This window comes from Phycodurus eques, chromosome 1 (assembly GCF_024500275.1).
Source record: "Phycodurus eques isolate BA_2022a chromosome 1, UOR_Pequ_1.1, whole genome shotgun sequence".
Lineage (NCBI taxonomy): Eukaryota > Metazoa > Chordata > Actinopteri > Syngnathiformes > Syngnathidae > Phycodurus > Phycodurus eques.
The window spans coordinates 35,785,333-36,073,690 of NC_084525.1; the positions used below are offsets into that span (position 1 = coordinate 35,785,333).

At 42.0% G+C, this 288,358-nt stretch overlaps 9 protein-coding genes and 1 long non-coding RNA gene across 24 annotated transcripts; 5 read left to right on the plus strand and 5 right to left on the minus strand.

The window, feature by feature from the left end:
- Positions 1–53,371: 53,371 nt before the first annotated feature.
- LOC133417241 (uncharacterized) lies at positions 53,372–55,889 on the minus strand. The gene is made up of 3 exons (XR_009770331.1): positions 55,794–55,889; positions 54,844–54,879; positions 53,372–54,680 (listed from the first exon to the last, which is right to left on the minus strand). It is a non-coding gene; the product is annotated as an uncharacterized LOC133417241 (long non-coding RNA).
- LOC133417171 (immunoglobulin-like and fibronectin type III domain-containing protein 1) lies at positions 55,166–83,844 on the plus strand. Its single transcript, XM_061704762.1, has 25 exons — positions 55,166–55,504; positions 60,686–60,743; positions 61,459–61,518; positions 63,716–63,838; positions 63,963–64,102; positions 64,186–64,285; positions 64,443–64,494; positions 65,451–65,610; positions 65,756–65,840; positions 67,438–67,710; positions 67,811–68,122; positions 68,940–69,026; positions 69,476–69,580; positions 69,960–70,094; positions 75,051–75,182; positions 75,269–75,565; positions 75,670–75,966; positions 78,371–78,550; positions 78,628–78,756; positions 78,855–79,154; positions 79,553–79,638; positions 80,865–81,057; positions 81,145–81,441; positions 82,553–82,879; positions 83,679–83,844. The coding sequence occupies exons 2-25, from the start codon at positions 60,707–60,709 to the stop codon at positions 83,681–83,683; spliced, it is 3,912 nt and encodes a 1,303-aa protein (XP_061560746.1). The 5' UTR covers positions 55,166–55,504; positions 60,686–60,706; the 3' UTR covers positions 83,684–83,844.
- An 11,909-nt stretch (positions 83,845–95,753) lies between these two features.
- Positions 95,754–101,320, plus strand: zgc:66479 (uncharacterized protein LOC327541 homolog). Its single transcript, XM_061690113.1, has 5 exons — positions 95,754–96,212; positions 97,450–97,904; positions 98,224–98,386; positions 99,515–99,932; positions 100,040–101,320. The coding sequence occupies exons 1-4, from the start codon at positions 95,934–95,936 to the stop codon at positions 99,896–99,898; spliced, it is 1,281 nt and encodes a 426-aa protein (XP_061546097.1). The 5' UTR covers positions 95,754–95,933; the 3' UTR covers positions 99,899–99,932; positions 100,040–101,320.
- A 940-nt stretch (positions 101,321–102,260) lies between these two features.
- Positions 102,261–123,627, plus strand: LOC133409718 (protein phosphatase 1 regulatory subunit 12B-like). 6 transcript variants are annotated; one of them, XM_061690134.1, is made up of 11 exons: positions 102,261–102,354; positions 106,894–106,990; positions 107,100–107,231; positions 107,341–107,644; positions 110,394–110,583; positions 114,303–114,319; positions 114,594–114,720; positions 114,912–115,016; positions 115,676–115,726; positions 115,852–115,902; positions 119,415–121,459. In XM_061690134.1, exons 5-11 carry the CDS (start codon positions 110,482–110,484, stop codon positions 119,547–119,549), a joined length of 588 nt encoding a protein of 195 aa, XP_061546118.1. In that variant the 5' UTR covers positions 102,261–102,354; positions 106,894–106,990; positions 107,100–107,231; positions 107,341–107,644; positions 110,394–110,481; the 3' UTR covers positions 119,550–121,459. The 6 variants fall into 6 exon arrangements, with proteins under 6 accessions (XP_061546118.1, XP_061546135.1, XP_061546127.1 ...); XM_061690151.1 differs by having other exon boundaries at positions 107,480–107,644; XM_061690143.1 differs by lacking the exon at positions 102,261–102,354 and adding an exon at positions 106,700–106,819.
- An 11-nt stretch (positions 123,628–123,638) lies between these two features.
- Positions 123,639–231,264, minus strand: LOC133409747 (synaptotagmin-2-like). 4 transcript variants are annotated; one of them, XM_061690209.1, is made up of 11 exons: positions 231,114–231,264; positions 230,961–231,019; positions 196,564–196,631; positions 158,245–158,445; positions 157,765–157,925; positions 152,889–153,017; positions 152,308–152,475; positions 151,661–151,828; positions 147,177–147,294; positions 140,415–140,548; positions 123,639–128,439 (listed from the first exon to the last, which is right to left on the minus strand). In XM_061690209.1, the coding sequence occupies exons 4-11, from the start codon at positions 158,438–158,440 to the stop codon at positions 128,224–128,226; spliced, it is 1,290 nt and encodes a 429-aa protein (XP_061546193.1). In that variant the 5' UTR covers positions 158,441–158,445; positions 196,564–196,631; positions 230,961–231,019; positions 231,114–231,264; the 3' UTR covers positions 123,639–128,223. The 4 variants fall into 4 exon arrangements, with proteins under 4 accessions (XP_061546193.1, XP_061546166.1, XP_061546175.1 ...); XM_061690182.1 differs by having other exon boundaries at positions 152,889–153,026; XM_061690191.1 differs by lacking the exon at positions 196,564–196,631 and having other exon boundaries at positions 152,889–153,026.
- A 3,522-nt stretch (positions 231,265–234,786) lies between these two features.
- Positions 234,787–238,683, minus strand: oard1 (O-acyl-ADP-ribose deacylase 1). Its single transcript, XM_061690242.1, has 5 exons — positions 237,476–238,683; positions 237,208–237,373; positions 237,044–237,102; positions 236,833–236,945; positions 234,787–235,029 (listed from the first exon to the last, which is right to left on the minus strand). Exons 1-5 carry the CDS (start codon positions 237,491–237,493, stop codon positions 234,882–234,884), a joined length of 504 nt encoding a protein of 167 aa, XP_061546226.1. The 5' UTR covers positions 237,494–238,683; the 3' UTR covers positions 234,787–234,881.
- Positions 238,684–238,898: 215 nt separating this feature from the next.
- Positions 238,899–240,378, minus strand: guca1b (guanylate cyclase activator 1B). Of its 2 annotated transcripts, none has more exons than XM_061690222.1 (5): positions 240,269–240,378; positions 239,945–240,171; positions 239,711–239,860; positions 239,477–239,591; positions 238,899–239,259 (listed from the first exon to the last, which is right to left on the minus strand). In XM_061690222.1, exons 2-5 carry the CDS (start codon positions 240,146–240,148, stop codon positions 239,135–239,137), a joined length of 594 nt encoding a protein of 197 aa, XP_061546206.1. In that variant the 5' UTR covers positions 240,149–240,171; positions 240,269–240,378; the 3' UTR covers positions 238,899–239,134. The 2 variants fall into 2 exon arrangements, with proteins under 2 accessions (XP_061546206.1, XP_061546213.1); XM_061690229.1 differs by having other exon boundaries at positions 239,183–239,273.
- A 2,721-nt stretch (positions 240,379–243,099) lies between these two features.
- LOC133409783 (serine/threonine-protein phosphatase 4 regulatory subunit 2-like) lies at positions 243,100–253,475 on the minus strand. 3 transcript variants are annotated; one of them, XM_061690263.1, is made up of 9 exons: positions 253,366–253,475; positions 252,801–252,882; positions 252,512–252,682; positions 251,879–251,972; positions 251,752–251,789; positions 251,585–251,641; positions 251,070–251,213; positions 244,697–244,968; positions 243,100–244,081 (listed from the first exon to the last, which is right to left on the minus strand). In XM_061690263.1, exons 1-9 carry the CDS (start codon positions 253,397–253,399, stop codon positions 243,798–243,800), a joined length of 1,176 nt encoding a protein of 391 aa, XP_061546247.1. In that variant the 5' UTR covers positions 253,400–253,475; the 3' UTR covers positions 243,100–243,797. The 3 variants fall into 3 exon arrangements, with proteins under 3 accessions (XP_061546247.1, XP_061546239.1, XP_061546256.1); XM_061690255.1 differs by having other exon boundaries at positions 252,512–252,715; XM_061690272.1 differs by lacking the exon at positions 251,585–251,641 and having other exon boundaries at positions 252,512–252,715.
- A 12-nt stretch (positions 253,476–253,487) lies between these two features.
- On the plus strand, positions 253,488–259,668 carry LOC133409801 (eukaryotic translation initiation factor 4E type 3-like). Its single transcript, XM_061690286.1, has 7 exons — positions 253,488–254,021; positions 256,266–256,338; positions 256,687–256,781; positions 256,891–256,951; positions 257,039–257,105; positions 257,191–257,346; positions 257,440–259,668. The coding sequence occupies exons 1-7, from the start codon at positions 253,846–253,848 to the stop codon at positions 257,484–257,486; spliced, it is 675 nt and encodes a 224-aa protein (XP_061546270.1). The 5' UTR covers positions 253,488–253,845; the 3' UTR covers positions 257,487–259,668.
- An 878-nt stretch (positions 259,669–260,546) lies between these two features.
- On the plus strand, positions 260,547–281,785 carry LOC133409806 (forkhead box protein P1-B-like). 4 transcript variants are annotated; one of them, XM_061690308.1, is made up of 16 exons: positions 260,549–260,683; positions 263,971–264,111; positions 270,946–271,086; positions 271,174–271,263; positions 276,070–276,181; positions 276,265–276,373; positions 276,496–276,603; positions 277,200–277,287; positions 279,222–279,299; positions 279,659–279,851; positions 280,064–280,140; positions 280,218–280,319; positions 280,385–280,512; positions 280,669–280,714; positions 280,831–280,994; positions 281,083–281,785. In XM_061690308.1, the coding sequence occupies exons 2-16, from the start codon at positions 263,986–263,988 to the stop codon at positions 281,237–281,239; spliced, it is 1,719 nt and encodes a 572-aa protein (XP_061546292.1). In that variant the 5' UTR covers positions 260,549–260,683; positions 263,971–263,985; the 3' UTR covers positions 281,240–281,785. The 4 variants fall into 4 exon arrangements, with proteins under 4 accessions (XP_061546285.1, XP_061546292.1, XP_061546310.1 ...); XM_061690301.1 differs by having other exon boundaries at positions 260,547–260,683; positions 270,946–271,263; XM_061690326.1 differs by lacking the exons at positions 260,549–260,683; positions 263,971–264,111 and adding an exon at positions 267,247–267,330 and having other exon boundaries at positions 270,946–271,263.
- Positions 281,786–288,358: the final 6,573 nt, after the last annotated feature.

A 288,358-nucleotide genomic window follows, 5' to 3' on the forward strand; every position in this document is an offset into this window, starting at 1 on the left:
CGTTAAGGGGTGCGCGTGAAAGAGACACTTAAGGCACGCTATATAGTGCCGTTATGTGCATTGTGCAAAACAAGAATGGTTTGGCTAAGGAACCCCGAAAATGGCACGAGACACGCTTATGAAGCACAGTTCAAACTGCAAGCACTGTTGCGCGGAGGAACATAGGAATCGAGCAGCTGCGAGAGAATTCAAGATCAATGAATCCATGATTCACAAGTGGAGGAAGTAGGACACGCCGGCATCATTGCTGAACAGCCCCCCGGCAACGAGACTGACTCCGACAATGACGAGAGGGAACCCGGCATGTTTGATGGAGAACTTGCCCAGCTGTTAATTTTGGATACAGAAGATGAGGATTTTGATGGATTGATCAAAAAATAACGTGAGTACATTGTTAAATACTTCAATAAAGTACAACCGAACTCAGTTTTGCTCCCGCTGCCTTTTTTAAAAACATACGCTAGCATGCATGCTAGCGTATGTTTTAAGCTAGCGTATGTTTTACCATGCCTGCGCCCAATAATACTTATGTATGTGTTAAATACAGAAATAGACCCCGTAACTGAGACTGCTCCTTTTAATACGATGCGCCTTATGGTCGCGAAAATACGGTGCATAAAAGAGGAAAATAATTTTCCTATTAATCTGTGTAATATATGATTTTTACTTTTTGAATTGAAGTACTCAAATAAATTAAGATTTCTACGATAATCTAGTTAATTGAGATGTACTTGTACCACAGCATGAGGTCTCCTGGTTGCTCCACAAACATCAAATACCACTAAAGTAGGGCATGGACACGAACCTACACTTACACGGTTTGAGTTTTAGCTTCTTGCACCCTAATAATAACCATAAAGTATCCGCGTGTATTACCATGTGACATCCCTTGTAGGTGTAATCACCGCAAACTTTAAGATGATCATGAACAATTGCCAGGCCTTTCCTAAGATCCTGTGGCTTTCACCAGTAGTATAGTACAATCTATTATTGCCTACAATAAGTATATCATTTTCCCATTCAAATCCTTGTAGTGCAAATTATTGAATACTGTTAAAAAGAACATTTGGGGAATACAAGAAAATACAAGCTTTTCCCCATTTGAAATATCACTTTAATAATTTCACTGTCTATCTGTAAGTGGAGAGGATATTTTACCCCCCCCCCCTACGAGGGAAAAATTAAATGTAGCGTGAAGTTTTAGTTTCTCTGTGAACTGACTTTACCTCTGCTGTGCTGCGCTGCATCATAAAGTACAATGTGTGGAACGAATGAGGTCACAAGCACACTTTGGCTGCCCATGTGGTCAAGCACTTTTTGGTTGTCTTCTTTTTCTCATTTCTTGAGTATTAGTCCCAACATCTGTCTCCTATTATGTTTTTCACGTAAAGGGAATTGTAGCGGGGACGATCATGTGGGCCCACGTAAATAAACACTAACAAGAGTACAACCGTTAAGTAGCAGATCTCGTAGTAGATGATGCTTAAAAGATACTGAAGATCATCATGTCTGAATGCTTCAGACTTACATTGTGATGTATAAGTTGGGAAAACATTGTACTGTATGCTGCAAAAATGGAATGATAAAAAATAAAAGGTGCTGCAAGGAGTTAGCATTTTCTTATCTCTTTTCTGTCCTATTACAGCAGGCCTGTAGAAAGAATTCCATTTTCATCATGAAAAGGTAGCAATCTTTATTAAATATTGCCACCCAGTTTGCTGTGAACAGCTTGCTTGCCATCTTTGACGGTGTTGTCTCTCCATTAAAGAGTACAAGTGTGTCAACATGGTTCAAGACTGAAGTGTCATATTGTCTATTTGGAGTGCATAATAGACTGAATAACAGGAAGGTCGTTAAAAACTGCAGCACATGTGCTTATAGTGCAGTTAGGTAAATTACTGAAGGCAAAGAGAACAGGTATATGTGACAGATGTTGACAATTGATAGTGCACATCCTTTATATATGGCCATCCACAGTGTTGATCCTGTTATGTAGTCCTCTACACATGGAGACTGATGGCTAGGGTTACTCAAGCAGAATAAACAGCACACAGCATTGGGAAGCCGTGGCCCAATGGTTAAGATCATCGCCTGCCACCATGGGGGACTGGACCATCCCCCAACATCCCCTGGACTCACGGCTGTGGGGTACTTTAGCAAGACACTGATACCCTGAAATGCTCCCCGGACGCTTCAGGTGCCCCCTGCTCCAATGTATTCCACTAACATGTGTATGTGTTAACTGTGATGGGTAAAATGCAGAGAACAAATTTTGTGTGCATTTATGCATGTTCGTGACAATAAAAGGTGATTCTTCTTCTTCTTCTTCTTCAGTACTTGCAGGGATAAGCCCCTGGGAGTGTCAGTTTCTTTGAACTTGAGCATGTGTCTTTTGCTTCTTTATAAAGGCTAAAATTTTTTGTGTATCAAAGGGTGGCACTCTGTATTTCAGCATTACTTTTGAAAACAACTTAACTGCCATTCTTCCCAACACACAGGAGGGCTTTATGAGCATGCGCCATGCTCCAAACAATCAGATTTGTGACTGCGCATACGCAATACTGGTCAAAGAAATTCTACTCCGCTCATGAACTATCCACCAAACTTTTAAATAACTCAGGCATAAAACCCATTATGCATAACAGCAGCCCTTTTCTGGACCCTAAATAATTGTAACAGAATACATGACAGCATAATGGAACCCATTTGAGAGGATATACTGTAAAATGAATGTTTAATCAGCAGCCACTTTAAACTGAGCGGACCACAGCACACAGAAAAAGAGGGGCATATTTGTAACTATGTGCATATATATATAAGCACATATCTTTTCTCCTGTACCTTGCTCTGGAAATGTATACTGTATAGTGAGTTAGTGTGCAAAGAAGACAAATCCACACTGACAGAACCCCAAAGCAGAAATTCATTGATATTGGAGCACATGTATTGTACACAACTAACATACCCCAATAAATGCGGGAAGAGGTTCCTTTTGGCAGGTAGTTAACTGTCAAAAGGTTACGATTGTCATGGGTGTGTGTTCCGGTTGTTGTTTTCCCCCTGTCTCGTACACACCTGCTCCTGAGAGCATCTTCACCACCTGTGCCTCGTTCACCCTAATTACCCCTTGCATTTAACCTCGTGTCTCATTCTTTCTAGTCGCCAGTTTGTTGTACCTTGCCGTCGCATTCCAGCATTCCTTCTTTCCACGTCACAGACTCACAGTAAGACTAGACCCTGTTCCGTTTATTGACCTCGCCTTTTTGCCTCACGTTTTTGGATACTGTTGCCTTTTTTGGATTGCCTGCCTGTGTACCGACCTCTGCCCGTATATTAAACCTCTCTTTTTGAAACTCTCCATTTGTTTTGGAGTCGTGCATTTTGGGGTCCTATACACTGTTCCATTCATGACAGAACGAACTGGCCATAACATGGACCCAGCAGACTCAGACCCGGTACGCAAAGCCCTTCAAGCGCAGGGTCAACACCTCTCTAAGCAGGATGAGCAGCTTGCTTCCCTCCACCTTCATCTAGAGGGACTGTCAGAACATCAGGACAATATGATGAGACAGATGGCCTCACAGTTGGAAGTTCTTATGAAATAGATTCAGAAGAAGGAACCAGTTGACACAACACCCGATACTGCCACGGTACCAAAGTTTCCATGTGAAGCAGTTACCATGAAGCCACCTCCGCTGCTGTCTGCCCACAGCTCTCTCGACTGGAGAGGTTCTCTGGAGATTCTGGGAATATTAAGCCGTTCATCACTCAGTGCGAACTCTACTTTGAGCTGCAGGCAGCTGCCTTCCCCACCGAGCGGGAAAAAATCACTTTTGTCATTTCCCACTTGACTGGTCATGCTGAGGCGTGGGCTACTGCTGAATGGAGCCGCAATTCCGCCGCATGTCATTTGTGGGCTTTTTTCGTAAAGACTATGGAACACATTTTTCAGTTTTCCACACCAGATCGTGAGGCAGCTCGCTCCCTTGTCACCTTACAACAAGGCAAACGCAGGGTTTCAGATTACGCGATTGAGTTTTGCATTCTAGCAGCTGAGAGTCAGTGGATCAACAGGGCACTACTCGATGCATTTTTTCAAGGACTATACCCCAGCCGAGAGAAATTATGACATTGGTGACCGTGAACTGCTGGCAGTCAAGGTGGCTTTGGTGGAGTGGAGGCACTGGCTAGAGGGGGCACATACTCTATATTTAGTATGAACAGATCACAAGAACCTGGAATATCTTAAATCTGCAAAAAGATTAAATGTGAGGCAGGCTAGATGGGTTCTGTTCTTCACTAGATTCAATTTCACGTTATCCTACCTACATGTTTCTAAAAATGGTAAGCCAGATTCTTTACCGTGCATTTTCTGCGCAGAGAATTCTTTGTCCGACCCTCAAAACCATTTTGCCCAAGTCATGTTTTGTTTCTGCTTTTCTTTGGGACATTGAGACTGCTGTAAAGGAGGCTCTGAAGAACACTCTTAGCCCTGAAAATTGCCCTGAAAACAGGCTTTATGTGGTTCCGACCTTAAGGGGAAGCGTCATCCACTGGGCTCACACTAACCGGACTGTATGTCACCCAGGCATTGCCAAGACTCAATCTGTGGTCGAACTACACTTTTGGTGGCCCAATGTTAGAAGGGATGTTACCAATTATGTCAATGCTTGCCAGGTATGTGCTTTTAGTCCTCTCGTAAACGTCCTTCTGGGGAGTTGCGACCCCTGCCAATACAACAACGTCCTTGGTCAGACATCTCCATAGACTTTGTGACTGGATTAAAGGAAATACCACCATTCTCACAGTCGTGGACAGGTTCTATAAGATGGCACACTTCATTGCACTCCCGAAACTCCCTTCAGCTAAAAACACTGCCGACTTAATGATACACCAGGTATTCAAGTTCCATGGTTTCCCCAAGAATGTGGTATCCGATGGGTCCCCAATTCATTTAGCAATTTTGGAAGGAGTTTTGCAATCTCATAAGTGCTAACGTGAGTCTGTCATCTGGGTTTCACCCTGGAACCAACGGACAGACCGAGAGGCTGAACCAGGACCTGGAGACTGGGCTCTGATGTTTCGCTTCACAGGAGCCACGATCCTGGTCTCAGAAACTGGTTTGGGTTGACTTCTCTCACAATTCCCTCCCCTCTGCATTCACTGGTCTATCGCCTTTTCACTTTGGGCATGGTTACCAACCTTTGCTATTTCCTGCAATAGCCCCAGAGTCCACAGTTCCAGCGGCATTGACCTTGGTGAGACGCTGCAGAAAGACCTGGGAGTGAGCCCACCAGATGTTGCTGCGCCAGGGACGGTCCTACAAAACCACTGCTGACCGTCGGGGGACACCGGCCCCGAACTACAAAGTGGGTCAGCGAGTTTGGCTCTCTACCAAACATATTCAACTCCAGGTGGAGTCCAAGAAGCTCGCTCCCAGGTTCGTTGGGCCCTTCCCCATCACAAAGATCATCAACCCTGTCACCGTGAAGCTTAGGCTCCCAAGGTTGATACGGGCCCACCCTGCTTTTAACGTCAGTCTTCACCACCTGTTCCTGAGATCATCTTCACCACCAATTACCCCTTGCATTTAACCTTGTGTCTCATTCTTTCTAGTCGCCAGTTCGTTGTACCTTGTCGTCGCGTTCCAGCTTTCCTTGTTTCCACGTCACAGACTCACAGTAAGACTAGACCCTGTTCCGATTATCGACCTCGCCTTTTTGCCTCACGGTTTTGGATACTCTTACCTTTTTTGGATTGCCTGCCTGTGTACCGACCTCTGCTCGTATATTAAACCTTTCTTTTTGAAACTGCTACCAGAATAGAAACTGTCCATTTGTTTTGGAGTCGTGCATTTATGGGTCCTATCCTCTGTTCCGTTCATGACAACGATCACTTAATATGCAACCATAGCGTGTTATTTGTTTTTGTCTTCTTCTGTCTGTGTTTTTATGCATCCCACGGTCCATCAACCGAAAATCTTAATTGCAAAAAACAGAAGGTTTTATTCCTGCCTTGACCATTGGTAATTGCATCTGTAATGATAAACCGCAAACAAACACATCGATATACAGTAAACAACTTTGATCTGTGGCATCAAGTGCTCATGTTGACAGCAGTTTGGTATCTTTGAAGGGCTTTCAAACAAATATTTACATGCCCGACAGGAAGACACAAAATTTAAAGCTGCTATTTTTAAACATTCATGGCTGCGTGTGCAGTCTTGTTTGACTGCCTTCTTGTTTGACTGCCTTCTTTGTGTCGTGATTATGACTGGCTATGCGCATCTGTTCATATTTCTAGTACTGGTATGTATCACAGCTACCTACAACCTTTTTGTTGTTCTTTGCTATTCTGTTGTATTTGCAGATTCATGTGGCTGCTGCTACCCTGGTACAGCTCGTGATTCAGGATTGTCAAGACGTTGTATTCAGGATTGTCAAGACGTTGTGCTATGACTCTTCACATGTTCGCTCCTCTCCTTCAACCTGCCCCATAGTCACTATTTACATGTTACGTTAGCTGTGCTACTGAACGCACCTGTCCATATGTCTTACTCAGCACCCCTCACCTGAATAATTTAGCCCAACAGCCATTCCTATAAAAACTCCATTTATATTAATGAGCTGCCTCCAACCGTTTGAATCACTGCACAGTGGTTGCGGTCCCTCCATCATGTTAGAGTTATCACTCAATGTTCATGTTCACCAGACACGCCAATGGTAGAGATATAGTGGAAAATTGGTGTTTCAATGTAAAAATCACACTTTCCCACCTGATGTCACACACACTCAAGCCTTCCCCATTATACGTGGGAGACAGCCTTAATCTCTTACCTTTTATTCCAGCTGGAGTTGAAGTTCATCCATATAGACATTAGGTTTTACTATCATGGCCCAATAGTTGGTCCTGCAAAAATTTTTGCTTTTGTCAGATCAGATATACTGGAGGTTTACTGAATACCAAGCTATGTTTTAAAGCATTGTCCTGTCAGGTGCATTAGCATTAATAGACTGTGACTGCATTCCCAAAGTATTTGAATAGAATAGAACTTTATTGTCACTGTTACAGGAACAATAAAAAACAGGCAAGCATCTCCCAATTAGCAGCGGTGACGGAACAAAAAAAGAAATAAAGGAATATAGGCACACAATTATCAAAAGACACTTATTAACAGAACAAACAATTAGTCACATTTGGGAGAATGACCATAATATTGGTGGTGGGGTGCTACATTTTAGCCATGACCGTATTAAAAGCTTATTTATATATATGCTTATTTCTTGACTGTCTGAGATTAAATCAGACTCAACTTTTCCTGTTTTAGGGCATTTCTTTTCTATTTGCTAAATCCCAGAATAGTTCATCCATCCATTTTTTGTACAGTTTATCCTCACCAGGGCCGCGGGCATGCTGGGGCCAATCCCAGCTACCAGAATAGTGAGAGAAATATTTTTTAGACAAGCATATAGTGTATAATAGACAAAACAGTCATGCTCATGGGGTGCCAATATTTTTTTTGCACGACCGTATTTGTAGTTAGGCCATTATTTACATATGGGTATTGTAAGTTTTTATTTTCCCAGATAGTGTTAAACAGTTCTTGTTCAACTAATTCTCAATGTATTATTTGATAAATAGATTTTCCAATGAATTCATAGACGGATCTGTATATAATCTGCATTTTCTTTAATTTTATGTACTGCACTTCTCTTAGTGACACCTTTATAATGTGTCACGGTCAAATAATGTCATGGAAGAAGGCAATCAGCACCAGTATGGATCGTTACCAGGTGGTCCAGGTGTGAGATGAAAATGTCAGTGGTGTGCAGAATTACGAAGTCAGTATACAAACAGTACATACAAGAGATTAAGGGCACTGAAGGCCAAAATCTGATCTTTGCTTTATATTTCTTTTATTCTCAGTTTCCATTTTGTGATGTGTGTGTGATCACCACAGAGAGAAGCAGGTGTATTACTCTAATGCCCTCAAATTCATAATAAATTAAACAAAAGTACAAACTGGACTTTATTCAATGTTTAAAGTATCCCTGTTCACATTACCCATCCATCCATTTTCTACACCGCTTGTCCTCACTAGGGTCGCTGATATGCTGGAGCCTATCCCAGCTAACTGTGGGTGAGAGGCGGGGTACACCCTGAACCGGTCGCAGGGCACATATAAGCAAACAACCATTCGCACTCACATTCACACCTACGGACAACTTAATAGTCTTCAATCAACATACCACGCATTTTTTTGGGATGTGGGAGGAAACCAGAGTACCCGGAAAAAACCTACTCAGGCACGGGGAGAACATGCAAACTCCACACAGGCGAGGCCGGGATTATTTTGTAATTCTGACAGCTCAGATCTCTGAAGCAGATGTGCTAACCATTCGGCCATCGTGCCGCCCTGTGTTTAAGCAATTGAAGGAAAAAAAACCTAATATTAATTTGGAGTGCAGTGCATTGGCATCTGCATTTGAATTATATTTGGATTTTGAGAAAATCTAAAAAAGAGAAAATATGTTACTGTAAATAAGTGTAAGTAGCAAGAGGAAAAGATAATACAAAAATTTGTCATTTCATTATGTTCACCTTTATTACATTTCAACAATATTCTGTGCATCGCATTGGCGGGAGGCATTTTACTGTAACGTAAAATACCCTAATCAGAATCAGAATCAGAATCATCTTTATTTGCCAAGTATGTCCAAAACACACAAGGAATTTGTCTCCGGTAGTTGGAGCCGCTCTAGTACAACAGACAGTCAATTTACAGAACACTTTGGGGACATCAAGACATTGACAAAAAACAATTGTGCAAAAAGATGCAGAGTCCTCTAGCACTTAGAGCAGTTCGAATGACTAATATTGCAATAGTCCGGTGCAATGACCATTGTGCAAAGGGCGCCGAGACTTCAAGGAGTGTATGCGGTTTAAAGTGACGAGTAGTGCGATCATCTGGGACAATGTTGGTTGTGCAAATGTTACAGATACTCCTCAATCAGTGTGCAAATGGAGCAGATGCTACTCTGGCATGAGTGGCCAGTATATGCAAATAGTGCAGCATGGCGAGACAACTACAGTGAGTGCACGAGTAATACATAATTGGCCCCACAGAAATGTGACAACGAACTCAAGTCAAAAAATTGCCGGCTTGTTGTAATGGAATTATAGGTTAGGTGTTTAAGAAGTTGATCGCAAGAGGGAAGAAGCTGTTGGAATGTCTACTAGTTCTAGTTTGCGTTGATCGGTAGCGCCTACCTGAGGGAAGGAGCTGGAAGAGCCGGTGACCGGGGTGCAGACGGTCCGAGAGGATTTTGCACGCCCTTGTCTTAGTTCTGGCAGCGTGCAAGTCCTCAATGGTGGGTAGGGGGGTACCGACAATCCTTTCAGCAGTTTTGATTGTCCGTTGCAGTCGGAGTTTGTCCTTTTTTGTAGCAGCACCAAACCAGACTGTGATGGAAGAACACAGGACTGATTCGATGACCGCTGTGTAGAACTGTCTCAGCAGCTCCGATGGCAGGCCGTGCTTTCTCAGAAGCCGCAGGAAGTACATCCTCTGCTGGGCCTTTTTGAGGACGGAGTTGATGTTGTTCGCCCACTTCAGGTCCTGAGAGATTGTAATTCCCAGGAACTTGAAGGTCTCGACGGTTGACACAAGGCAGCTGGACAACGTGAGGGGCAGCTGTGGCGAAGGATGCCTCCTGAAGTCCACGATCATCTCTACCGTCTTGAGCGTGTTCAGCTCCAGGTTGTGTCGGCCGCACCACAGCTCCAGCCGCTCCGCTTCCTGTCGATATGCAGACTTGTCACCGTCCTTGATGAGGCCGATGACATTGGTGTCATCTGCAAACTTCAGGAGTTTGACAGTCGGGTTCGCTGAGGTGCAGTCGTTCGTGTAGAGAGAGAAGAGCAGCGGATAGAGGACACAACCTTGGGGCGCCCCAGTGCTGATGCTGCGTGTGGATGAGGTGGTAATAGTATCTTATCAAAAAGTGATTTTCTTGTGATTGGGTTAATGTGTTCCTAGTTAAATAATAAGGATTCCCACTTCTCATCGAGAGTAAGTTTGGCGACTCTATCAGAGGCATTTGAAAATAGCAGAGTTGTGTAGTTACATTTAATCCTAGTGACATTTTAGATAACTTGTACTTGTCAGAGTAGTTTGAATGCATCATCGTATGTACTTTTACTTGAGTATTTATGTTAAGAAGAAGTGGTACTTTTACTCAGTTACAATGATTTACACGCCACACGCTACTTTTATTAATCGATTATTTCGTGCGCGCTCTATTTTTTTAACTTCCACTTCTCCGTTGGGGCGCTGTTTGCAACAATCCAATCATTTAAGTCCACTTCAACATTCTAACGGCACAAGGCAGACACATGACCGCACACAAAGCCCCTTAAATTTTTCACTCTTTTTTATATTGCAGCCATTTCCTAAAATCATTTAAGTAAATTTTTTTCCACATTAATGTACACACAGCACTCCATATTGACAGAAAAAAAATGAATTTTTGAAATTTTTGCAGATTTATTAAAAAAGAAAAATTGAAACTTTGCACTCCTTGCAGCTCTGGCTGACTATAATAACAAAATAGTTTATGTTATTAATATAGTCAGCCAGAGCTGCAAGGAGTGCAAAGTTATCCATGTCCTTTCACTTTCGTTCCTGTCATATTGCGTTGCGTGTTTGTGTTTGCAAATTAAGTACAAAAGTCCTGCTTTTTACTCAGAGTTTAGTAACTTTTTACTCATGTTTTTGAGATTTTAGGGTGAAAGCTGCAGCTGGCTACTAGTGTGGACTGAACACGAGTGGCAACAGGTGGCAACAGTGGGAAAATGAAATGCCAGTATTCTGAGCGTCAGAAACGGACAATGAAGTAGTTAATTTTTAACTTTTTAAAAACTGACTATTGACTCAGTGTAGGTGCATTGTCATATGTCTTCTGCCGCTATAGGTCATGTTTCCACATGTTATGCTTTTGGTTTTGGTAAGTTTATCCCTCGGGTTTCTTTGTTACATTGATTTTTGTTTTCTTGGTCTTTTAAGTTAGTCTTTAGATTTTTTTTTTCTTCTTTTTAGCATACTAAATTAGCGATTGACAATAATCTCCCGCTTCAAATTAGAAACTTTGACTTTTAACTACATTCAAATCGCCGGCACAGTGAACGACTGGTTAGGACATCTGCCTCACAGTTCTGAGGACCGGGGTTCAAATCCCGGCCCCACCTATGTGGATGTTTGCATGTTCTCCCCGTGCCTGGGTGGGTTTTCTCTGGGCACTCCGGTTTCCTCCCACATCCCCAAAACATGCGTGGTAGGTTGATGAGGACTCTAAATTGCCCGTAGGTGTGAATGTGAGTGTGAATGGTTGTTTGTTTCTATGTGCCCTGCAATTGGCTGGTGACCAATTGAGGGTGTACTCCGCCTCTCGCTGCAATAGGCTCCAGCACGCCCGCGACCCGAGTGAGGATAAGCGGTAAAGAAAATGGATGGATGGACTACATTCAAATCGCTACTCAAAACACCTCTTTAAACAGGCTTGTTCTTTCTAATTAGTTTGGTTAAAATTTTATTTTATTTCCATCCCTCCATCCGTCCATTTTCTGAGCCGCTTCTCCTCACTAGGGTCGCGGGTGTGCTGGGGCCTATCCCAGCTATCATCGGGCAGGAGGTGGGTACACCCTGAATCAGCCAATCGCATGGCACATACAAACAAATAACCATTCGCACTCACATTCACACCTACGGGCATTTAGAGTGTTTTTGGGATGTGGGAGGAAACCCACGCAGGCACGGGGAGAACATGCAAACTCCACACATTCGGGGCCGGGGATTGAACCCCGCTCCTCAGAACTGTGAGGCTGACGCTCTAACCAGTCGGCCACTGTGCCGCCTGTATTTTATTTGTTAATTAAAAAAAAACATTTTTTGTTCCCTTGAGTCTTATTTTGCCGGAAAGTAATTTATTCTTAATTTTAGTATTTGTTAATCTTATACGGTTCTTTTAATCCTGCTTTACCTTGAGTGACATTAACTGTACCCCAAATAAAATGTATTGGTTATTTATGTTCCTGTTTTTTAGTCTGTATGTGTTTTGTTTTCTCCTTGGTGAGCATTGGTGGGCAGAGCCCCCTGTGTAACACCTGCTCTCAATGTCAATCAGCAGGGTTTTTAGGCACAGCAGAGGCAGAAGGCAGATATTGGATTATTGCTCTGCAGTTATGTTTAAAGATTTGTTTGTTATTTAATGTACAGTAAGTACTTCTTGGATTTCCATTGTTTAGCGTTTCTTGTGTAGGGGTCATTCCATGTGTAGATTTTGTTTGTTTTGTTTTTCAGTTGTGGCTCCCCCTCTGTCCACCTCTTTTAGTTGATTTTCTTCCAGTTATAGTTACTTTTTCAGGCCGAATTTTTGTTGTCATTGTTTTGCGTTTCATTTTTATTTTTAATTTTTTAATTTTATTTTTTTTCTCCACATTATCCGTCCACCCTTGGTTGACAGTAATACATTTTTTTGATTGTTCAATTTATTTTTTTATTTATTTTAATTTTTTTTTAAATCTGCTTTGAGGTGCTTAGAGGATTTTACCTATCCTGAGAGTATTATTGTTATTATTATTAGTAGTAGTATAGCAGATTTTCTTCCCATATATTGATAATGACAAAAGTTAAGTTCCAACTCTACAGTTAAGTATACAATTCTCGCAAGAAATTCATATCGCTGGAATGAGACAAACTAAACTCTTGCAAAGCAGCACTGTAAATATTTTCTATTCTCCCTTTTCAAAGGGCGATAATGATGTGAAGGACTCTTATAATGAGAAATCCCCCTCTAATTAGAATGAGATCTGAGTGAATCCACCACCCATCATCTCGATTCAATTTACTTTTGGTGATTTTTTTAAAAATGATTTTTTCATGTATTTATTTTTCCCCCACTTCATGATTTTAGCATCAACTTAAAGTGGGAATATTGTGAAACGTGGAGAAAAAAAAAAACTTTCCACTTTCTGTGCCTCTTCATGTTTTAACACACAGTCACACCTAAGAGGCAGAAACAAATTAGTCAATTTAATACTTTCAAAATAAATTAAAAAATGCTTAGTTTTGACTTGTTTAATATTTCTGTTACCTCAAAATAATTCTGCATGAGAGAGTGAAATATTTTAGGAACAGATCTCAGTATGTTGCAGTCCAGTTCCACACCACTGTAAACTACAACCAAAATAACAAACATTGACATATGTATTAAAACAAAACATAATCCCTCCACCCGACACACAGATTGTAACTGATGTCATAAAGAAAAAAAACATCTAAGCATGAACCTTTGGGGAAAGCTTTAGATTATGCTGTAGATCTGGTGTTTCGCGACAGAAGGTTTTGCAAAGCTTCTCCTAGTCCTGATGCCAATAAAGAGGAGTCGATGAAATATCTTACCACATCACCACCTGTGGCAAAATAAAAAAACAACGCACTATGGCACACAGGAGGACTCCTACCAGAAACATTTCTATGATAGTGCCTTTAGTTTGGGTGCGAAGCCATAATAGAACCTTGATGCCCAACAGACAAATTCATGGAGCTCGCTTGAGGTGTGTATACTGTGTAGGAGTACATATTAAAAAGTAATGTTAGCAGATGTTGACATGAGGGGGGTGTGGTGAAGGACTCAAGAGCAAAACACCGAACCATGTATGGCTGTTGGACACTCCGACACTGATTGCATCATCACAAAGCCTTCAAGGACCTAATGTGAGCACTGACACTTATTCCATAGTTTTGGACTAAAAAACGATGTCTGCAGAAATATTCCCCACAAAATAGACTCAGTTCTTAATTATAGGCTTGCTTTCTGATGAAATATTTGATTTTCACCCAGATTTTGGCCCGCCCTCATTTTGGACACGTCAGTCTGTCACGGCCTGACATGTCAAGCGCAGAAGATGAGGACATTTCTTCGAACTACTACATATTCACTATATTTGAAGGTCTGGATTATTTTTTTTTCAGACCGAAATGAGTGAAATGAGTTGTTTTTTATCCTTAAAATGCTTCCTTGAGGAAATAAGTCATGTCATCCCGCATTAGGTAAATGCTTGCAGATTAATGTCTGCATATTTAAACGATGTTTGTCAGTTCAATTTTGTATTACAAATCCCTATGTCCTCAAGGATGTGTGTCACTCGCAGTCATGTTTGGATCATTTTAATTGAGGACACCCTAATAAATTAGCAATTTTTGAGCATATTAAATTAGCGATTGAACATAATCTGTTAATGTGAGATAGCTGTTGTTCATTTGAGAGTGTAACATTATATGACAGCAATATAAGGAATAATAATACCAACTTGAAAAAAGCAGTGTTTGTAAACTCAAGCAAGCTGTCTTTTTTTTATTTCCTCAAACTTTATCATTTTGGAGGTTAGGCGAATGCACCCGAGAGCTACTATATATAAAATAGGAATTACTACTGCCACTTTATAGTGTAGTACATTCCTTTGTCCACGGCTATTCAGTAAATTTGGTCTGCCACTTCTTCCACTAACGCCACACCAAGGTATAGCGAGCGGGGCGATTACGGCATTAAAAAAGGGACATTCCAAAGCCAATTAGTTAATCATCAATTGCTCCAAAATGGATTGACTGCCAGTTTCATTTTGTTGCACAAATTATAGAAACCCTAATTCCAAAGAAGCGAGGCCCTGTTTAAAACCTAAATAAAAAAAATAGAATACAATGACTTGCAAATCCTTTTCAACATATTGAACAGACAAGACAAGATGCTCAATGTTCAAACTAATGAAGTGTTTTGGGGTTTTTTTTCAAAATATTCTCCCATTTTTAATTTGATGGCTGCAACACGTTCCAAAAAAGCTGGGACGGGGCATGTTCCCCACCTTTCCTTTTAACAACCCTCAATATGTATTTGGGAACTGAGAACACTAATTGTTGAAGATCTGTAGGTATAATTTTTTTCCTTTCTAGCTTGATGTACAACATAAGTTGCTCAACTGTCCGGGATCGTCATTGTCATATTTTGCACTTCGTAATGCGCAACGTGTTTTCAATGGCGAAATCTACCTGGGGGACACGGACAACAGGTCTCCTGCACTTTTTCAGAGGGTAGTCTTGGTCCCTTGCAGTTTTTTACTGTTCAAAAAAAGTTAGTTTTTTTGTATAAACAAACTATATTGAATACAGCACAGTTAAAAAACAATGTAACACGATAATAAATGGCGAGTCAATAAGCACAAGGACCACGTGGAAACCCCTCGCTAATTATACAATAGTGCACTGGTCAACACTGTAAATGAGACTTGAGTGGCCCAATTACGTCACTTAGATCCTTTAACCCTTGACTTTAGATCAAGTCAAATAAATTTTCCCCCTCGGCCAAGGACAATGCACTGTGAAACGAGGCTTAAGGAAGGAGAACACTTGTGCGTCTGTGAGCACATTGCCGCATCATCCTAAGAGACGCAAGTTTCCAGATCCCTGTGGAAAAATCTCTGACATGTTCGTGACGCAGTCGTTTTGTTCCCCGCAGTCCTGAGTCCGCTGTGACTGAGAAATATAGATGAGCAGGAAAGAGGGTGAGGGACAGTCTGCAAGGGGAAACTGAGGAAATTCTAAGGTATGGTTTGAAACAGTGAGTTCATGAACAGGCACTCCTGTCTGTGAAATATCTAGAAATGACCTCTTTGTATTTAAAAGCCTCTGGACCAGTGCTTCTCAAAACCTTTACACCAGTACCATGGGAAAAAATACTTGTCCCTCCAAGTACCACCGTAACGACCAACATTGCAAATACAGTAGCATAAAACGAGGCACAGGTTTTATTCCTAAAAATTTTAAAACATTAACACTAACTACTTATAGGAAATTTTAAAAAAGCTGTCCTTAGTAATTTAATTACGATATACATAAAAGTTAAATAAATGTACCTGGATGTTTGAAACAAACATTTCTAAATGATTAAATGCAAATGTATTTTACTGGCTTTAAAGGGGAAAAAAAGTTGAAGCCACTACAACATCATGCACAGTTTGAACATTTAATTCAATGATTCACTTACCACTTTTTGTTGTTGTTGTTGATTCACTTACCACTTGAACACTAGTGACAAACTCAAGGCCCGGGAGCCAGCTCTGGCCCCACTTTATGTCGCCCAGGAAAGCAACTAAAGTGTGTCTACTTAATGTTTCTTGATAAATGGGTTTGTTCTTTTCATGCATTTTTTTTTTTCAGTTTTAACAGATATTACAAGATTTTTTTCACCAAATCCCTTCTTAAGATAAAGTGAAGAATTGTTAAACATTTAATATTTTTGTACCACTATTTTCCATGACTTCTGATTTCGAATTCAATTTGTTGTTAACAATGTATTTAACAATCACTTTCTGTGGCAATTGTGTATGTAAAATAATATGTTGAAGTGACTATACGTTTATATGGTTTTCATAGTCATAAGGGACCTCTGAGGAAAACTTTAACTAGGACGTGGCCCACGACAAAAATTTGTTTGAGTTTGACACCCCTACACTCGATGGAGCCCGTCCCATACCACACTTTGAGAACCAATGCTCAAAGCTGTTGTTTTATAAATAATTGTTTTCTGCATGTGACCCTCAAGTACCCCTGATTGATGCATTTAAAATTGGGGGGAAAATCATTGAGGTTTTTTGGGGCACAAAAAAAAGTCTGTGCGGTGTGTCATACATATCCATAACACTTTTTAACGGCACACTAAGAAAGGCATATAGACAGAATTTGTCCCTTACATCTTAAATATGTAAGGGATAATGTATAGTTCTGAGGTTGTTTATAACCAAACAGCTTTTGGTGTCCCATAATGCAGCATTTCATGTAGCCTGGAGAGACAATGCATTTTCGGGCAGCTGATGTGCAAAAACCTCCCACCACATACTCAGAAATTCTTGATAATCTAGTTTACATCCGGGAATGTCTCCCATACTGTACAGAGTGAATATCACATACTCAATTTCACAGCATACTTAGTATCTAGTTTACATCTGGAAATGTCGCGTATACAGTACAGAGTGAACATCACATACTCAATTTGACATCATACTTAGTATTAATAGTATGTTGGCATGACATTCCGAACACAGCCATAGAGGGGAAATACATTCCCTCTGGGTGGCTGCAAAAGGGTCTTACAAGCCATCATGGCTGCCATTAAAAGACTACAAAACCCATTGTCAACAGGTCAGTCAGGGTAAAGGTTGCTGTCCAGCTAAAGCAGAGGAGCTGATTGCTCTGGTGAGAAAGGTGTGTTAACAACAGCCGTGCAGGCAGCAGAAGAAAAAGAGACAGAGAAGTGAGCGTGTTTAGTTTTTTCCTCTGTCGATATGAGGGTCTAATGTCAGAGGATGCTTTGATGCTGTGTAAACCCCTTTGAGACAAATCGTTTGTAAAAACAGGCTATACAAGTAAGAGCCTTGCCTTAATTTGCAAATAATTAGCGAACTAGAATCTTTCAATGTGGATACCTGATTCTTGTGTTTTCACCTTCTCAGAATCAGAATCAGAATCATTTTTATTTGCCAAGTATGTCCAAAAAACACACAAGGAATTTGATGAGGACGAGTGACAGTTGTGTCATCTGCAAACCTGAGGAGTTTGACAGTCGGGTGCGCTGAGGTGCACTCGTTCGTGGAGAGAGAGAAGAGAGGACACAACCTTGGGGCGTCCCAGTGCTAATGCTGCGTGTGGATGATGGCATGCATTCCAGCGATTGGACTGATTTAGAGTCGTTAGCGCTAAACTGTTTTTCCAACTTTGCTGCATAGTTCCTCTTTGCAATGTTAATTTCTTTAGTCAGCAGGTTTCTAGCTCAATTATACAGGGCCCTGTCCGCGGTCTGATATGCGTCCTCCTTAGCTTGGCGAAGCTGCTTAAGTTTAGCAGTGAACCACGGCTTGTTGTTGTTGAAAGTGCGAAATGACTTTTTTGTTACACAAACCTCTTCACAGAAACTGATATATGCATTTTATTAATGTGTGCAAATTGCTATAGAAATGTTTTGCTAATTGAAGTTAGCTGTAACAGGTTTTGCTCTGAGGAGTAGTAGAAGAAGATGGAAAAATGGAGGTGTCATCGAGGGCCGGCGAGATTAATTTGAAATCTGATTGGTTAAGGAAACAGTCCCATTGCTAATATAGTTTAAGATTCATCGCGCAGCACTACTGATTCTGAAGATCCTGGACTAAATAGATTGACATAGTGGAAGCAGTGCAGCCAAGAGAAACACTGTAAAATAAGAAGAATAGACTGTTGGGATAAATTAATACAATATTGTGGAACAAATATTATAATTTAGGTTGTAAATGTAGGTCAGTGCTTCTGATAGTGTGTAGGTCAGCAGAAAAAGCCTTGCTGGCCCTTACTTTCCACCAGTGAAGGAACATAATCTTTACAGTCTACATGGAACTTATTCCAGAGTGATACTTGTTCATCATGTCATGGTCATCTTTAAAAAGAGTACTCAACCTTAACACATTTGCTTGGTTTCAAATCACAGAAACAAGTTTTTTAAAAAAGTATAGATTTTTTTTTTAGTATAAAAGTATTATTCAAAAAGTCCACACTTAATAAGAATAAGCTTTTAAGACATAGTTGCTTTGCATGAGTTCAAAAAGCAGCACTGTTTTGTTGCCTGATAATACAAAAGCATGTTATAGCTTTTTAAAGGAGGCAGCGCCTTTAACCTGAATTACAATTAAGCTGCTATTAGAAATGAGCGACAGGGAAATTCATAAAGTACTTATTAGAGTAGTTGATTTAAATAAAAAAGGATGAAATAATCAATGGAAATATGGTGGTGTGAAGTGGCGGTGTTAAGAATACAGCAGATGCAAAATTTTAGCATGTTGATAGGCCTACTGTACATTATACTTGACATAGTTCTATGTCTTTATAGTATGTATATACGTGTATACACACACACACACACACACACACACACACACACATATACAGTGGGTACGGAAAGTATTCAGACCCCTTTAAATTTTTCACTCTTTTTTTATATTGCAGCCATTTCCTAAAATCATTTAAGTTTATTTTTCCCCCACATTAATGTACACACAGCACCTCAATATTGACAGAAAAAACGGAATTGTTGGAATTTATGCAGATTTATTTTTAAAAAAAAACTAAAAAAAAAACTTAAATATCACCCAGCCATAAGTATTCAGACCCTTTGCTCAGTATTTAGTAGAATCAGAATCAGAATCATCTTTATTTGCCAAGTATGTCCAAAACACACAAGGAATTTGTCTCCAGTAGTTGGAGCCGCTCTAGTACAACAGACATTCAATTTACAGAACACTTTGGAGACATAAAGACATTGACAAAAAACAATTGTGCAAAAAGATGCAGAGTCCTCTCGCACTTAGAGCAGTTTGAATGCGCCGAGACTTCAAGGAGTGTATGCGGTTTCAAGTGACGAGTCGTGCGATCATCTGGGACAATTGTTGGTTGTGCAAATGTTACAGATACTCCTCAATCAGTGTGCAAATGGAGCAGATGCTACTCTGGCATGAGTGGCCAGTATATGCAAATAGTGCAGCATGGCGAGACAACTACAGTGAGTGCACGAGTAATACATAATTGGCCCCACAGAAATGTGACAACGAACTCAAGTCAAAAAATTTCCAGCTTGTTGTAATGGAATTATAGGTTAGGTGTTTAAGACGTTGATCGCAAGAGGGAAGAAGCTGTTGGAATGTCTACTAGTTCTAGTTTGCGTTGATCGGTAGCGCCTACCTGAGGGAAGGAGCTGGAAGAGCCGGTGACCAGGGTGCAGACGGTCCGAGAGGATTTTGCACGCCCTTGTCTTAGTTCTGGCAGCGTGCAAGTCCTCAATGGTGGGTAGGGGGTACCGACAATCCTTTCAGCAGTTTTGATTGTCCGTTGCAGTCGGAGTTTGTCCTTTTTTGTAGCAGCACCAAACCAGACTGTGATGGAAGAACACAGGACTGATTCGATGACCGCTGTGTAGAACTGTCTCAGCAGCTCCAGTGGCAGGCCGTGCTTTCTCAGAAGCCGCAGGAAGTACATCCTCTGCTGGGCCTTTTTGAGGACGGAGTTGATGCTGGTCGCCCACTTCAGGTCCTGAGAGATTGTAATTCCCAGGAACTTGAAGGTCTTGACGGTTGACACAAGGCAGTTGGACAACGTGAGGGGCAGCTGTGGCGAAGGATGCCTCCAGAAGTCCACGATCATCTCTACAGTCTTGAGCGTTATTTTAACTGTGTGCTTAGGGTCATTGTCTTGTTGGAAGGTGAACCTTCAGCCCAGTCTGAGGTCCTGAGCACTCCGGAGAAGGTTTTCGTCCGGGATATCCCTGTACTTGGCCGCATTCATCTTTCCTTCGCTTGCAACCAGTCGTCCTGTCCCTGCAGCTGAAAAACACCCCCACAGCCTGCCACCACCATGCTTCACTGTTGGGACTGTATTGGACAGGTGATGAGCAGTGACTGGTTTTCTTCTCACATACCACTTAGAATTAAGGCCAAAAAGTTCGATCTTGGTCTCATCAGACCAGAGAATCTTATTTCTGACCATCTTGGAGCAAACTCCATGCAGGCTTTCATGTGTTTTGCACTGAGGAGAGGCTTCCGTCGGGCCACTCTGCCATAAAGCCCCGACTGGTGGAGGGCTGCAGTGATGCTTGACTTTCTAGACTTACTCCAATCTCCCGACTGCATCTCTGGAGCTCAGCCACAGTGATCTTTGCGTTCTTCTTTACCTCTCTCACCAAGGCTCTTCTCCCCCGATTGCTCAGTTTGGCCGGATCCCAAACGTCTTCCATTTAAGGATTATGGAGGCCACTGTGCTCTTAGAAACCTTAAAGTGCAGCAGAAATTTCTTTGTAACGTTGGCCAGATCTGTGCCTTTCCACAAGTCTGTCTTTGAGCTTTTCAGGCAGTTCCTTTGACCTCATGATTCTCATTTGCTCTGACATGCACTGTGGGGTGTAAGGTCTTATATAGACAGGTGTGTTGCTTCCTAATCAAGTCCAATCAGTATAATCAAACACAGCAGGACTCCAATGAAAGTGTAGAACCATCTCAACGATGATTAGAAGAAACGGAGAGCACCCGAGTTAAATATAGTGTCACAGCAAAGGGTCTGAATACTTATGGCTGTGTAATATTTCAGTTTTTCTTTTTTGATAAATCTGCAAAAAATTCAACAATTCCATTTATTTTTGTCAATATGGCGTGCTGTGTGTACATTAATGAGGGGGGGGAAATGAACTTAAATTATTTTAGCAAATGGCTGCAATATAACAAAGAGTGAAATATTTAAGGGGGTCTGAAAACTTTCTGTACCCACTATACATACATACATTATATGTGTGTGTGTGTGTGTGTGTGTTTGTGTGTGTGTGTGTTTGTGTGTTGAGGAAAATTACTATTCGCTTCCTACAAGAATAATTTGGCAGACTTCTGTAAATTTCAAATAAGTCAAGGCACAAAGTGATGTTTTTTTTTATTCATTTGGTAATAAACCTGAATACCTTTTTTGGGGGGGTTATCTTGTTTGGTATCATTCATGACTGTGAACCGTAATCTCAAGATACTGAATAGAGCTAAACAGATAGCACCCAATTAAATAAGATGGAACAGTTCCAACCATTAATATTATACTGTTTTTGATGGTTTAGATTGTTGAAGTTTTTCCAGGTAGTAGTACAGGTGACCAAAGCCTAAAAATGCCAGGGCCGATTTTTTTTTTTTTTTTTTTGTCCCAGTCCAGCAATCCTCTCAAATGTGAGGCAGGCATGCTAACCACTACCTCAATGTTGCCCATAACAATATCCTTTTACGGGGAATATTTTGCCATAAAAAAAAAATAAAAATAACAAAACAAAAACATGTATGTGTATGTACTGTATATGTGTATTCAGTTTGACACAGTTTGTCTTTCACACAAGCCTTTTGGACATTGCCTCTCACTTGAGAAGTGACATCAGCCATTTGTCAGCCACAGCCTGGAATGTCCACATGCAAACAGCTGTTGGCAACAAGGGGATGGATGATGCATATATTTTTTTAATATGCGCACACTTCTTCAGCTGTCACTTTGATGTGAATGTGTGTGTGAAAACCATGCAGAGGCAAGGCAAGGAGAACCACAGCTAAGAATTGCAGATTTTTCCAATGGCTTTCCTGAAAAATAATGATGGCACAGACACATTTCATGGGACTAAATGATTTCTATATGAAAAATTAAGTGAGTGCTTAAAAATGTCATGTCCCCTCAATTGAGGAGCATGTTTTTAAAGAGGCAATTAGAGATAAACTTGGAAAAAAATGTATGCTTCACACAAATGTATTAGTATGAATATACATACATTAATTTTATTTGATGACATGTCCCGGGGGAGGCGGGGGACATTGAGTCCGAGTGTAACATGTTCCGCTCCTCCATTGCTGAGGTGGCCGACCGGAGCTATGGCAGTAAGGTAGTTGGTGCCTGTCGTGGCGGCAATCCCCGAACCCGTTGGGGGACACCAACGGTGAGGAATGGCGTCAAGCTGAAGGAGGAGTCCTATCGGGCCTTTTTGGCCTGTGGGACTCATGAAGCAGCTGATGGATACCGGCTGGCCAAGCTGAATGCAGCTTTGGTGGTCGCTGAGGTAAAAATTCGGGCATGGCAGGAGTTCGGTGAGGCCATGGAGAAAGACATCCGGACGGCTTCGAGGAAATTCTGGTGTACCAGCCGGCGTCTCAGGTGGGGGAAGCAGTGCACCATCAACACTGTGTATAGTGGGGATGGGGTGCTGCTGACCTCGTCTCGGGACATTGTGAGTCGGTGGGGAGAATATTTCGAAGACCTCCTCAATTCCACCGACACGCTTCTCCCATGAGGAAGCAGAGTCTGGTGTCTCTGAGGCGGGCTCTCCTATCGCTGGGGTTGAGGTCACTGTGGTGAAAAAGCTCCTTGGTGGCAGAGCCCGCGGGATGGATGCGATTCGCCCAGAGTTCCTAAAGGCTCTGGATGTTGTGGGGCTGTCTTGGCTGGCATGCCTTTGCAACATCACGTAGACATCGGGGACAGTGCCTCTGGATTTGCAGACTGGGGTGGTGGTCCCGCCTTTTAAGAAGGGGGGTCCGTAGGGTATGTTCCAACTACACTCCCCAGCCTCCCTGGTAAGGTCTATTCAGTGGTGCTGGAGAGGAGGGTCTGTCGGGAAATTCAATCTCAGATTCAGGAGGAGCGGTGTGGTTTTCGTCCTGGCTGTGGAGCAGTGGACCAGCGCTACACCCTCAGCAGGGTCCTCGAGGCTGCATGGGAGTTCGCCCAACCAGTTTGCATGTCTTTTGTGGACTTGGATAAGGTGTTCGACTGTGTCCCTTGGGGAGTCCTGCGGGGGGTGATTCGGGAGTATGAAGTACTGAACCCCCCGATACGGGCTGTTCGGTCCCTGTACGACCAGTGTCAGAGTTTCGTCCGCACTGCTGGCAGTCAGTCGGATTTGTTTCCGGTAAGGTTTGGACTATTGGGATGCAAATCAGCACATCCAAATCTGAGACCATGGTGCTCAGTCGGAAAAGGGTGGAGTGCCATCTCCAGGTCGCGGATGAGATCTTGTTCACAAGTGAGGGAAGAATGGAACGGGAGGTCAACGGGCGGATCAGTACAGCGTCTGCAGTGATGCGGACTTTGTATTGGTCCAGTGTGGTGAAGAAGGAGCTAAGCGCAAACGTCAAGCTCTCATTTTACCGGTCGATCTAAGTTCCTACCCTCATCTATGGTCATGAGCTGTGGGTTGTGACAGGAAGAACAAGATCACGGATACAAGCGGCCGAAATGAGTTTCCTCCGCAGGGTGCCATGGCTCTACCTTAGAGATAGGTGAGAAGCTCAGTTATCCGGGAGGGCGACAGCGTAGAGCCGCTGGTCCTCCGCATTGAAATGAGCCAGATGAGGTGGCTCGGGCATCTGTTTAGGATGCCTCCTGCACGCCTCCCAGATGAGGTGTGCCAGACATCCCACCAGGAGGAGACCCCGGGGATGACCCAGACACGCTGGAGAGACTATGTCTCCCGGTTGGCCTAGGATCTCCCCAGAAGAGCTGGATGAAGTGGCTGGGGAGAGAGAAGTCTGGCCTTCCCTGCTAAAGCTACTGCCCCCGCGACTTGACCTCGGATCAGTGGAAGAAAATGGATGGATGGATGGATGGGTGGATGGACGGATGGATGGATGGACAGATGGTAAGGGACAATTGTCTAAAGGGCCACAGAAATGTTAGCCCCAGGAGCCAGTTATTCATGCTGCATCGAGGCTCTGCTTACAGGCAGGTTTTTAATGGTGTTCCCTAATGAGGGCTATGATATAATTTACACTGAACTGCATCATTGACATCTTTTTCTTTTTAAACCTGTGCAGGCATACTTTCCCAACTTTTTGTTTTTTAAAGCCCAGGTTTTGGATTAGTTTAATGCCTTACACTGGAGAAGACGCATGCACTGTAAGAAAACGGAAAAAGTATATTGTGTCCATCTTGGAGAAAAAAGACAAAAACACAAAAACAGCAAAAAGGGTTGCTAATGCTACTGTGCAGCCTCGTTTAACCTAAATATATAAAATGCTATGACTAAAATGAACACTTGCAGCTCATCCAACACCCCTCTTAGCTTTGATCATTTGCTATGTATTAAGAATAATGTGTCGTGGCTGCCAGACTTTGGGAAGTATGCAATATTAGTATTAATAATTGATAATCAATCGCCATTGCTCAAGACATGAAATGGAGACTATATGATCTCATTCTCTGTATTATGCTAAATTACGACCTGCTTATTGGCAGTTAGAGTTTCCCGCTCACTCTGTCCCCTGGTTTCAAAAGTCCTCCATCTGTGGCTGCTCCTCCCCCTGCCCGCTACTGCTTTCTTCACCTGTTGAGCTTGGCTGTCACTGACGTGGAGCCCAAAGGAGCCCTTGCAATAAACATGTCTGTCATTTTGACACATTTTGTAGCATCTTTGGTGAGATTCTTGTATTTCTTTATGAGCAACTTCTCCCCACCCCATTTCCCCCCCATTCTTGTTTCTCCATGTTACTACTCCTTTAACATGCATGCTCTCTACACTATGTGAAATTAGCAGCTGTCACGTGCGATAATGCCGTAAGGGCTAGATCCCAAAAAATAGACTCCAGGTAAGAGGTCCGAACAATTTTAATTAAATGGCACAGCATGTGATGGCGAGACATACGAAACTAAAGGAACTCACAACCAGAGAGAATCAAAAACAGATAACGCAGGGAGACACGACAAAAGGTCCGTGTGGTTATAATCGTATTGAGCCTAAATTTGGACAGCGGTCAGAACGGCGGCAAACACGGGGCAAAAACGAGTGAATATTCCGACGCCCACACACTGTCACGGTGCCCCCTAAAAAGGCTAATGATTACAATGCATGACAGGTGCGTCACCGATGTCAACGCCCACCTTCGCTCATTCAGACACTGCAACACAAAGAAAAACAACTTGAAACACAGGGCCATGACAGCAGCGGGAGTTACACGGAACAGCACAGGGAAGGGGTGGGGCTGCTTTTATACTATATCCTGATTGGTTCAGTCCACTGTCTACATTGAAGATGGACCAGTGGGCCACCCCTCTAAATTATACTCTCTTAGGGAAAAAAATAAGGGAAAAAATCCAATGGCAATGTCCTCTTCACCTGATTACCAGTCCACCCCTGGTTGAGAGGCAACGCGGCTAAGCACTCCCCTCCCGTGTAGAGTTTGCATCTTTATGCTTGCATGGGTTTTCTCTGAGTACTCCGGCTTCCTCCCACATCACAAAAAAATGCTTTTTAGTCGGGATGTACGATATGCTGTCGCATTAGGCAAATACCAAACAGCATATGAGCAGAGAACACCTCACATCACCTGTCAAGCGTGGTGATTAAGGGGTGGTGCGCTGGTCTTGTTTTGCAGCCACAGGGCCTGGCACCTTAGTAGTCATTGAGTTAACTATGAGCGCTCTGTATACCGAAGTGCTCAAGACCCAAATATAAGGCCATCTGCCCCACAGCTGAGAATAGCTGAAAATTAGGTAATGGAACAAGACCTCAAGCACACAAGCAATTTGACAACAAAAAGAAAAGGATGAAGGTGTTGGAAAATCCAGGGCTTAACTTGACTGAAATGCTATGGTGGGACCTCAAGATAGTAATGCATTATTGAATGCTTACAAACCTGAAGGGAATTGAGGAGGTGTTGAAAAGTGAACCAACATTTATGCTAAGAGCAATAAACAAAATGTCAAAGAGTAAAAGACACCATACTTCAAGTTGTAAGGCGTGCACAAATAGAACCCAAGTGGTGCTCCGGCATTAGTCCTTTTGCCTTGGATGAGAAGTGTCTTTTTGCCTGGAGCCCATTTTTTTTTCTTTCATCAATATTAAGGGGAAAAGAAACCTCTCTGTCATCAATTCCCCCATAAAGTGTTTTGATATCTGACGGGCTTTTATTTGAGTCCTTGAGAGACGTTCTCCTTTGCTGATCTGCAGCACACATATGTTCCCACCTTGCCCCTGCCCCCACTCTCCCCTTCACTCTCACAGTTGAGGCTGCCTCCTGTGACTCAATCAGATGGACAGGTAAGAAGGAATGTTTGAGCAATCCATGACTAAGTTTGGTGTAAAATTTACCAAAAAACTACCGTATTTTCACAACCATAAGGGACACTTAAAAGTCGTAAATTTTCTCCAAAATGGACGGGGCGCCTTATGATGCGGCGCACCTTATGTGTGCACCAAGTTCCAAAATCTATAAATGTTGTTGTGTGATGAGCGCTCCGCTTAACTGATTTGGAGCATTTCCTGCCGACACGCTGCTTATACAGAGGAAAAGCGGACGTGGCTGAGGACAGCATGAGGCCGTTAAAGGGGGAAGGTTGCGGGTGAAGGAGGACGCTAAAGGCACGCCCCCAGTAGATATATAGCGCCGGTCAAGCCAGCCTCCACTCGTAAAGTAGCAATTTTTGTTGTTATAGCTAATTTTGTTCATACTAGGCATTACGGTATATACGGTAATAAATCACCAACTCGCGGCGAAAGCCACCTTCAAAATACAAGCTTCCCAATAATACGGACGTCAATGTTCTTCGGTTAAGGAATGCAACCAGCAAGGTTAATTTGAATATTGAGATGAATTAAAAAAAATAGTTTATTAGTTTTCGGAGACTTTTATTTTGAAATACAAACTCAGATCTTCATCAAACCTCTTTTAGTGGAGTCCTTGGTGGTCTGTCACATAGATCTGGACTGGACTTGTCTTGTGATACCAATGGGATTATGTTAGGGTGGCTTAGGCTCAGTAGGTAAAACAGGTTTGAATCCCTGCCACGACTGTCTGCATGTCGAAGTGTCCTTGGGCAAGACACTGAACCCTAATTTGCTCCCAGTGGGCCTGGGAGCACCTCGCATGGCAGCAGTCGCCCGTTGGTTTATGAATGTGTGTGTGAATGTGAGGCTTTGTAAAGTGCTTTGGGCACTGTGATGATGTAGATAAAGTGCTATATAAGTGCAGTTCATTTACCATTTATTTTTCCTAAGATATCAAATAAACTACATTTTTTAATGTATCTCAAGATTCAAATTAACTTTGCTGGTTGCATTCCTTAACCGCAAAGCACTGATGTCTGTATTATTGGGAAGCTTTTATTTTGAAGGTGGCTTTCGCCACGAGTTGGCGACCTATTACCGTAATGCCTAGTATGAACAACATTAGGGGCGGCTGGCTTGACTGCTACTTTACGAGTGGAGGCTGGCTTGACCACAGTCGAAAACTGCACCTACGAAGAGACACGCTTACGAAGCACAGTTTAAACTGCAACCTATCAGTTACACGGAGGAACACGGGAATCGAGCAGCTGCGAGCGAATTCAAAATCAACGAATCCATGGTTCGCAAGTGGAGGAAGCAGGAAAACGAGCTTCGCCAAGTCAAGAAGATGAAGCTGAGTTTCCGCGGGAAAAAACAAATAAAAAAATTTACCGGCATTACCATATAACTAGCAACCCTTTATTGCTCAGTGACTGTTTTTCTCAATGTCTTTATGTCTCAAAAGTGTTCTGTGTCAATTGACTGTCTGTTGTCATACTAGAGCGGCTCCAATTACCGGAGACAAATTCCTTGTGTGTTTTTCGGACATACTTGGCAAATAAAGATGATTATGATTTTGAAACAAGGCGAGGTGGCCCAAGTTGGAAGACCAACTCGAGCAATGGATTAATGAACTCCAACCATTGGACATCCGTGTATACAGGGCGTTCAAAGTGAAGTTGTGAGCGCCGTGGGAACGCTGGATGACAGATGACGAACACAGCTTTACTAAGACTAGGAGACAGCGCCGGGCGAGTTACGCCACAATTTGTGAATGGATTGTGGATGCTTGGGCTAACGAGTCTGCTTGCACTGTTGTTCGAGCTTTCGTAAAAGCCGGAATCATTTCTGAGGAGCCGCACGGCAACGAGACTGATTTGAACCTGGCGTGTTTGTTTGAGAACTTGCCCAGCTGTTCATTTCGGATACAGAACATGAGGACTTGTGGATTTGTGGATGAGGATTGATCAAAAAATAACATGAGTACATTGTTAAATACTTCAATAAAGTACAACCGAACTCAGTTTTGCTCCCGCTGCCCTTTTAAAAACATTGTTTTAGCGTGCATGCATGCTACCGTATCTTTTAAGCTAGCGTATGTTTTACCATGCCTGCGCCCAATAATACGGTGCACCTTATGTATGTGTCAAATACAGAAATAGACCCCGTAACTGAGACTGCGCCTTTTAATACGGTGCACCTTATGCACGTGAAAAAAACGGTACACACAAGATGACCACCCTGAAAACATTACGTGGCTACTGGACCAATATTTCGTAAACACGGCCAAAAAAGAGATTGGGGAATGGGGGGGTGGGGCGCATGTCATACAACTCGATAAAATAAATCTATGATTTCAAAGTCTTGTCTTGCCGTTGATGGACATTAAAGAGCAGCCGTGGTCAAGTGGTTAAGAACAGAAAGAACATGGGCAAAAAACACTTGGGGGGGCCTGACAGAATGCAGAAAAGGACCAACATACTTCAGGCCCACGGCTGTAGTGTTCTTGAGCAAGACACCGATACCCCAAACTCCTCCCTGTGTGCTCAAGTAGCCCCTGCTTGTGTGTGCTTGCGGTGTCTACTACTGTGATGGGTTAAATGCATAGAAAAAAAAAAGAAAAATCTAAATTAAAAACAAATAAAGATGATTGTTTGGAATTTTTCCTTCTTCTTCTTAAATGTCATGTTAATGATGAGAGAAGGGGAGAACACACAGGCTAGCTGCAGCAGAAAGTCAGACAGGCAGTGGTAATAGTTTCGTGACAATCTTTAAATATGATTTAAATATAGCCTAGCATTTGGCTCCTCCAGACAATACAGGTACGTGACAATTCATTCTCTATGGTGAGACACACATTTGTAGACTACAGCACAGGGTGCTGCGCATGCGAATCATACGCGTTTTTGGAGTGGTAAAATGTGTAAAAGTCTGCAACGGTGACCCAATGTCCTTCCATTGACGTGCCCTGGCGCCAACACTGATCTCAATTATTGGCGATGGATACCCTTTTTTTTTGGCTAAAACAACTGCCCCTGAAAATATCTGTGCATGTGCCTGGCCTACATATAGGTGGTTCTTCAATATATTAAATCGTGGGGTGAGCTTACTTTTGTCACACATTACTGTGATGTATTTGGTTATTTGTTGATCATTATGACAGCGTAGCATCCTGTGTTGTTGTTTATCTGTGATTGTAATTTACCTTATTTTAAGACCTGTTTGGTACCAGATAGAAATGAATGAGGATGTACTATTCCACATTGCTGTAAATAGAAACTAATGGTTAGTGTCATTCCATTGATTTTCCTCTTTCATTAGTCCAGAGCTTTCACTGAAACCTAACAAAGAGGGATATTTGTTTTGAAATAATGTACTCTAATGTAAGTATTAGGGTCATTAGATTGCGTAAAATGCTCAACACATGCAGCTTGCTGCTGCAAAGCACAAGCATCACGCTGCGATCATTTATTTCCATCTCAAAATCACATAGTAAGGCTGTGAGAGTAGCTGGCGGGCAAGTAAATCACATAAAGACTTCGGTGTTTGATGGCCAGCCATGTTATTAAGAAAGAACAAATGTTCATATCAAATTAACTCTGCTCATAACAAACATGCTGAGATTTGGTTAAAATGTGGTCATATTATAATTTCTAGCTTTAAAATGGAGCCTCCAAGGAAGACGGGAGTTGAAACAACTCTTGTAAATACATAATTGTTACTAAGAAATTAATGGAACAAATGTTTTGAAGTTATACAAATATATCTAGTGCCCACTTTAAAGAACCCTGCATCTCCCTTGATTATTAAAATGTCAATTAGTTACCCGATTTTTGCTTCACACACAACTTTAAAAGGATTCACGGCTTTGTTTTCAACGTTTCTCTTTTGATACATTTTACCAGCGACAACTGGTAAGAGAGCTAACAGGTCCTTTGGGGTATAAAAGATTACATCAATATACAGTGGAACCCTGGTTTATGGACATAATTGTTTCCATGACGCTGTTTGGCAGTCTGGGGAGGTGGTCCCCCTTTTTGAGAAGGGGGACCGGAGGGTGTGTTCCAACTGCAGGGGGATCACACTCCTCAGCCTCCCTGGTAAGGTCTATTCAGGGGTGCTGGAGAGGAGGGTCCATCGGGAAGTCGAATCTCAGATTCAGGAGGAGCAGTGTGATTTTCGCCCTGGCCGTGGAACAGTGAACCAGCTCTACACCCTCAGCAGAATCCGCTGAGGGTGCATGGGAGTTCGCCCAACCAGTCTACATGTGTTTTGTGGACATGGAGAAGGGGTTCGATCATGTCCCTCGGGGGGTCCTGTGGGAGGTGCTTGGGGAGTAAGGGGTACCGAACCCCCTGATACGGGCTGTTCGGTCCCTGAACGACCGGAGTCAGAGTTTGAGGCTGCGCTTTGTCACCGATTCTGTTCATAACTTTTATGGACAGAATTTCTAGGCGCAGCTGAAGCATAGAGGGGGTCCGGTTTGATGGCCTCAGTATTGCATTTCTGCTTTTTACACATGATGTGGTTCTGTTGGCTTCATCAAGCCGTGATCTCCAACTCTCACTGGAGCAGTTCGCAGCCGAGTATGAAGCGGCTGGGATGAGAATCAGCACCTCCAAATGTGAGACTGTGGTCCTCAGTCGGAAAAGGGTGGTGTGCCCTCTCCAGGTCGGGGATGAGATCCTGCCCCATGTGGAGGAGTTCAAGTATCTTGGGGTCTTGTTCACGAGTGAGAGAAGAATGGAACGGGAGATCGACAGGCAGATCGGTGCAGCGTCTGCAGTGATGCAGACTTTGTATTGGTCCGTTGTGGTAAAGAAGGAGCTAAGCCGAAAGGCGAAGCTCTCAATTTACCGTTCAATCTACGTTCCTACCTTCACCTATGGTCACGAGCTGTGAGTCGTGACCGAAAGAACAAGATCCCGGATACAAGCGGCCGATATGATCTCAGAGTAGAGGCGCTGCTCCTCCACATCGAGAGGAACCAGATGAGGTGGTTGGGGCATCTGACCCAGGAGATGCTGAAGAGACTACGTCTCTCGGCTGGCCTGGGAACGCCTCGGGATCCCCCCGGAAGAGCTGGATGAAGTGGCTGGGCATAGGGAAGTCTGGGCGTTCCTGTTAAAGCTACTACCCCCGTGACCCAACCTCGGATAAGCGGTAGAAAATGGATGGATGGATGGATGGATGGATGGGCGCTGTTTGTAACCCGAAATGTTCTTAACCCGAGGTAATGTTTCTCATTGAAATGAATGGAAATTCAATTCATCAGTTCCAGCCCAAAAAATTTGTTACACTCACCTCTTTTTTTTAAATCAGTGTGTATGGTTAAAAATAAATGAGCAATATTAGAAACAAGTGAAACCCCACATTTTTAAAGAAATAAAACACTAAATAAACATAATAACAGTTTATTGCTCATTAAGAAGTAAATGGGACAAGGACTACACAGCCTTCTTCCATAATAACATGGCAAAATTCTGATTGAGCTGTTTTTTCTTTTGCCTGTTCTTTTTCTAATTCCTTTTCTAATGATTTTGGCACAAGAAAATCATTCAGGGAAAGTTGTCTTTTTCTGTTCAGAAAAAAAATCTGAAAGGGATGTCAACTTGTCATTTAAAAGATGAATTGCTCTGTTGGCCAATTTGCTCTACATTTATTTTGATCATTTTTATCTTTTTTTTATTACCTTGTTCACGCCATCACCTGTGAGCGCTTTCTCTTTTTTTTTGTCAGTCTAATAAAGAGGAAAAAACCAATACAGTGCCTGCCTTTTCAGTTGCATTGTGTGACGCACAGTCAATGACGGTTGTGCAATGCAAGCAGCACAACACAGATCTTTCCACTCATCAAGTGCTTCCTCTTCAGAGCCATTCTAATTTCAAACTGTTTAGCCCTTGGGTTTACTTTTTTAGAAAAGGTTCTGTGCCTCGATATTGGCCTTCACAATTTGGTGTTTAGGCACAGACTCGTTTTATTTTGGTGGGTTCATTTTCCTGCACCATATCTGGTTAAGCCCTTTGATCTCGCCCATGCAATTTTCCAGCGACTTATGAATGATGGCTTCCAAGACATACTCAACCATTGTTTTCATCAGCACGTGAGGATGGTTCTGCAGAGGCTCCTGGAGAACAAGCTGTATGTAATGCCAGATAAATGTGAGTCCCCCTCCGTGACATTCTTGGGCTACATCAATTGCCAAATGCCAACTCAAACCTGACCCAAGTTAACTACAGAACTTGAAACCGCCAACCTTCTCGTTAACCATGTATTCAGGCTTCACAGAATCCCTCAAGATATTGTTTCAGATTGTGGTCCACAATTCTCCCAAGTCTGGAGACAGTTTTCTAAGGTGATGGGCGCAGCAGCCAGCCTCTCCTCGGGTTACCATTCCCAGACCAACGGCCAAACGGAACTTGCCAACCAAAATTTGGAAGCCGCTTTACAATGTGGCGCTGCACACTGTTAGAATAAATGTAAATAAATTATCTAATGTTTGCTCTAATCCTATTGTAAAGCATTCATTCAGCAGTATAATGTTGAATGTATCATGAAAGTTGAAGTTGTCTGTGAAGAGGACTGTGCCCTCATCAAAAGATAGCGGTTGGAACATTTTGTGGTCAAATGGTGAAACAATCAGCGCTGATGAAGAGCACATCTGCATTATCATCTGCACAATGAGTTATATCTATGATTTGTTTCACATTGCTGCTGTGTGTGCCCTTATCTCAAGATAGCAACAGCAACGTCTGTGTAACTCGGAACCAGCCTAAGGAAATAAAAAGAGAGGGCTCGACAGTGTGCTCAGAGCGGTAGGAGGTTGTAACTGCGTAGAACTCTGTCCGTTCTCCTCGCGAGTAAAAAAAACAGTCTCTTGTCTTCCTTCCTTGTTATTGTTTATTAAATGTTCTCGGTTGTTTGAACCTGACACACACCATCCAGTTTCTTGGATCTCTTTTCTCCACTAGGTAGAATATGCCCATAACTCCCTCACTTGCTCAGTGACAGGTACTGTATCTCACCCTTCATGGCTTCTTATGGTTTCCAACCACCTATGTTCCATGACCAGAAGGTGGAGTAGCTGTCCCTGCAGTTAGGATTACGTCCGCAGAATTCAGGCTGTATAGGAAACCATCAGGGTGGCCCGCAACTGCTCGGCGGAAACAAACAACATCCCCCCAAGTATTAGGTCGGACAGATGTCATCCCGGGACCTTCCCTTGCAAACAGAGTCATGTAAACTCGCCCCCCAGTTTGTGGGACCCTTCAAAATCTCCAAGATCATCAACCCTACCTCTCTCCGTTTGAACCTTCCGGCTTCCATGAACGTCCACCCCACCTTCCATGTTTCCTTTCTCAAGCCAGTTTCCTCCAGCGCCCTCAACAACCATCCTGCTTTCACGGTTTTCAGGATACTGGCTGCCCGGCGCCAGGGACGGGGTTTCTAGTATCTGGTGGATGGGGGGGGGGTTATGGGATTTGGGCAAATCCTGGCAGGCCTGGGCGGTGGAGTCCGTTGAGCGAGTGGGTCCTGTGTTGTTTAGGCACGGACTTGTTTTATTTGGATGGGTTCATTTCCTGCACCACACTGCTTGTCGCCTGCTTTCTTGTTTCAGGCTGGGCAGGGCAGCCTCTGAAGGACACTCATTCTGGTGCACCTGCATCTAATCTGTAATCAATTGAGTTTAAAAATCCTGCCTGAACCAATGGGCAGGTGCCAAATGATTCCCGCTTCCATGAGTTCTACTCCGGCCTACACACCTGTCTTCAGTGTCACCATTTTGTCTGAAAATTTCCTGTTTGATTCTTTTTCTTGTCTTTCTCCACCAGTGCCTCTCAATTTCTCACAACAGTGTCCTTCGCCCAGCCTGACTCCACATTGTTTTCTCAAGTCCCTACTCTACTCAACTGATCCAAGGACCCCCTCAGCACTCAACAACAGCTTTCCTGCCTCGCCCAGCAACTCACCCACTCGCTCCTCGCCTCGCGACGCTGTTGGACCCCACTCCAAAACCTCCACTCTAACCATACGTCTCCTTTTCGCTTTTGAGTCCAGATCTAGAGCAATAAAGACAGCCCCAACACACAAACTGTACAGTACATGAGTGTCATGATTGTAGATTATTATACAGCAACCTTCTCCAGATTATTGCTAATTTCTGTTGTTATATAATCTGATGTAATGTACAGTGTACAGAGTTGTGTAAAAATAAAAAATAAAAACATACAAAGCCAGAGTTGTGATTGGTTTCACAGCAATTAGAAGAAACAAACAAAAATCATTATTGACTTTAAATAAGTATTTGTAAAACTGGATTACTAAAGGATTACCAGAGATTTCACAAACCACAGAGGAAATTAAGGCACTGAAACCATTTCGCAAAACCATGTAAGGAAACTGTCTTAACTGAACAATAATTAACTAGCGAAAATATCATTACCAGGCTGATTGATAACTCTTTTCTAATTAGCCTCAGTTACTGTACTTGAAAGCAAAGACAATATCAATTTTTAAGGGACAGTAATTTTAATCTATTTGCATGACAATCAGATTGGAAAATGTGAGTACATTAGTGATGGAGCTGTTTAAACATTTTAGCTGCTCTACACTCAATCAGTAACACATAGTCAGTCCTTACCAACATGATAAGGATCATAAAACTAATATTTGTAAACAGAATTATTAATGTTCCTTGTTGCACAACACTCAAAATGCAACTTTTAAATAGAAGTTCAACTATTGAACATTTACAATGTTATCGACCATTCATAATCGCTCACCAGTTTGTTTGGATTATTCCTTGAGTTACAATATAATTTATGACATTATAGCTACTTAAATTCTTTAAGTCTATTTAAACATCTGCATTCTTCTGCCAGATGCTAAAAAGGGGGCTTTGTTACTTTATAAATATTATTTTTTTAGCAAAAGTATAGAACTTGGTGAGCTGCCAAGATGGTTTTTTATACGTTTGTTTTGAGTTTTTGTTTGTTTTTGTAGAATGTTAAAAATAATTTATGCAGTAATCCCCACAGTATCACAGATTTTCTTTGGTGTTATTAGAAGTAATATATACTGTTTGTACAATATTTTAGTTATCCATTGCTCTTACGCTCACTCAAAATATTATGTTTACAACCTTGAAATACTTCCTTTGTTTAAGCAGGTAAGACAATTGAGAACAGTTTCTCATTTACAGTGCCGACCTGGAGTTAATTTAGGGTTCAGGGTCTTGCAGGACATTTTGACAGCAGACTGTCAAGGCCAGGATTCAAACCCCTGATCCTTCGGTCCGTGGACGACGCATTCTTGAGCCACATACTGTCATGAGCGGTGCCCTGCAGTCCTTTTTGTTGGAGCCTGGTTGCGCTTTACGCTCCTCTCGCCCTCTCTCTCCCACCCTCTCTGTCTTCACAGTAATCAGCACCAACTCGGCTGCGCACCCATTCAGCCCTCATCGTCACCTGCATAAAAGCCTGCCAGATCCCAGAAACTCTCGTATTAACGCTCTCTTGCGGTACAACGGCTCTCAAGAATTAGTAAGCCACGCCACTTCTTGTGATTTTTCGGACCTACGTGTTTCTCCTTCTCCTCAGTGCTCCCTTCGTGTCCCTCGTCGAGTTGAGTCCTTCCACCGCTCCACCAAGCCAGCCGCCTGTCCTCGCCACCGCCTGCCACACGTTCCCTGCCTCAACAACCCGCCAGCATATCTCAAGGACCATCTCCATTCCCCTTTGTTCAATAAACCTTTCATCACAACCTCTCAGCCTCCCCCTGCTCTTGGGTCTTGTCTGAATTAACTTGTGACACATTCGCTGCTTTTAAAAATGTAAGTGCCATGAATTATATTAAAACATGCCTAGGGTGTATTTAAATTATTAGATATTATCATATATAATATATATATATCCATCCATCCATTTTCTGAGCCGCTTCTCCTCACTAGGGTCGCGGACGTGCTGGAGCCTATCCCAGCTATCTTTGGGCAAGAGGCGGGGTACACCCTGAACTGTTCGCCAGCCAATCGCAGGGCACATATAAACAAACAACCATTCACACTCATATTCACACCTATGGGCAATTTAGAGTCTCCAATCAACCTACCACGAATGTTTTTGGGATGTGGGAGGAAAGTGGAGTACCCGGAGAAAACCCACGCAGGCACGGGGAGAACATGCAAACTCCACACAGGCGACCCTAGATTTGAACCCGGGTCTGTGAGACACCGTGCCGCACAAAAATCTATTAGGGAAATATATTCCAACAGACAGCTTAATGTCACTACGTGTAGTCTGTATGTGGCAGAATATATCATGCTTTGCTTTTATTGGAATAACTTGCCTTTTTCCTTTGCAAATGTGTCAAGGTTGAACCGCCGAGATCCATTAAGATCCAGTTCCAAACAATTATCTCAAATGACTTATCATTTCTTAATTATACAGCATCAACCACATATTTTCAGATTTAGTCTGTTTATAAATAGTGACGACCCGAGAACAAATTACTCTGCACCTCCTCTTCAATTTACAATGTTGATGAGCAGAACACAAGAGGGCTTTGACCTGAAGAATTGCGCACTTAATACATTGCTTTTCAGTGTGATGAAATCATGTTGTTCTTACAGATGATGATAATGTAATTGCCTATGGAAATTAATGTTGAACTGTCCTGTACCACCAAATACAATTTAGCGTAATTAAAAGTATAGTTAGCCTCATGCATAAATCAACATTTTTATTTAACTAAAACCAGTTGAAAGTATTTTTCATGGAACATACAATCAACTTTAGTGTTTATACTGACCAGCATTATTCCAAATATCATTTCACCAACTTCTATAATATGTAATGTATATGTAAGTATTATACCAGAATAATCTGGTTTTACCTCAGCTCAATAGCGTACTTGCCTTGCTACCATAAATATAATGCGCACAGCATAAGCGCTACGTACAGCACATCCTGTTTTGTACCTGAACAAGTTCAATGAACGAAGGTGCATTGAACTAGATCATATTTTGTGCAAATGTGCACTGAACTTAATTCATTTCTGCCTCATGAACGTAATAGAGAACACGCTAATTCTGGCGTCAAAAAACGGTTTTCGAGCAAAGGTTCATTTTCATTCAAGAGTGACAGGTTTTGTTCGGGACTTCAAGGAAAAACCCGTCTGAATACACTAAATACGAGCCTTCATATGTCAGCGGATAAACGCTGTATTTTGCAACCAATTCACTGCAGCCACCGCCGCCATTCATGGAATTAATGTAGGCTCACTACCCCTCCCTCCAAATCTCTGGCCGAAGCAATGCCCCTCAGCGGCGTGCACACGCAAGTCACCAGCTGGCTTTCCCGTGGTCACCTTATTGCAAGTTTGCCATTTCCAACATGTCTCTTTCACCGGTAAGGAAAAAGTCGTGACATTATAGTTAAAAAAAATTACCAGCATGTATGTTACATTAGATTGATTAGCCACTTATTTAACAACAACTAGCTTTTATAAAAGCTATATATATCAGTACTCCACAGTGTAGTAGAGGAAATGTCAGGTGAATTTATTATATCCTTTGTTTTATCAGAGTTCCCAAGAGGAGAGCACGGCTATTGGTGACCGTGGCCGACTACAACCCCTTGCCGAGTAAATCTCCGGGTAGCAGACGAGGAGGTACGCTATGCACTGTATAATAGTCACGTGATTTGTACACACACATTTACACACAAACAGTTTTTAGAAACTGTAAATCACAGGTGAAGGCCAAATTGTGTCAAACACCACAATTCTTGCTAAAAATTGTACCAAAACTTACAAACTGTCAAATGTAAAAAAATGTTGAGCTGTGGAAAAAGCTTTTTTTGTTACCAAACCCATTTTTACAGTAACTTGAAAAATAGCAGAACAAGGTATTGATTACCTGACGAGTTGTCCATCGATTTGTTGTGTACATAAAGGTAATACGATGAGCCAATGAAACATTTGTTTATCGTCATCACGGCCATCTGAGGAAAATCATAACTACAATGTGGCACGTGACAAAAATTTGATTAACACCCATGCATGTATAGTCATTTCTCGTGTATAAGGCACACCCATGTATAATATGGACCCCCAAAGTTGACCTCAAAGTTCTGGAAAACCCTACCTATGTATAATCCATTTTTACAATGCATGATTTTGCTTCCACCCATATGATCAAAACATGAAGTATTATCTATCTATTTACTTGCTCTTATTTTGAAATTCCCAGCCCTACTTCCATTTAGTCAATGATATAACACACAGTTGTGCTCATATGTTTGATTGCCCAGGCAGAATTTGTAAGATGGGTACAATTCTTCAAAGAAAACATGAAGAGCCAGGCGAAACACATTTAATTTTATTTTAATGGGATTCACATTAAACTGTTAACCATTTCAGAAAAGCATTATCATCAAACAAAAGATAACCATAAAGAAATTAATGATGGTTGGTATTCAGTCATCAGTCGTATTTAAAAAAACAATATTTCACTAATTCTGCGAGGGTATGCAAACTTATGAGCACGTACCCCTGTCATATTGGAATGAAAGTGTAGGCTACACCTTTCTCATAACCTCTAGGTGGCGGTGTCATATTGGAATGAAAGTGTACAGCGTTTTTATAACCTCTAGATGGCGGCATACATTTATAAAAGTTTTTTTAATTTTCCCCTATACCTATGTATAATGCTCACCATTGACTTTTGACATGTTTTGGGGGGAAACAAAAGTGCATTATACACGAGAAATTACGGTAAATGTATGTGTACAAGAATGAAACAGAAAAAAATTGTACCATATTGTCTTCATTAATTTTTGTTGATGGGATGGGTATGAGGGATTTTTTAAAAATACTTGTTTCAACGGCTTTTATATACCGACATCAGAAAGAATCCATCCATCCATCCATTCATTTTCTGGACCGTTTATCCTCAATAAGCTCGCGGGCGTGCTGGAGCCTCTCCCAGCTACTGCATCTTCGGGCGAGAGGTGGGGAACACCCTGAACTGGTCGCCAGCCAATCGCAACATCAGAAAGAATAGATGCCATATTTGTAACACTGGAACGCCAATATCACAAATAAAATCGAATCACCAACATGTCTTGCTTAAAAGGGAGAGCTGAAAGACTGAGTTTAGACTGAAAATGAAGGGTTCTTTCTTCACAATTGCCACTCAGAAATCAAAGTGTTGCATTTCGTATCTCCTTCCAGTTAATAAGCATCAGTTCCCTATATAACGCATGCTCATGGGTTGTATATTTAAAACAAGAAATATTAAACTAAAAGTATATAAACACATTTTATTTACAAGATATATTGCATGGTTCAATTACATCAGGTTTGTCTGATATTCCAGCACTGGCTCGTGTCACTCCAATCTTGATCAGGCCGTGTCCTTCAGAAAGAATCTCACATTTATATAACTATTAAATGCATTTCACACACAACCCTAAATACTAATAACATACAGACACAATAACAGATTTTGACAAATGTATACCAAAAGCAGGCGGCACGGTGGACGACTGGTTAGAGCGTCAGCCTCACACTTCTGAGGACCCGGGTTCAATCCCAGGCCCCGCCTGTGTGGAGTTTGCATGTTCTCCCCGTGCCTGCGTGGGTTTTCTCCGGGCACTCCGGTTTCCTCCCACATCCCAAAAACATGCATTATTGGAGACTCTAAATTGCCTGTAGGTGTGACTGTGAGCGCGAATGGTTGTGTGTTTGTATGTGCCCTGCAATTGGCTGGCAACCAGTTCAGGGTGTACACCGCCTCCTGCCCGATGATAGCTGGGATAGGCTCCAGCACGCTCGTGACCCTAGTGAGGAGAAGCGGCTCAGAAAATGGATGGATGGATGGATGGTATACCAAAAGCAACAACAAAACAAAAAAAGGGAAATATAATCAAAAGAATGTACAATATATAGTATGTTCAAAAGGAGTAAGGAGAAGTAAAAAAAAACACTTAAAGGGTCCTACCCCGAATTCTGCGAACATACCTGACTTAATATAATAGTATTTTTACATTTTTTTATTTAATTAAATTATTTTTTAAACCTTCAGCTGCATGGCCTTACAGAATGGTGAGTCTGTATGCCTTTGTGCTGGAACAGTTTTGCTGTGCAACGGGAGAGTTGGAAATACTCCCTCTGCTTATTTTTTCATTGATTAATTATTCTGATGTTTATTGAAAATGTAGCGGGACAGAAAAGTTGTTTTAGGGGATAGACAGAGGGACAGCGTGTACAAGGGGACAAGGGATGAGAACCACAGCACAACAATAGTGACACAGTCTAGATATTTGAACAGAACTAACATTACAACAGTCGTTTGTAGATTGAGGGGAGGGGTTCACCCAGTAAGGACAAGCAATAACTAACCAAGAGAACCAGATAAGAGAGGACAGAAAAGGGCAGGAAAGGATGTGGGGAAAATGAGCAAGGCAGTGCTATTGTCGAGTGATGTCGGGGGATTCTTTTTTAGTGTCTAAACATCTGTAAGAACCTGCAAGTTGATATGTTAGTATAACCTGTGTTATTAGTGATCTCAGCACAAGTAATTAAAAGTCTGTAGTGTTTCTAACAAACTTATTAGTGAATGAACACCATATCACATGCATGTTATTCAACTGGTGTACGGAGTTGCTGAGCCGGCACATCGAGGAAGGGTGATACTTTTTTTTTTTTTGACAATTGTGCAAATGATGCAGAGTCCCCTAGCAATTTAGAACAGTTTGAAATGACTAACAGAACAATAGTTTGGTACAGTGACCATTGTGCAAATGGTGCAGAGACTTCTCAAGCACTGTGAGTGGCCAGCATTGATCAACAACAAATATGCAAATAGTGCAGAGTGGCGATACTACTATAGTGAGTGGACGAATAATGTATAATCAGCCCAACAGAGATGTGACAACAATCTCAAGACAAAATTGGCAGCATGTTACAATGGAATTGTAAGTTAACTGTTTAAGACGTTAATGGCAAGAGGAAAGAAGCTGTTGGAATGTCTGCTAGTTTTAATTTGCATTGACCAGGATGTGGATGGTCCAAGAGGATTTTGCATGCTCTTGTCTTAGTTCTGGCAGGGTGCATGTCTTCAAGGGCAAATAGGGGGGGTACTGACAATTTTATGATTGTCCGTTGCTGTCAGAGTTTGTCCTTTTTTGTGGCAGCACCAAACCAGACTGTGATGGCTGAATACAGGACTGATTCGATGACTGCTGTGCATAACTGGCTCAGCAGCTCCTGTAGCAGGCCATGCTTCCTCAGAAGCCGCAGGAAGTACATCTTCTGCTGGGCCTTTTTGAGGATTGAGTTGATGTTGGTCTCCCCCTTCAGGTCCTGAGAAACTGTAATTCCCAGGAACTTGAAGGTCTCGACGGTTGACACAGGGCAGTTGGACAGCGTGAGGGGCAGCTGTGGCGAAGAATGCTGCGAGTATTAAAGAGGCGAACTCACGCGCTGAGTAGAATGGCTTACAGTTCAAAAACAGCTGCGCTTGGTGACGTCAGTACACCATTTTTTGTTGATATAGTAGCATATCCCGCCGCCTTTTGTTTTCCCTGGTAACTCCGTGACGCGGTCTGCCTGGTGTAGTTGGAAGCCTGGAAGCATTACGGCACCGTCGGGGACATGTTCACAAAGCCATGTCTCCGTGAAGCACAGGGCAGCAGAACGTCCAAAGTCTTTACTGGTCTTTGTGAGGAGATGAAGCTCGTGCATTTTGTTGGGTCGGGATCGTAGATTTTCAAGGTGAATCAACGGAAGCGGCATTCGGAATCCTCTCTTACGGAGCTTGAACTGTGTTCCTGCTCGCTTCTCCCTCCGTCGTCTTCACCTCTATGCTCCGTACACTGTGGCCGCCGCTCCGGTAAGGAACTCAGAAAAAAACTGGGCGGATTTGTGAAAGTTGGTTAAAGAAAGTCCGGGATAGACTTCCTAATGTTTGGTCTTCCCCTGTGTAAGTGAGTCATGGAATGTCTCCAAAGACGAACGAAAAACACAAAAACATAGACAATGCTAGAGAGCAGGTAACCGAGGCGATCACGCGGTTATGCCCCATCTTGAAGTCAAAAACAACTACAGTGTGTTCCATTTTCCAGCTGTGCAGAAGCAAGCATGTTTGCAGCATTATCTGAGATGATAACAATAATTGTCTGGGATTTTTAACCACGATTCCTCTACAACAAATTGAAACATAGTTTGCAGCACTGTGGATTTCAGACATGGCCTAAGTTAGCGTTGTTCACTTTTTCTTTGTCTCATCATAGTTGACACACAACTTTAACACTAAAATAAGAGTGAGATTGATCAACATACCTGACCACCAACATAGTCATCATAAATATAAAGACCTTGTTGGCTCGTTCTCATACGCATTCCAAACCCACACTGTTGCCTTACGGAGTGGGACTAATCTCCTGTGCTGCTCCATGCTGCTAACAGCGCCGGTTGAAAACCAGCTATGGCTTGTCATAACGCCAGCTACTGTATTGTTGGTAGACAGAATTAGTTGGTAGATTGCAGGATAGCTCTCTGGAAAGTCTGCTGCTAGCCCTGGCCGCTATTCAGCTACTTTGAGCTGCTCTGGGGGTTGTCACGCTAAATTAGGCTGCCGGGAGTTTGGTTTGTTTGTTGTTTCCAAAATACAGTATCTCATTCTAAACTCAGCATGCGCCCACCCTGTTGCACTTAGTGATGACATAGTGCTGCTGTGCTGCTCGACGCTGCTAATAGCGCTGATTACAAAGTCATTCCAACATAGCAGCTGTGGCTATCGGCTTGTGATAATGCTAGCTTAGTATTGTACAGTATTATTACCGAACAATGCTATTTTGCGAAAGTAGTTTGTGCCAAGTGCTACACACGAACACAGCTATATACTGTAACACTAATGCTATTGATTTTAAGTTTTATTTTTGGGGAATGCACAATCAATTAAAAATAAAAGTATGTGATGGACTTACGCGTGAAGCAGAAATGCAGCCACGTCGCTCGTGTCCATCGAGTTCCTCAAAGAGTCTGAGTTGATGTCACCTCTCAAATAGTAGGTCCAATGTGTATCCTAGTTTTGTTTGTTTCTGTCAGATAATATCTGTTTTGTCACAGGGTGTAGGAGGATGTGAATTGGACCCAAGAGCAGACTGAGGCGGAGGGAGTAGATTAAGAATGGTTTATTGTAGGTTGTCACAGGGTAAGGATATCCAAGGCGAGTTGTGGTTCGTCGGGAACATGGAGCGAGCAGTAAGCGGGAACGTGAGCAGGTGGTGTGGCTTGGCGGCATGGCTGGAGCGGGCAGCGAGACGGGGAAGGCATGGAAGGAACACTGGAGATGGGGAAGAACACAATTGGGTGAGTACAGATGCAGGTTGTAGGTTAATACTATCAAATCACAAAAACCTGGGAGTACGAGAGTCAGAGTCAGAAAAACAAGCATCAATACTCAGGCGAAGGCTGTAGAGCTTGATGGGCTTTAAATGCAGGTAGTATTCAGTGCTGCTTGAAGACAGGTGCGCTGCACAGGTACTGCTGATTGCTTGGGAGGCAGAGGGGGAGAGGGAGAGACAAGGCACACGGCGTCACCCAAGCTCTCAAAGAGGAACTGCAGGTAATGGATCATGACATGTTTAGCCTTTTTGGTCTCTTTGCTCTGCTTGTGTTTCCTTGTATTGGAAGACCCGTTTGTTGACAAACGAGGGATAGCCGCCGACAGCCTCCACGTCCATCATTGTTCCCAGGGCTTCCTTCTGACGTAAATATACATACACGAAAAAATGATTGACACACTCACGGGCTACACCTCCAGTCTCTACAGTGTCTAATTGGACAATTCTCTTTGTCACGGAGACTTTCTAAATTAATAATGAAAATTAAATTTGAGGCATTAGATCAGGACGGAGAGGGATGAGTTTTCCAAAGATCATTCATTCATTAATTTATTCATCTTCCGTACCACATATCGCGTGTTGGAGCCTATCTCAACTATTTTTGGGCGAGAGGCGGGGTATACCCTGAATTGGTTGCCAGCTAATCACAGGGCACATATAAACAAACAACCATTTACACTCACATTCACAACTGCGGGAAATTTTAGGTTAGTCTTCAATCAACCTGCCAGGCATGTTTTTGGAATGTGGGAGGAAACCGGAGTACCCGGAGAAAACCCATGCAGGGATGGGGAGAACATGCAAACTCCACACAGTTGTGGCTGGATTTGAACCCGGGTCCTCAGAACTGTGAGGCCGATGTGCTAACCAGTCCGTCACCATGCTGCCAAAAGATTTTTTTAACTGTCTGGACATGCAGAGAGTTACAAATATGATAAAAAAAAGTGTTATTGTTTTCCTCGTAACTGTTTATTTCACCTTTAAATGGTGTAAAAAGGTGGTGTAAAAATATGAAGATGTCTGAAAAGTGACTTTCATTATTAACTGGCCAAAAAGATAATGTTAAGCTAATTGAAATGTCCCTGAGCTATCTAATTGTTGTTGTGACAGTGTGTTTTGGCAGAATTTATCACCCCAGAATATTGCAGGATTAAAAACATGATACAATATAAGGTTAAAGTCTGTGAAAAAAAACTATTATATTGCAGTTTGTAGAACAGCAGACATCTTGTCTCATTCCTTCAGCTGCTGCCAACAGTCGCCGATTAAATAATATTGATTGAGAATGCTAATCACCAATATATGTCCCTGATGTTTTGGTATACATTAGGACAAAAAGCAAACAAACGCTCAATGTTTGGAAATTATGGTGATTGAATTTGCACGTCACTAATCCGCAGCCATTAATCAACCCAACTCTCCAGTAGAAATTTAGTGGAAGCTCTAACTCTGTTATTGACCAACGCATGTCAGTAAAAATTGCACAGGACCCACCAATGGCCACCATATTTAGTTTTTTTCTACATAAACTAATGAGATCCGATACAAATGTATGTATACATTGGACTTTACACCTATTTTATCGGGATGATGGTAACGGCCGATATTTAGCATTTTATGCTGATCGGCTGATCGGCTTTAATGTCATAATTCGCCGATCCGATCAATGATGTCATTGATTGGCTCCGCAAAAGACATGCAGAGTATATTTTAATCCAAAAGCTAGTTTATTTTTAGCCTTGTTGTGTGTCTTTTGACTGTAAGTATCTGATGGCCAATGAATTTTTTTTTTTTTTTAAAAAGGTAATGCCCGGATAAGACTACAAGACAAATTTGCTATTTCACGATTGCACTGTCAGACTACTGCAATAAAATCTTGTATTCCGATACCACCGCATCCCGTTTTTTACGATCATTGGGCTTTATCTTGTCAAGCTCAAATGCGACTGGATACACTCGTTACCGTGGCGACAACAAAAAGAGTGGAGCGAGCCGACTGTATTATAAAGACATAATGGGGGAAAACGTGTGTTGGTGGTCACCGGTGGTCAGGACAGGAAAGGATGTTCGTTTAAGGCTTTCTTGAGGTATGTTCACGTACCTAGCAAGATAGTGGTAGCACGAATGGTTGGACGCAAACATGCCATCGTTCTGTCGAATCATGCTCTAAACTTTCGGTGTGGGAGAAGTATCCATCCATCCATCCATTTTCTGAGCCGCTTCTCCTCACTAGGGTCGCGGGCGTGCTGGAGCCTATCCCAGCTGTCATCGGGCTGGAGGCCGGGTACACCCTGAACTGGTTGCCAGCCAATCGCATGGGCACATAGAAACAAACAACCATTCGCACTCACAGTCATGCCTACGGGTAATTTAGAGTAAAAACAAAATGCATGTTTTTGGGATGTGGGAGGAAACCGGAGTGCCCAGAGAAAACCCACACAGGCACGGGTAGAACATGCAAACTCCACACAGGCGGGGCCGGGGATTGAACCCGGGTCCTCAGAACTGTGAGGCTGACGCACTAACCAGTCGCCCACCGTGCGAGAAGTAATTTAATTAAAAATAAAGTAAATTCATTTCAGTAATTTAGCACCCATTATTTCTGTCATGTAATGTTGGTTTGACCTGACTGATTAGAATACACGATCTGACTAGAGCAGTGATTTCCAACCTTTATGGATCCAAGGAACAAGTATATACAATTAATGAACAGGTCATTTAAATAGACACATTCCTCCATCTTGTGATCGGATCGGTGATCGGTTATCGTTTTTTTTTAAACTCGCTGATTGGTGATCGGTCCCAAAAATCTTGATCGTGTAAAGCCTAGTATATTTGTCTCAGAAATATTAACACAAATATATTCACAATTTACACATTTTTCAGATCCACAAATATATCTGTGATTTACACTTTTTTTTCAGATCCAAAGTACACCTGCAATTTACATGTTTTTTAATGTTGTGTGTGCATTTATCATGACTTATCATTTGTAAATATTAAATTCTGCTTGTGAATTGTTGAAGGTGCGTTTGTGGATCAGCAGGCACACGCGTTTATTTTTTAGGGAAATGTAACGCAGTTTTCAAGATAAATTATTAACAAAAAAAAGTTAACTTAAAACGTAAATAATATTTGTGGATTTGAAAAACGTGTAAATCACGGATGTATTTGTGGAAATAACTTTGAGACAAATCTCTCCCATACTGGCCTATAACCTGCTTCAGCACCACATTGAAGCTCCTAACAGGCATAAATAGCAGCCAAAATGAGTCGGCAAATGGATCAATACAAGAGCAGAGCAAAGAAAGGCATTGGTAATAACACCAGGGCAAACACTAGCTACTGGTCGACAAGCAATCACCCAAGACTGTAAAGAACTGTGGCAAGTAGGTCAGTCAGTAAGTAAGTGGGTGGGTAGATAGGTGGATGGATAGATAGATCGATCGATCGATAGGCAGGCAGGCAGGCAGGCAGGCAGGCAGGCAGGCAGGAAGGATAGGGGAGTGACACAGTCAAGGAAATTGGAAATTTCATGAATAAAATTAAAGACAAATATACATATATATGTATAATTAGTACATGCATATATGCAGCGGCAAAAATAAGTATTTTACACGTCACCATTTTTCTCACTAAATATATTTCCAAAGGTGCTATTGACCTGAAAATTTCACCAGATGTTGGGAACAACCCAAGTAATCCATACATAAAAAGAAAGTAGAACAAATAAGATCAGAAATTAACCCGTTTGTAAAAATGTGAAATGACACAGGGAAAAAGTATTGAACACATGAAGAAAGGGAGGTGCAAAAAGGCGTGGAAAAAGGCGTGGAAAGCCAAGACAACGCTTAAAATCTATCAATGATCAAACAGCAATCCAGGCCCTTGTCAGTGCAAATGAATATCAGCTGGTTCAGTCCTAATTGATGGCCTACAAAAAGGTCTCATTGCCTAGGTGCGAGTCAAGACACAGCTCATGATGGGTAAGAGCAAAGAGCTGTCTCAAGACCATCGCAAACTAATTGTTGCAAAACATAACAATGGCATTTGTTATAGTGCATATCTAAGCTTCTGAACGTTCCAGTGACCACGGTTGGGGACATGATACCTAAGTGGAAAGCCAATCATACAGTCAAAGAAATTGAAAATTGCCCACCACCAAATATACGTTGTACATATGCAAATGCAGGTCTTGTTATTTGATTATTTGTTGCCGACATTCCCCACAGCATTTCCTACTTAAGGCAGGAGTTGTAAAGAAGAGCTATGGCTCCTAAAGGAGAAGACCTATAGCAAGCAGGGCTGCACATGACAAATAAGGAGCTCGGCCCATGCTTATTTATGAATACTTAAAGACAGCAGTTGCAGATGAAAAAGGGTGAGCGCTTGATTAGAAAGTGATCCAGTTCTTGTGACCTGTGATAAGATAAAAAAAAAATTATATTAATATTTAAATATATAAATTATATATATACATTTTCTATTGTATCTTGAAGGCCTATAAAGTATTATAACAATAACCCCTGGGTCACTTTTAACTAAAAAACTGAAATATTCAAAAGAGTTAAAATCACCCAGTATAATTTCTTTACACTGAAATAATTACTTAAAAATAACAGCAATACAACTGCCTTTTTTCCCTATTCGACACTCATAAAATAAATATTAAACTTTGCTGGTGTTGCCTCATTTAAAATGGTATTACAGCTACCACGTTAACCACGTTGTTAACAAGTTGGCTTTGTTGTTGCTGTGCTGAATGCTCTTATCACAAAGGTTGCACATTGCCATTGTTTCGTCCACAGGAGTGAAATACGTCCACACCATACTTCTTTTTCAATCAAGCAAGGACATTGCTGTTCTATTTATGTGAACATGTGCTGATGTTGTTATGGTAATCCAGGGGTGTCAAACTCATTTTTATCGCAGGCTACATTGTTGGTACGGTTTTCCTCAGAGGGCCATTATCAGAGGCAGGGGTGGCAATTGGGTATTTTGGGACAACTTCATAACGGCCAGTCCATTCCATTAAGTTGTTGCGACTAACAATTGTTGTTATGCACCAGATAAGCCCTAAACAGGTCGTCTCCGCCCCCCTACCCCAACACCAGACGTGAACCAAAATGTGCAAAGCTGACAGATTTTTCAGTGGTGGAAAGATCCAGCAGCACAATTACAGGGGGGGACAGTGGGGAAATGGCAAAATATTAGACCTAGCAGACCATGCTTTTGTTTTGCAATTGATTTGGTATACAAAATTGTTAAATACTTATTTCCTTATCAGGGATGCCGGTTACTCTAAAATGGCCACATTTTGAGTAACGAGCAATGTAACGCATTATATCCAAGGAAATAATCAGATTACAGTCATTTCATCATACTACCAATAGTTACTTTTGAGTCAACAGTGATTTTTAACAAGGAGTCATACAAGGATAATGATTTACAGATGCAACAATCCATCTGTCCAACAGTATTTTATATAACGCAGGGAGGTATGGCCGGAGGGATAAGAGCGCAGGTGGAGACAGGCTTGAGTAGTGACACATGAAACGTCGGCTTAATCTTAAAAGCTTGTGGAAGTTTTAGTTGAACTGACGTGATCTTGATGATTTTAGTGATCGGGAAGGGCCTATCAATGCACGGAGTGAGTTTACGGGATTCAGTCTGGAGTGTGAGGTCACGGGAGGAAAGCCAAACCGTCTGACCCACCTTGCACTCAGGCGTAGGGGCGCGACAAAGGTCCACGAGCCGTTTATTTTTCTCAGCAGACCGGGATAAGGCTGCCCTGACGTCTTTCCAAATGGACTGGAATCTTTGCAGGTGATCCCTTACTGCGGCAACCGCCACCGCATGCTCGTGTTCCCTAAACAATTTAGATTGGAAACCATAACAGGCCATGAACGGGGACATACCAGTGGTGAGGGAGTTGTGGGCATATTCTTTACAGGGGAGGAATGTGCTCCAGGAGGTGGGGTTATGTGCGGTAATGCAGCGAAGGGCCGACTGCAGGGACTGATTTGCCCCCTCCGTCTGGCGGTTGGACTGTGCATGGTATCCGGAAGACAGGCTGGCTGATGCGCCCACCGCTTTACAGAACTCCTTCCAAACTAGGGAGGAAAACTGAGGACCTCGGTCCAAAACGATGTCGATGGGGATTCCGTGGAATTTGAAGAGGTGACTGACAAGGAGGTTAGCAGTTTCAAAGGCAGAGGGTAGCTTGGGGAGGGGTATGTAATGGACAAACTTGGAGAACCGGTCGTTAATGATGAGGATAACGGTGTTACTTTCAGATGGGGTTAGGCCGGTGACAAAGTCCAGGGCGAAGTGGGACCAAGGGCGGCTCGGAACGGGTAAGGGGCGCAGCAGACCAGCTGGGAGTTGATGAGAAGCCTTGCCTTGGGCACAGACGAAGCAGGCTCGGACAAACTCTCGGGTGTCTTTGACTAGGCTGAGCCACCAGAGGTGTTGCTAGAGGAAATGGATGGTCCGGGTGATGCCAGGATGACAGGTGAGCTTAGAGTCGTGGCCCCACTGAAGGACGTCAGAGCGTGCGGAATCGGGTACGAACAGTTTGTTAGGTGGTCTGGTCTTGGGATCTGGGTGAGTCTTCTGAGACTTTTTAACCGCCTGTTCGATTTTCCAAGTGGCTGGTCCAAAGAAGCACAAGGAAGGGAGGATGGGTTCTGGTTCTGCAGGGATGGAGGGGGGGAGTACATGTGAGACAGGGCGTCAGGTTTGCTGTTGCGGGAACCAGGGAGGAATGAGAGGCTGAAGTTGAATTGGCTCAGGAAAAGAGCCCAGTGAGCTTGTCGGGGGTTAAGACGTTTGGCGGACCGGAGGTAGGAAAGGTTTTTATGAACGGTCCAGATGATAAACTGAGAATCAGTCCCCTCCAGCCAATGCCTCACTCCTCCAATGCCCAGATGATGGCCAGCAGCTCTCGGTTGTCAATGTCATAATTACTTTCAGCCGGGAACAGACGACGGGAAAAAACGCACTGGGATGAAGCTTTTGGGAAGTGGGGTCCAGCGCGAGAGAACGGCCCCCGCCCCGTGCCCGAGGCATCAACCTCCACCACGAACTTGAGGGAGGGGTGGGGTGACGTAGGACGGGAGCACTGGTGAACAGGGACTTAAGCTGGTCGAAGGCTTGGGATGCAGCCGGGGTCCACTGAAAAGGAGAGCTGGTGGAGGTAAGGCTAGTGAGAGGAATTGTGACTTTACTGTAACTGCAGATGAAGCGGCGGTAGAAATTGGTGAATCCCAGGAATCGTTGTAGTTCTCTGCGGGTGGTGGGAGTGGGCCAGTTAACAACTGCTTGGATCTTGGCAAGATTCTTACTGAAAACAGGGAAGAGATCGTGATATTCTTCCGGAACCCGGGAGAGGTCGACTGGTGTGGCGGGTGGTTGAGGTTTGCTGGAAAGTGGCATGGCAAAAAGCAGGCAGTGTGAATGGCAGTGAGGACTCCACCCAGTGATAGATAGGTGGGTCCAGTCTATGCTTCTTGAGCCAGGGAATTCCGAGGACTAACGGGGTCTCAGAGGAAGAGATAACAAATAGTGGGATGTCTTCACGGTGATTTCCTAAAATAAGTAAGATAAATGGAACTGTTTGGTGGGTGACAGGGGAGATGAGTTGCCCATCCAGGGCTGTGACTTTTTTCGGTGAATGGAGTCGCTTCCACCTTTGAAAGTATATTTAGTGAGAAAAATGGTGACGTGTTAAATACTTATTTCAGCTGCTGTTTGTGTGTGTGTGTGTGTGTGCCTAATATAGGTTTTTTGTGGAACCTGTTCCATATGAAATTTAAAATGAGCAAAGTCTGCGCTCTCCCCTCAAACTATCTATCAACTTTAAAATCTGTCCAAATTTTACTTTATTTATTTATTTTTATTTTTTTACACTGATTTCTCCACCTGATCTGCATGTAGTATTTTACTATATAGCAATGCTCTCTCACATTCTCTTGTCTCTCCCTTGCTCCAATTTGTGTGCTGTATAATACATTATTGACCAATCTAAAGTGTTTCAAATGGCTTGCTTCCTTTGACAATGCAATGTTAATGACTCAAGAAACATGCATTTTTGGGGATTTCCTGAAAATTTATGTTTTGGAGATGCGAGGATTTCACCCGACAGCAGCAACATGGTTCCCATCGAACCTCGAAGTTTTGTTACACCCCATTACATACTGTCACGTTTAGTTGCATTCACACTGTTTTACTACGATCTAGTGAAGTTTAGTGTCCTCCATTTATGAATAATTATACATACACATTACATCAGGGGGCAGTGACATGGTGCCTGTCCTGCTTGGCTGCTTGGTTATGCAGAATGGAGGATCTGAAACCTTTTAATGGCGGAACAGTTTTTTAATATGCAACAGAGGAGTTTTAAATAACTCGAGTTGCTGTGTATTAGGAGGACGAAGGACCCCACCCACAGCCAAGAGGGAAGGGCCAACCTGGGGTCCCACCCAGACATCCACGCCAAGGGACCCAGGGTGGTCCGCCAGCCCCACTGAAGCACCCCATTCAGCGGGGACCGCAGCAGCCCAACGGCGGGGAAAGAGGATTTGAGATACAAGTGTTTTGAGTTACAAGAGCGGTCACGGAATCAATTAAAATCTTAAGTCAAGGCACCACTGTATAGATTAAAGCAGATGACATTTGGTGAGCAACTCTTGTTTTATCATTGGAGTACAGCTAAAATTTGTTGTCATTTCTGGTCAAAAGCAATCAAACTGAATTAGTTGGCTTTTATATTAGATAACACTGCTGCCAGAGGTGCAAGGTTACCACCAGGCGACATCCATTTGCTGAGCTACTATTAAAGAATGACCGTCTCACTACACAGAAGAGCCCTTTTCAACGATTACACAAAAATTGCCTCACCATATCATCATAGTGCTTTTCTCATATCCTGCAAAATGAAAAAAAGCCATTCAGTGATCTCAAAATAGCCTGCAATCCAATGAGAAAGATTATTACGAACAAATCTTCATTCAGTGGTTTTATGGGCTATTGCTGCACTTATGATTTGTCTTGCCCACTTCCAAATGTACAGTCACAATGTAACACTCGCTTAAGGAAAAACCAATGGGCAAACAAAACTCTGCAAACACCATGCATTTCACCTGTTCACGGAACTGCCCTTCACTTACATTCTTTTCTTGTGGTCAATAAATAAATTGGCGTGTGAACACGCAGTGAGTTGAACCCAAAAGGAAACACCACCAGCAGAGCAGATTTCATGGTATTTATGAAACAAAAGATGCACAACAAAAAGCAACGTGACAAAAGGTAAATGTGAGAAAAAAAACAAAAGTACAAGAAGAACCAACTAAAACAGATGGATGAAATGCCACAGGAGGAAATTGCAATAATAGAAGGTTAAAACAAAAACTCAAACACCAAAACAAGGCGAAGAAGGTAACTACAACGGAAGACACAATGGGATATCACTTAAAATCATATGTGAGTCAAGGGAGGTGAGCGAATACCTTTGGGAATATATTGTAGGGTCATACTGACATAAATAGAAAATAAAGGAAATCTACTGCCACCAAGTGGAATTAAAAGGGAAAGCAGCTCAAACTGCTTTTCACATAAGCACTTCTGCCTAATTTGTTAATACAGAGTCTCCAAATCAAATCAATGCAAGCTTTATTTATAGAGCACATAGTGATATACATCTCAAAGGGATTTACAGAGTTAAAATAAATCCCTTTCCACGACTCATCCACACAGATTCATACATGGGCACACACACGCACACACGTTTTTGTACACAAAAATGTAATTGTCGCAGGGGTATGGGGCGGCTGGAAACCAAACTTTTGTTTTAAAGGGGGGCTGAAGATTTGTTTTAGGGGGCTAAGACCATAGAACTCCGCCAAAAAAACATACTACATGATAATTTTGTGGGGTCTTGATAGAAAGTCATGGGTGTGCATTGTACATCGGAAGAAGTGTTGTCCTGATTTTTGGAGTCAATTTTGGGGGTGGCATTATTATCGAGAGCGTATTATACACAAGAAATTATGGGTGAGCCAGTTTTTTGGCTGGTAAAATTAATTGTTTTGGCTAACAAACTAATGTTGGCCATCACTGAAGTTGTCTCAATCATGACCTTTGCATTATACGAAAACAAAATACGAAATAGTCTGATTAGTTATTTCTGATCATTTAATGGCTGGGATATCAGATTTATTGCTGGTGAAGGCCAGCTAAGGCTATCTTTACTTCTTGTTTATGAGTGACTGACAAGGCCTCAGCTGATGTACTGATAAGGTTCTCTCTGCAGAGCAATCTACACATGAGGGAGGCAGGCCAGGCAGTCAAGTTAGCACCTCTGCGGCTCCTCTCTGTGGTTCCCCGTAAATGGAATGAAAGCTATGGAGCATGACATTTCATCAATATAAGGGGAGCGAGCCAAAGGGGTTTAATTCTTAATACAGTTGGTTTATTTGGGATCAAGCTCACTCAAGAGGCTATTCAGATGAATTACAGGTATAATGCACGTGGAAAGACAAGGATGGCAGGACACTGGCACCATTGAGGCCATGTGTTTGCAGCTTCTATGGTTGTCCTGTGGAGAGAGAGAAAGCTACTATATCTCAAGCTACAGTTTTCATCTGTACTTAAACTGGTACTTTTGGAAAATACCACATCATACACAATACTCTTTAAAGCTATACAGATATGCTATATATATCATGCTACAATATAGCACAGATACAGGTAGTACTTACATGTTGTGGTTGGCGGGGACAGGGTAAATGACCAACCTGCAATGAGGTTAGTTTACAGATTTCAACAACCAACTACTTACCTGTGTAGTGCATCTTGAAGCAAATTTAAAGATCGGTACACACATACTGATTAGGAGCCCAATTCAACTTTTACAAGTGCAATCTAGTTAAGTTAGCCGAGCTTTTTTTTTTATTCTTCTACTGCTTTTCTTTTTTTTTTTTTTGCATCCCAAGTCAGTTGGGGTACTACGACAAACTTCCTGATTTGGGTGACAAGGTTGTTGGCGGATGATACTGTTCTGGGTAGGGTTGGGCATCCAGAATTGAGAACCAATTGAAACATGGACTAACATTCCGGTTCTCCCAGAATCGTTCAATTAAAAAAAAATGTGGTTCCTATTTTCGATGCCTACAGTCCACCAACCCGAAGAAGAAAGTGGAGAGAACCAATGAAGAAGAACGTGCTTGTGCCCAACGGTGGCGGCGAACAAAATTGTGTCTCAACTTTGGCGACATAAATGACCAGTCGCCTCAGTGCAACACTTGGAAGAAGATTATATTGTTGCAAAGGAGGATTTCATGATGTGTAGAAGTCTGAAGCACTCCCTTCCGCTCTGAGCCTCAGCCTACACCACGCGGAACTTCAGTCAAGTCAAATTGGGTGAGTGAAAAAATTAAATACGTTTATGCCAACATTGAGGGAGCTAACAACTTAAACGGTGGGTTGCACTTTTTAGCGTTTATTTTCGTCTTAGGCAGCCTGCATTTAGTCAGCGGAAGAAAATGGATGGATGGATTTTAGTCTTCAAACCAAAGTGAGAGCCAATGACAGAAAAAAAAGCTTAACATTGAGCTAAAACTTCACCAAAGGTCAAACTAGCAACTTTACATCACAATGAATCGGGAGAAAATTCACAAAAATGTTCTCTCACAGTATCACAAACACTAACCTTGTGTCTCATCGGTGGGTAGGTAAAGGAATCAACGTTTGATGGTATTTGGTTCCATTTATTACTCTTTTCCTTGCCATCTAGGTTTACTTTCGTTTTCAAAATTCACCTGTCTCGTTTGAAGTTACTTTTCCTGCCAAAATGCTGAGTTCCAGTGCGTCCCATTCAAAATAAAAGGCTACAAGGTTCAAACAGGTCAAGTTGAAACTTGCTCATATAAACCATTTGAACCTGATAAAATAGTCGCAAATAACTATTTTAACAATGCTATATTTCACTTTTAGCTGAAATATTAATTCATGAAGATTAAGTCAATTTGGTTAGTTATGGATTTATGGCCATGGATGGATGAACGGCTACGTCGTGCTGTCATTTGTGTCTGCCAAAATTGTCAGCATTTCAGCCCACAAGAACTCCACTTAGAACTTTACATACAAGAGGCTGTCCCGGTCTGCGTTTACAAAGTGTAATGCTCTGTGCTATAAAACCAGCAGGTCAACCACAGTACATGAATCCAAATTGCACCTCTTCTGACCCAGTCAGACCCATTGGAGTTTTCTGTTCCTAGCTGTAGAAAGGATTGTGCGCATTTAAAAGGAGCAGGAAGAAAAGCAATTCGCAATGTTTGCACAGCACTGAAGATAAATAGGTCAATTGGCAGTACTCAATTTGTTTTTGACTAATGCAACAGATGTCAGCATTGCTGATAAATGTGTGTGAATCCACCTATCTAAGGTATAATATATAGTGGACCCAGGCTATTTACAGGGGAATAGGGACCAGGCCGGACCACAAATAGCAATACCACCATTTTTTAGAATAGCAGTTATTTTTAAAACACGCTCGTGGGCTACTCATGTGGTCCTTGGGGGCTACCTGGTGTCCGCAGGGACCATGTTGGTAACTCCTGTCTAAACTAACTCATCTTGTGGGGACCCTCACATTTGAAACACTATATATGATGTTAAAAACATCCTTTCATGTGTACCAGGGTTAACATACAAGGTTTTTGACTTTGGAAGGAAGCCTGACTACCCAGAGAGAACACATGCAAGCTGGATCAGGATTCAAACCAAGAATCGTTTCACTTTGAGGTGACAGTGTATGAAAATGTGCTGTACTACAGTAAAGACAAGATAGAAATCTAACAAAAGTTCACTGTACTACGAGAAAGAAAAGCAGAGCTTAATGTGGAGAGACATACATTAGCATTTCCTTACACTCCGCACATGCTAGTTTAAAGCATTATAGTGACATTATTGCTGCCCCTGCAATGCACAAATACACTATACCTCCAATTGTCAGATGAACAGTAAGTGTTTGCCAGCACTAGTGCATGCTTGTGTTTCACATATTAGCAGGCTATGCTGTGTTAGCATCAAGATGTTTAGAATCGTAACAAAAGCAATGGTTAAAGTTTGACCTGCGCATGGTGAGAAACACAAGGTGCATGGAGAGCGGTGGCTGAATGAATTGTACCAAAAAAATCTTGCGTGAATCACACTTGATGGAAAAATGGATTCAGCAGTTGTGACCAACAGGCTGAGAGACTGCATAGCCAGGGCCATGTTGCTAATGTGTCACAAAAACAAACATGTTTCCAAGGAGAGGACATATCACAGGAATTAAATATAGTTGCCTCCCATGAAGAAATTTGATCAGCAACTGAAAAAACAATGAATGAGTTGTCAGTGTTGCTATAATCGGTGCTTTACGTTTTACAGGCACCACAGATTGTATACACACAGTGAATTAGTATGTGGTGAATGTAACAGTCATACTGCCATTTGACCTTGGGAAGACAAATGCTGCCTTGTTCTTCATTTGATCTTTCCTTAGTGAAAGGAAGAGACTCTCCCACATAAATGCCACAACCTTGATTATGTCATACATTGTAATACAATACAAGGGCGTTAGAGCTTCATTCAGAATGTGTGATCTTCCCTTGCAAGGGGACTGATTCAGGCTCCAACTGTGAATTTGTCTGGACATCATGCCAACTTGAAGTTGAATGAGGTGCAAGACATACAGCTGCATTCTATTGAGTGCCACGGTCCACACAAATACCAACAAACGGCGTGGGCTTGTGGCAAGTTACCTTACCTGCCAGTCATATGTCAAGGTCATGATCAGGATTTTTTATTTTTTATTTTATGAACATACTACAACCCCAATTCCAATGAAATTGGGACGTTGTGTTAAACATAAATAAAAACAGAATACAATGATTTGCAAATCATGTTTGACCTATATTTAATTGAATACATTACAAAGACAAGATATTGAATGTTCAAACTGATAAACGTTATTGTTTTTAGCAAATAATCATTAACTTTGAATTTTATGGCTGTAACACTTTGCAAAAAAGCTGGGACAGGCTCATGTTTACCACTGTTACATCACCTTTTCTTTTAACAACGTTTGGGAACTGAGGCCACTAATTGTTGAAGCTTTGTAGGTGGAATTCTTCCCCATTCTTGCTTGATGAACAGCTTTGGCTGTTCAACAGTCCGGGCTCTCCATTGTCGTATTTTACGCTTCATAATGCGCCACACATTTTCAATGGGAGACAGGTCTGAACTGCAGCCAGGCCAGTCAAGTACCCGCACTATTTTACTACGAAGCCACGCTATTGTAACACGTGCAGAATGTGGTTTGGCATTGTCTTGCTGAAATAAGCAGGGGCGTCCATGAAAAAGACGTTGCTTGGATGGCAGCATATGTTTCTCCAAAACCTGCATATATTTTTCAGCATTAATGGTGCCTTCACAGATGTGTAAGTTACCCATGCCATTGGCACTAACACACCCCCAGACCATCACAGATGCTGGCTTTTGAACTTTGCATCCATAACTGTCAGGATGGTTCTTTTTATCTTTGGCACGGAGGACACGACATCCACAATTTCCAAAAACAATTTGAAATGTGGACTCGTCGGACCACAATCCCCGGTCCCGGCTGTGTGAAGTTTGCATGTTCTCTCCGTGCCTGCGTGGCTTTTCTCCGGGCACTCCGGTTTCCTCCCACATCCCCAAAACATGCATGCTAGGTTAATTGACGACTCTAAATTGCCCGTAGGTGTGAATGGTTGTTTGTTTGTATGTGCCCTGCGATTGGCTGGCAACCGGTTCAGGGTATACCCCGCCTCCTGCCCGATGATAGCTGGGATAGGCTGCAGCGAGCCTAGTGAGGGGAAGCGGCTCAGAAAATGGATGGATGGAATCACATGTTGGAAATAACAGCCTGACAAAGTTGACACGTTTTACTGTACAAAAACATGATTACTACTATGACTCTGCTGAATGGAACTTATTGGAAATACTTACTCAGATTTAGTTGTTGTGATATGATATCAAACCCAATGAACCTTCCTGTCAACAAATGTGTGGTGAACGATGAGTCCACTGTCATCAGCAATTACAAACCATACCACTAACTTGTCATTAGTAGACCTTGCTTCTCCTCCTCCCGCCTCAGGCATTTCATCCCTCCTTACCTCATCTGACACCCCCACATCACCCCCGCCCTCCTCGCCCTTAATAACAAGCCACCCGCTCTGAGCATCCCCAAGCCCAAATGAAGGAAGCTTCTCTATGACAGACTCACTGGGCGCTGGCTCGCAAAGTTGTTTTTCCAAGGAATTTAACATCCAGTCAGAGCCAACAGGAAGAAGATCTTTGATCACTCCTTAAAATCCGTCTAAGCGTCAGTCTCAGTGGGTGAGTGGATAAGTTCTAGGAAGGTAAAATGACTGACCATGGGCCGGTCTGGCCTTTCTTGATGGATATCTTTGTAGATTGTTGGTTTATGGTAATATATGATATGATGGGGAAGTTACGAAATCAGATCAATTGAAGATTACGGTGATTAGATGAGGATTAGTTCTATCCTTTATGCATGCCGATACATATGTCCATACTTTGTCATATCAGCTACAAACCTTTTTTCCAATTGCCAGTCCAATTGCTACGTTAAGAACTTTCTTGATGAAACACGATGAAAATTTGATCATTTACCCTCTTTACTGTCATTGTGAGGTAGATGAATTGTATTTGAAGAATGAAAAAAATGTTGCATCAGGTATCGGGAGAATATCTTTTAAAGACGATGTGAGAAGATTAACAATGGTAATAATGGTTAGCGACGCCATTATTAGTACTGTGAAAGCATCTGATTGTAAGCATCTGACTTCTTAGAATGGAACTCTCCAAGTGACAATTGTGTGCAGTCAGACTCTGTGTCACCACATGAAGTCACCACAGGGTCATATCTAACTATAGCTGTAGAGGAGAGAGAAGACGTTGTCGCTCAATAAGTACATTCTTGATGTTTTTTTTTTGTTTTCGGTAACATCTTGGATAGGACAGCATTTTTGCATCTTGCATCTTCATTCAAAGCCTTAAATGAACGATCAGGTGATGCGATCGTCTTGAATCACGTTTATGATTACACAGCCCAAACAAGCTCAACAATCACAAGGTCTGTCTAAGTCATTCTGTCACTCCATCTATTCTTGGGTGAGTACTTGTAAAACTGAAATAGTTTATGGCCATTACAGTAGTTGTTAATATAATGTATTTTAGTCTGTCAGTTTGGTGGCCTTTCACAAATAAAAAAATAGATTGCTCTTTTAAATACTGAATGAAGAAAAAAATTAAACTCTGTTAAAGTGTTGATAATTTTGTAAATTACCATGAAAAGTGACATGACCATATTTTTGGGGCATTTTTACAGGGGTAGGCCAATCTTTTCTTTTAAATTTTTTTATTTGTATTTTTTTTTTGCTTCTAATCTTAACTGATCCCTCAGATTTCACAAAATTGTTGTGAAAGATGATCACATAGTAAGACGTCATGACTGAGTATGTCAATTAATTATGGTCATTTTTACAGGGTTGGTCCATTCTTAGCAAAATGTTGAAACGTTCAAAGGGTTCAGGACGCAAAGTCTGTAAGTATTGAAACTCTTCTCCTCTACTTAATTGTTGTCTTTGTTCTGTTCACCACCACCAGAAGGTGGGTGACACCATGGCTTAGTGAAACAGGAAGATACAAAATGTATGTAATAGGATTAGCGCCAAAGTATGAAAATGTATCTGTGAATCTGTAGATTAAATATGAACTGAACTCAAAGCCAAAATAACACCCTCTCCCTCCACATGATACTGAGCACAGCAGCTGTGCTCCAATTCATGTGAGTGTTGCCCAAGCTGGCAGGCTTTTTAGCCAGCTTGGGCCATCTGATCGGAGTCTTCACTCTCAGGCTTTAACAATAAACAGATAATGAGAAGACAACCTTGCAGGATTAAGGTTGCCTGCCTGCTGCCCTTTGCTGTGACTCTCCCAGCGCCTCAATTTGTTTTGGCCTCTCTGAGCTTTTCCGTGTTATGCCTGACTGACTTCCACTTCCTGTCGCTCCACTCACAGTATATTTTACTGTCACTGGATTACTCTATATATTTTCCTCCCAAGATAAAGTAGACATTCTCCTCACACAGTTGTCCAACAGTTCCCTTGGTTAGCTAAATTTCTGCAAATATGAGGACATGTCTAAACATACAGTAGTCTTTCATTTCACATAATGTGGTTTTACACATTTATATTCTACATTATCCTATTGTAATGTTACAACGTACTCATTTTACTGTATGTACTCCAATCCCCAGGTTTCTCCCTCGTTCACCAGTACATTCAACATTTCAATGAGAAAGCTGGCAACAAATCAGGTAAAATAACATGTTCTCGTACTGTTGTATGAGAACAGTGTTGTACGTGAAGAGCATTTTCACATAATACACTTTGAATAATAAATTAGGATTATGGATTCTCTGTCCAGTTGTTATCCATCTTGAACAATTTACAACTGACAAAACTTAAGTAACACTAGTTTCTTCAGTTCTCTCGAGCATTTATATCTTGTCACATTAATCATCAACTATTTAATTTACTGTATGTTGATCAATCTGGTCTTATCTTCTTGTTTTGCATGATCTTTGCGCTACCAAATCCTGGTAGTTACCACTAAAATGCAAAAGATTTAACATATGTCTGAGAAATCCGGGTTAAGAAAACCCAGACCCAACATGAGAACCAACGTCATTGTTTCAAATTATTTAAATGTGTGTACATCATTTATATTTATGTTAATCAGTGGAAGAAACAATTATTTGATTTCTCACTGATTTTGTAAGTTTACCTACTGACAAAAACATGAACCGTCTATAATTTTAATGGCAAGGTGTATTTTAACAGGGAGAGACAGAATATCACAAAGAAAATCTAGAAAATCACATAAAACAGAAGTACAGAGGTCAATTGTTTCTTGTAGTTGATCAGCAGATTTGCACACATCTTGGGAGGAATTTTGGACCACTCCTCTTAGCAGATCCTCTCCAAATCTTTAAGGTTTCGAGGCTGTGCCTTGGTAACTCGAAGCTAACCCTAACCCTTAGTTCTGGAGACGGACTAGGCCACTCCATGACCTTAATGCGCTTCTTCTTTAGCCACTCTTTCATTTCCTTGGCTGTGTGCTTTGGATCATCATCATGGTGGAAGCCCCATCCATGACCTATTTTAAGTTTTCTGACTGAAAAAAGGAGGTTGTCACCCAAGACATCCATCTTTCCCTCGATTCGGTGAAGTTGACCTGCCCCCTTTGCAGAGAAACACCCCCAAAGCGTAATGCTTCCACCTCCATGCTTGACGGTTCAGATGGTGTACTTGGGGTCATAGTCTGAATTCTTCTTCCTCCAAACACGGTGAGTCAAATTTATTCCAAACATCTTGATTTTTGCCTTATCTGACCACATCACCTTCTCCCAATCATTCTCTGAATCATTGAGGTGTCCATTGGGAAACGTCAGACGGGCCTGTACATGTACTGTACCTTCTTGAGCAGGGGGACCTTATGGGCGCTGCAGGATTTGAATCCATTACGGCGTAGTGTGTTACCAATATTTTTCTTGGTGAATGTGGTCCCAGCTGCCTTGAGATCATTAACAAGCTCCTCCCGTGTAGTTCTGGGCTGATGCCTAACCTTCCTCATGATCATTGATACACCACAAGGTGAAATCTTGCGAGGAGCCCCAGACAGCTCTACAATCTTGTCCCTGATGTCCTTAGATAGTTCTTTGGTCTAGCCCATGATGGAGAGATTGGTGTCTGATTGATTGATTCTGTGGACAGGTGTCTTTATACAGGTAACAAGTTGAAATAGGCTGTCTTTCATACAGCTAAAGAATTTAAATTAGGAGTAATTTTTTAAAGTAAGTGGACTAGTCTGTGGGAGTTAGAATTATTTATTGTTGGTAGGGGATCAAATATTTCACTCAATGAAATGAGAATACATTTTTATCCTTTTTAAAATGTGATTGTCTGTATATTGTTTCAGATATGTCTCTCACTGTTAACATAAACCCACCATAAAATTATAGACCGCTTATGTCTTTGTCAGTGGGTGAACTTACAAAATCAGTGAGGGTTCAGTTATTTTTTTTCTCCACTGTATACAGTGCAACAACATTTTCAATAACCTTCATTTCATTTTGACAAACACAGTTTTCCTTTTTAGCATGAGGCCACCGGGACTTCTTGAATATATATATATAGCCTTCAGCAGGCAAAACTGGTATAATCAGTGGACCAACTGTTAACATCTACACACGTAATTAATATTGGAACTCAAACCAACAGTAAACCCACATTAAATTAAAAGGAGATTTCATTATGCTGATGAGCACCATGCAGAATAATTGCACTAGTATGGAGTTATAAAGGAAATGTATCCATTAAACACCTTACCTAGCACACAATTTCTTTGACATTTCTACTACATACTGGTGACAAAAACAATGATTTATTCAGAAGACAATTTGCTGGCGTGGTTTTGGATTCACATATTCATGTACTGCTGTCTTGGTTCAGCTGGAATCCGGAGAAGATCTAAAATTCCTGGGGTGGTCATCACACAATATACAGTGACCTTACCAGAGGGGAAAAGTTGCCCAGATTTGAAACGTAAACTAAACCCAGTAAATGTCCAAGAAGGTGAGTTTTTCTATGTTCTAACATAATTGTTTTACACAGTAGCTGTACAGTGATGAACTGCAGCTAGAGCATGTTAGCGTGACAAAAGAAAACAAAGACTCAACATTCCTACATGTCCTTTAAGGGAAATCAGCTGTTTTCAAGGCTTTGGTAATTGGAGAACCCAAACCTGAAGTGACATGGAAGAGAGTAAGAGGCAGCATTTTAGACAAGGAAAAATATCAGACTAAATACGATGACGCAACGGGGGAGTACATATTGGAGGTGAATAAATCAGAGAATTCAAAATAAAACACCCAAACTGTGCTTTTAGTATTTTGCCATGTAACATGTTACGTGTTCCTCAGGTTCGTGCAGTAATGGGTGTAGATGCAGACACATACAAATGCATTGCAGTGAACGAATATGGAAAAGCTATTTGCTCCACAGCATTAAATGTGACAGACCGTAAGTTACCTACCTAATGATCTTTCTAAACATGTACGTTTTGGGGTTTTCACATTGTTTTTCTAATTCCCCATATTTGTCCTTTTCCTTCATCTACAGAAACAATATACACATACCTGCTTAAAAATGTTTTATTTTCTTCTTTTTTTGCTTCTAGTTGTAACCGACCCAGCAGATTTCAGAAAAATGCTGAGAAAAACGAAAACAAAGTAAGATTGCGTGAATGGTGTGTCAGAAATGTTCCAGGACTGGGGTCATAAAACATTTTTCAAATACAAACTACAAGTTTTCCCCTTCGTAACAATTCCCCTTGGGGTATAATCTGAATCTGAATCATTTTTATTTGCCAAGTATGTCAAAAAACACACAAGTATTTTTTCTTTGGTAGTTGGAGCCGCTCTAGTAAGATAGAACAGACAGCCATTTGACAGAAAATACTTTGGAGACATAAAAACATAAAAACACAGTCCAAACAGTCACTGGGCAATGAAAGGTTACCAGTAATGTGGTAATGCTGATACTTGTTTTTGTTTAGTTTTTTTGGGACAATTGTGCAAATGATGCAGTCCTCAGGGTTAGGGTTAGGGTTACCCTAATTTAGAGCAGTTTGAAATGACTATAATAGTCTGGTACAGTAACCATTGTGCAAATTGCGCAGAGACTTCAAGAAATTTAAGCACTTTAAAGTGACTAGCAGTGCGAGTCATCCTTTTCTGGCCTTCTCTGCCCCACCTTCATGCACTTCTGGAAAGATTCTTCTGGGATTATAACATCTTCAAAAAGGGTCCCCTTGTCTACCTCCTTCGGGTATGGAAAAGGGGAAATAAATCCCATGGAGCCATGTCAGGTGAGGATGGAGGTTTTTTCATCATAGCCATGTTTTTCTGTGGTATTGTGAGCAGGTACGTTGTCATAGCAAAGCACCCACAAGTTGTCCTGCTACAACTCCCACCTCTTCTTGCACATTGGACGAAGAAAACACTACATTATCTCTTTGTAGACATGTTGGTTGAGTGTCTGGCCAACATCGAAGGGGATAAAGTGTACAGTTGGGGTTTGAAATATATTTTTTGTGACACCAGTCCTGGAACTTTTCTGACACACTTGGACTCTTTTGGGGCAATAAAGGGTCAGTGGTACAAAATAATATTTCCATTACTTATAGTATTTTAGAGGAAAACCAGAAAGAGAAACTCAAAGAAAAAAACGAGAGATACCAGGACACTGTGGCGAGGGACTATGAGGGACGAGGGACAAGAGACATGCATTTGATCAACATGAAAATGGAGGAGAAGAGGCAGCGAGAATGTCAGGTATTAAATCAGGTAGATTGCATACAAGCTGACCTCTAGTTCTAGATTCATCCATGATGGAAACGCTGTTTCTTCACCAACACTGTTATTACTAATTCATGTTAATGGTATTTATTTATTTCAATTCAGTGTGTGATTTACATTTTTCCTCTAACAGAATGGAATGAGTCCTGATGAAGGCTTAGTAACAAAAAATGGGCTTGTAAGTAGCGGAAGTGCAAAGGATGCTGAAAACCTCACAAGTATGTTAACAGTTTGTGAGATAAGTTGGAGTGAATCAATAAATTGTAAAAAAAAAAAAAAAAAAAAAAAAAAAAGTACAGTAATTGTGTTGAGTGATGACAACTGTCATCCACAAATAAGGCAGAAGTTTACTCGAGTCAATACAGTGATTTTTTTTATTCCATTGATAGTAAAACAACACTCACCACTGTGTCCACAGCCACACATTGACAGGGGATACATATTCATATTAGTGATACAAATATTTTATTGTTCATCCAAACCAGAACATGATCAATAGTGTGTGTGTCTCTCACCCAAAACATCAACTTTGTGATCAGAATCATCTTTATTTGCCAAGTATGTCCAAAACACACAAGGAATTTGTCTCCGGTAGTTGGAGCCGCTCTAGTACAACAGACAGTCAATTTACAGAAGACTTTGGAGACATAAAGACATTGACAAAAAACAATTGTGCAAAAAGATGCAGAGTCCTCTAGCACTTAGAGCAGTTCGAATGACTAATATTGCAATAGTCCGGTGCAATGACCATTGTGCAAAGGGCGCTGAGACTTCAAGGAGTGTATGCGGTTTAAAGTGACGAGTAGTGCGATCATCTGAGACAATGTTGGTTGTGCAAATGTTACAGATACTCCTCAATCAGTGTGCAAATGGAGCAGATGCTACTCTGGCATGAGTGGCCAGTATATGCAAGTAGTGCAGCATGGCGAGACAACTACAGTGAGTGCACGAGTAATACATAATTGGCCCCACAGAAATGTGACAACGAACTCAAGTCAAAAAATTGCCAATTTATTGTAATGGAATTATAGGTTAGGTGTTTAAGAAGTTGATCGCAAGAGGGAAGAAGCTGTTGGAATGTCTACTAGTTCTAGTTTGCATTGATCGGTAGCGCCTACCTGAGGGAAGGAGCTGGAAGAGCTGGTGACCGGGGTGCGGAGGGTCCGAGAGGATTTTGCACGCCCTTGTCTTAGTTCTGGCAGCGTGCAAGTCCTCAATGGTGGGTAGGGGGGTACCGACAATCCTTTCAGCAGTTTTGATTGTCCGTTGCAGTCGGAGTTTGTCCTTTTTTGTAGCAGCACCAAACCAGACTGTGATGGAAGAACACAGGACCGATTCGATGACCGCTGTGTAGAACTGTCGCAGCAGCTCCGGTGGCAGGCCGTGCTTTCTCAGAAGCCGCAGGAAGTACATCCTCTGCTGGGCCTTTTTGAGGACGGAGTTGATGTTGGTCGCCCACTTCAGGTCCTGAGAGATTGTAATTCCCAGGAACTTGAAGGTCTCGACGGTTGACACAAGGCAGTTGGACAACGATCTTTATATAATTCCCAAAAACAGATCAGAAATATATTTTCACAATGTGTGAGGCAGTCAAATATGTTCATCATGGAGGACAAAAACAAGTTGCTGATTTGATTCTTTAAGGATGTAGACATAGCCCTTGTAATTTTACCAAAATAAAACCTAACCTGACTTGTGTATTGCACACACTGGAGGGATCTATGAGCAGCACACTTACTGTACTTTCCTTGTAGAATTTTTTTCCTGGTGGCTTTGTTGCCCAAAAACAAATAATATTATGTTGTACATTTTCAGTTCCCAATCTGGACTTTGTTGTCAAACTTCAAGAGGCAGTAACAGAAGAAAAAGACACTGCTCTGTTTGAATGTGTCCTGACCCACCCACTCCCTAAGATCACACGGATGAACAACGGCAACGTGCTGGAAGATAGTGAAAAATATAAAATCAGTGTGTCAGACCACAAAATGATCCACAGGTTGCTGATCCAAGACTGCTCAGACCAAGACAAAGGTCTCTACTCAGCTGTGGCTGGAACTACCTCATGCACAGCTTCATTAGCTGTAGAAGGTAACTACTTCAATTAGAAATTTACTGTCAGTATTTGAATGAACCATGATATTTTTTCTTAATTAAGTGTGATTGTGCATATTGATAATTGTGCCTCAAGCTGACCTCAAGGCAGCTGGTAAGAAGAAAACTGGAGGAGCAGGGTCAGACCTCGAGGAAGTGGTCAACCAACAGCAAATCAAAAACCAAGAAGAAATGCAAAAGATTTTCGAGGCTGTCAAAGCAAAACATGACGCAGGGGAACTGACAGAGCAGAGGACACTATCCACTACTGGAAAAGATGGAGAAATAATTTCCCTTAGTGGGCCTGTCAAATACAGTGGAAGTGACCTGCATGATGCAAACAATAATAGCAACATTCTCAACTCAATGTTCAATGCACTTTCATCATCTACACAGCAGGTGGTAAGTGGTAAGTACAATTTGAGTTTACACTAAAAAACAGATGTATCATATTGCCATTTTCCTGAAATAATGGCCTGAGTCATTTTTCATTGTTTTTCTGAAAGCATTAAAAACACAACTAAATAGTATATTATGTTTTTCAATATATTGAACTGGCGACACGGTGAGCGACTGGTTAGCACATCTGCCTCACAGTTCTGAGGACCCGGGTTCAAATCCGGCCTCTCCTGTCTGGAGTTTGCATGTTCTCCCCGTGCCTGTGTGGGTTTTCTCCAGGTAGTCCGGTTTCCTCCCACATCCCAAAAACATGCATGGTAGGTTAATTGAGGACTCTAAATTGTCCATAGGTGTGAATGTGAGTGCGAATGGTTGTTTGTTTATATGTGCCCTGCGATTGGCTGGCGACCAGTTCAGGGTGTACCCCTCCTCTCGCCCGAAGATAGCTGGGATAGGCTCCTGCATGTTCACGACCCTAGTGAGGATAAGAGGTGTGGAAAATGAAAGAATGAAAACATTTAATTCATAAATGCTATAACAATATAGATCAACGGCAAATTTTAGCAGAGATGGCCAGTATCATGATGAGAATATTGAGGGTGAAAAAGACTGCCAAATATTATATGATTAGAAGTTATATTTTGTTACTTTATGAGAAAACTAAATAAGTTAATCCATTAAAATATATGAAAACAACCCCCAGATACCCTAAAATATGGCCTGTAGTGACTATGATTTGATTGGGACGATAAGGTGGCATTATGAGGCAATAACATGGCATTTTTGCAGTCTCGTTGCCATTACACTAACAACCTGTTGCTGCACAGATGGTTTTGGAACAGAAAAATCGGAGGTGACCGATGACAGTGATGCAGGAAACAAGCTGGAAGTAGCGACAGAGCTTGCACTCCAAGGTAACCTATGGTATAAAAAATATGAACACTGTTGACGGGAATGGTCCATTGCCTTTGTGTGTACGTGTTGTTTTTCCTGAGGCAACACGTGATGATGAGTTAAATGAAATAAATACGAAGCTCACAACGAAAAAGAAGATATGTAAGTCTGCTTGGACAAACACCTGTCGATGATCCAAGTTTTTAAATCTTTTTTATCCCCACTTTATAGTGTGTGCGGTGTTCCTACAGTAATATTGTCAAACCCTGAGACGTTGATATACACATGAAGACAGAGTTACCCTTACGCTTGTGAAGCAATGGTTAGACAAATGTTAATACCCAAATTCATTGGGCTTGAGTGCTCAGTTGCTAATGAGGCTGTTTACATTTGTGTTTGTTTGTGGATGTAATATACCTTTTGTTTAATCCTTGAGTAGAGTTTGATATATTATGTTTTGTCTTTACAGATGAAAGCTTATTTAATGAAGACAGCGAGGCGAAAGCAATGATTGGCTTTGCCACACAACCGAGGCGTAAAAGAATTGGCCCACTGATAGAAGACACAGTCATTGGTAAATATTCAAAAGAGCATGAAACGAGAAAAGCAACTAAATTCTTCAGTTGATGAATTTGAGCATAGATTTGAATCACTTGACATTCATCCATTTTGTATGTTGTACTAACAAAACACATGATAATGAATAGCTTTTCCTTTTTTGTATATAGTAAGTGCTCTTTTAGACAGTTTTTCATATAATTCTTCAAGACTTCCAAGTAATACAGTGCCTTTAAATTGCTTGTACAAGGACTGCAAGATTGAATATTTACTATTCACTTGCTGGGTGGTGGCCACACACACACCGGTCCACATCACTTTTTATGCTATGTCTCAGTTTTCTTTCAGTTGCCAGTGGAAATCCATCACTAAATGCTCATTGTTTGGTTTATTAGATCCAGGGGTTCAGTTCATCTGGGGATTGTCTGACATCAACGCCATCATTGGTGAGAATGCAGAGCTAACCTGTAAGCTTAGCAAGGAAGACTGCGAGGGAATCTGGTTCCGAGATGGCGAAAAGGTCAGGCATATGGTCTAACATTTCAAAGTAAGCATTGTCTAGATTAGTTTATTGTATCTGTCAGTAAAATAAATAAGAATGGAGACCTGAAGGTATATATTGTCCTTCTTTCCCTCTCCAGTCGTATTTACAATCTAGATATTTGGACCATTGATGAACAAGTGGATATTTGCCTTGTACTGAAAATCATGCGTGATGTGCTCTACATTGCACTCCAAAAGTATTGGAACAGTGGGCTAATTCCATCCATCCGTCCATCCATTTTCTATGCCGCCAGATCAACCTATCACTAGGGTTTCAGGTGAGCTGGAGCTTATCCCAGCTGACTTTGGGGAAGAGGCAGGGAACACCCAGGACTGGTCGCCACTCAATCACAGGGCACATATAGACAACCATCGATTCATTCTCACATTCACACCTATGGACAATTAAGAGCAGGGGCACTCAAATACAAATATTAAAGGGCCACAAATATTATTTTCAATGTGTCCACGGTCCATTTGTTGAGGTCGTTCAGGCCACAAGCGATAATACTGTAATAATCAAAACAAAATGTTCTTTTCATTCGAAAACAACAAAAATACGAACTAAATTAAAAAGTATTTTATAATTGTGGAATAATAGAAAACATGACCTCTGTAATAAATACAAAACAAATATATGAGGAGGGGATTAAGAACACTTTTTAACAATAAACACAAAGAAGGACAAAAAAGAACGCTGTATTGGGGCTTCACATTGTGAGTGTGTGCCATTGCACGTAAATCATAATCAAATGAGTACAGTTACAAATGACATCAAGAATCTCTCATTCTTTCGGTCACGACCCACAGCTCGTGACCATAGGTGAGGGTAGGAACGTAGATCGACCGGTAAATCGAGAGCTTCGCCTTTCGGCTTAGCTCCTTCTTTACCACAACGGATCGATACAAAGTCTGCATCACTGCAGACGCTGCACCGATCCGCCTGTCGATCTCCCGTTCCATTCTTCCCTCACTTGTGTACAAGACCCCAAGATACTTGAACTCCTCCACTTGGGGCAGGATCTCATCCCCGACCTGGAGAGGGCATGCCACCCTTTTCCGACTGAGGACCATGGTCTCAGATTTGGAGGTGCTGATTCTCATCCCAGCCGCTTCACACTCGGCTGCGAACTGCTCCAATGAGAGTTGGAGGTCACGGCTTGATGAAACCAACAGAACCACATCATCTGCAAAAAGCAGCGATGCAATACTGAGGCCACCAAACCGGACCCCCTCTACGCATCAGCTGCACCGAGAAATTCTGTCCATAAAAGTTATGAACAGAATCGGTGACAAAGGGCAGCCTTGGCGGAGTCCAACCCTCACCGGAAACGAGTCCGACTTACTGCCGGATATGCGGACCAAACTCTGACTCCGGTCATACAGGGACTGAACAGCCCATAGCAGGGGGTTCGGTACCCCATACTCCCGAAGCACCCCCCACAGGACCACCCGAGGGACACGGTCGAACGCCAGTCTACATGTGTCCACAAAACACATGTAGACCGGTTGGGCGAACTCCCATGCAGCCTCGAGGACCCTGCCAAGGGTGTAGAGCTGGTCCACTGTTCCACGGCCAAGACGAAAACCACACTGCTCCTCCTGAATATGGGATTCAAGTTCCCAACGGACCCTCCTCTCCAGCATCCCTGAATAGACCTTACCAGGGAGGCTGAGGAGTGTGATCCCCCTGTAGTTGGAACACAGAATTTCCTCGAAGCCGTCCGGAAGTCTTTCTCCATGGCCTCACCGAACTCCTCCCATGCCCGAGTTTTTGCTTCAGCGACTACCAAAGCTGCATTCCGCTTGGCCAGCCGGTACCCATCAGTTGCCTCAGGAGTCCTATCGGGCCTTTTTGGCCCGATAGGACTCCTTCTTTAGCTTGACGGCATCCCTCACCATTGGTGTCCATCAACGGGTTCGGGGATTGCCGCCACGACAGGCACCGACCACCTTACGGCCACAGCTCTGGTCGGCCGCCTCAGGAATGGAGGCGCGGAACATGGTCCACTCGGACTTGATGTCCCCCGCACCCCCCGAAACATGAGCAAAGTTCTGTCGGAGGTGGGAGTTGAAACTCCTTCTGACAGGGGATTCCGCCAGTCGTTCCCAGCAGACCCTCACAATACGTTTGGGCCTGCCACGTCGGACCGGCATCTTCCTCCACCATCGGAGCCAACTCACCACCAGGTGGTGATCAGTTGACAACTCCCCCCTCTCTTTACCCGAGTGTCCAAGATATGCGGCCGCAAGTCTGATGACACGACCACAAAGTCGATCATCGAACTGCGACCTAGGGTGTCCTGGTGCCAAGTGCACGTGTGGACACCCTTATGCTTGAACATAGTGTTCGTTATGGACAATCCGTGACGAGCAAAGAACTCCAATAACAGAACACCGCTCGGGTTCTGATCGGGGGGGGGCCATTCCTCCCAATCACGCCCTTCCAGGTCCCAAGGTCATTGCCCACATGAGCATTGAAGTCCCCCAGCAGAATGATGGAGTCCCCAGCGGGAGCGCTCTCCAGCACCCCCTCCAAGAACTCCAAAAAGGGTGGGTAGTCTGAACTGGTGTTTGGTGCATAGGCACAAACAACAGTCAGGACCCGTCCCCCCACCTGAAGGCGGAGGGAGGCTACCCTCTCTTCCACCGGGGTGAACCCCAACCAACGTACAGGCGCTGAGCCGGGGAGCAATAAGTATACCCACACCTGCTCAGCGCCTCTCACCGTGGGCAACTCCAGAGTGGAAGAGAGTCCAAACCCTCTCGAGAGGACTGGTACCAGAGCCTAAGCTGTGCGTGGAGGCGAGTCCGACTATATCTATTTGGAACTTCTCGACCTCACACACCAGCTCGGGCTCCTTCCCTGCCAGAGAGGTAACATTCCACGTACCTCGAGCCAGCTTCTGTAGCCGGGGATCGGATCGCCAAGGTCCCCGCCTTCGCCCACCGCCCAGCTCGCACTGCACCCGACCCCTATGGCCCCTCCCACAGGTGGTGAGTCCATGGGAAGGGGGACCCACGTTACCCTTTCGGGCTGTGCCTGGCCAAGCCCCCTGGGTGCAGGCCCGGCCACCAGGCGCTCTCCTTCAAGCCCCAACTCCAGGGGGGGCCCCGGTGACCCACGTCCGGGCAAGGGAAACTGTTTGCCATGGGTGACCCTGCCAGGGGCATAAAGTCCCAGACAACTTAGCTCCTAGGATCCGTGGGACACACAAACCCCTCCACCACGATAAGGTGACGGCTCAGGGAGAGGGATCCCGGATACAATCGGGCGAAATAAGTTTCCTCCGCAGGGTGTCCGGGCTCTCCCTTAGAGATATGGTGAGAAGCTCGGTCATCCGGGAGGATCTCAGAGTAGAGCCGCTGCTCCTCCACATCGAGAGGACCCAGATGAGGTGGCTGGGGCATCTGATTTGGATGCCTCCTGGACGCCTCCCTGGTGAGGTGTTCCGGGCACGTCCCACCGGGAGGAGACCCCGGGGACGACCCAGGACACGCTGGAGAGACTACATCCTTCGGCTGGCCTGGGAACGCCTCGGGATCCCCCCGGAAGAGCTGGATGAAGTGGCTGGGGAGAGGGAAGTCTGGGCGTCCCTGCTAAAGCTACTGCCCCTGCGACCCGACCTCGGATAAGCGGTAGAAAATGGATGGATGGATGGATGGATGGAAGTACACTAGCCACTGCATGGAATAAGGGTTTTTAGCCCCACCCACAAAATCAGGAAAATTTTGAAGATGACAGAGAGTTTTAAGCCATATCTCAGCAATTCAGTACTGTATTGTTCTCAGTCTTTGCACGTTTTCAGTACTTCAGACATATTTAATATATTAAGAAACAACAAAAAAAATTAATTTTGTTGCACTTTAAGTTACCAACATTTGTATTATGCTCTTACACTGAAAGACAAAATGCACAACTTCCAGTAGGGGAAGTAGCTGACTTGGTGATCAATACACAGTCACTTGCACTAATTAACATAACATAAAACACTCTAATGATGCATTCGGGTGCAACAAGTAATTGCTAATGCTAACTAGGCACTGACATTTTACTTATGTGTCGTTACTCACGTTGTCATAGACGCACACAACTGAACGTATCTCACGCACGCTACTTCCACTGAGTCGCACCTCTGCTTCCAGCCTCGTTGCCCCTGCACAAGTCATGTGAACTGAACTGCTTCAATGACAATTTTACAAATGAAGACAAAGTAAATTATAGAGATGAACATCCACAATGAATGACTTTGGGGCCTTTTCTTCAGGCTGTCTGTGTATTGTTGGCATGGAGAAAAGTCAATGTCAGTATACGCGTGCTGACCCAACCGAAACACGTAATGCCCGGATTAGACCTCTATCCGGATGTGCTGACCACTCATCCATTTTCTTTATTTCTTAATTTAATTAATTATTTAATCAATTTCATTATGGGTTGGGGTTAGAAGTTTAATTTCGCTGAAGACTGAAAACATTTGGTTTCGACAGAGACAAGAAACCAAAAGATCTGTTTATTTCCACGTATTTAAATCACAATGTGATACATAATTTTCACGGTACCATTATTTTTCTAACAAAAATGTGTTAGGTGAGTAAAACGTATTGGAAATATGACAGACACGGACAGTGAAATGCTCCAATACTTACATGAACAATGTGGGGGTTCAAACAGAAAGTGCAAGCTTCTAACTTATGTGTCAAATTCAGATGTAAACAAATGTTAATCTTTTTGCTCATATTACCTTTTGATGTCAACCAAATGTTACCTGTATACAGCAAAAAGAATGGATTTCGCCTCACTGTTCTAATAGGGTAGTGTTTTTTTGGGCTGATGCAGAATGAAACTATAAATGAAACATAAAATACCTGTCTTGGACTATTTCTTACTGTAAATGCTTTATTTTTGTTTTAATCTGTCACCTTTCCTCTCAGATCATCACCTGGTGACACATTTATAATATCTACAGATGGTGCAATTCATAAATTGCTCATAATGAAATGCCAGGAGGAGCACTCTGGGAAATACCGTTTTGAGGTGGACAATCGTAAAACAGAGGCAGTGGTCAACGTCAAAGGTTTGAGGGCTCGTCTCATCAACAGTAATCAAATTTGACAACAATACGGTATAACCATCTGATGTGTGAAAACCTTCCATTTTTAGATCCTCCGAGGTTCGACCCAGAAGACCTCAGTACATTCACTGAGCCCTTGAGAATTAAATTAGGGCACAATGCAGTCTTTAAACTAAATTTTCTTGGCTTCGAGCCCATTAAGATCCAGTGGTACAGAGAGGGAGAGGAGTTACATGACGATGCCAGCAGCACTAGGATAGATAAATCAACCAATCAGAGCCGCCTGTTGCTGAGCAGATGCCAGAGAAGGGATTCGGGTGAGATCAAGATCAAGCTAAAAAATGAGCATGGCACCACTGAGGCAATAACACAGCTCATTGTGCTTGGTGAGCCAATGATTTAGTCAAGCACATGACGCACATCAATTTTTCCATACGGTCTGACATGTTGAAGAGACACTTCAAAGAACGTGCCACTTTGTTTGTTTCAGACAAACCCACTACCCCACTGGGTCCTGCAGAGATAACACTTAGTTCAGCTACATGCATTGAATTTAAGTGGAGGCCTCCAAAGGATGATGGTGGCTCGCCCGTGCTGAATTACATCATGGAGCGTCAACAGATTGGGAGAAACACTTGGAAGAAAATAGGGGAGATTCCAGGCATGCCCTTCTACCGCGACAAAGACGTGGACCGTGGACGCAAGTACTGCTACAGAATTCGAGCTTTGACCTCAGAGGGCGTGAGCGAAGTAATGGAGACCGAAGACCTGCAGGCTGGCATACTGGGTGAGGCTTCATGGGATGACAAACAAACAGACTATCAAAGGGTGCTGACTATACATCTAGCCAAACAATCATTTTCATGAGTCATGAAAAGCCAGTCAGAACATCTGTAAAAATCAAGGCGAACAAGTTAAAAAATTGCCTTGAGGGCTGATTAGTCATGAGTCGGCCCACTATTACAGGTTTTCTCAGTCGTTTTTCAATCAGAATGAAAATTCTCAAAAATTCTCAATCTTCACATCATTGTGTCACTTGTGCACATCAAAAAATCAGTTTCTTATTTCTTTGGGCAAGTTGCAGATTGTTTTGCACATCAAAATGGTTTATAATGTTCTCACTTTAATAGTCTCACCCCCACAACATTTAGTCCTTAATTCACCGCACAACTCTTTACATGCAAAATGGATGAACAAGTTGTCATATGTCAAGCATATTTCTATACATTTCCATTTGACTTTCCATCTGACTTTTTTGCCAGGTGAATCTTTACTTTCCTTAACAAAGGGAAATGTGTTAACCATTATATCATTCATCGATCAACCAGTTTTCTGAAACAGCTCATCGCAAGAGAAGATATTCGTTGTGATGTCGATGAGAATTTGTGGCCTTCAAATCCAGGAACGTCAGGTGTAGGAAGACTGCATGTGCAGTTTTCCCTGACTGTACTATTTTCACATTTCTACTTTTTTTTTTCCTGTCTACTACAGTCTTTTTCTTTATGTTCAGGTATTGCATTGACATGGTCAAGTTACATTGCAAACAGAAAAATTGTAAATATGAATCTTGTCCTGTCTCTTGAAATTAATCTTAATTGTAACCTACAATTTAAAATGATTGGCATTAAAACTTTATAGTTTTCATATGAACACACCTCCAGAGTATGTTGTTATATTGACCACGTCTAAGCGATTTGACTGTGTTATCGAAACACAATGACACAAATACTTGTCATTCTGACGGCTCTGACATGTTCATTGACACACTTTTGAGATAAGTATTTTGAGCAAGAGAATGACTTTTGCAGGTAATCCATGGTGTTTTGCTTTTTGCATAAATTGTTTGGAGAAATTTACTTATTGTTTTGCTAATTTCAAATCTCATCTGAGAAATATACCAAAGCAGCTGAGAAAAACGGTAAATATCAGAATCAGGAATCGTCTTTATTTGCCAAGTATGTCCAAAAAACACACAAGGAATTTGTCTCCGGTAATTGGAGCCGCTCTATTACGACAACAGACAGTCAATTGACAGAGAACACTTTTGAGACATAAAGACATTGACAAAAACAGTCACTGAGCAATAAAGGGTTGCTAGTTATCCAGTAATGCCGGTACATTTTTTTTTTTTTGACAATTGTGCAAAAAGATGCAGAGTCCTCTAGCACTTAAAGCAGTTCGAATGACTAATATTGCAATAGTCCGGTGCAATGACCATTGTGCAAAGGGTGCCGAGACTTCAAGCAAGTAGTGCGATAATCTGGGACAATGTTGATTGTGCAAATGTTGCAGATACTCCTCAATCAGTGTGCAAATGGAGCAAATGCTACTCTGGCATGAGTGGCCAGTATTGGTCAACAACAGATATGCAAATAGTGCAGCGTGGCAAGACTACTACAGTGAGTGCACGAGTAATGTATAATTAGCCCCACAGAAATGTGACAACAAACTCAAGTCAAAATATTGGTATTGGTATTTTCAACACATACCTTTATAGTTTACTATAGTGATGTTTTCATTCTAGATTGTCTTTATACTCGGCCCTGACGGTAAAAGAAAAAACTGAGTGAGCAGTGGCTACTTTGTCAAATTGCTGAGCTAACTAACTACAATTACCTGAGGTCATTTGGCAACACTTACCGATAGTTTGAATAACGCTCCTGTTTCTGAAAGACTGTTATAGTGTGGTGACACAGAAACAAGCAAAGTGACTTTGCTTACTAGAAGTAACTGAGAAAAGACAATTTTCACACACGAACAGATGAGTGATGTTTTTGAATGAAAAAAACTTGACAGGATAGCAGCCCCCTCTGCTGCCAAACAAGGCCATTACACGGAGCGTTCCATTCGTGTGTGATCTGAGCACCAAGGGGCTTTCTATTTATCCAAAATGAGAGAGCTAAGAGCTGGTGATGCTATGAGTCAAAGTTGACGACATTTGTTTGGACAAATGTAATGATGACAAGAAAAATAGCTCATCATAGTTTAATTTAAGAGCTAATAAGCCATTTTCCGTGTTTTTTTTTTTTCCGATAGTAACCAAAATCCCCGGGAATACGTACAATTAAGTTTAAACACGTCAAATAGGACTTAAAGTATTATGGAATCAGCTGCAATCTACACAAAAATGTTAAGTATTTTGTATTCTAATCTTAATAGTCATTGTGTCTTTTTCTGGCTAAATACTTCAGCCTTCCCTAGTGCCCCTGCACCTCCAAAGGTGGTTAGTGCCTTTGATGACTGCATTAACCTTTCTTGGAGTGCGCCAAGTAATACGGGAGGCTCACAAATTCTTGGCTACATTGTGGAGAAACGCAAAAAAGGAAGTAATCTCTGGACTGGGGTCAATGCTTCAAATGAGCCAATAAAAGGTGTGTTTTCATGTTTCATTTAATTGAAGTTGTAAATATTTGTCATGCAGACCATAACTGCAGTGTTGTGTTTCCAGAGAAGAAATGTGCAGTGAAGGATGTTGTGGCAGGTCTGGAATATGAATTCAGAGTTTTGGCTGTGAACCTTTCGGGACCTGGGGAATTCAGCAACCCATGTGACTTTGTTTTCGCACGGGATCCCAAAAGTAAGTGTGGCAATTGAAATTAATCTTTAAACTTCAGAATTTCTGTATCGCTCTTTCAGTAGTTTTAACTAAAATTATATGTTTCTTGTTACCCCCAGAGCCCCCTGGTAAAGTTATTGACCTAAAAGTGACAGAAACATCTTACAACCACTTTGTCTTGACATGGACCAAACCTAAGGACAAACCCGACGTACAGGATGAAGCTAACGGATATTTTGTTGCGATAAGGAATGCACAGTGCCTAGAATGGTCACGAAGCTTCACCATCACCACCACCTACACTGTAAAAGGCCTGAGGGCAATGGATATGTACTGGGTCAGAGTCATTGCAACCAATGATGGAGGAGAGGGCGAAACTGAGGAGCTGCCCAACTATGTCCTTGCAGTGCCGCCCCTTGGTATTCTTTATTTATCACTAGTACTTAATGTTCATTTAAAACACAATTTCTGGTTGAAGCTTATTTTAGATGATAGCTAATTATTTACATGTTGGACTTTATGCTTCTTTTCCTCATTAATAATTTCTAAAATAGCATCTTCACATTGTTTACTTATAGGCAGAACACCATAACTAAATAAAACATTGGTAGAATTACAGAACATTTGGAAGCTGAAATGTAGACCAATTCCTATTATTATTATTAGAATCATTATTATTATTTTTTATTATTTTTTTGATGCAGTTTTGTCAGTCTTTACAACTATTGGATAATATAATTAGCAAAAGTAATTTTTGTTGTTTTGAGTCAATATAAACCCTTCTTCATTGAGAGACATTTTGTTTTCATCTTTGTAGTGAGACCAAAGTTTACGAACAAAAAGATGAAAACATTCATGGTGGTGAGGGAAGGAAACACTGTCAGGGTGACCATAACCTTTGAGGTGAGATTCAAGCTTTTAATGTGTCTTTTTGAAAAATTCAAGTCAACATAATGGCGGCACGGTGGCCGACTGGTTAGAGCGTCAGCCTCACAGTTCTGAGGACCCGGGTTCAATCCCTGGCCCCGACTGTGTGGAGTTTGCATGTTCTCCCCGTGCCTGCGTGGGTTTTCTCCGGGCACTCCGGTTTCCTCCCACATCCCAAAAACATGCGTGGTATGGTTGATTGAAGACTCTAAATTGCCCGTAGGCATGACTGTGAGTGCGAATGGTTGTCTGTTTGTATGTGCCCTGCGATTGGCTGGCAACCAGTTCAGGGTGTACCCCGCCTCCTGCCCGATGAAAATGGATGGCTGGAAGTCAACATAATATTCTGGGTGCGGCACGGTGGACGACTGATTAGCACATCTACCTCACAGTTCTGAGGACCGGGGTTCAATCCCCGACCCCGCCTGTGTTGAGTTTGCATGTTCTCCCCGTGCCTGTGTGGGTTTTCTCCTGGCACTCTGGTTTCCTCCCACATCCCAAAAACATACATGGTAGGTTAATTGAAGACTCTAAGTTGCCCGTCGATGTGAATGTGAGTGCGAATGGTTGTTTGTTTATATGTGCCCTGCGATTGGCTGGCGACCAGTTCGGGGTGTACCCCGCCTCTCGCGCAAAGATAGCTGGGATAGGCTCCATCAGGCCCGTGACCCTTGTGAGGATTAAGCGGTATAGAAAATGGATGGATAATATTCTGGGATCCCATTCCTATGATACAGTTTACAGTGCTGTGAAGAAGTATTGGCCCCTTCTTATATTTTTGCATAGTTTGCCCACTTAGTTTAAGATAATCTAATGTAAATATCAGAAAAATATAACCCAAGTGAACTTAAAATGCTGTTTTTAAATGGTGATTTCATTTATTATAGAAAAAAAACTATTCAAAGTTACCTGGCCCTGTGTGAAAACGTAATTACCCCCTTGTTAAATCATGTATTAATTGTGGCTAATCACAATTTTTGGTTAAATTTTTTTCACACAGGGCCAGGTAACTTTGAATGTTTTTTTTTTCTTAATAAATGTAATCACTTTTAAAAAACAGTATTTTCATTTCACTTGGGTTATATTTGTCTGATATCTACATTTGTTTGATGATCTTACACATGAAAGTGGTGAAACTATGCAAAAATATATGAATTTGAGAACGGGCCCAACAACACTGTAACTAATGCCACTTTTCAAAGGCTTCCCCACCACCGGACATCATGTGGCTCAAGGACAACGGGCCTGTGCCGAAGCGAGTCACCGTGAGTAACTCAGACGGCGCTTCACAGATGTTGATCCCTTCATCGGAGCGCTCTGATTCTGGCATCTACTCTATTTTGGCGAAAAATATGGCAGGACAGGAGACCTTCAGTACAGAAGTCAGGGTCACAGGTAAAAATTTATATGCTGGAAGGCAGCATGTAGACAGCCCTTCCATGAAACATCAATTCAATTTCATATGTCTAACTGTGCTTACAGATGATCCTAAGCCTCCTGGACTAGTGGAAGTGGAGGAAAACGTGCCTGGCACAGTGCAAGTGACTTGGCAACCTTCTCCTGATGAGAAACTTGATGACCGGCTCCATTACAGAGTTTCTAAACTGGACTCAACCAAACACACATGGACCATAGTGTCCGACAGACTCTTCAATAACAGGTTCACTGTCTGCAATATCATGCCCGGGAGGGAATACAATTTCCGTGTCTACGCCAAGAACGACATGGGTGTGTCGGCACCCTCTGAGTCACTCACCTGGGCTGTGGGGAGAAAGAAAGGTTTGTGTGTCATATAACCACTGGCACCAGCACCATAGGCACACGGCGATCCTATCCACTGAAAAGCATGTACAGTCATTCTTTGCATATTTGTGGTTTGGCATTTGCAAATTCTTCAAACTGTGCTGAAGTGAGGTGAGGCGCTTCTTTTAGTCAGGCCATAGCCTTGACTAAGGGGGAAAAAAAGTGCTTTGCTGCCAGCCAATCGCAGGGCACATATAAACAAACAACCATTCGCACTCACATTCACACCTATGGGCAATTTAGAGTCTTCAATTAACCTACCATGCATGTTTTGAGGATGTGGGAAGAAACCGGAGTACCCAGAGAAAACCCACACAGGCACGGAGAGAACATGCAAACTCCACACAGGCGAGGCTGGATTTGAACCAGAGTTCTCAGAACAGTGAGGCAGATGTGCTAACCAGTCGGCCACCGTGCCGCCATCTTCTGGCATGTACAGACAATTTCAAACCTTTTTTGATGGTGTTAATTCGCAAATATTCACAATTCGCAGCGAGGTTCCTCCCTATCCCCCTTGCAAATAGAAAGGTTTCACTGTATCTCCAAATTGGGAGGTTTTTTTTCTTTTCTAGCATAAAGATTGAGAAGAAAACTCACGCTTTTTATTGAACATTTTTGGATTTGGATTGCCTTGTTTTCGATTAAATAAAACAAAAAACTACTGTACACAAATATAAGAAACCACATACAATACAAAAAGTGCATGTGATTTAACACTGAAAATATTTCTGTTTAGCTACTAAGCACAATAAAATAGATGAATGAGGTTTTGTTTTCAAGTAACCTGCATGTTTCTGCTGAAAAATGACTGACAGATTGGTAGCACTCACCATGCTGTTTTCATGGTAATGAAAGACAAGGAGATATGACACCAACAGAGTAAAAAAGACAGTGTTTCAATGTATTATTTGATGTGGCACATCATTATTATGTAACAAAATCTGCACTAAATATAAAACATTTTTCATATTGTTACGCCAGAAAAAAATGTTTAGTGCCATCTGGTGAATCCAGTGGGACACTCCCTTGCTAATTCCACTTCAAAGCATGAATTAATGTAATCATACATGCAACCTTACTTTTGCAGAAAAGCTTTCGCTGATCTTACCGAACAGAGAAGAACGCGACCTGCGATGTGCTCCGGACTTCATCGTACCTTTGAAGCTTCACGCGGCACCGAAAGGCTATGAATGCTATATGAGCTGCGCTGTGACAGGAAACCCCAAACCTCGCATCACGTGGTACCGAAATCACGTCAACCTGAACACTAACACCAACTATTACATCTCAAACACCTGTGGAGTTTGCTCCATGTTGATCCTCAGCGTTGGGCCCAAAGATGTGGGAAAGTACACGATCACAGCAGAAAACGCCCTGGGCCGATCCGAATGTTCCACCATGCTCAGTGTCAGAGGTGAGGGGTGCAGTTCTCAGGCGACATATTGAAAATTGACTCTTTAGTTGCTTGAATAAAAGGTAGTTGGGTTTCTGAAGTGCCTGCCCACCCAAGTAATTTGCGAAAATGTGTGTCTAAGCAAGCAGTTTGGCTAATCAAAATAATACCATGCCCACAGAGAGTTTATCCACCCATGACTAGGCAGCGAGGCTGGCTGAAAAGCCGCCGTTTTCAAGCAATGATCGGACGACATTGAAACACCATCATGTCAAAGTAAAGAAATAAGCAGAGATACAGTGTTGCTGGATGCACAATTACCGCTCGTGGGTTATGCACAATTTCCGCAGCGTTATCGGTGTTATTTTCTGAAATACTAGATTGTTTGATGAAGTTGTCAAGGAGATAGGCTTATTTGTCTTTGGCAATGTGTCTGCTGTGTGTGCCACATGCACAGATGAGCACTCAAATTGACGTTATTGAAGTATAATTGGGCGGCTTCATGCAGTGCTGCCGCCATAAGTGAAAATGCAATCAAATGCTTTTACTGTCTTTATGGGCTTCTTCAAAAGTAAAATCTAGATTTGGTACTCAAAACAACCCCGCCCCTGGTTGTCCTTGTGACGCAAGACGTTCTCCAGTTGGCACAACCCACTGTAGAGAGGGGGCAAGTTAAACAGTGGCTCATTTGCATTAGACAAACCCCCACCCACGCCCAAAATAATAATATAGTATAACAAACGGTTGATTTCAAGATAGCTGTAAAAATAGGGTTGCAATGATTAATGATGCAAAATCTGTTTGTCTGTCTCCCATGCAGAGTGAAGAAACTGACAGCAACCAGGATTGTTTTTCTTGTTCCTACTTAGTTTTTTTCCCCACCAGATCTCTCAGATGCTCTTGTTGATGTGGTTGTGCTGCTTGGATATTATCCATCAGTTACATGGCACGATTTGTTGGTTTGTTACAAAAACTGAAATAAACGTTTTCCTTGTCAAGTTTTTGTGTAGTGATTAAATATATGATTAGATATTATTTATGGCAGTTGTACCTTTTTGTCCTTGTCTTCATAAGAAGAGAATATAATTCACTTTTTATACAAGCACAGACACCAGAGGTGGGACCAAGTCATTGCTTTGCAAGTCACAAGTCTCAAGTTTTTGCCCTCAAGTCCCGAGTCAAGTTGAGACATGCAAGTCAAGTCCTCCTACACTGAGTTTCCATTCCGTTCGAGTCATTTTAACAACAAATTAATAATATATTTTAATATATATAATATTTATATTTAATTCTTCTTTTCCTTTCGGCTTAGGGGTCGCCACAGCGTGTTATCCTTTTCCATGTAAGCCTATCTCCTGCACCCTCCTCTCTAACACCAGCTGCTCCTCATGTCTTCCCTCACGACATCCATCAACCTTCTATTTGGTCTTCCTCTAGCTCTCTTGCCTGGCCGTCTAGGCCATCCTCATCATCCTTCTACCAATATACCGACTCTCTCCTCTGGATGTGTCCGAACCATCGAAGTCTGCTCTCTCTAACTGTCTCCAAAACATCGAACCTTGGCTGTCCCTCTGATGAGCTCATTTCTAATTTTATCCAACCTGGTCACTCCGAGAGCGAACCTCAACATCTTAATTTCCACCACCTCCAGCTCTGCTTCCTGTTGTCTCTTCAGTGCCACTGTCTCTAATCCGTACGTCATGGGTGGCCTCAACACTGTTTTATAAACTTTGCCCTTCATCCTAGCAAAGACTCTTCTGTCACATAACACACCTGACACCTTCCTCCACCCGTTCCAACCTGCTTTGACCCGTTTCTTCACTTCCTGACCACACCCACCATTGCTTTGGACTGTTGACCCCAAGTATCTAAAGTCCTCCACCCTTGCTATCTCTTCTCCCTGTAGCCTCACTCTTCCCCCACCACCCCTCTCATTCATGCACATAAATACTGTCTTACTTCGGCTGATCTTCATTCCTCTCCTTTCCAGTGCATGCCTCCATCTGTCTAACTGTTCCTCCACCTGTTCCCTGCTTTCACTGCAGATCACAATGTTATCTGCAAACATGATGGTCTACGGGGATTCCAGTCTAACATCTGTCAGCCTATCCATCACTACTGCAAACAGGAAGGGGCTGAAGGTTGATCCTTGATGCAGTCCCACCTCCACCTTAAATTCCTCTGTCACACCTACAGCACACCTCAACACTGTTCCGCTGCCCTCATACATGTCCTGTATTATTCTAACATACTTCTCTGCCACTCCAGACTTCCGCATGCAGTACCACAGTTCCTCTCTGGGTACTCTGTCATAGGCTTTTCTCTAGATCCACAAAGACACAATATAGCTTCTTCTGACCTTGTACTTTTACCTCTGTACTTTTCCATCAACATCCTCAAGGCAAATAATGCATCTCTGGTACTCTTTCTAGGCATGAAACCATACTGTTGCTTGCAAATACTCACTTCTGTCCTGAGTCTAGCCTCCACTGCTCTTTCCCATAACTTCATTGTGTGGCTCATCAACTTTATTCCTCTACAGTTCCCAGAGCTCTGCACATCACCCTTGTTCTTAAAAATTGGCACCAGCACAATTTTAATCCATTTTTTAATCCATTCCTTGGGCATCTTCCCACCCGCTAGAATTCTGTCGAACAAGCTGGAGGGAAGTCTGGGCGTCCCTGCTAAAGCTACTGCCCCCGCCACCCAGATAAGCGGTAGAAAATGGATGGATGGATGAAGCTGGTAAAAAAAACTCCACAGGCCCCTCGCCTAGATGCTTCCTTACCTCTATAGGAATGTCATCAGGGCCCACTGCCTTTCCATTTTTCATCCTCTTTAATGCCTTTATAACTTCCCCTTTACTAATCATTGCCAGTTCCTGGTCCACCACACTTGCCTCTTCTACTCTTCCTTCGCTCTCATTTTCCTCATTCATCAACTCCTCAAAGTTTTCTTTCCATCTGTCCAGCACAGTACTGGCACCAGTCAACACATTTCCATCTCTATCCTTAATCACCCTAACCTGTTGCACATCCTTCCCATCTCTATCCCTCTGTCTTGCCAGCCTGTATAGATCCTTTTCTCCCTCTTTAGTGTCCAACCTGCCATACATGTCATCATATGCCTCTTGTTTGGCCTTTGCCACCTCGACTTTGCCCTATGTCACATCTCAATGGGCGTGCTGGAACCTATCCCAGCACGCCCGCGACCCTAGTGATGATAAGCGGTACAGAAAACGGATGGCTGGATGGATGTTTTATTTTTGTTTGTCTTTTTTTAAATTAAATCTTTACTTTAGGTAGTGTGTGAAAGAATATCCTGTTGGTCAATTCCCCAACCATATTGTGTTCTGTAGGGTGTTAAAAGTTAATTAAAAAAAAAGATAATAACAACTAACTCCACAGTAGCAATGATTGTGTGGGACAATTTGACCTAACAAACAATTATTTAGACCTTCCGCTTTATGTTGTCACTTATCACATGTTCCTGTAGTTAAAAACTTAGTTGCACATATAGCAACAGAGAAAGCTACAAACTGTTGGTTTTTCAGTGCTTTCAAATGCTTTGGTCAAAATAGTCTTATCAAATGAATGGGTTCAAGTCCAAGTGAAGTCACGAGTCATTGCTGTTCAAGTCTTTTAACATATTGTTAAGGCGAGTTTAAAGTCATCAAGTTCATAACTTGAGGCCAAGTCATGTGACTCGAGTCCACATCTCCGACAGACACGCACACACATACAGGTGAAAAGACCTTGTAATGACATAAAATATAAACGCTCTCACACATACTAATAAAAACACCATACCTAAATGACCCAAGAAAACTGAGGCTGGGCACGAAGCATCCAGGTGAGGAAACACCATCTCAAGGAGCCCTCTGCACGAAGGCACCACCATAGGCTGCAGACACGGACCACCAACATGGAGCCCCAAGTGCAGTAGTGTAGAAAGCAGACACGGACCACCAGCATGGAGCCCCAAGTGCAGTAGTGTAGAAAGTACCCGCACACACAGCAGCCGGAGACACCATGAGACGAAACCACAGCCACGGCCCACCACAGCCCCCACCGCAGAGGGCTCCTTCTGGGGAAACACTGAAAGTAGTAAAATATTATAAAACAGTGTAATCAATGTCAGAGAAATTATCTAAAAAAAAAACAACAACTGGCAAGACTTAAACTATGAGGCTAAAATGACCTAAATAGACCAAGAAATATGAAAAATTATCAAAACAATAAATAACAGACCTAAATATATAAAAGCTGAAATAAACTAAGCATAAATTACAGACCTAAGAATATAACACAGCATCACGATACGATACAAAGGTATCCGTTTTAAACGTTAATATTCTGGCGAGGATTTCCAGGATCAGGCAGGCCTTTATGCAGGTAGAGATGATGACGGCTGATTAAAATCAGGTGCACGGCGAAGGTGGTGCTGATGACAGGGAAGGGAGAGAGAGAGGGGGAGAGAGAGAGAGAGAGCGAGAGGGACGCAATTCGCCACCCAAGCTCCAAAACAGCAACTTCAAGGACAGCTCAGGACGTAAAAATTAAAGCTAAGATAAATCAAAATAACAAATATTTAGTTAAAAGCTACTATACATTAGGTCTTGAGCCTGTTCTTAAAAACAAGAACATCCTCTGCATCTCTGAGGTTCTCTGGCAGGCTTTTCCACAAACAGGGGCCATAAAACTGATACGATGCCTCGCTGTGAGTGCATGCACTGAATTTTGGAATGGTTAAAAGGCCAGTGCTGGCGGATCTCAGCGCTCACGAGGGTTCATATGGTAAAAGGAGTTCTGGGAGATAAGAAGGGCCAAGACCATTAGGACATTTAAAAATCAATTAAAGAACCCTGAAATTGAAAAACTCAGGGAGCCAATGCAGTGATTTTAAAATCATCCATCCATCCCATCCATCCATTTTCCAGTCGTCCACCGTGCCGTTGATTTTAAAATCAGTTTAATATTTTCCCGCTTTCCGGTCTTCGTCAGGACGTGTCGGAGAATTCTGTAGTAATTGTAAACATTAAATGCTCTTTTTGGAAGGCCAGAAAGTGGGGCATGACAGTAATCAATCAGATTAGTGATAAAAGGCATGCATTGCGTCTCTGTGTTGGTCCGAGAGAGACAGGGGCAGACTCTGGCTATATTCTTCAAGTGATGATAACCAATTTTGGTGAAATTTTTATTTTGCAAGATAAAAGTGAGCTCAGAGTCAAAAATAACTCCTACATTTTTCACTTTCACTTTTTCAAGGATAATGTTCCTACTTTAATAAAAGGTTTCTCTCTCTGGACCTCAGGACCAATGACTAAAACTCTCCTGGTTAAGCTGGAGAAAATTCTCTCCCATCCAGGATTTGATGTCTAAAATACAGTTAAAAAAGCATCCATTTTACTGGTGTCATCAGGAGACACAGAGATATACAGCTGTGTGTCGTCAGCATAACTGTGGAAGCTCAGTCCATACCTCCTAATGACGCTGCCAATAGGGAGCATACCTAAATTGAACAATAAAGGACCTACAATTTAACCATGAGGCACACCATGTTACTTTGTAGACTTTTGAAAAGCATGTATCTAAACTTACCATAAAACGTATCTCTGTGAGGTAGGATAAAAACCATTTATGTATGGTACCAAAGAACCTAACCAGATGTTTAGAGTCTATTTAAAAGAATGGTGTGGTCTACTGTATCAAAAGCAGCAAACATAGTTAATTACATAGTTAATAACAATCAAGATTGTTTCTAAAATAATTTAAAATCTTGACAAGGGCAGTCTCGGTGCTGTGGTGTACCCTGAACCAGACTGATATTTTTCAGAACTATTACAATGAGCTAAAAAGTTGTCTTTCTAAAATGTTGCTTCAAAAAGGCAAGTTTGATACTGATTGGTAGTCATTGAGATTTGTAAAATCCAAATTGCTCTACTTCAGAAGGGGCTTTACCACTGCTGCTTTAAAAGTCGAAGGGAAGGTACCTGTCTGAACCGAGCAATTCATAACATTTAAAAGGTCATCCATCGCGCAACAGTTCGTAAAATGTTTTAAATGGTTTAATGGTTAAAATCATCAGTTGTGTGACTGTCGAGGAGGCGTGTCTGAAGAATGTAGCTTTTCATCTCCCATTCAGCATCAGAATCAGAATCATCTTTATTTGCCAAGTATGTCCAAAAAACACACAAGGAATTTGTCTCCGGTAATATCTTCTTGTTTTCCGTAGTAATATAGTGCCCGAACAGTCAAGTAGTTCTGCGTAGCCCTCGACGTCTAGCTGTCTGAGTTCAGTGTCCACTCCGCAGCATGTTATGAAACCCGGCATTGTCCCCAAGTTAGAAAGGGGTCACTTATCGACAACAATAAAAGTAGAAATAGCCTTGTAAATTTATTTTGACCTGTTTGAATCATGTTGTCCAAATACGTCGGGTAAAGTTTGCAGGACGCATGCTGCTTGTTTTTGTCTGGCACTTATTTTCTAATTGAGGTATTGTCGGCGTAAAAGCCAAAGTAGTTTCAAACGCAAGATTTGAAGGATGGTGGAGGATTTTTAATTTCAGGAAGGTCTATCCATCTATCCATGCATCTATCCGTCTATCCAACTATCCATGCTGCAACGGCGCGTGAGCTTCTTTATTGTCTTGTGTTGGGGTGCATTCAGAAATATTCTCCAGCGCTGCTCTGCTACACTCGGGACTGCAAATTTTGAGATAAGAGTTAGGGCGTCAGCGTGAATTTCCGAAGGCACCCTTCCTTGGTCGGAATGAAAGTGAGAGGAGCAGCATAATGGATCTGCGCTCTAGTTTAGCACAACTCTTCATAGTCAGAGATTGATACAGTAAATATAAAATGACTATTGCCATTTAGTGCGTGCCAAACCGTTTGCATTGTATGGAAAAATTTTATACAGATACATGTATTGTTACACCACTAATATATATATCCATCCATCAACTTTCCTCCTCTTATCCGAGGTCGGGTCACGGGGACAGCAACTCAAGCAGGGAAGCCCAGACTTCCCTCTTCCAGCCACTTTGTCCAGCTCTTCCGGGGTGGATCCCAAGGCGTTCCCAGGCCAGCCGAGAGACGTAGTCTCTCCAGAATCAGAATCATCTTTATTTGCCAAGTAGGTCCAAAAAACACACAAGGAATTTGTCTCCGGTAATTGGAGCCGCTCTAGTACGACAACAGACAGTCAATTGACAGAGAACACTTTTGTCACTGAGCAATAAAGGGTTGCTAGTTATCTGGTAATGCCGGTACTTTTTTTTTTTTTTTTGACAATTGTGCAAAAAGATGCAGAGGCCTCCAGCACTGAAAGCAGTTCGAATGACTAATATTGCAATAGTCCTGTGCAATGACCATTGTGCAAAGGGTGCCGAGACTTCACGCAAGTAGTACGATTCTCTGGGACAATGTTGATTGTGCAAATGTTGCAGATACTCCTCAGTCAGTGTGCAAATGGACCAGATGCTTCTCTGGCATGAGTGGCCAGTATTGGTCAACAACATATCCAAATAGTGCAGCGTGTTGAGACTACTACAGTGAGTGCACGACTAATATATAATTGGCCCGACAGAAATGTGACAACAAACTCAAGAAAAAAAGACAACAAATTGCCAGAATGTTGCAATGGAATTGTAGGTTAGGTGTTTAAGAAGTTGATTGCAAGAGGGAAGAAGCTGTTGGAATGTCTGCTAGTTCTAGTTTACATTGATCGGTAGCGCCTACCTGAGGGAAGGAGCTGGAAGAGCCGGTGACCGGGATGTGGAGGGTCCGAGAGGATTTTGCACGCTCTTGTCTTAGTTCTGGCAGCGTGCAAGTCCTCAAGGGTGGGTAGGGGGGTACCGACAATCCTTTCAGCAGTTTTGATTGTCCGTTGCAGTCGGAGTTTGTCCTTTTTTGTAGCAGCACCAAACCAGACTGTGATGGAAGAACACAGGACTAATTTGATGACCGCTGTGTAGAACTGCCTCAGCAGCTCCTCTGGCAGGCCGTGCTTTCTCTGAAGCCACAGGAAGTACATCCTCTGCTAGGCCTTTTTGAGGACGTAGTCCCCTTTTTAAATGTGCAGTAGAAGGTATTCAAGTCGTTGGCTAGTGTGCTATTGTTCTCATCTTGGGGGTATCGTTGCTTGTAATTTGTCAGCAATTAGATTGCATGCCATCGTGAGTGCCCATCGCTGCAGACGCTGCAGACGTTAGCGCTAAACTGTTTTTCCAACTTTTCTGCATAGTTCCTCTTTGCAATGTTAATTTCTTTAGTCAGCTGGTTTCTAGCTCGATTATACAGGGTCCTGTCCCCGCTTTGATATGCGTCTTCCTTAGCTTGGCGAAGCTGCTTAAGTTTGGCAGTGAACCACGGCTTGTTGTTATTGAATGTGCGAAATGACTTTGTTGGTACACACACCTCTTCAGAGAAACTGATATAGGATGTGACAGTGTCCGCATATTCATCCAGGCTGCCAGCTGAATTTTCAAAGACACTCCAGTCTGTGCAGTCTAAACAGCTTTGAAGTTCCATCTTTGCTTCATTGGTCCACTTTTTGACTGTTTTCACTGTAGGCTTTGCACATTTAAGTTCTTGCCTGTATGTCGGTAATAAGTGAATTAAGCAGTGATCAGACGAGCCCAGTGCTGCATGAGGTTTGGCACGGTATGCGTTTTTAGCGTAGTATAGCAGTGGTCCAAAATTTTATTTTCCCTGGTAGGACAGTCAATGTGCTGCTTGTATTTAGGGAGTTCGTGGTTGAGTTTAGCTTTGTTGAAGTCTATAATGAGGGGTGTGTCAGGGTGTTTTTTTCCATTTCGTTGACTTGTTTGGCGAGCATTAGCAGAGCGGCCTTGGTGTTAGCTTGAGACGGAATGTACACGCCAGCAAGAATGAATGATGCAAACTCACGCGACGAGTAGAATGGCTTACAGTTCAAAAACAGCGACTCCAAATGCGGGCTGCAGTGTGTGCTTAGTTCCGTGACGTCCGTACACCATTTTTTGTTGATATAGAAGCATATCCCGCCGCCTTTTGTTTTCCCCGTTAACTCCGTGATGCGGTCTGCTCGGTGAAGATGAAAGCTCAGAAGCATGATGGCGCCATCGGGTACATACAGCCTCACAAAGCCAAGTCTCCATAAAGCACATGGCGGCGGAACGTCCAAAGTCTTTACTGGACTTTATCAGAAGATGAAGCTCGTCCCTTTTGTTGGGTAGGGAGCGTATATTCACTTGGATGCTGGCTCACTTCCCTCTGTGGCGTTGCCTTCACCTCCACGCGCCAAAGACCGCGGTCACCGCTCCGGTGAGTAACTGTGGGAAAGAAACTGAGCGGATTTGCGAAAGTTGGTGAAAGAAAGTCCGGAGTAGCCTCCGTGATGGTTAGCAAGTCCCCCTTGTGTAAGTGAATCATGTAATGTCTCCAAAGATGAACGAAAAACACAAAAACAATACTAAAGAGCACGTAACCGAGGCGACCACACTGGTAGGCGCCATCTTGATTTTTCTTCTCCAGCGTGTCCTGTGTCATCCCCGTCCTCTTCCCAGTGGGACGTGCCCGAAACACCTCACCAGGGAGGCGTCTGGAAGGCATCCTAACCAGATGCCCGAGCCACATCAGGAGCAGCTCGTCTCTGAGCCCCTCCTGGATGACCGAACTTGTCACCCTATCTCTAAGGGAGAGCCTGGACACCTTGCGGAGGACAATCATTTTGGCTGCTTGTATCCACGATCTTGTCCTTTCGGTCACAACCCACAACTTGTGACCATAGCTGAGGTTGAGAATGTAGATCGTAAATTGAGAGCGTCGTCTTTCGGCTCAGCTCCTTCTTCACCATGATAGAGAGATACAGAGTGCCCATCGCTGCAGACGGTGCACCAATCCGCCTGTCGAGCTTCCGCTCCATTCTTCCCTCACTCATGAACCAGACCCTGAGATATTTGAACTCCCCCACTTGGGGTAGGATCTTGTCCCTGACCCGGAGAAGGCACTCCACCCTTTTCCGACTGAGGACCATGGCCTAATATTTGGAGGTGCTGATCATCCATGCCGCTTCACAGCCAGCTGCGAACCACTCCAGCGAGATTTGGAGATCACGACTTGATGAAGCCATCAGAACCACATCATCTGAAAAAAGCAGCAACGTGATACTGATGTTATCAAACCAGACTCCCTCAACAACCCCGGGTGCAAATTCTGTCCATAAAGGTAATGAACAGACAAGCAGCCTCTGGACGCTTGGAGTTGGACTCTGCCAAGGCAACTCTCACTGGAAACGAATCAAACTTACTGCCGACAATGCGGACCAAACTGTGCTACCAGTCGTACTGGGACCAAACAGGCCATATCAGGGTGTCCGGTACCTCATATTCCAGGAGCACCCTCCACAGGACTCGTCGAGGGACACGGTCGATTGTCTTCTCCAAGTCCACAAAACATGTAGACTGGTTGGCAAGCTCCCATGCACCCTCGAGGACCCTTCTAAGGGTTTACAACTGGTTCACTGTTCCACGGCCAGGACGAAAACCACACTGCTCCTCCCGAATCTGAGATTTGACTTCCTGACAGACACTCCTCTCCAGAACCCCTGAATAGACCTTACCACGGAGGCTAAGGAGTGTGATCCCCCTGTAGTTGGAACACACCCGCCGGTCCTCCTTCTTAAAAAGGGGGACCGCCACCCCGTCTGCCAATCCAGAGGCACTGTCTCCGATGTCAATGCGATGTTGCAGAGGCGTGTCAACCAGGACAGCCCCACAACATCCAGAGCATTTAGGAACTCAGGGCGGCTCTCATCTACCCCTGGGGCCCTGACACTGAGGAGCTTTTTAACCACCTCAGGGACCTCAACCCCAGAGACTGGTGGAATTGAGAAGGTCTTCGAAGTAGGTGAAAGAGACATTCTGGAAGGAGCTAGATGATGTAGTTCTGAGCATCCCAGACAGAGAGAGAGTCGTAATTGGTGCAGATTGTAATGGACATGTTGGTGAAGGAAATAGGGGTGATGAAGAAGTGATGGGTAAGTACGGCATCCAGGAAAGGAACTTGGAGGGAAAGATGGTGGTAGACTTTGCAACAAGGATGGAAATGACTGTAGTGAACACTTTTTTCCAGAAGAGGCACGAACATAGGGTGACCTACAAGAGTGGAGGTAGAAGCACACAGGTGGATTACATCTTGTGCAGACGATGTAATCTGAAGATGGCCCTGACCTCGCACCACTGATATAATCCAAGATAAACTGTTATTTTATTCCAGACATTGTAGACCAAATTATATCAGTTTATTTGTTTTTAAACTAACTCTCTGGCAGCACAGGTGTGCTTCATTGGCTCATTCCACAACTCCCACTCTTTTTCTGAGTCAATTTTATTCGGAATTAAAGTGTGGAGCAAAAGTCAAACAAAGAAAAAAGATGAAAAGTTGCACTCAATCAAATAACAAACCAACACCCATGAAAACACAACTGATTCATTCATGTGGTTTGAATGTTTGAGAAGAGTTTCTTGGGCATAGTACATTCATGCTGTTCAGTGTTCATTGCAGTAACTATAATTAAGGCTTGTTTCAAGCAACCTGAAGTTCCGGTTATGCTACATCGTTGTTTGACAAGTAACGTAAGAAGCAAACCAGTCAACCAATGAATAAGGGGTGGGGGTTAAAGAATCGGCTCACCGTCAGAAAACCTATCTTCGTGTATGCTAGTACCCGCATTTCAAGAGCGATGGGTTAGAGCGTCTGCCTCACAGTTCTGAGGACTGGGGTTCAATCCCTGTCCCCGCCTGTGTGGAGTTTGCATGTTCTCCCCCTGCCTGCGTGGGTTTTCTCCGGGCACTCCGGTTTCCTCCCCAAAACATGCATGGTAGGTTAATTGATGACTCTAAATTGCCCATAGGTGTGAATGTGAGTGCGAATGGTTGTTTGTTGTTTGTGTGTCTGCGATTGGCTGGCGACCAGTTCAGGGTGTACCCCGCCTCCTGCCCGATGACAGCTGGGATAGGCTCCAGCACGCCCGTGACCCTAGTGAGGAGAAGCGGCTCAGAAAATGGATGGATGGATGGATAGTAGTGGTACTTTATTGACAGTTGACAGTTGAGCAGGGCGTTGTTTCAGAGCATTCAGCGAACACGCCCACAGCGTCTGAGAGCGGAGAGAATAGCCTGATTTTTCATGATTTTGAATCCTCATTTTACATACTTGGCATTTTTTCAATCATTCAAACTTGACTGGGTTGTTAACAACACTTTTATCTATGGTGTCAAGGCACTTTGTGGGGTCTTGAGATTGTTTGGGGGAGATATTTTCCATAACTTCTGACATCAAATTCAATGTGTTAATTAAGTATACAGTATATATAATAATAATAAAAATAGCTGCACTTGTGTACATGTAGTAATATGATGAGGTGATTACATTTATATGATTTTCACAGTCATCACGTTCACGGCCCTCTGAGGGAACAATAACTACAATGTAGCCTGCGCATAAAATAAATGAGTTTGCATAGGTTTTGACCTTAGATGTTCCATTGTATCAGTAGTTATTGACCTTGATAGTTTTGCTTCCAAGAGAAATGTTTGAGTGGCATTTTTTTTTCAAGTACATCCGGCAGTAACTAGTTTCCCCTCGTACATTCGGTGGCATTTTTGTTTCGTATAACGTCAGTGTAACGAAGATGTGCAACATGTGAAAAGCATGCTTCGCGGTTGCTGAGCTGCACAGAAAGAGGGGTGAAAGTGAAGAACGCCGTGTAACAACGGCGTGTTTGCGTGCTTGCACACATCTCGGATGTCACCCGCAGTCAAAAAATAGCGGCCAACTAAGAGCTACTTGGCACGCTTGGACCTTCCCCAGTCGTGGAACGGCGACGGTTCCTGAATGGAGCGATTTCAAGTACACGTACTACCTACAGCACACGCCTCCTTGACTTGAACTTCCTGTCATCTGGGGCTGAGATTTACAGCAAAGCCTCTTCAGCGTTTGCTCTGCGCGTGTGACCTACCACGCCGCCTCCTCCTCCTCCTCCTCCTTCCGCTCCCTCGCTCCCGGAACATCGTGTCCTATATGCGGCCACAATGACAGCCAAGCATCGGAAGGGGAAAAGCAACCACAAGCACGAAGAGGACCAATTCAAAAGTGAAATTCCCGAATCCGAAGTTCGAGCTGGAGGGAATAGCTACACGTTTGCGTTGTTTTTATGCCTCGTCGTTGTATTCGGCGGGGCCACCGGAACATGGTTCTGCTACCAGCAGCACCTGACCGTGACCCACTTGGCAGACGCCCTCACGAGCATGCAGATGAAGGTGGTGAAGCTCCAGGCGTCACAGGAGACCGTGCGACAAACTAACGAGAAGGTAAGAACTTGACAATCAATGCATTAACGCCAATAGTTATTTGCAGACACTTGCAAGCAAGCAAGCTTCGTCGACCTACTGACCTGATCCAGAACTAATACAGCAGTACCGGTACTATATGTTCCCTCTTATGGAAGGTGTCCGTGCTTGCATGTCGTGGCTGCACATGCTGCAGTCCCCGTGTTGATAAAAATAATATTATTCATAATCACAAACTGGATCCGTAATGTGGCATGGCTAAATATAGGCTGTGGTTTCAGTGATACTGGAACACAAGGGTAGACTCTGTTTACTGGCTGCCTCTGAAAGGTTAACAGACGAGATTGAACTCAGCTATTTTAAGGTTTTGCAGCAAAAAACAAAACAAAAACAATATATATATATATATATTATATTATATTACAAAAATAAATAAATAGTGAAGTTCATTGTTTTTGTTGTTGCGGTTAAATCCAACAGGGGTCACCAACATGGTGTCCACGGGCACCAGGTAGGCCACATGAGTAGCCTACGGGCCTGGTCTGAAATATTGTTCTAAAACATCGGGATGTTCTCGTAATGTTGAAGAAGTGATCATTTGACAATGTAAACACTGGCAGAGATTTATAGAAATAAAGTGTTGCACATTGATATTCATGTTTCTTCATTATTGTGAGAAAACATTATTATGATCGGTATCTTCACATAAATGAATATCATTCATTATTAATAATAATCTAATAATGACATGATTAAAGGTAATTTGAACAAATGTGTTATTTAAGAAGCATGTCTCAAACTGGTAGTCCTTCACATTAATAAGTGCCCAAAAAGCAGCTCTCAGTTTCAAAAAGCTTGGTGACCTCCAGAGATGTTGCCATTACACCTACAGGAGTTGAAAATGGCATATGGGCCTGACAGTCATTCTAGAAAAAGGAGGAGGGCCTTCTTCAACCTGTCCCTACAAATTTCAAAGCATCGACTTACTGTAATTGTCTTGGTACGATGAAGAACTAAATTAACTTTGGAAAATGAAGGGGTCTAAACCAACCGAACCCCTGATTAATTAGGATGGGTGGGTACATTAAACACTCTGACTCAGTTTGCGTTCAACAGCCTCAGTTACCTTTCTGGCCACTTTATCAGTGAAATAAGAAACCATTCAGATCAACCATGCTGTTTACAACCATGCTGATCTGAATCGAATTGATAGCGCTTTAAAGTGAGTCAACATCCTCGTTGTGCTTCTTCGTTGCAGGTGCACTTTTCGGATGATGTAGAAAGTCGCCTCAATGCTCTGGAAGAGTCGTATGTGTTGGCCCACAAACAGGTGGATGAGGCCTTAGCTACCACAGAACAGCTCAAAACATTGGACCTCCCCGCTCAGGTGCTCTCACTCCACACAGAGATGAAATCCCGCCTGGCTGAGATCCAGCAGACCACTGTGTTTATGGAGCAGCTGCACCAGCTGCAGGAAAAACATCAGGGGAAGGCTGAGGAGTTTGAGGGGGTCAGGCTTCAGGTGGAGGGTCTCGTTACGTCGAGCGCTGACCTATCTAAGCAGGTCCAAGCTGTGATGGGGCGCCTGGAAAAGGCAGAAGCCATGCTGGATGATGTTGCCACTCTGAGGAACATCCTGAAGAAGCAGACTGCACACCTGATGGGCCTGCAGGTTCAGCTGAAGTCGTACCAGACCGAGATGGCAACATTCAGGTTGGGGAAAGCAGCTTTTTTTTTTTGTGCTGGGAAGGAAATAACTCCCCTCCTCTGACCCGTAACGTTATGTTTGGTTTGTTAAAGCCCCACTGGCTTACAGCTCTGTGTTGTTCCAAGGCCTCATGTTCACATTGTGAGAATACACCCACCTATAAAAACCCTGAGGCTGAATACTTGATAAACATGTTTGAGTATGCATCAAACTGCACGCTTTGAGGCTTCTTACATTTAACAGTCACTTCACGATGTAACCCGCCACACTTTTAGTTCATGAGAAGTAAAAACAACAAAAAGCATTCTCATGCTTCGTCCTCAGAGAATCTCTGCCGATTGAACGCTCCGAGCAGTTCCAGCAGGCCGACGTGGAGGAACAGATCAGTGCAGTTCGAATGAGTGTTCGGGAACAGAACTCCGCCACCCGCAGCCTTCACGCAGAACTCAGGGCTCAACTGGACAACCTTCAATGGCAGGTTACACAGGTAATACTAAATAAACCAATTTGAATGATTGATGTGGTTAAACAGTGGCCGAACACAGTGTGATGTATTTCTGAAATTAAATCAATTTTGTATTGTGAAATGATATTACATAAAGTAAAAGGACCAAACGTCCTTGCTTGTGATCTCTTTTGCTTCTCTGCTCCTTACATGCCAAGCGGGAACAATCATTCACTTTTTGTAAAGGAAGCAACTAATTGCCTGTCACATTTATGCTTGAGTTTTCTTAAGGGTGGTTTGAATTGGATTTTAGTTTTTGTATTTACGGTGGAGCGCCACGGTGGATGATTAGTTAGCTTTCCCCGGTACTCCGGTTTCCTCCCACATTCCAAAAACATGCATTGTAGGTTAATTGAAGACTAACTTGCCCGTAGGGTGATAATGTGAGTGTGAATGTTTGTTTTTTTTCTCTCTGTGTGCCCTGCGATTGGTTGGCGACCAGTTCAGGGTGTAGCCCGCGTCTCCCCCGAAGATTGCTGGGATAGGCTTCAGCACACCCGCGACCCTAGTGAGGATAAGCGGAGCGGAAGATAAATGAATGAATGAGTACATCAGTTGCCTTTATGTCCAATTTACTCCCGGTATTTAAACTTGGTTTTGAAGCATTATATGTAAGTAATTTGACTGGATTAACCCACATCTGGTCTATAATATTGATGGACCAGCCATTACACCACTTGTTTTATTGGTAGGCCTCGGCGATACGGCCTTATAACAAAATCTCTTTGATTGATTTTTTTTTTTTTTCTCCCCCGCAACAAAATCAGATTCCCGATTTTAATCGACTTTTTTCTCCTTCACTATTAGAAAAAACAAATGACAATGACATCATTTACAGTTTTTTTGTGCTCTATAAATAAAGAGAGTTGCATAAATCACTGCTTTGGCAACATGTAAATTGACACCGTGAACAAGTCAATGGAAGAATACACGAAAGGCCAGATTTGACAGGTAACGCCCTCATTAAATGGTTGCTTTAATGACAGACTTCAGTTGATGAGAGAACCCACCCAGCCGGAAAAGCATGCAAGCTCACACTTTTTCACTCTTTTTCACGTTGGGAGAATATGAGTCTTAAACCACATCATTTATTTTATTTTCTTCTTTAAGCTGGTAGGAGCTGTTGAATCTGTATCAGACCCTGTGGAGCAAGCTAAGGAAGAGGATGCAGCTGCAGAAAAGCTAACCAGCCTTGCAGCAGTGGAGTCTGACTCAGATGAGCCGGTGGAGGAAACTTCAGATGACAAGGCTTATATTGAGCAGATGGAACAACCGCTTACCTCTCCGGAAGCTGCAGAAACCAATGCAACACACACAGAAGGGGAGGAGCCTAGATTGGAGACGGTTCGGAGTGATGAAAAGCAGTTCCTGCAGGAGTTACTGCTTGTTGAGGGTGAAGCCAACCCAGAGGACAATGATTATGATGATAATGATGACAGAATAGCTGAGCAAGTTGAATCAGAAGAGGAGATTGACAATGACGTTGAACTGTAGGACGAATGCACCAGAAGACAATGTTTGTGAGACAGTAAGAGAAGCAAATTATAATAACCACAGTATGTACAGTAGTCTAATTGATGTATTGCACCATCACATCACTGCTAATATTCTCCCTTTCTTTTTGTGTGTCACCAGTGGGGAAGAACTCCTTCAGTCAACAGTGACAGTATGACAAATAGTGAGGCATCAAGTGCTTGCTCTGTGTGCAGCATACAGTACAACGGGTGATGCGGGTGCTCCGTGAAAGACAGCTAGTTGATGAATTCGGCCACTAAACTGAAGTCGGATTACAAGGTTTCAGGTTTATCTGTCAATAACCTCACAAAACCTCCAAAGCCTTATTCTGTAAACGCTTTCTGTCTTTCAGTTAACTATGTTCTACTTCTTCCAAAATCTGGGTTGCGCTCTACACAACAACATGCATTTTCTTGTTAACTCAAAGCTGTAGGGATACGGTTTGCTTGTTTCCAGGTCTGAGGAGAAAAACTAATTTGGAGAAAGAACAAGGTTAGCTGTAGAGCTTGGGAAATTTTAGAAAGCAATGGGTGTCACACAATCGGTTTCAAAAATTAAATATGTGTAGGAAGTTTTATAATTGTTGGTAGGTTTTTTTTTGCTGTTGTTGCATATTTCGCAGTAAAACGCAACTGCCACCAATTTAGATATGTGTGTTTTTACTTGTCACAGTCACTTGACTACTGGGAGACTCGAAAGTTCACAGGGATGCGAGCCATCAAATAATGACAACAACTATGCAATGCAGAAAAAGCTGTGCTTTTTTGGTAAACATTCTGAAACAATATTGTTTATTCATGTTTCACAGTTTACTATACCACAGTACAGTATTCCTTTTAAGAACTGCTGTACGTTTGACCCATGATGCACCTAAACTAAGGTGAACTGCATTTTTACGCTGTCTTTAAAATAAACTAAATTGTTCAGTTTTGTAAAGTGACTTTGTGTCATATTCATGGTTTTGTTGGTCATGCCAGCAACCCTGCTAGAAGCAGGGTACACAAGAAAGCCATAGTAAAATCTCTTCAGAAAGTCAACTATCCTATCCCTTTTAATTCCTTAGCTAACTTAATCTTTGTGGGAAAACGTCATTAGATCAAGGAAAAATAAAAAGGCGTTTTCTTTTGAACATTGGAAAACAGCACTGTTTGAAATGAATTTCGTAGAGTCGGTAAACCTATGCGGTGGCCTATTGCTTAAAGATTACCGCATGCTGTTAAGGATTATGGATAGCAAATTTTCTTTTCTTTTCACGAAGGTTGGTCAGGAGTAAGATATGGTAAAGGTTGGTTAAAGGTTGCATAAAGGCAATTCCTTCATGTACTTCTGGATCATTTTGCATGGATAGAAATGGAAAGTTCCGAAGGGAAAAAAAAAACAAAACAGGTCCCATGCAAATTCGAGACAGGAAAGCCAAATTTCGAACTCCTATCCTCACTACTGTGAGGCAGACATGCTGTAGCGCCCTCTAATAACAGACGTGAGGCTTCGAGGTCTTTTATTCCAATGGTAGTGGTGGATACGAGAATTGGGTTACAAGAGATAAGAAAGTAAAACAATTAGTAGAATTTATGCCGTTACAATGCGAGGTCCCTGTAGCTATGTTCTTAAATTTGTCATTGATCACATTGTAAATAAATGTACATGTACTGCTAATTACACTTAGCAATTGTAGCCCGGTAGCACAGTAGTGGAAATGGGTAAAATAACGTTTTACTGTATCTGTGATGCAGATCAAATTTAACAAATGGCAACACTGGAGCTTCAGCGATGCATTTGTATGGTTATTTCTGTATTGTCTTCATTTTGATGTCCTATCATCCTTAAAGGTTGACACAATTGTGATGCAGCATGTGTATTTGTTATGCACTGAGAAACAATTTATGTCTTCTAACATTATCTTTTTAGGAGACTGCTAATTTTTGTATTGCACAGGTTTATTGGCTGATAGTCTTCTTCCACCCTGTTTATGGGGTGTTAAGCTTGAGGCCCTCCCTTCAGATAACAATGAATAAGCTTTTGGTAACTTGTATTGTAAAAGACAAGCACCTCCATGGTCAAGCACTGGTAAATTAACACTGATCTATCTACTGTGTCAAAGCTTGGAAGCAAAGTGTGAGCAGTGAGTCTATTGTATAAATAATACAATTTATTATTTGGACAAGTGAAATCTGTATTGTTGAAATATGCCGTCTGTCTCAGTAAAGTGTATATCTGAATCACTTTGACAAACAAAAAGTCAGATTCGATTGATTTTGTACTGTATGTTACCACCCCCCATGCCCTTCCTTTCCCCTCCACGCTCTCTGTCCTGTTTCCGTCCATCTCTCTCCATTTCTCTCTCTCGCGCTCTCGCTCAGCCTCTCCCTTTCATCGCTGCTGCAGTGCTTCACTTTCTGACCTTCCGCTCGGAGCATGCGTGCATTGGTGCCCAGGTACGTTTCATAGGGACTTGTTCTTCCCTTAAATCTTTGTTTTTTAAATCTACAAAGTTATAGTTTCTGTTTTTTTTTTTTGTGGAAAATTTCCAAATCCTCTCTTAGGCTTGTGCAGGCGCTGAAGGCCTGCTAAACAGATGCCATGTGAGGATTTTACTACAGGAAGTGAGATTACATTCCCCATGATTAGCTTTTTTAAAATCATTATTTCATCAGGAGCCCGATAATCCCTGCAACTACTTGTACATTTTGAGGTGTAGCTCAAGTGAAGCTTTTTGTGTAATGTGACAGCTGTTCTTTCTATTACAGTGATAGTCTTTAATGTGAACTCTTTACTGAAGCCACTTGCTTTACAACATTTGAGGCTTTATCCTTGAATCCATGAATGTGCACAGTCATGTCAGTCCATAGCCACTCTAGTTTTGCGATGTAGATTCAGCAGAGTGCGCTGCTGACCAGCTTGTCGATTCTCAGGATTCAGTGATACTCCACAACAGGCCAATATACACTTTCCCAAATGTACGAGAACAGTGAGGTAAATTCTTTTATTTGTCCTGTAGAATGAAAACAGTTTGGTTTGGAATCAACAGATTATTATAAAATGAGCTCAGTATTTCATCTTTTATTTCACGGTACAGTATTTACATATGGATACGATACAGAGTTTAGAAGATGCATTATTTGTAACAAAACACCACATTCTTAGGAGAGCAAAAGTATTGGCACAGACAGACTAAAGATATATTAAAGACATATTATTTAGTTGTAAATCACTTGCTTGCAGCAACAGCAATAAGCCGATGTGACCCATGGACATCACTAAACTTTTGCAGTCTTGTTGCGTGATACGGCTTTCATGGCAGCCTCTTTCAGCTGCTGATTCTTCGGAAGCGTTTCTCATTTCAGTCTACTCTTTAGCGCGCAAATTGCATCCTCTGGAGTAGTGATTCCCAATCAATGTGCCGCTAGAGATCATCAAGTGTGTCACGGGACATTATCCAATTACCCTTAATTACCGTAATCTGAAAATTATTTTTAACAAATAGTATATCTTTGTTCATCTAGCTACTGTATGTCGGCGACATATAGTGACAGGCAGAATAATTACATGCTCTTCCACTAGATGGCAGATGCTACAATTAATGTGTGTACTCACGTTTACCATTCATATAATTGAATAATACATTTGTGTTCATCTAAACAGGAGAATATTTTACAGAGGTTGCACATTTTGGAGCAAATAGAGGCAATGTCATCACTATTTCAATATACTTTATGTGACTTTTTATTTTATTGGATTTTTTTTTGGCGCTGTGCTGTAAGATTTTTGGAATGTAAAATATCTGCCTTGGCTCAATAAAGGTTGAGGTATATTGCCGTAGGGATTAAGTCCGGGGATTGATTTGGAGGTCTGAAACATTTTACCCTTTGCTTGGCCTTCCTTTACCTCGCGCTAATTAGTGGATTGCATCTTCTAGAGTAGCATATGTACGTTCGTTATTGACAATGGCATCATTTGGCCTATTTTAGCAGGGCTTCGAACTTGTCAATTAACCTGAAATGCAGTGCAAAGATCCTGGCTGTTTAGATAAAAATGAAAGGGGTTATAGAGTGAACTTTATGCATGAATTCACACCATGAACCAGGAGCTGAGCTTATTCACTGATAGTTGTCATCAGTGAATAATAATAATAATAATAATAATAATAATCACTCCTCCACCCATATTGAACTGTAGGAATCAGGATGGATGAGTAGAAAGAGTCACAAGGGAGCGACATATACTGGAAATGTGAGTCTAAAGGATTTCACAGGGGACAAAAAATCCTTTGTGAAACAGTTTAGGAATCATATGTACCTCATTAAGGATATGAAATATGAAACATTTGTTTACTTATTTAACTTGCAATTGATTGTATTGATTAGAAAGTGGAGAGAACCAAGACATAAATATAAGCCAAATTAATGGGGCCCAGATATTTACAAGACTACTTAAATATTACTTTCTTATTTAATTCAAAAGTATTTGAGTGAGGTGGACACGGTGACCGACTGGTTAGCACATCTGCCTCACAGTTCTGAGAACCGGGGTTCAAATCCCGGCCCCGCCTGTGTGGAGTTTGCATGTTCTCCCCGTGCCTGCATGGGTTTTCTCCGGGTACTCCGTTTTCCTCCCACGTCCCAAAAACATGCATTAATTGAAGACTCTAAATTGTCCGTAGGTGTGAATGGGAGTGCGAATGGTTATTTGTTTATATGTGCCCTGCGATTGGCTGGCGACCAGTTCAGGGTGTACCTCGCCTCTCGCCCGAAGAATGCTGGGATAGGCTCCAGCACGCCCGTGACCCTAGTGAGGATAAGCGGAACGGAAGACGAATGAATGAATGAATAATTGAGTAATAATTTTATTCAACCATTTTGGTCACATATGCATCCAAAAAGTAATCTAAAGTATTTTGGAGCAAACAGTTATTGTGTTGTGAGCCAAAGTCATGTCATTAGCCTCTATTGAGCAGTTATGAATTAAATTTGTTTCAATATATCTTGATAAGGAAGAATTCACAGACTTGGAGTAATGTCAATTGAAAAAACCACACTTCAGCATCTGGGTCACAACATAGTGCTAGACCGATTTGACACCCTTAAAAACAGACGGCATTGATTGATGCTTCCAACCACCATGTAGCTGGCGATTGCAGCTGTTAATTTCATTTTGATTGCCTTGTTAACTCTTCGAAGGGAAATTTTTCTCTGTAATTCTTCATTCATTGAAAATGATGGGCTCGGCTGACTTTGTGACAACACAGTGACCGTTTTTGCATACAGTTACAATGTGTACATATTTTTTTGTCTTTTGAGGTTAACGCTGTAAACATACTTCCTATGTTTGGGTACTGTATGTTAAAAACAGACTGAAATGACACTACAAATCTAATGGTGACTTAGAACTTTAACACAGTATTGTATTGTTTTAAAATCTGTCCAAAAATCTGACAAAATAATTTCTCAGTCTTCATTAGCTGTTTGTGAAATATTGTGCTCGTGCGCTACATTCGCTCACGTCCTGTGTATCTCCTGGGGACTAAGCCCCCCTTGTCCACAAAACCTAGTGGTTCATGGAGTCTTCTGCAAATTGTAGATTGTGATACCTTCACTCCTACCCTCTAGAGGTTATTGCTGATGTAACTAATGCTCAGGGCCTTTTTTAGATTTCTCAGCCATTCAGCGTCTGTTCCTTGAAACATTTTGGGTTTTTTTCTTTAGGATATTCCAAATGGCTGTACTAACTATGGTCAGTGTTTGATTTTCAAAGAAATGTCCATCTTCAGCTTTTATCTTTGGTGTTTTTCCATCCATAGACACACCTCTGGTTTTCACATTGAGTACCCTTCTTACTGTTGTCTGCACAGGCAAAACCCAAATCTGAAACTGAGCGTAGACATTTAGCACTCTCGCCTCCATTTACAGTATATTGGAATGTTTTGTTTTTTAAATGAACGTCCTGTGTAAACTAGCAATTACTGCACAGAATATGACTTCTATTCAAAACCATATATTCAACGTTATCTAACATTCATCCATCCATCCATTTCCCATACTGCTGATCCTCACTATGGTCATGGCCGTGCCAGAGCCTTTCCCAGCTGACTCTGGGCGATAGGCATGGTATACCGTGAACTGGTCGCCAGCCAATCGCAGGGCACATATAAACAAACAACCATTAGCACTCCCATTCACACCTACGGACAATTTAGAGTCTTCAATTAACCTACCCTGCATGTTTTTGGGACGTGGGAGGAATGTAACATTTTTAGCTAAATGAAAAGCAACAACATGTAGTAATTTGACCATAAAATAAGTGCATCAAAATCCTGTATGCTGGCTTGTAATATAGAGAGCAGTGTCTCAAATTGTCTGCTTTAGTGGTCTATAATAAGATAAGAAGACAGGGCACTTCTTCCGTTTGCTCTACCATTATCGTTAGCGTTCTTGTTCAGAGTTGAGTGCAAATGATGAGCCAATGTTCATTTCGATTTCACACGATTTTAAAACCGTCAACTGACAGTCGAATGTTATTAGTGTTACCACATACAGTTTAATGATTTGAGCCTCACTTCTTTAGATTGCAGCTGTGAATTTGTGTCTTCAGTGGTACAAATAAAAAATAAAGTAACTTTCAACAGGGCTGTGTGTGCTTTAAGAAAAAAAGCCTGTACTCTATATGGCTTTTGTGGTAGTTTTTCAAATTTGTAAAAGAAAAAAAAACTGATTTAATGACAGGGTGTGATATTAGTGTTCTGTTCTGTAGGGTTGCAAAATTCTGGGAAGTGTGAGATAATTAACAGGAATAAACTGGTAACATGGCCGACTGGTTAGCAAGTCTGACTCGCAGTTCTGAGGACTGGGGTTCAAATCTCAAATGGACGGATGGATGGAAACTAGTAACATATCAAAACTGAAGGTTCGTATAAGTATATAGTATTGTAAAACTATGAACTTGCATGTTGTTGAAAAAAATCTGTGTGACTGTTCTAGTGCCAGACTTTATCTGACACCTGTCAGGGATGAAGAAGTAGAGTCTCAGAGGAAAGCGAAATCTCATCATGCCAGACAGACCCGCAGATCAACGCAGGTAACTTATGAATGGTGAACAAACGCCAAAACATCATGAGACTGTTTGTGCGCGTGTGTGTGTGTGCGTGTGCGTGCTTGATTCACAAGGCTGAGTAAATGCTCTGCAGGGTGTAACTCTGACGGACTTGAAGGAGGCTCAGAAGATCAACAGCCGCTCTGAGGAGTCTCTGCTTGATGGGAAAGTGGAGGATAGAGCAATAGAAACCAAAATCAGCCCAAGACGGAGTCACTCAGACGAGGTTGGTGAGAGTATAAAATAATTCAAGCTTTAACCTACAAGTGCTTCATTTCTATTTTTAAGGTTTGTTTTCATTAATCAGTGCATTGCCATTCAAAATGAATGTATAGCAGGGAAATATAAGACCCAAGTTACAAAGTGTTGCTGAGTTTACGGAAGTGTGCTGTCGGCCTTCGTTCACCACTACAGGCATAAACACCATCAGAGGTCATGTTTCTTATTTGTTATTGAGCATCCAAAAATGTTCAGTTTATTTGCAGTAGATGAAGCTTTATATGTGCAGTCAGTGGAAGGAGGTGGAGGGATGAAAATCAGGACCCTCTTGAAGAAGAAGAACAGCTAACATTTCCAAAACACAGGAGCTGACGACATGGATGTGATGGATGCGATGAATCAGGCGGCGCCGTCGCAGAGGTATGATGATCATTTATGTTTGACAAAACCGTGCAGCGATATCTACACTGACCCTATATTCTTTTTTTTAAATTACTTTTAATCATATAAGATCAAAAGTTAAGAACCTATTTGCTTTGGTAAAGAGCAGCTCTTGCAAGGGACATACGGTAACTGTCTGACATTTGGCACAATAGGTGCTGCATATGCCTTAATTATGTCTTTAATGACATGCGTTGCATGATACACAAAACAAAGGTAAAAAAACAACAACAGCAAAGACAAAAAACTCTCATTGGTTGAAAATTGACACTGTACATAAATGATGCAAGGAAGTTTGACGAAGATTTGAATTTCCAAATTTAGGCTTGAAGAGGTTTCCTTTTTCTGTTGTTCCGACTACTACCACTAGAGGGCAGTGTAGGACTTTTCCTCGTCAAATCCAGTTGAAAAGATTATACACAATTCGTCAAATAAAAACTGATAGAATGAAAGCCCTTGAGAAGAAAATTGTTTTATGGGATACTTAATTTTTAATGGAGGACGTAAAACCGATATCTACTTGTCAGTCACAAACGATATGATTCCACCAAGTACATTATCGCACCTTGGGATGACTCAGTTTTCATTATGGCCGTCGTTCCAAATTCTCATCCTGGTTCCTCCGTCAACCGAACGGCATCTGTGCTTCAAAGCGTCTAAGCTCTCATCTCTGACGCAACATTTGAAGATGCGCTGCAACCGTAGTTGTGAAGCGCATGTGCTTTCAACTTGTTGTGCCGCTTAACATCTCACAGAGGACCCGGCTCCCCTCCCTCTAAGTGGCTTTGCTTCTTCACATCACATGGCTGAAGTGTCTCAGCATTCCATACCATATTGGGCAAAACGCAGGAACTCTCTGCGTAGTCTGAGCCTTCGAATCAGAGGGATCGCCTCCCTGCTTTTACCTTCTTAGCTGATACTGTGCTATGTGGGTGAACTTTGACCCTGAACACCTCCCACTACTAGGGATGAATCCAGCAGCACTGTGTCAAAGAGCATATTATAAATGCCCTTCACAGTATGGAGGGAAAGCGATTTGTTTCCTCGGGAGCTGACCTCAGGTCAGAGCATCAGCTGCTCTCCGCGGTGGCATCAGAAACAGAAATCAGGCGGTGGTAACATGAGAGTCTCTCAGCATTACTAAGAGGACTATATCTGGCTGCGATAATCACAGCCAGGCTTCATCTGTAGAGTGGCTGTCTGCCTGTCACCAGCGCCCAGCTCTGTTTGGTTCCGCTGCGATCCCAACAGATTTTCCACATTGCTTTTCCTGTAACAAAGAGGACGACAGGTGTAGATAGATTCATCTCTGTGATCTCGCCACCTTGGAGGTGTTCAGTCATGTCATCGAGAATGCTTGGACAGCTAATGCATCTGGCAGGAGATGATCTTATCAGATCTTGTACAACGTGCATATGACTTCATCACATTGCTACCGAATCTTGGAATACATGAGAATGTATGTAGTACATATGTAGAAATGACTGTGTGTCTCTCCACCTATTGGGGGTGGGGTCAGCCCATGGACGCTCCAGCTGCAACCTTTAATAGTCTGCACCAGTGCCAGCCGACTTCACTCTCTGTGTACACAATGAATGCCATCGCTATTATTCAGATTTGGAAATTCAAACACAAGTTATGGGTCCACATTTTATACCATTATGTCGATGGTTGTAAAGAACTAAACAATCTTTCCTGGAGCATCTTAACACTGCATTCTTCCTATTCCCTACATCATTTGGCATTGTCATGTTTTATCTTTCCAGATAATCTGTTTGCCCTGAACAGTGAAAAATGACATCAGCATGCAAACCTCACTATATATGGAAGACAGCAATGGGCCAAGCTGTTGCAAACTGTGGGCGAGCATGTGTGTGTCAGAGTGTGTTAAATGGAACACTCTGACATTTCGAGTTTTGACCCTAATGGCATTCTGGTCGATCAAAAATGTGTTTCTCAACTGCAAATTTAATGATAGTCTATAGAAATACTCCAGATAACAATAAAGGAATCAGGCACTGCAGTCAGACATGGAATAAACCACAATTTGAAAAAGTGTAAAAGGTAGTTCCTATGCATGTATGATTTGCATACTTGGATAAAAAAAATTTTGCAAAAGGGAAGAGACAAATTAAAAGTAAAGCTTGACTCAGTAATTCCTCTCCATCACCTGCCAGGTAGACTGGAGTAACTTGTCTCCTGGCGGCTGCTGATGTCTCCTTAGGTGACCTTTTTGATATTCCTAGATGAAAACTCTGGACTCTTACTCTGTGCTCCGCCTCCTCTGTGCAGTCCCGCGCTTAAATGGACAATTTTAGGCCTCAGTGGCACGTCCCTGTTCAGAGCCTCTGGCACGACGCCACAGAAAGCTTGGGGGAGAAGCAAAGCGGAGAGGAGGGCTGGGACGGTGAGCGAGCCGTGAAAGACGGAGGAGGGAAGAGAGAGAGTGAGAGAGAGAGAGTGCAGCAGATAAAGAGAGAGTATAACTTTTAGATCATAGGAAGAGGCAGCACAGGAAGAACTTTTGGCTGCTTTCTTTTGGGCCTTTTTACATGTCACAGGCATCTGTGTTTACAGGCTGAAGAAAATGAGAGATTGTATCATATCTTTGCTGAAGGTTTGCATCTTTATCCAGTTATTAACTCACTACTGAAACTTGGAAGAAGAGGAGAAGGAGCAGAAAGTCTTTCTAAACTGGGCCACAGCTCTCACACCTGTTTTCCCTAAGGATTGCCTGGAGGGCCACCATGGGCTCTGGTGCTTGAGGGAACCTTTACATCTGTTATCTGGAGATCCAGAGAAGCTGTAGGAGGGAGATGTCATCCTACTTCCCCCGCACCAAAGACCTGACTCGTACCAGGAGGTCAGTCACCGACTCACCGCCATCGTCTCCATCCCCTACAGACAAAAGCTTTCGAGTAAGAACCTTCCTTCCTGAGAAAATGCATACAGCTTTTCTTTCGTCAACCATGCAACCTGCATGAGGTGTTTGCAAATTAACTTTGTCTCTTCAAATCCAACCATACCGCACTGTCCATCACCATGGTAAAGCCAAAGAAAGCGTTGTTTATCCTTGAGGCGTTAACGACGGATTAATGCACTTGACTGGGGATTTCAAGTAAAGATTCAGGCTAAATCTTGATCAAACTTGAAAGCAAAAAAATGTATGCTAAGGATTTGTCTTTAGTGGAATCGTATTGGAGTGCTACAAGCATTCTTTTTTTTTCTATTTTCTGATTTTCTCGTGCTATTCTGTCGTTCTATGTACAATGGGCCATCAAAGAGTCATGGCAGCTGAAATCAGTTTGTGGAAAACAAAACTTTCCTTCAGCAATTTCCTGTTATTTTCCCCACTCTAAGTGGACTGACTATTCTCAGTGGGCTACTGTGTTTGTCCGTGCATCTGTGTGATTGTTAAAGAGACAGAGGCATCAAACAGCATGGAGTTTTTTTGCTCCTCCAAAGTTGTAGAGCTACTACAGACTCAGTGTCCCAAGTCCCAAAGTGTGTCGTGGAACATAGGCATTCATTTGCTGTATTGATTGTTGCAATACTTCTGTCTTAGGAGTCATAAGAATTCTACAAAAGTCATTGGAACTATCACAATTTTGTCAGTTTGCACCCTAAAGATGGGTTTAGAGCAGGTAGGTGGGCAGGTAAACACAAACATTTTCCAACTGTAAACTCCAACCAGTTCAGAAGTTTGAATGTTGTGACAGAAAGGAGGAAAAAAATACACTTGGGCAACTTGTGAGTTTGTGTGTGGTTACCATGGTGATGATTAAAGGTTGCTTTGAGTCAGACAAAGAATCAGCTGAGAACACCAATACACAGAAACAAACTTAGTTTGACAGTGTTAACAGTGCTAAGCCAAAGCTGATCATTAATATCTTTGTAAATGTGCAATTTTTGGAATGTGGGAGGAAACTGTAGTACCCAAAGCAAACCCAAACAAGTAAAAGGATAGGATTCAAACCCCCAATCTCAGAACTGTGAGGCAGATGTGCTAACCACTCACCATACATCATAATAGAATTATATTTTAAACAATAAAGGCATACTTGAGGTCACTGATGGTGTAGTGGTGCACTCGCCTGACTTTGATGCGTGCAGCGTGGGTTCAGTTCCCACTCAGTGACGGTGTGAATGTGAGTGCGAATGGTTGTCCGTGTCTATATGTGCCCTGCGACTGACTGGCGACCAGTTCAGGGTGTAGTCCGCCTTTCGTCCAAAGTCAGCTGGGATAGGCTCCAACGCCCCGTGACCCTAACCAGGATATGCGGTTGAAAATGGATGGCATACTTGAATTATATTTTTCCAATTATAATACATCCAAAGCGGCACGGTAGCCGACTGGTTAGCACATCTGCCTCACAGTTCTGAGGACCCGGGTTCCAAGCCGGCCTCGCCTGTGTGGAGTTTTCATGTTCTCCCCTCTAGAAACTTTCTTCTGTTCGACTCTGATTCTCAATAAACTTCAATTACGATACTAAGAAACCACAGCGGAAGCTTAAAAACTCCACTGTGACACAGTGAAACTGTTCCGGCATAAAAGGGATACAGATCCTCCATTCTGCTTGACCTAACAGCCGAACAGGACACACAAACAAACAAAAAAATTACTGTATGTACTTCCTGCCATCTACAAATTGTAATAGAAGACCATTCATTTGTTCTGTCTGTCACTGTGCCTCACTGGCATAAATAGATGAGCAAAGATACATTATTTATTGAAAATATATATTTTTTGAGGCGGCACGGTGGGCGACTGGTTAGCACATCTGCCTCACAGTTCTGAGGACCGGGGTTCAAATCCCGGCCCCGCCTGTGTGGAGTTTGCATGTTCTCCCCGTGCCTGCGTGGGTTTTCTCCAGGTACACCGGTTTCCTCCCACATCCCAAAAACATGCGTGGTAGGTTGATTGGAGACTCTAAATTGCCCATAGGTGTGAATGTGAGTGCGAATGGTTGTTTGTTTATATGTGCCCTGCGATTGGCTGGCGACCAGTTTAGGGTGTACCTCGCCTCTCGCCCGAAGATAGCTGGGATAGACTCCAGCACGCCTGTGACCCTAGTGAGGATAGCGGTGCAGAAAATGGATGGATGGATGTATGCATGCATATGCATCCATACTATTCTAACTGGTTGCTCATCATTGCACACGTACCGTTGCTACAGTGTGACCTTGAACATGTACATCGGTTGCACACAAAATGTGGTAAACTGATGTATTGTATATTATTTCATTATTTTTGAGGCAAAGAGGGAAAAATTCCCAATTTGCCACATTTTAAACATGTGAAACCGATGTACACAATTAAATTTGGGACTTTTCCCCAGTGTAATCCATTTAAAAACAATACATTGTATCTATTGTAATACATTAATTGTATATATTTTTCTTGTTTGACATTTCCTAGCTCTGCTAAGAGTTAGCACAAGCGCCAGTTGGTTACTTAGAAGGTCATTTGGATGTTTTGAAGCAGAGTGTGCCTTTCTCTTGCTGTCATAGTATTTTCTTATGTAGAAAGAAGACACATTTGGGCTAAAATTGATGAGTGTCAGGGGAACTTTGTTTCTTTGACCGCAAGTTGACAATATTATCTCTTGCTGTGTGTGCGGTGTCACACACACCAGCTTCTGAATGACAAAAAGGCAGATGCACTTTAAAAATATTTTTGAGGCAGGTAACCAACATGCTCTAAATCACCTCGATGGCTTTCTTTTGTCCAACATTGAAAGATTTAGCGTGTGTGGGCTCTCTGGAGGGGTGGAGGCCTGTGTTTGGGCAGCTCTCTTCAAACACATGACCACATAAGGACACGCGGCATTGACTCAGTAGTGTAAATACATGGTAACGAGTCGCTCCTTTGACGCCACAAAACATATCCCCACACGTGACTAAATCTTCACCCTTTTGTTGTAAACGCTGATTTCGCCCCTGCAGAGAATGTGGTGTAAACGTACATGTAAATGTGCTTTTTAGTGTTTATAGCAAACAGAGGTGTTTGAATCAGTCGTGTAAAATTCTTAACTCTGAAGGAGAAATTGCAAACAGATCAGGGATCAGTGGGGCCTCGCTCCTGCCATTAAATGGTCGTAAACATCCACATACAGTACGTGTCAGGTTTTTTGTTGGGCAGTGGATAGTCATAACATCAACATTCGTTTGAAGATGTGAACACTCATAAAACAGTCGTCATTGAAAACATGCAACCCATCTAACAGGCATGACAACCATTAAATTCTTTTGTGAAAAGGAAACTACTTCAGCATGGAATCACATTAGGCTACATATTTTGCAGCACCGACAAAAGCTGTTCCTGGATATTTCTACAATCTCTTCTTCAAAATGACTTTTCATGTGATGATGTCATCTTTATGCAATCGGAACGTGTGAGAGATTAACCGGCTAACACTAGCCAGATTTGACCTTTGTGAACTGTAACAGCACTGAATTCCCTCAAGGATTCTATGTACTCTGTTGTAATTTACCTGGAGGTTATTCTCAGAATGGAAAGTACGTATTTCTTCTTGATCTAAAATAGATTAACAGATACATCTGGCTCTAACCGCACTTAATTGTTTCCAGTGTTCTTAATGAGCCCCAATTGAATGGCTTCTTCTTTGTTTTTCAGCATGACAGACTGTCAAGGTAAATATTTTTTTCCACACTTACACAAATATGAGGGTTAACCCTTAAAAGGGCTCTTGTCAAAATACAATAAAAATCTTTAAACTCCAGAAATGTAGTAATACTTTTTCAAACGTCATGAATGCTTTTAAATGTTTGTAACAAATATATACAGCACCAGTATAATATTCATTGAATTTAATTACAACTCCTTGCATGCACTCTAAAGGACTAAGCGCTAACTAAAGTAGCATTGTGGGAATGTGATGTGCTGGATACTGCATGCTGCATGCAGATTCGACTCCAGTGGGGAGAATGTGTCTGACAGACTGGGCAGGACCAGCTCCTACACTCGCAGGGAGACCAGGCTAGCTTCACTGAACAAACAGGAGCAAGACTCCACAACCAAAGACTATAAGAAGGTGAAACTTAGTAATATTCAGTGCTTTAAAAGTGGTGATACTTGATTCTTCAGAGATTAGACTATTATGTTAAAAAAAAAAAAAAAACACATTTGATTTTAAATAACAAGCGGTCGAGAATGAATGGTTGTTTTGTTTCTATTCCACATATAGTTCATATAACATGTTTTATGACGTTTGCTCTTCATCAGATGTATGCAGAGGCGCTACAGGAGAATGAGCGTTTGAAGTCCAGGTTGCAGGACAGCAAACAAGAACTTGTCCACATTCGTTCCCAGCTGGAAATAGTGACTCAAGTAAGTGACTTAATCAATGTGGTTGTCATCTTAAACCCAGTGTCCAAACTTGTTCTTCCAAGGGCTACATGCAGTAAAATCCAACAATGGAAGGGCCTCTTTGACATTCTTCACCTTTACTTTATTTAACACACAAACTATCCATCAGTGTAGGTAAAGATAACGCTTGATGCTATGAGATATTGGTTCCATATACATCATACTGTATATACTTATATATATATATATATATATATATATATATATATATATATATAAAACACCTAGTTGATGAAGCAAATAGTTAAGGATTTTTAAGGATTTGAGGTCGCCGCAGCCCTGCATCCCACTAGAATAGATCCGCCCCTCTACCGAGCAGCAGGAGAATCATATCTTCACCGTCAAAACCAAAAAAGAGCAATCTATACTAAGCATACCTTGACGGGGACTGGAAAGTGGAGCAAACAATCGCAATACATGCTGTTTGCTGCTGTAACAGAAACATCTTTATTCATCAGAGCATTGTGAATAGAAAAGTTATTATTTTAAATTGTTTATTATTGTATAGTTCTGTATTTCTTTAAGTCTTAACAGTGAATTTCATGACACCTTGGCGCACTCACATTTCTTGGAACATTCTCCTCCATGATGCCATAATAAAGCAACACTCTTCTTTGTAGAGACAAGACAGGATAACGGAGAAATCTACTTTGCTCGAATCTGAGAAAAAGGTCAGTCTTTGCAACAGTCATGTATTTTATTTCACCATTCTCCTTTGCCACTATAAGGAAGTATAGTATGGTTGTTTCTTTGTGCTCTTCTGACACAACCTATTTTCTCACCTTTTTATTTGCAGGAAAAACATGCCCTTGAAAAAAAAGTGTCAGGCATGGAAGAGGAAATGAAGGTAGACTATGTCAATCTGTAGTGTATTTTGCACTAACTGGGTTTAAGTTATGGTGTCTTATCAAATGATAGCATGAGACCTTAAAAGTGTACACTTTCCATCCATCCATTTTCTATACCGCTTGTCCTCATTAGGATAGCGCGTGAGCTGGACCAATATCCCAGCTGACTTTGGGTGAGAGGTGGAGTATGTCCTGGACTGGTTGCCAGTCAATTGCAGAGCACATATAGATAAACAAGCATTCATTCTCACATTAACACTGATGGACAATTAGTCTTTAATTAACCTAACAGGCATGTTTTTGGAATGTATCCAGAGAAAACCCACGCAAGCGTAGGGAGAACATGTAAACTCCACACAGAAAGGAGCCAGGACCGAGATTCAAACCCCGAACCTTAGAACTGTGAGGCAGAGGTGCTGCCCGCTGAGCCTATCTTGTACAAGCGGAGAGAGATTTTTTTTCCAAGTGTTCTACACACAAATGAGATGTACATACAAGTAGTTGCCCAGGTGGGTTGGAGCCAAGGAGAGAGAAGGTTAAAGCTTCAGGCTCATTAGCCACAGTGCTCTGCTGGGTCACTTCCTGTCAGGCTAAGGAGTCTACGCCACTGTTCCGCACCTCTGCTTATCCCACTGATGGGGTTGAATGTTGTGACCTAGTTCCAGTTGAATACCAAAGCCAGTTCAATAGCGAAAGACATGCTTTTGTGAGACATTCCTGCTCTGCACAGTGTGTTCCACTTCACAAAGAGACAACAGTGCAGCAGAGCTTGAACGCCTGTGCAGTTTCCGCAGGGTGTTACAAATGTTGTAAGATAACACTGATGCAAAGGTCAAATATAGCATTACTCATAAACATAATTGACAGGACTTTCAAGCGTTCATTCCCCCCTACTTTTTAGAGCTGTTTGCAATCAACATTGTCAAACACTAATTTAGTCTTTGCAACCACATCCAAAAAACAGAATGGTGAAAGGAAACCTAAATAGTCACAGATCAAGATGAGGAGCAGGCTAGCATTAGATGTTTGACATCCATGTTGTCATGGTTCCCTCAGCAGGACCCCCCACCGCGGTTCCGCTGTGGGTACCAGCCCTGAGGGGAGGGGGTGGGGATGGTGAGTGGTCGCCATGACACCTGAGTTGAAGAGCAACACCTGCCTGTCACCTAATGTGATCGTTGTCCGTCAAAGACTGGGGCATGTTTACACGTCTTGACACAATCAGCTCAAAAATCTGAGCACAAACCTCACCACTCTTTCACAGCCTCCCAGTCAGCCTTTTACACTACGCCCTTCGAAAATCTTACATCTTCTTTTGAAACATACAGGTCGTTAAGTATTCCGACAATGACCGTGTTTTGATGATCTTTCTTTTGAATACTACCACAACAGATTTACAAATGGAATAATTCAGTCTGATTAAAGTGTGGACTTTAAGCTTTAATTCAAGGGGTTTCACAAAAATATGCCATTTACCATTGAGCAATTAGAGCCATTTTGTGCGAGAGTAACTCAATTTCGAGGGGCTTGAGAGTATTTTGGACAGTCGACTTCATTGTAAATATTATTGTCATTTTCAATACTTGGATGATACTGAATGACCTTGAGTCAATGGATGTAAATTTGACCAGTTCCTCCATTAGTTACCACGCTTAAGATGCTATGCCGGGCCTCTACGGGAGCCACCTCCAGTTGTTATTCCTTTTTGGATCCTTCTTCTCTTCACTTGTGTCTTCAGTGAGTGAAAAGCATGCTCTGTCGGCCTTGTATTGGACCACTGAAGAATATTTAACATGTGCATTTGCCTTCAAATAGTCGAGATGTATTCACTTTTTATTGTCACTATCACAGCGTAGCGTAGTAAATACGCCTCACAATTCATCCTATAACCTCTGTCTCTCAGGCTTGAGCTGTCATATCTAGTCGATGTGTATGAAATGATGAACCTTGCCTAGATGAGAGGAGAAATGTCTTCAAAGACGACCAGAAGAGTCAACGTTCGATTCAATGCCCTCAGAATGAAATGACCTGGGTGAATAAGAACCTTCACAGGCATGTTACTTCTGTCAAGTAACATCATCAATAAGCAACGAGCTAGTTCCATATAGTTGCCAACACCAAACACTTCATTGACACATGATGTTGTTTATATGAGCCTGCATATTTCCTTCTCCATACATTCTGGTACAGCTTGACCTTGGTTTCATCTGTCCAAAAGAATTGATTCCAAAACTTGGGATTTGTTTGCACTTGGTTGTCAAGCCTTCGTATTGACATTTCTGAAGGCACGTCATGATTGTAGATTTTGACAATGATACGTCACCTGTCTCCAGAGTATTGCAGCATTCTCTTGAAGTTGTTTTGTTTCTTCAGGAAAGCATCTGGCTATCATCTACTTTAGTTGTTACTGCAAGTTAGTGAAAAGCTAAATTTTCAAAGGCATAACGAGGAATATTGTTCAGTGGCCAACAAGTCAGTGACCTGATTTCATGCCAATAGTGCATGCTTTTCACATACTGAAGGCAAAATTGAAGGCAGCAAGAGCAACAAACAAGCAGCAGGTGAAGATGGCCACAGTGGATTTTCATCCAAGTATTAAATATGGTTATATTTATCATGTGAAATTATGAAACATCTTATATTAAACCTGAGTATCTACACTTTCATCAAATCATAATTGTGAACGATAGTTGAATTTAAATCCATCGTGGTGGTGTAAGCAAAAGGCAAAATCATAAAAACACCTGTCCAAATACTGTATGAAGGACTTGAGATGTCATTGAACGCACAAGCTCACGTTTGCACAATATTAAGATGATAATGACACAGAGCATCAAGAATTTTCGTCACCCCCACCCCGCCTCCTTGCCAAGGGCACTTCTGCAGAAAATGAACGTTATATGCATGACCTGTTAAATCGGAAACAAGGGCATTGCTTTAAATCCCTTATATAATTGTACTGTATTTCTGAATTGTAAAAAGCAGCCAGATGTCCTTCTCATTCCTCACCCTCGACCGCATTTGTGTCTGCAAGCGTGCTTTGTGTGTGCTAGCTATGTGTGACTGTGTACGCGTGTTGGCTAATGTGTGTGTGCTGAGTGAAGTATCGTCAAGAATTGCCTCAAATCTCTGGAACAAATTTGGGGTTCATCTCAATGAGTCAAACCAAGAGATGTTTAAACATACCTGTTGAAATGGTTCTAAGTCATCAGGCTTGAACTATAACTGCTCATGTTCAAATGAATAGGATTATGATTCCTTGTTTTATTCATTTGAAATTAACTTTTAATATCACCTTTAGCATGCAACCAACCACTTTCTTGAGCTCCCCTCATGAGTCACTTTGCTTGTGTTTTGGATTTTCGTCCTATTTCTTTTGAAGCCCCCCACGTGTTTTGATTTTGCGTCCCTCAGGTCTGTTCTTCGTTGAAGGTTTCTTTGCACACGCATCCTCTTCCTTGCACGCCTTTTCTGTCCTCTCCTCTCTGTATCTTTCTCGTCCTCTGTGCAGGCTTTCCCTGCTCTGGCTCAGGCCCAGGCCTTGCGGAGCGTCAACGAGCGTCTCCTGGCCGAGAACAGAGCCTTCCTGCGCGCCCTCGCCCGCCTCTCTGAGACTGCCTCTATACCGGAGACAGAGGACCTCTGAACTCACTTGTCCTCCTCACATCCCCTTCCTTAGCAACACAACTCTCCTTTTGGTGCCTCCACAGGCCCTTCATCCTCTGCTGTGTTTCTTTCAGGCAGGTTGTGCACCGCTCACCACCTCCTAACCCCTCTCACGCTGCATTTTTCAGTGCATTATTTTATTTTTTCAAACTCCTTCTCCTTTACCACTCTAATATCATAAACCTCATTTTAAATAGTTATCGACAGGTAACATTTTGTTACATTTACGCTCAATTTACGCATTTTGTTACATTTACGCAAGTCATTGATCTGCTCAAACATAAGCGGGTCCAGTGTAGCCTGACTGTGAATCAATGAGATGTTGTTTGTTGCATGATAAATCTGGGAGATTTTGGGTCAGTCTACCATGTCATCATCATCATCATAAGTCTTTATATCCAACAACTCGTGTTCAAGTGAGCATCAGTCACTTAATAAATGGTTTAGCTCATGTATTATGCAAGTGAAAACAAATGGTATTTAAGGAATAGTTTCACATTTTGCCAGAATGGGGGCAAAGTTCATCCATCCATTTGCTATACTGCTTATCTCATTAGGATTGCAGGTTAGCTCTCAGGGTTTTGTTTTGTTTTTTTAATGTGGGAGGGAATGTGAGTAATCGGCGAGAACTCACACTAACACAGAAAGAACACACAAACTAAACACAGGAAGGCCGGAGCCGCGATTCGAACCTTAGAACTGAGGGACAGGTGTGCTCACCCCTCGGCCACCGTGCTGCCGGCATCATAATCCGAAATAAATGTTGCCTCTTTACAACATGCAACTGCCCTTAAAATGACAAAAGTGTCAGTGTCTCTCAGCGGCTGAGTGAGAGAAGCGGCAGGTAGAACACTGTCAAATGAATTTGCGGTGACCTCGATGATGTCAATGAAAATGAATAGGGTTCTTAACATTTGTGAGATGTCATGTGCTACAAGTCACCTTTACGTTCCTATGTACTCATGTTACTCTGCAGGGACGACAACTAGAATTTATGTTTGCCTCTTTGCCTGAGAAATGATTGAACAAAGTGACTTTTAATGTTGAAACGTGTACAGTGAGAAAATCAAGCATCAAATCAGTGACTTGTGATTTTCTCACTGTAAATATTTTGATGAGAACATGACAGAGAAAATCCCGTGACTAGAGATTTGACACTGATGACTCAAGACGGCATGACTCATAAGCCAAGTGTGTAAATATACAGTATTTGTGAGTGAACAATCAAAATCATAACATTGTGTCGAGATGACAGTCCTACATGAACTGTGTCCTATTTAAGAGGCTGCGTTTCAAGAACAATGACATCATAACAGCACGCAAAAGTGGTTCTGATTTTAAATTTCCTTTCGAATGTTTGCAGCTTCAGTGTTTCAATCCGTTACAGTATCCCAAGATTCTTTTTGTGCTACTGTTAAGTCCTGGAAAATCTTTCAAGTTTTGACAACACCAAGTGCAAGCAGTGTTTTTTTTGTTTTTTTACTCAATTAAAACTTGGCAGGACGTTGAAAACTTGAAATGTTATCATGTCTCTTTGCTCATTTGACCAGTTTCGGTGGTATGTCCCTGAGAACAAACGGTTATTGTGTATCTCCAGCAGAGAGGAAATACTTCGGCAAAGAGGTTGTTTATTTTTAGTCATTGCTCCTTGTGAGGGACACGACCTAGATTTTTAAGATGTCTTCTTGTCTCTCTCTTTGACCTTCTTCTTACAAGTTCCTCCTCACTGCATGATCGTGTACCATGAAGCATGTCCATGTCGCTCGGCTTTAAACGTCACAGGAAATTGCTCGTGGTGAATGAGGTTGTTTTGGTGTGACTGTACCATCATCCGCTTTGCATTTTACAATCCATGCAACTGTGATCTTCTGATTTCATTGCTTGCATCGACTTCCCCAGGGCTTAACAGAGCTCAAGACGGACAACCAGAGGCTCAAGGACGAGAACGGCGCGCTCATTCGGGTCATCAGCAAACTGTCAAAATAAAAGGATGTCACAACCTAAAGCTCCTTGTTTGCGGATGTTCAACACATTTATGAAAGTTCTTGATTCCCGCAATCAAGTAATCTACTATCTGATCCAGTGTTAAGGTTAATGGGTTTACAATATAATATTATCCAGCCCTTATTATTTCTGAGGACCATGCGGGCAGCTTGATTGATATTTGAAAATCTTTGATATTATATTTTGATATCTAATAATTGCATGGAGATACCCCGGCATATCACATCATAGTGGTTGCGCCACTGTGGACTACAAAAAAAATATGTACAGTATATGTTTTCTTAATAATGAAAAACTAATTGGGTTCTTAGGCGAGTCAATATTACAGAATGGCCACAGCAGAATGACTACAATAGCCAAGGGATTTTCAAGCATGTAGTTTTAAGATTCAATGGTTGCTCCTCATATTACATTGGCACTTCAATTCTTAGAAATATCAATACAGTACAAAATGAGGTATTGAAATGATCCTCACAAGGTGACTTCACAAGAATTTTACTGAAGGTTCACTTTGTTGTTTTTTTAATGATTATTTAAAGTGTTTAAGTTACCGCAGCTTATTCTGTGAAAGTTCTACTGAAATATAATGAGATGCAAGAAGGTTTACAAAACAATTCACATAGTTCACACTATTTTTCCTGCCCAGACTAATACATTTTAAAAAATACATATTGTTGCACAGATGAACAGTGCTAACCCATTAATTAAATTCTCAGTATATTGAAATCGCTGCAGTTGGAGGTATGAGTGAGCCTCATGTTTGCTGGATTCTATTTTCAGCACTTCCAATGTGTTTCATATTTGCCAGTTTGTTCCTCCTTCAGCAGAGCCAAATTGCGACACAAAGGGGTGAAAGATGTTTTACATATTTATTTATTTTCTTTGTTCGCTTCGTTTTCATTTCACAGGCAAGCCGCATGCACCTGTTATTCAAAAATCACCAAATCCACCAGCATATTTATATCTTTCACAGGAGATTTATTGATATTAAATGGGAAGCACAATGCTATGTCACACTTTTGGAGGACCACGAGCAGTTGTCAGTTTGCCATGTGTTGCTATTTTGTTTGTGCATACTCATAGTTTCACCATGAGCAAGATCAGTCAGTTGCCCTAAACATTTCTTCTTCCATTATTGTTAGCATTAACATAAACTCGGCTAAGATAAAATCCCTTTCCCTGATCGTGTTCGAAGTTTTGCACCGTGCAATTAGCACAACTGTCGTGTGCTGAATGCTACGAGAGAATGCAGTCTTTTCTATTTAAACGTATTAAATGCACATTTTGGTGTTTCCACACAATTCATTAAAACTGTACTTGAACAAACCAATTGTTGTGTGAGTGAATTTTAGCAGTCAGATAAAGCGGGGTACACACATACCAAAAATCAGGGGAAATGTGAGCATTTACCCTCCTACCCCTTCCGAACAATGTCAGCAAAGGCCTGATTATTGGATGTCTCTAAAGATTATCCTGGTGTGGGGTGTATTGCTCCCCCAACGGTTAAGGCCGACAATCGTAGCTGTTTATCCTGTTCAATGTTTCTAATGGACAAATCCTTTTGTGTGTAGTTAACACTGAGTTCAGCTGAACAACGGACTCTGTGATTTTAATGTGCAATGGCGGAAAAATAGTCAAGTCGGAAGCGACCTGATGCTGGCATTGTCGCTGGACGTCATCAATGGGAGAGCAACTGGTTGAGTGTTTTGAAAACGTGTCTCCCAAGTCATTACAAAAAATTTGCAACTGCAATGTTTTTAGCTTTCTTTTTTTCCACACCTCCTCCTTCTTCTTGGTTTTTTTTCCGGCAGTGTTGATGCTATGTGCCACCATGGTGCCTCTCACAGATCACTCTTCTGATAGGTTGTTATTGTATGTTGGTCGGACAATATGTTATTTGGCATGGTGTGTTGGTCATCTTGAGTACAAGGCAGTAAGTAAGTACAGGTGCCAGTTTTAGCCTTGTCATGTGTGGCAACTCGTCATTTAAAAAACTGGTTAACATGTTAAAGATTGGTATGTGTGTTCTTCACGTAACACAATTGCACCACATATTGGACACATCTTTGTAAATAAAAGTTCTTTATTTCCTATTTGTTTTTTTTTTGTTGTTTTTGTTTTTTACAGAACTGGTACCACATATGATAAATTTGTCATAAGTTATTTGGCTCCCTTGGTAATGTTATAAGGATCCCCGACATTTTTCCACATAAGGGTCAAGAGGAGTTTGTGAGCAATGTTTGTGTCCAGTCAGGGGCTAAAGCATGCGATCCACAGTAGGCACAAGTACTGACATGAACACGCGCACCACGACACAAGACACGAAGAAACACAGCTAGAGGACACAACCTGACCGTCCTCCAATCCAATGCTTTCAAAGAGGATGAGGAAGAGAAAGTAAAAAAAGAAACCATCTGGAATGAGAGTTGCAAACGTTCAAAAAGAGGTCAGGTACGGGAATTTGGCAGTATACACTATGTCCATGTTGTAAACATGAAGGCCAGCATTCTTTACAGACAGCAAAAGCAGAATTTGAGGAAGAACTCCGTGCGCCCGCTTCTTCAGGAGAATGACTGATGATTTACACAGGAAGAGGACAAAGACACAAATATAAAGGCAACATTCAGGTAGACAAATGAACACAAACGTTCGACATCTGAAGAATACATCACAGTAGGAAAATAAGCAATTGCACATTCTGCTCAAGAATAGCATGGCTAAAAACAAAAGTGAGTAATGAGAGTTGAATGTGCATGTTCAGAAGTGGTGGATGGCTTCCCTTTTTAAATCCCAGAATTTAAATCTGAAAACCAGTTGTGCACATATTGTGTTCCAACCAAAGGTAATGACCAACATTTGAATAAAAATGCACATTAACATCAGATTAGGGATGAACAATGAAGTCTGACCATGGTTGCTAAGGAAGGTTGTTATTTAACAAACACAATGCTTTCTGTATCCGCAAAGAGCCTCATCAATCGTGACAATTGCAGAGAGTAGAAAATCTCATCAATGTGCTTGTATTTGCAGACACTTTTGTTTCGCCATCTCACAATTTTCTGCGTAAACAAGTCTGGCTCTGCAAAATCAGGCAGCGAATTCAGGTGGTCGTAGCAAGGGACTGACAGTCTTTCCAAAACACTGAAACATATCTACTCAGATCATCAGCATAGCAGTACAAGCTAAAACTAGAAAATTCAAAATTCATTTGCTAGTGTTTGCAATGTTGGCAACATTAGCAGTTTTTGCTCTAACTATGCCAAGTTAACCTCTTAAAAACGGTTGTATTTGTAGCTACAATAGCAGCATTAGCTAAATATGGGAGAAGGTAACCCTTTCCTGCTCATGTATTAAGAGGTAAAATTGCTCCGCACAATGGGGCCACAGCAATTTGTAGAAATTAAGCTAAATTAGCCAACTGCAGCCAGCTAGGAACGGCAATCATCGTTAGCTATTTTGTATACATTTTGCTAAGCAAACCAACTTTATAATGTCTGCTGTAGTAAGTTTGGTAAAAATGGTTTTGAAACCATTTTGTTAGTAGTAATAATCAAAACTATGCTAACTAAAAAGCAGACAAACCCAGTTTAGTTGATATATTACACTTATCACAGGTGCAAAATGCTCTCTGTACATCATTTTGGAAGGCTTATAAAGAACTTAGTGTGATATCATACTGATAAATAATACGGTCAGCTTACCATAGTTAAAAAAACAAATCAATCAATCAAAACACATACATCTCCCCTAAGAAAGATTTGTGGATGCTCACATTTCTGTAAGAGCTCGCCCTCCTAATGAACAAAGACCTTGAAACGGAATGTCAGGACAAACTCTGGCCAAGAAAAATGACGTTTTTTTTTTTTTAAATAGAATATATCTATCGACTCAGCTGAGCTCTAAAGAGTTAGTGCTTGAGTTTTATGGCTTTAGTTTTATCATTTAACTTCTCTACATATATTGTATAATAAACACAGTTAAAGACATATAGCCATGGAGGTTTTAAGGTCATTTAAATACAATTAATAAATAAAATGTAAGCAAAGGGGGAAGAGGGGACTCCAAGTCATTTGTGTTGAATGGAATATAACTATTCAATATTTTGGCCCCGTTGGAAGAAATAACCCAGACGTGACTTTATTCTGGATCAGCATTGGCACAAACATTATAATGCAGCTCCTAATTTTTCTCTTAGTTGTAAACGTTTAGAAGGATATTTGGGAAAAATATAGGTTTGAAGACTTGGAGACCCTTAATCCATACAGAAAAACTTTTGAAAAACTAAGAAATACTCAAAATAAAGATAAAGTAACTTTCAGATAAAGCCTGAAACAATATGTATGGCAGTATATTTTGTGTTGTTTTTTTAAAAATAAAAGCAAATTATAATACTGGGACCACAAGGAGTTAGATAGCAAACATGCGGGTATATTTTCATCCTACATGAACTCACGCACAGTACTGGACGACACACTTGCTTAAGAATTTCAGGCTTGGAAAGGTTCCTAGTAATTATTAGTAGTATTACTATAACATCTGGATGGCATTCTCTCCAATAACGCTCATGGAAAATAAATACACATTTGTTTCATTTAGAAAATATACAGTGCATCTTTTTTTTTTTTTACCGCTTTCATTGTGTTAATAAAATGACAAATGACACCCATTCAAGTACACGAGATATTTTTGCTCCATCTCTAAAACATGCTTTTATGTACAGTATTTTGTATAAACATGCAGTATCAACGTGGGTGAACTATATATATAGGCAAAATTACACCAACGGGTTGCTTGATTGCTTCCATGTCACCTTTTCTTTAGTGTTGTCAACACAAAAAAAAGAAAACGATGAAGAATTCCTAATCCTTGTTTGTTATTAAGAAATAAAATGATTATTGATTCCTAATTGCATTTGATTCACATTGACAAAGCACAGTCATCTGGTAGTTTTTGCTGTTAGCACTGCTGCGGATATACAAGTGTCCAATGTTGTAGTCATGAGATGAAGTGTCTTCAATTCAAAAACCAGAATTATTTAAAACAAACTGAACCAAACACAGAACCAAGAATGAATGTAACCAAAATATTTCATCCCCCAGAAAATAATCCAACCAAAGAACAGCGTACTACCGGTCAGAAAAAAATCCCAGTTAGTGCAATTAAAATTCAGCTTTTTGGTCCAGTGTATGAAATACGCGTGAACCAGTGCTGTGTTCCATATATTATCTTTGCAAGTTACACCCAAACAATTGAAAGACACACAAATCTGAGGCAGAAAATGCACACAATCAACTCCACCAAATAGCCCATGAATAATTCTTCCTAAAACTAATCATTAAAGCTCTGGTTTTGAACAATGTTTAGATGAAACATTTTGAGCTAAAGTGCTTGAGGAATTAAGGTGTTTTAAATAAAACAGGGGTGTATATATATATATATATATATATATATATATATATATATATATATTTATATATATATATATATAAAAGAAAGACAGTGAGAAACGACGAGAACAACAACACTAAGTGGAAGGCGTCCCTGGTAGTTGAAAATTGCTTATTTTGATACTTGGAAGGCTTGTCTCCTGTATGACTGTTGGACGGTACCGCGGTGAAACCCTCGTGTGGAGTCCATGACTAATGGCAGTAGCACTGAACGAGGGAGATACAGCGGTGTTGGGACGGGAGGTGGTGGACGGCAGGCAGTGACAACCAACGCCTTGTAAATGTCATGTGATTGGTGGTAGCAGTCAAGTCTCGGTCGTTGTTCCCACTCTGATAGTCTCTTAAATTGATATTTTGCACAGTCAAGGTACACTAAACACACTTGTTCCCTCATCTTTGAAACTGAAAAGCCATCTACCGAGCCACATGGAGAACAGCCTTCCTGAAAAGCAATCAAATAGTTTCTCTCTCACCGTGTTTTGATCATAACAACCCGTGTAGAAAAAAAGGCGTGGCGTCTCCTCTCAGTATTCCTGAGACGATGGGTGAAAGGTGAACTAATCAAAAAGGCAGTGTGTCTGTGGGTAACTGGATATGTGCCTACCACTACTTGCTACCCAATTCTAGGAATGTACGTTAACATAACAGAATGGTCGAGTAAGATAAGTGGCAGGTGTGGAGCGTGGTGCACAATACACCCAAGGAATGGACCTGCTTGTGTTATTCCTCTATCATATGGCAGTATAAAGCATTTTTATTATTAAGCACTATCCTAAGCAGACTGTGTCACTAAAGGGAAAGGTACAATATAGATGAATGGGCGTTTTATCCCCTTGCTTACCCGATTCCCATTTAGCGCTCTAACTGTCCTTCATAGTCGATGCTGTACTTTCAGTAACAGAACCACAATCCCAATACAAAAATAGATCTAAAGGAAAGATGGAGTATCTGTCCATCCTGTACCTTGTCGTCTTTTTTCAATGACATGATTTTATCTAACATGATGCTTCTTTTAAGCTCTATTTGGCATCATGATGAATTGTATCTATGGATCTTTTGAAAGATGGCAGGGAGGAGAGGCAGGGGGATGGGGGGGGGTGTACATTTGGGACGGGAATATATTGTACATTGACATGTGGGACCTGTGGACCTGATCGGAAACGTGTGGGTAGTTCGGGGGCACCGTGGGAGTGGGATGGGAGATTACTTCTTGGCAGCCAGGGCTGCGAGAGCACCATCCACCTCCTCCTCCGGCTGCAGTGGATGCCACTGGGCAATGGGACGGCGGGGGTTGGCCAACATGTCGGACCAGTGTTTCAGTCCGGCTCCGGTGGACTTGCTGCCCACCCAGATCTTCCCGATGGCATCATTTTTACCAATCTTGTCGTAATCCAGCACTGTGATCACAGCTTGTATTTTCTGGTAAAAAAAAAAAATACAGGAGAATCTGTCACAACCAAGTAAAAAACAAAACAAAACAAAACAAAACAAAAAAAGACTACCTACATAACCAGGTAAATTCCAACAAACTACCTTCCTATATACTTGTATTTACTCACCTATATACAGTACCTACCTACCTAAATCTAAACACTAACATACCAATACGCACTATTTGTAATCCACCACCCCACTACCTTCCATTTACCTATCTACTACTTACCTACCCCCTTCTGTCTCTCTGTTTAACTACTTTATTTTGATAAATGGCAACATATTGACCAACTGTCCCCCTACCCAATCCACTAACACATTAGCCTCTACCCACCTATCTAACAACGTACCTGCCTCCTGCTTACAGGGACACCTACAGTTGAAACCAGACGTTTACATACACAATATAAAAAGACACTGCCGTTAAATGAGACAAGGTTTTTCCAGTTGTAGGAAAAATAGGATAGGCCAAAATTATTTCTTTGTGCTAAATGCCAGAATCATGAGAAGGGTTTTTTAGGCAATTTTTTCGTGACTTTCTTCAAAGTTAGAAGTTTACATACATTTCATTGGCATTTGGTACCATTGCCATCAAAGTGTATGTATGACTTGTGTCAAACATTTTGGTTATCCTTCCACAGCTTCTTACAATAGTTGTTAGGAATTTTGGGCCATTCCTCCTGACGGAACTGGTGTAACCAACCCAAGTGTGTAGGCTGCCTTTCTCACACATGCTTTTACAGGTCCGCCCATAAATTTGCGATAGGATTGAGATCAGGGCTTTGTGATGACCACTCCAAAACATTGATTTTGTTATCCTTAAGCCACTTTGTAACGAGTTTGACAGTATGCTTTAGGTTATCGTCCATCTGGAAGACCCATTTGCACCTAAGCTCTAACTTCCTGATGTCCTAAGATGTTGCTTTAGTATTTCCACATGATATTCTTTCCCCTATGATGCCATCTATTTTGTGAAGGGCAGCAGTCCCTCCTATAGCAAAACAACCCCACAACACGATGCTGCTACCCCTGTATTTTTAAGTTGGGATGGTGTTCATAGACTTGAAAATGTCCTTCTTTTTTCCTCTAAATGTAACCATGGTTATTATGGCCATGCAGTTCAATTTGAGTTTCGGCAGACCACAGGAAATGTCTCCAAAAAATCTGGTCTCTGTGCCTGTGTGCATTTACAAACTGTAATCTGTTTTTTTTAATGTTTCTTTTGGAGTAATGGCTTCTTTCTGACAGAGTGGCCTTTTAGCCCACGTCGGTACAGTACTTGTTTTATTGTGGATAATGACACACTCTTACTAACTTCAGCCAGCCTCTCCACAAGGTATTTTGTTATTGGGTTGATATGCACATTTTGGACCAACGCACATTCACCTCTGGTGCACAGAACCCGTCTCTTTGCTGGGCGGTATGATACATGGACATTCCCATGGTGTTTGTACTTGCATATAATTGTTTGAACAGGTGAAAATGGCGCCTTCAAACGTCTGGAAATTTCACCCAAGGATGAGCCAGACTTGTCCAAGTCCACAGTCTTCTTCCTGATATCTTGGCTAATTTTTTTTAATTTCCCATATTACAGCAAGAAGCAGTGTGTTTCAGGTGTGCCATCAAATACTTACACACATTATGACTCCGATTACCTCAAATGTTGTCAATAAACAATATCAGATTATCTGAGTTTTTCTAAATTGTTTAAAGGCATACTGTATGCTAATTTCTTATTTTAAGGAAAGTAATGACAAAATGTCTAAAAGTTTACAAATGTCCTCTCATTATTCTGGCATTAAACAGGTAGTAATCATCTTCTTTTCCTTTGGGCTTGTCCCTTTCGGGGTCGCCACAGCGCGTCATCCTTTTCCATGTAAGCCTATCTCCTGCATCCTCCTCTCGAACACCAACTGACTCATGTCTTCCCTCACGGCATCCATCAACCTTCTCTTCGGTCTTCCTCAAGCTCTCTTGCCTGGCAGTTCCATCCTCATCATCCTTCTACCAATATTCTCACTTTCCTCTGGATGTGTCCAAACCATCGAAGTCTGCTCTCTCCAACTTTTTCTCCAAAACATCGAACCTTGGCTGTCCCTCTGATGAGCTCATTTCCAATTTTATCCAACCTTGTCACTCCGAGAGTGAACCTCAACATCTTCATTTCCGCCACCTCCAGCTCTGCTTCCTGTTGTCTCTTCAGTGCCATGTCTCTAATCCGTACATCATGGCTGGCCTCACCAATGTCTTATAGACTTGGCCCGTCATCCGAGCAGAGACTCTTCTGTCACATAACACACCTGACACCTTCCTCCACACGCTCCAACCTGTATCTGTGGTACTCTTTCTAGGCATGAAACCATACTGTTGCTCGTAAATACTCACTTCTGTCCTGAGTCTAGCCTCCACTACTTTTTCCCATAACTTCATTGTGTGGCTCATCAAACGTATTCCTCTATAGTTCCCACAGCTCTGCACATCACCCTTGTTCTTAAAAATGGGCACCAACACACTTTTCCTCCATTCCTCAGGCATCTTCTCACCCGCTAGAATTCTATTGAACAAGCTGGTCGAAAACTCCACAGCCACCTTTCCTAGATGCTTCCATACTTCCACAGGAATGTCATCATGACCAACTCCCTTTCCATTTTTCATCCTCTTTAATGCCTTTCTAGCTTCCCCCTTATTAATCATTGCCACTTCCTGGTCCACCACACTTGCCTCTTCTACTCTCCCTTCTCTCTCATTTTCCTCAATCATCAACTCCTCAAAGTATTCTTTCCATCTCTCTAGCACACTACTGGCACCAGTCAACATATTTCCATCTCTATCCTTAATCACCCTAATCTGCTGCACATCTTTCCCATCTCCATCCCTCTGTCTGGCCAGCCTGTATAGATCCTTTTCTCCTTCTTTAGTGTCCGACCTGGCATACATGTCATCATATGCGTCTTGTTTGGTCTTTGCCACCTCAACCTTTGCGCTATGTCGCATCTCAATGTATTTCTTTCACCTCTCCTCGGTCCTCTAGGTGTCCCACCTCTTCTTAGCTAACCTTTTTCATTGTATAATTTCATGTACTGTGAGGTTCCACCACCAAGTCTCCTTCTCTCCTTTCCTGCCAGAAGATACACCAAGTACTCTCCTGCCTGCCTCTCTGATCACCTTGGCTGCAGTGGTCCAGTCTTCTGGAAGCTCCTCCTGTCCACCGAGAGCCTGTCTCACCTCTTTCCGAAAGGCTGCATCCTGTCTCAGCTTCCACCACATGGTTTTCGGCTCTGCCTTTGTCTTCCTAATCTTCCTCCCCACCACCAGAGTCATCTTACATCCTATGCTGTCTCGCCACACTCTCCCCTACCACTACCTTACAGTCAGTAACCTCCTTCAGATTACATCGTCTGCACAAGATCCACCAATCCACCTGGGTGCTTTTACGTCCGCTCTTGTAGGTCACCCTATGTTCCTGACATTTCTGGAAAAAAGTGTTCACTACAGCCATTTCCATCCTTTTTTCAAAGTCTACCACCATCTCTCCCTCCAAGTTCCTTTCCTGGATGCCGTACTTACCCATCACTTCTTCATCACCCCTATTTCCTTCACCAACATCTCCATTACAATCTGCGTCAATCACGACTCTCTCTCTGTCTGGGATGCTCAGAACTACTTCGTCTAGCTCCTTCCAGAATTTCTCTTTCACCTCTCGGTCACATCCTACCTGTGGGACATAGCCACTAATCACATTATACATAACACCCTCAATTTCAAGTTTCAGCCTCATCAGTCTATCTGATACTCTTTTCACCTCCAAGACATTCTTAGCCTTTTCGCCAACTCTTCTTTTAAAATAAACCCCACTCCATTTCTCTTCCCATCTCCATCATGGTAAAATAATTTAAACCCTGCCCCTAAACTTCTAGCCTTATTGCCTTTCCACCTGGTCTCCTGGACACAGAATATATCAACCTTTCTCCTAATCATCATGTCAACCAACTCTCGAGATTTTCCTGTCCAACATTACCAACATTATTACTACATTTAACAAGTAGTAATAATGTTGCTAATCCTAATTGACCTTAAACAGGATAGTTTAGTCTGATTTCATGTCAGACAGTGAAAACAAACAAAAAAAGCGTAAGTTTTTTTTATATAGTGTATGTAAACTTCTGGCTTCAACTGTACATACCTACCTTCTCACCGAATCAACTAACAAACAACACACTAGATACCTATCTTTCTACCCATCTACCTACCCACTTACCCAACAAAAAAAAACCTACCCACTACCTTGCTTTCTACTTTCTTGCCCATCTCCTTCTGCCCATCTATTTGTCGTATGCACATAACCAGTGGTGCACATAAGTGGTGCGCAGGTTTGCATGCACACTGAAGATATTGGAAGCACACTCAATTCAAGTGTGTTCCTACACATTTGCGTACCAAACATTTTGCATTTCTTCTTTTTGTTTTAGAGGAGCTGTAGAAGGGGGTCCAGTAGTGTTTTGTTGTTCGCGAACGACACGTTATAAATATATTTCACAAAATTACTTTTCCTCGATAGACATATGCGACACGGTCGATAGATAGTGTTTGTCCATGTTTTGACAGACAATATGAAAAGCCAATAATAATGAGAGTTGCTCCATGCTGAACCACTCGTGGAATGAATAGAACCATGCCAAGTTACTTTGATGCACACAGCACAGTAGCAGCCAGTCGCAACAAGCACGAATGTTTGTACTGCTGTAGCTGTCAACCTCAGCAGTGCGAGAGCACTGACAAAAAAAAGAAAAAGAAAAAAGAGTGTTTGTTCCCTTCGAAGAAAAGACCTCAGTCAGAGCTCAAGGATCGATGGAGACAACAAAGGCCCAAAAAGTTCAGCAGTGTGAGGTTGTTTTGGTTTTGTAAAGTCTGACAAGAAGCAGACTAGCGTTGGGCTGTCGAGTGCATTTTCACGCAAAGACAGAGAATACCAGCAATCTTTTATTACCACCTGAAGCAGTGCCATCAGCTACCTCAATGCAAGGCTTGGCAATCCCAGACCTGAGCAAGGCCCATAAGTAAGTCTTTAAATTCATCCAGTGAGGTTGGTGAGTCGAGAGAAAAATGAGCACCAAGCAACAACCTCTGGTGCTCTTTTGAGAACCAGACCAAAATTGTTATGTGCATCCCTGTACATAACTGTTCATCTTGATACTTACCTCCCTACCCACCAACTACCCACCTGCCGAATCAACTAACATTGTAGCCCCTACCTACCAATTTGCCCACCTCTTATTAGCTCCTACTTACAGGGAAAATACCTACATACGTATTCATTAAACCAACTAACAAACTATACACTACCGACCCATCTTTCTACCCATCGACCGACCCACTTAACCAACCACTTCCTTTCTACCACCTTACCTACCTCCTTCTACCTGGCTACTTAGCTACATAACTACCCCGTAGCCTACCTAGCAACCAACTAACTAGCCACCTACATAATCACCTAACATCCTGGCCCCCTACCCACCTATCTACTTACTAGCTCATACATACACGGACACCCACAAACTGAACCAACTAACAAACAACATAGTACCTACATTACTTTCTACCTCACCCCTGAACCAAAAACGTACCTACCTCGCCTACATACCTACTTACCTTTCAATGCATGCCACTACCCACCTACCTAATCAACTAACATCCTAACCACTTATTACAAACCTACCTACCTATCTAACAACTTATCTAATGCCGACTAGCTCCTACCTATAGAGGTGCCTGCCTTGCTACCTACCTAGCTACCTACCTACCCATTGAACCAACTACAAAAATCACTTAGTACCTACCTATTTTATACCCATGTAACTACCCACCAAATTAACTAACAACCTACCCTCTACCTATACCTCTCTACCTACTTACAGTATCTGGATAACCAACCAAAAAACTACCCACTACCTGGCAACCTACAAACCTATCTCACACAATGCAGCCTACTAGGGCTGTAAGGATAGAGCAGGGGTCAGCAACCCGTGGCGCTCCTGAGTCGCATGTGGCTCTTTCATCCTTCTGCTGTGGCTCTCTGTGACTTGTGAAAATAAATGGAAATTTAATTTAAATTTGTTTTTATTTTAGTTTGTTTAATTTCCAAATGTAATTCTAAATTGATGGTGATCTTGCACCATTCAAATAAAACACTTATAGTTTTTATCGCTCAAAATATGTCACAACCGCCGATGTACGACACTTTGCGCCAAGATGTATTAAGCTATTCGAACCCTGGTAGGTAGACTAGGAATAAATCCAAGAAAGGAAATGTTTCTGGAAAAAAAACACAAAGTTTAATGCTACATGATTAATGAACTATATTCAACACAAACATTGTTCATGCCTCACAGATGACAGCTTAAAATTGTATGTGAAAATGAAGGTGATGAGTTAAAGCCCTGATGTGCCAACGCTGTGCGCTGAGCTGTAGGAGCAAAAATCTAATTAACCAGGTAAAAAAAAGAATTGGCTATTATTTTTGCAAATATATACATATTGCCATTGTTAAGTGAAATAGTTCTTTTTAACTCAAGTTGATAGCTGACGGCACACTCTGCATGTGGTAAAATGATGATGGAACACAGTAGCAGATGGCATTTTTAGTTCACTGCAGGTGGATAATGTAAGTTTGGTTTAAATTTCATAAATACGAGGAGGTCTCAAAAAGACATTTACTGTTTTATTTGAAAATAAGATTCAACCAACCGTCTTTTTTCAAAGTTAAAATGTGTTTGTTACATGCAGAAATTCAATTTAGTGTTCTCTGTAGCAGTTTACTGATTTCATTAATGAAACACACTAAAGTTTTTTTTATACACAGAGGTTAAAAGAAAGATGCATCCAGTGTTATCCTCACTTCAGATGTCAAAAGGGTTTTGTTGCTCTCTGTGTTTTATTTTTTTATTCTCTATGGGATACGGCCCAAATGACTGAGTATTTAAGGTTGCCGACCTAAGGAATTGAGTATCGAAACCGAAAATTGCAATACTTTAAGAAACAAACCTGTGTTGTCTTTGAAAGGGCAGAACTGCTACAACACAAGTTAATTTTTTTTTAAAATGCAAGCCTATAAGCCTAGATTGAAAATAAATTTGTTCAGCAAGCCACCAACTGCATGTTGTGGCTATTTTTTCTGGTGACAAAGGTGTGGCTACTGCTAATGGAATGCTGCTGAGTGCGAAAGAGAGGGAAAAACATAGCTAGTACAAATATTAACCCAGAAATTGCAGACCCTACAAAAGATCATTTAGGTCAGCAGTATAGGAGCGTTTCAGCATTTCCCCAAGTCACAGACATGCACCTTCAAAGACACCATCCTAAATTAATTTAAGTGGGGCACGGACAAAAGCAAAGGCACAGTCTACTCTGAGAAATGTATTCATAAGATTAATAAATTATATATATTATGAATATAATATACTGGTTAGCACATCTGCCTCACAGTTCTGAGGACCGTGGTTCAAATCCCGGCCCCGCCTGTCTGAAGTTTGCATGTTCTCCCCGTACCTGCATGCGTTTTCTCCAGGCACACCGGTTTCCTCCCACATCCCAAAAACATGTGGTAGGTTGATTGAAGACTCTAAATTGCTCGTAGGTGTGAATTTGGGTGCGAATGGTTGTTTGTGTCTATGTGCCCTGGGATTGGCTGGCAACCGGTTCAGGGTGTAGCCTGCCTCCCGCCCGAAGATAGCTGGGATAGGCTCCAGCATGCCCGTGACCCTAGTGAGGAAAAGCGGTCGATAAAATGGATGGATGTTATTACATAATAATAATAATAATAATATCGGGAAGGTGGACGCCTGGTTAGCATATCTGCCTCACAGTTCTGAGGACCTGGGTTCAAAATCCGGCTTCCCCTTTTTGTGGTTTGCATGTTCTCCCCGTGCCTGCGTGGGTTTTCTCCAGGTACTCCGGTTTCCTCCCACAACCCAAAACCAGGCATGGTAGGTGAATTACCCATGGGTGTGAATGTGAGTGTCAATGGTTGTTTGTTTATATGTGCCTTGCGATTGGCTGGCGACCAGTTTGGGGTGTACTGCGCCTCTCGTCCAGAGTCAGCTGTGATAAGCTCCAGCAAGCCCGCGACCCTAATGAGGATGAGCGGTATTGAAAATGGATGGATGGATAATAATAACAATAATACATTTAATTTATAGGTGCCTTTCTGAGCACTCAAACTCACCTTACGTAACAGATAAAAAACAAGGAAGCAACAACAATACAACAAATGCAGAGGGAAAATCCATACAGATAAAAATGCATGTAAAAAGCAAGCTTGAAGTGTGTAGAGTCAAGTGAAATGAACAGGGAATTAGATCATGTAAGCCAGTTTAAACAGATAAGTTTTCTGATGAGATTTGAATTGAGTTCATATTGCAAATGTCAGGGCGGAGGGCATTCCAGAGGCGGGGGGCAGAGCGGCTAAAGGCTCGAAAGCCCATGGTGGTCAGGTTACACAGTGAACTGGATGCAGGACGAGGAGGACCTAAGAGTATGGAGGAGCGAGGTTATGGATGAACTTAAAAGTGAGGAGCAGAATCTTATCGTCAATGAGATATTTGACAGGGAGCCAGTGAAGCTGCTGGCGGACAGGAGTGATGTGGTGAAAGGAGGGGGTCCTGGTGATGATGCGACCAGCTGAGTTTTGGACCAATTGGAGTTTATGGGTGGATTTGAGAGGGAGACCGGAGAGAAGTTGCAGTAGTCAATGCGGGAGGTCACCAGGGTGTGCACAAGGAACGCACTAGTGTGAGCTGTGAGGAATGGGCGAAGGTGATTAATATTCCGAAAATGCTACTAGACAGACCGAGTGACATTACTGATGTGGGCTTAAAAAGAGGTTGACACCCAGACTCTTAACCTGAGGGGAGGGAGAAACTGTGGAGCTGTCAACGGTGACGATAAAGCTGTCAGATTTTGTTAGGGTGGCTTTGATGCCGATGAGAAGAAACTCAGTTTTATTACTGTTTAGTTTGAGAAAATTGGATGAGAACAAGGATTTAATTTCCTGTCGGCAATCACTGCGGGAGGTGGGCGGGAGGACGGAAGTGGGTTTAGTGGAGACGAAGAGCTGGTTGTCATCCGTGTAACAGTGAAAACTGATGTTATATTTACAGAAGATAATACCAAGGGGAAGAAGAAAAATTATAAACAAGAGGGAGCCGAGAAGAGAACCCCGTGGAACACCGGAAGTGACTGGAGATGAGCAGGACTTGAAAGATTTGAGCTGAATGAACTGAGTGTGTGGGTATGGTTAGAAAGGTATGATGTGAAAAAGTAGGGGGCTGTGTCTAAAATCCAGTGTGAGATGGTGTCAAAAGCTGAAAATCGAGGGGAATGAAAATTGTTAAGAGTCCAGAGTTACTTGCTATGAGGAGGCCATTAGTGATTTTTACCAGGGCTGTCTCTGTGCTACGGAAGGGGTGAAAACCAAGAGCCAAATCAAGATTTTCAGCATCTTGCTCAAGGATACTTGGACATGGTCACAGGGGCCGAGGATCGAACCCACAACCTTTTAGTCTTGAATTTCTTTCGCGGAAAAGTTATTTTGAGGTATGCATATTTATCATTTTATCGCCCAGCCCTTGAAGGACATACTGTATTTTGACAGACTGTGGTAGCCGCTGCACAGCGAGACTGAGACACCCACGAAGCACGCCATCTCTGATCAGCCGCCATCGCCTCCTTGCAAGTTGCACTGTTTGTGACCAAGTTTCTCACTTCTCTTTCACTCAAAAGATTTGTTTGTTTGAACGCGTCGTTCACGAACAACGCAACACTACTTGAACACCCTCAACCGCTCCTTTCCACCCCCAAAACAATAAAATACAGAATGCTTGATACGCAAATGCGCACTGACACACAAAGATTTGATGCACTTTTAATATTTGCAGTGCGCATGCGCACCTGCGCCCCACTTATGTCCACCCCTGTTTATATAGACGTTCCAGTTGACGGCCATTTGGTTTGATTTGGCGGAGTTGAGGGGTAAACGAAGGGGCAGAGTGGGTGAATGAGACAGTACGGGTTTTGAGGGGAGCCAAGGTATTTAAAAGGCTATCCATCTTCTGAGGCGCTTCTCCTCACTAGGGTCGTGGGGGCGTGCTGGAGCTTATCCCAGCTGTCATCGGGCAGGAGGCGGGATACATCCTGAACTGGTTGCCAGCCAATCGCAGGGCACATACAAACAAACAATCATCTGCACTCACAGTCACACCTACGGGCAATTTAGAGTCTCCAATTCATGCATGTTTTTGGGATGTGGGAGGAAACCGCAGTGCCCGGAGAAAACCGATGCCAATGGATGGGACATTTACAGTAGATAAATGTCCTTGATATTGCGACATGAAATAGTACGTGCCAGATTTAGCTTGGTAAGGTAAGGTTGAAACAAACGGGGATCTCATCTGCAGTGCAACTGACAGGACTAACACCAGAACAGCAAATTTAAGTCCAGAATATGTCCTTCAGTGTGTGAGGGGAAATAAATATGTTGTTATAAACTAAAACTTTACAGGAATGAATTAAACTCCTCTAACAGGATATATTTATTATATTATTTATAAAAACAAATTAAATCATGTATCAACACCTGGTCAGAAATAAAATCTTAACTTTGGTGTATTGTTACAACCATACTACCTACATATCTAACCAACAACACTACCAACTAACCAACCTCCATTGCTTGCCTCCTTACCAATATATAGTACCTACCTGCTGATATGTGCCTGCCTACCTACATACTACACACCTACCTGATCAATGAACATCCTAGCCGCAACCGATAAACCTACCTACCTATCGACCAACTTATCTACTGCCTACTAACTCTGATCCTACCTACAGGGAGCCCTATGTACCCGGAACTAACAACAAAATAACCAACTTCCTGCCTAGTTTTATGCCGTACACCTACCCACATAATGAACTACAAATCAACCAGCTACCAACGCACTGTAAAAAATGACCATTCAATTTACAACTAAACACTGTAAAATCATGGCAGAAACACTGAAACCGTGTTAAATTACCTTAATATTTTGTAAATTAACCATTCACAAATGCAAATTTTAAAGTACAAAGATGTTAAAAGAGTCATATTTCTCATTAGAATTTACAAATAACTGCAGTTTAAACTAGGGCCCGACCAATATGCATTCTTTTTGGCCAATGCCAATTCCAATATTTGACAGAAAGAAATCTGATAACCAATTAATCGGGCGATTATTTAAAAAAAAAACCATATGTAATTACTAAAATACATTATTTTCTGGTCCCCTATATATCCTGATAAAGCATTTGTATCTATCAATAAATGAAATGAATAGCTGTTTTCCATTGTCCTTTTTTCATTTATTCATAAAACACATTTTGTATAGAACACAATAATAGGATTTAAAATACAGTATAAAAAATAAAATAAAATAAATATCCAGTGGACATAAAAACTTCCTGTGAAGCCAAGTGGTTCCCAAAATACACTGCACCATGCAATGTTGAATTATAGCAGTAATAAGAAGATTCATTCTTGTCGTTCATGTGTGTTTATGTTACCAATAGTTTGTTGAATGTATACGACAGTTCCAAATACCAGTCAGACATCAAAAACCTTCAGGAACAGCTCCCAGAACAGTTGAAATGTATTTGGGGTAGTTCCGAGGTACTTTAAATGGGAGTGATCACGTGATCTCCATTGTTTAGTTCTATTTCACCAATTGAAAATATTGTTTTTAAATTTCAGTTTGGTTGCACTGGTTGTAGGTCATATTAATTGCGTAAAAGGTTTTGAAAAGATTCATCTTGGTCTCATTCTTTTTATATCACAAAAACCTGGCATTTGAAAAGGGGCGTGTATCGACCTACAACTTATGTTGTTTCCATAGTTTATAGGCAATTAAACAACAGGCTCTTGTTCTTACCTGCATTTGCTCAAGAGGAATCTCAAAGCTGAACGACTCATTGTAGTAAGGATTCAATGTGTTCTTCTTAACTGTCGTCTTCTTCTTCTTCAGCCTCTTCCCGTTCTGCAGCAGGTTAATCTTCACATAGGGATCTGAAAGACAAATGACTGAATGAGCAGTCCGTATGCCTGCTTGGGCTGTAATGTTGTAATATATCTAAAGATGGCGCCACAGTTGACGTTGGGAGGAGTGCACTGTGCTGCATCATGGTGGGTAGTGCAGTCTGCACGTGACGCAGTCTTGTATAAAGTACCTGAAAACGACACTTAACAGCAAATAATTTCGGTGGAGGTTAATGTCACCTTCTAGAATGTTACTTGAGTAACAGCCTTAAAGTATCTGACATTTGCTCTGCTTACGTATAAAAGGTAATTTTCTTTCTTATAAATGTACTTAGGTATAGGAAGTAAAAGTATTTTTAAAAAGAAAGTGGTTATAATTTTGATTTGATTTGATCTTAATTTATTTAATGTACTTAAGCAGTTTAGTAAGACTTGTGTGTTGGCTAATGAGTGAAGTTAAGATGGTCATCACGGGATGTTGGCGTCAGCTGAAGCTGAAGGAGCAAGGGAGAGAAAGAGTTACCAGTGTGCCCATATAAAAGCTAGCTGATTTATTTCATTTTCATTACATCCCTCTACCAGTATTGCTACCACATCAGTACAGACAATACTATTCTCTCGCTTTGTGCTCAGCGTTTCAGGCATTTGGTCAACAAACCATTTTTTTCAGATTTTATTTTGTAGTAACAAGTAACGAAGATGGTTAGAGGAACAGTATCGGGATTAAAGTCTACATTTGATTGAGGAAAGACAGTGGAGTAAAAGTGAAAGTTGGCAACCTGACAGAAATTCAACTAACAAAGTATAGATGCGTGGATGTTCTACTAAAGGTCACTGTGAGGTGAAAATAAATATCTTCTAAATTTGACACACCACAGGGAAGAGTGTTGTTCACAGTCTGGCCAAATTTGAATGATTAAGAAAATCGGCAAGTATATAAAATGAGTGGTGGCACGGTGTACCACTGGTTAGCACATCTGCCTCACAGTTCTGAGGACCCGGGGTTCAAATCCGGCCTCGCCTGTGTGGAGTTTGCATGTTCTCCCCATGCTTGCGTGGGTTTTCTCCAGGTACTCCGGTTTCCTCCCACATCCCAAAAACATGCGTGGTAGGTTGATTGAAGACTCCAAATTGCCCGTAGTTGTGAATGTGAGTGCGAATGGTTGTTTGTTGATATGTGCCCTGCGATTGGCTGGCGACCAATTCAGGGTACACCCCGCCTCTCACCCAGAGTCACCTGGGATAGGCTCCAGCATAACCGCGACCCTAGTGAGGATAAGCGGTGTAGAAAATGGATATAAAATGAGGCTTCAAAACCCATGAAAATCAAGCCATTCTCTCCGCTCTCAGATGCTGTGGGCACAGAAACCACGTCCCGCTCCACGGTCAAATCTCAATCAAATACCACTCCTAAGCCATCGACGATCAGCTTCCAATCGGGAAAGTCAGTCAGTGTGCAAAATATATTTTTGGGGTGTAGGTATAGCTAGCGAGCTGACTGCATGTCACAATTGCGCCAGATAACAAGAAAGTCATTTCGCACTTTCAACAACAACAACCCGTGGTTCACTGACAAACTTAAGCAGCTTCGTCAAGCCAAGAAGGACGCATATCAGAGCGGGGACAGGGCCCTGTATAATCACACTCGAAACCAGCTGTCTAAAGAAATTAACATTGCAAAGAGGAACTATGCAGCAAAGTTGGAAAAACAGTTTAGCGCTAACGACTCTAAATCAGTCTGGCATGCATTACAATCACTGACAAATTACAAGCGACGATCCCCCCAAGCTGAAAACAATAGCACACTAGCCAACGACTTGAATACCTTCTACTGCAGATTTGAAAAAGACACTTTCACATCAGAATCAGAATCATCAGAATCATCTTTATTTGCCAAGTATGTCCAAAACACACAAGGAATTTGTCTCCGGTAGTTGGAGCTGCTCTAGTACAACAGACAGTCAATTTACAGAACACTTTGGAGACATAAAGACATTGACAAAAAACAATTGTGCAAAAAGATGCAGAGTCCTCTAGCACTTAGAGCAGTTTGAATGCGCCAAGACTTCAAGGAGTGTATGCGGTTTCAAGTGACGAGTCGTGCGATCATCTGGAACAATGTTGATTGTGCAAATGTTACAGATACTCCTCAATCAGTGTGCAAATGGAGCAGATGCTACTCTGGCATGAGTGGCCAGTATATGCAAATAGTGCAGCATGGCGAGACAACTACAGTGAGTGCACGAGTAATACATAATTGGCCCCACAGAAATGTGACAATGAACTCAAGTAAAAAAATTGCCAGCTTATTGTAATGGAATTATAGGTTAGGTGTTTAAGAAGTTGATCGCAAGAGAGAAGAAGCTGTTGGAATGTCTACTAGTTCTAGTTTGCATTGATCGGTAGCGCCTACCTGAGGGAAGGAGCTGGTGACCGGGGTGCGGAGGGTCCGAGAGGATTTTGCACGCTCTTGTCTTAGTTCTGGCAGCGTGCAAGTCCTCAATGGTGGGTAGGGGGGTACCGACAATCCTTTCAGCAGTTTTGATTGTCCGTTGCAGTCGGAGTTTGTCCTTTTTTGTAGCAGCACCAAACCAGACTGTGATGGAAGAACACAGGACTGATTCGATGACCGCTGTGTAGAACTGTCTCAGCAGCTCCGGTGGCAGGCCGTGCTTTCACAGAAGCCGCAGGAAGTACATCCTCTGCTGGGCCTTTTTGAGGACGGAGTTGATGTTGGTCGCCCACTTCAGGTCCTGAGAGATTGTAATTCCCAGGAACTTGAAGGTCTCGACGGTTGACACAAGTCAGCTGGACAGCGTGAGGGGCAGCTGTGGCGAAGGATGCCTCCTGAAGTCCACGATCATCTCTACAGTCTTGAGCGTGTTCAGCTCCAGGTTGTGTCGGCCGCACCACAGCTCCAGCCGCTCCGCTTCCTGTCGATATGCAGACTCGTCACCGTCCTTGATGAGGCCGATGACAGTGGTGTCATCTGCAAACATCAGGAGTTTGACAGTCGGGTTCGCTGAGGTGCAGTCGTTCGTGTAGAGAGAGAAGAGCAGCGGAGAGAGGACACAACCTTGGGGCGCCCCAGTGCTGATGCTGCAAATGGATGAGGTGGCCTCCCCCAGCCTGACCTGCTGTGTCCTGCCTGACCTGCTGTGTCCTGCCCGTCAGAAAGCTGTAAATCCACTGGCAGATGGCAGGTGAGACGCTGAGCTGGAGAAGCTTGGTTGAAAGGAGTTCAGGGATGATGGTGTTGAACGCTGAGCTGAAGTCCACGAACATGATCATCGCGTAGGTCCCTGCACTGTCGAGGTGTTCTAGGATGAAGTGCAGTCCCATGTTGACTGCATCATCCGCAGACCTGTTCGCTTGGTAGGCAAACTGCAGGGGGTCCAGCAGGGGACCTGTGACACTCTTGAGGTGGTCCAGCACGAGACGTTCAAAGGACTTCATGACCACAGATGTCAAAGCGACAGGCCTGTAGTCATTCAGACCAAAGATTGCAGGTTTCTTGGGGACTGGAATGATGGTGGAGCGTTTGAAACAGGATGGAACTTCGCACATTTCCAAAGATCTGTTGAAGATCTGAGTGAAGACTGGAGCGAGCTGGTCCGCGCAGACTTTGAGGCAGGATGGGGACACATGGTCCGGGCCTGCCGCTTTGTTAATCTTCTGTTGTTTTAAGATGCGTCTCACATCCTGTTCATGGATGGTTAACGCAGAAGTCAGAGGTGTGGTCGCGGGTGCGGCCGGGTGGGTGTGTGGTGTGAAACTGTCCTTTTCAAATCTGCAGTAGAAGGTATTCAAGTCGTTGGCTCGTGTGCTATTGTTCTCAGCTTGGGGGGATCGTCGCTTGTAATCAGTCAGCGATTGGAATGCATGCCAGACCGATTTAGAGTCGTTTACGCTAAACTGTTTTTCCAACTTTGCTGCATAGATCCTCTTTGCAATGTTAATTTCTTTAGTAAGCTGGTTTCTAGCTCGATTATACAGGGCCCTGTCCCCGCTCTGATATGCGTCCTCCTTAGCTTGGCGGAGCTGCTTAAGTTTAGCAGTGAACCACGGCTTGTTGTTGTTGAATGTGCGAAATGATTTTGTTGGTACACAAACCTCTTCACAGAAACTGACATAGGATGTGACAGTGTCCGTATATTCATCCAGGCTGCCAGCTGAATTTTCAAAGACACTCCAGTCTGTGCAGTCTAAACAGCTTTGAAGTTCCTTCTTGGCTTCATTGGTCCACTTTTTGACTGTTTTCACTGTAGGCTTCGCACATTTAAGTTCTTGCCTGTACGTCGGTATTAAGTGAATTAAGCAGTGATCAGATGAGCCTAGGGCTGCACGAGGTATAGCACGGTATGCGTTTTTTATCGTAGTGTAGCAGTGGTCAAAAGTATTATTTTCCCTGGTAGGACAGTCGATGTGCTGCTTGTATTTAGGGCGTTCGTGGTTGAGTTTAGCTTTGTTAAAGTCCCCGAGAATAATGAGGGGTGAGTCCGTGTGTTTTTTTCCAATTTCGTTGACTTGTTCGGCGAGCGTTAGCAATGCGGCGTTCGTGTTAGCTTGAGGCGTAATATAGACTCCAGCCAGTATGAACGATGCAAACTCACGTGGCGAGTAGAATGGTTTACAGTTTAAGAATAGCGACTCCAAATGCGGGCTGCAGTGTGTGCTGAGCACCGTGACGTCCGTACACCATTTTTCGTTGATATGGAGGCATATCCCGCCGCCCTTTGTTTTCCCCGATGATTCCATGTCGCGGTCCGCTCGATGAATGTTGAAGTCGGGAAGCATGACGGCGCCATCGGGTACAGAGTCGCAAAGCCAGGTCTCCGTGAAGCACATGGCCGCGGAAAGTCCGAAGTCTTTACTGGTCTTTAACAGAATATGAAGCTCGTCCATTTTGTTGGGTAGGGAGCGTACATTCGCGAGGTGGATCGACGGGAACGCCAATCTGTGTCGTCTCTTGCGGAGTTTCACCTGAATGCCGGCTCATTTCCCTCTGTGGCGCCGCTTCCGTCTCCATGCGCCGAAAACCGCGGACGCCGCTCCAGTGAGTAACTCGGGGAAAAAACTGAGCGGATATTCGAAAGTTGGTGACAGAAAGTCCGGAGTAGCCTCCTTGATGGTTAGCAGGTCTCCCCTTGTGTAAGTGAGTTGTGTAAGGTCTCCAAAGACGGACAAAAAACACAAAAACAAAGACAATACTAGAGAGCGCGTTACCGAGGCGACCACACTGGTAGACGCCATCTTGTCTGCCATCCGGCACGGTGGAAGACTGGTTAGAGCAGAGCATCAGCCTCACCATTCTGAGGACCGGGGTTCAATCCCCGGCCCCGCCTGTGAGGAGTTTGCATGTTCTATCCGGGCCAGGGTGTGTTTTCTCCGGGCACTCCGGTTTCCTCCCACATCCCAAAAACATGCATGAATTGGAGACTCGAAATTGCCCGTAGGTGTGAATGTGAGTGCGAATGGTTGTTTGTTTGTATGTGCCCTGCGATTGGCTGCCAACCAGTTCAGGGTGTACCCTGCCTCCTGCCCGATGATAGCTGGAATAGGCTCCAGCACGCCCGCGACCCTAGTGAGGAAAATGGATGGAACGATGTTAACCATCCATGAACAGGATGTGAGACGCATCTTCAAACAACAGAAGATTAACAAAGCAGCAGGCCCGGACCATGTGTCCACCAGGTTTATCATGCAGCTCATAAATTGTGACTGCCCAAATTGGAAAATTTCAACCCACTTCTAACTTGAGAAAACACCTTTATGTATGTTGCAGATGTTTCTATTGGTATTTTGGCAGTGCATCTGGCAACATTAGCCCTATCTTATGGACACACACACACACACACACGCACACACACACACTATCTATAAGTCTGGTCAGCAAACAGCTTATAACAAATAATGTTCCTGGAAGGCCCAATGCATGTGTTGTTGTTTTTGGGCAATTGCAAATTGAAATGGTGGCAGGTCTGTGTGGACTCCCATATATTATTATTTTTTATTTTATTTGACGTTCATGCTCTGATTTTTATTTTATTTTTTTTAATCAGATGTTACTCACCAGTTATTCCTCACTTGAGTAGTTTTTTCACAGGGTACTTTCTTACTCTAGCTGAAATAAATATTTGGAGGACTACTTTTTACTTTTACTTGAGTCATATTATTCTAATGTAACAGTACTCTTACTTGAGTACAATTTTTGGCTACTCTACCAACCTGTGGTGGGGGAGGGGTGACTCATGCTGCTGCCAAGTGTATCACTGCGCACCATTTTATTCATGCCCCCCAAAAAAATCTAAGAAATTGAAATGGTAAAAAACAGTTTTAACACTATATATTCACTGTTAAGTATTACATAATTTAGTTCTCAGTCTTTGTACGCTTTCAGCAATAGTCTTCAAACATCTCACCATGTATTTACAACCAAATCTCTGAATTCACTTTACAGGCTCACCGTTACATTACAAAACGGCAGCATTTGTACTCTGCTACATTACAGCAGAGCATGCGAGCATAGCAGTGTTGGCCAAGTGGCTGCATCCAAAGACACATGCGCTCATACACTGCAGTCGCAGTGCAAGCCTTCCAAAAGACTTTAGCATAATGAAACTGGTGGGATTTAACTGCTGAAAGTGAGTTTACAAACCTGAAAGACCCCCCACATCCATTTTCTTCAGGTTCTTGGCCTCCAAAATGCAGATTGTGAGTTTTCCAGCAGTGGGGACGTAACGCAGAGAGATGCAAATGTCACCCAGCTTCTCCGGCTGTTTTAAGAATGAAAAGTGAGAGAAATTTAAATCTAGCTGTCATGATATTGGGAAAACAGCAGGAATCATGATTAGTCCTTTTATAGAATAATATAGTGTATCAAATATCTGTAACCATCCATCCAGCTATCAATTTTCTACACCGCTTATCCTCACTAGGGTTGCGGGCGTGCTGGAGCCTATCCCAGCTATCTTCGGGCGGGATACTACCTGAAACCGTCGCCTGCCGATTGCAGGGCACATACAAACAAACAACCATTCGCACTCACATTCACACCTACGGGCAATTTAGAGTCTTCAGTTAACCTACCACGCATGTTTTTGGGATGTGGGAGGAAACCGGAGTACAGCGCAGTACTCTTTTTACAGAGGTCTTGATGGGTTGTTGGGATAGGTCAAAAAGCAGTTTTGGTTTTTTTCAGTCTTTCTTTAAAAGCATAATGATGGACACGCTTCAGAACAGGCTGCTTGGCCAGCAAGCAAGACAACAGCTTTGCAGAATTTTTGACAAGATTTAGTCATGTGCCTGTGGGAATTTTGTTTCCAATCATTAGTTTCAAAACATTTCCGAGAGTCACTGATGTTGGTTGGAAGGGTTGTCGCTGTAGTTCATCCAAAATGCGTTTGATGGGATTGTGCTCAGGGCTTTCAAATTACTCATCACAACTCTCAAAAACTTTGTGCGCAGTTTTATGAAAATATTCACACAAGGTTGGAAGCATAAAATGCCAAAATTCAAAGGAATCGAAATTCGTGGGGAACAAACGTGTCTAGCCCAATCCCTAAATTAATTGACTTAATTAAGAGTAAATAGGTACATCCAAAGACTTTTTTTCTACAAGTACATAGTGAAGTGATTTCCAACCTTTATGGAGCCAAGGTACATATTTTAAAATTGAAAAATCTCACGGCACACCAACAAACAAAAAGTGGATACATTCATTACTGTATGAGGAAGGAATGGGATGAGTTTTTAAATTCAACGACTCCCCAACCATATCCCCATTTCTGTTGTGGGAAACCGGGAAAGCTGTATTGAGAGGTCGAATCATATCACACTCTTCGTATAAAAAAAAAAAAACAAGAACAAAAATTGGAAAATGTTATTGAGGAAAAAAATAAACACCTCACAGAAGAATATGCAATTAATCCGACAGATACGCGAAGAAACCAACTTCTTGGAAATCAAATTAGATGTTATCTTATCAAAAATAACAGATTTTCTTCAACAAAAGTTAAGATATACTAACTTTGAGTAGAGTAATAAATCAGGAAAATTCCTTGCGAACCAACTTCAGCGCAATAAAGAAAAGTCATTAATTACACCCATTCAAGATTCAAACGGCAACTGTACACAGTCACTGCAAGAAATAAAGGAAATGTTTGAATTATTATAGTAGTTTACACGCATCTTCGAGCAACCCAAACCAAAAAGGTTAGGATAAACGATAGAGGTCAAATTAGTAACCATATGAACACAGCTTCAATTAAGTTATTACTAAAGTCAGGTAAAGAGCCCACTCTCCCGGCTAATTATCGGCCCTTATCACTGATTAATGTAGATATCAAGATTATCTCGAAAGCCCTCGCAGCGAAAAGGTACTCCCGTCAAATAATAACAAATAATGTCAGACGTCTGTTAAATTTAATAAGCATGTCACAGCGTAAAAATCGAAACGCAATCATCATGTCACTTGACACAGAGAAAGCTTTCGTTAGTTAACTGGGCTTTCATGTTTGCAGTACTTTGCAAATTTGGCTTTGGAGATTTATTTATACATTGGATAGCAACATTATACAATTCGCCGAAAGCGACAGTCACCACAAATAGGATTACTTCACTAAGTTTTACATTACAAAGAGGAACCAGACAAGGATGTCCCCTCTCACCAATGCTATTTGCAATATTCATCGAACCTCTTGCTGCCGCTATACGTCAGAATGCTAATATTAAAGGTATCTGCTCACTAGTCACACAACACAAAATCAATCTATATGCTGATGATATTCTTCTTTACTTACAGGAACCCAAGTATTCTCTTCAGGCAGTCTTCAATTTTATTAAAACATTTTCACAAATATCAGACGACTCTATCAACTGGACAAAATCAACAATACTCCCAATAACAGCAAACTCATGGACTACTGCAGATCAAATCCGAGATTACCCTATTCCTACAGGAAACATTAAGTATTCAGGTATTAATATTTCGTTAAAACTCACAGAGCAAACCAATCTAAATTACACACCACTTTTGGAAATCATCTGATTTAAGACGCTGGAATAATTTATATCACAACTGGGAAGAATAGCTACAATAAAAATGAAAACCTTACCGCAAATAAATGTATTTTCCGTGATTCCATTTAAACCCACATTTAAATGGTTTCAAACCTTGGATTCTGCTGTAATAATTTTTTATTCAAAAAATAAGAAAAATAGAATTAGTCTATCCACTCTTCAGAAAAGTAAACAGGAGGGAGGCCTAAATGCTCCCAACTTTAAACACTATTATTTAGCTAATCAATTACAATACCTCATCAAATGGTTGCACTACAATGAGGATTGTGATTCTTGGCGAGAATTGGAACAAATAGACTGCAACAACATCAAACTGCCAAAACTCCCATTTATTTTCACAAGTCTTAAACGCCATAAATGCTTGAAGAACCCAATAATCGCATCCACCTTAACAGCTTGGTGGCAAAGTTTAAAATCTAAAGGATCTCAATTAGCTCAGAGTATGCGCTCTGTCATAATCCAGATTTCGAAATTAATAATATACCCCTTCATTTTAGTACATGGGAACACCTACAATAACTATTTAACAAAAATGTTTTTAGGACACGTGATGAACTGTTCCAAGAATTCCAAATAACAGGCGGAAACTTTCTTCAATACAATAAATTAAAAGCACCAATAAAAAAAAGAATACCAACACAACAGAGCACCTCAAACTGCTGGAGTTTGTCAAGCAAATAGTGAAGCTTCTCCGCAAAGTAAAATAAATCTCTCAAAAGTTTATAAATTATTTTCATGTACTAAATCAATGACATGGGAAGAAAACGTTTTGGGCGGGGCGTGTGGGGCGTTGGAGGGGAGGGGATTGATTGGCTGGGGGGGGGGGGGGTGGCATTGGGTCCCTGCTGCCCCTACCGGGTGGCCAGTTGTCAGGGCGCCTCGGTGGGGCCAGCGGATTGCCCTGGGTCCCTCGGTGTGGGACGTGTCCCGTCCACCGGGCTGTTCTCAGGTGGACCCCTGGGCCCGATTCCGCCCCTCGATTGATTGGGTGGGGTCCTCAGCCTCCGCGGTGAGGGCACAGCAATAACAGGACACTTCTGTCAGTCTTTGTGCATGTAAAACGGTGTCAATTCACTTGCATGTCTCCGCAGGCACACACCCCTGGGACTCTTTCACTGGGTGTGGGGCCACTCACTTATTGCGACAAATAACTAATGAATATGCGAATTGGTTGTTTATCCCCTCACTCATACTCTCGTCCTATAGACTTTAAAAAGGGATACAGATCATCCATTCTGCTTGACCTAACAGCCGAACAGGACACACACACACAAAAAATTAATTACTCTATGTACTTGTTGCCATCTACAAGTTGTAATAGAAGACCATTCTTTTTTTCTGTCTGTCACTATGCCTCACTGGCATAAATAGATGAACAAAGATACATTATTTATTGTAAATATATATTTTTTGAGGCGGCACGGTGGACGACTGGTTAGCACATCTGCCTCACAGTTCTGAGGACCCAGGTTCAAATCCGGCCTCGCCTGTGTGGAGTTTGCATGTTCTCCCCGTGCCTGCCTGGGTCTTCTCCGGGCAATCCGGTTTCCTCCCACATCCCCAAAACATCCATGCGAGGTTGATTGAAGACTCTAAATTGCCCGTACGTGTGAATGTGTGCGCGACTGGTTGTTTGGTTATATGTACCCTGCGATTGGCTGGCGACCAGTTCGGGGTGTACCCCGCCTCTCGCCCGAAGATAGCTGGGATAGGCTCCAGCACGCCCGCGACCCTTGTGAGGATAAAGTGGTACGGACAATGGATGGATGGATGGATATATTTTTTGAGCAATTAAGTAAAATTTCATAATTTCCCACGGCACACCTGAAGAGCACTCATCGCACACTAATGTGCCACAGCACACTGGTTGGAATCACTGACATAGTGTGATTAGGAAAACCATGGTTAGTAATTTCTGTGCCTGAATGTAGAGCAAATTGGAGCGAGCTTGTGTGCTTCCGAAATCTAGCAAAGCTCCATCACAGGTAGGCTTTGGAAGTAGGGAGTATCTTTTAGAGGAATAAAGTTGAAGGGTAGCACTTTCCTTCACGACACTATTACCTCTTCTTGGTCCGCGCTGTCTAAATCTCTCCACTCCTCAATTGGCTTTGCCAGGTCAAGCGTGTTCATGGGTATTTTAATCTCTCCAATGACGTCATGTTTAGAGAAACGATCAAAATCATAGACAGACATGACCAGGGTCTTTCCTCCCATCTCTTGGAATGGAATCTGCAAAACACCAACCAATCCCAAATGAGTAATTTATAGCAAAGTCCAGATTTATTGCATTCTTCCGCAAATCATTACTGTGTGTTGATGGTAATATTTTCAGTGCAAAACAACATAAACTGTGACTTCGGTCTAGACCTTACAAAATGCTGGCTTAATATGCAGCTTCTGTAGAGCTGGCCGGACTTTGACAAGCTGTTTGAATTGTTTGTGTTGAATTCCTCCAGCTGTGTCAGCAGGCACCAAAGGTGTCCCTCTCTTTTTAATTGGATTATCACCCAAGTTTTCCTTGTTGGCCACCTTCAAAATGTCTGCAACCTTTTTGTTGCCAGTGGATGAAAGTGTTTGGGAAAAGGAGTTAAGCAGGCACTAAACTCAGAGGAAATCGAAGCAATCCAAGGCCAGATCAAGACTGGTCAACCTGACACGAACAGATTCTTTTAAATAGTAATGAGTACAAAGAGGACTTCATGTCTTACCTTGAAGGTAAAAGTCTCATTGAAGACTGGGTTAAGTGTTTTCTTGTGAACCTTTGTGTCAAACTTCTTCTTCTTGTCGGGTAGGACAAACACCTTAACATAGGGGTCAGAGGTACCACCACTGTCCATGGAGAGGAGATCAGCAGCTTGCAGGATCCCCACAGTTAGCTAGAGAAGGAAATAGATGTGATAAACAGTCAGTATATATGATGTTTTATATCTTTATCAGACCAAAGGACCTTCCTTTGGCCAGATATTTGATCAGGTCAAGTGCTCCACAAATACTATGACAAGAATGTGACACTGAAACAGCATTATTTTGTCATGAAAACATTGTACTACACTACACCGCAGACATCAAAAACTGAGGTTGGTAAGCAAGTGAGCATGCAGCAATAGGTCTGAACTTTCTGCCACCTTAAATATAGATTTACAAACCAAGAGTTTTCTTTTTGATTTGACATTGAAAAATGGTAGAGACACGAAATGATATGACTTAATTATAATAAATAATTCATATCCACAGAATTCTTATTCTCTTCCAGTCACTTTATGAGTATAAAAGGGACCGATGTACTTGCCTTGTTCTCCTGGAAGTCGTAATCAATTGAGTACTGCAACTTTCCAAGCTTCTCTTTCTCCTTCACTTCCTCTTCTTTCTCGTCTCCAGTAAGTCCAGGTTCAACATCGTCTTCCTCGTCATCATCATCCTGTTGTTTCTGCAAAGACAAAGGGGTGGAAGGCAGCAGAGGAAATAGTGAGCAGATGCTTTGAAGTTGTGCTGATCAACAACCCTCGGCCATCAGCAGCCAGGTTAGTCACAGCACCTACCTGCCACTTACCCCCGCACACACAGGTGTTACTAGTGCAATCTGTTCATCGATGACCACGGTTGCAACCTGACTTGATTTCACTATTCTTTGGGTGACACCATTTGCTGTTAGTTAGTTTGTCTGTTTGTTTTTTAGGTATTCCCTAACTAGTATTTAAAAATGAGGCAATTACGTTGTCCTGACCTAGAAAACAGTATGCACTGAGTTAATCCAGAGAGGGGGAAAATATATATATTTATGTGTTATATGGCGGTGACATGGAAATCCAGTCTAACATACCAACCATGCAATAAAAGTATGAGTTCTCAATCTTTGCTACGCTGTAATAACTGCCATACTAAAAATAACTGTTAGAAGTTTCACATGGAAATGGTCTAATCAAGCAATCATAAGAAGCTAATTTTTGTTAAAGGTGAAAACAAGACAATATTCCTGTTTCACGTCATATAACAAAGTTTAAGTATAATGGCAGTGCAGAGTTATTACATACACAATGCACAGTATTATTAGTCCAAGCTGTCACAAAATGCAGAGCTCCCTTCCCGAGAGGCACTGAAGGACAGAGCAATGAGGTAAAGCCAAACCAGTGACACAGTGATTCCTGACATGACTTCTGAGAGTGAAGGCTGTTTGACAAAGGATGTTGACCTGAAAGAGAGCCATCATTCCTGGTGTCTCTTTAGCCTCTGACATCCTCACATATTTCCAGGTTTACACTGCTATTGTTTGTTACGCTTATTGTAACTAACTGTCCCAGCTACTACGGTATAAGCAATATGATTGGCCCCAAGGAGTGCGAGCATGGGTTTATAAACAGAAGTTAACAATGATGCAGCAGCGTTCACTTGGTCTGAGGGTTTGCCTTGTTTTAAAAATGGAAAATAAAAAAATACTTCCATGTGCTGGTTTGGAGCAATTGTTTTCATGTGGCTGAGAAACTACTTGCTTGTTTTTCATGTAGCTTTACGTGTTTTAAAGTCCAACTTTATGGCCAAGACCTTCAGTCATGCTTCCAATTCTTCAAGCTTGAGCAGTTGGCTCTTAAATTGTCCTTTCAGTTTTGCTTCAAGTCGAGTATTGCTGACATTTCTATGGCTGTCATCTTGACAAAACAGGGATGTCTTCATAAAAATCGGACGGTCCAGCTACTCTCTGGTCAGCTGAAAGAGGTGAGCTGGAACAGGGCGCATACACAGATAAAACACACATTCTGACTGCACTCTTTTTTTTCTCCCCACACATAGAAACACTTGTCTTGCCCGCATGCGGTCTATCGTGCATGCTTAAACTCACGCCCACTTGTAAACTCACACGATTGTCCTTATTTTTGGCATTCTCTACTTTTGTTGTTGTCAATGCATTTCATTAAAACATGCCAGGCCACAAAATGCAGGGTATGTTTCTTTCTGATGGCTGATGTATATTTGTAAATAAATTGCCTTGTAGCTTGGGCAATGACACTTTGAAAAGAGCAAATTTTTGTCAGGACCAAAAATGTCTGACCTCATCATACTGCCTTGAGAATTGTCGCTTTTCCCCCAACTCCTAGTGAGGGCTCGGGGATAAAGACATGTTATGTCTGGATGCATGCCCTTTGCTCAACGTGGTATGAATATCAAGAAGAGGATTCACCTGGAGAAACTTTGTGGTGACTAGCCTAATCTTTGGATGGACTGAAATCAGGATTGTGTGAGGACAGAAAATTTGGGGCAAACATTCGGGCACACCATCTCTCTCTCATCTATCACCTTGTATGTCAGCAGCATGGGTCATCCAGGAAAGTTACTCTCAAGTCAAGTTGTGGCCATTCAATGTTACCTACTGCAAGGGCGTACGCTGGTCTTTGTCAAGAGATACAAAACAAACAAGTCTGGTCTGTCGTGGAACTCTGAGCGTGTTTGCACAAGTGGGGCGCCAGTGAGTAAATTTCAGACTTTGAGAGGAATTCATTGGGTGTCATTGATCATCTTTTTTATTTGCGTCGCACTATAACAGCCCATGATGGTGGAATCAAGCCCAAAGTTCACTGGTGGGTTGCGTTTGTATGACATTATCCAGCTTAGCCCTTGCACATGCATGTTAGTGATCACTAGTGAATTGCTGAATGCACTAGTCATTCAAAAGGTTCAATCAAAGGAAGGGTTTCATATTCATTTCAAACTATTTGCATGAAAACAGGTATTTGTTTGGGTCACATTTCTGGATAGAACCATCTTTGTATCAAGACAGCAATTGGTGCGGCATGTCAGTTCAGTGGATTTTGCGAAGCAGCTTAATTGCTCCCAAAGATTCCTCAAGCACCGGCAGCACCTCAGCTTGCAAAGAACTAAGGAAGCCATAGCACTCATTGACATCATCAATGCAATTCATCCCTTCAAGCCCAGCCCATCCCACCGCTACCCCCTCTGCACTGGTCTGCGCTTACTCAGAGTGGCCAGAGAGGGGCGCCGCGTGCTATCAGACCTACCGTAGGCAGAGAAGTCCACCACAGTCAAGATACACGGAGCACATATAAGACACAAAGCAGGAAGGAGGAGAGCAGAGACAAAGGAAGAGATTGAACTCACAGCAGACACCAAAGAAGGGTAATCACAGCAAATGCAGTCAGCTAGACTGTGGGGAGTGAGGAAAATGACATATAGGCCAACCTCCTCATTAGCACAATCATATCTTGTACAGCAGATCCATTGTGCCTTAAAATAACTTATCTTTTAGATGTATTGCTACCCAACTGAATGAGTCGTCAAATCATCACTGAGGCATGCAAAAAAATGATAATTCTAAGACCTGCACAGGAACAATTGTTGTAACTGCTATTTTTATAATCACTCTTGAAAGGTTGCGAAAACAGTGTTGGGGGCTGAACTGAATAGATAGGACATGTCATTTTCCACTCAAATCCCAAAGCACAAGTGAGAGAGTGAGAGAGAAAGAGAGAGAGAGTGAGAGAGAGAGAGGAACAACAACATTTATGACAAATACATTACATAACAAAAGAAGAGAGAACAAAATAAAACAATCATGGTTGGTAAGAGTGTTATTTTCATCTGTAGAGAATACACTGACCTGGTTACAAACCTATTAAATAGAGCCTTTGCCCATCAGTTACTGCATAGTTTTAAAAACAGTAAGAAACGTGACCAATCCAGGGCAATTTTAGGTTTCTGTTGAGTCAAAGCTATGGCTGCATGCATGCACCCAAGGAAGGGAATCAAGAAACACATTGAACATTGCAATCCTACTTATGACCTCATCTTTCCTGATCATTGGTGGCATATTTGCTGTCAGCTGACTGTTAAATCCCAATTACAATAGAGTCCAGAAGTCACCCAACGTTTTGAAACTGAGGGCGACTTCTTGGATACATTGATTAATGCAAAGGGCTATCAGTTTTAAACACACTTCTGAAAAACAAATTTGCTTAAATGACCTTTGATTATACTCTGTTATTATTAATAATGACTGATATTCATCTATCTGAAGACACTGATCATGTTAATGATTTCTCACAATAATTTTCAACAATGATTTAACAAAGTAGGAAACAAATAAATATCAATATGAAACACCTTCTTTCCATAAATCTCTACAATCCGTTACATTTTCGAATGATCACTTCTAAAACATTCCTAGGAAATCAAAATGTCCCATCACATGTAAGCTATTTTTAAGACCAGGCCCATGGTCTACTCATTTGGTCCTTGATGGCTTCTTGGTGACTGCGGGCACGATGTTGGTGAAACCTGTGTTAGACCCATTTGTTTATACTTGTGAAACAACAAGGGCCCTTTATTCAACACCTTTTTTAGCTAAAATGGGTACAAATGTCTCATTTTGACAATTCCAAATCTGTCTGTCTGTCTATCTATCTACGTTAGTGGAGAAATTTATACACATATATAGTCCAAAGAAATCAAAAGCATCTAGTGTGCATGGGTGTAGTACTTCTTTCCAAATTGGTATTGCTATCAACTGCCAGATATGCTAATTACAATGCTTAATAGTCATTTTGTAGTCGTCGTAGGATAATTTCGATAACATCATTAGTATGCAAACATTTACCTGTTTTTACAAGCTTATTGTATAAACGTAGGTTTCGGTTCACATGTAAAAGAAGACGTTCAATGTTTTAAGTCAATTGTCTGTAATTTGAAACTTAAAGACAGGTTTCAGATCTAGGAAAGCCATGGTTTTGACACTGTACTAACCGAGCGGCACATCTTTTACAACACCCAGGATTAAGAGAATAATATTTTTGAATAGAAGAATTGGGTAAATGGAAAAAAGCAGATAATCAACCAAGTTTAAGGAAATCTTGGCAAATAAGTGTTTATTTTCTCCATTTAAAAGGCCTCAAAACATAACAAATTCTTGGGACAGGAGAAACTCCTAAAAGGTTTGCTTCAATTAACCAAAATAGAAAAGGTTGATTAAATTGTGTCCTCTTGTAAAACTATCAACTCAGCTGATAATTGGAAAAACAAAACCAGTTGTCTTAAAAAAAAAGGCTCATGTCCCTGCATGCGTCTATATCCCAATGTAAGCCTTGTAGAAGTTATAATCAAAGGTTTATGAACCATTTAAAAATGGCTAAAATTACCCAAACCCTCCCAGTGTCACATACCTCTCCTCCTTTGAGGTTCTTCATCCCCATTTCACCCTTCCCCTTCTTGCCCTTCTTGTTCTTCTTCTTCTTGCAACAACATTTCTTGACGATGCAGAAGCAGCACGTTAGAATAAGTAAAGCAGCAACCACAGCAATGGCAACGATGGCCCAGGATGGCACTGAGGATGTAAACAAATCCACGTCAAGGTGAAACATTCTTAGCCTGAGAGGAAAGAAACAAATACTTTGACATTTGACCGACCATTCATTGAGCCTGTTACATGTCATGCTCTGGGTCAAATATATTTAGTAAGAGGTGCCATGCTAGCGATTAGATTGGGGAAAATTAGATTTCTGTGCCATTAGGGGGGCAGCCAGTGATCAATACTGAATAAAGTCGTAATGAGGCAGCCAATGCCTGCAGCAAAAGCAGAAAATCCAATTCCAAACCGGCTGCTTCGTCATCACAAGTTGATTGGAAGTTGGTTCGGTACTCACGTGGGATCTTATCGATTTCATTCAGAAACTTGTTTTTAATCTCGTCAAAGGCATCGTTCTTGCTGACTGGCTCGGTGGAGTTGTCTGCAGAGACGAGTGCGACAGGAGCAGGAGTCACAGTCAAGGCACTGGCCTCTGTTGGCTTGGCAGCAACCATTGGCGTTGTCTGGTGCTTGACCGGGTTCCACTTATCCATTTAGGCTGCACATACAGTCCCAGAAAAAACATCAGGAAAACAGTCATTGCCCCCTCTGTCTGTAGCGTTTTGCTAGTGTTAAGCACGTACAGGTACTGTATATTCATTCATTTTGTAGGAAAAACAAATGCATGTTTATACGGGTGTTATTTACTTTACCAACGTGGTTTAATACAGTAGTAAACTACACTTCACAGCAGTAGAGACAAGACACCGAACCAAAACAATTGTTCCTTATCCTTATTTAATTTGAACTGTTGTGGAACCCGACTGTAATACTCCATCCAGAAATAATACAAATGTTTTCAGTTTTGTACTAATAAGCTTGAATTTTATGACAGCATACATAAATCAGTAAAATGCAAAAGCCTACAAATTGTAAGGGTTCTTGAACCAATAGGCACCTGCTTACCCCTTAATCATGTACTGTACTGTGTTTTAAAAGGGAGTATCAGTCTCAATGTCCCACACCAAGAAAAAAGCTGAGTAATTTAAACTTTTCATGCATAGTGGTCACTACAGTGGACAGCTATTCAAAAGCTTGTTTCTTCTACATTCATGAGTCTTGATGTCAAAATCGCAAACGTCATTACAGTAGATTCTAGTGTGTCATCTCATACACTGCCACCCACTGGCCAGCTGTTTTAAGTGCATTGAAGGAATATCTGTTTCTTCGAGTGTAGGAGATGTAAATCTATCTATCTATCTATCTATCTGTCTATCTATCTATCTATCTGTCTGTCTGTCTGTCTGTCTGTCTATCTATCTATCTATCTATCTATCTATCTGTCTATCTAACAATGAAAGGTATGTACTATAATTGCTGAAATGGACTCTTTGTGATCGGAGAGAATAACATGAAGTATTTCATAGTTCACAGTTTTAGTCACGGTTTTGTTAAAAATATATTTCATCAAGTAATGTTCAAACACAGGTCATCCAGCCTGAAGAGTAATAAAAACCCTTCCTGATGGAGGTTGGCTTAATTAATGAATAAAAGGGTTGAGGTCAATGCTGGTACATTACTGAATATAATGATAAATGTGAAAGTATTAAAAATGCATGATGAAGCCATTTTTATTCCCTGAACCCTTTGTCCCTGTACCATTTCATCCATTTTTACCAACAGATACATATTCTGTACAATGATTGACTGTGGCAGCCTGCGCTACGGTCTGACACTGCAGTGGTTCCAAGATATTTCACAAGGCAGTGAGTTCAGTGGGCAATGATTTGAGTTCACTTGGTGACAATATGAGAACTAACCATCAATCCTCAGTTATACATCACTTTTGTTTTGTTTGCTTGTCGCCTAATGCTCGAGCCAATTGTGCCTGACCGAGAAAGGTGTTAGGAGAAACAAAAGAAACATCCACACACCATTCTGTCGTGTTTCCACGCGCCGAAGAAATGTTCAATCTGAGCTCTTATCAGTTCCAGAAATCACAGTGTGACAAGTGCAGCTGGAAGCGACCGGCCAACAGACTGATGACTGATTGGGCGAGAGCAGAGAAGGAAAACAAGAATAACTTGACTCTTGTTGCTTTTTCTAACATCATGGTGATATGGTTGACAAGCAGGATTTTCCCATTTCTTCAGTGCCAATCCTCAAGTTAGTGGCGAAATTTCAACCTCCATTCATTGCCACATATAAATTATTCAGATTGAATTTGACAATGAGAAGGATGAGCTCATGTCACTCACAGTCACCTAAATACTGTATATGTATGTATATATATATATATATATATATATATATATATATATATATATATATATATGTCTTTAAAAATTACTTGTGCTGCTGTTGTCACAAACGGTGTTGCTGATATATTACGTTAAGGGGAAATGTGATATATACTTTAATTAAATTGTGTTTATTGTGTACATTGGGGACATCGTGTACATTGGGGACAAGAGGGTAGCCTCCCTCCGCCTCCGGGGGGGACGACGACGTATCCTGACTGTTATTTTTGCCAAACAGCAGTTCAAAGTACCCACCCGTTTTGGAGTCCTTGGAGGGGTTGATGGAGAGCGCTCCTTTTGGGGACTCCCTTGTTCTTCTGGGGGACTACAATGCTCATGTGGGCAATGACAGTGAGACCTGGAAGGGCGTGATTGGAAAGAACGGCCCCCTTGATCATAACCCGAGCGGTGTTCTGTTGTTGGACTTCTGTGCTCGGATTGACCACAACGAATACCATGTTCAAGCATAAGGGTGTCCATAGTTGCACATGGCACCAGGACACCCTAGACTTTGTGGTCGTGTCATTGGATTTGCGGCCACATGTCTCGGAGGGGCGGAGCTGTGAACTGATCACCACCTGGTGGTGAGTTGGCTGCGATGGTGGGGGAAGATGCCGGTCCGACCTGGCAGGCCCAAACGTATTGTGAGGCCACACTGGTGAGGTGTTCCGAGAACGTCCCACCGGAAGGAGGCCCCGGGAACGGCCCAGGACTAGTTCTCCCGGCTGGCCATGGAACGCCTCGGGATCCCCCCAGAAGAGCTGGGTGAAGTGGCTGGGGAGAAGATTGTCTGGGCTTCCCTGCTAAAGCTACTGCCCCTGAGACCCGACCTCGGATAAGCGGAAAAAAGGGATGGATGGTTGGATAAATTGTGCTTATATTGCATTCATAACAATGTATTTGTTGTTGTTCATAATCTTACCAAACTACTTTAATTGTATTAACATTTACAGATATCTGCTCAACCACTAATCTCCACTGCTCTGCGACAGCGAGGACGGACAGAAAGGAGATAGACTAACATTTTACAACTTCCTTTACAGACAGCTTTTAGTAGACTTTCAAGCAAAATAAAAAAAAAATTTACTTCGGGGAGGCAGTTACAATTCCCAAGCTAAAGAGATGGAATAGTAGTTTTTTTGGCCTAAGTGTAAATGTTTGCACTATGACTTTCATTGGCTAATTAGAGATGAACATAAAGTACAGACAAATAGTTTGCTCCAGTGTTCCAACGCTTCAATCATGATCCAAAAAATAACAAAAAGAATCATCGGTAGTTTTTTGGCAATCCATTCACTAAATGTGACATTTTGTGAAAAATGAAAACGTTAACCTAATGATGTGGTGCTGGAGGAAATGTCAGAGGATCTCCACAGTAATTATGATGGATCCTCTGGGCTCCTTGAACATTTGTACAACATCTCATAGCAATCCATCAAAGTGTTGTAGAGACACTGCAGTAGCGGACGGACATTGAGAGACACAGTGTTTTGAGTTCAATCATATTTGAGTACCCATCCTTGAGCCGTCACCTTATCGTGGTGGAGGGGTTTGTGTGTCCCAATTATCCTAGGAACAAAGTTGTCTGGGCTTTATGCCCCTGGCAGGGTCACCCATGACAAACAGGTGCTAGGTGAGGGACCAGACAAAGCACGGCTCAAAGCCCGTGTATGATGACGAAAAACGATGGACTCAGTTTTCCCTTGCCGGGACGCGGGTCACCGGGGCCCCCTTCTGGAGCCAGGCCTGGAGGTGGGGCTCGAAGGCAAGCGCCTGGTGGCCGGGCCTGCACCCATGGGGCCCGGCCAGGCACAGCCCCAAAGGGTAACGTGGACTCTCTTCCACTCTGGAGTTGCAGGTGTGGGTATACTTATTGCCCCCTGGCTCGGCGCCTGTACGTTGGGGTTCACCCCAGTGGACGAGAGGGTAGCCTCCCTTTGCCTTCGGGTGGGGGGACGGGTCCTGACTGTTGCTTGTGCCTCTGCACGAAACAGCAGTTCTGAGTACCCACCCTTTTTGGAGTCCTTGGAGGGGGTGCTGGAGAGTGCTCCCGCTGAGGACTCCATCGTTCTGCTGGGGGACTTCAATGCTCACGTGGGCAATGACAGTGAGACCTGGAAGGGCGTGATTGGGAGGAACGCCCCCCCCCCCACCCCCCCTCGATCAGAGCCCGAGTGGTGTTCTGTTATTGAACCTCTGTGCTCATCTATGCAGTAAAGTTGGAAAAATAGTTTAGCGCGAACGACTCAAAATCAGTCTGGCGTGCATTCCAATCGCTGACTAATTACAAGCGACGATCCCCCCAAGCTGAGAACAATAGCACACTAGCCAACGACTTGAATACCTTCTATTGCAGATTTGAAAAGGACAGTTTCACTCCACACACCCATCCGGCCGCACCCGCGACCACAACCACACCTCTGACTTCTGCGTTAACCATCCATGAACAGGATGTGAGACGCATCTTCAAACAACAGAAGATTAACAAAGCGACAGGACCGGACCATGTGTCCCCATCCTGCCTCAAAGTCTGCGCGGACCAGCTCGCTCCAGTCTTCACTCAGATCTTTAACAGGTCTTTGGAAATGTGCGAAGTTCCATCCTGTTTCAAACGCTCCACCATCATTCCAGTCCCCAAGAAACCTGCAATCTCTGGTCTGAATGACTACAGGCCTGTCGCTTTGACATCTGTGGTCATGAAGTCCTTTGAACGTCTCGTGCTGGACCACCTCAAGAGTGTCACAGGTCCCCTGCTGGACCCCCTGCAGTTTGCCTACCAAGCGAACAGGTCTGCGGATGATGCAGTCAACATGGGACTGCACTTCATCCTAGAACACCTCGACAGTGCAGGGACCTACGCGAGGATCCTGTTCGTGGACTTCAGCTCAGCGTTCAACACCATCATCCCTGAACTCCTTTCAACCAAGCTTCTCCAGCTCAGCGTCTCACCTGCCATCTGCCAGTGGATTTACAGCTTTCTGACGGGCAGGACACAGCAGGTCAGGCTGGGGGAGGCCACCTCATCCACACGCAGCGTCAGCACTGGGGCGCCCCAAGGTTGTGTCCTCTATCCGCTGCTCTTCTCTCTCTACACGAACGACTGCACCTCAGCGAACCCGACTGTCAAGCTCCTGAAGTTTGCAGATGACACCACTGTCATCGGCCTCATCAAGGACGGTGACGAGTCTGCATATCGACAGGAAGCGGAGCGGCTGGAGCTGTGGTGCGGCCGACACAACCTGGAGCTGAACACGCTCAAGACGGTAGAGATGATCGTGGACTTCAGGAGGCATCCTTCGCCACAGCTGCCCCTCACGTTGTCCAGCTGCCTTGTGTCAACCGTCGAGACCTTCAAGTTCCTGGGAATTACAATCTCTCAGGACCTGAAGTGGGCGAACAACATCAACTCCGTCCTCAAAAAGGCCCAGCAGAGGATGTACTTCCTGCGGCTTCTGAGAAAGCACGGCCTGCCATCGGAGCTGCTGAGACAGTTCTACACAGCGGTCATCGAATCAGTCCTGTGCTCTTCCATCACAGTCTGGTTTGGTGCTGCTACAAAAAAGGACAAACTCCGACTGCAACGGACAATCAAAACTGCTGAAAGGATTGTCGGTACCCCCCTACCCACCATTGAGGACTTGCACGCTGCCAGAACTAAGACAAGGGCGTGCAAAATCCTCTTGGACCGTCTGCACCCCGGTCACCAGCTCTTCCAGCTCCTTCCCTCAGGTAGCTATTGCAATATTAGTCATTCGAACTGCTCTAAGTGCTAGAGGACTGCATCTTTTTGCACAATTGTTTTTTGTCAATGTCTTTATGTCCCCAAAGTGTTCTGTAAATTGACTGTCTGTTGTACTAGAGCGGCTCCAACTACCGGAGACAAATTCCTTGTGTGTTTTGGACATACTTGGCAAATAAAGATGATTCTGATTCTGATTCTGATCACGGATTGTCCATAGCGAACACCATGTTCAAGCATAAGGGTGTCCACACGTGCACTTGGCACTAGGACACCCTAGGTCGCAGTTCGACGATCAACTTTGTGGTCGTGTCATCGGACTTGCGGCCACATGTCTTGGACACTCAGGTGAAGAGAGGGGCGGAGCTGTCAACTGATCACCACCTGGTGGTGAGTTGGCTCCGATGGTGGGGGAATATGCCGGTCCGACGTGGCAGGCCCAAATTGTTGTGAGAGAATACTGGGAACGTCTGTCAGAATCCCCTGTCAGAAGGAGTTTAAACTCCCACCTCTGACAGAACTTTGCTCATGTTTCCTTGGGGTGGCGGGGGACATCGAGTCCGAGTGGATCATGTTGCGCACCTCCATTGCTGAGGCGGCTGACCGGAGCTGTGGCCGTAAGGTGGTCGGTGCCTGTCGTGACGGCAATCCCCAAACCCATTGGTGGACACCAGCGGTGTGGGATGCCGTCAAGCTGAAGAAGGAGTCCTATCGGGCCTTTTTGGCCTGTGGGACTCCTGAGGCGGATGATGGGTACCGGCTGGCCAAGCGGAATGCAGCTTTGGTGGTGGCTGAAGCGAAAACTCGGGTATGGGAGGAGTTCGGTGAGGCCATGGAGAAAGACTTCCGGACGGCTTCGTGGAAATTCTGGTCCACCATCCGGCGTCTCAGGAGAGGAAAGCACTGCACCACCAACACTGTGTATCGTGGGGATGGGGCGCGGCTGACCTCGACTCGGGACATTGTGAGTCGGTGGGGAGAATACTTCAAAGAACTCCTCAATTCCACCGACACGCCTTCCCATGAGGAAGCAGAGTCTGGGTTCTCTGAGGTGGGGTCTCCTATCTCTGGGGTTGAGGTAACCGAGGTGGTTAAGACGCTCCTCGGTTGCAAGGCCCCGGGGCTGGATGAGATTCGCCCGGAGTTCCTAAAGGCTCTTGATGTTGTGGGGCTGTCCTGATTGACACGCCTCTGCAACATCGCGTGGACATCGGGGACAGTGCCTCTGGATTGGCAGACTGGGGTGGTGGTCCCCCTTTTTGAGAAGGGGGACCGGAGGGTGTGTTCCAACTACAGGGGGATCACTCTCCTCAGCCTCCCTGGTAAGGTCTATTCAGGGGTGCTGGAGAGGTGGGTCCGCCGGAAAGTTAAATCTCAGATTCAGGAGGAGCAGTGTGGTTTTCGTCCTGGCCGTGGAACAGTGGACCAGCTCTACACCCTCAGCAGGGTCCTCGGGGGTGCATGGGAATTCGCCCAACCAGTCTACATGTGTTTTGTGGACTTGGACAAGGCGTTCGACCGTGTCCCTCAGGGAGTCCTGTGCGGGATGCTTCGGGAGTACGGTGTACCGAAACCTCTGATATGGGCTGTTCGGTCCCTGTACGACCGGAGTCAGAGTTTGGTCCGCATATCCGGCAGTAAGTCGGACTCGTTCCCGGTGAGGGTTGGATTCCGCCAAGGCTGCCCTTTGTCACTGATTCTGTTCATAACTTTTATGGACAGAATTTCAAGGCGCAGCCGAGGTTTAGAGGGGGTCCGATTTGGTGGCCTCAGTATTGCAGTATAGCTTCATCAAGCCCTGAACTCCAACTCTCACTGGAGCAGTTTGCAGCAGAGTGTGAAGCGGCTGGGATGAGAATCAGCACCTCCAAATCTGAGACCATGGTCCTCTGTCGGAAAATGGTGGCGTGCCCTCTCCAGGTCGGAGATGAGATCATGCCCCAAGTGGAGGAGTTCAAGTATCTTGGGGTCTTGTTCACGAGTGAGGAATGAATGGAACGGGAGATCGACAGGTGGATCGGTGCAGCGTCTGCAGCGATGCGCACTTTGTATCGGTCCGTTGTGGTAAAGAAGGAGCAAAGCCGAAAGGCGAAGCTCTCAATTTACACTTTGTTGTTTACACACACTTTGTATCACTTTGAAACCTCACTCAGGGACACATGATTAAAGTATGGATATCATATAAAACATGCAAACTTGGATCTTTCAGCATTTTGAACTTTATTTCGCTTTGTCAATAGTATCTCTGTGATTCAGATTGCTGTTACTATGGTGACAGTAAGTTAGATCTATGGTGTAAAATTTTAATTGAGTAAAGGCCATGACTACAATTTTAATACAGCAGTCTTGGTAACATATGCCCCTCTCTCTCTAATCTCTGCAGTTATTATGTGTATGTACATGATTGCAAATTATTGCTCACAACTAACTATCAAACTTTGTATATCATTCTTTTGTTTTGTAAGATATTTAAAGGTAAACAGGAACAAAGTCACAAACCAATCTTTTTAGTTCCTTCTATATCATTACAAAGCACATTCATGTGGTACCTACAGTATTATTAAAACTGCCATCACAATATGATCTCATACCTGGATCACCCTTCCAATCGACCAAGCATGATGCAACTAGCACGGACAACAAGCATTTGCTCCATCAATAAATAATAATACAAAAAGAGAGAGAAAAAAGCAGTACTGAATTTGCACAATAATTTTATGTTAGGAGGCCAATTTGATTACACAGCCTTTCCTGACAATGTGTTATGATACGAGGCAGCTTTATTGTAAGCTATAACGATAGTGATGCTATGCTAATACAGCTATGCTGCCACTATACTCTCATGACATAGCTTAGCTGTACAATGTGCCATACCACAACAAGAAGTGGAGCAGACTGAAAAGTGTACATTTCTACTGAAAGTTTCAAGAAAAAAAAGGTATGACTGAGTTGTTCGAACTCAGTCATACCTGACATCACATGAAACTTGGCAAGCTCAGCAAGCTTGAAGTTACAGTAGTTAATAAAGGTTTTATGATGGCGGATTATCGCTATTTCCATGACTTCTCATGTGCGAAAAGTTTTCCTTTTGAGGGTCCACTGTATTTTTATTGTCTCAAATGCTATTGCAACACGTGTGTGGATAACCACAAGTTACCCTCTTGAATACCATGGTTTCTGTCCCAAAACAATTGACTTGGTGTTTTAAAGGTTTAAAAATTACATCTAAACAGTTTCTTAGATGTAGTAGATGCAGCCTCACGCCAAGCACTTATTCTAATACACACATAAAATACTGCATCTGCATACATTATGTACCGCTATGTATGATACCCTGCAACAGTAGAAAAGCCTTCCATGCCGATAACAAGGCTTTAATTGTGGCAGAGAGAGTTTATAGGTAGCCTATTAGCGTCCAGGTAGGATCTGGAACGAGAAAACAACCCAAGGAGGGTGTGCTCAAGTCATGCAGCTGTTCTATTACACAACAACAAGTACGCTGCACGGCAATTAATTAACTATTTGTCCTTTGTTTCTCCAACCCTGACAACTTCCCTCGACACTGCTACACACAGCTGTCTGCAAGTGGCCAATCTGTGTGTGTGTGTGTGTGTGTGTGTGTGTGTGCGTGTGTGTGTGTCTGTGTGTGTGTGTGTGAACGTGTGTGAACGTGCGTGTGTGGAAATTAATGAGTATGTCTGTGTGTTAAATGCAATTTAGAATTTCCATCCATACAAAATCTAAAATCACTTTCATCCTTACTTTCCAAATGGCTTCTGTCAACAAGGAGAAAACTGGTCATAGGACTCATGTGACTGCAGCTCAGGGCAACATTCAGGAGCAGTGGGGCGGCAAATTAACTATTGAATATTAGGCACTGTGAAAAGGTTGCCGTATTCAAAGGGAGACAACAGCAATGGCTGCTCGGCTGTCACAGGTCAGCAGATGAACGGGTCCTCAAAGATAAAGAGCAATCTGTGTAATGTGATCACTCAGCCCACACTGAGGCTACTGTCATCTGTGACATTACTTGGTTATTTGTGGTTGTAGTGTGTGGCCTTCACCCCAACTGCCTGTGCACCTACATTTCTTCCAAGTCTCACTAATTTGACTGCGAGAGAAAGTTTATCACTTAATTCACAAAATCAAAGTGGTAGGCGCGTTATCGCAGAAGCTGCATTTGTAGACTCTAATTTTGTGTGAGCACTTTTCATGCTGAGAGAATCTTTTATCCAAATCTCATTGAGCTATTTTGGGTATGAAGCTGCATAAAGCTGCTATCATTTAATTGGCACTCTATGCATCATATAACGAATATAGGCTCGACTATACACATAACCCAGATGACCTCTGACCTCTCTGAACTGAGCTCCAACATCACTGAAAAAGCAGTCCGAAACTCTCTTGCTTGTCATTTTTATTGTGGTGAACAACTTGTGAGACAAATTATACAAACAACTAATAGGTTCTCTATTTGTGTCCGGCAACAGTGCGGACTTCAGGTCGCTTCCTTTCACATCGCAATGGAGTCTGTCCCCGACATGCATAGGGATTAATTGGAACTATTGTGCACCGTGACCATTTTACCAATCTTTTAGAGCCATTTGACAAATGGGCCTTTGTTGGCGTTGGTCAGATAGGGGGGGGGGGCTCAAATTCTGCCTGATTATGATATGTGTAAACCTCACTTTGAATGTGTCACAGAGAGCACTGATGCTATCAAGAGGGCAGAGTTGAGATGGTTCCTTTGTTTCAATTACAGATCATTCTCAGCTTTGTTCCTGAACTCTTGCTACTACTCTGTAGTAATGCACTCCTGCTGAAATGGGCTAGGAACTCCCAAAGTCGCAATGGTTTCATTTTGCCAAGTTCTAAGAGGATTACAGGGAGATACTGATGGCGACATTGCTTGTTATTTACCACTGAAGGTTGAGATAATGTGAGGATCGTGGTCTAAGCAGAGTGCATTCTAATGGACGATGGAATCTACCATCACTAAAGAAGAAATGCTCTACTGCTTCTATCATTTATTAAATGTTTCGAAATTGCACATACATAGAGTCCTAACGTGCAAATGAGAAGTGTCTTTTAAGCATTTCACATTTCAGTCATAGAGCTGCCTTAAGCGCTACCTTTGTGTTTATTCCTTGAAATTATTTAGCACCACATTTTAATAACAATAATCAAAATATGTCAAAGGTTCAATCCTACAGTTTTAAGCTGGCATTATATTAATGCTTCAGCAAAGACAGATTTATGCAAGCTATTCAACTGTAGTTACAAACTTCTCCCTCTTTTGTTGATTCGATAGAGATAGCCAAGAACTGACAAAAGCTTTGGCAAATTCTAAATAGCACATGGTGCAAATTCTGTGCCAGAGTCAGTTTCTGGAGCTGAGCAAAAAAAAAAGAAAGAAAGAAAAGAAAAGAGAAGTCTTCTGCTTTCACACTACGATAATTACTGCAACGTGACAAATTAAACCTTGAAAATTATGTTGACAGTAAACATTTTTAGTTGTAACAAAGCCAAAACTTGGATGTTGAAGCATCATCGTTGCATCTAAAGGATTAACACTCCACAGGTATGTTTAGCTGTTTATTTATGTATTTATTTTGCGAAGCCACCACAAAAGAGTACACGTAACAGCACAGAGGTAAAAGACCCCAAAATAAAAATGTATACTGACATAGGGTAGCATATGGAGGCTCAGCAAAATATGAGTCAAATAATTAATCATTATATCATTGTAATTACATATGCAAATTCATTTTACTAATCACATAATTTATACTTGTATGACAGTAAAGATTGTAACTTAAAATATTTTTATATTATTTATAAAAGTTTTATGATGGAATCAGTTTGAGTGTGTGAGCCCAATTCACTGATCGTGTTTGACTCTGGATCACTGGATAGTTACCTGCATCCCTCTGATTTAATGAGATTGAATTTATTCAATTTATTCTGCTTGGAAATTTGTGTGTCAACATCTCACTATTCTCTCTGCAATGGGTTATTTGGTACAAATAAATATCTACAGTATATTTGTTTGTTTGAAAAGCTGGTGGTATTCAAAATAATTTGGGATTTGTGTTGCTTGTACAAATTCCAAAACTTTCAAGAACCTCACTTCTATTTGTAGAAATCTAATTTCTCTCATTTATTGGTGGCAGTTTATCAATGCAGCCCTATGGGTGGCACAAGTCAGTGCAAACTGTAGGCCGGTCCCAAGCCCGGATAAATGCAGAGGGTTGCGTCAGGAAGGGCATCCGGCTTAAAACCTTGCCAAACAAATATGAGCGTTCATCCAAAGAATTCCATACCGGATCGGTCGTGGCCCGGGTTAACAACGTCCGCCACCGGCGCCGTCAACCTGCGGGGCGCCGTTGGAAATTCAGCTACTGTGGGTCGAAGTCAAAGAAGAAGAGGAGGTGGAAAGCGGGTTCTTCGGCAGAAAGAGAAGAGGAAAACACAGAGCCTAGAACTGAATGTGGGGACTTTGAATGTTGGGACTATGACAGGAAAATCTCGGGAGTTGGTTGACATGATGATGAGGAGAAAGGTTGATATATTGTGTGTCCAGGAGACCAGGTGGAAAGGCAGTAAGGCTAGAAGTTTAGGGGCAGGGTTTAAATTATTTTACCATGGTGTCGATGGGAAGAGAAATGGAGTCGGGGTTATTTTAAAAGAAGAGTTGGCTAAGAATGTCTTGGAGGTGAAAAGAGTATCAGATCGAGTGATGAGGCTGAAATTTGTAATTGAGGGTGTTATGTGTAATGTGATTAGTGGCTATGCCCCACAGGTAGGATGTGACCTAGAGGTGAAAGAGAAATTCTGGAAGGAGCTAGATGATGTAGTTCTTAGCATCCCAGTCAGAGAGAGAGTCGTAATTGGTGCAGATTGTAATGGACATGTTGGTGAAGGTAATAGGGGTGATGAAGAAGTGATGGGTAAATACGGCATCCAGGAAAGGAACTTGGAGGGACAGATGGTGGTAGACTTTGCAACAAGGATGCAAATGGCTGTAGTGAACACTTTTTTCCAGAAGAGGCACGAACATAGGGTGACCTATAAGAGCGGAGGTAGAAGCACACAGGTGGATTACATCTTGTGCAGACGATGTAATCTGAAAGAGGTTACCAACTGTAAGGTAGTGGTAGGGGAGAGTGTGGCTAGACAGCATAGGATGGTGGTGTGTAAGATGACTCTGGTGGTGGGGAGGAAAATTAGGAAGACAAAGGCAGAGAAGAGAACCATGTGGTGGAAGCTGAGACAGGACGAGTGTTGTGCAGCTTTTCGGGAAGAGGTGATACAGGCTCTCGGTGGACGGCAGGAGCTTCCAGAAGACTGGACCACTGCAGCCAAGGTGATCAGAGAAGCAGGCAGGAGAGTACTTGGTGTATCTTCTGGCAGGAAAGGAGAGAAGGAGACTTGGTGGTGGAACCTCACAGTACAGGAAATCATACAAGGAAAGAGGTTAGCTAAGAAGAAGTGGGACACTGAGAGGACCGAGGAGAGGCGAAAGGAATACATTGAGATGCGACACAGGGCAAAGGTAGAGGTGGCAAAGGCAAAACAAGAGGCATATGATGACATGTATGGCAGGTTGGACACTAAAGAAGGAGAAAAGGATCTATACAGGCTGGCCAGACAGAGGGACAGAGATGGGAAGGATGTGCAGCAGGTTAGGGTGATTAAGGATAGAGATGGAAATATGTTGACTGGTGCCAGCAGTGTGCTTGCTAGATGGAAAGAATACTTCGAGGAGTTGATGAATGAGGAAAATGATAGAGAAGGGAGAGTAGAAGAGGTAAGTGTGGTGGACCAGGAAGTGGCAATGATTAGTAAGGGGGAAGTTAGAAAGGCATTAAAGAGGATGAAAAATGGAAAGGCAGTTGGTCCTGATGACATTCCTGTGGAGGTATGGAAGCATCTAGGAGAGGTGGCTGTGAAGTTTTTGACCAGCTTGTTCAATAGAATTCTAGTGCGTGAGAAGATGCCTGAGGAATGGAGGAAAAGTGTACTGGTGCCCATTTTTAAGAACAAAGGTGATGTGCAGAGCTGTGGCAACTATAGAGGAATAAAGTTGATGAGCCACACAATGAAGTTATGGGAAAGAGTAGTGGAGGATAGACTCAGGACAGAAGTGAGTATTTGCGAGCAACAGTATGGTTTCATGCCTAGAAAGAGTACCACAGATGCATTATTTGCCTTGAGGATGTTGATGGAAAAGTACAGAGAAGGTCAGAAGGAGCTACATTGTGTCTTTGTAGATCTAGAGAAAGCCTATGACAGAGTACCCAGAGAAGAACTGTGGTACTGCATGCGGAAGTCTGGAGTGGCAGAGAAGTATGTTAGAATAATACAGGACATGTACGAGGGCAGCAGAACAGCGGTGAGGTGTGCTGTAGGTGTGACAGAAGAATTTAAGGTGGACGTGGGACTGCATCAGGGATCAGCCCTGAGCCCCTTCCTTTTTGCAGTGGTGATGGATAGGCTGACAGATGAGGTTAGACTGGAATCCCCGTGGACCATGATGTTTGCAGATGACATTGTGATCTGCAGTGAAAGCAGGGAGCAGCTGGAGGAACAGTTAGAGAGATGGAGGCATGCACTGGAAAGAAGAGGAATGAAGATTAGCCGAAGTAAAACAGAATATATGTGCATGAATGAGAGGGCTGGTGGGGGAAGAATGAGGCTACAGGGAGAAGCGATAGCAAGGGTGGAGGACTTTAAATACTTGGGGTCAACCGTCCAGAGCAATGGTGAGTGTGGTCAGGAAGTGAAGAAACGGGTCAAAGCAGGTTGGAACGGGTGGAGGAAGGTGTCAGGTGTGTTATGTGACAGAAGAGTCTCTGCTAGGATGAAGGGCAAAGTTTATAAAACAGTAGTGAGGCCAGCCATGATGTACGGATTAGAGACAGTGGCACTGAAGAGACAACAGGAAGCAGAGCTGGAGGTGGCGGAAATGAAGATGTTGAGGTTCGCTCTTGGAGTGACCAGGTTGGATAAAATTAGAAATGAGCTCATCAGAGGGACAGCCAAGGTTCGATGTTTTGGAGAGAGCGCAGACTTCAATGGTTTGGACACGTCCAGAGGAGAAATAGTGAGTATATTGGAAGAAGGATGATGAGGATGGAGCTGCCAGGCAAGAGAGCTCGAGGAAGACCAAAGAGAAAGTTGATGGATGTCGTGAGGGAAGACATGATGGCAGTTGGTGTTCGAGAGGAGGATGCAGGAGATAGGCTTACATGGAAAAGGATGACGCGCTGTGGCGACCCCTAACGGGACAAGCCGAAAGGAAAAGAAGAAGATTGGTGGCAGTTTATTGAAATTGATTTTTTTATGGCTGTACTATTTGAAATTTATTGCGCTTTGGACAAACATGTTATGTTACTAGAAACTTGAAATATTATTATGAACTGATGAAATTACTAAAGATTTAGTCTTGAATCTAACAAATGTTATTGCTCGGGTATATTGATGTGATTCACTGTCAGGTAGTGGATCCTACTTAAAACAAACAATCCACATTGGGTTGTTTTCCCAGCTGATGGAAAACAAGAGGAGATCCGTACTACAACATAACAATATGATAAGTTTCTTGCTCACTTTGCAACTGATCTGCAAAGATGCTTATGCAACCATTCGAGTGAGAAATCTACTTGGGCATCATGCCTCCAAGCTTCCCTCAGGGTTACAGATATATATTCAAGATGCAGGCACATAAAACAAAACAAAAAAGAACAACAATCTACAAGAAAAGATTGCGAGCATGATTCAGTGTGGCAGCTGTGTCAACATATTGCAATTAGTTCAGGAAACCCTGCCAGTGCCAGCACTGATCTGAGGGCAGCAGCCGAGATAAGGATGTCATAAAGGTGCGTTGCATAGCACCTCACTGGAGAGAGTTAGAGGATTGCCTCGCCTCGTATATCTTGCTGTGTGCTGACCTGAAGGGTGGTCCGGAGAGGCTTATTTACAAATGTGCTTGTGCAGATAAAACAATGCTTACTCTCACCTGCAGCTCGATGTGACTCGGCTATTATCAGGAGGGATTCTTGAAAAGGGGTATGGGAGGGGCCAGGGTTTGAATGCTGAATGGGGAGATGTTGGGATCATTTACAGCCAGTTGCCATACATCCTGCCTCTGGCCCTCAGTGCGACCCCTCTCTCTGTTTCCTGATAGGGCGATTAATCATTTTGTCACTGATGTAGTGAATCAATCTGCATGTAAAACTGCGGGAGAAATGTGAGCGAGTACAGGGACACTGCAGCAGTGGAGATAGGCCGCATGCAGAACCTAAATACACAAAGAGTGACCCATGAAAGTCTTAAGCGACAGTGACATATTGGTGAAAAAAACCATGATTTATCCATCCATTTCCTTTACCGCTTCTCCTCACTAGGGTCGCAGGCTGCTGGAGCCTATCCCAGCTATCTTCGGGCGGGAGGCGAGGTACACCCTGAACTGGTCGCCAGCCAATCGCAGGGCACATAGAAACAAACAACCATTCGCACTCACATTCTCACCTACGGGCAATTTAGAGTCTTCAGTCAACCTACCACGCATGTTTTTGGGGTAGTGGGAGGAAACCTGAGTGCCTGGAGAAAACCCACCCAAGCATGGGGAGAACATGCAAACTCCACACAGGCGGGGCCGGGATTCGAATCCCGGTCCCCAGAACTGTGAGGCAAATGTGCTAAGCATTCGTCCACTGTGCCAGCACCCATGATTTAATTAAGAAAATACTGTCAGACTTAAAATTAGCTAAGATGTAAGAGAACTTTTCAAGCTCACACATTAAAACAATAAATTACATCCCTTTTTCTTAATACCGTATCAAGTTTATGGGGGGGTACTAATTTTTGGTCTTGAGCAGTTGACAGACAACAAGTGGAGATGACAGGAATTTTAAGTTGTTTTGAAACTTTTTGTAAAGCCAATCCAAAAAGTGAACAAGTTAACCAAGAGGCACTGCTTCATGTAGGCAGGTTTGGTTGCCATTGTTAATTGGCTTCTTAATATTTAACTAAAATGTATTGCTGTATATACAGTGTACACCTACCCTGTATGGAAGCTGAATTAGTGGAAACACAAGTACAGTACGGTAATTTCACAAATTCATCTTGCCGAGCTTCATAACTATGCTGATACAATAAGGTGACCAATCAACATCCTTTATGAACACAAAGGCCTTCATATTGTGCTTCTTTCAACATCAAAGGCCAACCACATACCAACCGACACAGCTCAACGCAACTGAATCATGAACAAATTACAGTCGGCAACTCACACACGCACACCTGCCGATTGACCCTCACACACATACCAACATACTGCAGCAGAAAAACTGCAACCTCTGGTGTTCTTATCAGTAGACAGCATCTGAGGCGCCACAAATACAGTGGTGCGTTGAGATACAAGTTTAATTTGTTCCATAACCTCATAACTCTAAACACTCGTATCTCATCATCTTTCCCCATTGAAATGAATGGAAATGCCATTAATCTGTTTTTGTCACACTTTCTCCATCAGTGCACATTGTGCTGCTCATTCTGGTGTGTGCGCCTAGGCATTATGAGATAAACATACAAAATACAGCTAATGTACGTGAAACTCAGCTCCTCTCTCGACTTCTCAGCACGACAGTAATATTAGTCGTTTTTCGCAGAAGATAAATATATATGGCTGTGAGTATTGATACATTATCTGTCTACATGTGTTGCTAGACCGTTTGTGTTCAGTTATTGTTGCTTATAGGGTAACAACACCGCTATATAGATGCTAATTGTTAGCCCGTGTGCCCATTTTATGTTAGCATTAAGCAAGCAGAGGCTATGTAGTTGAATTGCATACAAACGTTTGTACACAACTTTGTTTTATGTTTAGTTTTGTCAGTAACCTTCACCTGAGAGTGGCAATGATTTTTTTGACGATTATTTACTAATGTTATCTGCCAAACTGCTGCTTGTTGTGAAATGAGTTGAGTCAATTGCAACCATACAGCGCTTGTATCTCAAGTTTGTTCTCACAAGTCAAAGCAAAGAATTGGCCGATCGACGGCGCCTATCTGGAAGAGCTCGCAAGTCAGGTTCCTCGTGTCTCAGGACACCACTGTATTGTACTGTATTATTTTTCATTGAACAACAAACAACATGGAGTGACTGTCAGGGAAGAGGTGGATTGTCCTGGCCACTGCAGCTATATTATAATAATACAAAGGAGCGGGTGTGGATATTAAGGCTGTTTGCAATTATCGCCACATTTAGTGACAGGACTCATGCATTTTGACAACAGACACACTCCACCCTCCATATATATACACATATATTAATGCAGCCCTATGGAGTGGACAAGCAAAATTGTAGGCCAGTCCCAAGCTCGTATAAATGCAGAGGGTTGCATCAGGGGGGCTTTACCAAACAAATATGAGTGTTCATCCAAAGAATTCCATACCGGATTGATTGTGGCTCGGGTTAACAACGTGCACCACTGGCACCATTAAGCAAGAGGGCGCCGGTGGAAATTCAGCTACTGTGGGTCGAAGACGAAGGAGTGGTGGAAAGCGGGTTCTGAGGCAGAAAGAGAATAGGAAAGCACAGAGCCCAGAACTGAATGTGGGGACTCTGAATGTTGGGACTATTACAGGAAAAGATCGCGAGTTGGTTGACATGATGATTAAGAGAAAGGTTGATATATTGTGTGTCCAGGAAAGCAGGTGGAAAGGCTGTAAGACTAGAAGTTTACGGGCAGGGTTCAAATTATTTTAGCATGGTGTAGATCGGAAGAGGAATGGAGTAAGGGTCATCATAACGGAAGAGTTAGCTAAGAATGTCTTGGAGGTGAAAAGAGTGTCAGATCGAGGGATGAGGCTGAAACTTGAAATTGAGGGTGTTATGTATAATGTGATTAGTGGCTATGGCCCACAGGTAAGATGTGACCTAGAGGTGAAAGAGAACTTCTGGAAGGAGCTAGACGAAGTAGTTCTGAGCATCCCAGACAGAGAGAGAGTCGTGATTGGTGCAGATTGTAATGGACATGTTGGTGAAGGAAACAGGGGTGATGAAGAAGTGATGGGTAAGTTTGGCATCCAAGAGTGATGATGGGGCGGGCGCCAGGCCGGGTGCTGGCACACCTTTGCTGGTTTCTGTTCTGGTTGCCCCCCCCCCCCCCCCTTCTCTGCCCTGACAGTCCTCCAGTTTTAATGCATCATTCACCCATCTGTGCGGGGAGGTCAGTATCGGGCTGGGCAGGACACTCGGCCGACACTCTCCCGCCTGCTCTCTGGCCATGCTTTTCCCCCACAGATTTTTAATGCACCACATACTGTACATTCGCACATCCTTTGGGGAGCTGGTTGGCTGCACCAATCACAACTCTCTCTGTCTGGGATGCTCATAACTACTTCTGTTTGTACCCTGTTTGGGTATTGTCTCCACCTGTTCTCATCAACCCTCTATCTTGTGTCAACCAATCAGATCCCTACAGCCACTTGTGTCTTGTCCAGGTGTTCCTCATTGCCTCGTCAGTTTGCTTATATTTAGTTTTCTGGTTTCTTTCAGTTCTTGTTGTTTTATTGTTGGTGTCGATTGTTGTCTGTTATTTCATGTCATGTTTCCTGTTATTGTCGTGGTGTGTTCTTTGTCTGTAGTGTTCCTTTGTCACTTTTGATTTAGATTTTTGGACTTTGTTAATTTAGCATTTACCTCCATGATATTTGTTTGCCTTTTGTTTTGGAAATTAAAATATATTTTTTGACACTCCTGTATTCCTGCCTTGCCTCCCTGCTTTCTTGCACTTGGGTCCTCCGCCTTCTTGCCTCCAACACCACAAAAAACCCAATCCTGACAAGTGGCCTACGAAGCAGCGGACTCGCATAGCAGCGTAAGCCAACAGAGGAGCAAGCGGAGGCGGTTTAATCGGACGCAAAAATGCGGTTGTCTGGGCGGATTAACAACTAAGTTACAATGCAACCCCTACAGAGCATCGCCCCTATCCATGTTCCTCTCCAGTGTTCGCTGACTGGACAATGAATTAGATCATCTACAAATGGAACTACTATCAAAACACTGGGGTGGGATTTAAAAAAAATAATAATTAATTGGAGCCTTTGTAATTATGTAATCTTGATTAAATAATTGTTTTGTCCTAAAAAGCAAGATGGTTTAATTTAAATGGATTTTAGTGGACGACCGAATCAAATAATAGACACACACAGGAATATTGTTAACTCTGGAAAAAATGCATTCAATTTATTGCAGTAAAAACAGGAGAAAAACTGAGAGAAAATATCCTTGGCCAAAATTAAACAGAGCTGAAGTTAAAGTGCCATTTTAGGACTTTTTTTTTTTTTTTTTTAGAACAGTATTGCTTTTAAATGGTTTCTGCGTGAGCAGTTGAAAAGAAGGATCACAAGTGCTTCGTTGGTATGAAAACCACTTTTTGCACAATTTGCACGGAACCACACTCACCAAGGCTTCCATCGGGTAGTTTTTTATTTATTTATTTATTTATTCTTTAATTAAATTTGCGGCGGCACGGTGGACGACTGGTTAGAGCGTCAGCCTCACAGTTCTGAGGACCAGGGTTCAATCCCTGATTCCCGCATGTGTGGAGTTTGCATGTTCTCCCCGTGCCTGCGTGGGTTTTCTCTGGGCACTCCGGTTTCCTCCCAAAAACATGCATGAATTGGAGACTCTAAATTGCCCATAGGTGTGAATGTGAGTGCGAATGTTTGTTTGTTTGTATGTGCCCTGCGATTGGCTGGCAACCGGTTCAGGGTGTACCCCGCCTCCTGCCCGATGATAGCTGGGATAGGCTCCAGCACGCCGGCGACCCTAGTGAGGAGAAGCGGCTCAGAAAATGGATGGATGGATGGATGAAATTTGCCTCCCACCTATCGTAGCAACGTTGTTTCATCCAATCCCTTCATTTTGGTAACCTCGCTCTGACATGTGCGTCAGGGTAATCGGTTTACCAGGAAATTGTGCACTGACAAAGGTTCTGTGTTGTTTGCAACACAAACTGTGTCATTAATTTTGTTGTCGATAATTAATTGAAATTATTACATTGAAGTTGAGGAGGCACGGTGAACGACTGGTTAGAGCATCTGACTCACAGTTCTGAGGACCAGGGTTCAATCCCCGGCCCCGCCTGTGTGGAGTTTGCATGTTCTCCCCCGTGCGTGCGTGGGTTTTCTCCGGAAACTCCGGTTTCCTCCCACATCCCAAATACATGCATGCTAGGTTGATTGAAGACTCTAAATTGCCCATAGGTTTGAATGTGAGTGTGAATGGTTGTTTGTTTGTATGTGCCCTGCGATTGGCTGGCAACCGGTTCCGGTTCATACGTACCCCTGTCATATTGGAATGAAAGTTTACAGCTTTTTCATAACCTCTAGATGGTGGCATACATTTATAAAAAAAAAATTCATTTTCCATTTTCCCCTATACTACTATAATGCGCACCATTGATTTCGCATTTTTGGGAGAGAAAAAAATGTGCATTATACGAGAGAAATTATGGTACTTGTTCATCTGCATTGTGGCCCTGATATTTCTTTAGACCTTCGTGTTCATTCACTGTGTATTATTATTTTGAAATGTTTGCCCTAATCCAAACAGTTTTTAATCATCCCTTTCCCAGATTGTTTTCTTTTTTTTTAATTAACTTTAGCATGAGACAAGCCATCAGGCATGTCTGGTTAGTGTTATGCTGTGCCTGACAATTTCCTCCTCATGAAGCTGAAAAATAGCTCACAAATTGTCCCATAGAAGACAAACTTTGATTTTTGAAGACTATTTTTGTTCTGAAGATGAAACAGCTGAGATTGCACCATCAGCACAGTCAGGACGCTTGTGCCTGGTGACACATCTGACAGTTTAACAACGAAGCGCCTTCGCATTGTCAGCAACAAGCCACCACACAGGTAGGGGCAAAAACAGAAGTCATTTGGACAAGTGGCTCCAACACAGCTCAAACACCCAAACAACACAGAGATTATCGAATAATTTAGCATGTGCTTCTATTCTTTCTTATTCTCTGAGAAGACCAAGCATTTGGGCTCCAGCTGACTTCTCAGCGGGAGCCAATTGAAAAGAGAACTAAGAATGGTGAACTTCAAAGCATCCTCATTTTTCTGGGTTTGCATGAGAGACTCAGAGCGTATTTGTCTGTGCGACAGCCACAGGATGCGGCAGCCTGCAGTTCACACTTAATGAGCCTGCCTGAATGTTTTTTAGCCAGGAAGCTCAGCATCAAATGGCCCTCTGCTCCTTGCTACTGCAGAGGTAAACTTATGCTGTCTCCACTAAAAATATGATCCTCTGCACGATTGTTTAATATGTTTCAGAAAGTTGAGTGTGACCACTCCAGATACGGGCCATTGACTGCCTCTGATCACACAAAACATTCTGGGGACAGACCAAACCTAGATTAATCTGTATTTGAAGATGTTACGTCAGGGCAAAACTAAGTTACAGTATTATTCTCTTTGAAGAGACTGAAAATGAGCCCACATTTGCCTCACAACCGCACACATTTAGACCCTCCAGGCTTTCAATAAGACAACCTAGTTATTTATAGCAATTGAGATTAAAGTAGCAATGAATTTGAATTTAATTCACTATCTCTTCACAATCTCTTCTGATGACAGGTCTAATGTGGAATTACAAGCAGCCCAAGATAGGCTTTGTCCTTGGTAGTGTCACCTCAGTGCTGCCAGTGTTATATGTCCCGTGCGGGACAGTGGGGGGGAAAGAGCATCCTGCAGCACTTTTTGAAATCCCACCTCTCGTTCGCCCCTCTTCAGCACAACTGTCGCCTCATGACGACTTAGAAGAATTAAGAGCACATTTCCTCCTGTATCTTTTCCTTCATAATGGCAAAATACAGGAGGGAGGAATTATTTTGGTGTCAGTTCTTTTGGCTCCACTTGTGTTGTTTTGCACTGATCAAGGAGATTTTGTGAAAGAGACCATAATTCTCTTCGTCCCAAGCAAAACATCTATCCACTCTTGTGGACACTTTTCGGGAAAGAGGTGTGTCATCCACCGAGTGTGGTAAACCACCTTGAGACCTCAACCACTATTCCTTTCCTTGAGTAAAGTTTGCACCACATGCATGGGGAAGAAACTTTTACACAATAAAGTAGAAAATGCAACGCCTGTTGTCCCCCAACAAGCAGAAGCCTTAAACGCCTACAACTCTGTCAGACTTCTCAGAGAGGAAGTGTTAACGCAATGCTAAGAAGAGAATTAAAACACACCCTTACCAGCAATACTGTGATTCCGTAATCCTGTTCTCCACAACAGGCTATCCCATTCACCAAAGAGGCACTTAGGGTTAATGATACAGTGACCGCTCTCCCATCAGTACCAGCAACTGCAGTCCTCTTCACACTGTTTCCGCTGCACCACTACATGCCCCCCCCAACCCCCAGCCCTCTTCACACACAGTCTTCTGACTACACCCACCTCTGTTTCTTTTGTCCCCTCCTCCTCTTTCTATCTCTTTCATGGATCCCCCACCCCCAACCCTCCTCTCTACTTCCCTTTCTCCCTCCCCGTGTTCTCTTTCCATCCCTCACTCCCTCCACTCCAGTGCTCGGTACTCAGCTGATTTGTGATGCTACTCACAAGGTGCTGTATGCAGCACTCTGCGTCCCAGTCCACTGCATGCAGGCAACCCGAACACATCCACATGCATTACAACCCGAGTGGTTTACTTGCTCTAACGTCATCGCTGCTGTGAGAGCTGAAGGGGTTGCATCAGGCATAAACACACAAGCAGTTGCAAAGAGGTTAAAAAACAAAACATAAAATATATTGAAGATGAGCCCTGGAGATAACAGGATGAAGATGAGAAGAAGACAGTCATTTGCTGACTGCTTACCACAGAATCCGTTGGCTGCGTGCTGTCTTAATACATTTATCTGTATTGTGTGTTTGGACATGCACCACTTCCACTGTCATCAGAGTTTCAACTCACAAACACAGCACAAATATAAACAGGTTAAATCGTGCATATTAAAAAAACAGTTTTTATATGGATATATTTAAACAACAAGCTCACATTATGGTAATTTTCTCTTACTTCAAAAAGTCAAAGCTTTTGGATCTGACGTTTAGGCTTGAAAATCCTAAAATCTTAAGGCTCAAGCTGCACAATCACCAAAAGGCCATTCAAACTCACTTGCTCAAACTGCCTTTTTTTTCTATTACAGTGGACAGGACATGTGACTGTATAAATCTGCTGGCTTAATTGCAAGACGTGACATACTCATTAGCTTAACACCAACGCAGAGCCACTTTGGAGCCCTTTGGGTGGAACAGTGTGTCATAGAGAATTAAAATTGTCCCTTAAGTAAATCACCTTGCTTATTGGCCAGAAATGGGCACTTGGACCAGAAATCAATAAAATAACAATCACTTAGAATGAAAAAGCAGTGAGACACGATGAGGCAGCGTTTTGTAGTTTCCAAACATATAACTGCAGACAGAGGAACCTCATTTGCATTTCTCAGTCCAGGGGCTAGGTATTAAAAAGAGATGGTTAGGTTTGATAAAAAGGTTGGCTGAAGCTTTTACATTCATGTTAACACTGTCATACTGTATGTGCAGCTTTGGTACTAATAATAATATTAATATTCTTGTGACAGCCTTCCCAAAGCCGTACCAATAAGTGAACAACTACCAGTATTATCAAGTTGATTTATTTAACTTAATAAGGGGGCTGAAAATGAACTTCATAAATGATTTACTACTTTATAATTTTTTTTCACTTCATTTGTTACACAGGAAACATAATGTATGGTGTTGTTTTTAATTATAAATTTTCCTCCATTGCTAATCTCCTAAACTATTGCAGGCAAGATCTTGATTCATTATAAAACTCAAATATAATATTCAGCAGGTAGAGGAACCGGAACAGAACCGGCGGGATTCTTTTTGGCCTCATCCATTTTCTATAGCGTTTGTCCTCATTAGGGTCGCAGATGAGCTGGAGCATAACTGAACTGACTTTGGGTGAAAGATGTGTCACACCCCGGATTGGTTGCCAGCCAATCGCAGAGCACACATACAGAAAGAATAAGACATTCACACCTACAGTATATACAATTTTGAGTCTAATTAACATGCATGTTTTTTGAAAGGAGGAGGAATCTGGACGACCCAAAGAAAACTCACACGAGCACAGGGAGAACATGTAAACTCCACACTGTAAAACCGAAGCCAAGATTCAAACCCTCAGCTTCAGATCTGTGAGGCACCACTAGGCTACTGTCTACTTCCTGGTCACAGCAAATAAAAAACAAAAAAGGCTAGACAGGAGACAAGTTTATTTTACATTTTTAACAACATTTTTAACAATATATATATATATAAAGGATTTATTTATTTTTTAACAATGTCCAGCCCTCAGCTCGCAGGCTAGAAAATGTAATAAATAGTTAACTTTCCCTTTGTCTTAGTTGTGTGCATCTACAGAGCAAACACCTTTCTGCCAGCCGCTTGCTGCTTTGTGAGCGGCGCGGTGGGTGTTACCACAACAATGAAAATTTATCGAGTCCGGAAAAAACTCCTGTGTCCATTGTATGGAACAATAACCCGCCCTACTCTGCCTCTGATGGGCTAGCACCAAGACAGGATTTTTACTTTTGATTTGCTGTGTGTGGAAGATACACAGAGAGGATACACGTCAAACGAGATCCCTGTGTGTGTGTGTGTATGTTTATGTATATATATCCATCCATTTCCTTCACCGCTTATCCTCACTAGGGTCGCGGGGGTGCTGGAGCCTATCCCAGCTATCTTCGGGCGGGAGGCAGGGTACACCCTGAACCGGTTGCCAGCCAATCCCAGGGCACATAGAAACAAACAACCATTTGCACTCACAATCACACCTACGGGCAATTTAATGTCTCCAATCAACCTACCACGCATGTTTTTGGGATATGGGAGGAAACCGAAGTGCCCGGAGAAAACCAACCCAGGCACGGGGAGAACGGCTTTTTTATATATACAACCCCAATTCCAATGAAGTTGTGCCCTTGTGTTAAATGTAAATAAAAACAGAATACAATGATTTGCAAATCACGTTCAACCTATATTTAATTGAATATACTACAACGACAAGATATTTAATGTTCAAACTGATCAACTTTATTGTTTTTAGCAAATAATCATTAACTTGTAATTTTATGGCTGCAGCACGTTCCAAAAAAGCTGGGACAGGTGGCAAAAAACACTGAGAAAGTTGAGGAATGCTCATCAAACCTGTTTGGAACATCCCACAGGTGAACAGGCTAATTGGGAACAGGTGGGTGCCGTGATTGGGTATAAAAGGAGCTTCCCTGAATTGCTCAGTCATTCACAATCAAAGATGGGGCAAGGTTCACCTTTTTGTGAACAAGTGCATGAGAATATAGTCGAACAGTTTAAGGACAATTTTCCTCAACGTACAATTACAAGGAATTTAGGGATTTCATCATCTACGGTCCATAATATCATCAAAAGTTTCAGAGAATCCGGAGAAATCACTGCATGTAAGCGGCAATGCCGAAAACCAATATTGAATGCCCGTGACCTTCGATCCCTCACGTGGCACTGCCTCAAGAACCGACATCAATGTGTAAAGGATATCACCACATGGGCTCAGGATCACTTCAGAAAACCAATGTCATTAAATAAAGTTTGGCGTTACATCCCTAGGTGTAACTTGAAACTACTATGCATAGCAAAAGCCATTTATCAACAACACCCAGAAACGCCGCCAGCTTCTCTGGGCCCGAGCTCATCTAAGATGGACCGATGCAAAGTGAAAAAGTGTTCTGTGGTCCGACGAATCCACATTTCAAATTGTTTTTGGAAATTGCGGACGTCGTGTCCTCCGGGCCAAAGAGGAAAAGAACCATCCGGACTGTTATGGGCGCAAAGTTCAAAACCCAGCATCTGTGATGGTATGGGGCTGTGTTAGTGCCAGTGGCATGGGTAACTTACACATCTGTGAAGGCACCATTAATGCTGAAAAGTACATACAGGTTTTGGAGAAACATATGCTGCCATCCAAGCAATGTCTTTTTCATGGACGCCCCTGCTTATTTCAGCAAGACAATGCCACATTTTGCACGCGTTACAACAGTGTGGTTTCGAAGTAAAAGAGTGTGGGTACTAGATTGGCCTGCCTGCAGTCCAGACCTGTCTCCCATTGAAAATGTATGGCGCATTATTAAGCGTAAAATACGACAACGGAGACCCCGGACTGTTGAACAGCTGAAGCTGTACATCAAGCAGGAATGGGAAAGAATTCCACCTACAAAGCTTCAACAATTACTGTCCTCAGTTCCCAAACGTTTATTGAATGTTGTTAAAAGAAAAGGTGATGTAACACAGTGAGAGCGAGAGAGAGAGAGAGAGGCTGGCGACCAATTCAGGATGCACCCCGCCTCTCACCCAAAGATAGCTGGGATAGGCCCCAGCACGCCTGCGACCCTAGTGAGGATAAGCGGTTTGGAAAATGGATGGATGGATGGATATATATATTCACAACGTTTTCAACGTGGATAATACTACTACTACGACTACTACTACCACTACCACTACTACTACTATAATAATAATAATGATAATAATGACTCATCGACCCATATTAAACTCTAGGAATCAGGACAAATGAGTAGAGTGTGTAATGACATCTACTGGAATTGTGACTCTACAGGATTTCACAGAATAAAGCCATTTGTGATGCAGTCCAGGAATCATTTGGAACTCAATATGGACATAAAATACGAAACATTTCAGTCAAGGTGCATCATATACAGTATGACTTCTTGAACTTGAAATTTTATTTAGAAGAGTAATGATTAGAAAGTGGAGAGAGCCAAGGGATAAATATCAGCCAAATTAACCTGTCCCAGATATTTTCAAGACTATATTAATATTAGTTTATTATTTAATTTAGATGAAATTGAGTAATATTTTTCTTCCATCATTTTAGTCAAATATGCACCCAAAATATAATTTCTGTGACTTCAGAAGTATCTGGGAGCAAACAGTTATTGTGCTGTGAGCCAAAGTCATGTCATTAGCCTCGATATTGATCAGTTATTAATTTTTTTCAATGTATCTTGAAGTGGAAGAATTCATAGAATTGCACTAAAGTCAATCAAAAAGATGCACTTCAGCATCTGAGTCACAACAGAGTGATTTGTCACTCGTAAAAAGAGACAGCATTCATGGATGCTTCCACCCACCAAGTCGCTGGCGATTGCAGCTACAAATTTGATTTTGATTACATTGTTAACTCCTCGGCGCCACAGTGGACGACTGGTTAGAGCGTCAGCCTCACAGTTCTGAGGACCAGGGTTCAATCCCTGGCCCCGCTTGTGTGGAGTTTGCATGTTCTCCCCGTGCCTGCGTGGGTTTTCTGCGGGCACTCCGGTTTCCTCCCACATCCCAAAAACATGCATTAATTGGAGACTCTAAATTGCCCGTAGGTGTGACTGTGAGTGCGAATGGTTGTTTGTTTGTATGTGCCCTGCGGTTGGCTGGCAACCAGTTGAGGGCGTACTCCGCCTCCTGTCCGATGACAGCTGGGATAGGCTCCACCACGCCCGCGACCCTAGTGAGGAGAAGCGGCTCAGAAAATGGATGGATGGATGGATTGTTAACTCCTCAAAGGGAAAATGTTTGCTGTACTTTTATGTTAATTTCAAATGATGGGCTTGGCTGACTATGTGACGACACAGTGACCTTTTTTTGCATCCACTGTAAAATGTGTACATATTTGTTTCTTTTTGTTGGCTGAAAAATTTCCTGTTTGTGTACTGTATTAAAAAAAAAACAGGCTGAAATAATATTACAAATCTAACGGTGACTTTGAACTTTGAGCCAGCATTGTATTGTTATAAAATGTACCCAAAAACGTTACAAAGCAATTTCTGTCTTCGTTAGCTGTTTGTGAAATTTTGTGCTCGTGCTCTACATTCACTCACATCCTGTGCATCTACTGTGGGCTCAGCCCCCCCATCCATAAAACCTATTGACACCCTTGAGTGGGTTTAATGAGTAGGAGGATCAATTATGCACTTGTATCTGCAGACCTTGAAGGGCAACACGTGTAAATTGTGCAACTCAAAAGGTTGCCATGAAGCTGCCTTGACCGTCAATCATGCACCTTTGTCTTTATCACTATGCAAGAACCACATTTCAGTGGGCCACCACCATTTGCTCTGTCAATCGGTTCTAGAAATAAACCTGACAGGATATTTAGAATTGAATTCGGGATAAGATTGATGCACAAGTTCATACATTCTACACGATGGGTTTTCTTTAATCAATGTATTTCTAGTTTGCATAGCTGAATTACACAATTACTTTGTCAGTAATTAAAAGTATAATGATTTTCTTTTCCTTTCGGCTTGTCCCGTTAGGGGTCGCCACAGCGCGTCATCCTTCTTCATGTAAGCCTATCTCCTGCATCCTCCTCTCGAACACCAACTTCCCTCATGTCTTCCCTCACGATATCCATCAACCTTCTCTTTGGTCTTCCTCAAGCTCTCTTACCTGGCAGCTCCATCCTCATCATACTTCTACCAATATAGTCCCTATTTCTCCTGTGGATGTGTCCAAACTTTCGAAGTCCGCTCTCCCTAACTTTGTCTCCAAAACATCTAACCTTGGCTGTACCTCTGATGAGCTAATTTCTAATCCTATCCAACCTAGTCACTCCTAGAGCGATCCTCAACAGCTTCATTTCCACCACCTCCAGCTCTGCTTCTTTTTGTCTCTTCAGTGCCACTGTCTCTATTCTGTACATCATGGCTGGCATTACCACTGTTTTATAAACTTTGCCCTTCATCCTAGCAGAGACTCTTCTGTCACATAACACACCTGACACCTTCCTCCACCCGTTCCAACCTGCTTGGACCTGTTTCTTCACTTCCTGACCACTCTCACCATTGCTCTGGACTGTTGACCCCAAGTATTTAAAGTCCTCCACCCTTGCTATTTCTTCTCCCTGTTGCCTCACTCTTCCTCCTCCACCCCTTTCATATATGCCCATATAGTCTCTCCTCTAATTTTCATTCGTCACCTTTCCAGTGCATGCCTCCATCTTTCTAACTGTTCCTTCACCTGCTCCCTGCTTTCACTGCAGACCATAATGTCATCTGCAAACATCATGGTCCACGGGGATTCCAGTCTAACCTCATTGTCAGCCTATTCATCACCACTGCAAACAGGAAGGGGCTCAGCTCTCCACATCACACTTGTTCTTAAAAATGGGCATCAGAACGCTTTTTGTCCATTCCTCAGGCATCTTCTCACCCGCTACAATTCTGTTGCACAACCTGGTCCAAACCTCCACAGCCACCTCTTCTAGATGCTTCCATACCGCCACAGTTCTGTCATCAGGAACAACTGCCTTTCTATTTTTCATTCTCTTTCGTGCCTTTCTGTCATCATATGCCTCTTGTTTGGAACTTTGCCACCTCTACCTTTGCCCTACGTCGCATCTCAATGTATTCCTTTCTCCTCTCCTCAGTCCTCTCAGTGTCCCACTTCTTCTTAGCTACCCTCTTGTATGATTTCCTGTACTTTGAGGTTCCAAAGTGTACACCAAGAACTCTCCTGTCTGTCTCTCTGATCACTTTGGCTGTAGTGGTCCAGTCTTCTGGTAGCTCCTGCTGTCCACCGAGAGCCTGTGTCACCTATTTTCGAAAAGCCATCACATGGTTCTCTCCTCTGCGTGTTGTGTGGCTTTTCGAATCACATGGAATCACATGGTTCTCTCCTCTGCCTTTGTCTTCTTAATCTTCCTCCCCACCACCAGTCATTTTACACACCACCATCCTATGCTGTCTAGCCACACGCTGCCCTATCACTACCATACAGTCAGTAACAATCTTCAAATTACATTGTCTGCACAAGATGTAATCCACCTGCGTGCTTCTAACTCCGCTCTTGTAGGCCACCCTATGTTCCTGCCTCTTGTGGAAGAAAGTGTTCACTACAGCCATTTCCATCCTTTTTGCAAAGTCAACCAACATCTGTCCCTTCAAGTTCCTTTCCTGGATGCCAAACTTACCCCTCACTTCTTAATCACCCCTGTTTCCTTCACCAACATGTCCATTACATTAGACTACCATGAAATTAGTGTATTTATCTCTTGATTGTCTTAACTATAGTGGCCTAAACTTTAAAAAAATGTTTGAAAATAACACATTGTAGATCATACAGTGACTTTGGGTTTGTAACTAGTCCAACTCGCGAGTGTTTCCAAGCCTCGGAGTGCTAAAACGGCATGAACCAGCCGTCTACAGAGCAGCGGACTTGCTTCGCAGCACAAGCCGACAGAGGAGCAAGCGGAGGCAGGTTGAGCTCAGGCCGAAGCGCGGCTGTCACGGTGAACTGTGATCTATTAATTGTTTTTACTATTATGGTTTAAAATCTTCAATCATAAATAACCTCTTGAAAACAGAACTTCAACCATGGGTGTTTCAGTATGCGAGACATTTGTCCATATAAAACCAAGGCGGCAAGTGTCTTTACTTTTAGTAATCGAGTTACATGAAAATGACCCATACACACATGCACACACACACACACACACACACACACACACACAATTATTGCAAAGCCGTGGGCTGTCACATTAAAAGGCCACTCTAAAAGGTGCAGTTTTATCACACAGCAAAATGCCAAAGATGTGATAAGTTTTGCGCGAGCATGCAATTGGCATGTTGACTCCAGGAATGTCCACCAGAGCTGTTGCCTGTGCTCAGTTCTCAACCATAAGCTGTCTTCAAAGGTATGTCAGAGAATTTGGCAGAAAACACAACCACACCAGCCCAGGACCTCCACAATCGGCATATTTACCTACAGGATTTTTTTAGACCTGCCCACCGGACTGCTGCTGTGACAATCGGTTTGCATAACCAAATAATTTCTGTACAAACTGTCAGAAAACATCTAGTTGAATCTGCATGTTCATCGTCCTCATCGGGGTCTCAGCCTGACTGCAGTTCGTCGTTGGAACTGGCTTGAGTGGGCAAATGATCACATTCAATAGTGTCTGGCATTTCATAGAAGTATTTTCTTTCTCGTTGAATCCCGGTTTTCACTGTACAGGGCAGATGGCAGGCAGCATGAATGGTGCCATGTGGGTGAGCAGTCTGCTAATGGCAACGCTGCGGGTTGAGTGGCCCATAGTAGCGATGGGGTTATATTATGGGTAATGAACTTTTCATTAATTATATTTTGAATGCACAGAGATACCGTGACAAGATCTCGAGGCCCATTATTGTGCCATTCCTCCAAGACAATCAACAGATGTTGCAGCATGGTAATGCACGTCCTCATGTTTCAATTCCTGGAAGCTGAAAACATTTCAGTTTTGGCATGGGCAGCATACTAACCGGATGTCAACTACTGAGCATGTTTGGGATGGTCTGGATCGCCATACATGACAGTGTGTTCTTGTTCCTGCCAATAACCAGCAACTTTGCAAAGCCACTGAATAGAAGTGGACCAACTTTCCACAAGCCACAATCAACAACCTGATCAACTCCATGCAAAGCTAATGTGTTGCACTGCGCGAGCCAAATGGTGGTCACACCAGATACTGACTGGTTTTCTCCCCCCTGCCAGACCATTACAATACAGTAAAACTGCACATTTTAGGATGGTCTTTTATTGTGGGCAGCTAAGACACAACTCTGTCACAACACAACGCAACACAATAATCATACTGTCCAAACCAGCATCTTGACATGCCACACCTGTGAGGTGGATGGATTATCTTGGCAAAGGAGAATGACCTAACTAACACAGATTTGTGAACACATATTTGTGAACAATATCTGAGAGAAATATGCCTTTTGTCTACATAGAAAGTCTGAGTTCAGCTTATGAAAAATGGGAGCAAAAAACAAAAAGCTATATTTATATTTTTGCTCAGTGTATGAAACCTAGTCAATCGGCTGTATGAGTTTGTGCACTTGGCTGCACATAGCAAAGATATTAGACTTTAGTTGACTGAACACATGCAGGCAGGTCTGTCCAGGAAAGATGATATTGATCCAAGCAACATCCAGCGCATGTTGGGTTAACCCAAATGGATCAGCAATAGCACATTTCTCAGGGGGAATAACCCTACCTCACAACAGCAATACTGTATGTCACGACCAGTATGATGGTTTACACGATAGAGCTATACCATTTTGATTCATACCTTTTGGAAATAGTCTTGTAATCATGAGCGTGATTTTCTTGTGTGAGCAGTAAGAGAAACTCCCATTAAACTAAGCAGGCCAAGCCTCCAGAGGTTCAGAGCAAGTTAGCATACATATTTTATAAGGCATACGTGTTGTGAAGACTAATCGCGTGGCGCTCATATCAAATGGAAGCAAGCCACTGTAATGCCGTGACATTTGCTGTTGTACCAAACTTCACATGCAAAAGCAAATGTATGCACTGTGCTACTGTATGTTCTAACAGGCTCAGTGTGCCTATGTCGCATAAAGAAATTGGAAATAGAATAAAGTGCAAGGAATGGCAGAGAAAATAGAATAGAATTTAAATAAATAGAATTTATTTGTGCTGTGATAAAGTACACAAAGCACACATGCCCAGACAGATCAGAGAATCTATTGTTATGGACTCAACTCTCAAGATTGATTTCTTTTTAAATCTGAAGCAGTGAAGCACTGTTGGAGCTGGAAATCTTCTGTGAATGCTCCACTTTGGTATGTGAGCCAGATATCAATAGTGGATTAGATGTGGCTCACTGCATGTGCTGGTGCTCAAGATGTGAGGAGGTGCAACAATGCAATACTTTGTTTGGTTGTGATGGCCTATTTCTTTGTCTGGCATAATGAGAGGCAAACCTTTCTGCTATACAGTTCTGTTCTGCCCTCACTGCCGCTCTGGTTCATATGTGTGGGTGTGTGTAGATGTGTGTTATCTGGGGAATACACAAGTAACTCAGAGTGCTGACATTTTAATGACGTCGGCGCGGTCGAGTGAGCTTTTTAGCGCCAGCCCTGAGCTCACTAGCTCGTTAGCTTGCCGGCTAAGGAGCAAACGCCGTTCTTCCAGCGGCTTGCTGCGTTGAGACAACAATAAAATGTCCAGAAAAAAATCCCATGTTCATTGTATGGAACAATAACCCGGCCTACTCTGCCTTTGATTGGCTAGCACCAAGACAGGATTTGTACTTTTGAGTCACTGTGTGTGGAAGCTCTTCACAAACACACACACACACATAAACACATACATACGTAGAGGTTGTCTTAAACTATGTGTCTACAGACGCAGAATTAAAATCCTTTCTGTGTCCCTGCTAATACAGACCCTTTCCAAAAAAAAAATTATATCATGGAAAAGTTTTTTTCTTTCCCCAATTCCTTTCAAAAAGTTAAACTTTCATAGATTCTCTATTCAGGGCCCACAATTTAAACAATTTCAAGTATTTATTTGTTTATTTTTACATAAGTTGGGGTTCCAGCTCATAAAACCCACGAAATCAGGAATTCAAAAAATTAGAATACTGTGACGAAATCAGCCCAAATTATGTGGCCTTATATATATATACCTTTTTTTTCATGGTTGGGAAATTTATTCAGAATCTTATCATTACCCTTCTGAAACAAATCGTGTTTGAGCTCGCAAGGTCCCCTGCACAGGAGTACCTTGATTTGTAAAATTATTGGTTCTGTGATCAAGCTCGAAAGTTAATTTAGTTGGATTTCAAATCTATACCTCGCAGTTAAATGATTTGAATGCCATTAGGCATTTCCAGCCCCAAAAAAGAATTTTTTTTCATTACATTTTTAATGAGAAATGTAGAACCGCATTGTATGAAAACATAATGAAAACATATTAGAGTGGAATGTAAAGAAATACACTTTTTTTTAAAAATGTAATTACTTTATGTTGGGACAAGCCGAGTCACAACAACAACAGCTTTAGTGTTGTATGTATTGTATGTCTTTAAGGAGCGTGGCCTATTGAATGATGTGCCATTACTCTTCATGTGAGCTTCTGGTTGTGAGTTTTGGATTACAGTAGCTTTTTGCTGGTGTTCTAATGACTTTTTTTACTGTTCCATAAACAGCTAAACTTGCATCGGTGACTGTTGTTCTCCTTTTTTTCACTTCACTCGATCGGCAGCATATTTGAAGCTGGCTCAAATACCTTACATTTTGGCTTGCAAAATAAAGCAAAAAATAAATAACTCACAAAACCCGTAAATTGGGGCACTTGTACATCAAAGTGCAACTGTATATATGGTGTAATATGTAGATGGCAATGCAACTGTAAGACTGATGCTGTTTTTAATTTAATTTCTATGCTCACATGATGCTTTGTCCCAACCTGCAGATGAGGTTGAATTACAAACCCCTATATACAGAAACGGGACCTAAATCTCTTATGGTTCTTAATATTCTAACCAAGAATACCCTGAGTCATACAAACTCATTCAGTGAAAGTTGCCATGATCAATGTTAACAATAAGAAAAAGGCAGAGTGGGCTAAAACATGGGAAATGACGATAGCAGTAGTGCTAATATAAGAGCAGCAGCGTCCATCCTTCCTGGCACCGCTGCTGTCCGCTGGGGTTTATTAGCTTCCATTTTCCCAATTCCATCACTCATGGAAATGACTTTGATTAATCAACTGAGTGCTAGACTGTGCAGGTGATGCTGGTAGCATGCACACAAAGAGCCAATGGGCCTCATTCAATAACCGTCCACACACTGAGATTTGTACTTAAATTGTGCGTACGCACGCTTGACGCAGAAATCTTTGATTCATCAATATTTTCGTACTTGGTTTTGTTCACACTCTGCAAACAAATTTAGAACCTCCTCAGACCGTGCGTACGCAAAAATAATGCAGGATCAGCTTTCGAAAAAACTTCAAACTCACATCTTTTACCCAAGCGGCACCACATACTGGAACTACAGTCATTTGTAAACATAATTATTAATCATTTTAACGATAATAAAGCAAACCATGAATTTGCTAATGGGTTGACTCATCACTTTTACCCTCATTCTGTTCAAGTGCTTGTACAGTATATGAAATGTATGTATTTCCAGCTGCAGCTGTCTGCGTGCAGTACGAAATTGTCACTCAACGAACAGGAAGTGCAATCGGGTCGGATTCATAGATTTTCCTGTGCTTCTGCATGTACAAATGTTATGTAAATTGATCTATTCACACTGTAGGAGCCATAATCCCGTAGCTGTGTGTATATGTCACGTAGTATTTGGTTGCTGTGGTAATGCACAGGAGCTTGGGTCACGTGACATAAGTGGTAAATTCCGAGTACTTCAAATAGGCGTCCTTACCAGTAGTCAGGTGTAAAGAGTGGCGATGGGTAGCCGTATTTTTTGTTAACCACTATGCTATGCGCTACCCTATGCTTTTCTCTTTCTTTGATTCCAGAAATTGTGCATGAAATCATCCAGTGTATGTGCAAATGTGAAACCACTATTTTATGAAATCACCCAAGGCGCATTCAGGACTCAGTCTGCTTCTATTATCAAGCCGCCATTATGACAAGCACCGCGACAGCCAGGTACACGACCCAACCTCTTTTTCTCAAGCGACAAACAAGGCTGTTTTGGAGTCACTACACACACACACTCACACACACACACACACACACACGCGCACACACACAGCATCGGTGTGGTTGAATTGTTGACGTACTCCGGTCAACATGTAGCTCATATATTTTCTGTCGATTCCAATGCTAATTTCATCAACTGCAAATGCCTCTTTTGCTGTGCTATATGTATTCCTTACTATACAGTATACTTTATATTAACAACATATGTATATATGTTTGTTCATTCTCAGCTCAGTTTTTGTATACTGTATGTATATGTATATTTTTTCCCACATTTTGTAATTTAACTTTTAAATACATTAAAAACGTTACATTGGTGCAACAGTACCGCACCAATTTTGAAGTGAACCTGCCAGTATTTTTCATAATTATTAATTATGGATATACAGAAATGGTCTAAAACTCAGTTAACAGTGTCCTCTGCAACACTGGATACTAAACCGACGCAGGAGATATTTTGTGAGCGTTTTGGAAAGCGTAGTATAGAGCTCATTGGCGCACTTGTTACTTTGGACCCACTTGCCGAAGATGATTTCTGGATAAGGTAACCGCTGTAGTTGTATTAGCTGATGTGGTTGAATCATAATATACTACTGTGGCTCGTCGTGAGTTCCTGGTGTGGAAAACCCCGGTTCCTCCCAAAGATGGAAAATGGACAATAGTTAACATAATTAGCACATTTCTCAGAGCACGATCAGCAAAATACAAGGCATGTGATTCAGCTAGCATTTGAAAAGAACGTCACCTCTTCAAAAATTTCAATCTGACAGTGGAAGGACCTGATGAGGAGGTTCAGCGCGTAGAGACACCACCTCCCGACACTTTTCTCAAAGTAGGTTCGAAATGCGTGTGTGGGGGTGTGTGTGTGTTTGAGAGGTGCTTTTGGGGTTACAGATCATAAATTGAACATGCAAGTGTTTTGTGATCATTGTTTTAAATTATGAGGACTTGTGTTGTAGCTCATCATACTTGCATATTTAACATGATGATTATGTGCGTCAAGTGCTTCGCAAATACAGTAGGCTATAGGATTAAAAATATGTACTGTCTGTAGGGTAATAATAAGTGTGCCCCCCATGAATTTTATGTGTCCCCCTTAAGACTGAGGTCTAGAAATGGGTCTGGTCATGGGCGCGTCTTCGTCACAGTGCAGCCGCACCTCCATCATCAACGTGCCTCCCATTGTCACCACCGACTGCAATGGTCTTCTTTACGCCACAAGGAACCTTTTCCCCCAAATTTATTATTCTGACCTTGTCAAAAGATTACATAGGTCCTATGTACACTCACAGAAAGTACAACATAGTATTCTTCAGATTTGATTTGGGTAAGTAACAGTGGCTAAAACTGGCTAATAATTCGGTTTGGGGGACATTTTGGGACCTGTGGCGTATATGATCACAGCAAATTGGGAAATTACATTGCATATGTGCATAGGAAGGCGGAGTATGGGAAGAGGGTCAAATGGTGTCATGGGAGACCTCTGTTCACTTTGTGAGTCAGCTCTGTACACTCAAGGGCATCACGAATGAATCTGTTGGAAGTATAAATAGATACTTCACAAGAAAAAAAATGACTAGAGATTAAAAAAAGTCAACAAAATATTTTTTAATGAGGCACCTTCAGTGGATTAGAATGATCCGTCATGAAAAAACACACACACACGGCTAAGGTGAGTAACCCACCCAGGCCATGCTTTTAGTTGACACTCAGTAAGGCAGGCCAGATCTTTGCAATGACCAAGATGGATGATATTCTTTGTGCAGAGGATGGAGGCCTGCAACAATGTGCAGTGATGTGTGCCCTCGTAAAGAGGACGGTCACAGCAATGACACTAGACTGCTATGATGAAGTGGAGAATATACCCCTTCCTCCTCCCACACTACGTCCCTCGCAACCTTTAGGTTCGTATGCCACTCAGTGTTATCAAACAGTTCCCCACACAGAGGTTCCATGCAGTCATGCACATAGGATCTGTGGTAGTGGGACACTTACACCCAAATGTTGAATTTTGAAGAAGTGGTTGGAGGTATTCACAGTGAGAAAGTTGCCAGTCTGATGTCCTGCAAAGAAATAAAGTGAAAACTCAGACAAGCACATTCATGTCGGGCTACCCGGATCCGTTTTATATTACAAGGCACGGATCATATACGTACATGCATCAATACAACAAATGATACGTCCTGACTAAGTAATGCAAATCTCAAACAAAGACCCCTCCCTTGATTTGCATCTTCCTTTATGATCAAATTAAAATGATTCTGACATAATCATGCTGACACAAAACCCAGTTAACTGCAACGAAAACCTACTGTAACCTTACTGTCAGAATTTAACAATTGGTGACATTAACTTGCGCTCAAGCTTTACTGAATTAAAAACAAACAAGGATGAGAGAAAAAAACTTTCCATTTGCACAGCAGAACCTCCATATAGCAAAAATAATAAGTACCAGGAGCTAAATACTGATAGCTGCGTCCTTTCATGTTAGTGCAATCTTAATGACTACAGTGGACCTGGCATATTTTCACAGTTCGGCATTTGCCAATTCGCCTTTTGACAGATGGGGGTTTTTTACAGCGCGGGTCACCGGCTCGCCCTCCGACTGGGACGGAGGCTGACTGCTGTGGCGGGCTCTACTGGTTGGGTGGGGAAGAGGGACGGCGGTGGTGAGGCACGTGGGGCGTTGGGCGGGGGTGGGATTCGCCAAGGGGGCGGCAGAGAGTCCCTGCATTCTCCTCCGGGTGGCCGGTTTTGGGGCGCATCGGTGGGGGTGCTGGACCGCAATGGATCTCTTGGTGTGGGTGTGATCCTTGGGGCAGGCCTTTCTCAGGTAGGCCCCTGGGCCCGTCCTCCCCTCTCAGCGAGGCGGGGTGCCATCCTTTGCCCCCCTTGAGCTGGCATCTGTCCGCAGACACACACCCATGGGACTCAATTGCTTGGTGTGGAGCCACTCGCTAATTGCTATGAACAACTTTTATGACCTTCCGAGCTTCTTGGGATGAATGCTGGCGATATGGCCTAAATTTGATCTCATGATTTTTATTCCCCCTCTAAGATTAATACAGTATATCATATGACAATTTATAAAACCGCATTTAAATGTATAAAGCAGGTTAATTTAACAATTCTAAACATCACACCCCAAAAAAAAAATAGAATACTTTTACTTTTTTTTTTAACTTAAAATTGCCTTTAATGCTATGACTGCAGAGCTGGCAACCTATAGAAATTCACTTCCACAACAATTTCTCTAAGTTTCCATATTTTCTACATGATGTGATGAACATTCTTGCGGGACAGTTATTGCAGTATTATTATGTCATAGGAAGAAATAATTCTGCATACTGTTCAATTGCATAAAATAATCATCACTATATTATCGTAATTATGGCATCAATATTTGTTATTTTAATGTATTTCTTAGGGTTTGACTCTGTCTGAGGTGTTCACCCCATAATCCGTAGGTGGCAGCAATGCATACATTATGCAATATAATATACAATATCATGCTGGTCATATAATTAAAATATCATGAAAAAGTTTTAGAGAAAGATTTATTTCAGTAATTCCATTCAAAAAGTGAAACTTGTATATTATATGCACATAGACTGATTTATTTCAAATGTTTATTTATTTTAATTCTGACGATTATAACTGAAAACTAATGAAAATCCCATCCATCCATCCATCCATTTTCTGAGCCGCTTCTCCTCACTAGGGTCGCGGGCGTGCCGGAGCCTATCCCAGCTATCATCAGGCAGGAGGCGGGGTACACCCTGAACTGGTTGCCAGCCAATCGCAGGGCACATACAAACAAACAACCACTCGCACTCACATTCACACCTACGGGCAATTTAGAGTTGTCAATTAACCTACCATGCATGTTTTTGGGATCTGGAAGGAAACCGGGGTGCCCGGAGAAAACCCATGCAGGCACGGGGAGAACATACAAACTCCACACAGGCGGGGCCGGGGATTGAACCCCAGTCCTCAGAACTGTGAGGCAGACGCTCTAACCAGTCGTCTACCGTGCCGCGCATTGAAAATCCCAAATTCAGTATAAAATTGACTTTCATCAGAGGACATAACTTTAGACCAGCAGTCCAGCCCTTTTTGTCTTCAGCCCAGCCGACACGCTTCTGACGCCGTCTCTTGTTCAAGAGTGCCTTGACACAACGAATGCCACAGCTGGAACCCATGTCTTACATACGTCTGTGCGTGGTGGTTCTTGAAGCACTGACTCCAACTGCAGTCCACTCTTTGTGAATGAATGGGTTTTGTTTCACAATCCTCTCCAGGGTGCAGTTATCCCTATTGCTTGTATACTTTTTTTCTACCACATCTTTTCCTTCCCTTCACCTCTCTATTAATGTGCTTGGACACAGAGCTTTGTGAACAGCCAGCCTCTTGAGCAATGACCTTTTGTGTCTTGCCCTCCTTGTGCAAGGTGTCAATGGTCGTCTTTTGGACAACTGTCAGGTCAGCAGTCTTCCCCATGATGGTGTGGCCTACGGTACTCGACCATAGAGAGACCATTTAAAGGGTGAGTTTTGAGTTAAGTAGCTGATTAGAATGTGGCACTAGGTGTCTTCAATATTGCACCTCTCCACAATATTCAAATTTTATGAGATACTCAATTTTGGGGTTTTCATTAGTTGCCAGCGATAATCATTAACATTAAAATGAATAAACACTTGAAATATGTCAGTCTGTGTGTAATGAATGTATATATACAAATTTCACTTTTTGAATGGAATTACTGAAATAAATCAACTTTCACATGATATTTTAATTATATGACCAGCAATCTCAATATACCGGTATATAATATCAATAATAATACAGCAATGCATAACCCCGCATTTTGCCCAAAGATATCTGGGATAGGCTCCAGCACACCCGTGACGCTAGTGAGGATAGGCGTAATGGGAAATGAATGAATGAAAAACAATGCATACATACCACATTCGTACATTCTACATTATTCCTTCCTCCTTCAACATTTTTTGACCAATTTGAACTGTTCCAACTACAAAATATGTTCCACATTCCCCAAATTCCCATATAATATAAATTCCAGTTTTCACCCAGATTTCACATTTTCCACTTAAAAATATCCACATTTTTCCTACATTAAGACAAATTTTACATTTTTCCCTCCTTCTTCCACATTTATTGACCAATTCAAACCATTCCAACAACAAAATATTTTCCACATTCCCCATATAAAATAGCCCCTCCCCCCCCACATTAAGACTAATTCTACATTATTCCCTTCTGCTTCAATATTTCTTTCCTCATTCAAACCATTGCAACTACGACATATTTCTCATATTACCCACATTACCAAAATTCCACCTTTTGACCTACATTTCACGTTTTCCCACATTTTTCCCACATTAAGACATATTCTACAATATTCCCTCCTGCTTTGACATTTCTTGATCGAGTCAAACTATTCTAACTTCAAACTGTTCAGCTCATTTTACTTCATTCCATATCATTCAATAACATTCCACATTAGTCCATATAATTGTATATTATTCAACATCCTTTTATATCATTCAATATGATTCAATACCATTCCAAATTACTTCATTCAGCATTTCAGCATTCATACACAATTTCTCCAGAAATTGAGGTCTAGTTATTAATTCATGTTAATTAACTATTAATTAAACATAATTCATTAAAACAGCAAACACAAATACACTAGTGCTTTAACTGCCACCATGCCGCTATGCAGCCCGCGGCGTTGTTTTGTTTACGCTACAGGAGCGGCACTCTTTAGCGTGATACATACATTATTCCAAGCACGCACTCAATAATGCGCTTTATCTCCAGGTGATTTTACACACCTTATATACCTGTTTTCATCACAATATCTTTCAAACATATTTTGCAGACTACTGTTGTTTCCTAATGATAGACGTTACATACCTTTTTTGGGACTATTTCTTGCTCGCTAGTCACTAGCATGTCCTCCCTGTTGTCTCGGCACAAAAAGAGCTGCAGCAACGAAATCTTGCGGGCTAGCGAAAAAATTAAATCGATAATTCCCGTTTTCAATATCTTCCATTAATAAAATATTGATCGAATCAAGGTTCTCTGTATATCGATCGCCCAGCACAACTTGGGATGTCTCTCCACTTGCACACTATTTCTATAGATGTTTAGAATTCACATAGCCACTCTCACTACACTCCAGTTGCATAGCCAGGTCCAGTGTCCTGCTCACTTCCCCTCCTGTCCCTGTCATGTCCTGTCCTGCATTGTCCTATTTTCTCGATGTGAGGATAATGGTTCTCCCTATGGTTCGCTGGAATCCTAAAGCTTTAGAAATGGCTTTTGTAACACTTTCCAGTCTGATAGATGTCAATTACTTTATTTCTTGACTGTTCTGGACTTTGTTTGGATCATGTCATTTTGTAGCAGCTTTTTTAGATCTTTTGTCAGGACAGATTCTGTTTAAATGGTTTCTTGATTGAACAGGTCTGGAGGTAATTAGGCTCGGGTGTGATCTGTGAAAATTAACCAAGAATTGTGATTAGCCACATTTAATTCATGATTTAAGATGGGGGGTAATTACTTTTTCCACACACTGCCAGGTAACTTTAAATAGCTCTTTTTTCCTTAACAAATGAAATCAACATTTAAACCAGCATTTTAAGTTCGCTTGGGTTCTATTTGTCTGATATTTACATTTGTTTGATGATCTTAAACATTAAAGTGGGGAAACCATGCAAAAATATAAGAGTTAGAGAAGGGGGCAATATTTTTTCACAGCACTGCAATTATTCATCATCACCATTGTCAGACATTGCTCACATGTAGTATATGTACAGGTACTGTACATTGTGTATGTGTATGGTTAGCTGCAAGCGGTCGGGCTCAGTCCCTATTTATCCACAGCAAATAGAGGACGTCCATGTTTTCCACAGAAAAACATCTGTGAACTAACATATTACAAACATCTTTTAAAACCTGTTTTTTTTTAATGAGTGTTGTTGTTTCCATATATCAAAATACCTGTAAATGCTTTATGGCCAAAATGATAGAATATGGATCTTGAGCAAAGTAATAATAATAATAATAATAATAATTTATTTCAATTTGGTTTCCTCCAGTGAGTGACATGCTCTCAAATTTACTGCAGGATTAAAAGGAACAATATTTTTAAAATGTCGCACAGAAAGTGTTAACGATAATGACGCTTCAACGCCAGAGGAGCATCCACTGTATGTATGTTTAATGTTTTTTTAACTCTTTAAGCATTACTTTTGTACACATTCCTTCAACGATAGCTCACCAGACGACTATATTACAGCATGTTGTATCTTTTAAACCTCATAATTTCAAAGTGCCCAGAGGCTATCTACAGTGGTCTTACATGTGTTTGCTAGTAACTGTTTGCTGAAAGGAGGGGAAATATTTTTTTATGAAGAGCCCAATTCAACTGTTCATCTGCAGAACCTTGGCCCTATTGTTTTACATTGGTAAAGCATCAATTTCATGACTCAATGGACTTAATTGCCTTATTGTAATTGTCACTTGAAAAACATCCAAGGGGGTAGATAAGTAACTTCAATTTGTGCATGCCAAGAGGATGAATCTGTTACACCATTAACAACTAACAATTGTCAGAAAAATGTTAATCTGTTTCGTCGGTTGTGTTTCTTTGATAACAAAGTGCACCACGGACAATTGAAAATGGAGTGATCCAAAAAATAATGAAAAACATGACCAACCCAAGGAGCGCATTAAAGCATAGTGTATAGCTGTAACAGAAAAAAAAGGTGGGACTGGCAAAACCAGGTAAAGTGAATTATTTCACCAAGAAGACATACAAAACCAAACATCTAAAAAGAAACAGGAAATGGACTTTCCAAAATGAGACTATTGTGTAAGAGAGACACAGAGCAACGTAAGATGGAAACAAATTAGCTTTAGGCTGAACTGCAGATGCATGAAAACTTTACTGTGATCACTGGAGGTTGTGGAAGAAAAACTACACAACAAGTTATTTATAGAGCATTAGTGGGATAGAGAAAAGCAGTCAGGGGCATTGTTGTTTGATATTGCAGCATCGTCTCTGATAGTGAACACTATTAGCAATAGTCTGCGAGTAGATAAAATGACAGTAGAAATGAATGGCAATGATCATCAGGGGAACCTGCTGAGGCTGAAAGCAAGAAAATACTAAGCACGGTTCCTATGGATTTGTCTTTTTTATAGAGGTTATCTTACATAACACCACCATACAGACTGAAGACAGGTGTGGCTCCTGCACATGAAATACCCAAAGTCCTCCAGACAAACGCTATGAAAATGTCAGCCTGAGTCGTTTGCATCCAGTTGAGCGTCAGCTGTGAAAGCAGTTTTGAGGCTCCTTCACACTGCAGCACGCCGACAATGAGAATGAGCGGTGTATTCTTTTTTAATCCAAAGGTCAAATAAAAAAACTGGAATTCCATTTTTTTTAATTAAATGCCTTCCATAAAAAAATAATAATCATGAGAGATGTACCGGCACGGTGGAAATCTGGTTAGTACATCTGCCTCACAAGTCTGGGGACCGGGGTTCAAATCCCGGCCCCGCCTGTATGGAGTTTACATGTTCTCCCCGTGCTTGGTTGGGTTTTCTCCGGGCACTCCGGTTTCCTCCCACATCCCAAAAACATGCGTGGTAGGTTGATTGAAGACTCTAAATTGCCCGTAGGAGTGAAAGGGTGTGCGAATGATTGTTTGTTTCTATGTGCCCTGCGATGGAATGGCGACCTGTTCAGGGTGTACCCCACCTCCCACCCGAAGATAGCTGGGATAGGCTCCAGCAGCCCGCGACCCTAGTGATGATAAGCGGTAAAGAAAATGGATGGTTGGATGACAGATGTTATATTTGTCATGTATAATATGATAATAAACCTACTTTACAAAATCAAAACGACACAACTATCCTACAAATCTCATATCACCAGATGAGGACAAATGTAAGGTCAAAAACACATCTTGGAAGATCGTAAATTGGTTTCACGACAGGGGCGATACTTTATCAGATACAATCAGGTAAAATGAAACTGCTTGGTTAACATAATTGGATCGTTCCCATACCTATTTGGGATGGCAATGGACTAAGCAATTTACTGGGGAAACCAAATGAAACTTAATGAAGGCTCTTGATAGCCATTACTAGTCCTCGTCTGAACCACTCAAAATGAACACTGCTGAGCTAAAGCACAAGGTCAAAGTAGATGTAAAACAATTCATATGTGTGTAAAATCCTTGTTGATTAATAAAGTGTGTTTGGTAGAGAAGATACAGTAATTGTCTAATAATCCACCACAACATCAGCTCCCTCATCTTATGTGGTTTGTAGGTCAACTGTCTTGCATTGCCATGAACGGAACAGAGGATAGGACCCAAAAATGCACGACTCCAAATCAAATGGACAGTTTCAAAAAGAGAGAAGTTTGATCAACGAGCAGAGGTCGGGACACAGGCAGGCAATCCAAAAAAAAGCAACAGTATCCAAAAACGTGAGGCAAAAAGGCGAGGTCGATAATCGGAACAGGGTCTCGTCTTACTGTGAGTCTGTGACATGGAAATAAGGAATGCTGGAACGCGACGACAAGGTACATCGAATTGGCGATGAGAAAGAATGAGACACGAGGTTAAATGCAAGGGGTAATTAGGGTGAACGAGGCACAGGTGGTGAAGATGCTCTCAGGAGCAGGTGTGTATGAAACAGGGGGAAGACAACAATCGAAACACACACCCATGACAGTACCCCCCCCCCCCCACCCTCCCCCCCACCTTAACGGCCAGCCCCTGGATGCGCAACTGAGGAAGTCAGCCACGATAAACGCAGACGGCACCCATGAACATTCCTTAGGCCTCCCAGTCCACCAGCTATTGAAACCCCCTCCCCCTCCGACAAGACGGCAACAGCCGGGGGGGGGGGCCTGGAAGGTGGGACTAGAGGAGACTTCCGGGCGGGCTTGAGCAGACTGACATGAAAAGCGGGGTGGACCCGCATCGACCTTGGGAGCCCAAGCTTCACGGTGACAGGGTTGATGATCTTTGTGATGGGGAAGGGCCCAACGAACCTGGGAGCGAGCTTCCAGGACTCCACCCGGAGTGGAATATGCTTGGTGGAGAGCCAAACTCGCTGACCCACTTTGCAGTTCGGGGCCGGTGTCCTCCTACGGTCAGCTGCGGTCTTGTAGGACCGTCCCTGGTGCAGCAGCATCTGGCGGACTCGCTCCCAGATCCCCCTGCAGCGTCTCACCGAGGTCAATGCCGCTGGAAATGTGGACTCTGGGGCTATGGCAGGAAATATAGATGGTTGGTAACCATGCACAACGTGAAAAGGCGATAGACCAGTGGATGCAGAAGGGAGAGAATTATGAGAGAACTCGACCCAAACCAGTTTCTGAGACCAGGATCGTGGCTCCTGTGAAGCGAGACATCGGAGCCCAGTCTCCAGGTCCTGGTTCAGCCTCTCGGTTTGTCCGTTGGTTTCAGGGTGAAACCCAGATGACAGACTCATGGTAGCACCTATGAGATTGCAAAACTCCTTCCAAAATTGCTAAATGAATTGGGGACCCCTATCGGATAGCACATTCTTGGGGAAACCATGGAACTTGAATACCTGGTGTATCATTAACTCGGCAGTGTCGTTAGCTGAGGGGAGTTTCGGGAGTGCAATGAAGTGTGCCATCTTAGAGAACCTGTCCACAACTGTGAGAATGGTGGTATTTCCTTTAGAGGCCGGTAATCCTGTCACAAGGTCTACAGAAATGTCTGACAAAGGATGTTGTGGTATTGGCAGGGGTCGCAACTCCACAGAAGGACGTTTACGAGAGGACTTGTTAGCAGCACTTACCTGGCAAGCATTGACATAATTGGTAACATCCCTTCTAACATTGGGCCACCAAAAGCGCTGTTCGACCACAGATTGAGTCTTGGCAAAGGCTGGGTGACATACATTCCGGTTAGTGTGAACCGAGTGGATGACTCTTCCCCTTAAGGTCGGAACCACATAAAGCCTGTTTTCAGGGCAATTTTCAGGGCTAAGAGTGTTCTTCAGAGCCTCCTTTACCGCAGTCTCAATGTCCCAAACAAAAGCAGATACAAAACATGACTTGGGAAAAATGGTTTTAGGGTTGGACAAAGAATTCTCTGCGCAGAAAATGCGCGATAAAGCATCTGGCTTACCATTTTTAGAACCAGGTCGGTAGGATAACGTGAAATTGAATCTAGTGAAGAACAGAGCCCATCTAGCCTGCCTTGCATTTAATCTCTTAGCAGTTTTAAGATATTCCAGCTTCCTGTGATATGTCCATACTAAAATGTGCCCCCTCTAGCCAGTGCCTCCACTCCACCAAAGCCAGCTTGACTGCCAGCAGTTCACGGTCACCAATGTCATAATTTCTCTCGGGTGGGGTCAGTTGTTTTGGAGAGATAAGCACAAGGATGTAACTTACCATCCTTGAGACATTTCTGGGAGAGCACTGGTCCTATACCGGCATCAGACGCATCAACTTCTACCACAAACTACTGTTTGATATCTGGCAAAGTAAGGATGGGAGCGGAGGTGAAGCTCGATTCAAATTTTTGAAAAGCTGCCTGACAAAGGGGGTTCCATACGAAAGGTCTGTGTGGCGAGGTAAGATCATGCAAAGGCGAGACAATAGAACTGAAATTTCTCATGAACTTTCTGTAGAAATTAGCGAACCCTAAGAACCTTTGTACGTCTTTGCGTGACGTGGGAGTGGGCCAATTAGTCACGGCATCAACTTTGCAAGGGTCCATTTTGATTTCACCTAGAGCCTGCACGAACCCCAGAAAAGAAACGGACGCCTTGTGGAACTCACATTTCTCAGCCTTAACATATAGTTCTTTCTGCAGTAACTGCTGCAACACAGAGCGAACATGAATGATGTGAGTCTCCTCATCCGGGGAGAATATCAAACTATCGTCCAAATATACAAAAACGTACACATTCAACATGTCACGTAAGACATCATTAACAAAGTTCTGGAAAACAGCTGGAGCGTTAGTTAGTCCAAAAGGTATGACCAAATACTCATAATGTCCCGTTGTTGTGTTGAATGCTGTTTTTCATTCATCCCCCTCCCCTATCCTGACTCGATGATATGCATTTCTTAAGTATAGTTTGGTGAAAACATTGGCTCCCTCCAGGAACTCAAAGGCGGTGGAGATGAGAGGAAGAGGGTACCTGTTTTTCACAGTTATGTCGTTGAGACCCCGGTAATCGATACAGGGTCGCAGAGTCTTTTCCTTCTTGTCCACAAAGAAAAATCTGGCTCCCGCAGGGGATGAAGATGGGCGAATAATCCTGGCTGCCAGTGATTCATCCACTTCCTCCTTCATAGCCTTGTGTTCGGGCCCTGACAGAGAGAATAACCTCCCTCGTGGGGGTGTGGTTCCAGGAAGCAAGTCAACAGCACAGTCATAATGTCTGTGGGGTGGAAGGGATTTGGCCTTGGACTTGGAAAAAACGTCTTTAATGTCCTGGTAACAGGTGGGCACTTGAGATAAATCAGGATCCCCAGATGGGGCCTGTGAATTGTCATTTCAAACATAGCCCTGAACATCACATGGAGGCTTGAAACAGTTCTGGGTGCAATTGCTGTCCCATGACATAACCTGCCCAGAGGACCAGTCAATGTGGGGGTTATGTAATTTCAACCATGGGTTCCGTAAAATAAGGTCATGATTCATGGCGTCAAAAACATGAAAACTAAAGCATTCTGAGTGAGAATCACGAAATGTCAATGTGAGTGTTTGGGTGCGGTGAGTGATCTTGCCCATAAAACTGCCATCTGCAACATGGGTGTTGCGGTGGCGTTTTATTTTAAAGGTTCTAAAGTGCATCCGTCTAACAAGGAGGGAGTTGAGTAAGTTTGTGTCAGAACCAGAGTCTATTAATACAGGTGTATGAATTTCTTGATCAGGAGAGCATAGTGTCACTTTAGGAAGAACCCGGGTAGGATCTTCCTTAATGAAATTTAGACTCACCGCTCCCGTGCCCTTGCTACCGGCACCGGCAACCTTGACGTGACAGTTGCTCACGGAATGACCCAACTGCCTGTAGTAGAAGCACCGCCCTTCCCTCAGCCGGCGTTGACATTCCTCAGGGGAGAGACGGAACCTACCCAGTTGCATGGGTTCATCTGTGGTGACGCTAGACAGTGGATTGAGACTGGAGATACAGGGGATCTGCCTTGGTTTGGCTGGTCACCGAGGCTCGTCCTCCAAGTGCGCGGTGTCGCAGCACTCCGCCGAACTCCGTCCAGCTCGTGATCCAAAAGCCTCTTGTCAATTTTTATGGCGAGAGCGATGAGAGTGTCCAAGTCGGTCGGCAGGTCTAGCGGGACCAAATGATCCTTTACGGCGGGGGATAGTCCTTGAAAAAAATGCATTGAGTAATTCCCTATTATTCCACTGACTCTCAGCTGCTAGAATGCGAAACTCAATCGCGCAATCTGAAACCCTGCGCTTGCCTTGGTGTAAGGTGACAAGGGTGCAAGCTGCCTCACGATCTGGTGTGGAAAACAGAAACATTTGCTCCATAGTCTTTACGAAAAAAGCCCACGAATGACACGTGGCAGAATTGCGGCTCCATTCAGCAGTAGCCCACGCCTGCGCACGACCAGTCAGGTGGGAAATGACGGAAGCGATTTTTGCCCGCTCGGTGGGGAAGGCAGCTGCCTGCAGCTCAAAGTGGAGTTCACACTGAGTGATGAATGGCTTAATATTCCCAGAATCTCCAGAGAACCTCTCCGGTCAAGAGAGCAGCGGAGGTGGCAGGTGGCAGCGGAGGTGGCAGGTGGCTGCATGGTAACTGCTTCACATGGAAACTTTGGTACCGTGGCGGTATCGGGTGTTGTGCCAACTGGTTCCTTCTTCTGAATCATTTTCATAAGAACTTCAAACTGTCCACCTGTCTCATTATATTGTCCTGATGTTCTGATAGTCCAGCTAGATGAAGGAGGAGGGCAGCAAGCTGCTCATCCTGCTTTGAGAGGCGTTGACCTTGCGCTTGAAGGGCTTTGCGCACCGGGTCTGAGTATGCTGGGTCCATGTTATGGCCTGTTCGTTCTGTCATGAAGGGAACAGAGGATAGGACCCAAAAATGCACGACTCCAAAATAAATTGACAGTTTCAAAAAGAGAGAGGTTTAATCAACGAGCAGAGGTTGGTACACAGGACGGCAATCCAAAAAAGGCAACAGTATCCAAAAACGTGAGCCAAAAAGGCCAGGTCGATAATCGGAACAGAGTCTCGTCTTACTGTGAGTCTGTGACGTGGAAACAAGGAATGTTGGAACGCGACAACAAGGTACAACGAACTGGCGACTAGAAAGAATGAGGCACGAGGTTAAATACAAGTGGTAATTAGGGTGAACGAGGCACAGGTGGTGAAGATGCTCTCAGGAGCAGGTGTGTATGAGACAGGGGTAAGACAACAATCGGAACACACACAAACCTATGACAAGCATGATAAATGAAACTATCACCCGTGTGCATTTTTAGCCCATTATGCACACAATCACATCATATTTTAGAGATAGCGGCTCAGTCATTGCCATGGCTACCTCTGTGAAACAGGATCTTCTTCAATGACACAGCCAAACCAAAATTACTGAGTGGACTGGACATACAGTAAGTAATACACTTCGGGTGTCATTGCCTCTCATTACCCAAAGATGGGACAGGTTCCTTGAAGAGAATCAAGCGCAGGGCGCGCACTAATTACAACAACTAAATGATTCAGCATAATGGTAAATTCTATTTTTATTTATTTTCTTTGTTTTTATTTGATTCCATGTCCGGTTTTCTATAAAACTGATGGACCAGCCAGGACATGTTTTGTGTTAGGTTAGCACAAACGTCATAGATATTGTTACTGTGGAGAGCATTTCTCACTATTCCAGGGAGGGAGTTTCCATTGTTGAGTATTTATTTCCTTTGCAAATGCAAAAATATTAGTCATAGCCACAAAAATAACTTGATTTAGATTATTTTACTTCATAAATAATCATAATTCTACATTCAGAGATTTTTTTTAAATGCCTGGTATGGTATTGCACAAAGAGCCGTATGTATCATTAGCTGGTCCTAAAGTTTTTTTTACTGAAAGGAACACTGGCCAAATTACATCTATCGCTTGATTGGTACTAATTAATTACAAACCCCAATTCCAATTTAGTTTGGACACTGTGTGAAACGTAAGCAAAAACAGAATACAAAGATTTCATCCATCCATCCATTTTCAACACCGCTTATCCTGGTTAGGGTCACGGGACGCTGGAGCCTATCCCAGCTGACTTCGGGCGAAAGGCGGACAACACCCTGAACTGGTCGCCAGTCAGTCGCAGGGCACATACAGACACGGACAACCATTCGCACTCACTTTCACTCCGTCACTGAGTGGGAACTGAACCCACGCTGCCTGCACCAAAGTCAGGTGAGTGTACCACTACACCATCAGTGACAAATACAAAGATTTGCAAATCCTTTTCAACTTACAGTATATTCAAAGACAATGAGAGTTAATGTTCAAAAAGTACTGTAAAGAACAGTACTAGTAAAGTCCTAGTAAAGTACTGATGAACGTTATTGTTTTGTTGTTGTTTTTTTTTTTTTTTTTTTTTTTCAAATATTCTCTCATTTTGAATTGGATGCCTGTAACACGTTCCAAAAAAGCTGAGACAGGGGCAACAATAGACTGGGGAAATCAAAGAATCCTCAAAAAACACCCATCTGGAACATTCCATAGGTGAAAGATTTTATTGGAAACAGGTGATTGTCATGATTGGGTGTAAAAGAAGCATCCCCGAAAGGCTCAGTTGTTCCCAAGCAAGGATGGAATTGCATGAGCAAATAGTCCAACAGTTTAACAGCAACGTTTCTCAATGAGAAATCGCACTTTCTCAATCAACAATTGCAAGAAGATCACTGATGGTGTAGTGGTACACTCGCCTGACTTTGGTGCGGGCAGCATGGGTTCAGTTCCCACTTAGTGACGGTGTGAATGTGAGTGCGAATGATTGTCCGCGTCTATATGTGCCCTGCAACCGACTGGCGACCAGTTCAGGGTGTAGTCCGCCTTTCGCCCGAAGTCAGCAAGGATAGGCTCCAGCACCCCGCGACCCTAAGCAGGATAAGCAGTGTTGAAAATGGATGGATTGATGGATGTATGGACAATTGCAAGGATTTCAGGGATTTCATCATCTACCGTCCATAATATCATCAAAAGATTCAGAGAATCTGGAGAAATCTCTGCATATAAGCGGCAAGGCCAAAAAACAACAGTGAATGCCCATGACCTTCGATCCCTCACGCAGCACTGCATTAAAACCCGGCATCATTGTGTAAAGGATGTTGCCACGTGAGCTCAGGAACACGTCAGAAAACCATTGTCTGTTAACACAGTTTGGTGCTAAATCTACAAATGCAAGTTAAAACTCTGCCATGCAAAGCGAAAGCCATTTATCAACAACACCCGGAAACGCCGCTGGCTTATGTGGGCCCGAGCTCATCAGAGATGGACTGACACAAAGGGGAAAAGTGTGCTGTGGTCTGAAGAGTCCACGTTTCACAGTGTTTTTTTTTTTAAATCATGGACGTCATGTCCTTTGGGTCAAAGATGAAAAGGGCCACCCAGCATGTTATCAGCACAAAGTTCAAAAGCCAGCATCTGTAATGATAAGGGGGTGTGTTGGTGCCCATGGCATGGGTAACTTGCACATCTGACAAGGCATCATTAACGCTGATAGGTACTGTACATACATCCAAGCAATGTCTTTTTCAGGGATGTCCTGCTTATTTCAGCAAGACAATGCCAAAACACATTCAGCACGCGTTGCAACAGCATGGCTTCATAGTAAGAGAGTGCGAGTACGAGACTGGCTTGACAGCAGTCCACACCTGTGTTCCATTGAATATGTGTGGCATATTATGAAGCACAAAATATGAACAGAGAACCAGACTGATGAGTTACTGAAGTTCTACATCAAGCAAGAATGGGAAAGAATTCGACCTACAAAGCTTCAGCACTTAGTGTCCACAGTTCCCAAATGCTTATGGAGTGTTGTTAAAAGGAAAAGTGATGTAACACAGTGGTAAACATGCCCCAGTTAAGCATTAACTTCAAATGTGTGAATATTTGCAACAACAAATAAAAAAAAAACATTAATCAGTTGGAACATTATCTTGTCTTTGTAGTGTATTCAATTGAATATAGGTTGAAAAGGATTTGCAAATCATTGTACAGTGGAACATCAATATAACGGACTAATAGGTTATATTGTAACTGTTACAGTTATAGTGAAGCACTTTTTTTGTGGCCGTATGCACCCAAATTACTATACAGTACACAATTATTGTTCTGTAAGTTTTTTCGTGGCCTAAAACACCCAGAACATTCCAGTGTTTATGTATATAAAAAATGTTTTGAAAGGTTTTAAATTTTATCCAACCTTACCATGCCGATGTGCTTGATGGTGACATTGTTGATGTAGTCATTATAGACGAATCGAGGCTGCTTTAGTGAGCCGCAAGGAATAAGTGTGCTTCCGAGTTCCAAATCCGTTACGATAGTTGCACGGCTAAACAGAATTAAAAAAAAACCTGTACCAAATATAGCGTGTTCCAGAGTCTAGAGACTTGTTTCCTATTCCTCAGAGTAAAAACCGCCGCCATGCCGCTCTCTCTCTCTCTCTCTCTCTCTGCACTGCGCTCTATGCACAATTGACAATTGATAGAATCATCATCACCATGGCCGCCATGTCAAATGCATGGCCTGGAAATGTGCCACATTCAACGTGGCTGCCACATAGGCATGGGAGGGAAGTGTTATTGTTGGATCTAGTCATATTGTAGATCTGTGACCTGGAAATATGTAATTCCCATTCTCTCCCTGCATTGCACCACAGCACCAGTAAACAACAGTGGACAATTTTGGAACTAACAGACTTTGTTAACGGCAGTTTAAGTGACAAATGGAAACTATTTTTCGACACGTTGTTCAGTCCCGACAGTCAGTTATATCCGATATCCGTTATATTGGCATAGATAATTTTACACTTGAGACTATGTGAGTTCCACGATGCACATGTCATGGAAACAATGAGTCCCAACCCGGTAACAGTGAGTCCCTGCAACTTATCATCACGGAATACAGATACAGTAATCCTCCGCTATATCACGGTTCTTGCTTTGTAGTTCCGCTATATTGCAGATTTTTCCATCCATCCATTTTCTGAGCCGCTTCTCCTCACTAGGGTCGCGGGCGTGCTGGAGCCTATCCCAGCTATCATCGGGCAGGAGGTGAGGTACACCCTGAACTGGTTGCCAGCCAATCGCAGGGCACAAACAACCATTCACACTCACAGTCACACCTACGGACAATTTAGAGTCTTCAATTAATGCATGTTTTTGGGATGTGGGAGGAAACCGGAGTGCCGGGAGAAAACCCACGCAGGTACGGAGAGAACATGCAAACTCCACACAGGCGGGGCTAGGGATTGAACCCAGGTCCTCAGAACTGTGAGGCTGACGCTCTAACCATTGCAGATTTTTATTACAGTTATTAATCTATTTTTTATACTGTTTGTACAATATTTTTGTGTTATCCATTGGGGTTATACTCTCAGTATATTATACAGTATGTGTTTAAGCCTGTTATGATAGCAAATGTTTTAGTACTATATATTTTCCCAAAAACTATCACGACGAACGATAGTATCGTGGATGTTTTTTAATCACTGATTTTTTTGCCACTGATATAACCATCAAGATGGCGCCTAACCGTGTGGTTGCCTCGGTTATGTGCTATTTAGTACTTTGTATGTTTTTGTGTTTTCAGTTCGTCTTTGGAGACATTATGCGACTCACTTACACAAGGGAAGACTTAACATTAGGGAGTTCACCCTGGACTTACTTTCACCAACTTTCACATATCCGCTCAGTCTTTTCTCTGAGTGACTTATCGGAGGGGCAGGCGCGAAGGCGACGCCGCAGGGGGAAGCTAGCCGGAGTGCAGGTCAAGCTCCATAAGAGAGGATTCCAAATGCCGCTCCCCTCGATTCACCTCGCAAATCTACCTTCCCTACCCAACAAAATGGACGGGTTTCATCTTCTCACAAAGACCAGTAAAGACTTCGGACGTTCCGCCGCCCTGTGCTTCACTGAGACATGGCTTTGTGAACCCATCCCCGATGGCGCCGTAATGCTTCCGGGCTTCCAACAGCACCGGGCAGACCGCGTCACGCAGTTATCAGGGAAAACAAAAGGCATATATCAACGAAAAATGGTGTACCGACGTCACGGAGCTCAGCACACACTGCAGCCCGGACTTGGAGTCGCTGTTTTTGAACTGTAAGTCATTCTACTTGCCGCGAAAGTTCACTTCATTCATACTCGCGGGTGTCTACATTCCTCCTTAAGCTAACACGAATGCCACGCTACTAACACTTGCTGAACAAGTAAACGAACTTGAAAAAAAAGCACCCAGATTCATCCCTCATTATTCTTGGGGCCTTTAACAAAGCTAAACTCAACCACGACCTCCCTAAAAACAAGCAACACATTGACTGTCCTATCAGGGAAAACAACATTCTACACCACTGCTACACCACGCTAAATGAGGCATACTGTGCTATACCCGCAAAGCTCTGATCACTGCATAATTCACTTAATACCAACAAACAGACAAAACTTAAATGTGCGAAGCCGGTGGTGAAAACAATGAAGAAGTGGACCTATGAAGCAAAGTTAGAACTTCAAGATTGTTTAGACTGGCCAGATTGGAGGGTCTTTGAAACTTCAACTGGCAGCCTGGATGAAAATAAGGACAATGTTACATCCTATATACATTTCTGTGAGGATGTATGTGTACTAACAATTTAATTTTGCACGTTCAATAACAAGCTGTGGTTCACTGCCAAACTTAAGCAACTTCTCAAGGCTGAAGAGGACGCCTATGGAAGTGGGGATAGAGCCCTGTATAATTGCGCTAAAGACCAGCTGACTAAAGAAATTAACGTCGCAAAGAGACATTATGCAGTAAAGCTAGAAAAACAGTTTACAGCTAACGACTCTAAATCAGTCTGACGTGGATTACAATCGCTAACCAACTACAAGCGACCACCCCCCCTAAACAGAGAACAATAAAGGGCTAGCTGATGACTTCAACACTATCTACGGCAGATTTGAAGAGAACACTTTCACACCTCACACCCACCCAGCTTCGCCTTTTTTGGTCAGGGATTGCTATTGTCTACATAACACAAATTTGGATTGCCTGCGTTTACTTTTATGCTGCTAATGTGTGCTGTTTCTCTAAATGAAACTATGGAGTCACCATGCTCCAAATGACAGGGCCTCTCCATTCTTCACCAAGATTACTGTTCAGCTTCTCACCCAGCACTTGAATTACTTGAGCCCATCAGGACCCCGTGTTGTCTTTTTCTCTTTCTCTGGTTCTGTCTGCGTCTGTCTCCACGACACGTGGCTCTCCGTGACAGTTTCTCCCACTCAGGCGGGGAAAGAGACTCGTGTTGGGAGTAAAGGGACGACCACAGGAGACTAGTGGGGCTTGTTGAGTTGAGCCAGGTGCTGTGCATCCTCTGCAGCGTTGCATACGGGCGCTAGGAAATGTGCACGTTAGAGTGGTTGCCTTCCAAACAGGAAGGATGTGGCCCAAATTTAATCTCTCTATTGTGACGACGATGGGTTAGAGGGGAAAAAAAGGAACACTGAAATCCCACTGGCGGTGCTGCAATGCAGGGGTTTAGCATAGAGCCAGGAGGCAGGCAAACACATTTAAGAAGGAGCCCTCTGATAACCCACACATTTTACAGACACAGATGTGAACTTATACAAGTCTGAGATGGCTGTCTGCCAGGTTGAGTGTGATCTCATGTACAAAGGCAGGCTGGAGACTTGCAGCCTAATCTAACCAACCCACACATTTAGAGAAATTTAAAATGAAAACTGTAAACAAAGGCACAGAAGTGACAAATATTAAGATAACGACTAATTGCATTGTTAGCCTGTACAGTCTCCCAGAGTGTCGTACGTGAGCTGAAAAGCATAATGGTAGTTGCCAACATGACAGATTGTTGACTGTGGGAGTCTTTTACAGTCAGCACAAACCAGCAATTGATGACACTTCTTTTACACGCTGATACACACAGTACTGACGCAAGCGATAAAGTCTTAAAGAGCACTTGTCTGACTTTTGCACACATAGTGCTGTGGCCATGATTTTGTGGAGAGCAAAAACTCAAGTACTACTTATTCTTCATGCATTTCTGTATAGTGTTTAACATGAGTCCATTATAGAGCCAATGCCTAATCTAGTTAAAATGATGCAGAACATCCTGTGATTATTAACACTTACTTTCAAGTCCCTGGATGCCTCATGTTCCTCTCTTATCAAGTCAATTTGTCTTTCACTATGGATCATAATTAAGAGTTTATGAAGTGTATAAATGTCATCAATAATGTGATCACATTAGTCATCCTTATCTTACTACTTCATACCCTACAAAATTGTCATGTCTGTGTAGATTAGATTGGATTAGATTATGGTTAGTTTTGTTTCCTGTTTTCCTGTGTCCCATGTTGTTCATGTCTTGTGTGCTTGTTTGGGTATTGTCTCCACCTGTTCTTGTCAACCCTCTACCTTGTGTCAACCAATCAGCTCCCTCCAGCCACTCGTGTCTTATCCAGGTGTTCCTCGTTGTCTCCTCGCTGTTTGTATGTACGGTAGTTCCCTGGTTTCCTTAAGTGCTTGTCGGTTCATTGTCGTATGTCAAACGTAGTCTTGTCTCAAGTCATGTTTCCTGGTCCCATCTTGTAGTGGTGAGTTATTGGTCCCCCATTGTTTCTTTGTTAATTTTATTTAGATTTTTGGACTTTTTTTAATTTAGCATTACCTCCTTGATCATTGTTTGCCTTTTGGGGGGGAAATTAAAACATTTTTTGACATTCTTGCACTCCTGCCTTGCCTCCCTGATTCCCTGCACTTGGGTCCTCCACATTTTGTCTTGCCCTCCAACACCACGAAAACCCGACCGTGACAGAACGTAATTTTAAAGTTCTCATTACTGAAATACGGTTGAGAGAATTGTTGGTGTTTACTTATGTTGTAGCCTACAAGCTTAGCTGTAAGCCATTTGTTTTTACGGGTACTGCATTGGTTTTAAGAGTTGGAAACATTTTTGAGATCCTAGTTTGTGGTATATTTATGGTTTAAACTATAGTATTAATACTATAAATATAAACATTTTGGGGGGAGGATGTCAATTTTCCGTTTTCTTTCACAATGGAGCAGATTAATGAAGTAAATTCTGTGATAAAATATCCCCTTTATTTTAATTAATAATTGAAAAAGAAGCCATTTTATGAAACAAACTATTTGGTGCAGGTTATGACCTTTAATAGTATACGAAATAAAGAAGGATAACATAAGAACCAGTGTCACTGTTTGTATAGTGATATGCACATCTTGAAAATAATAGCGCTCCATCTTGGCATGAGTCAATAGAAGTACTTAACTAGTCAGAGGAGCAAGAGGGACATTCTTTTGGCTCTGTGTAATGCTGTCAAAAGGTATTGTAGGACAAACAACGGAAAATACACAAGTGATGAGCCGAGAGTCTACTCGTGGGGATCGTTCAACCTTCCTTCACATTGTCAGAGAAATCCATCACAGGACCCAAACTTGGAAAAGCACAGTGCCACTGGTCCAACACAAATTGAGGGTGACAACTCACCTCTCATGATGAGCTGCAGTATACTTGTGCCACATTAAAACTGACTCTTGTTGCTGCATAATTATGTCAGTGTCAGTGCTTTAATGGCTTTCTGTCTCCCACACTGCATGAGTCACAACATGCTGGATTTAAGTACAAAAACTTTTGGCTTTAACAGGTTGTTTAACTCCCACCGTGATGCTTACATACTTTGTAGATGACAATCGGAGTAACAGTATTCGCCTTTGTAAAGGAGCGATTACTTTTGGGGGGGAAATGGCAGTACCTCATGAATCAAGAGAGTTATTATCTGTAGCTGAGTGATATGACCTACACCGTGGCGATATTTAACTCATATCTTCTGTACAGTAGACAGAGAGGCTTTTTCAATTAAGCACTCATTAAGTCCTAAATTAGGCAATGGCCTCTGAAGCATACTAGCGCAGGGAAGAGGACAGAAAGGTAACATAATGCATTTTAATGCACACATCCCTCCCTGATTAAAATTCAAAACTCAAGCACACTGGTGTTAACGTCGAATGATTTATTGTCTTTGCTAAAAGGAGTGTTTCAGTTACATTTCTATTGAGGTACACGTCCAGTGCTGTAGAATTAATGCAGCACGTAAGCAATGAGGCAATATTTCTGTGATAAGAGACTGTGCTATAAAGATGCTCTTACACCCACAGTCCAGCACCCTTGTTTATTATCACCTGCCCTCCCGTAGCCTCGGAATCTGAGAGTGGCATCGCGGATCAATGAAGCGGAGCAACAAGACTACAAGAGCAATCGATGCTTTTTGGAAACACAACAGTGTTTCTGCACAAAATACCATACAGCAAAATGCTGCCGTCTTTTATTAATGACAAGCACTAAATCTTGGTTAGTCCCAGGCAGAAAAGTGAGATTTGATTATCATGATGAACAGTTCTGCCCCAGAATCTAATTTTCTCTTCTTCTTGTGAAAAAGCTGGAACATTCCGTGTAAGCAGTTTAAGAGGAAAATTAAAAGATGATTATTGTTACAGATAGCTTATAATCAACACCGCCCAAAATCATTTAGATAGACATATGTAGCTACGTGCATCATATAATACATTTGTTGCGAAACTGCTAAAATCAAGGAAGAGATCAGTTGTAAATCACTGTATTAAACAAGTGCATTCTGCATTTCAGAATGAGTTGAAAAGGTAAAAATGGTTCACACAAACCATTCTAATAAAAACAATTTTACAACACAGTCATAAACATTCACTGTGATGATTGTCTCCTTAGTTTTTTTGCATGTTTTTTGGGGAGGAGTTTAGATACGAAAATATGTCACCAAACACATTTATAACAAACTGTATCCTTTAAGAGACTCTTCAACCCTAATATTTCTATTACTATAATCATAATCATTCATTGGTGTCAGTGGTTCCCATCCCAATTGAGCATTCTACCATTAGCTAATGGCCATTTACCTCATTGGCAACCAATTAGAGAATTATTTGGATACATTCCCAAAGCTTAATAGTGACACACAACACAACTAACAAATGTTAATATACAGTAATTAGCTTTGAGCTCACAGGCGAGACAACACCACAGGTTCCAACAATCCATCCAAGCAAGAGCCATGCATAAAGAAATTTAAGAATTCTTGTAAACGGCTTTACAAACTGAGCCACAGAGTCCAACATGAATTGTGTCTGAATTTGTGTAGTATACAACATTAATAAGGAGTGTATGTTACACTCGCAGCACCTCACATTCTGGCATAATGTACACTGTAGGAGTCTTTCTCTTGCAAAATATTGGCTTGTTGCCACTGTGACATAAACAAATGTTGTGAGATAAACAACGTTGTAGAGCTTTACTTTTTTAATTTGGCGGCAGCAGCAGCAAACCAAGAAACAAGTTAAACACAATATTTTGTCATCATTTGTAACACCAGCGAACAACAACGTTTATCGGATACCAAGAGCTTATTATCCAATTGGCTTTCACCAACTCATCATGCCTGCTTCTTTAGTAAACCACAGCAGATGAGCACTAATGCCTTAACAATTAAAAACCACACAGCCTTGACAAAACATTACTCTTTTCGCACCAGTGACATCATGTGAAATTCTCCACAGTCAACTCAAGGATTCTCAGTTATTCAGGAGGAGAAGGGCTGCCAAAGAGAAGTGCACCCCTGGCAATGCAGCAGTAAATCACTGGATAGAGCACCATCTGCTGCTTGTCAGAACATTGGAACATTGATCTTTAAGGCTGGGTTGAGTCTCAATGTGAATCAGAGCTCAAGTACAGATGAAAAGCTGGTGGAGAAAATGGGCCTTGCGATATTTATAACACTGCTTATATTTTGAAAGCCATACAGTATTTGAAAAAGTTATTTCACCAGAGGACAATGTAGCCAGTCAAACATTTCTGTATCCATTCTTCATCAAAGGAAATTAAATATTTAATTAGGTGTGGCATTTTGTATTTTAAAAACAATTTAAATAAATTATTGACACACTAAGTATGAACATGATGTACAAATGATTTTCCCTTTCATCTTTTGGTGCTTTGTATTCATTGGTGTTCAAGGCCGAAACTCCTCTTGAGACAAAATGTCCCGCATTTAATAATGCAACACCTTCTTTCTTAGGCTAAGGGCTGGCTGGCTGACATCCAACTATTCATTGACAGAGCCATGGATTTTGCTGTCGGTTTTTCACTTTTATAATAGAACATCAGTTAGCGGAGATCTTCATACTACCTTCGAGAAGATTTGATCTAACCTGCCTAATGATCTGTGTCTGACAAAGACCAAATAGCTTGCCCTTCATTATTAGCTCTCTGGATGTTTGGAGCTGCACAGGAGTATACTATTGAAACTGCTGAAATGTCAACAAATAAGAAGCCGTTAATATGTTGTTGATTGTCAGTTAGTTCATCTTGGCTCTTTCAGTTAGTAAGCATTAAGCATGCTAATGATGTGCTGGGTTTATTTTCTTTTTGTCTAAGTGTGAGGAGGACAATTAGACTACAATCTTGCACAAGGCTGCTAATATATTAAGTGAAGAGAAACATCATAATAAGCACTTTGTGTGATTAAACAGATAAGGTGATTTTTTTTTTTTTAAAGTACAGTGGTGTGAAAAAGTGTTTGCACCCATTTCTTCCATGTTTGTCACACTTATATGTTTCCCATCTTCAAACAAATTTAAATATTAGTCAAAGACAACACAACTAACCATAAAATGCATGTTATAAATGTTTTTTATTATTAAAGGAGAAGAAAAAATCCAAACGTACATGGCCCTGTATGAAAAAGCGTACATTTTTGTTTCTGTTTTTTGGCGGTGGGGGTCTTAAAAAATGTGGTTACCTCTAAAAATAATGCACCTGCTGGCTTCCCCAAAATTATCGGAGCCATTGATTCATTTTCTATAACTTCGTAATGTTTGTTTACCTCTTCCAAAAACACTTCCAATTTCATCACATCAACCTTCTTTTTGCACTTGCTGTGCTCCTCCCAGATGATCCGTGGTGAAAACCCTCAGCGTTAACTCAAGCGCAAAACTCTTTTAAAAACATCAGTCTCCACCACTTTCACACCTGTTGCCAACAGCGTGCGCAACTGCTAATAAACAACAGAAGAGGGAAGAAGCATCCAGCGTCTTTTCTAAAAAGTGCCATTACTATATTACTATATACACACTGGGCCTGATTTACTAAGGCCTGGTACACACATAAGGATTTTTGAAATCTTAAAAAGATTTATTTTATTTTTTTTAAATCTCTTGCAGATGGTGAGACCCCCACACATGAAGACAGAAAAATAGGCATTTAACAGTTTTGGTCATACTGTGTATGGCACAGGTGTCAAACTCAAGGCTCGGGGGCTCGATCCGGCCCGCCACATGATTTTATGTGGCCCGCAAAGGCAAAATCATGTGTGTCAACTTCCATGATTCTTGTTCAAATCTGTACCAAAATTTCAAATTGTCATATATCATAAATGATAACGTTGAGATATTTTAAGCATTTTTGCGTTACCAAACATTAATAAAAGTTGAAAAACCCATTACCCTAGTTTATACATTTCGTGTGTAAATATGATGAGGCGATTAAAGATTTTTATGGTTTCACAGTCATAACGGCCCTCTGAGAGACACCGTAACTACAGTGTGGCCCGCGACAAAAATGAGTTTGACACCCCTGGTGTACGGGGTGCTCCGACAAGCTCAACACAAAACACCAAAAACATTATTTTCCATCATCTATCTCGAATCTAGTCCGTCCAAGACCTATTCAAACGTGATCTAACTAAAACAAAGAAGACAAAACATGACAGCGCACCTTCAAAGAAGACACATGAAAGAGGGAAATGATGGTGACAGACTCACGGGCTTCCTACAGCTCCACGAGCTGGTCCTCCATTTCTGAGGCCCACCGGACTGTGTGTTTCAGGAGTGTGAACCGTGTTATTTTACTGGTTGGCTTTTATTTTGAAGGCCTTAATGTTACAGGCTACCGATATGTCTGCGCCAATGTTTCCTGAGTGTTGCGGTGTTTCAGAAAGGTGATTTCATCAATATAGACTTGCTTTGGAAAATACTTCTTGCCGTCTGGTGAACCCATTTATACAAAATACAACATCGGGTAAGATATGTATGTTTTTATTGTAGGCAGCTTCCTTGTTCTTCAGTTAGGTGGATTCTTGATTGACTACATCCCATTTCACGTCACAATTCACTGAGTCGTGACTTGGGAGTACAGTAGTCGCCTTTCCCGACACACATGAAGATTTTTGGTCGTAGATATTGAACACGTTTTATATCTAAGATTGTTGGCCTCCACCTGTTTTGGACCCTATTATTGGGACAAATTCACTCTTAAAACACCTCAGACCACAGGATAATCTCGTAAGACTAAGATAGTCTGGCATTTGATGTCGGGACAAAAACAAAACAAAAAATCAGGACAAAAACAGCCCCTTAATGTGTGTACAGAGCCTAAGATCAAAGTGGGCATCAAATTGCATGTGCACGCTAACAGATTGCGAGCGCTCTTTGGTGGGTGTGTTGAGCTCGATTTACTAAAATTGCAATCTGACACTAAGATCCCAAATAGCAGGTGCAAAATCGTGTGCGCACTCAATCTAACAGATTGCACACACTGTTGGCAGTAGGTGTAAAATTGGTGGAGACCGCGGTGTTTATAAAAGGGTTTTGAGCTTTAGGTAGCGCTGAGGGTTTTCACCGTGGAACATTTGAGAGAGCCCTGCGAGCGTAAAATGGAATCAACTTTATTTTTAGAGCAATTTAGAAACGAACAGCAGCTGATACAAAGTGAAGTACATAAATAAAATGTAACATAAAACAATTACAAATAAAATCAAGCCAGCCTCGTTAGGAGCAGGAGATCCACCCCGCATTGAGAAAGCTGAGGAAGGCAGGGGCGGTGGGCCGAAGTCCCTCAGACGAGCTGGTGGCAGATACTGTACCAGGCAGGCATCACTGGGATCCAGTAAACACAAGGGCACAACAAAGTGAGAGATGAATCCATGTTATGTCCAGGAAGCAGCCATGTCTCTGTGGAACACAACAGCTGTTTGTGTACTACAGCCGTTAGTATATTTGTTTTGTTGGGGAGTGACCTCATGTTCTCTTTATGATTGATGGAATGAACAGTTTAAATCTCCTTTCCTTCTTGCTCCTCATCTCTTACCATCTACTCCGGGTAGTGCACAGAGGGGATTTCGGCTCCATGGTTATAGCAGAGTAGCTCCTGGCAATTGTATGTGAGCATCGTAAACATATATGCCGTGTATGCCATATATGCCGATATTCTCTCCCAATAACGTTTATGGCTAAAACGCAGTAATAGCGCTACCAGTTTAGAAGGACGCAATAGGAAGACTAAATGGTGGTGTTACAAATTTTTTAAAAAGTTAACGGAGCTGCTGTAACAGGCTGCCAACTCAAAGTCCCCCTTTGAGCAACTCAATGAAAAATGAAGTTTGAAGTGTTAGGAAGTGGAAGTGTTAGTGGAAGTGTTAGTGGAAGACAAACATTACTGAGTTACATAAAAGAAATCCATCGCTTAGATAATTTGGGGGAATCCAGCAACCACATAAAATGTTTTATTTAACTCGCCCTGAGTGCATGGCAATTGGATGTACAGGTATATCTAAAAAAAAATTGTTGAATATCATGAAAGGTTTGGTTGGCAACCAGTTCAGGGTGTACCCTGCCTCTCGCCCGAAGATAGCTGGGATAGGCGCCAGCACGTCCGAGACCCTAGTGAGGATAAGCGGTACAGAAAATGGATAGATCATGAAAAAGTTTAATATTTTTTGTCACGGCGGCACCGTGGCCGACTGGTTAGCGCGTCTGCCTCACAGTTCTGAGGACCGGTGTTCAATCCTCGGCCCCGCCGGTGTGGAGTTTGCATGTTCTCCCTGTGCCTTCTTGGGTTTTCTCCGGGCACTCCGGTTTCCTCCCACATCCCAGAACCATGTGTGGTAGGTTGATTGAAGACTCTAAATTGCCCGTAGGTGTGAATGTGAGTGCGAAAGGTTGTTTGTTTGTGTGTGCCCTGTGATTGGCTGGCAATCAGTTCAGGGTGTACCCCGCCTCCTGGCCGAAGACAGCTGGGAAAGGCTCCAGCACTCCCGTGACCCTAGTGAGGATAAGTGGCTCAGAAAATGGATGGATGGATTTTTTGTCACTCATTTCAGAAAGTGACACCCATGTATTACAACATTTTGTTACACAAAGCCATTATTTCTCGCAAATTAATGTTTTTGGCTTACAGAAAATGAAAACACAAAATTGAATGTCTCAGAACATTTGAATACTGTACTACCTACAGGTGGAAATAAAAAAGTCTACACACCCCTGGTCAAATGTCACGTTGATGTGATGTGAGAAAATGAGACCAAGAAAAATCATCTCCAAATGCCTCCCACCATGAGGGCCTCATCATTTGGCATTATAAATAAAAACGCTGGATTCTATATCCTTTGCAGAGCTTTAATCACGTTTTAATCTGACAAGTATAAGGACATTACGTAAATATGTTCAAGTTGGAAAAGGGAGCTAGTATCTGAAGAAAAAAGCAGCAACCATTTGATCTATGTGAAGGTCAAAAAACTTCAGAAAGAATGTGATGTAAAAACTGAAATTCATATCACATCAGTTTAGCAAGTCACGATGTAGTACTTGTCTTTTACTTCCATTTTTCCTGTTTCTTTAGTACATACCTCTCAGCCCTTCCACAAAAGATGAAGGTACATTACTATAAAAGCACTGATAAATAACTTCATCGTGTTTGATGTGTCCTTCGCCTGCAAGGAGGCCTCAAAATATTAAAATAGAAAAGAAGCAGCTTTCATGCTGGGCATCTGCTCAATATCTCTCTCCTCTTCTAATCACTGGCTGATACCAGCATTCGCAGAGGTACACAAATGGGAAAACAGGAGACCATGAAGTTGTTTGATTTAAGATCAAATAAAAAGGACATAGATGACAGATGCTTGTGGGTTCCAAGCAAACAACATTACCAAATATCGCCTACATCTGGAGGCCGAGCACATACTGCAGCTTAATGTAATGTTCAGGACCGTGTCTGTGACAATTGCTCATGGAGAAGAAAAGTACATGGAGGAACACTTTTTTTTCTCCTTTTTTCCATGAGGCAATATTGACTGAGCACTCAACTCAAATTGATAATCGGGAAATTTTAAACAGGGCGGATAAACTGTCATTGTGCAGTGTGACAATTACCACTACCGGTGGTGCAGTGGTACATGCTGCTGCTGCTTGGCTAATCCAAGGCCAAGGAAGCGTCCATGAATGTACTCTCAAGATCCTTGTAATGCGGAGCCATGATTTAACATGAAGTGAAGGAAGTGATACTGAAAAGCACGCTGTGGATCCCAATCACAATATCTTTTAAGATGTCGTCAACATTACACGCATGCTCCGATTGATGTCGAGCTCAGTGATTCCACGCCAGGGTGCTGTGGCACACTAGTGTGCCGTGAGAGATCATTAAAGTTGATGTCCTTAATCTGTCCAAACATTATTATTAAGTACAAATATATCTTTGTTCATCTATCTTTGCCAGCAACCTTTGGTGACAGGCAGTACAATTAAATGCTCTTCCATTAGATGGCAGAGGGTAAAATAAACCTGAGTATCTACTTGTTGGCATTCATATAAAAGAATCATGGCTTCCTGTGACTACATCAGGTATGTGTTCAATTAAATGGGCCCAGATTTCATATTGAGTAAGTCATTTGAGACAATATAATCATTATACGGTATCATTATTCATACTTTTTGTGACATTTTTTGTTTGGTGGTGTGTCGTGAGATATTTCTATTGTAAAATGGGTGCCTTCGCTCACCAAAGGTTGGAGAGCACTGGTCTAGTGTATGAATTAACAAGGCATAAACACACACGTCTATGGGCCGCTCTTATTACAACATTGTCACCAACCTGTTATCTGCCATGAGCAATGTGAGCATTCAGTTCCCAGACAAAAACTCTGCTGTGTTAGTTGTTGCTTTTTCCAAAACTCTTGGCATTGTGTTTCATGAAGGCACATTTCATCGTGCCATTTTACTCTAACCCTGCGATTCTCTGACAACTCGACCAGGGTGTAATCCTGCCTCCTGCCCAAAGTCGGCTGGGATAGGCTTCAGCTCAATCGCAACCCTAATCAGGAAAATGGATGTATCGATGGATTTTATATAACCATGCTCTTTAATAACGAACTGCCATCAGATTATATCAGTACATTTAAGGAAGTTTGGGAGGCACTCTTATTTGGACCACTTTCTAAATTCAGCTGTATCAGTCTCAGCCTATGCATGACAGTGACAATTTTGTAATCAAAGTGTTCTCTTGAGAGATTGAAAGCACTGCCATGACAGTCTTTCTTGTTGTGTATAAAGAGGCTTCGAGACATAACAGGGCGCAATTCAAAAGCCTGCGTGTGGTTCCTCAGGATGAGGACAAATCCACACGCTTGACAGTAAACTTGTGGTGTTCAATCACACAGAAACTGGGTAGGAAATGGAGCATTCTAGGGTCCAAATACAGAGGTCTGGAAAAGCTCCCTTTGGTTGTTGCACCAATACAGACAAAGAAGAGGTCAAGCCTTGATCTGCAGTGATGATGAAGTTATGTGACAGAAGCGAAAGCGATGCATCACAATGTAAATGTGGCGAGCTAAGCAATATCACCCAGGAAAAGGCCAAGGGAAAGCCATTCCAGAGCCCCGACAGAACCGACAGGTAGCACACTCATACATATGAAAACATTGAATACATCCACAGTTGGAAACAATTATTTAGATTCAATAGAAATCTTCACACACCCTGAGGGCCTCCTTGTCACATGCGTGCACATGCACATGCACACCTGAGCACGTTAGTGAGCACATCGCTTAAAGAGACCATCGTTCCTTGCAAGAATGTGTTATCTCTTAAAACCAGCCATTTATGTAAACGGCACAGAAGAACCTAGTTTTGGTAAGGTAGAAGACTAAATTTAACACTATGCTGCAGAGGTAAGCTACACCTCCTCCTAGCTCATGGTCCACGCCAGATGGGTGAGTCGCACCAGATGTGTCATACGGGACGGTGCTTTTGGTACAAAGCAGATGATTATCAGAGCTTTGGACAAATTGAAGAGTTTGACTACAATACTGGACTCACTGGGGTGACTGGCTTGGAGGGCCGAGGGAGCAGATGGGATGAAGACACAAGATAGAAAGGACAGAGCGTGCAGCCCCGGTCTGGCTTCAGTAGGTCTCTGTGTGCACTAACACTGCTTTGGCAGGAAACAACAAACTTGTCCTGCTCTAGCAGTATTGCAGCAGCTTGCTCTTCATGGCAAATTATCACTGCGTATAGCTCCGCCCCTGAACATTAATTATGCAGCTCAATGCAGCACTCTAAATCCCTGCTGCAAGCTCTCCCACACTACTATACTCCCTCTCTCTCCATATATTATGAACACATTAAATCCGAACACAATACATTTGAATTTGCCACAATGGCTGATCAAATGTTTTTATACACAGTAAAATAAACTTTTTTTTTGGCACAAGAATCTCTGTTACTGATGAAAGATATTTCCTGAAACTACCCAAAATGGCCTTTTCGGTAGTTCATGCTCTGCCCCTTCTCATTTCATTCATCCTGATAAATGTAACATAATCCTAATGGAAATTAAGCCATATCCTCCTTCTGGTGTGACTAACTATCTCCATCTATTTTTGCCTTTTCTCCAAGCACGCTGCTGCTTTAGTGCAAATCAGTGGCAAACAAAGTGTGACGTGTTGTATTTAATATCGCTTAACAACATCTCTCCTGCAACCTCTATGGGCAGCAAACACGACTAACCCTTGAGCAGGGAAAGTTCACACTACGCAGTGTGAACCGGTCACGTCAGCAAATAGAGGGAAACCAGAGCGGAGATATAATGAGGGAAGCTCTCACGCAGCGCACAGCCACGCCGCCCCCGGGCAGGCGGTTGGACGCAAACGTTGCAGCTGATTATGGAAACGGAAACAAGCTTCTCCGCCGTTTCCTCAAGCTTTGACATGATTATGATTCATTTCACATCTGCGTGCCTGTGTTTGTACGCTTTCATGTACTGTATGTGTACTGGTGTGTATTGGGAAGAAAGTGTTGCTTGTCCTGCCAAAAGCTGTATGATTAATGCTACTGAATTTAAGCATGTGGCATTTGTGTGTGAGCCATCTAAGCACAGACTAAATGGGATAAATTACTATTTTTCTTATTTCTTATGGGCCCACTTGAGATGATGGTCACAGTGGATCATTATTTCTAATTTGCTAAACGGGGTTTCGCCTTCAAAATGTCAAACCACTGGCATGCAAACATCAGGCATTTAGGGGTTAATGTTGTTTGCAAGGCTTTTGGAGCCAATTCAATAAATTGCCTGTCTGTGTTTGCAAAGGTGTCACTTGTGGAACAAAAGCAAACCAGGGAAGATGGGATCGTTGAGCTGGTATTGGGCGAAAGTGTTCCACGCTTACATAATCCAGGGGGGAGCGTGCACTACTCCCTCTCACTACATGACAATGCGCTAACGGGCTTTTCTTTAAAGAAAAGAAAAAAATAATAAATGAGCACTGTATTTCCCTCTTGAAAAAATGGACCTGGCCAGAGCTCTTCGTGAGATTCCTGCAGCAAGAAGCTCGCTCTGATGTGCAGCTCTGCTGCTGCAGGGGTCTCTTCAGTGCATGGAACCGGATGGCGAGCAGAGAACGCAGCGGGGGCTGGGCACCGCAATGTACTGCAGTGCTCCGAGCTCCGTTGTGCACACCCACTCTCTCCTCTGCTTTTGAACATGTCTCCTTCTTGCTCTCTACCTCTCGCATATATTCGCTTTCTCATACCTTTCTGATTTAACCTCTCACGTTGCTTTTTTCCTGTTTCATAACATTTTCTGAATACTCGAAGAAGAAGCATCTTTTGTATTCTGCATTTAAGCATCCTTGCTTACTGTCCAATTTGTGCACAGGAACAAGATTTGGATATAGCTATGGGTATATGAGTAGCATATTCCTTCCTTGCTACACTTCAAGGTCTTTATTAAGGAATCTCATATGTCCAAGTGTGTATATGTCTTATGGACAACCTAAAACAGTAAGTCATGTTCACATCTATTCCAACGCAATAGCATTCGAATGGCATTTGCCTTTTTTCACTTTGCTCTTTTGCCCTCATGTAAAAGGTTTTGTGTTTCCAACTTAGCACATCCCGCTGACTTCATATTCCAGAATGCACCATATAGCCCTGTCACACAGTCTGGGACAGAATGTGTCCAACACAGACTCCCCATTATTTTACATGCAGAACTCTTCATGTTGCTCTCACAATAATGCTCTTTGCCTTTTTAGCATCGACAAGACTTTTGCCCAAAACTTTGTGAAATAATGTTTTGGCTGTCGTGCATTGAGGTCAATCCCAGGACACGTATGTTTAAAACATCTTGTCGTAGGCACTCAGATACTATTTTTACAAAAGATAAATGCTAATTCGGGGGATCAGTGAGGGGTCTCATTGCCGTTTCCCATTAGTGTGCTGAGTTTTATGATTATTGCGATGTGTGTTAGCTGCATCCTGCAGAGACCTGCCTCTGCTTCTTCTCAACCATGACATTAAGTTAAGATTTATGTCCCTGCAGATGTCAATGAGATGTCAGTGAGAGCTGCAGTCATTATATATTTGACACATTTTGTCAAGAGTTTGCTACTGCCCAAACGCAGCACAAAACACAATTAGCTGCGAGGTATTACATCATGCCAGCAAAGTTTGATAAATTTTGCTGCAGCAGAACATTTCTGATGGTTAAATAATATGTGTGAGAAGGTTCTGGAACATTCAATGATAAAATAAGGTAGGCAAAAAACAGGCCAGGGCTTTTCAAGCTGGGTGCACCAATGCAAGCTATGCAGGTACATGTGGTGTGATCTAGAAAAGAAGAGGTGCATGAATAATTAAATGTTTTGGCCACAGAAAAGATGCATACTCTAAAGTAACTGTAGTTTCAGGCCAGTAGAAAAATGCAAAGGTGATGCATAAGGCTAAACTGGTTCTTGTGATTTCAATGACACTTAAGAAAACACTGCCTTGAAAGAGTTTTTAGCAAGTGCTCACTACTGTATGATCTGTCCAAGGTGCTGAAATCGGGTATGCTCTCCACACAGCCTGGTTTTATCCGGTCTTATCCCTGCAGATAAGTCGTTCTTTAAAAATTAAAACGCTGCTTATATGGTAGCTCTGATTCTGAAAATTTGTTATTCTAAATATCAACAAGTAAACACTGTACTTGTTAAACCAAACCTATAAAATACACAAAGTCTATCCATTTTGTTTTTCGTCCAGTGCTGCTGCAGGACGTCTCTTACAGAGAGTGGCTGAGAAATCACACAGTGCCCACTGCTGGACAGAGTCAAATCTTCAAGATGACATGTTCATGATAAGCCATGAAGGTCAGATTTACAAAGAAATCCATGGAGATGCAATAACAAAAATTCCCCTGAACAAGTGTAAAAGTAACCCTCTGTGTTAACTACGCAAACATTTTTGTGCCACTCATGCTCAAACCAAAATCATGGAAAAAAAAAAATGTTACCTGTCCAACCCCACTTACAGACCAGGAGAACATGCAGGGCTACAGCAACTTGTCCTTTATTTCTACTATCATGTTAAACTTTACTGCAAACCCAAGCAGGCTTTTAAAGAAAACAACAAATTTCAGAAGACAATATGGACTGGTTTCAGTCCATATGCCTCGCACAGGCAATGATGAGACCGCTCCACTCAGGATGTATGGGAATACTGCAGCACTAGAGAACCGTGTGCACAGAAACTTGCCTGGAAGCATCAGGGAGTCCCACACTAACCCCCCCCCCCCCCCTTTCTCGCTCGCCTCTCACTCTGCTTTTCTACAAATACTTGTCAGTGTTATTTTTAAAACACTCAACCATACAGCAAAAAAAAAATTAAACAATAAAGAAGTTTAAAAAGTGTAAGACCATGGTGTGAAAAAGAAAAAGGAAAGCAGCTGCTTACCTTTTTATGCTACCTGCTTTCCACCGGACACAGGGCTCTTCTCCACAGACACCAAGACACTTTGAGATAGAAAGAAAGAAAAAAAACAATCAATGTCCGCTTACTTTCTCTTATTTCCACTTTGACAGTCTTAAGACGGCCAAATAGACACACCTTTGCTGGGACCTGCTGTTAACTGCACACACACAGAGTGCACCCCGAGACCGGAGCACCCAAATTGATAAAGATCTGCTCAGGGGAGGGAAACAAACTACACACACTCACACACTGCAGTTTTTTTCTTCCTCTTGCCCACTCGCTCTGCTGCTTTTTTTCCCCCTGCTGTCTTTGCCTGCACTGCCTTCTGATTGGCCAAGCTGCTTTTCAATAACATAAGCTCTGTTCATTAGTTGGAAAGGGGCACCTCCCGCCCAGTTCATCTCTCTTCCCACCCCCCACGCCCCCACCCCGCCCCCTTTTTTTTCCTGAGAGCATGAGGAGAAGAATGCTGAGCTCTGCATTTTTAGGCGCATAGTGCAAAGAAAAAAGGAATGGAGGACAAGGGGGGTGGGGGCTAAACAGCTTGGAGAGGCAAAGTGGTGCGACGTCTTTCAGGAGTGCAGGGATGGCGGGATGAAGACTGAATAAGTAGGCTACAGCGGGACAAGCTAACACAGCTTGGGGGACAAAGAGAGGGCACATTTGGATGCCGAGCACCACCAACCGCAGCATGTGGAGGGAGGTTTCCCCAGCGCTCGCTGCAGTTATAAACTCTGCTGCAGTGTGCAGCCTGATTGCCAGCCAAGGAGGCTGGGTGGGGGTGGCAGTGGGGTCGGCTGCAGTAATGCCGAAATAGTCATCCAACGAGAGGGTTGAGAGGGGGAGCCAGTGTATACAGCGGTTAATGCCTATTCCCTATGAATTATTGAAGGTGCCCCACAGCAGAGTGGGCGTGTCACAGCCAGATTGTTCAGTCACACTGTGGTTTAGAATACTCATTTTAGCAGTACAGATGTGTCAATTTACTCAACGGATCCCCTTGACTGAACCTACTAAATGTTAGCAATTATACCGAATGCACAGTGCACCCCCAGTTGCACAATGAGTGTAAAATAGATGTTAGGAGCGCTCATCCCGAGTCCCCACCCCTTTTTTTCTCGACTCACTTCTGGTACTGCCATTGTGTCCCAGCAGCATTAAAGTACAATGCTCAAGCAGATCAATAATGGATCATACTTGAACCATCTGCAGCAGCTGCAAAGAGCAGTTAAATGATGCCCGCAGAGATGTGGTTGCAATATTTGTTCAATAAACAAAGGCAACAGACTGGTCAATCAATGTGCAAATAAAGACAAACCTGATATTTGGGCTCAGAGTAGTGTAGTCAAGAACAATGCAATGCTGAAGCACAAAGCACCTACTGCAGACATAAATTACATTTTAATTACCACATCATTAGGTACACCATCACAACCAACAAAATCCAATAAGAGAACTGTATCAAAAATGTTGCCTTTACAAAGATAATTTTAAGTTTTCATTGACACTATCAGGGATATTATGTACATAATTGTGTTTGTGGTTTGCAATACTGTAGAACCGCCCGAGGGGCGTCACAAGGTTTTATGGATGGGGGGCTTAGCCAGCTACTTGGTGAGTGGAAGCATCAGCGAACGCCATCTGTTTTTAAGGGTGTGTCTTTTCAATTGACATTAGTGCAAGACTGTAAATGCTTCCCCTTCAAGATACATTTAACCACATTCAATTAAAGCTAGGGTATGTAACTTTTGGCGCCCCCCAGCTCAAATTCTGCATTACAACAAAAGAACAGCGATCACTTCAATATGACGTAGGCAATGCATGTTATTCTCCTTATATGTGATTCTACAACATTTTTACTATGTTTTGAAGGACAAGCGTCATTTCCGTGCCGTCATTTGCAGCGCGCCACCAACCGGGTCGGCGAGGGAAATGAATAGGGCATTCACTGAATATAAAAAATACTGACAAATGCAGCGAGATGTGAGAGTAGCTGAATGGCTTAATCAGCATTGTGTCATCTCCTCAGGTAGTGGCTTGGATGAAAAAAACGTTTTTAACAAAAACAAAAAGTTGTGGATTATAGCTTTAAGATGTAACTGATCAATATCGAGGCTAATGACATGACTTTGGCTCGCAACACAATAACTGTTGGCTCCCAAATACTTTTGAAGTTGCAGAGAATACATTTTGGGTGTATATGCGACTAAAACGGTTGGAGAAAAATATTACTAAATTACTTTTAAGTATTTCAGTAATATTAGTCTTGAAAAGACAGTATACGGGCCATGTTAATTGGGCTTATATTGATCTCTTGGCTCTCTTCACTTTCTAATCATTACTGTCCCAAATAACACTTCAAGTTAAATAGGTTTTATACGATGAACCTTGACTGAAATGTTTCATATTTCATATCCATATTGAGTTCCATATGATTCCTAGACTGCATCACAAATGGCTTTATTCTGTGAAATCCTTGAGACTCACATTTCCAGTAGATGTCGCCTCTTGTCACTCGCTCGACTCATCTGCTCTGATTCCTTCAGTTCATTATGGGTGGAAGAGTTATTTTTATTATTATTATTATTATGGTGGCACGGTGGACCTAAGGTTAGCACATCTGCCTCACAGTTCTGAGGACCAGGGTTCAAATCCGGCCTCGCCTGTGTGGAGTTTGCATGTTCCCTCCGTGCCTGTGTGGGTTTTCTCCGGGTACTCCGGTTTCCTCCCACTTCCCCAAAACATGCGTGGTAGGTTGATTGAAGACTCTAAATTGCCCGTAGGTGTGAATGTGAGTTTGAATGGTTGTTTGTTTCTATTTGCCCTGCGATTGGCTGGCGACCGATTCAGGGTGTACCCCACCTCCCGCCCGAAGATAGCTGGAATAGGCTCCAGCACGCCCGTGAACCTTATGATCATCCATCCATTCATCCATTTTCTTTACCGCTTATCCTGACTAGGGTCACGGACTGCTAGAGCCTATCCTAGCTATCTTCGGGCGGGAGGCGGGGTATGCAAACTCCACACAGGCGGGGCCGGGATTTTAACCCCGGTCCCCAGAACTGTGAGGCAGATGTGCTAACCAGTCGGCAACAGTGTGATCAGCCTCTTTCACCTTATGATCATAATAAAGTGAATAATGATAGTCGATCATTCACTTTGCCTCACGCTGCGTTTAATCAACCCTCTGTGCTACCCAGGTACACACCAAATGTACATGCTAATAAAGACAGGTACCAGTGCAAGCGAGGTCCCATGTAAAACATGGACTGTAGTTTTTGGAAGAAATACATTCTCTATATAATGAAGTGGAACAGAGTGGATAGCGACACTACATGGGCTCTCTACCTTCATCTACGAAGTGAAGAAAAACCCATAGATTTCTGATCAGATTTAAGAGAATAATGATAGGTTATGTGATTATTTAAACTACTTTTCTGGAATTTGTTGGTAATTTTAGTGTAAAAAAAATAAAAATAAAACCAAATCAATTACGGGGGCTTAAGAACCCTTTAGAATTAGAATGACGACGCCACTGAACGGCACTATAACATTTTGAGAGATGTTTCTAATATTATGCCCCTTTTGTTTAGCAACAACTTTACTTCTCCACCAGAGCAAACTCCAATAATGGCAAATTTCTGACAGTGTCAAGCCAAATTTAGCATTACTTACTACTACAGATTATTTGATGCAGCTCGTGCACTGATCCGATTAGATTGTGCAGGTGTACATGGTGTGGTAGCCCATCACTGCAGCAAACGAGGTGGGTAAAAAGTGTAAAATACCACACTTAACAGATGCTCAATTTATCATGTAGTGCGAAAAGACCATTTATTCTTTAATATCACGGTCAACATTTGTAGAACATCAAACACGAATAATGCAAAACATTTCCAAGAATCATCTGGATGTATTTTCCTTCATCACCAAGCTCTCAGCTTTCACAGGGAGGCTGTAGACTGTGACAGACATATCTGCAGGCTCAAAGACCTCTTCCAGTATCTCTGAAACTCTTTCCCACTTCAGTCGATCCAGGCCACAGCCAATACTGCCAGAGAGACAAAAAAAATACCAATTGCCAAACTTTTACATCTTTGTACAGTATGTCCGCAATATTCATTGTACTGATCATATTATGCCTCTTACTTATTTGCACTACCTCCTGCTAAAATATCAATATTGCGGCTAATGATCATTGTTCAATGATTACTTACAATATCTTATTTCATATTATATACAGTGGGTACGGAAAGAGCGGCACGGTGGATGACTGGTTAGAGAGTCAGCCTCACAGTTCTGAGGACCGGCGTTCAATCCCCGGCCCCGCCTGAGTGGAGTTTGCATGTTCTCCCCGTGCCAGCGTGGGTTTTCTCCGGGCACTCCGGTTTCCTCCCACATCCCAAAAACATGCATGAATTGGAGACTCTAAATTGCCCGTTGGTGTGAATGTGAGTGCGAATGGTTGTTTGTTTGTATGTGCCCTGCGATTGGCTGGCAACCAGTTCAGGGTGTACCCCGCCTCCTGCCCGATGATAGCTGGGATAGGATCCAGCACGCCCGCGACCCTAGTGAGGAGAAGCGGCTCAGAAAATGGATGGATGGAGGGTACAAAAAATATTCAGAACCCCTTAGATTTTTCACTCTTTGTTACAGCCATTTGCTAAAATCATTTACGTAAATTTTTCCCCTCATTAATGTACACACAGCACCCAATATTGACAGGAAAAAAAATTGTTGAAATTTCTGCATATTTATTAAAAAAGAAAACCCGAAATATCACACAGCCATAAGTATTCAGCCTCTTTCGGTTCTTGTTTGTTTCTGGGGGTTTCTCCCTTCAGTCTCCTCTTCAGGAGGTAAAATGCATGCTCTATTGGGTTCAGGTCCAGTGATTGGCTTGGCCAGTCTAAGACCTTCCACTTTTTCCCCCGATGAAGCCCTTCGTTGTGTTGGCAGTGTGTTTTGAGTCTGTCTTGTTGCATGATGAAGCTTCTCCAGATTAGTTCGGATGCATTTTTCTTTAAACTGCCAGACAAAATGGTTTGCCAACCTCCACAGGGCAGGGGTGAAGGTATCACAATCCAGTGTTCCAAGAAGACTTCGAGAGAAGAAATATACAGCCCATACCACAAGATGCAAACCACTCATCAGCAAAAAGAAACGGAAGGCCAGATTGAATTTTGCAAAAAAGTACAGAGATGAGCTACAAATGTTTTGGAACAAAGTTTTCTGGACTGATGAGACCAAGATTAACCTGTACCAAAGTGATGGAAAGGCCAAAGTATGGCGAAAGAAAGGATCTGCTTATGATCCAAAACACTCAAGCTCATCTGTGAAGTTCACTCTGTTTAAGTGATTTCTTCATTGAACAGGTCTGGATGTAATCAGGCTTGGGTGTGTATGATCAGTGAAAATGAACCAAAAATTGTGATTAGCCACAATTAATTTATGATTTAACAAGGGGAGTATTTTTTTTTTTCACACAGGGCCAGGTAACTTTGAATAGGTTTTCCCCCAATAAGAAAATTACCATTTAAAAACAGCAAGTTCACTTGGGTCATATCTGTCTAACATTTACATTTCTTTGATGCTCTTAAACATTAAAGTGGTGACACGTTGCAAAAATATAAGAACTTGAGAAGGGGGCCAATATTATCTTTTAGTTGTGTTGTTTGTTTGTTTTCCTAATATTCCACCAGCATTCATAAATTGCACTTTTTACTCTCTTTGCACTTCTGGTTAATAAACTGTATTTTTTTTGTCTTTGTGCCTGTACTCTGTGCAACAAACAAAGTTAGGATCTAATCTAATATTTTTGGGAGGGGATGGGGGGAGAGAGAGAGATTCTAACCGAGGCATCGAAATTCGAGTGACTCCATTTTGGATACAGTGCGCTCTCATATCCTCCAAACTCTGCCTCAAGTTGTCATAGTTCGGCTTTTGGCTCACCTTCTTCTTTGTGATCTAAAAAATTGACAGCAGGAAAATAGTTATATACACCAGGCTTTCTGATCCTCAAATGTGCCAACATATATGTCTACTTTCAACTATTTCATGGTTACCAGATAGTACACAAATCGTTCGCCTCTCTTTAGCACCGCACACTGTCCCACCAGCTTCTCTGGTTGGATAAATTAAAGATACACGACATAACCAAAAGACAAATTCTTCACAAATCACTCTCAAGAGTCAAACCATTTCTTATATAAATCAAGGGTTGACTCACTCTGCCCCTTGAGCTCCTCGAGCCCTTTGAATTTGTGCTTGAACATCACTGCGATGCCTGCCCCCATGCGGCAGTCCTCACTGATGCAGTGGGCCAGAGCCTCGTCCGCGGGACACGAGAACAGATCCCCCGTGACGTGGTTCAGTCTCCAATTCTCATTTGCCACCTAACCAGGAGGGGGCGACATTCCAGTTGGAATTGTTTCTTTACAAAAAAAAAATGGTCCAAATTTACGCGGCTTGAGAAATGTTTAAGAGTAAACCTCTACCTGCGCTGTGTCACACATGCCTGGTTGGGAGGATATTGGCGAAAGTGAGATGAGCTCTCGTGCTGTAGACCGATGAAGCGCTGCCGCTTGTTACTGATTTGAGGCGCGTGCACTCGCCACACAAGCACAACACTGTCGTCCTTTCACCCAGTGACAGTAACACGGATTTGTATCTTGCAAACAACCAGCGTCTATCCATACAAAATATTACAAGAAGACGTTTACTCGACGCTTTCATCAAGTGTCTTCGTTGGCCATTGTCTCGTTTTTATCTCGCGAGAATGTCAAACCGTCGTGTTAAAAATCACATGTTCCCGTTTTATCTCGCGAGAACGTTAAGCCGTCGTGTTAAAATCACAGTATCTGTGGGTTCTGGTTCGGGGGTTCCCCACCACCGGTCCGAGAACCGGTACTGGACAAAGGGTCCTTCAGTAACGGGCCGCAAAAAAAGGAAATAACCGCGTTTAATATTATAGTAGGCATTTTATTGTCTTCCTAGTATCTTATTTTGAAAAACAACCACTTCCGCTCCGGCAGCTCGTCTTTATTTCTGTATCCGTGTAGCAATGTCCCGAACACAAATTTGACTGAAGCTCAGAAGGGTTACAGACTCCATAAAGAAAGGGACTTGTAAAATAAAATACCAAAGTCCTACTGAAGTTACGGATTCATCGCATCACACACCTGCGTCCAGTGCGTTATTTGTATGGCCGGTTATGAGCCAATGAAACCCTCTAAAGTGCGTCGTCACATTGAGACAGAAGACCTGACATCAAAAGACAAGGAGTGAATTTGTTTTGTTAGACAAAATCGTGAATACGAAACAACGAATGATTGAGGGCCGCCATTAAACGTGTCTGTACTGAAAGCGTCATATTATTCTGACTGCTGCTACTGAGCATATTTGCAGTTAACTTTTTTTTTTTTGTTATTCCTCTTTCGCCTACTTACACCATAACAAAACGAAAGCAGAGGACGTTGAGGATTGAGGCATAGTTAGATTAATTCTCGTTGATTCTGCATTGGACTGATATTATCGTGTAGTGCCCCCCAAAGGCCACTTAGCAGTAGTAATAATAATAATAATAGCTCACCGAGCCAGGTGGTAAGAGTGGGAAACTGCTCTTGAGTAAACGAGATCCTCCTATTTGATACCTATATGAAACTATTAAAGTGTATCACTTTTATGATACCTATATGAAACTATTAAAGTGTATCACTTATGACTTTTATTCATGAATGTAAATCTTATGAAGACATTTTCTAGGGTGGGGAACAAAACAATCCAACAGAATGAACGCCGAAATTACATGTTCCCTCTAGCCTGGGTGGCTGTGCACATTTATTGTAGTGTAGAACCCAGAATGGGGAGGGGACTGCATCCATATAAAGAACAGAAAAGTAAATAGGCCTGGAGCCGAAGTGATACTGAAATCGTATATTTGTTGCACAAGTAAGTAAGTCTGCACCAAAACAAATTAATAATCCTAATTTATATATGTTTTTCTTGATAACATATAATAAATACATATCTATGCTCGATTGAGTTTGTTGTGCAATATTTACATTCATGCAAGCACAGTGGGACAAAGCAGGATTGGTGTCGTGTCACACCAAAGCTTTGTGCATGTGGCAGACTGACAGTCCATTCTCCAGCCTTTAGATGTTCACACTGCGTCTTTGCTCATTCATCCAGTCCCCAGGGTTGACATCCATCTGGAGCATCTTCATCACCCACTTGTCCCTCCGCGCTCCATCGATGAACTCGTCCAGGGAGAGTTCGCCTAAGTGGGCGGGGCTGTCGGTTATTTGTGATTGTACTGTCTGTATATTTGTCCTTTGTTGAGTTATCAAAGAGACAACGAGCAACACACCCACGTTAGCATCCGGTGTGCGCACGGCACGATTAGCAGTGAGTGAGCTTTTCCATTAACACTCCACAAAGCCATGAAAGCTAACACTGATCTCTTAAATCATCAGACAACTGTTGCCAACACTCACCGTCTCCATTTTCATCCACCAGCTCAAATATCCGGTCCACTACTTGGTCTGGGGTCAGAAGATTGCACTCTTCATCCAGCTCTCCATGACAGGCTTTCTTCAGTCGATAAATAGACTTGGGAGTGACAGGACAGGATGTTTGGATCAGTCTCAAGTCAAATACATTCATATACATTATTACAAATTGGCAGTACATTCTTAATTGTCAAAAACTCATTTTAAATTATAGCATACCTCCACAATTTCAAGAAGCTCTGTTTTATCAATGCACCCACTTCCATCTTTATCATACATTTTGAACGTCCATTTCAATTTGTGCTCCAGTTTACCCCTAAGAACCAAGTTCAAAGCTGCAACATACTCTAGAAAGTCAATGGTGTTGTCCTGTGTACATGAAAAACAAAGTGTTAAAAGCTCATCAACCGATTCGTTGTCTAATTTGCACATGCAAGAGGGATTGCTACTTACTCCATTCTTGTCGAAGGCCCGAAACATGCTCTCGATGTAATCTGAAGCCTCTTTGTTATCGGCTACCCCAAAAAAACTTTTGAACTCGTGCATAAACAATGTTCCACTGGGGCATTCCACCACAAACTTTTTGTACCAGTCCTGGAGCTCTGCCACATCTATTTCTTTGTCTGGGTCACTGTCCTCGCTTAGGCGCTGACCCATTGTGGAAAGATTATCACAACACCCTGAAGATTGCAAATTACATAATAAGCTTTGGCCTTTCTATTAATACATAAATGTTTGTAAGATAGCCAATTTAAATGATATGAAATTACACAACACCTGCATTGTTGACACTTCCTCCTGTGGTAGAATCCCATCTGAAAGACAGGATGAGACAAAGGTTGCTGTAGCTCTTATGATGGGATTACAAATGTCCACTTGTCAAAATCAATCAGTCCACAGCCATATCATGAGCGGATTGTCATGTACCACTGCTTCAAACCCATACCAGGCCACACATTGTCGACTGTATATTGGCTGGTTCCCCTGTGTTCTCATTAGTTTTATTGCAGACTTTATATCAGAGCCCCCTTATCAAATCTGTGGTGAGAAGTCTATGTCAGTGCAGAGAGCTTGGGCCATGGGCAATGTAATGGAATCATTTTCTAAATCTGTCTTATAAATCCTTTTAAAAAATGTGGACAGGCATTAGAAAAGCTTCTTTTCTTTCAGTAATCTTTCCCAAGATGGAAGGCTCTTGATGAATTGGATGACTCACCCAAGTCTCGGTCTCCAGGTATCCCCATTAGCTGTGACCTTTACGTGTCAAGTTATTTAATTCGAGTTTTGTCTACATGTCTGCACAGGTCTCTGATGGAATCTTTAGTCTCCTGATTTTTCTAAAATCACAGGCATGGACTTTATGAACACTTAGATTGGAAATGACATTTATTTGTAGCCACCTTTAAAGAGGCCTATTCAGCTTTATGAGAAAATTACTCTTAAAGGTGGCTTATGCCAAACCAACTTTTTCTAGTATTTGGGATGTAATATTGTCTCTATGGTGTCTTAGTAAATGTGAAATATGAATTAAAATCATCCACACATTCCTGAGCTCCCCGCCTACCTCTCTGCTCGCGAGGCAGTGCTGAAAACATGACAAACATCACAAGTGGGTTCTTCTACACAGAAGCAACCAATCAGAGGAAATGGGGCAGTCTGGGCCAAATATGGAAAATCCGGATACAAAACTGGGTCAAATAGTAGTAGCTGTCAGCTGGGCCTTTTCTGGACACTCATATGGCAAAACCAAGGTGTTTTTTTTTTTTTTTAATGCAATTGACACTTTTATACTTAGTCCATGTTAAAGAGTTACTGTATGGAGGTCTAAATAGTCTAAATATGGGACCTTTAAGCAACTTAAATATCACAAAAATATACTGCGCATGCAACATGTACAGTATATGCCATCATGTAGAGTTGCAAGCTTTCCGTGACCAACAGCATCCCATCCCTCCATTACTGCTGACAACAGGGATCATGTTAATCTTGGTTGAGACGTGTCAAGGCCACCATGGATTTCTTTCCGCTGACGGTGAATATGAATAACACCTGCAGATATTTTTACTAATAACCTTCAATATAGTGAATCTGTGCTACAGTAGACAGCATTTTTGGCTGTACCGTACAAAGGTTTAAGATACAACTGCCTAGTTTAATCTACACTTTCAAAAATATTTACCATAGCAGTAATTTCAACACTGTAAAATATAAGTGGGAACTACAAATATATAATTAGGGTTGTATTACATTATACTTTTAGTGACATCTTCCCGCAACTCTACAATACAGGTACATCTCAAATTAAGAGTAGTGTCAAAGGATTAACTAGTTAGGTTGTTCTATTGAGCGGCACGGTAGCCGACTGGTTAGAGCGTCATCCTCACAGTTCTGAGGACCGGGTTTCAATCCCCGGCCTCGCCTGTGTGGAGTTTACATGTTCTCCCCGTGCCTGTGTGGGTTTTCTCCGGGCACTCCGGTTTCCTCCCACATCCCAAAAACATGCCTGAATTGGAGACTCTAAATTGCCCGTAGGCGTGAATGTGAGTGCGAATGGTTGTTTGTTTGTATGTGCCCTGCGATTGGCTGGCAACCAGTTCAGGGTGTACACCGCCTCCTGCCCGATGATAGCTGGGATAGGCACCAGCACGCCCGCGACCCTAGTGAGGAGAAGCGGCTCAGAAAATGGATGGATGGATGGAAGGTTGTTCTATTCAAAATGTGAAACTCTGAAATGCACTACACACACCGAGTGAAATATTTCATGATTTTTTTTAAAAATATGTACAATTTTGATAGCTTACAGCAAACGAATCCCACATTCACTCCAGAAACAAATGAATCGATGTGTATGACTACTGAAATAAATGGACTACCATATTCTAATTTGAGATGTACCTGTATTGTACATTGGTTCTTTTGCCCATGTAATTAATCGAGAATAGCAACTTTTGTAATGTATGATTCTTAGAAATGAAATATAAATACCGGCATGTTAAAATTGGATTCTGAGCGCGAGGTCACACGGAACACTGGTACGATCCCAAAAGCCCATTTTGTAATTGCATTCTATATTCTATTGTAAAGATATAGGGAAATAATTGAATTATATGATCAAACAAAAAATCAAAAATGTAATGCTAGCTTAAGACTAAGTTGTTTTGCACAGTATTGTATGGCTATCATTGAGCTACCAGTTAGATTGACAGTCCAACACATAACATGTTTGAGAAAGGTTACCAGTTTGGATTTCAACTAATATATATATATATATATATATATATATATATAATTTTTTTTTCCATTCTTTGATGTGAAACTATTTATGCAAGATTTGCATCTTACCAATGAACTGCTGATTCAGACTACAATTATCTTGTGAATCAAACTTGAATCCAGACTAAAATCATTGGCCAGCGGTTCTGATGTTCAACATTGTCCATTATACACAAATGTTATGTTATCACAAATATTTACTGACTTGTTTACCTTTCTTACCCAAAAGCTAATAGTGCTGCATACATGGTGTAAAACCAAACTTACTGCACTATTTCAGGACAGGATAATTGTTTTCCATGAATATAATGAAAAAAAGCATTCATTTTCCTGTTTTTTTATTTATTTATTTTTTTTAACTTTGTGACATGAACACATAAATGACAAGTGTTTAAAACTGATTTACAGGCCTGTACGGTGATATAAAAATCTGAGTTATCAAAAACGAGTTATGGGTATAACTATCGTATTAGAGGGGAAAAATTGTATCAGACTAAACAATGTTTTGCTAAAATGACTACTGAAATTAATTTGTCAATATCCTTCAAGGAATTAGTGCCAATAAGTGCAATGTTAATTAAAAACAATTTTGATAGAAAAGTTCATTAAATGGGAGCTAGATGTTCTTTTTCATCTGGAGGGAGACATTCTTCACGTAAAAACTATGCTTAAGATAAAACAACTCAAGCTACCAAAGTATCTTTTGGAAATCCATGCCAATAATGATGTTAATGAGCACAGCAGCACATTGAGGGGTACATGATAAATGTCTGATATTAACATGGTGGGCAGGGGAGTAAAAAGAAATACAGTCTACAGAGAAAAAGCTCTGTGATCTTTTTCTTACTCCAATTTGAAGACTTGTTGATATTTGACCAACCAGCTCAAATTGAAAAGAGCAAAATGTTCCTTATGTGAGGAACCTCCAGGTCCACACCACTCCTGATCCCGCTGTCTACAGTTCCACAGTGATACAGTGTACTCTTGGTGTGGTTTCGTATAGGTTCAAGAGTCAATTATTTCAAGAGGCTCTTTAGTCACTTTCCCCAGCCTTGATTTCAGTCTTTGTGCGGTTTGAATTTTCTGCATCACCCCCTGTTGACAATTTGGGTGAAGTCCCAGAAGAGGAGCGCGCCAGGTTGATGCTAGGCAGACAGTCTCCATCACTGCTGCTGCTGCTGCTGTCCACAGTGTTGTGCTCAGAGAGTGTATTCTCTTTCAGTGGTAGCTCTGATTGATGAACGGTGATGTTGCAGTGGGCCTTCTCCTTCTCAGCTGTCCCCTTTTCACATGGTTCTGTCTGTGGGCTACAGGGCCCTGAGGAGAAACACAAGGTGAAAATTATGCAGGAAAACGATTTGATTGTAATATGACTTTCCACTTCGTTCTGCTGGGGTAAATTACAGTGGAATCCCCTAAATTGAACACCCGTGAAGTCAGACAATTTAGGATTTAGCAAACATGTCTTTGAAAACAATTTGTGCAAAAATGCGGACGCCGAAAGATTGTGGTGGTTTAGAAAGAAGCATGTTTAATGTCAATTTCTTTAACACTACGTGCAGTATGAGTGTCAACTCAATTGCCTTAAGAATTTTTTTTTACCAATACATCTTTCCAGTAATATTTATAATGCCACTAAGTGACTGTATCACTCCTATCTATTCACACGCAAACTTTCAGATGTTCTAAAACTGGATCTTGGCTATTGAAACAACCTTCAACAACAAAATTTTAAGTTTAACTTTTTTTTTTTTTTTGTGTTTTTTTTAAAAAGGAGAGAACAGTCCAGAATATTGGGGGGGGGGGGGGGGGGGGGGGAAGCATTATCCATTCGTTTAGCGAGCCTCCCACTGATTGTGTTCGACTGTCGAGGGTCCACTCAAATTTAAACCTCTGATTTGATTCAAGAGTAGGCAGCGCGTGTACACATACCTGGATCATCGAGAATGGATTGTGTGTGACAAGATGTTTCATTTTTGTACTCGTGATAGCAAGAGTCTTCCAAAGATTCACGCTTCGCTGCTAAGCTCTGCGTGCCTTTACAAGAGAATTCCTTGTTTTCACTTGCTGTGTCGTCCTCCTCCTGCTTTTTATTGACCTTTAGCCTCTTGCTATTGTGCTTCTCAGCAGCAGAATTCTCCTCATCAGTGTGCTTATTCTTCCGGCTCTGCGTGATTTCACTTCCCGAGAGTGAAGGGTCGGTGCTGTAAAAATAGAAATGTGCTATTTATCAACCTATGATAAGTTCAAACAAATTTTGTCTACACTTCTGGTGGAAAAAATATTGATCATTGTGATATGTCATTTCTGATCGGTACTGTACTGATCCAACTGCATCAAATATCTATATTGTCACTGTCTGATGTCATACTTGATGACCATTTTGCGTTTTTAATATGCTGTGAATCTATGTTGTGCCCTTGTATATTGCTAACATTGCATGTCGAAACAACATACAGTGATGACTGTGAAAAGATCATTTACATTTAATCTGGTGCCAAATCTAATTACAGTTGGTGGAATTCTGTGGTCCCTTTTGTGTCCATTAAGGACTTCCTCCAAACATTACAATGCACTTCAAACCCAGCAACATCCTCAGACAAAAACTTGTTCTCCACAGGGACAAAAATCCCTAGATGCAAATGTTGTTTATCCACGGCAGTGTAGTAGTGGAATGCAGCGACCGCTACATTCGAGAGACTGAGCATCCTCTAAATGCAGGGTACAACCTAGGCGGGCAGCCTTTTAAGTAGGGTTTACACAATCAGGATTTTTAGGGCACCGATCAGGGAGTTTAAAAAAACAATATCCGATCACAAGATGGAGCAATGTCCATCCATCCATCCATTCATTATCTACCGCTTATCCGAGGTCGGGTCGTGGGGGCAGTAGCTTTAGCAGGGACGCCCAGACTTCCATCTCCTCAGCCACTTCATCCAGCTCTTCCAGGGGGATCCTGAGGCGTTCCCAGCCCAGCCGAAGGACGTAGTCTCTTCAGCGTGTCCTGGGTCGTCCCCTGGGTGTCCTCCCGGTGGGACGTGCCCGGAACACCTCACCAGGGAAGCGTCCGGGAAGCATCCGAATCAGATGCGCCAGCCACCTCATCTGGCTCCTCTCTACTCTGAGATCCTCCCGGATGACCAAGCTTCTCACCCTCTCTCTAAGGGAGAGCCCGGACACCCTGCGGAGGAAACTCATTTCGGCCGCTTGTATCCGGGATCTTGTTCTTTCGGTCACGACCCACAGCTCATGACCATAGGTGAGGGTAGGAACGTAGATCGACCTCCTGCCCAATGACAGCTGGGATAGGCTCCAGCACGCCCGCGACCCTAGTGAGGAGAAGCGGCTCAGAAAGGACCTTGGACCACTGGCCAACAGTCCAGTCCTCCTCCTCCTTGGTCCAGTTGAGACGCTTCCTACGTTGGGTCAGGTTCAGAAGTGGCTTGACCCGAGGAACCCGACAATTGTAGCCCATCTCCCGGATGCGTCTGAATGTGGTGGTTTTTGAAGCTGTGACTCCCGCCTCATTCCACTCTTTCTGGATCTCTGCTAGATTCTTGAATCTTCTCTGATAATCCACTGAAGCCCACGGTCATCTCTTTTGCTGGTGCATCTTCTCCTGCCACATTTTGTCCTACCACTAGACTTTCCATTGATATGCTTGGACACAGCACTCTGTGAACAGCCAGCCTCCTTCGCTATGAACATTTGTGTCTTACCCATTCAATGGAGGGTATCAATGATGGTCTTTTGGCCAGTTGTCAAGTCTGCAGTCTTTCCCATATTCAACACAACTGAGACAATTTAACCCAACTGAAGCAATTTAATGACACCTGCGGAAACCTGTGCAGGTGCTTTGAGTTTAGTCGATGATTAGTGTGACACTCAGTTTAAAACATTTATGGCCTTCAAAATTTGGGCTGATTTCTTCACAGTATTCAAATTTTTTGAATTCATGATTTTGTGGGTTTTATGAGCTAGAAGCCTAAATTATGTAAAAATAAACATCCATCCATTTTCTTTACCGCTTATCCTCACTAGGGTCGCGGGCTGCTGGAGCCTATCACAGCTAACTTCGGGCGGAAGTCAGGGTACACCCTGAACCAGTCGCCAGCCAATCGCAGGGCACATACAAACAAACAACCATTCGCACTCACATTCACACCTACGGGCAATTTAGAGTCTTCAATCAACCTACCACACGTTTTTGGGATGTGGGAGGAAATCGGAGTGCCCGGAGAAAACTCACCCAGGCACGGAGAGAACATGCGAACTCCACACAGGCGGGGCCGGGATTTGAACCCCAGTCCTCAGAACTGTGAGGCAGATGTGCTAACCAGTTGTACACCGTGCCGCCTACTACTTCATTTATTCTATATATTCAAATATCACATTCATGCCCATGCAGGGTATTTAAAAGACAACTTTGTTCAGACAACCGGTTGGTGCAAAATTAAGGTTTTCTTTACTCATACCATCACCTACTATGACCTGTCATGCATATTACAATATTTTTTAACCCCAGTCCTAAGAACTGTGAGGCAGATATGCTAACCTGTCATCCACCGTGCCGGCTAAAAATAAACAATACTTGAAATTGTTTAAATTGTGGCCCCTGACTCCATTATGAAATTCTGAATTAAATATTAAAAGTTTAACTTTTTGAATGGAATTATGGAAATAAATACACTTTTCCATGATATTCAAATTTTTTGGAAAGGGTCTATATATTCTTAGTCTCTAAGTTTGATTGACAGCTGAAAGTTCCAGGGAGGTGGGGTTTCCAGAGCATGTAGCGGCATGCCCACAGCATCTGCGAGCTGAAAGAATGTCTCAATTTTTCACGATTTTTTAGCCTGATTTCACATACTTTGCAATTTTTTTCTTATCCCATCATTCATTGTCAGGTTTTTTAACATGACTCTTTTCTATGATGTGTCAAATTTACAAGACATTTCTTTGGTCTGTTTTTGTTCGACTTTAAACCAAAATAAAAATAATAATAAAATACATTCATGTAGCTTAATTATGATATTAAAAAAAATGCTTAACTGATTTTTTTCCCCCAAGGAAAAAACATCTATGACTTTTGTTGTGATTATTGTTCTGCTGTAGGTTTATACATAAGGAATGCATATATGTACTTTAAATTTAATTTTAAAGTGTTATTACAAAAATAATTCAAGTATTTTAAAAATTATTTTATTTCCTTTAACTTAACATGGTACGTGTTTATTCATGTGCTAAATACTAAAACATTGTTTGTGTTTAATATAAATAGACATAATACCGTGATACTGCGATATTTTTGCTCAAGGTTATCGTATCGTCAGAATCTGATACTGGCCCCTGCCGAGAAGGTAACGCATACCACGGCTTGCTCCAAGAGATGGCGAAATCCAACCTTTTCCACCACGGAAAAATGTTGGTCATCCAACGCGAAGAATTGCGTGATCTTGGCTGTGATTTTCTTAGCTTTTTCACTGTCCTTGGGCATTTTTTCTTTATTCTGCAAAGTCTATTTAACTGTCAGTTGGCTCAGCGTCTTTACCTAAGTGACTGCAGTAATCTCGGAGTGTACTTCTGGGTGTTTGTTTTTCAGGTGGCATATTAAAGTTGTAGTTCTATTCTTTCCGCCACGCAAAATGCTCAATTTGCACAGATTGCAAGTCGCCTTTACTTTGTCTCCGCTTTCCAAGATAAAATATTGCCATACTGCAGACATTATGCCTTTTACATGATGCTAGCTTCATGTTACACTTCCCTCTAGTTAGAGCAGGCCCGCTACAACTACCAGGGCCCGGTTGTTCAAAACTCAGTCATTTTTTAACCACCGGTTAAGTCAGTGCTTCTCAATTGTTTTCTGTTACGACCCCCCGGAACAAGAAAAAAAATTTGCGACCCCCTCCACCCGCAGCCCTCGCAAGTACACCTCTAGATAACATTGTATATAAAGGATAATATAATCTAATCCTTACAAACATTGAAGAAAGTACAAAAGAAAGATATAGATCAACTTACAATAAAGAATAAATGTATTAATGAGTTTTTCAGTCTGTAAAAAAAAATAAAGTGCATCAATTTCCCTGAAATAGAAAAGAGCGAGAGCAACGAGAGCACAACTACCATCTACTGCAGCGTATGTGCAATTACACTTTATTCTAGTACGGCAAATCATGTTCTTCAGGGTCTCACACGCCCCCCATGGACACCGCAACGCGACACCCCAGGGGGTCCCACCCCACTATTTGAGAAGCACTGGGTTAAGTAGACTTAACTGACCGTTAATTTTAACGGCACCGTTAGTTATCTTGTGGTCCAAAACTCGGTTAACTTTAACCGGCTGTTAACGTGATGTTCAAGTTAAAAAAAAATTTCAGTGTGGTTAACTCTCGAGATGGCATTCGCGGCTAAGGATTCGCTTCAAACTTGGTGTGCATCATCTCAAGACATGAGACATTAAAAGTTGGGAATATAACATACATTTCATAGATTTATTCAATAAATAAGACATGACTGTGCTCTATTTGGACATTAGAACGATCTTACATAATGAAGTAAAAAACAAATATTGGAAATAGGTAAACATTGCGTCTGTATGAAGCACCCGTAAAATGTCTATATTTTCCTTGTCCACGGTAACTTGAATAACAGTCTAAAATTTGATTCAATTAGATATAATAATATAGGTTAAAATAGATATAACAAGCCAAAAGAATTAGCTCATGGATTTAATAAGAATAGTTGATTATGTCCCACAAAGAAGTCAGTTTTTCAGGAAGAGATATTAACAGAATCCTATTACATCCATGTGAAGCACCCGCAAAATTAAAGTTTTTACTTATTTTCTCTGTTCACTGGATCATTGAATACCATTTAAAGTTCGTTCAAAGAGACGTGGAAATGATGATGCATTTTATATAAATATATGTATGTATATGTAAAAGTCATTAGTGTTTATTGATTATTATATTTCAAAATAATTTCAATAAATAAAAACAATAGAAAGTACAATGAACCTCAAATGGAATTCAGTATAATAATGATAAAAGTGGAGTTCATTTTTTTTTTTTTTTTTCCAAAACCATCAAAATTAAAGATGGGGTATGATAATTATTGCTTGATATGTAGCATAAAATCAATGAATCATCTATAAAATCTCTAGTAATTGTAGGTAATGCCCGTTCTCTGTATTCAATTTTAAGTACAAAACAGAGAGCTGTATGCGTTTGGAACATTAATATTAATAATAAATCATTAATAAATTCAGTGAATTTCATTTCAATATGATACCTATTATCACGATAGACATGCCATAATTGTTCCCGTCGACCAGGGGTGTCAAACTCATTTTTGTCACGGGCCACATCGCAGCTATGACTTCCCTCGGAGGGCCGCTACGACTGTGAAGCCATATAAATGAAAGATTACGACATATTCTAAGTACATACAATATACACAACACATTGATGAATAACCAGTTTTGAAATCAGAAGCCTATAAAAACATGTTTTTCAACTTTTACATTTATTTTCAAAGGGGGATTGGTAACAAAAAAAGGCTTGCAAATATCTCAATGGTATTACACCAGAACACAATGAGCAATTTTTATTTGCTTTCGCGGGCCACATAAAATGATGTGGCGGGCCGGATCAGGCCCCCGGGCCACCAGTTTGACACCAGTGCTGTAGACTATGTTACAGTGGACAAAACAATAATAGGTTTATGGTTGTTTAATCTTACAGGAATGTTCACCAACATTTGTGCGAAAGTCTGCTCACAACAGTTTTTTCGCTAAACCGGAAGTCCAACAAAATGAGGAATTGTGGGATATATTGGCACTGACCAGTGACGTCAACCACACGGTTAACTTTAACTAACCATGTTTTGAACAACGCATATTTAACGGTCGGTTAGCTAATGGCGTGTTAAGAATTTAACCTGTGGTTAGGGATTAACCAGTGGTTAAAATAACCGAGTTTTGAACAACCGGGCCCAGAATGTTCCGTCTGTCGTGTTTACTCATGCTGCGTTTCCGTCTGTGTTGCATGGAATGTTGTGGTGTATAAAACCTATTTCTGTTCCAATTGGCAATATTTGTGTTCCTCAGGATTATTTTGTTGCTTTGCATTCTTAAAAAGTTATCAAATTAAAAGATGCAATCTGTTACACCCGATATCGATCATCTGAAAATCACAAGCTTGGCCCCGATTTTCAATCAGGTGAACAGATTAGGACAACCTTTGCCTCTTAAGAAATAAAGCAGAGGTGGTCTAATAATTTTGTTAAGCGCTGTTCACACTACCTGAAGCAGCGCTCCTCCTCCGCAGTGGACTCTGGCACCTTGCTGACTGCGCACTCAGGGAGGCCATTGGTGGAGAGCGATGGCGACAATGAGAGCTTTGGCCTGTTGAGCTGTTTTGGCAAGCCTGGTCCGTTTACATTTCGACTGCAAAAGAATAACATGCCCATTTTTTTGCACACGTGAGGGCCAAAAAGATTCATCCTCAAAGTAACCAACTATGCCGCTTGAGAACACATCCTTGAAGTCTCAGCGCCCTTTGCACAATGGTCATTGCACCGGACTATTGCAATATTAGTCGTTCGAACTGCTCTAAGTGCTAGAGGACTCTGCATCTTTTTGCACAATTGTTTTTTGTCAATGTCTTAATGTCCCCAAAGTGTTCTGTAAATTGACTGTCTGTTGTACTAGAGCGGCTCCAACTACCGGAGACAAATTCCTTGTGTGTTTTGGACATACTTGGCAAATAAAGATGATTCTGATTTTCAAGCTGTAGGACCTTTAATCGTGGCTCCTACCTGTCTGAGTTTACAGAAGAGGTGCGAGGAAACATCACTCCGTTCATTCTGTTTGAACTGGATGTCCCATTTTTCCAGTTAAAAAAAAAAAAAAACAGAAATGCACAAAACTGACAGTTAAGGGGCAAATGCTCAGCACAAAAGTGAAACGTGACTTTTGTACTTACTCTGATGTGGGGTACACACAGCTGACCACCATTACATTCTGTAAGGCATATAAAGAAGGAATATGAATATTTAATAAATCTCTAACATCACTCATTATTAATACTGAAATAGTAGTAAACTGCCAACCTTTTCTATACCCCTGAGAAACTTATCTGTTCCTGTATAGTTACGTTTAGGGTCAGTGAGCAGCTCACACAGACGCTGAATGGTGAATGGGATTCTGGGAAAGTTACCAACAGATATGTTTAGAAGGAGTCACGGGCAACCGCAAGCATCAACATAGAACTTGAAACATTGCCCAGCTGGCAAATACAGACCAGCCTAAACACACCAGACTTGTCTCAGCCTAGCATAAGCTTGAATGATCTTATTAAAACTCATTCAAGTCCAGATAAGGCTGCGGGATGAGTGGTAGGTGTTTCTTTCCTTGTCAGTTTAATTGCTTCCAGCTGTATTATATTATATATATTATATACAGTATAACACTATATCCCTAAGCCACAGCTAGGACATTTATACAAATGTATGAGTGTGCCATGCAGTATACATCAAGTCAACACTGATATGTTGGAAAGCTAGCACATACCGTATATCATGACAATGATTATTTGACACCGACGAACAGTTTGAATTGTATTTTAAAATTGCACATGTATCACTTTTATAGTTTCATTTCAACTATTAAGACGCAGGGTCAATTATTACAAATACAGCTAAACTGAAGGAATGCAAAAATGATCACTTTTTTTTTTTACTCACCCATTGTAACTGTCAACTATTTTGAATATCCTCTGCTTCATCTCCTCAAAGGGAACGTGTTCTACATTGGGATTGTGCGCTCCTCTCTGCTCAGGCGTCGATGAGTGAAAATCATCTATGACATTCTCCAACTTAAACATGAAGTACGATTTGAATTGTGACCACGGAATCCTAGGAGAGATCAGATATTTGGTCACATCAAGTCTGCAAAAGAATGATCACAAACAATTGTAATACCACCCAGAAAATGACAAGACAATGTGGGTTATACAAATTTGTAAAAACTCACGTTGCTTCTCCCGTCTTGGCAACATGACACAGGAATTTCTCCAATACGGGACTTGTATCCCTTTTCACTTTCTTCTCAAAATCTGTCAATGACATTTTCAAGTTGTAATGTGATTCGGACCAAAATTGAAAGCGGAACGTTTTCGAAGACGGCTCAAGAAGACAAGCGACAAGGAACGAGTAGTTTATCAATATTGGTTTTAGGTAACTGGTGGTGTTTCAGTGTGACTTTGTCAAACAAACAAAAACCAAGAAGGTACCCTACTGTACACGCCACACCATAACATAAAATCAATTACAAAAGAAAACAGCGGTTCAATTGAAAGTTTTTGTATAGCAGCACGTTTATTACAATAATCAGTTATGGCCTAGCGTTGGAATATTTACTTGATACCGATTGAATGAAGGAATAAGTTATGGAAATTGCACAGGGTAATAAACTTGCTAGGTTGCAAGCTAAGTTGCGATCACGTAGTTAGCAACCATCCACACATTACAAAAAAAAATAATGTAAAAAAAACTCTCACGAATGCGGCATGATTGTTTTTAGTGAGTGTAAAGTTTGCCTTGAAACGCTTCCAATAACGCGTCTGTGTCCATCGCTGCCTCAGGTAAAGCAGGGCAATGCAGGACTTGCTAGTTAGGAATAGCAGGTAGCAACATAACAAAGCTGGTCCGGCTGAAGACTGCGCATGTCTACGTGTTCACGTCATACATTTACGGAAGACACGTTTCGGAAGGGTTATACTTATTTCAAACTCAACTGCTTCAACGGTAAATACTACGTATGGTTTTCCCTGGACGTCAGACGTAGAGACGTCTGGCTTGCTTATTCACACAGCGAACGTCATTGTGTTTGTTATAGTTGTTGTTGTGAGTGCGTAGTGAATCGGCCGAAGAGTTATCAGCTGATCACCAGGATGACTTTCAGCAGGCAAACGTAACACAGAAAGCTGCAGACGACGCCCTGTGGTTTTGTTTTTGTTTTTTGTATTATATATATATATATATTAACAAAGCAATTAGTTCTCCGGTGAAAAACAACAATGGCAGTCCCGGTGGCTGCCACGTTACTACACTTGAGTTCTCCATCAAGCCCGGTGGCTCTCCTGGAGCCCAGCATTCACATCCGAGGACGAGACTCAGATTTGGGAAGCTTCTTGAACGAGAAAGAAAATGACACTCTACCGTTACATTCAGCTTGGACCTTCTGGCTTGATAGGTAAGTCACTGATTTCAATTTGAAATATTAAATTGATTATTCAGCCTCTGTCTGACCCCAAGAAAACAAAGAAATGCATGGACACATGTAGAAGGTAATATTCAAAATGATATTAACTGTTATTCTGGGATGTAACTAAAGTTGTTGTATTTAAATAACACAAAGTTTCTATGGTAGCTTTTCTGACCCATTTTCTCTTTGACCTACAACCCAATTCCAATGAAGTTGCGACGTGTTAAACAAATAAAAACAGAATACAATGATTTGCAAATCATGGTCAACCTATATTTAATTGAATACACTACAAAGACCACATATTTAATGTTTAAACTGATAAACTTTGTTTTTAGCAAATAATTATTAACTTACAATTTTATGGCTGCAACATGTTCCAAAAAAGCTGGGATAGGTGGCAAAAAAGACTGAGAAAGTTGAGGAATGCTCATCAAACACCTGTTTGGAACATCCCACAGGTGAACAGGCTAATTGGGAACAGGTGGGTGTCATGATTGGGTATAAAAGGAGCTTCCCTGAATTGCTCAGACATTCAACATCAAAGATGGGGCGAGGTTCACCTCTTTGTGAACAAGTGCGTGAGAAAATAGTCGAACAGTTTCAGGAAAATGTTCCTGAATGTACAATTGCAAGGAATTTCGGGATTTCATCATCTACGGTCCATAATATCATCAAAAGGTTCAGAGAATGTGGAGAAATCACTGCATGTAAGCGGCAAGGCGGAAAACCAACATTGAATGCCCCTGACCTTCGATCCCTCAGGCGGCACTGCATCAAAAACCGACATCAATGTGTAAAGGACATCACCACATGGGCTCAGGAACACTTCAGAAAACCAATGTCAGTAAATGCAGTTTGGCGCTACATCCGTAAGTGCAACTTGAAACTCTACTATGCAAAGCAAAAGCCATTCATCAACAACACCCAGAAACGCGGCTGGCTTCTCTGGGCCCGAGCTCATCTAAGATGGACTGATGCATAGTGGAAAAGTGTTGTGAGGTCCGACGAGTCCACATTTCAAATTGTTTTTGGAAATTGTGGACTTCGTGTCCTCCGGGGCCAAAGTGGAAAAGAACCATCCGGACTGTTATGGATGCAAAGTTCAAAAGCAAGCAGCTGTGATGGTATGGGGCTAGTGCCAGTGGCATGGGTAACTTACACATCTGTGAAGGCACTATTAATGCTGAAAGGTACATACAGGTTTTGGAGAAACATATGCTGCCATCTGAGCAACGTTTTTTTTCATGGACGCCCCTGCTTATTTCAGAAAGACAATGCCAAACCACATTCTGCACGCGTTACAACAGTGTGGTTTCGTAGTAAAAGAGTGCAGGTACTAGATTGCCCTGCCTGCAGTCCAGACCTGTCTCCCATTGAAAATGTATGGCGCATTATGAAGCGTAAAATACGACAACGTAGACCCCGGACTGTTGAACAGCAGAAGCTGTACATCAAGCAAGAATGGGAAAGAATTCCACATACAAAGCTTCAACAATTTGTGTCCTCAGTTCCCAAACGTTTATTGAATGTTGTTAAAAGAAAAGGTGATGTAACACAGTGGTAAACATGACCCTGTCCCAGCTTGTTTGGAACGTGTTGCAGCCATAAAATTCTAAGTTAATGATTATTTGCTAAAAACAAAGTTTATGAGTTTGAACATTACATATCTTGTCTTTGTAGTGTATTCAATTAAACATAGGTTGAACATGATTTGCAAATAATTGTATTCTGTTTTTATTTGTTTAACACAACGTCCCAAACTTCATTGGAATTGGGTTTGTACATTAAGACACCTGCTTGTGAGGATCCTAGAATAATTAATAAAAAATGCTCAAAACTAATTTTCAAACAAGGTCAAATTCACTTCTCACTTTACATGTTATTATAGGAAGTTTTATTGCTACAAACCAGTTGACTCCTTACTGGGTCGCCTTTAAAAACATGTGGCTCATATTCCTCTTTCACTTACATCCACGTCATTTCAGATCATCATTTCACAAGCCTCATCCTCCACCTCATGTACATGTTAGATGGTGCTGTGTTCTAATGAGGTCAGAGTTGTTTACTTGCTGATTTGTCATGTGATTCCCACCTCCATGCTGTCTGTTTGATCGGCAGCACACGGGAACGTGACACACGCTGGGGAGAAATAGTATTCGGAACATGTCAAATGGAAGTTGTTATTTTTTCCAAAGAGAAATCTATTTAAATAAGTATCCCCTTTGTCAGATCTCTACCAGGAGCTACAGCAGCTGAATGTGAGTCCAACCTGAAGAAAATCTACACCGTGGAAACAGTCCAGGCAAGATTTTCTAGTCGTTTCTAGTCTTGTTACAAAATGACTGCATCATACACACAGCACCATAGCAAGACTTGAACTTTCTCATTGGAACTCGAGTTCAATTATTCTCGTCCTAAATTTAAGAAGGTTAGGTTTCGTAGGCTATAATTGCCATCATATTCATCGGACTCATTCATTTCTTTTACACAGTCTTGCAGAAGTCAAGTTGGCTGTTGTGAATCCCTATCAATAGCATTGCTAGATAAAGGTCAATAAAATCCTCTGGCTGGGATTTCCATACAGTAAAATGCTGACACTGTCAGTACTTCCTTTATCGGGAAATGATGATAAAATATTTGTTTCCTCTAGAACTTTTGGAGAGTTTATAACAACATACCCAATGTCTCCATCTTGCCACTGAGGTCCAGCTATCACCTGATGAGAGGTGAAAGAAAACCACTGTGGTGAGTTAAATTGAAGATCAATATGTGGAGTGAATACTTGTGTGCATCTATTGACTAAATAGTATAAATCTATGTAATGTATAATGTTACTTGGCTTGTTTCCAAACAGGGAGGAAGAGAGTAACGCTAAAGGTGGTGTTTGGAGGTTGAAAGTACCAAAAGAGTGCACAGTGAGTAATGTAACTGAATAAATAACAGGTATCTCAGATTTTCACATTCATGTGATGAGCTAATAAAAATTGTCCTCATGTTCACAGTCTGCTGTGTGGAAGGAATTGCTACTAGCCACCATTGGTGAACAGTTCAGTGATTATTGTGCTGCCGGTAAACTATCGTTTCATAACTCTCGTAAGGCATCTAATCTACAGTCAATATTCAACCAATTGCCCTTGACTCACTTAACTCACAGAGGATGAAGTGGTTGGTGTCAGCGTCAGTGTAAGAGACAGAGAGGATGTTGTTCAAGTGTGGAACAGAAACGCGTCCTGCGCTGAGGAGTCTAAAATTTTAGGGAGGATCCACGAGCTCCTTCCACAGATGCCATTTAAAGCAGTGTTTTACAAACGTGAGTCTTTCTTCACATTGTGTGTTTTTGTTATTATTCATGCATTGTGAAGCTCATAAATGTAAGTAATGCTCATATTTGCTTTGCTTGCAGCTCATAAGGAGCATCATGCTTTTGAAGGAGGTCGATCACGATATTAGCACATTTTGCACTTCAAGCACATCTTGGCTCATCTGTGGGCACATTTTGAAGAAGCTGAGTTGAAGCTTATATTTTTGACCTCATCAACTCAAAATGTAGCCATTATATTATGGCATGGACATGCCCCATCCTTTTGGAACTAAGGTCATTCTTATACTGTATCTGAAATAGTTTTGCTTGTTATTTGTATTACTACTAATTAGTAATTTTATAATGCCCATTTTTGCAAAGATCTAACCAAAATATAGAAGGTTATATGCAGTGGTGTTCAGTTTCTGGATCACAAACAAAACTAAGTGTTTGACTAAGTACACTTTTGAAATCACACATCTTTTCACTCTTTTGTGAGTTACGGCCCAAATCAAGTTCCCTAAACCAGGGTTTCCCAACCTTTATTGCGTCGATGCACCCATTTTACAAAAATCTCATTGCACACCACCAAACAAAATGAATGAATGAATGAATGATGATTTTGTCTCAATTTACTCAGAAATGAACTTACGCTGTGTGAAATCTGGCCCTGTTTATTTGAATACAAAGCTAATATACATGCAGGAAGCCATTACTTATTTTGTTGCATGGATGGCACCAGGTAGATATACAGATTTATTGTATCCATCAAATGAAAGGACATGTATTTGTTCTGCCTTGCACTATATAATGATGGCATTGCTCGATAAACAAAGAATTATTTGTAGTAGAGAATAATAATTCATCCATCCATCCATTTTCTGTACCGCTTATCCTCACTAGGGTTGCGGGCGTGCTGGAGCCTATCCCAGCTATCTTGGGGCGAGAGGCGGGGTACACCCTGAACTGGTTGCCAGCCAATCGCAGGGCACATATAAACAAACAACAATTCGGAGTCACATTCATACCTACGGGCAATTTAGAGTCTTCAATCAATCTACCACCCATGTTTTGGGGATGTGGGAGGAAACCGGAGTACCCGAAGAAAACCCACACAGGTACTGGGAGAACATACAAACTCCACGCAGGCGGGGTCAAGAATTGAAACCCCGCTCCTCAGAACTGTGAGGCAGATGTGTTAACCAGTCGTTCACTGTACCACCTGAATAATAATTTTAGGACAAATTAAGTGAAATTTCACTTAATTTGTCCCAAAATTATTATGACCATTTACTATGGCAGCCCCAATGAGCTCATGGTTCACTTAGGTATGACAGCACCCTGGTTGGGAATCAATAGTACTCGATATAAGTTCTACTTTACACTACTAATTTAGCAGGAAATCACACCTCTCTTCAAAAAGGTTAAAAGGTGGATTTAAAAAAAATGACAGTCACCTCAATGAAGACAAATAGTTGATGAGAATTATATTCAAATTATGCAAGAGTCATGCCTACTGAAAATAATATTTCAGATAAAAATGAATTTTGAAATAAAACAAAAAAAGTAAATTATTCTGGTTGTAAAGATGATTAGTCTCTGTCCTACACAAATACTTTGCTTTGTTAGCATGTTCCTTCAGGTATAATAAACAATAGACACAAAACTCTGACCAAAGTGCAGTTGTTTTCATTTTCAGTTAGTTTGTTAAATTATTATTATTTATTTTTTGCATTTAGTTTAATAGCATTTGATCCACCTGAAATATATTGGGCTTTTTTATGATGACTGAACATATTAGTTGTTTAATTTCAGAATGTTTGAATATTAGTCATCAGACTAAGCACACCATCAATTCATTTCTGGACTGGTCGTAAATCAATCAGGGAAAACATTGACATGCACACTTGGAACAGCATTCTTTCATGTTTGCAATGACTATTTGCACTAATTTCTTCATAGAGGTGAAGTCAAATGTTTCCGAAAGCAAACTACCACCATCTCAATCAAATCTGTAGTTTAGCATTATCATTGTTGATGGGGTTTCCACTCAATGCAAGCAGATTTCTTTAAGGATCAAACCACTGACAGGCTTTGCTAGGCTTGGTCAGATTTATAGTTCTCTTATGTTTACGTAATTTCATCAGAAGCACATCATACATGTTAATGGCAACTGCTTGCGCGGCCTTCCACTTCGACATCGCTGAACTTTGTAACTGTTGATCTTGGACGGTGCCTGGCAAACACGAGTGTTAGAATCTGCTATAGAATCTTCTATCCTCTGCATGTCTGTTTGTTTTATTTTGTTTGAAAATAAACCTGAAAACTTGTGAATGCACTTAGGTTCATTTGTGTGTGTTTCCCCCTCCCAACAGAATCTAATGGCTAAACATTTTTTTCTGCGAATACAGAACGTGGCGGCAAAATGGAAAATGTCGCCATCCTGTGGCTGTTTACAGTCATTCACAGGCTGAGTTTTCTAAGACAATTCTGTAGAAGGCACATTAAATATGTTTTGGATAAGTCATATTTATAATACACTGACTAGTCACAGTATTATGACACCTAGAACAATGTAATGATATTCAATACAATAACTATTAAATACTCTGCCTATGTAAAGGAATGGTCAGTTTTGTTTGACACAACTTAGTGAGTACCGATAACCGTTTATTATCGTGGTTGTAGATTTGCAGCTGTGTAGAACTAGTGCATCATAATGAATACTGTTACCTGGTGTTAATAGAAAATATAGCTAACAGCGCTCAGTATGATGCATACAGCTCTATACCACGCTAAAAACTAATGAACAGAAATTAATATCTCTCAGGTTCAATCAAAACTGAAGCTTTTCATATTTGTAAAGGCAGAATATTTGGTATTGGACGTCATATTGTGTAAGTGGTATGTCGTCTATATGTGTGATGTTTGAAAAAGTCAAACATGAGAGATAAGAAATTATTTTATAATATACAGGTATGCCAATCTTCTTGCTTAACTCAAAGACATCATTGTTTACAACTCAGAACGTTCGTTGCTTGACTTTTGCAAAGTAGTTTGTCTAAATAATCTTCATTCACAACGAAACAAATTAATCCCAAAATGTGGGCAAATCCTAAAACAGAGTGAAGTGAGCCGTGAAATCTTTTATTTATTTATTTTTCTCCATGGCGATCTGGGGGTCTCGACCGTCCCGCATGTGGACGTGACGTCACCATTGTTTACTTTTAGCGAAGCCACGCCCTCTGTTAGCAACTTGTGGCTAGCCGCCGCCAACGAAGCCACTCCGAGGTTCCTTCTACCGACACCGCACCGAGTCCAACCGAGTCTACGCGTACACTAGCTGGTGAGTAAAAGTTAACGGAGTCGCACGCAGACAAACCTTTGTACAGTTGATGATACAAACGTCATATTTGTTGCCATATCACCGTTGGCAAAACGAGGAGAGAGATGAGTCCTTTCGGTTAGCGGCTAGCTTTTGTTTTACATTGCTGTTACCCTCGCGGTTTGAAAACATGTCCGTATGAATTATGTCGGAGAGAGAAAATCTATCGTATGAATTACCACGAGCTCATCCGCATCTCGAACATGCTAACTCGCAGTTCCTCATTCCCCATGTTATCACTAGCTCAATGTTAGGGTCCTCACTAGATAGAAACCTCATACTGCAATGGCTGCTCTCGGCGGATGTCGGGTCCATTCATTTTGTGCCGAACGTATCGCACAGCTATTAATAGGAAGCAACAGCTCTATGACATTTGCTCAGGTTTATTCAAATTGGTAGTCTTTGAATGTCGAACAGTGAGTGAAATGAGCCGTTGTCAAAGTCAAGTAAGCCCAGCTTCCTAAATGTGCTGCCAGTATTCTTCTGTCAGACACATTTTGGAACGACACTGTAGTTCAGCATTGACTAACAAATAACAAGATTGATGAATTGGAACGATGCGGACACGTTGCAATGTATTACAATAAATTGAAGCAATATGCTAACCTTGGGCAGACAATTGTACCACCACCAAACTTCACACATTAATCGTGAGTCTTTCCGTAAAACTGTTATTCCGCAGTCCAATGTGTTTATTTCCCATCTATTGAGTTGATCGTAGTACAGTAGATATTTTCTTTTTTCCTTTAATGCACACTCATTAAATGATTATCCTTGAGAGATAAAGAGAGACAAAGTTGACTCTGGTCTTCAGACATGACAACAGGAAACCCCGCTCTTTGTCTTCTGTCGTAACCCTGATCCTGAATTCACGAGTAAACAGAATGGAAACCTTGCCTGCAAATGCCGGATATGGTTTTCACTGCCTTTCATTTGCAGAATCACTTCACTTTTTTTTTTTTACCATCTTTGCAATATCCATTTCATTCATTTCATAATACTGCTCTGACATGTCTCATGCAGGAAGTGCTCTTTTCTTATTGTCTCTTAAGTGATTGAGTAAATTGAGTAAATTATCATGTACATGAGTCCCCAAAAACGAAGTAATTTGGTGTTGATTCAATTGTGAACCTAAAAAAATGCTGCATATTCAACCCTTGCATTCCGTTTTTGATTTATAAATGTGCGAACCTTGAAAATAATGACATTATCCTTGAGGCAACACAGCCTGTTTCATCTGAGCTTTTGCATCTGCTCACATTATCTGTTTGCCTACTTTTTTACTTTTGTTTATGCTGCTTAGCTTTCGACTCAAGCGCTCCCAAGCTGTACACATAAAAGCCTTCTTGTGCATTGTACTACCTGACACGGCCGTTTATCGCACCACCTGGTTAATGGTAAATTGTTCCAGAAGGAAGATATGTTTGCACATAAACACAGACCCAGGGCCCCTATGTTTACAGTAGCCATGGCAGCACTCAGTTATTCAACAAATAGACCAAGCAAAGTTCCTCTCCCAGTTTCAGAGGAGACTCTTTACAACTTGTACTTTAGTTTGTGTGTGTGTGTGTGTGTCTTTTTAACAATCAAAACTGGTTGATTGTTAATAACATTGGTGATTTTGAATAACAGTGAATCAATGTTTTTTTTTTTCCCCGATTGAAGTTCTTGTGATCCTCTTGGAAAGTAGCTCAGAACAACACAGTTGTTACCCTGCTGGATGTGTGTGTGTGTGTGTGTGCCCTTAAAATCAAGCAGTACTTCTTTCCATTGCTATTATGAAATGGAATTGTCCCTTTTCAGTTTCAAATGTGTAATGGAGTAAATGCTGTTAAGGAAATCACATTTGGACAAATCTCCAAGCAAACTTTTATTTCTGAAATGAAAAACAATCTTCTCTCAGTCTCATCTTATGCTAACACCATCTGTGAATGCCATCTAACTCCTACAATATAACATCCTTTTTAACCTTGATGCCTCTTCAGGTGCCTCTTTTGCACCGCTTGCTTGCTCCAGAATTATTCAATGCTCTGCTGGGGTGTGGTGCTAATGTAGTCTGAAAGTCCAAGTGACACTATATTTTACATGAGGAAAAGAGTCTGAGGTGGAAGCATTTTCAGTGGTTCTATCTAGTAAATATACAGTCTAGCTGCCACGAGGAACCAATTTAGAACCACGCATGAAATGTTGGATGGTGCAAAACAAAGCTAGTGAGTATTAAAGAAGGCCCCCATCTGTTGGCAAATACTATTTACTGTGAACCCCAAACTCTGTCGAACAGGTTATCGTTGTGAACTTCGGTTATCGTTATTTGTCTCTTTTTGGCTTGGCCACTTGGGACATTTTTCAGTGATTCTCAACTGGTGGGTCACCAACCCATAATGGATGGGTCGTGGACAGGTAGAAGAAATTTACCGGCGGGGTCCTTGGTTTATGATGGTACCGACTACAATGTTTCAAAGTTATGAATGGCACGCAAATTAACTAGTTTGCGCAGTGGGGTAAGAACATCTGGTCGGCCGGCACAGACAGGCACGCTCAGTTAGTGCTGTACTTGCAGTTTTTCAAAAAAAAAAAATTCTATATTTATCAAGCGTTATGACTTTACTCCTGTGTAGAATAGTGATGGACTACAGCGTATTCTGACTGATGTACAAATTCGGGTTACAGCGCTGTCGTAGGAGCAGAACTCCGTCGTAAACTGAGGACTTCCTATCCACTGAAATATTTAAAATACATGATGCATCCCAGTTTGGACTTGCCTTTTATTTGGAAAATGTTATTTTATTTTGACAGGTATGCGTGAAACTCGTTATTACTTTTGGTAAGGGACTTTACTAACAAGAAGAAAATCAGTACCAAGATTCAAGTGAAATTTTGTGTAGTTTTGATATTTTACTATGTTCATTGTACATTCATCCTCAATTTCTTTTTAAGATGCTCTGATGTACTGTGAGCATGTGTTGTGTTTTTAAAATATGCTATGAATATTTTGTTTTCAAAGGCAATTTTTTTAACAATGCATTTCCTTTATTCTTAACTTTTTAAAAAGTGTTCCAAACTTAGTGACAGTAGGAAAATGCAGGTCCGAACCACTAAATTTCACCAAGGTGTTCCCGGTGTGGGTATAAAATGGTAGATGGAATTCATTTATCCTGCTCCTTAATTTGACTTTTGAATAACCTCACCATTCTGTTAAGATACATTTTCATCCAGCTGTTTTCATTTCCACCATGTTTGTTTCTCAGGTCAGTGAAGTCCAGATGCACGAGTCTGGGTCAGAACCAACGAGCCACGCCATTCCAGCTGTTAGGACACAGAACGGGAAAAATGCTGAGAATGACAGTCGACTGAGGAGCGGCCATACTCCTCCCCCAGAGTCACCCAGGGTCAGTTTATCCCTGTTGGTTTACCTTTTATACACAAACATTGATTGTTCAGAGGCCCATTTTGGTAACAATTACCTCAGTATTGGAGCTCTGCGAGCATTTTGGGAGAGCTTTTGTTTAACAAATGTGTTGCATAAGCTAAATAAGTGCAGGGCGATATATCGAGAAGCTCGATTCGGTTGATCCATCCATCCATTTTCCGCACCGCTTCTCCTCACTAGGATCAATATTTTTTTTAATGCTCGATTTGGAAAAAGGGGATCATCGATTTTATTTTCTGTACTTTTCGCTACTCCGTGAGACTTCCGCCAACATGGTGGAGAAGATGCTAGCAATTAGAATAATAGCAATAAATAATCCCAAAAAAGGGCACATCTATCATTTGGAAACAACCGTAGTCTGTATTTAGTAGTGTGTATAAAAGATGTTATAACAATGACATGCATATCCATGTAAAAGCACCTGAAGATGATGCACGTTATTGAGTGTGACGCATGTATACTGTTAAAGAGAGCCACAGCCGTAACATAAACAAAACAGTGCTGCGGACCCTGTAGCGATTGTGGTGGCATTTGAAGCATTTGTGTTTTTGTGTTCGCTCTGTGAACGGGGCGGGAAGATAACAAGATAGTAGTTTTGTCGATCACGTAAGAGAGAGTATTCACAGGGTTTTGTTTACGTTAGCATTAGCAGCTACTAGCTGGCATCATTGCGTGGGCAATAGCGCAAATAGTTTGACAGTGGGCTGGCCGTCGCTGTCGGAGCGACAGTTGTGTTTGCACAGTGTGATGTTCTCAAGTATCGCTCTTGTATTTCTTTTTTAATTCGCTTTATTTACAAATCAGCGCATTGTATACGTTCTATGACATCACGTTTCTGCTTCGTGTCTTCTTTGTCTTGTTCTTCCTCTTCTTCTTCCTTCTTCTTTTTCCTCTTCCTTTTCGTCTTCCTCCTCTTCTTCGTCTTCTTGATTTCCAGTAGACTGGGCATGTTTAAGTGCATTGCTGCCACCTACGGGTTAAATGGTGAACACCTACAACCAAGCTAAACCCTAAGAAATACTGTATTTTCGCGACCATAAGGCACACCGTATTAAAAGGCGCAGTCTCAGTTACGGGGCCTATTTCTGTATTTAACACATGCATAAGGTGCACCATATTATTGGGAGCAGGCATGGTAAAACATATGCTAGCATACATGCTAGCTTTCAGTTTAAACTGTGCTTCGTAAGCGTGTCTCTTCGTAGGTGCCATATTCGGGGGTCCTTATCCAAACCGATGTTGTTTTTCACAATGCACATACCGGCACTATATAACGTGCCTTTAGCGTCTATTTAACGTCCGCATGCTGTCCTCAGTCACGTCCGGCATTCCTCTATATAAGCAGCGTGTCGGCAGGAAATGCTCCCAGTCAGTCAAGCGGAGCACCCATCAAAGTCACACAACAACATTTACAGATTTTGGAACTCTCTGTACACATAAGGCACGCAATCATTATAAGGCGCCCAGTCCATTTTGGAGAAAATGTAAGACTTTTAAGTGCGCCTTATGGTGAAAATACGGTACATTAAAATAACAAATATTGAAGCCATAATTGATTAACGATTACAATTATAGAGTAATGATGATGTTGCGCAATTGAACAGTATGCAGAATTATTTTTATCCTATTGTATAATATACTGCAATAACTGTCCCGCAGTAATTTTCTTGACATGATTTATAAAATATAGAAGTTCAGACAAATTGTTCTGCAAGTGAATTTCTATAGGTTCGCAGCTCTACAGCCATAGTCATAAATGCAATTTTACTAATAATAATTTCTTCCGGTGTTTCGGTTTTCCGCCTTTGGTTTCTCATTTTCGTTTTTGGGGGTTTTAGTCAGGAATTTTCATTTCAAAACATCACAAATGTTGAGATCATTATATTTTGAAATACCTGCATGGAATTATTTTTGTTTTGTTAGTTTTTTGATGTTCATAATTGTTAAATAAACCTACTTTATAATGTAAATCAATGTGGTCGGGTCCAGTTTTATACATTTATAACAGACAGACAAGATCGACAGTTAGTTTATCTTGCGAGGACAATTTGATTGTAACACCACCAACATGCACATCTCTGGACTAGTACTTTAGAAACAACTAACAAAGTAAAAATAAATACAAAGAGCAGCATTGAGAAGAATTAAATGAAAATTTAAATCTGAGCTACTCAAGAAGAAAAAGAAGATTAAGATGTTGCCTGCTAGTGTACGATGAGTAATTAATATAGCCTAATTATGTTACAGTAATATTTGTACAATGTGTAAAGTTTAATATTATTGACCGCCATATGTAATGGTACAATGATGAATTGTACCACACCCAATACAGACTATGAAACTGTTGATTTGCATAATATATAGTATGCATGATTTTGCACATTGAAAGTCATATTTGAACGAGTACAAATTCAGAAGTATAAGTATGAATAATAAGATAAACAGTATGTAATATATATGTGAATATGCATGATATTGATTGTGCATAGTACTGTATGTATGACATTATTGCCCCGTGTCCAGAAGTATTTCCCGACACAGTCTAAGTGAATAGTGAACAATATAAATGGTCTATCAGATAGATAGATAAATAGATGGATATTCTACTATACATAAATGCACTATACTTTTACGATACCACAAGACACCATTTTGTGAGTTTTTTTTTTTTTTTTTATGTAAGTGAAGCTATAGTTATACCCTCACTGCGTTTTATATTTTTGTTGAAAGGTAGCACAGAGAGAGGGTTGCTGGAATTTGGAAAGGGTGGGAGAGCTCAACTCCTGCTGGTGAAGGGATTTGTATTTTCTTGTTGCTCTTCTTTTTTTTATTTTTTGTCTCAGACAGCAAATTGTTTTGCTGTAGTGTATTTATTCATTTTTGGCTGCTTTTTTGGACTTTGGAATGGACATGACCAGTTTTCCCCTGTTTAATTGCAATTCTATTTTCAATTAACCTTTCATTTTTGTGCCCAGTTGGGTGTCTGCTAAGGAAAGTCACATGTTTGTGGTTGTGTAATAAAATATTGTGGGTGTTTTTGCAAATTCTTGTGCTTTGCAGAATACGTATTAGGTTTTAGTGCTTTTATTTTTTTGTTTTGTTTTGCTGTCAGTCATCTCAGAGTTCACAAGACCAGTCTTGCAGGAACGGATCTGTGTTTACACTTGGCTGCTCACTGGTATGATTCTCAACAATAACAACAACACAAGATGTTTGGACTTGCTGGCTGCCATGGTAACAGGGATTAGGCAAAGGCTGTTGTTGTGTTGATGGTGTCCACAGAAAAACAGAGGGGCCAACCAGCTCTGTCTGTGGGATAGACCTTTTTTTTCATGGCTTTTGTGGCCACCTCGGCTGCATTGAATCTCATAAGAAAGGCCAAATGAGGAGGCCGTCGCCTGTTATTGTTAGCCCACAGCCTCTGTGAAATTCTCCATCAGTTTGTTTACCCGACTCTAAACAGACTCTGCCTCAGAGAGAGATGTTTGTTTGTGGTTCAGACCTTAATTAAAATATGAATCCTGCATTCTGTTTTCGTAAACAGGCTCTGGCTGCTTTTTATTCATTATTTAGTCTCTGTGCAATTTTGATGACTTTGTTTATGTTTACTGCAAACATTGCCAGAGCAGTGAGGCTCGACGGGGAGTGGGGTGGGGGTTGGTAAATTGCTGCCTGCTCAGTAGAGGATGTTGTTGCTGTGGCAGTGGTTGTTGTTGTTGTTGTTTTGATGGCGCTCTAATTCCCTTGAGCCATCTGTTGTTGTTTGGTTAATTTTGAGCTGAATCGGGTTCAGGGAGCTTTCTGCACTAGACGGTGAGTTGGAATATGATAATCTAGCGCAAACGGTACTTTATGCTGTAAAGTGTGTTTTATGGCATGGCATTACTTATATGCACGTGTGTCATGAGGTCCGTAGCACTCATACATGTGTGTCAGACTGTTGACCAATACGTCAGTCCAGCCCATAACATCATTTTATGTGGTCTACAACTTTGAAAACAATATGATTCTTTAAAAATGAATTATCTGCTGCAGTGATATTACACAACAACTGGCATCCATCCTAGAGGTATGGGGTATAGCAGTACATAATTACAGAGAGTGAGAGAAGATGTTAGAAAATAGGAACAGTCCTAAAATGTCAAAACAATCTATTACAGACATCCATGACATACAGGTAGATACAGGTTTGCGCTTAAATGGCACATAATGGTATGGCCTCTCTGCTTAAACACAGTCCGTTTAACTCATACAATTTACATTTGTGCACAAAAACACAGAGCCAAGAAATTACTGTATGTTGTCAGAGAAAGACATTGTTAGAAGCTAATTATGAACTAAGGAACATACATGCAAAACACTAACAAAACTCGTCGTCATGATTTGAAATTACATTTTCTTTGATTATTTTAGTGTACAGCAACATGTGTACACACTGACACTTGTGCTAATATTTGAGGTGTCAGGGCTGCACCACTAAAGTATGCAATTTTTGGTAGCCACGACAGCCTGTTATGTCTTTTTGAAGCTCTATTTTAAAGCAAATTTACCTCATAGTTCTTCTGACTTTAATAATATATTGCCTAGCATATTTTATTTGTTGTTCCTTTTTTATGTTTGTAAAGTGTGTGAATGTCCAACCAACAAGGACATTCTTATCAAGTGCATTCGTAATATGTTTACTCAACTGTTTCATCTTGTTTTTCTCTCTGTCAGTGTTTTCAGCACTCTGAGTGACACCACACCCGTTTTGCTTTGTGTGTGAGTCTGTTTAAGAGTTCACGAAAACACCCACTGGCCAGCAGAAAACTTCCATTTCCTCTGTAAAAGTCCCACGTTCTGTGATAGTCGCTGCATATAGTGGGCCTGATTTACTGAGATCCCATATTGTGGGCACTAAATTGTGTGTTCACTCTTAACAAATTGCATGCGCTGTTGATGGGGGTGTTGCGCGTGATGTACTAAGATTTTACTAAGATCACAAATAGCGGACACAAAATTGCATGTTCACTCAGACTGACAGATTTGCGCAGATTGCGTGCGCAGTTGGCAACTGTAAAAGCTTTAATGACCACTGCATTTAAAGGAGCTCTAGATAGCGGCAGTGGTTTTCAGAAGGTCCAAAATTGCATTGCAATATGTTATATTGCAATATGCATAGACAATATGTATAATAATTTTATATAATTTATATATTAATAATAATTTATATATTTTATAATTTTAATAATTTTTGTTTCTGGCATTTCAAAAATGTTTACACGAGCAGAAACGTTCTCTCCGCCGCCTCTCACTTTGCCTGCACTGTGCTGGCACCACAGTGAGTGCCAGTTTACACCTGCATATTGTTTGACGACGCAAAATCTGCCATCACAATTTGTCTCAGGCTTTGGTAAATCACATTTGCCTGTGCTAAATTCATTAATTTGCATATACTCTTCCCAGAACACGCAAATAGAACTGTGCTGCAATATTGCCCATTTGGCAGATGCAATTCTGGGTGCGCCCGGTTAGTAGATCAACCCCCAGATCAGTTTGCATGAGCTTGCACAAGTTTGCGCCCGTGGTGCATGTGCAAACCTTTCGTAAATCAGGCCCATTGTGTCATTGCTTCTACAGAGAAATCTCATTTGGTGCTTTCACACTGCATTTCCGGTAAACTGTGTAACAGGAAAGCTGGGATTTATCCGCCTCTCTCTTTCAGACAGAACTTGTTAAAGTGGGACTTTGACTAGTTCGAAGTACGCATTCATATAGCCGTTGCAGCTTCCTGCATTAAGATAATTAGATGTTTGGTGATGTCGGTGACGCTTTCTTTCAACACAAACGTGTATGGACAGTGAATCTCTGTTAAAACTTCAGACTGAGAGGCCTATGATACTACATCAAAAGAGGGAAAATTCACTGGTCACCATCAATCCACCCATCCTGCATCGACACCTGACACAGTACACAGCCGGTAAATAAGCAGAAAAATCTGTCATAAATGGACAGTGTGTCGAGGACAGTTGATTCATCCATCCATCCATTTTCCGTACCTCTTATCCTCACTAGGGTCGCAGGCGTGCTGGAGCCTATCCCAGCTAACTCTGGGCGAGAGGTGGGGTACAGCCTGAACTGGTCGCCAGCCAATCGCAGAGCACATTGAAACAAATAACCATTCACACTCACATTCAAACCTACGGGCAATTTAGAGTCTTCAATTAACCTACCGCGGATGTTTTTGGGATGTGGGAGGAAACCGGTGTACCTGGAGAAAACCCACGCAGGCACGGGGAGAACATGCAAACTCCACACAGGCAAGGCCGGATTTGAACCCGGGCCCTCAGAACTGTGAGGCAGATGTCCTAACCAGTCATTACCGTGCTGCCTGTTGACTCATCCATCCATCCATCCATCCATTTTCTGAGCTGCTTATCCTCACAAGGGTCCTGAGAGAGCTGGAGCCTATCCCAGCTATCATCGGGCAAGAGGCGGGGTACACCCTGAACTGGTTGCCAGCCAATCGCAGGGCACACATAAACAAACAACCATTCGCACTCACATTCACACCTACGGCCAATTTAGAGACTTTAATTAACCTACCATGCATGTTTTTGGGATGTGGGAGGAAACCGGAGTGCCCGGAGAAAACCCACACGGGCACGGGGAGAACATGCAATCTCCAAACAGGCGGGGCTGGGGATTGAACCCCGGTCCTCAGAACTGTGAGGCAGACGCTCTAACCAGTCGCCCTCCATGCCCCTCCCTGTTGACTCATATGAAAGCTAACTTAATGTTCTGTTTGTCACAGGTTCCAACTTCGTCATCCATGATGACCCCACCGGCCGAGGCTCCGCAGCAGCTACAGCAGCAGGCGGCGCAGCAGCAAGTCCTCAGCCCTCAGCAGATCCAAGCTCTCTTCCAGCAGCAGAAGGCCCTCATGCTGCACCAGGTACTGTGCCTGGGAGGCACTTTTCTGTCTTTACTGGGTGTCACCTTTCTGTTGGGTCTAACTCATGTTTTATCAACATGTCTGCAGCAACAAATTCAAGAGGTCTTCAAGAACCAGCAAGAGCAGCTAAATATGCAGCTGCTCCAACAGAAGAATGCTGGGATCGTTAGCCAGGAGGTAAGCTTTCATGTTTTCAACCATTACATCCACACTGAAGTATGTCTGTAAATAGACAGACAGATGTCTAATGTGACAAGCATACACGATGGGAGGAACCAATAATCAGAATTGTGTGCATTCTTAAGTCACCACGTCAATCTTGTTCAGCTCACTTACAGTGCCGTGAAAAAGTATTGGCCACCTTCTCAAATTTTTATGTTTTTGCATAGTTTCCCTACTTTAATGTTTTAAGATCATCAAACAAATGTAAATATCAGACAAATATAACCCAAGTTAACTTAAAATGCTGTTTTTAAATAGTGATTTCATTTACTAAGGGGAAAAAACTATTAAAAGTTAGCTGGCCCTGTATGTAAAAAAAATAATAAATAATAATAATAATTAAAAATCATGACCCTATTGTTAAATCATGAATTAATTGTACCTAATCGCATTTTTTTGTTTATTTTCACTGATTACCCCCAGACCTGTTAAATCAAGAAGTCACCTAAACAGAATCTGTCCTGAGAAAATTAAGTCGGACAACAGATCTAAAAAAGCTGCAACAGAATGACACGATCCAAAGAAATACCAAAACAGTTGAGAAATAAAGTAATTGACATCTATCTGTCTGGAAAGGGTTACAAAAGCCACTTACAGAACCCTTATCCTCACATGGAGAAAACATGGAACAGTGGTGAACCTTTCTAGGAGAGGCCGGCCTACAAAGATTACCCCAAGAGAACAGCAATGACTCATCCAGAAGGGCACAAAGGAACTCAGGACAAATTCTAAAGAACTACAGGCTTCTCTTGCCTCAGTTATGGTCACTGTTCATGACACAACAATAAGGAAGAGACTGGACAAAAATGGCATCCATGGCAGAGTTCCAAGGCGAAAACCACTGCTGACCAAAAAGAACATAAAGGCTCGTCTTACTTTTGCAAAAAAATAACATCTGTATGATTCCCAAGACTTTTGGGAGAATATTATATGGACTGACGAGATGAAAATTAAGCTTTTTGGAAGGTGTGTGTTTTATTACATCTGGCGTAAATGTAGCACAGCATTTCAGAAAAAGAACATCATACCAAGAGTCAAACATGGTGTTAGTAGTGTGATGGTCTTGGGCTGCTTCCTCCTTCAGCACCTGGACAACTTGCTGTGATTGTTTGGAACCAAGAATTCTGCTCTTTAACAGAAAATCCTGATGGAGAATCTTCAGCCATCAGTTCGTGACCTCAAGCTGAAGCACAGTTAGGTTCTGCAGCAGGATAGCGATCCAAAACACACCAACAAGTTAACTTCTGAATGGCTTAAAAAAAAAAAATGAAGGTTTTGGAGTGGCCTAGTCAAAGTCCAGACTTGAATCCGAATGAAATGCATTGGCATGACCTTAAAAAGGCTGTTCATGCTCAATTTTAGCTGAATTCAAACAATTCTGCAAAGAAGACTGCGCCAAAATATCCCCACAGAGATGTGAAGGACTCATAGCCAGTTATAGAAATGCTTGATTTCAGTTGTTGCTGCTGAGGATGGTCCGACCAGTTATTAGGTTTTGGGGGCCATCACTTTTTTTTACACAGGGCCAGGTAACTTTGAAGAGGATGTTTTTTTTTCCTTCATACGTGACATCACCATTTAATAAACAGCGTTATAAATTCACTTCGATTATATTTGTCTGATATTTACATTTGTTTCATGATCTTAAACATTAAAGTGGGGAAACTATGTAAAAATCTAAGAATTTGAGAAGGGGGACAATACTTTTTCACGGCACTGTAGACTTTGCTGAGCATAAATAAGAATATGGTCTATCAAAACTACCGCATTTGTCCCTCTTACATAGACACTGCCATAGTTTTGCACCTTTTGATCAGTGTTACTTAACCATTGGCAAAATTGTATTTTATTCTTTTTTGTGTTTTGTCCATTTGTGTAATGTGTGTAGTCTTTTTTTTATTATTTTAATTTTTTTAAAACTGTAGTAGTTGAGTGACACCAATTACCAACAACAAATTCCTCGTGTGTTTTTAAAGTATTTGGCCAATAAAGATGATTCGAGTTGTTAATTAAATACAGAAAATGAATGGATATTCCTTTGGGGGAAAAACATTTGGAAGGTATCTTTAAAAAAAAAAAAATAAATAATAATAATAATAATCTTTCAGAAATATATACTGTAACTTTTGTACAATAAATTTCCGATCTAAAATTCTCAAGGCAAAAACATTCAAATCTTGTACAGTACTGTAACATGAGGGCCTTTTTACAAGGTAAATGTTAGGAAGGGGAAGCTGCAACAGTGACAAATCTGAATTGTGTTGTCTTTTTTTAATTGATAACAATATTTAAACATCATTTTTAACTCCGGCAGCACAGTAAGGTAGTGGTCACAGTCCCGGGTTTGAATATCACATGCGACTTTGCTCTGTGGAGTTTACAGTCTCTAGCTCACCCTTGACCCAAATGAGGACAAGCTCTGTAGAAAATGGATTGATGGATTTTTTTAAATCAGTGCCAGTATTTCCACTTCAGTAGTTTGCATTTACACATGCATGCTGCTGCTTACAGTACCTTGTACTTGTGTGCACTCTCGCGTGATACAGTATTGAAATGTAACATTTTCAAAAGAACACACAAAGAAATTGGTGTGTTTAATAAATGACAGAAGAAAAAAGTTCCATAATGCGTTTCCAGTTGCATTTTTCAATTGATTTGGGTGACCCGTGGCTCCTTCTAAAAAATCCATCTGCCACCTGTGACGTCAACATGCACTTACCGGAATGTCATACCTCCAAGAGACACTTGTCTGAGAGCAGGTGGGGGTGGTGTGGTTGCAGGAAATGTTTAGTTTCTTTCTAAATGTGCTTGTCTTTGTATGCAGACATTTAATGGAATATTTCTGACCACATTAGTTGAACCTCTGGGAGTGCTGTGAACCCACAATGAAATAATGTTTGTCGCTAAAACATCCCCATTATCTTGTTACATCATTCACATGGCAAGTCAATAATCTGTTCCCATAAATTCCATCACCGCTTGTCAACCAGTAACAACCAGTCTTGGGCCTACGAAGTTCCCAAATAATGGGTGTGGTCACGCTAACACATTTTTGTTGTTGTTGCAGGTCACATTGTTGTTATGGTTTCCCTCCAAGGGCCGTTATAACTGAAATCATATAAATGTATAATTGCCTCATCATCTATATCCATCCATCCATTTTCTGAGCCGCTTCTCCTCACTAGGGTCGCAGGCGTGCTGGAGCCTATCCGAGCTGTCATCGGGCAGGAGGCGGGGTACACCCTGAACTGGTTGTCAGCCAATCGCAGGGCACATACAAACAAACAACCATTCGCACTTACAGTCACAACAAGCATGCTGGCAATATCACAACACTATGAAATGTTAAGACAATTTGCAATTTAGGTACAGATTTCAGAAAGAAACATGAAGTACACTTGATTTGCTTTGGTGGGCCACATAAAATTACGGCCCCACGACACCAGTGTTCTAATAGCTGTTGGTGGGCGTGTTGCGCCTGATTTACAAAGGCCAAGCATTATCTGCGACGTTGCAACACCATTTACCTGTGGTTTTGAATTGAAGGCAAATGGGCTGGCCTAAGAATAACAATTGGCAACATGTGGTGGAGACCAGACTATTTTAATGAAGTTTTGACACTTTTGGGGGAGTTTTGAAGTGATGATGCTGGAAGTTTTAGTAAAAGAGGCAAACAAACATCAATGAGTTACAGAAAAGAAATCCCTCGCTCCAATAATTAGGGAGAAGCCACCAACCTCATGAAAGCCATGTTTTGTTTAAGTGGTAATTAGATGTATTGTGTTTAAACCTAAAAGAAAAACTGCTCTGGGAAAGGCCAGTTGTTTCAGTGCACTGAAAAGACCTAGACTCAAGGAAATGCAGAATTGAAAGGAGTCTTGTCATTGGTCAGTTGTTATGACTCCTCCTTGTGACTGGCTCCAAGTCAACCCATAGATCATTCAGAGGCTCCAAATAGCATTACTGAATAGACAATATGTCTTGATAATTTGTTTCGGGCATTTCAAAAATCTTTACATAAGTGCAAAAGAACTGTTCTCCCTTTCACCTCTTATTTTGCCTACGCCTGTCATCATTGCGCACAGCGAAACCAGTTTGCACCTGCCTTTCAGATGCAGTATACATCCATCCATCCATCCATTTTCTGAGCCGCTTCTCCTCACTAGGGTCGCGGGCGTGCTGGAGCCTATCCTAGCTATCTCCGAGCAGGAGGCGGGGTATACCCTTAACTGGTTGCCAGCCAATCGTAGGGCACATATAAACAAACAACCATTCACACTCACATTCACACCTACGGGCAATTTTAGAGTTGTCAATTAACCTACCATGCACATTTTTGGGATGTGGGAGGAAACCAGAGTGCCCGGAGAAAACCCACGCAGGCACAGGGAGAACATGCAAACTCCAAACAGGCGGGGCCGGGGATTGAACCGCAGACCTCAGAACTGTGAGGCAGACGCTCTAACCAGTCGCCGCCCAGATGCAGTATTAAAAGACGTAAAATCAACCATCGCTATTAATCTCAGTTTTGATAAATCACTTTGCGTGTGCTCAATTAATCTATTTGCATCTACTCCTCCCAGTATTTTGTGAAAAGCGCAAAATGAACTGTGCGGCTATTTTACCGTTTGGCAGACGCAGTCTTGGGTGCGCCGGTTAGTAGATCAGCTTCCACATCTGTTTGCATGCGCAATCGAGTTTGTGCCTGTTTTTCCGCTCGCAAACCTTTAGTTTATGTTAATGAGCCCTTTTGTGTCCTAGCTTACAGCACAGCAGATTGCCATTCAGCAGCAGCTTCTTCAGGTACAGCAGCAGCATCTGCTCAACCTGCAGAGGCAAGGCCTGCTCTCGGTGCTCCCCACCACCCCAGCCGGTACGTCACCAATCTTGTGAAGGATCGCCACCAGGTGAAGGTCAAGCGGACAGACAGACTAACACGGTGTTGCATTATTTCAGGCTGTGAGAATGGCAGCGGCGTGTTATCCACGGGCGGGGACTCCAAAGAGTCGTCCAATCAGCAGTCTCCGTCAAACGGCCATCCTGCTTTCCTGAAGAGGAAGGAAAGGTGCTTTCCTGTGCAAACTGAACCCTTCTATATATCCTGTTCTACTGTGGGCCCTTACTTTCTTTTGTTACACATCCAGAGATGAATCACTGACGCTGCTTGTACGTTCTGATTTGTTTCAGCGGCTCGCTGGATGAAAACCCAACAAGTAGCCACCCTCTCTATGGGAACGGCATGTGCAAATGGCCTGGCTGTGAGACCGTCTTTGGAGACTTTCAGGCATTTCTCAAGTGAGATTTCTCATTTCGAAGAGTTTTCTTTAAAACATGGTATAAGATTTTTTTTTTTTTTTTTTTTTTTTTTTTTAATCCACTTGTTCTTGTAGTGTTGACAAACTGTACACTTTCACAACTGGTATTTTTACTTTTATTTTTCTAGAATAAAAAAATCTCGCTCATGTTATCAACAGATAGCACTGCAACCCATGCCTCTTAGGCCACTGAGCCAATCAGAGGCCTGGAGATTCATTTCGGGGAAATGCATGAAAACAATATTGGCAAATTGAGAAAAAGATAAATTCTACCATTGGATTTATTGGAGAATTACTTCTGAATGTCATACTAACCATAAGCAAAGCATAGATGTATAAGTTTACACTGTGATGGCCTAAAAAGGACTAAAAAGCTCCCTAAAATGCTTTTCCAGTTTTGAAAATACTTTTTATCAGAAAGTCACTTTTCACAAACATAAAGCACACCTTGTCTGTTGATGAAAACTCAAGACACATTAGAAACAGGTTTTTTAAAATATGTTCATACATTTCTGTTAATTTCCAGCCAGGATGTTTGCTACTCTTAATTATGCTCTCAAATGTGTTTTTCTGCAGGCATTTGAACAGTGAACACACACTTGATGACAAGAGCACTGCACAGTGTCGCGTGCAGATGCAAGTGGTGCAGCAGCTGGAATTACAGGTTTGTTTTGACGAATTTACAGTCCCTTCCAAAAGTGTTGCAACGGCAAGGTAAATTCCTCTGTTTTTGTCGTAAAATGAAGACATTTGGGTTTCAGATCAAAAGATAAATATGAGACACAAGTTCAGAATTACAGCTTTTATTTCAGGGTATTTACATGTAGATGTGTTCAACAATTTAGGGCAGCACCTTTTGTTTGAAACTATGCACTTTTCAAGTGAGCAGAAGTATTGGCACAGACATGATTAAATTAACTTAAATTGAATAACATTTAATATTTGGTGGTATAACCCTTGCTTGCAATAACTGCATCAACCCTATGACCCAATGACTTCACCAGACTGTTGCATTCATCATTTGAAATGCTTTCCAGGCCTTAGGGTTAGGGTTAGCAGCCTTTTTCTTGTTTGTTTCTGGGGGTTTCTCCCTTCATTCTCCTCTTCAGGAGGTAAAATACATGCTCTATTTGGTTAAGGTCCGGTGATTGACTTGGCCAGTCTAAGACCTTCCACTTTTTCGCCCTGATGAAGTCCTTTCTTGTGTTGGTGTTGTGTTTTGGGGCATTGTCTTGTTGAATGATGAAGCTTCTCCTGATTAGTTTGGATGCATTTTTCTGTAAATAGCCATACAAAATGGTTTTGTAGACTTCAGAATTCATTCTGCTGCTCCAATCATGAGCTACATCATCAATAAAGACTAGTGAGCCCATTCCAGAAGCAGCCATGCAAGCCCAAGCCATGACGTTACCTCCACCATGCTTCACAGGCTTGTGTGTTTTGGATTATTAGCAGATCCTTTCTTTCGCCATACTTTGGACTTTCCATCACTATGGTAGAGGTTAATCTTGGTCTCATCAGTCCATAAAACTTTGTTCCAAAACTTTTTTGACTCATCTCTGTACTACTTTGCAAAATCCAATCTGGCCTTCCGATTCTTTTTGCTGATGAGTGGTTTGCATCTTGTGGTATGGCCTGCATATTTCTTCTCTTAAAGTCTTCTTTGAACAGTGGATTGTGATACCTTCACCCCTGCCCTGTGGAGATTGGCAGTGATGTCACAGACTGTTGTCTCTGGGTGTTTCTTCACAGCTGTCAGTGTTTCTGTCTTCAACTGCTGTTGATACCCTTAGCTGACCTGTTCGATGTCTGTTGCTCAGTACATCAGTAGTTTCTTTCTTTTACAGGACGTTTCAAATTGTTGTATTGGCTATGCCCAATGTTTGTGCAATAACTGATCGATTTTCCCTCTTCTCTCAGCTTCAAAATGGTTTGCTTTTCTCCCAAACACAGCTCTCTGGTCTTCATGTTTGATTAACAGCAAATGCAATTTTCACAGGTGAAACCCAATGCCAAAAACAAGCACTATCTATTGTTTAAGCAATCAATCTATAAGGCAACACCTGAGCAACGAGAAACACCCATCAGTGACATGTTCCAATACTTTGCTCACTTGAAAGGTGGGTAGCCTCAAACAAAAGGTGCTCTGTCATGAGTTGTTTAACAGATCTAGATGTAAATACCATGAGATAAAAGCTGTAATTCTAAACCTTTCTCTCGTATTGATTAGGCTTTACACGATCAGGATCAGATCGGCGTAAAGTCTGATCTGAAACCCAAATGTCTTCAGTATACAACAGAAACAAAGGCAATATTTTATGTTCATTGCCGTTCCAATATTTTTGGAGGGGACTGAACTTTTTTATTTATTTATTTTTTATTTTTTAATAAATCAAAGAAAGTAAACGTTCCAGAGTTAGCTAGACTTTATATGACATGGCTGCCAGCAGCGGTGCCATGTTGTTTTCACAACATGCCTGGAACCAGAAGTGGCATCTTTTGACAAGCTCTCGCCTTCGTGTGGAAATAATCCTGGGAGTTTCTGTCATAGTCACAGTGAACTTAACACCTCGCTATTTCCATGTGCTTTATACATAGCTAAAGAAAGACAAAGAGCGACTTCAAGCAATGATGGCTCATCTGAAGTCGTCAGAGCCCAAAGCTGCAGCTCAGCCCGTAAGTTTCTGTCAATTAACACTTTGACACAATTCAAATTGTTTTTGCTCGCAAGGGGCACAATTTGGATATCTGTCATGGCAGTGTAAATTGGGGGGTGGGTAGGGGGCAGCCCAGGCATATAATGGCATGCAATGTTTTATGTTCATATTCATTATGTATGGTCAATTTGGGCGTTTGCACATGCGGGCTGTTTCATGTTGTCTCTGAATGTAAGTGCAAACATATCCGATATGTGTCACTTCCAATCTAAATAGACAGTCAACATAATCTGATATGGGCATTAAATTGGAATTGGGTACTAAAGTGTAAATCCAGCCGTAATGATACATGTTCCTGAGCATTGTTTTTCTCTGCAGGCGAACCTTGTGCCTAGCATGTCCTTCTCCCAGGCAATGCCACACAAAGGTCCCCACATGAGCTTGTCCCAGAGCGCCACAGCGCCGTCCACACCCTTGACGCCACTTTCTGAATCCCCCTCAGTCCTCACTCCTAATGGCGGCTTCAACGGAACGCCTGTACGTAGACGGTACAGCCGCTCCGTCAGCCAAGGTGAATGGCAAACATCCACTCATGGGCTGGACTCGAAAGCTTTACTGCACCTACAAAGTGCAAAGTTTGTGTAGCTCCTCTCAGTACCTGACATGCTAACAAAACACTGTTGTGTTAGCAGAAAGCCATAAAAAAGAGCATTTTGAACCCACATTGAATCTGGAAAGGATGTTCGATTTAAATGTAAGCGTAAGCTTGTTGTCTTTCGACAGATATTGTTGATAATAAGGAGTTCTACTTGAGCACAGAAGTTAGACCGCCATTTACATATGCATCTCTCATACGACAGGTAATGGCTACACTTTATTAAAATGCAAAACTGGATGTTTTCTGTTGATGTTCGAAAATTTCCTTCATGTCCTTCAGGCAATATACGAGTCACCGCGCAATCAGTTAACTTTAAATGAAATCTACAACTGGTTCACAAGAAACTTTGCCTATTTTCGACGCAACGCAGCCACATGGAAGGTATGGATGTCATGTTGTGTCAATCCTGTGTGCATATTGTAACATTATTTTCGGGAATTGTCCAGAATGCTGTCAGACACAACCTGAGCCTCCATAAGTGCTTTGTACGCCTGGAGAATGTGAAGGGAGCCGTGTGGACAGTCGACGAGATCGAGTTCCACAGAAGAAGGCCCCAGAAGGCTGCCGGTAATGGGTGAGTTGGCTAATGCCTTGTTGACGCCACAACATCTCAGACCCGACGTTCCACCCGAATGTTTTTGGGAGCTTTGCCGTCTACAACTCGCAGTCATTTCCCGCCGAGCCCTGACTTTTTTTTTTTTTTTTTTTTTTTTTTTTTTTGCAATTACAGATCTCTCTTGAAAAACAGACAGAGTTTAGCTGGGTCTGCGTCCCAGGTAGGCTGCATGGGTTGTACCGTGTTTGCTGTGGAACAGAGAAAAGGGATCCTTTCACACTATAAATGTTAATTGTGACATCTTTTTTTTTTTTTTTTTTTTTTTTTCTTTTGAAGGTTGGATGTCTAGACTATAACTCCTTCTTCAACCCGGGTGCGATGGGCAGCATCCCATTGCATTCCCTACCCCACATCCTCCAAGAGCAGATGAATGGTGCCCTCGCCAATGGGTCCGGCTACCAAAGCGACAGCAGTGCGACGCAATCGCCTCCGCAAGCTTTGTATGCTCCACATGCATTATTGAACAAGCATTGATTAAATGTGTTTCACACTTTTTTTTTTTTGTCTTCCTGCTTTTTGCTCAACCAGCATCAAAGAGGAGCAGGAGGATGAGGAAATCTGTGAAAATTACCCTTACGAATCTCCCGCGAGCACAGATGAGCACGGCCACAGCCCCGAGATGAGCCGCGATGAAGACAACGGCAGCCCGGAGAGGCTTCGTTTGGACCGCGTGCCCTCTCTCTGACCTCGAGGTCCATGATCTCTGACTTCATATTCCAAAAGAGTCCAAAAGCAACTGTTTCATCTACATAACCAAACACACTCTTGTTGTTCTTTTATTATTTATCAGTATTTTTGGTTCTTTTAATCTAGTTTTTGATTCTGTACAGTCAAGTGAGGTCACGTGAAACTGTCTTTTCATGGTTGATATTTTTTTAAACACAAGCATGAGGAGCAGAGAAGCCAAAGGAAAGGGAACACTGATAGGGAGCACTTCACAATTAAACGAAGAAAAAAAAAACACTAGTTGTTTTTGATTTTAGTCATATTATATATGCATTTGTAGAGAGATGATTCCTGATATGTTCACTGCCTACGTGATCGCATATATTTGTATGTAAAGATCTCATCAGGTGATTAAAAAAACAGAATTGTCTTTATACGTGTTGGTATTTTTCACCCCCACCACAAACATTGCTGAATTTTCTCAAATTGAGCATGTAAGAGTAGATGCTATAGACTTACCTTTTATTGTAAACCAACTCTATGAAAAATAAATTCATCATGGTAACTGTGTCAGAGCTGGGTTTTTTTTTTAATTTGATTTAATAATTTATTTTTTGGACAATGTGCTCTCTTCGTGCGATTGTGTTGTAGCCAATTATCGGAGGATTTTGCAGTATTAAAACTGCAAGCAAGATTTGAATGTAGCCTCACTTCACTAATCCTTCCTTACCAGGTGGTTCGCACCTTTTGGCCTGTCTGTGATGTACCCCTTTTCTCCGTTGACCACGCTTTGTTTTTTTTTGACATCCCTGGGTGGTGCCTATCTGAGCATGTTGCTTATGATTGGCATAATTGCATGTAGCAGCCCATCAAAGTGATGTGTCTTTAATTTTTGAGCATGGTTGCCCTCTTTGTTGGAAGTGCCCCCACTGCACAAGTTGACCGCAGTCTCTGCCTCACCCTCTATTCTCTAAACAAAATGCTCCTCACAAACATGCACAAGCAAACAAGGCCATTCATAATAGCATGTGATTATAAATGTGTGTAATCGTGATTAAAAAGACAGAATGCATATCCAGTTTCATCAAAATGGCAGCCCAAGCAATACTAAGTGCAAAGCTAAGTGCTAGGAGAAGCATTGTAAAGAAGCTGATATTAGCCAAGGCTGCTACGTTGGTAGCATGACATTTGTTATAGTTAATAAAATCTACAAAATAGATGGCACCATTGGATAGAGGAGTGATACATGAACAAAATGAGCCCTAGTCTACAAGAATCAGATAGGGATTAAGGACTATGCAACTTTGTATATCGCAAATTGGCCCAAATTTTCTTTCCCACAAATCAATGTAAATAAATCATTAGGAAATTTGCGAACAAAACCTCAACTCTCTGGTAGAAAAAATTGCCGTATATTAATCTTATTAGTTGGAATGTGATGTTTAAAAGCTATTTTAAAATGTTTCAATGGCAGCGTCCGGTCAAGCTATCTCATTTTCCGGGTCAAACTGAGAGCAAGTGCATAGCCAGAATTACTTGAAACGTAACAGAAAACAATAACAGTGAATCACCACCATATAATTTTCTGTCATGTCTGAGTCCTGGCGGCACGGTGGGCGACTGGTTAGAGCGTCAGCCTCACAGTTCTGAGGTCCCGGGTTCAATCCCCGGCCCTGCCTGTGTGGAGTTTGCATGTTCTCCCTGTGCCTGCATGGGTTTTCTCCGGGCACTCAGGTTTCCTCCCAAAAACATGTATTAATTGGAGACTCTAAATTGCCCGTAGGTGTGAGTGCGAATGGTTGTTTGTTTGTTTGTGCCCTGCGATTGGCTGGCAACCAGTTCAGGGTGTACCCCGCCTCCTGCCCGATGACAGCTGGGATCGGCTCCAGCACGCCCGCGACCCTAGTGAGGAGAAGCAGCTCAGAAAATGGATGGATGGATGTATGTCTGAGTCCTCTCAACGTGTGATTTTGAATGTCGAAATCGAGGAACATTTTCATCTTTGTCAGAATCACAGAAAATCTCAATTATATTAATTAAAATTACAAAATTAAAAAAACGAGGTGGTAAAGGGATTTCCCAACAACGTACGCTGAAAAGAACAAGTATTACCTTGCGCAAAATAATGAGAATGTGATTTTGGTGGCCCGATGCTGAATCCATGTGCCCGAAATCTATTGGGAAAGATTTGTCTCAAAATTATTTACACAAATACGCCGATTTACGCCTTTTTTAAATTTTAATTTCTTTATGTTGTGTGTGCATTTATTATGACTTATCATTTGTAAATATTCAACTCTGCTTGTGAATTGTTGAAGGTGAGTTTGCGGATCAGCGGGCACAACATTTATTTTTGATACAAACTTGACGCAGTTAGCACGATATTCACACACAATTGTGAATATTCACATGTGTGGGAAGGCCAATCCCCCATCCGCCAGGCGGCAGTGTTGCTCTCTCCGTTGATCTCTTGACTGCAAGTCATTTTTATAGGAATACAACAGTCGATGGTCCGACCCTGCTCAAATCCCCAATAAACTGACGATGGCTGAACAAGGTGGACAACCAGCAGCCCGTCATTAGTAAGTAAAATAAAAAGAACAAACAAAATCTCTCTCTCTCTCTCTCTTTCGCTCTCTCACTATCGCTCTCTCTCATATATACACAGTGGGTACGGATAGTATTCAGACCCCCTTAAATTTTTCACTCTTTGTCATACTACAGCCATTTGCTAAAATCATTTGTGAATTTCTTTCCTCATTAATGGACACACAGCAACCCATATTGACAGGAAAAAAAACTGAATTGTTTAAACTTTTTCAGATTTATTAAAAAAGAAAAACTGAAATATCACACAGCCATAAGTATTCAGACCCTTTCTGTGAGACTCATATTTAACTTGGGTGCTGTCCATTCCTTCTGATCATCCTTGAGATGGTTCTACACTTTCATTGGAGTCCAGCTGTGTTTGATTATACTGATTGGGCTTAATTATGATAGCCACACACCTGTCTATATAAGACCTTACAGCGCACAGTGCATGTCAGAGCAAATGAGAATCATGAGGTCAAAGGAACTGCCTGAAGAGCTCAGAGACAGAATTGTGGCAAGTCACAGATCTGGCCAAGGTTACAAAAAACAATTCTGCTGCACTTAAAGTTCCTAAGAGCACAGTGGCCTCTACAATCCTTAAATGGAAGACGTTTGGGACAACCAGACCGTCTTGCCAAACTGAGCAATCGGGGGAGAAGAGCCTTGGTGAGAGAGGAAAAGAAGAACCCAAAGATCATTGTGGCTGAGCTCCAGAGATGCAGTCGGGAGATGGGAGAAAGTTCTAGAAAGTCAACCATCACTGCAGCCCTCCACCAGTCGGGGCTTTATGGCAGAGTGGCCCGACGGAAGCCTCTCCTCAGTGCAAGACGCATGAAAGCCCAAATGGAGTTTGCTAAAGAACACGTGAAGGACTCCAAGATGGTGGGAAATAAGATTCTCTGGTCTGATGAGACTAAGATAGAACGTTTTGGCCTTATTTCTAAGCGGTATGTGTGGAGAAAAAACGGCACTACTCATCACCTGTCCAATACAGTCCCAACAGTGAAGCATGGTGGTGGCAGCATCATGCTGTGGGGGTGTTTTTCAGCTGCAGGGACAGGGAGACTGGTTGCAATCGAAGAAAAGCTGAATGCAGCCTAGTATAGGGATATCCTGGATGAAAACCTTCTCCAGAGTGCTCAGGACCTCATACTGGGCTGAAGGTTCACCTTCCAACAAGACAATGACCCTAAGCACACAGCTAAAATAGCGAAGGAGTGGCTTCCGAACAACTCCGTGACTGTTCTTGAATGGCCCGGCCAGAGTCCTGACTTAAACCCAATGAAGCATCTCTGGAGAGACCTGAAAATGGCTGACCACCAATGTTCACCATCCAACCTGACAGAACTGGAGAGGATCTGCAAAAAGGATTGGCAGAGGATCCCCAAATCCAGGTGTGAAAAACTTGTTGCATCATTCCCAAAAAGACTCATGGCTGTATTAGCTCAAAAGGGTGCTTCTACTAAATACTGAGCAAAGGGTCTGAATACTTATGGCTGTGTGATATTTCAGTTTTTCTTTTTTAATAAATCTGATAAAAATTCAAAAATTCAGTTTTTTTTTCCAGTCACAATCTGGTGCTGTGTGTACATTAATGAGGAAAAAAATAACTGAAATGATTTTAGAAAAGGGCGGCACGGTGGTCAACTGGTTCGAGCGTCAGCCTCACAATTCTGAGGACCGGGGTTCAATCCAGTTCAGGGTGTACCCCGCCTCCTGCCCGATAATAGTTGGGATAGGCTCCAGCACGCCCGCGACCCTAGTGGGGAGAAGCGGCTTAGAAAATGGATGGATGGATGGATGGATATTAAAAAACGTGTAAAAAAAACAAACTGATATATTTGTGGATTTGAAAAATGTGTTTAAACCGTAGATATATTTATGTAAATAATTTTTGAGACAAATCTCTCCTCAGTCTTTCTGGATTTACTCAGTTATAGTATTACACTAAATGATACTAAACAATAAGGTCTCTTTTTTTTTCCCCCTGACTAGCCCAAATCTGGCGTGGCGTGGGGGCGGATTACACTGGGCTGTTGCAACCTCCCAGAGGCGTGCAGCTGGCGTGCTTAACAAAAGGGGCTGCCCGAGCCTTTATTCACCACCAATCAAGGCAGCTTGATACATTCATTCCCTTTAAGTGAGGCGCAATGACAGTCTTGCACGCATGGGGAGCGCGATCCGGGTGTGACCGGGCGTGACTGACTCATGGAGCATTGTCACTTGGCCGTGTGGCAAAAGGCGACCTGGATGAGCTGGTGAGAAACAATCAATTATTAATAGATCATTTTGCACATGTCATACTGTTGGGTTATACTGACAATTTTAAGAAATACAATCAAAAAGTGACGATTGAAAAATGCTAACTCCCCTTTTTAAGGTAAATAATACAAACACGCCTTAATATGGAGCAGGTCAGAGTAATATTGTATTAAAAAAATATTTAAAATGGATTCTTTGCTGACAGTGTCAGTCAGACCTAAGCGATGTAATATTAGATTTTTTTTCATGCAGCTCATCTATTAGAATATATCAGAATGTATTGCTTTGTTTACATGTACTTCCAAGAGTGATCAAAGGAGCTGGCAAAATATGCTTATTTCATGCTTTTCCATATGACATCTAAATCCATGTACTGATTCATGAAGCCGATGTGTTGATGGAGCATTTTGTCTTTTTTTTCTGCAAAGTGGCGGTAGCCTAATAGTGTCTCCTGTGTGTCATGAGGTCACACGTTGTGCGTCCTGATTGGTGAGTAATGGTAGATAAGGAGGTGTGGATCTGGGACAAGATGGGATGGCTACATGAGCTCGACCACACAGAGGTCCTGATCTACGTTCAGCTGGGCAAATTAGTGGCAAGGACAGGTGATATTTAAAAAAAAATATTTTATTATATTCAATTTTAACTTGAAAATTCAAATAATATCAAACTTATCGAAACGTGAGCATGATTGTTATTGTTTGCTCACCCACACAAAGAAATATTGCTGAAGTTCCTCAAGTAGAATTTTCTTTGCTCTACAGAAGATGACTACTTCAAATCCTTCAAACGCTCCTGAGATGGATTTCATGGCGCTTGGGAATAAAGCTAATATTGATTGTGATGGTAGGTTTACATCCTCTTCTCTATGATTTGACTGAAGTACCTCGAATGAACGGATCTAAAAATGATGATCTACTGTACAGTGTGAGACAGATCGTGTGTGTGTGTGTATTGATGTTAACAATAACGTGCAGTTTTGATTGGCACTGATGAGTAGACAAATAATGATAACAGAAATAAAACACTTTAATGTGAAAAATGTTTGTGTACTGAAAAACACATGGTTATATTAAAATGACTATATAGCATTTACAGTAAGAAAATATGTCTGAAAAGAAATAGTCTCACATCTAGTGCTGTTTCTTGGCAGACTGCAGTCACAATAAGAAATATAATGTTTCCATAATAGGCTAGTATATAATATTATCTCTGTCAAGACAAATGTTTGAATATCATACATCACTTAAAAAAAATACTTAATACAATGAAAAGATGACAATTTCATGAATCTTCTTTGTACAGTGGATAATAAACCTGAACTAAGACTTGATGTTGGTGATGGTAGGGACCTCCTCGGAGCAGGAAGCACACAGAGGGTGGGATGGATCCAGAATCTCGGAAGCATGTTCGGACAGTTTGACGAGCAGCAGCAGTGTGTTTCCCTCTGATGACTCACACCAGCCTGTCAATGGAGGTACTGTACATGTTGCTATGCCCCTTAAACTGTGGTTTAATGGCTGAAACAAAACTGAGGTGTCTCTTCTCCATCCCCAGAGGACTGTGCAGGACTTCTGCTAGCTTGTCTGCATTGTCGCTTCCACGAGTTCACGCACCTGCTGCTCGACACATTCGGCAGGGCTGTTGGCCACTGCTTCCCTTCAATAAATCATGTCACTGAGTCCAGTGAGAGGGACCACCAGGAATGGGAGTGCTGGACCTGCAACCTGGGACTGGACTGGGACATCTGCAGCTCCTGCCAGGACTCAGCCGAACTTCTTGAGCTGGCCATGGAGATATCAGAAATGTGCTATCGCTGAAATTAGCTCCATAAATATAAAGGCAGCACACTTCCATCCATCCATGTAGCATTGCAAACTGGTCATTTTAATGCAGTGATTCCCAACCATTGTGCCGTCAGAGATCATCAGGTGCTCTGCGTGAAATTTAGTCACTGAGAACTAGAGTGGGCCAACTCCATTTTTGTCATTTTGTAGGAAAGTCACTCTTGTGCAATGATGAATCAGGAAACGTGCTAGTTGCAATAATGGACTGGCCTCTTTGTGCCAGAATTGAAAACTAAACTATAAATTAGACCAGTATTCATCTGAAAGTTGTGCCTACTCTCTATTCATTTCAAAATAATCTAATAATATATTATTATATATACACATTTTAATCATGTGCAACTGATGTACATGTTCGAATGACGAAAATTCAAAGGACTTTTTTTTTTGTGTAGTTCTCAGTGGCTCAATTATCCAATTTCTGTTAATTGGTCTGT

Coding starts and splice junctions, on each gene's coding strand:
- LOC133409718 (XM_061690134.1), top strand. CDS start 110,482: ATGTCATCCTACTTCCCCCGCACCAAAGACCTGACTCGTACCAGGAGG. Junction 114,721..114,911: donor CAACCAAAGACTATAAGAAG/GTGAAACTTAGT, acceptor GCTCTTCATCAG/ATGTATGCAGAGGCGCTACA. Junction 115,017..115,675: donor AGCTGGAAATAGTGACTCAA/GTAAGTGACTTA, acceptor TCTTCTTTGTAG/AGACAAGACAGGATAACGGA.
- oard1 (XM_061690242.1), bottom strand. Junction 236,946..237,043: donor AACGATTTGTGTACTATCTG/GTAACCATGAAA, acceptor TCAATTTTTTAG/ATCACAAAGAAGAAGGTGAG. Junction 235,030..236,832: donor ACTCGAATTTCGATGCCTCG/GTTAGAATCTCT, acceptor TCTCTCTGGCAG/TATTGGCTGTGGCCTGGATC.
- LOC133417171 (XM_061704762.1), top strand. CDS start 60,707: ATGTTGAAACGTTCAAAGGGTTCAGGACGCAAAGTCT. Junction 61,519..63,715: donor GAAAGCTGGCAACAAATCAG/GTAAAATAACAT, acceptor GTCTTGGTTCAG/CTGGAATCCGGAGAAGATCT. Junction 68,123..68,939: donor TACACAGCAGGTGGTAAGTG/GTAAGTACAATT, acceptor GTTGCTGCACAG/ATGGTTTTGGAACAGAAAAA.
- LOC133409783 (XM_061690255.1), bottom strand. CDS start 253,399: ATGGACACAGACGCGTTATTGGAAGCGTTTCAAG. Junction 252,716..252,800: donor GCCAAGACGGGAGAAGCAAC/GTGAGTTTTTAC, acceptor ATTCTTTTGCAG/ACTTGATGTGACCAAATATC. Junction 244,969..251,069: donor GAGGAGGAGCGCTGCTTCAG/GTAGTGTGAACA, acceptor CTATTTTTACAG/CACCGACCCTTCACTCTCGG.
- zgc:66479 (XM_061690113.1), top strand. CDS start 95,934: ATGACAGCCAAGCATCGGAAGGGGAAAAGCAACCACAAGCACGAAGAG. Junction 96,213..97,449: donor TGCGACAAACTAACGAGAAG/GTAAGAACTTGA, acceptor TCTTCGTTGCAG/GTGCACTTTTCGGATGATGT. Junction 97,905..98,223: donor ACCGAGATGGCAACATTCAG/GTTGGGGAAAGC, acceptor CTTCGTCCTCAG/AGAATCTCTGCCGATTGAAC.
- LOC133409747 (XM_061690191.1), bottom strand. CDS start 158,440: ATGGATAAGTGGAACCCGGTCAAGCACCAGACAACGCCAATGGTTGCT. Junction 152,476..152,888: donor ACGACTTCCAGGAGAACAAG/GCAAGTACATCG, acceptor TTCCTTCTCTAG/CTAACTGTGGGGATCCTGCA. Junction 128,440..140,414: donor TTCCTCTTGAGCAAATGCAG/GTAAGAACAAGA, acceptor TTTTTTTACCAG/AAAATACAAGCTGTGATCAC.
- LOC133409806 (XM_061690301.1), top strand. CDS start 263,986: ATGCACGAGTCTGGGTCAGAACCAACGAGCCACGCCATTCCAGCTGTT. Junction 279,300..279,658: donor CCAAAGCTGCAGCTCAGCCC/GTAAGTTTCTGT, acceptor TTTTCTCTGCAG/GCGAACCTTGTGCCTAGCAT. Junction 279,852..280,063: donor CAGCCGCTCCGTCAGCCAAG/GTGAATGGCAAA, acceptor GTCTTTCGACAG/ATATTGTTGATAATAAGGAG.
- guca1b (XM_061690222.1), bottom strand. CDS start 240,148: ATGGGTCAGCGCCTAAGCGAGGACAGTGACCCAGACAAAGAAATAGAT. Junction 239,861..239,944: donor GGGCCTTCGACAAGAATGGA/GTAAGTAGCAAT, acceptor TCATGTACACAG/GACAACACCATTGACTTTCT. Junction 239,592..239,710: donor AGCTTCTTGAAATTGTGGAG/GTATGCTATAAT, acceptor GTCACTCCCAAG/TCTATTTATCGACTGAAGAA.
- LOC133409801 (XM_061690286.1), top strand. CDS start 253,846: ATGGCAGTCCCGGTGGCTGCCACGTTACTACACTTGAGTTCTCCATCA. Junction 254,022..256,265: donor TGGACCTTCTGGCTTGATAG/GTAAGTCACTGA, acceptor CCCCTTTGTCAG/ATCTCTACCAGGAGCTACAG. Junction 256,952..257,038: donor AAGTACCAAAAGAGTGCACA/GTGAGTAATGTA, acceptor TCATGTTCACAG/TCTGCTGTGTGGAAGGAATT.